The following is a 288,358-nucleotide window of genomic DNA, read 5'->3' on the forward strand; positions in this document are numbered from 1 at the left end:
AATATTTCAAATTGTCAGGTATGACAGGCCTATGTCTCACTTCTGCAATGTACTGGTGGTTGGGCTGAAAAGGCAGTTTGCAGGTACTAGAAAAAGTGGCTAGACTGTGGGCTTGCATATTCTGTTTCCTAGGAATGGCAGCAAAGTCTGTTTCTAGAAGGTCTTTGATCAAATCTAGGACAGTCTCTCTATATTGGCTCAGTCTGGGATTATTTACAGAGTATTCACCTTTGATTTGTTTAATAATCAATTCTGAGTCTCCCAGTATAGAAACTCTCTTGGCTCCAAGTTTTCTAACCATTTGTAATCCTAAGATCAGAGCTTCATATTCTGCCATGTTATTTGTGCATTTAAAATTTAACCTAAATGCATGACCTTCAGAATGATTATTCTCCATGTTGTGAATCCACACTCCTGCACCTGCTCCAAGTCTATTCACAGATCCATCAAAATCCAAATGCCATAGTGATTCATGAAAAATGTTTTCACTGTCAGTTGTTTTGTATTTCTGTTCTACAGCTGTGATTTCCTTTTTGTCATGGTCTGAATTGTACAAGATGAAAGAGTCCATATCAGAATGCATGGAGTATATAGGGAAATTCTGTGGTTTTTCTGCACTGCTCACCATGTATTTCATCAAGGTCTCTCTATAAAGTTTTCTTTGTTGACCAAAAACAGAGATGGTGGCATATGACATATCTAATTGTAAAGATCCCTGCAATTTTGCTCCCCATGAGCGAGATAACAACATTCCATATTTGGGTGGGATGTCAACAACTACTATGTCCATCACAATACTCTTTGCTGGGCATTGGACTAGAGTTACACACAAATCCTTGATCAGGCTGAGGCATTTAACTTGGCTAGAGTCAAAGGAAAATAGGTCCTTATATGGTCTGGTGATATCTAAGTTTAGTCTCTCCATGATTGCCTTTGGCATTAAGTTATGGGATGCCCCTGAGTCTAGCATAGTATTATGTAATATCTTGTTATGAATGTTCAAACCAATGTAGAAAGGAGGTATACCCCCTTGCTGATGGGTGCCATCTCTCCAGCAAATGTGGAAGGACCCTAATTCACTAAGGGTACCTTCCACACGTAAGAAAACTAGGGTAGCAGAACAACAGTACAGTCATACACCCATACACCAAGAAGGATCTCACTCAAGAAGTCTAATTGAGCAAGGGAGAGAAGAGGAACACCTCATCTAGAAGGCTCACTCAAGGAAGGTCTATCTCTAGACAAGAATCAAAGAAGGAAGACGAAGTGCCGGGGAACAAAGTGTAGAAAGAAGGAGAGGACTTGAGTTGTACTTGGAGGATATTCTAAGTCAGGAGTCTAGGGTTTGGCATTCATCAATAGAAGCTTCAATAAGAGAAATTCACTAAAGGGTTTTCCTCTCAAGAGGAGAGGTTTTGGCCCTGTCAGAGAGCTAATATCTTGTGTTCTTGTTCTTATGTTTTGGTAGTAGTTTGATGAAGTACACACACATGCATTAACAACAAGAAGAAGAAGATTAAGCTACTAAGGAAAAGTAAAAATACTCCACAAATTGTTATCAAGTAACGAAGAATCACACTTCACTACTTTACCCTAGATTCTTCAATAGAAGTCACAGTCTCAGATCTGCCCATTTTAATACTGTTTAACTTCTTCGTAGCAACATTTTTCTGTTCTCGTTTGTACTCTGATAAAGACTAGTCAGAGCTACCCACATCTGTCCACTGGTATCCTTCCCTGATATGTGAGGAATTATAAGATTCGTCACACCATCCAGAATTATGCAGCTCACTTTCATATCCCTGGTTCTATGTTATGCTGCTTGTACTGTTCTATTGCTTGTACCAGATCTGAAGGAACATGCGCATCTCTACTTACTAATTCCTAGAGATCATTCATCTCCAGAATCCAGGTAATTCACTCCTTCCACGACCTGAAGTTTGATAACCCATCCATCCTGTCTTCATATCTCAAACTGTTAAATGATGTGATCTTCGCAGATCAACCACGACCACAAAACCCAATTGCAAAATTTTTGGAAATAATTCTACTATTGGAAAAAGGAAAACTTTTTGCTGCAACCCTCGTGATCTCAGATCTCTCTTTTAGAGTCTTTTAGAAAGCTTTGATACCATGCTAAATTTCTAATAGTAGCCAAATTTATTTTCTCACGACAATTTAATTTATTCGTAGTTTATTATTTATTTGCCCAAATAATAATTGGATCACCGAAAAATAAAATCTTCAGTGTCGTTATCCTATAGAATTAAAAATATGCAGCGGAATTAAACCATAGAGATTAATCACTCATTGCAAAAATTAATTAACCATTCTTTGTCATTTCATTATCTGGAAAATCTGGGTTTTTTGACCCACAACGATACAAGGAAAATACAATTGGGACCCTGCAACTCGACTCCCTCAGAATGAATTCAGCCTGGTTAAATCAACCCCACGGATATCCGCCTCTAGATGGAATCACTTTGAAGAAATCAGCCTCCAACAATTCGATCTGTGCCCTGCCACTAATGTGCACTGGAAAAAACCCCAACAGTCCAACAACTTTACCTTCTCCAGACAAATGCGATCTCCTTTTGGCAACTCGGCCTAACAATCTCCTCGAACTCAGCCCTCTTGGATTCGCTCAAGCCCACTCTCACTTCTCCTCCTCTGCGCATTGGTCACTGAGCCACTCGCACTGCTGATAAAATCACTCTCTTATGATGTCTTGCTGGTACACTTATGCTCTTCGTTGTGTCTTCACCTCAATTGCTAGCCTCCATTTATAATCTTAATTGAGTTCAAATCTCTAACCGTAATCTCCCCTCTAGAAACATCTTGAATCTTCCTTCTAGAAACATCTTAAAGATCAACAATTGAGATTATTTCTAAGTCACTTAAATAATTATATTATTTATCCTTAGAAAATAACCCAATAGTCCACAATAATTAATTGACTCTGATTATTGTACTTTTCCTAAGTTAAACTTAGGAAAGAAGACATAAATCACTAGAAGAGGCAAATAACGTCTTCCACATGCTAAAAAACCAAGCAATTGTAGAAGACCTTCCGATACTACTCACATCAATAGAACCATCATGTGTACAAGTTTCAAGCGTGTGAAGTTGGACTTGAGCACGTAAGAAGCAACAAAGTCAAAGAGCACTGAGTTCTCTCTCTGCTTGATCCAAGGCACCCATCAATGAGGAAGATGACCATGAGAGTTGGATTCAAGACTTCCCTTTCTCAGAGCATAAATGCAAGGTTGACTTGTTAACAACTTAAAACATTCTAAAGGGAATGGTCAATTACTAGGCAAAGGTTTTCAAAGACGTCAGTAAACGAAGGGGACAATTGGAGGTCAAATCTTGACAACATGGGATTTGTTGACTCATAGAGGTGCTGACAAACTGTAACAAGACACAAAATGGAACAAAACAGACTCTATGGGACATGAAGGTGACTTATTGCAGATGCTCTGAATTAGGGCAACAAATTGAACAAAGTATGTAGTATACCTAGGGGGGATAATATGGGGTACAAAAGGAGTTACGCAAGGAAATAATGTAATAATGGGATGGGCCATAGTAATAAATAGGTGGTTAACCCGTATCATGTAAGGGACCACAAGTAGTTAGCAATAATGTAATAAGCCCATGGTATTAGATAGATGGGATTGAGGGAACAATGGTAATGACCCATGGTATTGTATGTATGAGGCATATATAGAGGCTAGAGACTCCTCATTGAGAGATGTCAAGGAATATTGTATGAACAGGCATATGACTTGTGGAGTGTTCTCCTTCCTTAAGGAGTGAATGTATGGTGTTGCCCTACCTTAAGGGTTTGATCAATAAAGAAGCATTTCTATTTATTTCTATCTTATTATTTCTGGGTATATTTGTATTTTCATATATTTCTGGGTTAGATTAATAACAAGTGGTATCAGAGCACTTTCTTGGGCAAAGTGGAGAATATTTTTTTTGTTATTTTTGCATGATTTTTTTGGGGCGGCGAGTTTGGAGATCAGATCTGTACGTTTTGGTGCCAAATCTGTAGAATCTAATTGCAGATCTGTATTGTACGTGGAAAAATACCCAATTTCAAAAAAAATTTGGCTGAATCGGAGTCCGGATGAAGGAGATATCGCTGATCTTAAAATCAGTGGTGTTGTAGACATTTTTTCGGGGCAGTGAGTTTGCGGCGCATATCTGTATGTTTTGATGCAAAATCTGTAGAATCTAATTGCAGATCTGGATTGTTTATGAAAAAATACCCAAGTTCAAAAAAAAATCAGTCGAATCGGAGTCCGGATGAGGGATAGTTGCAGCGCGGATTTGAAATTCCATTGCCTAGATCGGAAATTCTATCACATGGGAAGATGTAGAATGGTTGTTCCATTTCCGAAAACAGGTCATAATAGGGATTCTGAGCGTTATTGACTGAATTGTGGCCATTTCAAATTTTCGCCAAGTAAGCGATTTGTTTTCAAAACCCTCTTCATGGCGGATCTATATTTTACATGAAAAGATAATGGTCTTACTATTGAAGAATTCATAAAAAAACAAAAGTCATTATGGGCAAAAAATTGGACAAGTTTCCTATGGCTTGGTATGAAAGATGAGACTGCCAGATGGTGGTTCTCACTTGACCGTAAACAGTTGTCCAAACTTTTAGATGAAGAATTTGAAAGAGTCCTTTTAGACAAATGGTCTCATGCTAGAAAACAGGAGAATGAAACATGTAAGGGGTTATTTTCTACTGGTATTTCCTTATTGCAGGTTCATGGATTCATTCAGAAGGAGAAGATCGTTATGTCCATAAATCCTAGTTGCAAGCAAAATCTCATAAATGTCAATTTGGCCAAAAAATTACAAGTGTCAGCAAAACACATTGAAAACATACAGGTTGATAATGAGGATGTTCAAGTTTATAAAGATTTGAAGCTTTCTATGGATAAGTATGTGTTGCATTGTGACTTTTATACTTCAGATATGAATAACATGGATGTTGTTTTGGGATATCCTTGGATGGAATCTATGGGTACTGTCAATATCAATGTGCAGAAGAAATTCCTGAAGCTCTGGTATAAAAAGAAGAAAATTACATTGCAGGATATTTCCATTAAGACCCAAGCAGAGACTATGGAGGCAGAAGCACAAAGCTCTAATGACACTTACACATCAGATGATGAGCCGTTGATGGTTGACAGTGAAACACAAATAGAAGCTGAAGCAGAAAAGGTTACAGGTACTGATACATTAGATGAGGACTTAGTGGTTGAGGTAATATTGGAAGATAAGAAACCACAACAGGCACCACAACATGTACTAGATAACAATCAGGCTCCATTAGGTGGTAAATTAAAGAAAGACACTGCGTGTAAAACTTCAGCATATCACCACCCACATCACCCAGCAAGAAAACAATCAACAAGATGGTAAAAAATTAGCCACAAGGACAGTAGCCCCGGCATAGCATATAGAGAGGGGCGACGATCCACTTACTATATATCAACACAGAAGAGCTACGAGGATCAACTTTCATCTCAAACGAGCGAGGCACCAGCTAGATCGAGAGTTCACCTTTCTCTTGGATGGCTAGATGCACGTGCATGGTACTAGTGGACTACTCTTTTGAGTAGATCTTACTATTTGTGTTCTTCCCATGTTTCGGGGATGAAACATGTTAAGGGGGGTGGAATGTAGTATACTTAGGGGAGATAATATGGGGTACAAAGGGAGGTACCTAAGGGAATAATGTAATAATGGGATGGGCCATAGTAATAAATAGGTGGTTACCCTGTATCATGTAAGGGACCACAAGTAGTTAGCAATAATGTAATAAGCCCATGGTATTAGATAGATGGTATTGAGGGAACCATGGTAATGACCCATGGTATTGTATGTATGAGACCTATATAGAGGCTAGAGACTTCCCATTGAGAGATGTCAAGGAATATTGTATGAACATGCATATAACTTGTGGAGTGTTCTCCTTCCTTAAGGAATGAATGTATGGTGTTGCCCTATCTTAAGGGTTTGATCAATAAAGAAGCATTTCTATCTATTTCTATCTTATTATTTCTGGGTATATTTGTATTCTCATATATTTTTGGGTTAGATCTATAACAAAGTATTGGGAGCATAATGTTCCGTTGGTATAAACCAAAGAAATGACGATGAGAGTCTGGGGCATAAACATGTTGTCAGCATCTTGAGAAGAAATGGATGTGTTTCCAACTTTGGTGTGAAGACTAACAAGACTCCCAATGCTAAAGGTATTAAACAACATGGGCTTTAAAATCTAATATGCGTCGCTAGTCTAATGTACCGATGGAAGGAATGCTTTGTCAATTGATAAATAGCAAATGCAAAAGATGAATGGGCCAATCTATCTATCAAAGTGAAGAGGTCCCTATAGATGATTTACAAGGAATGGTATGGAAATGAAATAAATTGAAGAAAAGTGCTATATGTTCAATGCCAAGGGAACCAAGCGTAATAGAAACTCATATACATGAGTAAAGATGGCTATCCATGGTGATGATCTACTCATAAGTTGACAGGTACAAGGATGAAGTGGTGTCCAAGTAATAGGTAGAAATGCATTGCAAACAAGAAAACACTTTAATGCTTCTTGGAAAAATGACTTTATGGTGAAGTGTCAAAGTTAAAAAATGCTAAACATGGCCTAGAGAGGACTATTGAGGCCAAAGATAAGTGCATTAATGCTTGTAAAAATGGTTTCTTGGTGAAGGATCATAGCAAGATAGTTTAGGAAAGGTTTTAAAATGGGATTCCAATGACTTAGATGGTACATTGTTTGAAGTTTGGGTGAGGGATAAAATACTAGGTAGGGCCTAGTTTTATCTCTTCCACCTAGCCGAACATGTGGATTTGATGTTATGTGTGACATTGCAAAGAATAGAATATTTCAAAATGTGGTTCCTTAGGCTATTTTCATGGAATAATGGTGTAAAAGCGGGTTTTAACTTGGAAAAGTGTTAAAATTGGCAACTAGGGCCAAACTCCACTTTGGACAACTCATATGATGGAGATAATATTTTTATTGGCTTCCTCTTTTCGAGAGGTGTAGGATTGGTCTAAAGATCATCTCGTTCTGACAAGTAGAAGTGAAATTATGAATTTATTTCTTCTATGGACTAATTGACAAGGTCGGCCAGAAGTCTAATGTAGGCTCATGAAGCCCAACAGACGTGTCTCTTCACCCTCAATGTTGTGTATAAATAAAAGAGGCATTTTCCTCATTTGGACACACCTCAACACACATCTTTCTCTCTCCTCTCCTTATTGGTTCGTGCAACAAAGGAGCAACTCTCTTCCCTATGCGTTGACTTGGGTTGACCGAAAATTTTAGGCTGAAATTACAAGACTATTTTTGGGCCATCTGCAGCATCGTTGACTAGCATTGACCAAGGGTCAAACCTCCACCTTTGATTGCGTTTTTTAGGCAGAAAGTCCGATTTCTTTAGGTCACATCTCTTGGCACAGAAATCGAGGTATTTGCAGTGGTTTGACCTGCGTTGACTGCAGACCCTTTGACTGTAGGGTTCACTATCTGTTGACCAGGTTTGCCCGAGAATTTCAAGACTATTTTGGGCTGATTTGGACTGTCTTTGGAGGCCGAGTTGACTGGGTTTGACTGAGCTCATTTGGAGGAGTTTTTATGCTAGTTTGACCAATGTTGACTTTCTGGTTATGGCATCCTGTTGACTGCAGTTCGACTGGACTATTTTACAGTGATTGGGCAAGTAAATTTTGTATGATGTACTCTCTCTGTGTGCTGAACTTTTGAAGAATAATAAGAAGTTTTGATCAAAGGGTTTTCCCCACATTGGGTTTTTTCCCTGGCATCCAACAAATATTGTGTCCTCTTGCCTTGGCTCATCTTCTACTTATTGTTTATGTTCTATTTGCATTTACTATCAATGTTAATGTGATTGCTAATCTCGAAATTGATATTGGGCTAATAAGAAAAATTGAAGTAAATTGCTCTAAAGCATAGAACATAACATTGTTATCTAAAATTAACATGGTATCGAAGCTTAGGTGAAGACAAAGCCCAAGCAAGAGTGAGAAACGCAATCACTGAGATTTCTTGGACAAGGACAAGATTCAATGGCCTCCTCATCTTACTTCAAATCTGATGACAAGCTCAATGATAAATCTGATTATCATGCATGTCCCTTGACTTGACTTTGGAAGAGCATGATGCTATGGATTGTGTAGGGAAAGATTGCTGAACCTCCTTCAAATGCATCGGCTACCGCTAAGACAAAATACAAGAAAGGTGAGGTCAAAGCTATGAAGATCATCAGGGATTCTATTGATAAGCATTTAGTTGCTTACATCTTCGATTTGGGCACATATAACGAGATGTATGACAAGTTGGTTAGCATGTTTAAAGTTGGTAATGCAAACCAAGTCCTCTTTCTCAAGAACAAGTTGAAGGACATAAAGAAGGGAAGAGGAGAAGTTATCCAATCCTACTTCATGAGCATCACCGAAATAAAGAATGATATTCTTTCAATTGGAGAAGTTATTGTTGATAGGGAGCTCATTCTCATTGCCCTTGGAGGTCTCCCTCGTGAATGGGATGTGTTCAACACTACTATCCTCAACAATGTCCAGATTCCAGGTTTTGATGAATTGTTGACTAGATGTACTCAAAAAAAAACTCGGATGATAGAGAGAAACATGCCTTCAAATAGGAATGATCCTACTGCATTCTCCGCTCTTGCTAAAAAGAAGAACAATGCAGGGTCAAAGAAGCAATGTCAAGGAAGACTGGGATTCAAAGATGAAAGAAAGGGTAGATGCTTCATTTGTAACAAGTTTGGCCACTATGCTAGGGAGTGTCCTAATAGAAGGGATACACCTTGGGATGATGACAACAATAACCGCAACAATTTCAAGGGCAACAACAATCAAAAGAATGGCAGGTTCAACAACAAAGGAAAAAGGAATGCTCTCGCTACTCAACATGGAAATGGTCGACCTCCCAAAAGATCAAGAAACTCCAGGTATGATGAATCTAATGTTGTATATAACAAGAAAAAATAATTTTATCTTATATCTGCCCTCTATACTGCCTCTCCACCGAATACCTTGGGAAATTGGTTGATTGATAGTGGTGCCTCAAGGCACTTCACTAGGTATAAGGAGGCTTTTTCAAATACGATAGAAAATGATACAAATTTGGAAATCATTCTTGGAGACAATGCCACCTATCCCGTGAAAGGAGTTGGGAATGTTACTCATCAATTGAATCAAGGCAATACCATTCATCTACAAGAAGTACTATATGTACCCGATATAAAGAAGAACTTGGTATCTATCTCGGCGATGGAGGACAAAGTATTCAAGGTCACATTCATTGATGGAAAGGTACGTGTTTGGAAAAGAAATTTCAAAGAAGCATTTACTCTTGGATTCAGGGTTGATAGCCTATATCAAGTTGGAGGAAGTCCATTGGGAGCTATGTCTTGCGACACATCTCTTCAATCTGAATTATGGCACCAAAGATTTGCTCATCTTCATTATAAAGCCCTACTTGATGCAAGGAAGATGGTGATAGGTATGCCCGAATTTAAAGTAGAACATGAAGGTGTTTGTCAGGGATGTGCCGAAGGAAAACATACAAGGGGACCATTCCCCTCAAGTGATAGCAAGACTACCGATATTTTGCAATTGGTTCATTCTAATCTATCTGGTATGTTGCCCGTGACATCTTTGGGAGGATATTTATATTATGCTATCTTTGTGGATGACTTCTCTTGCAAAACTTGGATTTATTTCTTGAGGAAGGAAAAAGTGTTCACATGGTTTCGCTCTTTCAAAGCCTTGGTCGAAAATCAAACAGGGAAGAAGATCAAAATATTGAGGATCGATAATGGAACCGAATATGAATCAAATGAGTTCAATGACTATTGTAGAGAAGCTGGCATTAAGAGGGAGACTACTACCGCATATACTCCTGAGCAAAATGGAGTTTCTAAAAGAAAGAATTGTTCTATTATAGAAGTGCCATGCGTCATAATCAAAGCCTTCCGATGTTGCTATGGGGAGAAGCTGCCAACACTGTCATGTATGTTCAAAATAGATGTTCTCATCAAGCATTGGATTCCAAAACTCCCGAAGAAGTTTTCACCGGTAAGAAACTTGATGTTTCTCACTTTAGAATTTTTGGTAGCCCCGTGTATTTTCATGTGCTGAAAGAAAAGAGAAGCAAATTCAGTGCATCTTGGAAGAAAGGAACATTTGTGGGCTACAGTGAAACTTCAAAGGCATATAGAATCTTATGTGCTTGGTCAAAGAGAAGTGAAAATAAGTCATGATGTCACCTTCGATGAAGATGCTGCCCTTGGGAAGATTAGGAACCTTCCTATTCCAAGGAAGGACAAAGAAGAAGATACAAGAAACCAGGGAGAACCGCAGGATGAGCCGATGCCCGATGCCCGATGCTGAAGGACCGATGGATCCCATTGATCCACCTCCCCATGATCCTTCCTCTTCAAAAAGGGGACCCTCATGGCTTAGGGACAACCTCGAAGATGCCGAGAGACATATTGCACCAAGGGGGACATTTCATGAAAGTAAGAAGCCGAATAGGTACCAAGGGTACTTAGCTGCCATGAGCACCATTGTTCAAACTGAGCCTTGCACATTCAAAGAAGCTGTGAAGCACCAAGTTTGGAAGGATGCTATCAACGAAGACTATGAGTCGATTATGAAGAATGATGTCTGGGATGTGGTCTCCAGACCCAAGGAAAAATATGTTGTCACCTCAAAATGGCTCTACAAGATCAAGCATGGAGTTGATGAAAGTGCTGAAAAGTTCAAGGCCACGTTTGTTGCTTGAGGATTCTCTCAAAAGGAAGGTGTGGACTATGATGAAATATTTGCACCAGTTGCCCGATATACCACCATCCGTTTGGTCATTGCCCTTACTGCCTCTCAAGGATGGAATTTACATCGAATGGATGTCAAGATCGCCTTCTTGCATGGTTCACTTAAGGAGGAAGTCTATGTAGAACAACCCGAGGGGTTCAAAGTTCTAGATCGAAAGACACATGTATGCAGGTTGAAAAAAGCCCTCTATGGATTGAAGCAAGCTCCTTGGGCTTGGTATGAGAGGATTGACAACTATCTGATGAAGCTTGGTTTTACAAGAAGTGAAGCTGATCCGAACCTTTATTTCAAGGTTGAAAATGATAGACCTCTCATCTTGGTACTTTATGTGGACTATCTCTTTCTGACAAGTGTAAACCCTCTTATTTATCAATGCAAGAGGGACTTGGCTTTCGAATTCGAGATGAAGGACCTAGGATTGATGCACTACTTCCTAGGCTTGGAGGTCTTGCAAAAGCCAAGTGATATTTTCCTTTCTCAAAGAAAATACATTATGAAGCTACTTGAAAGATTTGGGATGGTGGATTGCAAGTCCGTGACTACTCCGATGGAATTTAAATTCAAGAAGTTATGCGGAAGTGCTACTGGGCCCAATTTGGGAAATCCTTTTGAGTATCGTCAACTCGTGGGGGCCCTGATGTTCTTGGTGAACTGTTGTCTGGACATATGCTTTGCAGTGAATACATTGAGTCAACTTATGCTCGAGCATCATCACATATATTGGATTGCTGCCAAGAATCTCTTGAGATATCTCCGAGGCATAATCACCTATGGACTGAGATATACTGTCGGGAATTTGAGGCTCCATGATTATTCTGATGCTCATTGGGCTGGCAGTATGGTGGATCGTAAGAGCACATTGGGATGTTGCTTCTCACTAGGTTCCGCTTTGATATCCTGGATGAGTAGGAAGCAAAAATCAGTTGCTTTGAGCACCGCGGAGGCCAAATATATTGCTACTAGTATGGCCTCCTGTGAAGCTGTTTGGTTGAGGAAGCTCTTTAGTGCGCTGTTTGGGCATGTGATGGATACCACCGTGATCTATTGCAACAACCAAAGTGGGATTCGTCTTTCTGAGAATCCTGTGTTTCATGACCGCTCCAGGCATAGTGATATCAGGTACCACTTTATCTAGGATATGGTACAACGAGCAGCAATAAGGCTCCATCACATTGGGATTGATGAACAAGTCGCAAATATTCTTACGAAGCCCCTGGGGTAGGTCCAATTCTTAATCTTCCGTGAGCGACTTGGAGTTGTGGAAAGACCCTCTTATGAGGGTCCCGTTTGAGTTGGATATTGAGCTGTAGGAGCTTTGGGGGGGTTGGGGTAATTCTTGGAGCTATGAGCGACCATAGCGTGAGTGGTTCACCTTCCCCTAGTGGTGCGCTGTGTATAAGGTGAGCGGTTCACCTTCCCCTGTGGTACCCCATGATAGTTGATATATGCATAGGTTGAGTGATTCACCTTCGCCTACGACATTTGAGCAAGATGAGTGGTTCACCTTCTCCTATGGCATATGAGCAAGATGATTGGTTCACCTTCTCTTACCAATACATCCTACCCATGCAGTCCGGGACTCATGGGCAGTACCTCTCATTTGGCCAATGAGTTGGGAAATGAGGAGAGGGACCATAGTACTACCGATGGACGCATCATGTACTATCGTACTCCCTATGCTAGGACGTTTAATATTGATTTGGGATCAATGGAGAATGACTTCGGGTCAGTGGATATCCTGCAGAAGTTTCCTGGAGCGATATAGGGCTTTATGCAAAGCAACATAGAACCTCAGTCTTTTCAAGGATATTAGTTGGTAGTGCGTGTTTCTTCATAATGAATGTTGATATTAGACGATAGATGCTTACAAATCGATCTAGGACATGGTTAAGGTTTGGGTATTTCGAGTTCTATTTCTTGTTTTTACTGTAATTCAATTTTTGTAATATAATAGATTGTACCATTTCATTTCTTTTTCTATAGGTAGGAAGGTAAGATTAGATCAAATTTACTCCAAAAGAACTTTTGATTTCCTACAAATTAGTTTCATAGAAGTAATTTTCAAGTCCGTCAACAATGCTTTCTTTAGACAACTATCCTTCACTAAGCATTGAAAGTAAGACCTGAAATGACATCATATAGCATGATTAAATGCATCTAGAGTAAGGAGAGAAAGCATCTTGCATATATAATGCACAGCTCCTTGAAGTTTCTATGACCTTGGGTTGATAATTAAAGTAGAAAAGCCGAAGGAAGTAGCATTCTTGCTGCGTTTTTTAGGCCCATCAGATGGCCATGTCGACGATCTCACTATTTTGAAAGTTTGAAGCCTGCAAATATATCTGTAACAACGATTTTGAAGTTGAAAGGGAGTCACAAAAGATAAAAAGGTTGAGAAATGATAATCGACGACATTTTGTAGTATTGTAGGTCAATTTTTGCCAATGTTACCAAACTTCAAATCAGCAATAAATTGGCAAGGCAAAAGAGCAAATAGTTTTAATCGAATCGGGAAAAAATTGGTGAATTAAAAAGAACAATTTTCATTGATATTCAATAAATGCATGTCCAAACATCACGATGGAGTAAACCTTGAAATGATTTTCCTAAATTGTATACACGTTATAAGTGCATTTGAAAACACTACATTTTTAAGTTATTCCTTGAAATCTATCTTGACTCTCCAGATCTTTTTCTTTGATCAATGGTGATTAGATTTCCTCAATGACCTTTAATTCCTATCTTCTTTTAAGGGAATAAGACATCCAGCTGCCATTTGTGGAGAGAAAGGGCACCGATATTAGAGGAGGGGGAGACTGACTGTTTTGTATATTTTAAAAAGAGAATGCATCCTAAAGGACGATCATGAAAAATGTAACTCCTAATAGATGGAAAATGACACAGTACAAACAATTTGAAATTATGAGCACACAATTTGAGTTCAACAAAGTATGAGCACACAAGAAGCTATCGCTGGACTGTGGAAGTTGAGTGCGCTGCTAACAATGGACTGTGGCTGAAGGATCGCTGGCTTTATAATGTCGAATAAACTGACATCTATCTACCATGGCATATGATAAGATAAGATAATTATATTTCTGTGCAACTATTGACCACAAAGTAGGTCAAAGGGACTCTTGAGTACAATGATGTCCGTACGAAGCGGGAGAACCAAACGGTCTCCTATAAAAAAGATACAATGCATGAAGTAGAATCTCGCGATGGGGTGGAGATGCCCTGGCTGAGAAGATCCAGGAGCTAATATGTCTGAGGATCAGACCCATCTCTCTTAACATCCGAGGCTGAATGAAGAACACTGAAGAAAACTCAACAAAGTCTGTTGGCCTGATGAAGAGCCGGTGGCAAGTGTAGTCTGTCAACTAAATCATTGCTTGGGGGAGTTCGCGCACCGCTAAGGTCTGGAGGACCTAGTCCATCGCCCTGGAATGAATATGAGACGGGGTGAGGTCCCACAGATCCTTATTGATCTAGAGTCTAGATATGTACTAGTATTAATCGGTCTCTTGGTGCCCTTGTTCGTAGTATCTTGAAAAATGTCGTGATCCTTTATCTGGGGTCTGGTTTGATGGGAGGTTGAAGAATATGTGCTCGGAACTTGAGAGCCTCATGCATATATAGGGCCAAACGTCTCTGATTAGGATATCTGAAAAAGTAGGTGAGGGTTTGAGAATCTTTGAACAAGCAATGGAACCTTCCTCTGATCTTATAGTAGATAGGGCACCCAAAAATGAAGTGCACCTCGGTCTCCACTTCCTATAAATGACATACCTTGAAGATTCTGTATGGTCTATCAATCTGGTGGTTCGTTTCTACCCAAAGTCTATGAGAACCTACTCTGAATTGGCTTAGAGGAATGCAAAGAGCATGCATCCAATGGGTAAATGTATACTGGGGTCGAACAATGAGCTCGTCTCTCAACTCCAAGAAGTGCTCAGTGTAGAAGGCCATCTTTGGGCGCAACCCTCCCAGAGGATTGACCTAGGTAACCTGGACGAACTTCCTGTAGATGTCCTCCCTCATGATCTTGTTCAACTCCTGTCTAGTAGGTAAAAGGTCTAGGAGCATCTAAGGAATATCAGAAAGGTGGGAGACAATCCAATTGAATTCCCACTGACTCTAAGAGATCTGAAACTCTTGTAAACCAACATGTGGCTTAGCACGAGGGAGTAGTCTCAAAAGAGAAGTATGCCAGGTAAGGATATTGGTCCCTAGTCTTTATCGAGTCTGCAAAGCCCTGGACACGATGCAAGAATGAAACCAATCTGAAGACTGTCTCACGCTGAAAGGGCTGAGCTCCAAACTCTGCAAGGATGATGTGCTGAGGTATTGTCTGTTTGCATCTAATGATGCGACCAAGAAGAAGAATATGGACTCTCTCCGTTGAAGCCCAATCTGACTCAAGTAAAGACGGTCCCCAAATTTCTGAGCCATATAGAATAGTTGGACGGATCAAGGTGTCCATGAGGCTCATATTGGACGAAATGTCTTGGAAGTGATGTATGAGAAGCCTCTGAATTTCTCATTGTATGTGCATCCTCACTCGTAGAAATCATGCGTGAGCAACCTCACTTCTTAGAAACTTCTCATCTGAACTTCTCGGTGTATGAGTTGTGGGTCATGATGTCTATGAACTTCTCGGTCTCTTCTAAGAAGTGAGAGTTACGACGTATGATTTTTTAACCTAAATAAACCACGTGGTGAACAAGTGACGAAATAAACCATGTGACAACCCTAAAAATCGTGCTCGTCGAGTCGAGGTATGAAAATTGCCAAAGTCACCGGAAATCACAATTAATCTCTAAGTCACAAGTCAAACTTGTGTTGACCATGAGTCAAACTCGGTCAACACGAGTTTGACTCACCCAGATCTGAGTTTAATCATTTGCAGGCTGATCCGAGTCAGAGTTGCGATTAATCGCTAGTGATTGCAAATTCCTATTTCAATGATTTTTGCCTTAGGTTTTCCTTTAGTAACTAGGGTTTTAGAAATTCTCCTTTGAGCAAACAATTGAATTCGACACAAATAATATGAACCTTAATGAACAATATTGAATTTTGATAAACCCAATAGCATAATCCAATGGTTTAGTACAATAAAAGTAGTCCAAACAAATCTTAATGAATTCATCAATACCACAAAGATCCGATTTAAAGCAGATTGATACTACAAAATTCAAATACCCTAGCATACCTCAGGATTGTGCCTCTTTTTCTATCCTAATCACTGCCATAGTTCAGGTTTGTTCAAATCAGGACCCTCACTTTCACATGAGATTCTTTTGTCTCATTATATGCTCGCACTTCTTGTTACAGAACTCGCACTTAGTTACCAGACTTCGGATCTTAGGAGTAGCGAATAGTTGTGTGCTTCTGTATGCTCGGTTAACTATCAATGCGAAGCTCATTTTCACTCTTCTCAAACTTAGAAATTTTGGCCAATTTCAAACGAGTTTTCACAAAGATTATTCCACCATTGTTCTGTCTTGCGATTATCTTTTGAGGAATTCGTTCAACCTTCAATTTCCCTTGAGATACCTTGCCATACTTGGTTGATGAATTTTTCTTGTGCCAAAACAAATAAAAAATAGGAAAATAAAAGAGAAAATATGTTTATCAACTAGTGTGGACTCTTTCACCACCGAATTGATAGGAGAGAAGGGGTCTTAAAACCCTCAGAGCCTTAGGCTCAAAGAAAACAAATATAATTGATCCAATCCAATGATGATCCAAATGAATTTAACCCTCTTGTATTTATAGATTTTTTTGAGGGGATTTTTCTCCTTAATTGATTGACTAAGATTCACTCAAAATCCCAACTTTGGGTTTTTTTGTCCAGCTGCCTCAAAACTTTGGGTATTTTGGGGTTTTCCCCTTTATGAAGGACTATAGCCTACATGGATCAGTAGGCTACTTCGTCTCTTGAGCAATTATTTTCTCGGGAACATTACAACCACCCCTTCCCAACATTGCTTTTCCTCAAGCAACGACTATTAAATTTCCATGAAACTCTGCAACTAGGTAGATGAATAATTGAAAACTGAAATCTAGTTTACTTTCATCAAGATACAACCTCTCTTGACAATTCATAAGCAGCGAAATAAAAACACATCACACAAATTGACACACCTATTTTTCTTCGGAAACCCAATAGGTAAAACTTGCTTGCTTGATGTGGTATTTTATTGATTGTCTTGGAGCGATTGATTCTATTACAAAGCAATCTATCTCTTCTTGAGAAAGTGTTTTGCTTCTCTCACAAATCTCAGCTGATATAGTTGATTTCGGCCTGCCTTGATCACTGCTTGATCTCGTTCCTCTAGCTCGCAACCAATCCTCTACTGCCTCCTTCGCTTGCTTTCCAAACCCTGCTTCCTTGTGCACTTGGCAGCCTTATTCCTTGTGCAGTTTCCCTATTTCCTAACGCATTTCAAGGTCTATTTTCTAGCACACTTGTGCCCTATTTCTTAGCGCACTTTCTGCCACCTATTCTTTAGGACCCAACTCCTATTCACTGCGCACAATCACCTCTTAAACACTTGCGCACAATCACCTCCTAAACACTTGCGCACTTGTTCCTCCTATTTCTTAGGAAACAATTTCTGCACTCTCCACAATCAAGGCTCCTCACAAACTCATGAGCTGTCTTGTCACAGAAACGTTGTGCACAAAACTTATGAATTCTTTGTGCCTTCGTCCTCCTATTTATAGGCCCAATTTGAACATGCAAGGAGGCCTAGTTCAAATTTAGAACTCAAGTTCTGATTGATGAGTTAACTGAGAGTGACACTCTTTCTCTCTCCAGTCAACACTGGCTTTCTTAACTCATGCTTCCTTCAATCAAGACCTAAGTCACGGGACACGGGACATAGAGGACACATAAATATGAGTATTCTACACGAGACACAACAACCTCAAAATATGAGTATTCGACACGAGAGACACGGGGGACACTATCTATATATATATATATATATATATATAATACTGAAATATAATGCCTGATCCATATTTTTTTGAAATTAGAACATCTACAAGTATGAATCATGATGATATCTATTTAGTAATTTAGTAATTTAGTATTTACAATTTTACAATTTTAGAACTAGTTAGTTTATTAATTTAATACATCAATGATGTTCATAGTTCAATGTTCATTGTTCATGTTATTAACAATTGTTCAACCACATAAGCTACTAGAAATTTAAAAATATCATGATTGATAAAATAAAACTAGAAATTTAGAAGTAGAACTTAGATATTAAAACCATAAATTGCAGATTTTTCATTAAGTCATCAAAATCAAAATGTATTACATAGATACCGAGGGAATGCCATTGGAAAATACAAAATAGAGTAGATACAAAATAGGTAGGAATATCATAGATTGCCAGTGGCGCTGGTCATGACTCAGTAGTCACGACTCTATCAATAGTCTGGGCCCTCCTCCATGTCATAATCACCATCACTACCATTGCCATCTAACTCTGCTCCATCCTCCTTCTCTATGCCCAATCCAAGATCTCCTGCTGCATTTGTTGGTGTGGAGGATGACCCCTCAAGAGACTCATCATCAAAAGTGATTGGCTGTAGCACTGGGTCATTAAGATCCATGTTGACTAGTGCCTCACAAACAAACACGAAATTGAAAGGAAAACTGAAAAAAAATCAATATGCAACGCTTTTTACTTTGGGATTTTAGTGGGACACGTGTCTTAAATCAGGACACGTTAGAGCATGTTTCGGACATGGCCCAAACACGTGTCTTGATTTTAGGACACATTGGAAAACATGTCGGACACATTTGATGTGTCCTATGACTATGATCAAGACTGAAGACTAACTCGCTCTAACTGAACTTCGAACGGCCAGGTCGTTCTGTAGTCAAACTGATGAAGACTCATCTTTAACTGAAGCTCTAACTCTATCCATGTTAACTTGATGATTATTCCAGTGAACTAGAAGTAACTCATCCTAACTGAAGTCTAACTCATGAGCACAATTCGAGGCCTTCATTGGCTAAGGCACAAACCATAAGACCTTACTCGCTACATTTTCAACAATAACAAGTTCTGCTGCTACCACTTTGTTCCCCTTCCTTGATATTCGACGTCAGATAAGGTAGATGTTCAACCATTTTCATGAGTTCTTGAAGTTCATGTTCCTCATATCCAGAACAGGATTCATGCACACGAACGACTACTTCTAGATCCTGCTCAAGAGACTGTTGCAATGCTCTCTTGTTACTTAGAATAAATCCATTGCCCCTTGGACTTCCATCATCACGAGATGGGGCTTTTTGAGCTTTATGTAGCTTCTTCAATGTTCGATAGTTAATACCACGGTTTTCTTCTGTCCCCTCCATTGTAAATGTCTTTCCAGTTCCAGTTTGACTATATGCAACTATACAAACATTGTACCCATCCAAAACTGATACCACAACAGGTGCAGTATCTGCAAAAACATTTACCTGGTCAGCTTCTGGAGTAAAAACTGAATCAAATTTGAAGACCTTTTTGGAGGCTCCATGGGTTTGGGTACTGATCTCAGAGTCTTTTGCAGTGTCAACTTCTGCCACAGAAACAACTCCTTCTGCAACCTCTTGAGCACTCAATGGACGATACCTACAGAAGACTTGAATGTTTCCTTTAAGCTCCAATAGTTTGTTATAGAGCTGTTTGTGTTCCTTACTTTCTTCTATAAGCTTCATTTTTAGTTCTCCATGCTGATTAACCAGAGCTTGGACAGAGGGTGTCATTTCATTGATATCAGGTAGCACAGAAGTAAAGCAATTCACCTCCTCCAAAAGTTTTATCATATTCACTCTTCAGTACGTCTGTTTTGTCATTTAGTTGGTTAATTGATGAGGCCCACAATTTCTTTTCCTCTCGTGCTGGTCTTGAAGGTCTCTTAGCTCATTCACTTGGCCCTCCACACATGAGCTAAAGAGCCAACATGCAAAGGCTTGCGCATAAATTCATTCCTAAGCCTTTCAAGTAGGTGGTTGGAGTCTTCCAGGGACATCCATGCCTTATGACCTTCTTTCTTCTTTAATTCGTGATTTTTACGCAACTCTTCTACAACAGATTTACAACTCCTGCCTTTACTCTTCTTATTATGGTGCCCTTCACCTACTGTTAGTGCCTGTTCCAAGTTTTTTTTGCTTAAAATCAGCTTCTTCTGCAATCATGATAGGATGTTTACTCCCTTTATGACCTAAAGATTGTGCTTTTCTAATACAGTTGGCACATACAATAGGGTTACCGGTGACTGCTTCAGATCTAAGAGTTAAAATTCCTCCATCAATAGCATGTGCCGGGGTCAACCCGAACATATATGTCAAGCTCAGAAAGAATCTTGTCCTCCTTTATAAAGACATCAAAAACTCGCATCCCTGCTGGGCCATTTGTGAAGATTATCTCTGCAAAGTGAATATAGTAATCTCCAGCAGGAAGATCACCAATTATATGCGTGAATTTTCCAAATCGAGTCGTTTGATAGACAGATGGGCTTTCCTTCTCAACAATTGTCTCATCTGTCCTCAGTGCATCGACGACCATAAAATGTAAATCTTGCTGAAAGGCACTTCCCAGGGAACTGTCAAAGGATGACAACAAGTTCTTGGGGGGCATGTTGACTGTTTCTTCAGTTTCAAATGCAGAAATGATTCTCTTGAAATGGATCTAGTTGGAGATCATCAGCACAATGTGCCATACTATGTTGATTGTGAGTGTGCATAGCTCTCTGTGAGTTGCTATCCAACTGAGTATCCTTTTGGGACTGCAATTCATTAACAACAGTCTCAAGAAGAGATTTTGTATTTGCACCAGCATCAGCTATCAATTCACAAACCTGTCCTTCAGAGCCAGTGAAAGTAGACACTGGGCATTCCTCCTCTTCCATCTCCAACTTTTCTTCATCTAATCCCATAAATTTTTCAGAGTTCCCAAGCAGCTTCACTTCATATATCATGAACATTGTTTTAGTGCCCGTCCCTTATCATTTGACCTGTGTCTTAAGAGATTGGCTACAAACGAGTGATTTTTCGCCTCTCTATTTTCTCATAATTCTTTTTGTAGTCTTCTGACATTCAAAAGCTGCAAAAATTTCTTCCATATTTTTCATGTAACTGGGATCCCTCTGTTAATTCAAATTTGATCCAGATGAAGTTGAGATAATGATGAAAGGCCACTGAGTCGATATACGCCTGCTACCTTCTCTTCTTATTTGCGGATTTGGACAGTTTTCTTTGGGTGGCAGATTTCCTTTTGATAATGCAGGTGGCTGTGCAATTTCTTCCATGTTTTCAGAATTCTTAATTTGTATTGCCGAAATGTCCTTGTCCATTTTAACACACACGTCATCAAAAGCATCAACAACCACCTTTGTAGACAGTGCTTCTGTCGCTACTCCATACTCTTTGTTTGAAGCATTGCAAATCATCTTCATGCTTCCTTTCTTCTTTTGCGAGATCCTCGCAGGAACTTGTTTGCTTCTTGTATAGCCACGACCAAACAGTGGAACATGCCTTTGTTGTTGAGTTGTTTAAGATGAAATCCTGTGGATGGAGGATTTGTCATCACACTATCAGAGGGGGTACTATTGTCTTTACCTTCTCCAATGTCAAGAATACTTTCGTTCTCTCCTTCTGTATTCTGAAATTTGGATCATGTTTCTATCAGAACAATTGTCCCTTTCCTTGAGAAGTCCATCCTATTCCCTGAGATTTAGTCGACTTCTTTTATCTTCAGTACTGTTACCACTGGCCATGGTGTCTTCTTTAGGATTTTCCCTCTTTTTAGGGGGATACAACCATGTCCATGCTTTTGCCTTTGCTTTAGTTTCTCTTGTGCTTTGTTTTACTGGCTTGGGCTTATCATCAATATCATTTGATCTGAATTTCTTGCAGCTAGCCAAAAAATCATTCCAAATACCTGCTTTTATGATCAAGTTCCAAGGATTGATCCTTTTCTTTCTCCTCAGATGTTGCAACTTTTTTGTTAAATTCTTCTAATCTTGTAAGGGCCATTCTGTTCTCTTGCTTAATAGTTTTCACTCGCTGTTCTTCTAACTTCCGCAATGACTTTGCATATTCCTTGCCAGAAATTTTTTCCAGCAATTCCCTCTTCAACCACCCTCCAAGCCAATGCTTTAAAACTCCGACTCGAACTCCGACTCGGCTGAGGGTCGACTCCGACTCCGACTCGGTATCGACTCGGCCGGCTCGATTTCAGTGACTCGGTCGTTGTAAAAAATACATTAAATATTTATGTTTTATAAAAACACATAATTTTAAAGATTTTCATTCATGTTTCCAAACACACAGCATTAGAATATAGATAGAAGACAACATATGATCAAAGTAGGCTCATGAATATATCCATTATATTAAAATGGCACTCGGTGCACTGTCCCATACATACACGATGATGATATAGAGATCAAAACAAAAACACATAACCAAAGAGGCTAGAAATGGCCTCTACAACAAAAGTCTGTGACTAATACTACTGGCTACTGCTAGAGTTGCCAACATCTTCTGGCTCAGTGTTACTTGGGAGCGGGAGCGAAAGCGGGGAGTGGGAGCGAAAACAGGAGTGGGAACGACATTTTCGGAAGCCCCCGGTTTGGGAGCGAATCCTAGAGGAGTTCGACCACCAATGTCACTAACATCAAGGTACATAGAGGGATTGGTGCTCTTGATTAAATACAAGTTCCATACCCTAATACATGACAAAATTCAATGGAAACATTGCAATCCCCCAATCCTGAAATCCTGAAAAACCAATAAGTCTTCTGGATTTTGAATGTAATCTAAAATTCTACTTTCTCCATATGAAATCCAATGAGGTAGGAACCACTCTCAAACATCCTGAGTCATTTCATGGTAATATGATCAAATACTAGGGTTTTGGGAGAGGGGAATGGACCCCAAAGACCAGCAAACTAATTCATAAACCCCTTTGGAGTCCTCCACACTTACAAAAATTAAAAAAAAAAAAGGCGTGTTTTTATGGTTCACTGGCCACTGTCAGCTACCTGGCCGAGTAGTTACGGATCCGGCCAAGTCAGCCGAGTTATGACTGACTCGGCCGGGTTAGTCATAACTCGGCCGACCGAACTGAATTTTCTGCCCGGTTGAAATTTTTTTTCCTGGCTCGGGCCAAGTCGGCCAAGTCGGTTCCGAGCCAGCCGGATCTTAAAACAATGCTCCAGGCTAGCGGGAGAGCCAACTCTGATACCACTGTAGTATTCTAGGTCAATTTTTGCCCTAAGTTTTTCCTTTAGTGAACTAGGGTTTTAGAAATTCTCCTTTGAGCAAACAATTGAATTCAACACAAATAATATGTTTCTCAATGAACAGTACTGACTTTTAATAACCCAATAGTGTAATAAAACAGTTTAGTACAATAAATGTAGTCCAAACAAATCTTAATGAATTCAACAGTACCACAGAGATCCGATTTAAAGCAAATTGATACTACAAAATTCAAATACCCTCGCTTGCCTCAGGACCGTGCCTCTTTTTTCTGTCCTAATCACTGCCACAGTTCGGGTCTGTTCAAATCAGGATCCTCGCACTTCCACGGGAGATTATTCTGTCTCATTACAGGCTTGCACTTCTTGTTGCAGAACTCACATCTGGTTACCAAACTTCGGATCACAGAAGTAGCGAATAATTGTATGCTTTTGTATACTCAGTTAGCTGTCAACGCCAAGCTTCTCGCTCTGTTCAGAATGAATTCGGATCACAGCTTTAATGACTCAGACCTTGCCACAGATATCCACTTTAGATTCCAAGTGTGCTTGACTCTTGCATGAGGATTTCGGCATTCTAAGAAGGGTTTGGTCTTGCACAATTTCATCCTTAAGAAATGTCACAGCCCAGCAACAGGATTGATCCACAGGCAGCTCACTTTGCTTAGGATTCTCGCTCTTCTCAAACTCAGAAATTTTGGCCAGTTTCAGACGCGTTTTCACAGAGATTAGGCCACCAGTGTTCTGTCCAGCAATTATCTTTTGAGGAATTCGTTCAACCTTCAGTTTCCCTTGAGATACCTGCTGTAGTTGGTCGATGATTTTTTCCTGTGCCAGAATAAATAGAAAATAGGAAAATAAAAGAGAAAATGTTATGTAATTAATTAATATGTAATTAGTTAGTATGTAAATTGAGGCACAATCAATGATCATGCCCCTTCCCATACAGGTGCCCAAGGGCTTATTTAAGCGAGGGCCCTGCCTGTAAAACAAATCAACATTCAATATATATATATATATATATATATATATCTATTCATATTTTTTGAGTTTATACACTCCAGAAAATAGGTTTATCAACTAGGGTGGAATCTTTCACCACCACAATTGATAGGAGAGAAGGGGTCTTAAAACCCTCAGAGCCTCAGGCTCAATGAAAACAGAGATAATTGATACAATCCAATGATGATCCAAATGAGTTCAACCCTCTTGTATGTATATATTTCTTTTTGAGGGGATTTTTCTTCTTAATTGATTGAGCGAGGTTCACTCAAAACCCCAACTTTGGGTATTTTGGGGTTTCCTCCTTTATCAAGGACTATAACCTACAGCGATCGATAGGCTACTTCGTCTTTTGAGCAATTAATTTCTCGGGAACATTACACATTTGTATGGGCAAAAGGTTTTACTTTTCTTCAAAGGTTTAGAAAGGAAATTGATCTTCATCAAATTTTGTTCACTTTAAATTTTCATTGTGTTCATTGAGATTTGAGAACCAAAACCTCAACCTGAACTGAAATTTTTTTAGCACCCCAGTTTATAATATCGAAGACCATATTGCGGTAGTTACAGTTAAAGCACATTGTCGACACAGTCTTGACTCTTGAATGACAACAATCTACATTGTTTATGGCAGCATTGATTCGGTACATGAATTTTCAAACTTTCCTTATTTCTGGCAAACCTTTTTATTTTTATCATCTCTATCTAATGGTATTTGTATTTGCAAGGATACTGCGTTTTCTAATGTTCATCTTAGTCTCTATCTTATATCAACTATACTAGTTTGTCTGCATCATGTGATTCACAAGATATATGTTCATGTGTGTAATTGCTCAATCTCTGGATATTTTGTTCCAGATTGGATTTCCTGTAGCTACCATTAACCAACCATCCCCTAACCACAAATTTAAGCCTTGCTCTCTTTTGTATTATCATAAAATATGAGTCAAAACCTAATTTGACTTGTTTCTTAGCTGTTCCTGGTAGATACATTTGATCTGAATTCAATGCTGGATTTTTTATGACTAGGCTAGTCAACTTATAACCTATCATTCTTATAAAGACAGATGATATAGTTTTTAAGTTTTGGAACTTGAAAATTGCAAAACAGAAAGCAAATTTGTTGGTTCTTTAATTACACTTTGCTTGTTTGTTTTAGGAGGAACTGGAGAAGGACCTTTCTGTAGAAGAATTGTTTTCTCAACGAAAGGCCCGCATAGCAGAGATTGGAACTGGCCTACTCTCTGATCCTGAGAAACATATTTCAACTTTGAAGGAATTAGTAGAGATGTGCAGTGACGAGGACAAGCACATTTCACAACTTGCACTGCTTTCTTCTGTGGCTGTTTTGAAGGACATTATCCCAGGGTATGTCTTACCATAGTCATTAAAAGATCATTTTAATGTGTCAATGACATCTAGCATGAAATATTTGGCAATAATTTGGTAAGTCCTAATTTTACTATAATTAACTGTGAGATGTCAAATATTGAGGAAGGTTTTAAAGAATTTAGTTATTGATGTGTCTACCTTTATTTATTTGTGATATGGCAATTGGTGTCATTCATTGAATCAGTGGCAATGACTTGGTGAATTGGATTTATAAGATAAACAATGTGATTTGTAAAATACTTAGGAAGTTAGTTTCCTGGCTTGTAAACCCAATTCTTTGTTCTGGTATAAAATAAGAAGGTGCCTGGTCACTTTTGGTCTAAACGTGTCTTCCTGCTTCTATGCATTATGTGAAACAGTTACCGGGTGAGGCTTCCCACAGAGAAGGAACTGGAGATGAAAGTTTCTAAAGAAATAAAAAAAATGCGTGATTACGAATCCACCCTTCTAAAGTGTTACCAGGTGCGGGAATTATTCTGTTGTCAATTATTTTCTAGAATCTATATTATTGTGATAGTGTTTTTTGGTTGGCACCATTACTTTAACTGAATTAGCTCTTTATGTATAAATTTGGTTTAAATAATAGTTTTTTGAAACATTTTGCCTAGATTGACATAAGAAAGGTACATTTTATTACATGAGATCCTTTTCTGGTATATCTGTTAGCTATAACATATTATTGCTATATAGTTCATACAGAGTTGCAGATGAGACTAGAAAAAAATGCAAATGTGATAGGTAAATCTTTTTGGGTTAAAAGTAATTTTTGAGTTTTAATGTGTGCAAAATATATACATAGAGGACAATTGTAGGGCATTTTCCCAAAAAAGAGGGAAACATGGTTGGCCACCATTAGCTACAATATAATTGGCTTATAATTGGCCATATTGCTAACAAAATCGCCATTGAACATTTGTCATAATGATAGTGCTACTTGGCCAAACAGCATATGAGCTGAATGTCCCAAAAAGATTGCAATCAAGGCTCAACACAGGCATAACACAAAACCTCAAGGAGGATGATTTAAGCAACCACCAGAATTAGACCTGCAGGGGGTGGAGGATTAGACCCTTTTTAGGTTTGGAGTGGCCTGATCCCTTATTTGTTGACTCCAGTCTCCACATCAGGTACATCATCATAGGCATCATTTTCAGGCTGATTGTCCTTTTCAGGGAATGCCAGTTTGAGAGTTGGGAAATTGTCACCTAACAGTTGTCCAGGAGGGCTGCATGTCCAGCAGTGGCAGTGCTCTCTCCTCTCCCTCACAGCTGGGCCACCTCTGTCCCAAGGCCTCCCCTCACTTCACTGAGATAAATTAGATCAAGAAGAAGGGGCCGAGGAGGTAGCAGGAGGTATATTGTGTTTATGATGAGGTAAACAAGAAGTTTATTCTTCATAGAGATGTAATTTTCCTTGAATCTTCTAAGACTAACAACATTGTTGAGTGGCAGATTGATTGTTTGGATAGATTTAATCGCGCAGTATGCTATGGATTGAGGCTGTAATAACCATACGAGAGGAACCACAGCTACTGTCACCGGAGTGGCTGAGTTAAAAGGCTAAATGCAGGCTTATGACCGTCAACAGCCAAATGATCTCAGCCTGAGCAGCATTCGTGTAAGCAACAGAAGGTAGCGCAGGCTGGTCGAGGGGCATTTGGTGTCATGAAGGGTCTGTGACAATCGCCACATTGAAGTTGAGAGGTCTGTCGCCTTATTTGAGGCAAGAGTGGGCTGATCTGTTGGCATGGAGCGGCTGTGTATACCAAGAGGTAACAGACAGCCCTCGTGTGGTGACCGTGGGCACGCGGAGCAGTTGTCATGCTATTGAGGAGGTGCACGAATGAGCAGAAAACCATGGAGATGAGAAAGGAGGTGGCTGGAGGATTAGAGTGCCAGATCTCAGCTCAAGCAGGTAGACAGCGACCACACTCTGTTGGAGGCACCCGCATGAAGCGCCAGGAGAAGTCTACAGGAAGTTGTGAGGCAGTTGTAAAATTAAAAGGGACGTGGCAGCCACTGAAGAAGTCGACAGCCGCTGAGAATTCTTTTCTATAAGCTAGATCAACGAATACAGACCAGCTGGCAACTTCATGATGTAACAACCCATCCTTAATGAATTCAACAGGCATGTGTATTTAACCTGCCCTTTGAAATAATGATACAAATTGGTCTCTGTATTTTTTCTTTGGCGCTGTAGCATTTTTTTGTTTGTATAAGTTGCATGCACCTAGGACTAAAAAGAAATTCCCAAAACACCATAATCTCTAGAACCCCAAACATAACAAAGCAATTAAGAAATTACACAGAATTGAGGCAGCAGCTGGTCTACGACATTACAGTGGAGGCAACAAGCTAAGGGTAGTAATTGAAATAAGCATTCTATAGCAGCAAGACTGAAGAGGAAAACTCTGCAATCAAAACTTGTTGACAGTACCTTACAGACAAGGGATTTTACAACAACATCAGGGACATGGATGATCTGTCAAGGATCTGGAGTGAATTGGCCATAGGCCAACAGAGGTTGGATGAGTCATTGAGAGTCGAGACAACTCACAACCTTAGTGCTCATCCTCTTGTCAGAAGAAATTTAATAAGGAGAATTTTTGTAGGGTGGCAGATCTGGAAAGGATGACTAGCCAAAGCAAAAGCAATCTCCAAGACTCCCAAGAAAGAAGTAGAACAACAAACCCTTCTCAAGAGGATTCCATGCTATTCTACAGCAGGAGCACCCAAGGGATATGAAGAAGGAACAAGAGATAGGAAATTTGCTCTTTGCCACTGGGTTGGATTTGAACATCATGAAGATTACAGACAAAGCTCTTTTCAAATTGGAGGAATTAGACTCACATCTTTCCAAGGTGAATCGATCAAATTGGAGGAGTTTAAATTGGGCTCTAAAACCATCAATGCTTGCCTTGATACATCACAAGTTCTTGGAGCACCCTCGTGGAGAGGTAAGACTTATAGTTGCCTCCTGTCTTAGTGAGATCTGAGGTTAGGTTCATCTGTACCTCCTTACAATGATGACATTATGAGGGAAATTTTCCAACTGATAGTAGAAAGCTTTCAGGACTTGCGGTTACACGGAGGGTTCTACCCTGAGAAAGATGCTCAAGATTTTAGAAATCATGGTCGGAATTATGGGTGACCATGATGGCATTTTCGAGCTGCTGCAATTCAAGTTGTTGGCCATTTGGAGGGGGGAACAGATTGTCTCGCTTGCTGCTTCTAAACTAGCAAAAAGGTTAGTTGAGCAAACATGAGACTGTTCAAAAGGCAGTCGACCAAGGAGGAGCTGACGAGGATGCAACTTATAGAAAATTCCAACCAAAGTAAGGACTGCATGAGGAAGGAGCAAATTTGTGGTGTTGGTGAAGACAAGGATGCTTCCTGTGCAAAGGTTCAAAAAGGTAGCAAGAATGAATTAAAGAGGAAAAATCATTGCTTCAGCTGCAAGGGACTGTGGGAGCCTAATCACTCATGCTCAAGTAAAATGGCATAGATGACAAGGGTAGAACAAGAGTGGATTCCTTCTGATAATTCTGATGAGAATGAGATGGATTCTTCCAATAATTTCCACGAGAACACCCTTGATGGGTCTGAGCAATCATGTGAAGACGTCGACTGAAGTTCACCTATGCATCTGTTTAATGGCTGAAAATAGTCAACATAAGGAAGAGATAAATGAAACTCCTAGTCACCAACAGATTGTTCCCATGTGTGAACAAGGCCAAGGAGAAGAGCAATCAGAAGAACAAGAGGAGTGTGATGTACGTAGTGTGCGCTATGAGTCTTTGGAGAGCCCGTTAAAGGCTCAAGTTGGAGTCATGGTTGAGGGAGTTGAGCATCCATCTTTGGGGACAACCATTGATGAGGTGCAAGTAAATGCAGAGGCATCTAGCAGGGGTACAAGATGTTAGTGTCGGTCTTGAGCCCTCCATCGGTGATCAAAAGCTCTTTGCATATGCATAGGTAGGTGTCTCATCAGTGTCAGTTTTGCATCCCGTTAGGCATGCCATAAAACTGATGGAGGAGCTGGTCCTTGTCCCCTTCTTGGCTTTGCTGGATCAGGTCATGTCAGGTATTAAGCTTGTGTCATACTTGTTTTGTTTTGTCTTGAAGTCCCAAGTCTTAGGTCTAGGGTTTTGGTCAAAAATCACTGCAAGGTCATGAGTCAAAGGTCCATGAGTGCCCAGCAAGCCAGAAGGAGGTATGAACATATGTTCCATTGATATTTTTCATCAGGTACAGCTCATTTATACCTTGGATTTAAAAACTCTGTTTTTAAACCCAAGGTCATGTAATATTTGTAAAAAATAAGGAAAATTTCAAAAGTCTTCAAAATGCCGGCAATAACCCTGGTCTCCTCGCTAGAGTCCATCAGATGGTCAACTTGCAAAAAGAATGAAGTTAAAGCGCCTCAAAAGCTAAATTCAGGACAAAGCAACTCAAAAAGCAGTGTTAAAAGTGAATGTCAAAATAGAACATTAGAGAGTGGGTTTTGTAAATTAATTTTTTCAAATTGAATCTACAAGAGGTAAATTTCCCTCTAAACATCTTCATTATGCCTCTATGAGCTAGCAAAGAAGAGCAAGAGGGCGGAAAGAGAGAAAGAGGGCGAATTGCAGAAAAATTAAGGAGATTTCTGGTGCGCGACCACTCGGGCAGTGTGCGCGACCACCTGGGCGGTACGCGACCACTCGGCGCCTCCTCCACAGTTCAAATTTCTAACGCGCGCGACCACTCGGGGTGTGCGCGACCACTCGGAGCCTGCGCGCGACCACTCGGGCTCCCACTCACAGAACCTTCCTAAATCCACTCAAATCGCGTTTTGGTTTGCTAATTGCTCGAGGTAGGCCTCTCTAATGTATTGAATGTTTGAAACATGGATGATGAGCTTGTGTTCATGCATTTTTACCATCAAAAATATGAAGAGAAATAGGTTTAGTGATTGTTTGTTCATGTAGGCAATTTTGCTAAGGTTGGTGTTTGCTTTCAAGGTTTTTAATTCCTCTTTATTCCCTCCATTACTCCTATTAGATTTACAATTGTCATAATGTGTCTCTATCTCATCACATTTGCAATGAATATCAATTCCCCATTCCCTATACCTAAAACCCTAATCCCTCTCATATGCATCCCTTAAACCCTAATTCCTTCCCCACAACAATATTATAAAAAAAAATATATATAAAAACACAGCAAGAATCAAAATAGTGATGTGTAAAAGGAAAGAGCAATTGCAATGGTAAAAATAATAAAACAAAACAGACAAAAAACAGAGGAAAAGATTACTATGTGTAGTCAAGCCATTGCAAGAACAAAAGAAACTTATTGCTGTGCATAGTCCTCACAAATACAGTGAAAAGAAGCTTGTGTTATTCAAAGCAAAAATAAAGCAAATACAGCTGTACATATTTATTAAAGGACATGCTGCTCTGAAATACTGTTTGCAAAAGAATGTTGCTGTGTCTCCAAAACCAAACCCTACGCATCCTTTTCCCTTCTATCCCCCTAATACCCTTGATGCAATGCATCTCCTTTCTCTTTTGAATTTGTTAAGTAAAGCCCTCCTCCCCTTATGACAAATGTAAATTAATTCCTTATTTCCCCTTAGCATCAAAAGTACATCAATCCCTTGGAAAAACAGAGTATGCCTAATAATGTACAGTCAAAGGACAAAATCTAAGAGCTATCTGTTGATGCTAGTAATCAGTGCTGCCCCATCTCCTGTATTACATGCTAGCCCTTACCCCCTGTTGAAAAATGTATTGTCCTTTCCCTTGGTGACCTTATTACATGTCTTCCCTAATAAAGATATTTCTTTGCAAATGATTTCCCGATGATGAGAGATGAGATAACATGTTTGACATTTTGTGAATTATTCCTTAAAAGTTCCCTGTTTTTATATATTTTCCCATTCCTTATGAAAAAGTCCCTCCCCTACCATTTCCCTCATGATTTTTTCCCCTTGAAAACAACATACTTCTCAGCATTTTGCAGGCAGGGCAGCAGTCAACTTTGTCTATTTTCTCCACCTTGCTCAACACCATGTCAACCACTGAAACTAATGAGCAAGGTGATGACCGGTCTTCTTCTACGGAGGTTGAGGCACAGCAGAGGCCTCGTAGGGGTGGCAAAGGTGGTCATCATAGGAGAGAAGAGCCCACATCTTTAGCAGAATTACAGGCTTGCCCATTGGCAGTGACTTGTTTCCAGTACATGTCATGTTTCCAGTTTTGCGAGAGGCTTGCCCAGATTCAGCACCACAGGGAGTTGGCCCGGCTATTTGTTTTGCGCCTTCATGATGGGCAGGTTACTCTTGCAGGGGTGAATTTTGTGTTTTCTCCTGAGATGATTTCAGAGGCTACCGGGATACCCAATGTGGGTGAGGTGTGGCCAAAGCGCAAATGGCTGGATTTTGTTTATTTTGAGCCATATGTCAGGCCAGCATTCGTACATCACTTGTCAGGGAACTTTCCTTTTAGATTCCTCCGAGAGGAGTATGCTCCGATCATGCGGCTTATCATGCATTACTTCACATGTGAGGGAAGGTTTTCACGAGTCTTTGCTTGTCACATTCGCCTGTTGATGCGCTTTACCCGAGTGAGGATGATGAACATCCCGGTTTACTTCTTCCAGGACATTCAGAGGATGGTGTCCGTGTTTCAGAGGCAGTCCCCAGCTCAGCAGCATAGGAGTTTGTGCCATCATGGTCTCATCCAGCTCATTGTTTCCCATCAGTTGAGTCAGCAGGGCATTCCATGGGCAGACTTCATTTCTCATGAGTTCTTTACAGTGCCACCACAGCCACAACCAGAGCCAGAGGCCATTCATGAGGTGGGAGGTCCATCACACCAGCCCGAGATTATTGTTCCGAGACATGTTGCTTCCCCACCGCAGCTTACATATCAGAGGGGTCATAGGACCTTATTTGCAGCAGCTCGACGAGTATTATCTCCACACCAGGTGGAAGGGGCCTCGCATTCTTCATCAGCAGAGGCAGTACGGGAAGGCAAGCAGCCCATGGTTGAGGATGAGAGAGCTGGCGATACACATCATGATTTCATTGACCTTGACGCTCACTCTCCTTCTTCAGATTTTTATGAGCTTATCAGACAGAGAGAGGAGGAGAACCTCGTGTTGCAGCAGAAGCTCGAAATGGCTCAATGGACCATCACTTATCTGGAGCAGCGCAACAGACAATTAGAGGCGGAGAAAGAACTTGATGAGCTATGGAGGATCCGCGGTAATTGAGGTTTGAACCGTAGGAGGCCCGGGGACCCATTGCCTGCTGACCGGGAGTCTTTGCTCATTCAGGCAAATGCTCGCTTGGAGAAACTGTTGGAGAAAGCCAACCAAGACAAAAGGCTGCTACGGAACATGAAAACTCATTATTGGGCGAGAATGCATGTTTGCAAGGCAAAAATGAAGATACTCCAAAGGAAGTTGTCCGAGGCCCGCAAGAGGAGGAAGAAGACCAACCCGCTCCGTATCTTGGCTGAGGCCTCTCTTACTCACCATGATACTCATTAGCCTCCTCCTGGCAGCAAACTCAAGAAATTTTGAGAGTTTTGAGGCATTTTTGGCATTTTTGAGAATTTTACAGGTTTTGGCCATTGGAGTGGTCTCACCCCGCGCGCGACCACTCGTGGGGACAGCTCAGAACGGGGAAAACTCTACATTTTTGGAATTTTCAGGCAAAAATACACTTGCCTATGGATGGACTTCAAATTTTATGGAGATTTGGACTTCCAAAAGCTCAAAATACATGCAAATTTTGACTTTCTGCCCCTTTTTTGAGTTGCAGAAAGCTGCCTTGGGAGAAATGACTTTTGAGGGGTCAAATCAACTCCAAATTCAGAAATTCTAGTGGGGTTGGAAAGTAGACTCATAGACCTTTCCAACAAGCTATCTTGCACCTGATTTGGACACCAGGAAGGCCCTCAAACACAGCTGCCAATGTGCGCGACCACTCCAAGGGAGGGGCGCGACCACTCAAGGAAATTTCACCATTTTGACTATTTCGGCCTGCAAAACACTGTTTTTACTTTGGTTGACTTTTGATGTATGTAAATGATGGATTGTTGGGTAATTTTCATGGCACATGGATACATTTACTCTCCTTTAACACTTCTAGAAGTTTCCTTGATGTAAATAGTGAATATTAAATGCATGGATGGGTTACCTAAGTTTTAGAGACAAGTTGTTTTGACTGCCTATTATCTAGTGCTCAGTTTAGAATTAGTTCAAACTGCTCCTAGGAAGCTGAGCTCGACCCCTAGAGGTGGGGAAAGGAGTTAGATGATCTATATTATGCCTTCTCTTGCTCATTTTCATGGTTGGACTCTTGAGGGAGAAGCTCTATTGTATATTTTACTTGTATCTCTGCAATTTGAGGAAAAGGAAGGCCAGGGTTTTGCAGACATCATTGTGGATTCTTGTGGATTATTGTGTTGATGGTGTGTTTCCTACTTGTCATTGTAAGTGTGTTTATGTGTTCCATCTCTTATTCTATTGCTGCTAATTAAACAAAAGAAGTGATAAAGTTTGAATTCATGCATGCCATGCTCAGCTTTCAATTTTGTTTAATATTTATTATTTATGTTTTCCACTGTCTAAAGAGGATTCAAAGTCATTGTTTGCCCTCTTTAGCTCCCTCTCTTTCTTCCTTGATCATCCATCTCAGCTTAAGGCATCAGCACAAACTCCTTCCTTGCCCCAAAGACCCACCTGCAAAAACTGAGCTCAATCCCCACACCCTGAATTGCATTCCCTCCAATTGCCACCAAAAACCCCAAAAAACTTTAAATCAACCCTCCTCATCAGTTTACTAGCCTAATATCTTTGATCCTAATTGGTCTGCTCACCCCATTGAGAAAATACCTTGAGTCTAACCGGAGAGAGCCTTCTCCTTCCTCGTAGGGCTAGCTACGAGGTGTAATGGTTTGATGTAGCCTTGAGATTTGTCTATCTCAGCCTAGGTGAAATTTCAAGCGCTAACATAGTGGCAACCATACTGGGGAGAACAAACTTGTTTGTGTGTTGATGTGTGTGTTTCGCAAGTCTTAGACGGAGCCTGAAGTTACGCCAGGTAGCCTTTGAACACGCTCTTGTTTTACATCAGCGTTAGTAGATAAACGCTGCTTCAGTCAATCTCCGTGAGCTTCTGAAACCCTCACTTCAGTGACATCTTTATCCCAGTATCATTATGGACTCTAAGCTTCGGATGATAGGCTAAGAGTTTCCATACGGCTGAGCGGTTTTTCCTTTCTTAGTCTATTCGCGAAAACAAGCTGGCTACTGATCCAAGACCAATTGTCAGATCTAATTCATGCCCAGCTATTTTTGAGTATCTTGAAGATCTTGATTTCGATGAAAGTTTTGAGTTGTCGTTGTTCAAAGCTAAATCTGAAAGTGCACTTGCTACTCTAGTTCCTAATCCTGATTTTGCAGCTGCTATTGAATTTGAGAGGCATAATAAATTAGTTGAAAATTTCATTTTGAGGAATCTCCAGACACGTGTACAAGCTACAACTCTTGCTGATTTCCTTGAAAATATCTCTGGTCATATTGGATCTTCTATCACGGCGCATGAACAGGCAAATCCCCCTTATATTGCCATCACTCCCATAGTTACTCATCCCCCATCTACAGTTGTTTCGCCTTCGGTTTCACATACTACTTCTCCTCCTCTTACTCCTCATACTGCCACACCTACCCCGCCTGCTACTCCAAGATCTACCTTACCTAGAAAAATGGCAGCCCGGTTTGCCCCACTTGTATTGCCTGCTAATCTTCATGATATGCCTGCTGATTATCAAAGCAAAATTCCCATGTTTGATGGCACTCCACAAAGTATTATAGCACAGCAACATATAGATAAAATGTCCACTTTCTTTGATCTATATGAGTTAGATGAAGAAGATGTTACCATGCAGTTGTTCGTGCAAACATTTGCCGGAGAAGTAAGAAAATGGTTCAGAGGGTTGGCAGCTAACAGCATCACCACCTTAGAAGCACTCAAGAATCAATTCTTGGACCGATGGGAAATAACGAAAGACCCGCTGCAAATCAATGTCGAGTACAACAACCTCAAGCGAAATCCGGGTGAGTCGGTTCAAGATTATATCATCAGATTTAATTCAGTGTATAACGCTATACCCGATGATTTGAAACCATCAAGAAAGTCCGCATTGCTTAAGTTCCCGGATGGTTTCGATCCGGAGATGGCCTACTCACTGCGGGACCGAGATCCTCCTACCTTGGAGGAAATGCAGAAAATTGCAGTCAGTGTGGAGGCTAATTTGAATGACAAAAGGGCAAGAATGAAAGCGGAGAAGAAGGTCACAATCAAAGAAGAGGCAGCATCCACTTCTCAGGTTCTTCGTACAGTTGAGGAGATGAAAAAGGCACTCCAAAATCTTAGTCTTGGCAAACCGGAACCACAAGTTCGAAACCCAAATTTCAGAGGTCAACAACAGCAGCCCCAATATAGAATCAAACAGCGGGAAACACGAGCACAAGAGGCTGCCGTGCAGCAGCCAATCCAACCCCCATTTCAGCAAAACTATGTCACTCAAGAATCAGAAGATGAAGGTGAAGGTCTTGGTGAAGAGAATCATTTTTTCACTCCCGATGATCTGCCCACATACATCACGGAAGAAGAAGAGCTGGTAAGTAATGCTTATACACCTCAAGATGAGCATTACATTCTATCTAATGATGTTGTACTTCAAGAAGAGTCGGAAGAGTATCAACGAGGTTACTTACACGCTTTATCAGCTCAGCAAGGCCAGCAGAGACAATTGAGAAACCAGACAATTCCCATACATCCGATTCAAAAGAGGGCAGAAAACTTGGCAAAAAATGGTGCTGCTGTTCCACAGAGAAAAGGTAAAGAATTCATGGATCCTTCATCAACTCAAACAGTTCGAGCAAACAAGATGGATCAGCCATCAAATGTACCCAAAGATAGAGCAGAAAAACGAGACAATCCGACAAAGGAAGGTGAAAAGAGTCAAGCATTCAGCATTGAGAATGAAGTTGCAAAATTGAAATTGACCATTCCATTGACAGAAGTCATGAAGAACAGTACATATCGTGCACAAATTTCTAAAGTATTCAACATTGACCCAATGTTAGATGCGGTGAACGTAGAGGATGACCAGCCGGAATTGATCTTTGGACCAACTCTAAATGGTGAGTCCCCCGAGAGTGAGGTTCCTCCATTCTATATCAGCTTGAGAATTCATGATTATGTGCTTCATAATGCTATGTTCGATTCGGGAGCGTCACATAATTCAATGCCCAAGGCAATTATGGAGAAGTTGGGGCTTGATATTACTCGAAAGTACCATGACCTATATTCATTTGATTCCAGCCGGGTTAGATGTATTGGCTTAATTAAAGATTTGGTTGTTAGTCTGGATCAAATTCCCGCAAAGAATCTATTGATGGATGTGGTAGTGGCGGACATTCCTCCACGATTTGGCATGCTCCTCTCAAGGTCATGGGGATCCAAGCTTAAAGGTACTCTTCAGCTGGATTTTTCATATGCTACTATTCCGGTGTTTGGACAAATGAGGAAAGTGTATCGAGAGCAAAAGATGAAGTATATGATTACTAGCAAGGAAAAGCCAGTAAATCATCCTGTAAATTATGTACAAACAGATTTAGAATCTTTTGTTTTGTTTGCGGAAAATTTAAATGATATAGATAGTCAGCTAGTTCAGGTAGAAGATATCCCAGGCATTGCAGAAAATTTCAGAGAAGTATTGAGAACGGAAAGTGAAGAAAGGACTGCTGTCATAAGGTCAATCGCTGAAACAAATGGGCAGCAAATCGCCACTGCAACAACATCAGATTTTTAGCACCTAGAAGATGATGAAGAGGGTCTTTGGACTATGGATTTTGATGGTGCAGTGGGCAGCGATAGTGCTGGTATCGGTGTGTGGATTCGAAGTCCATTCTCAGCCCAAGATCGAGTTCCAAGCAAGGTACGAGTATGTTCTTATAAATTAGCATTTGATTGCTCGAATAATGAGGCAGAATATGAAGCTCTTATTGCTGGTTTGAAAATCCTCCTGAAGTTAAAGGCAAAGAAAATAGCAGTATATGGCGACTCCGAACTAGTTATCAAACAAGTCAAAGGTGAATTTCAGGCCAAACACCCACGTATGAGAGCTTATAGAAATGTTGTTTTAGATATCCTGAAAAGATTTTCTGAACATACTTTGACATGTGTGCCCCGGATTCAAAATGGTGTTGCGGATGCATTGGCAAAAGCAGCAAGTAATTTGAAAATACCAATGAATTCAAGCAACAAGTTCGAAATCTATGTGAAGCATCGCCCTACAATCCCGGATAATCAAAGGTGTTGGCAAGTCTTCCAAGATGACGAAGAAATCAAAGACTTCTTGCATGGAGAAGGTAAATTCGAAGAAATCTCAATAGACATGGAGCCTGAAGGAGTAAATCAAATGGATGTTTTGCAGCTGAAAGACAATTATATTCCTAAAGGGTTAATTCCTTTAGAGGAACTTTTTGATCAAGATGATGTGGCCCGCAAGCCAACTTTGATGCCAACAGAAGAAGGTGTGGAAGATGTGAATCTTGGGACAGCCGAGAATCCAAAGATGGTGAAATTATCAAAAGCATTGCCGCTCAAGGTAAAGAATCAATACATTAGATTATTGTCATCATTTTCTGATGTGTTTGCTTGGGATTATTCAGATTTAAGGACCTATGATACAAACATTATTCAACATACTATCCCCATAAAGCCAAATCAAAAGCCTTTTCGACAAAAGTTGCGGAGGATCAATCCCAAGTTGTTGCCTTTGATTGAGAAGGAAGTCAATAGGCTCTACAAGTCCGGAATTATAGTTCCTATTCGCTTTTCTGATTGGATCTCCAATCTAGTGCCTGTGAGAAAGAAGACCGGTGAAATACGCTTATGCATAGACTTCAGAAATTTGAACAAAGTATCTCTCAAGGACAACTATCCGCTGCCCAAAATGGACCACATATTGCAGCGGGTAGTGGGTGCCTCAAGGATGTCATTGCTAGATGGATACTCCGGCTACAATCAGATTTTAGTGCACGAAGATGATCGTGACAAGACAGCCTTCACCACACCGTGGGGAACGTTTCACTATGCCAAAATGCCATTTGGGTTGAAGAATGCCGGTGCTACATTTCAGCGAGCTATGGATATGGCCTTTGCCAATGAAAAGGATATATTCTTAGTTGTTTATCTTGATGACTTAACCGTATTTTCCAAATCAGATGAGGAGCATTTATTTCATTTGACGAAAGTTTTCCAAAAATGCAGAAAATATGGCATTTCTTTAAATCCAAAAAAGAGTCTTTTTGCCATGGGTGAAGGCAAGTTGCTGGGACATATCATTTCCAAAGACGGCATACGAATCGACCCCGCACGGGTGGAGGCAATTCAGCAGCTAGAGCAGCCCCGGAACAAGAAGGAAATACAATCTTTTAATGGCAAATTAAATTTTCTGCGCCGCTTCATTCCTAACCTTGCAGAGCACCTTAGAGAGATAACCAATATGCTTCGGAAGGACAGCGAGATCAAATGGACCGAGGAGGCGGTCAAATCTTTCAATTTAATCAAGGTAATCTTGTCTTCAGCCCCAACCTTGATCAGCCCCGATTATACTCAGGATTTCATTTTGTTTTCTTTTGCTTCTGAGCATACATTGGCAGCCGTATTAATGCAAAAGAGAGGAGTTGAGAGGCCAATTGCATTTTTCAGCCGAATCATAAGAGATGGGGCGCTAAATTATAACATCATTGAGAAACAAGCGTTGGCACTGATTAAGGCTTTGAAAGATTTCCGGGTATATATTCTTAACTCTCATGTATTAGCATATGTCCCTAGTGCAGCCGTAAAAGATGTCTTGGTACAAACGGAGCCGGAAGGTAGGAGGGGTAAGTGGATTGCTGCTCTTTTGGAATATGATGTTGAAATCAAGCCTACCAAGCTGATTAAAGGCCAAGGTCTCGCAAAATTGATGGCTGAAACAAACCTCCATGCCCTTGATATCAACTTGATTGCTGCCTTATCCGATGATGGGGAAGAAAATTCAGTGGTTCAGGTATCAGATATTTTTATTACTTCTCCTTGGTATGCTGATATAGTTTATGTGCTTCAGCATGTATCCGCACCTCCTGGAATGTCAAGAAACAAAGCAAGGACATTGAAGCTAAAGGCTGCTAAGTTTTGCATTATGAAATCAGCACTGTATTGGAAAGATCCCGGGGGCATCTTGCTGAATTGTTTGGTTGAAGAGGAAGCAAAGGCAACAGTAGAGGATTTCCATAAAGGCGACTGTGGAGGTCATTTGTTTTGGAAAACTACAGCCAATAAAATCTTGCGAGCTGGTTTCTATTGGCCTTCCCTATTTTCTGATGTATACAAAGCAGTGAAAAGCTGCCATGAATGCCAAATATTCCAAGGGAAGCAAAGGTTGCAACCATTGCCTCTCAAACCGGTGGAAATCAGTGCACCATTTCAGCAGTGGGGCCTAGACTTCATTGGCGAAATCCACCCAGCATCATCCGGGCAGCATCGATGGATCTTAACTGCCACTGATTACTTCACAAAGTGGATAGAGGCAATTCCCACTCGACAGGCCACAGATTCGGTAATCATCTCTTTTCTTGAAAATAATATCTTGTCACGTTTTGGCTGTCCATTCAAATTAATCACAGATAATGCAACAGCTTTTAAGTCCAATAAGATGGTTGATTTTTGCTATAAGTATAACATCAGCTTGGGGCACTCCACCGCTTATCATCCGCAAGGCAATGGGCTGGCCGAATCATCAAACAAGTCACTAGTTAACATTATCAAGAAGATGCTGGAAATTAACAAGAAAAGTTGGCACAAGAAGTTGGTAAATGCATTATGGGCTGATCGGGTAAGTCAAAAGAAGTCTATTGGCATGTCGCCATTTGAGATTGTTTATGGAATTGATGCAGTTTTTCCAACATCACTTAGTGTACCGGTCGCGAGATTGCTTCAAGAAGCGGGAGAGGATCCGGATCCAATGCAAAGGCGAATCAATCAAATGGTTCACTTACAGCAAACGAGGGAAGAGGTTCTCCAAAATTCTTTAAGGTTGCAAGAGCGTATCAAGAAAATCTATGACAAGAAGGCAAAGTCAGAAAACTTTCAGCTGGAGGATGTTGTTTTAAGGTGGGATGCCCGAAATGAGGACAAAGGTAAGCACGGTAAATTTGATAATTTGTGGAAAGGTCCTTATAAGATTGCTGCATATCGTGGTCCCAATGCTTTCATTCTCAAAGAGTTGAATGGGGATGAATGTCCCGGTGGGTCGGTGAATGGCCGGCTTCTGAAAAGATATCATGCTTGAGCAATGCTGCTCTAATCATCCTCATTGTAATTACCGTTTTCCTTTCATTACAACAAGTGTGAACTGATCTCTCATCCTTAGTTTGGGGCCCGCGGTGAAGGCTATAATTCTGAGGATGGGGATTGGTTGGTGTGAAGTTTTCAGGTTGTTTATTTTCTGCAAAAATTAGTTTGTTTGAGTCAAAATCCTTTGAAAATTTCAGTTTATAGTCCAAGTCAAATAAAGTCATTTCGAGTATGGTCACGTTTGTACAAGTTGACTCCATTGCCCAATGAATAAAGCACTGGTCTGCTCTCCCAGAGGTCTAAGGTTCTTGGCACCTCCAAGGAGCTACCATCCCCATTGGAGCCAATGTTAGTGTCGGTCTTGAGCCCTCCATCGGTGATCAAAAGCTCTTTGCATATGCATAGGTAGGTGTCTCATCAGTGTCAGTTTTGCATCCCGTTAGGCATGCCATAAAACTGATGGAGGAGCTGGTCCTTGTCCCCTTCTTGGCTTTGCTGGATCAGGTCATTTCAGGTATTAAGCTTGTGTCATACTTGTTTTGTTTTGTCTTGAAGTCCCAAGTCTTAGGTCTAGGGTTTTGGTCAAAAATCACTGCAAGGTCATGAGTCAAAGGTCCATGAGTGCCCAACAAGCCAGAAGGAGGTATGTACATATGTTCCATTGATATTTTTCATCAGGTACAGCTCATTTATACCTTGGATTTAAAAACTCTGTTTTTAAACCCAAGGTCATGTAATATTTGTAAAAAATAAGGAAAATTTCAAAAGTCTTCAAAATGCCGGCAATAACCCTGGTCTCCTCGCCAGAGTCCATCAGATGGTCAACCTGCAAAAAGAATGAAGTTAAAGCGCCTCAAAAGCTAAATTCAGGACAAAGCAACTCAAAAAGCAGTGTTAAAAGTGAATGTCAAAATAGAACATTAGAGAGTGGGTTTTGTAAATTAATTTTTTCAAATTGAACCTACAAGAGGTAAATTTCCCTCTAAACATCTTCATTATGCCTCTATGAGCTAGCAAAGAAGAGCAAGAGGGCGGAAAGAGAGAAAGAGGGCGAATTGCAGAAAAATTAAGGAGATTTCTGGTGCGCGACCACTCGGGCAGTGTGCGCGACCACCTGGGCGGTGCGCGACCACTCGGCGCCTCCTCCACAGTTCAAATTTCTAACGCGCGCGACCACTCGGGGTGTGCGCGACCACTCGGAGCCTGCGCGCGACCACTCGGGCTCCCACTCACAGAACCTTCCTAAATCCACTCAAATCGCGTTTTGGTTTGCTAATTGCTCGAGGTAGGCCTCTCTAATGTATTGAATGTTTGAAACATGGATGATGAGCTTGTGTTCATGCATTTTTACCATCAAAAATATGAAGAGAAATAGGTTTAGTGATTGTTTGTTCATGTAGGCAATTTTGCTAAGGTTGGTGTTTGCTTTCAAGGTTTTTAATTCCTCTTTATTCCCTCCATTACTCCTATTAGATTTACAATTGTCATAATGTGTCTCTATCTCATCACATTTGCAATGAATATCAATTCCCCATTCCCTATACCTAAAACCCTAATCCCTCTCATATGCATCCCTTAAACCCTAATTCCTTCCCCACAGCAATATTATAAAAAAAATATATATAAAAACACAGCAAGAATCAAAATAGTGATGTGTAAAAGGAAAGAGCAATTGCAATGGTAAAAATAATAAAACAAAAAAGACAAAAAACAGAGGAAAAGATTACTATGTGTAGCCAAGCCATTGCAAGAACAAAAGAAACTTATTGCTGTGCATAGTCCTCACAAATACAGTGAAAAGAAGGCTGTGTTATTCAAAGCAAAAATAAAGCAAATACAGCTGTACATATTTATTAAAGGACATGCTGCTCTGAAATACTGTTTGCAAAAGAATGTTGCTGTGTCTCCAAAACCAAACCCTACGCATCCTTTTCCCTTCTATCCCCCTAATACCCTTGATGCAATGCATCTCCTTTCTCTTTTGAATTTGTTAAGTAAAGCCCTCCTCCCCTTATGACAAATGTAAATTAATTCCTTATTTCCCCTTAGCATCAAAAGTACATCAATCCCTTGGAAAAACAGAGTATGCCTAATAATGTACAGTCAAAGGACAAAATCTAAGAGCTATCTGTTGATGCTAGTAATCAGTGCTGCCCCAACTCCTGTATTACATGCTAGCCCTTACCCCCTGTTGAAAAATGTATTGTCCTTTCCCTTGGTGACCTTATTACATGTCTTCCCTAATAAAGATATTTCTTTGCAAATGATTTCCCGATGATGAGAGATGAGATAACATGTTTGACATTTTGTGAATTATTCCTTAAAAGTTCCCTGTTTTTATATATTTTCCCATTCCTTATGAAAAAGTCCCTCCCCTAACATTTCCCTCATGATTTTTTCCCCTTGAAAACATCATACTTCTCAGCATTTTGCAGGCAGGGCAGCAGTCAACTTTGTCTATTTTCTCCACCTTGCTCAACACCATGTCAACCACTGAAACTAATGAGCAAGGTGATGACCGGTCTTCTTCTACGGAGGTTGAGGCACAGCAGAGGCCTCGTAGGGGTGGCAAAGGTGGTCATCATAGGAGAGAAGAGCCCACATCTTTAGCAGAATTACAGGCTTGCCCATTGGCAGTGACTTGTTTCCAGTACATGTCATGTTTCCAGTTTTGTGAGAGGCTTGCCCAGATTCAGCACCACAGGGAGTTGGCCCGGCTATTTGTTTTGCGCCTTCATGATGGGCAGGTTACTCTTGCAGGGGTGAATTTTGTGTTTTCTCCTGAGATGATTTCAGAGGCTACCGGGATACCCAATGTGGGTGAGGTGTGGCCAAAGCGCAAATGGCTGGATTTTGTTTATTTTGAGCCATATGTCAGGCCAACGTTCGTACATCACTTGTCAGGGAACTTTCCTTTCAGATATCTCCGAGAGGAGTATGCTCCGATCATGCGGCTTTTCATGCATTACTTCACATGTGAGGGAAGGTTTTCACGAGTCTTTGCTTGTCACATTCGCCTGTTGATGCACTTTACCCGAGTGAGGATGATGAACATCCCGGTTTACTTCTTCCAGGACATTCAGAGGATGGTGTCCGTGTTTCAGAGGCAGTCCACAGCTCAGCAGCATAGGAGTTGTGCCATCATGGTCTCATCCAGCTCATTGTTTCCCATCAGTTGAGTCAGCAGGGCATTCCATGGGCAGACTTCATTTCTCATGAGTTCTTTACAGTGCCACCACAGCCACAACCAGAGCCAGAGGCCATTCATGAGGCGGGAGGTCCATCACACCAGCCCGAGATTATTGTTCCGAGACATGTTGCTTCCCCACCGTAGCTTACATATCAGAGGGGTCATAGGACCTTATTTGCAGCAGCTCGACGAGTATTATCTCCACACCAGGTGGAAGGGGCCTCGCATTCTTCATCAGCAGAGGCAGTACGGGAAGGCAAGCAGCCCATGGTTGAGGATGAGAGAGCTGGCGATACACATCATGATTTCATTGACCTTGACGCTCACTCTCCTTCTTCAGATTTTTATGAGCTTATCAGACAGAGAGAGGAGAACCTCGTGTTGCAGCAGAAGCTCGAAATGGCTCAATGGACCATCACTTATCTGGAGCAGCGCAACAGACAATTAGAGGCGGAGAAAGAACTTGATGAGCTATGGAGGATCCGCGGTAATCTAGGTTTGAACCGTAGGAGGCCCGTGGACCCATTGCCTGCTGACCGGGAGTCTTTGCTCATTCAGGCAAATGCTCGCTTGGAGAAACTGTTGGAGAAAGCCAACCAAGACAAAAGGCTGCTACGGAACATGAAAACTCATTATTGGGCGAGAATGCATGTTTGCAAGGCAAAAATGAAGATACTCCAAAGGAAGTTGTCCGAGGCCCGCAAGAGGAGGAAGAAGACCAACCCGCTCCGTATCTTGGCTGAGGCCTCTCTTACTCACCATGATACTCATTAGCCTCCTCCTGGCAGCAAACTCAAGAAATTTTGAGAGTTTTGAGGCATTTTTGGCATTTTTGAGAATTTTACAGGTTTTGGCCATTGGAGTGGTCTCACCCCGCGCGCGACCACTCGTGGGGACAGCTCAGAACGGGGAAAACTCTACATTTTTGGAATTTTCAGGCAAAAATACACTTGCCTATGGATGGACTTCAAATTTTATGGAGATTTGGACTTCCAAAAGCTCAAAATACATGCAAATTTTGACTTTCTGCCCCTTTTTTGAGTTGCAGAAAGCTGCCTTGGGAGAAATGACTTTTGAGGGGTCAAATCAACTCTAAATTCAGAAATTCTAGTGGGGTTGGAAAGTAGACTCATAGACCTTTCCAACAAGCTATCTTGCACCTGATTTGGACACCAGGAAGGCCCTCAAACACAGCTGCCAATGTGCGCGACCACTCCAAGGGAGGGGCCCGACCACTCAGGGAAATTTCACCATTTTGACTATTTCGGCCTGCAAAACACTGTTTTTACTTTGGTTGACTTTTGATGTATGTAAATGATGGATTGTTGGGTAATTTTCATGGCACATGGATACATTTACTCTCCTTTAACACTTCTAGAAGTTTCCTTGATGTAAATAGTGAATATTAAATGCATGGATGGGTTACCTAAGTTTTAAAGGCAAGTTGTTTTGACTGCCTATTATCTAGTGCTCAGTTTAGAATTAGTTCAAACTGCTCCTAGGAAGCTGAGCTCGACCCCTAGAGGTGGGGAAAGGAGTTAGATGATCTATATTATGCCTTCTCTTGCTCATTTTCATGGTTGGACTCTTGAGGGAGAAGCTCTATTGTATATTTTACTTGTATCTCTGCAATTTGAGGAAAAGGAAGGCCAGGGTTTTGCAGACATCATTGTGGATTCTTGTGGATTATTGTGTTGATGGTGTGTTTCCTACTTGTCATTGTAAGTGTGTTTATGTGTTCCATCTCTTATTCTATTGCTGCTAATTAAACAAAAGAAGTGATAAAGTTTGAATTCATGCATGCCATGCTCAGCTTTCAATTTTGTTTAATATTTATTATTTATGTTTTCCACTGTCTAAAGAGGATTCAAAGTCATTGTTTGCCCTCTTTAGCTCCCTCTCTTTCTTCCTTGATCATCCATCTCAGCTTAAGGCATCAGCACAAACTCCTTCCTTGCCCAAAGACCCACCTGCAAAAACTGAGCTCAATCCCCACACCCTGAATTGCACTCCCTCCAATTGCCACCAAAAACCCCAAAAAACTTTAAATCAACCCTCCTCATCAGTTTACTAGCCTAATATCTTTGATCCTAATTGGTCTGCTCACCCCATTGAGAAAATACCTTGAGTCTGACCGGAGAGAGCCTTCTCCTTCCTCGTAGGGCTAGCTACGAGGTGTAATGGTTTGATGTAGCCTTGAGATTTGTCTATCTCAGCCTAGGTGAAATTTCAAGCGCTAACACAAAACTCTCAGATGATAGCCACCAAGAGAAGATTGAGCATTTCAAGACAAATTTTATGGCAATGAAGAAGAAGACCTAGACACTCCGAGGCACCATCTTGCAGCAGATCAATAAACTTGAGGAGCTTGGAGTTGTGTGTGACAAGTCAATGACCAAGTTGTTTGGCGTTGGGGAGAAACTAACATCCTTAACTAGGTGACCAGGGGAGCATATTTTGGAGTTTCAATACAACCCTCTTCAAGAGTACATTGACAGGGCTTGTGGCACTATCAACCCACCTCTGTACCTGGGAGAGAGGGGGGCAAAGTTTTCTAGATGGATCCTATGGGCTCACTTGGCGGGGCTTTCTAGATGTGTTTTACAGGTTTGCTAAGACTGAGCGATGGGCTGACAAATTAGGAGCATACCAATTAAAATTAGAATGTAGCAATGAAAGTATGGTGGGATTGTTTTTTGTGTGGGTACTTATGCTCAAGATCTGTGCCAGGGGATGAAGAAAGTTTATTTTAATTTTCTAACATTTAATAACGGCTTTTAATACCTAATGGTATTTTTATTATAATTTTCTAACACTTAATGACAAATGCAGCATGGTATTTATACTCCTTTGTGTAAAGCTTAATGAAGACCATTTTAAAAAACAAACCTATTTTTAAAATTCCCAAAGTTCTCAAAAATTTACTCCGAAAAAATTCTTTATTAAAATTAATAAAAATAATAAATTTTATTTAAATTTGTGAATTGTTATGAAATTTAGGGCCATTTAAAACAAATATCATTAAAAAATATTGTGTACTATCTCTATGCTTCTGCATTGTTGTATGGTGTTGTTTACTAGTTTTGCTATCTGACATTGAATTATAATAATATTGTTGAAGATTAACTAATGCTCTGAAAAAGATTAATAAAGTGTTGTTTGCTAAGAAATATTGATCCACCCCCCTTCTTAGTGTTTCCACTAGGTTCAGTCTTCATAATAACTTGTAATTATGACTGATGTAAATGATGTAATAAAGAGAACAAAATTATTATTGTAAACTTGCTTCATGGGTTTCATGAGCAAGTGATTTTAGAATAATAGGATTTGTCATTTAGAGTCTAGAATTAATGTCATGTATGAAGAGCTCTTCTTGAGCCTATGTTTAATGTATACAAGTCTATAGAAATGTCTAGAAGCCCTCCAAAGACAAGCATAATCCCTCTTGAAGAAGTCGGCCTACAAATTGAATTAAAGGAAGATCATGTCGGCTCACTATATAGAGACACATCCCTTCATACACTCAAGTTGGCTTATTTATGATGGGAAACCACTATATATAGGCACCAAGGCACTTTGCATTTCCTCAGTTTAGGAATTCAGATCATCCTTTGAATTCAGATGGGTAATAACAAGAGGATAGTTCGGATCCCTAGAACATAAGCTAATTCAGATGGAAGGAGCAACAAGAAAAGATGATAATGGAACAGCGAAAAGGTCTAAGGGCTAGCTGCAAGTACAATGATTTAGATACCTCTCTCTGATGTTCGAATGAGGCTACAGTCATCTCTGAATTCGGATGGGCAGAGGCAGAATGAGGTTCAGATACATCTCAGTGTTATTCGGATGGGCAGTGGCAAGATCTCTGTGGAAACTTCAGAATGGACCTGTCTCTTTGATAAGGAGGATCTCAGTGATCCCACAGTGACACACTCTATCTCAGCATACATTCTATATGCAGTCATAATCTCAGCATATATGTAATCATGGTCTTGGTATAGTTACAAGATCATGATCTTATGAAGATCTCAGTGTAGCTCTCATATATATATAGATATACATATCTCAATATAGAGATCTCATAGCTATGATGAAGATATCGTTAAAGATGCAACAATGGTGCAGTAGTGATGGCCTAGGTGTTGTAGCAGTGATGACTTCAGTAGCAGTGACGATGATCTCAACAATAACAAAGAAGAGGATTGGTGTCTTGGTCTTGGAGTGGCTTATAGGTCAAGGGTCTTGGTCTTGGTATTCGTCATTTAGAATCTCTATAAGAAGAATTTGTGCAGGTTTTCCTCTCAAAAAGTGAGAGGTTTTGGCCATGGTAGAGAGCCAACATTCTGTGTTCTTGTCTCTTTTGTTTTGGTAACTATTTGATGAAGTAAAAGAACATACACTAATAATAAGAGAAGATTGTGCTAATAAGAAAAAGTAAAAAGTACCTCACAAGTAGTTATCATCATCTGAAGAATCTCACCCTAACCTAAATGCCCTAGATTCCTCAACATGGTATCAGAGCTAAGGTGCTAAAGTCAAAGAAAGGGCAGCAAAGAGACATTCAAGGATCATGTTTCAAGAAGGGCATCAAAGCAAGTTGAAGGATATTAAAGAAAAGGATCAAGATATACATTGAAGAATCCAACCTTGATTTTGATCAAACCCTAGATCGAAGAAGTAGTCTACAACAACAAGAACTTTTGTTTCTGTAGTCATGATCAAAAGGCCACCAAAACCCTCATTAAGTTGTCTACAAAGCAGGGTAGCTCGAAGGACCTTAAAACAAAGATCACATCATCTTAGAGAAAGTCAAAACCCTAGTAGTAGTTCTAATCTACACTACAAAAGAAGGCAAAGCATATTGAAGGCATTGTCATCATCTTCAAGGTTATAAAAACAAGCAAGGACCATCTCCTTGCCCCAAAAGAAGATATTCCAAGGAAGCAACAAATCATCCTCATCAAAAGGAGTAACCTTTTCTATTGGAGAAAGGATTTTTCATTTGAAAGAAGATCATCCAAGTGGAAGCTCTAATACATCTTCTTCAACCAATGATCAAGTAGAAGAGTTCATCTTCACTTGTCAAGTAAGTATCTTTCATTCATTAATTTGTTTGGTAAAATGACTTCGTGGCTGCAAGGAGATCTATAAGTTGGATAGGTCATCGAAATTCCTTGCAGAAGAAAGGAGGAAAGATATAGTCCTCGAAAGTGAAGTCTTTGATATTTATGGAGAAGTCTCTGAAGGTCAAGCATTGTTTGAATGCATGGAAAAGGATCAAGGGACTCATAGGATCCTTATGAAATCAGTCAAAGGTCCTCTCATCCCTATGTAGCAGAGGAGACATCAAAGAGATATATGAAATGCTAGAAGATATATTCTCTAAAAATGCAGTAAAGGTGGTCATATTACTTAGACTTGATCTGCACAAAATTGAAGGTATCAAAGAATGAAGGGATGCCTTTATAGGATCTCAATTGGGAGATCTGGGAGAGATGATAAGAAGATAATCATCATTGTTCTTAAATGCACTAAAGTTAACTCATTCGACAACTTGTGGTGTTTATGCTAGATAGAAAAAGACAAGTTGAGGGCAAAAGTGCTGAAGGTTAAAGGACTCATTTGCAGAAAGGAAAGGGAAGTTTGGTCCTCAAACAAGACAAAACAGTGTAGCTAAGATTCAATGTTATGGAAAAAAAGCTCATATCACTGGAAAGATGGAGGAAGCTGAAGAAAAGGACCAAGGAAAGAGGGAGTAACAGATCTCTACTATGATTGAGATGGCATCCCTCACAAAAGGGTCTTATAATAAGATGCATTGTTGCATCATGGACGCATTAGAAACAAGAGCTCGTGACATCACCATGGGAATCATGAAGGACAAAATGAACAAAATCCATGGTAGTCAAACATGAAGGATATAGATCTTGGGAACCTCATTGGACATTGAAGGAAAGGATGAAGTTATCCATGACAAGGCTCATCATACATCAAGTCAAAAAGGAAACATCAGCAAGATGCGGATATGCAAGATCCTCAAGATTCTTTGATGGAATCCTCATCAGAGAGTTCACTAATCTAGAGAAGAAGCAAGTGTTTCATCAAGAACTCCAACTTGTGGAATTCATGGATGATGGTATGATGACATAAGAGATGAACTAGATCAAGGGATTGAAGACACCTCAATCAAGGAAGTTGCTGAAAGAGGCCTAGATGACCAAAAAATAAATGAGGTATGTATGCTTGTGTTTAATATTATAATGTCATGTCGTATGGTTGCAGGTAACATGGATCAATACTTCTATCTTGAGAAGCATGATCGAAGAAAGGATCTCCTCCTCTAAAAGGATGCAGAAAGGCATGAGTCACACCAGATGAAAGCAACATAATATGTCCTCATATGAAGTATGAGGTGGTTGACTACAATTAAGGAACTTTGATTGAAAGGTCTTGGGAATGGAATGTGGAAGGAAGGAAGAGATCGTGAGATATGTAACCATGATGAAGGCGATCAACATTCAAAAGACCTTGAAGATTTGATTAGGAAATCTCTCGGAAAGATATGAAGACTCTGATAGAAGTCTGAATAGGATGGAGCCCCTTGACAATGGATATCTTTGGGAGATGTGTCAACATGTATGTAGGATGCTGATACCTACATGAAGATGTCATGATGAAGAGCCATCTCGTAAGGTACTATTTGATTTAATGCTATGATTTGATTTCTTGAATAATATTTGGATGAGTTCATACAGGGCTACTAGAACAAGAGTTGTAAGTGCAAGTACAACTAGTGTTCATGTGGTGGATGAAAATTCCTGAAAGAAACATGATGGAGAAGGAGTAGCCATATGACGAAAGTTCCAGATATGTATCAAGAAGGCCGATTTCCATGAATAAAGGAATGACATGATGAACTAAGAAGGAAAGTGATTGATGGCTAATGCCCTGCAAGGAAGAAGCTCGATTGGATTTCATGACATCAAGGAAAGAAATTGATCAAGCAGCTGAAGGACCCACAAGAAGAAGTTGCTGATGAAAAGGAGAGTCCCTAGTTGAGAGGGAGCTCTGACAAGTCCCTAATTAAGTGGGACCTTGGGCAAGTTCCTGGTCAAAAGGAGCTTGGGTACATTCCTTTATAGGAATGGGCATATCTTCGTAGTTGAGAGGGAGAGATAGACACAACATTCTTGTCTTCACTTGGGAAGAAAGAATGGAGGATTAGGTAATCATCTGGCATTCGATACTCTTTCAAGATGTGTAGGGCATCTAGGAGAAGAGTAGGCAAGAGGACCAATATTCTTTGAGGGATGGGAACCCAAGATAAGAATAGTCTTAGAAGGTCATACTCAGAGAACACCTGGGTGGGTATGTACCTTGAGAGACAATGATGAAGGTGTCTATAGTCATTGGTCTCGCCAACATTGTGCTTTGATCTGATGAGAGATAGAACTGTCAGTCAAGGCCTTGTTGTGGAAACAATGTTGGTTACTATGATGCTATACAGATGGATTACCAATCCGATTCTTCTTATGAGAAATTCTTTAGATTGAGAATGACCAAGTACCATTATGAATACCTCCCTAGTTAAGAGGGAGTGTTGAAGAAAGTGTAACTAGGTTCGGTCTTCATAATGACATGTAATTATGACTGATGTAAATGATGTAATAAAGAGAACAAAATTATTATTGTAAACTTGCTTCATGGGTTTCATGAGCAAGTGATTTTAGAATAATAGGATTTGTCATTTAGAGTCTAGAATTAATGTCATGTATGAAGAGCTCTTCTTGAGCCTATGTTTAATGTATACAAGTCTATAGAAATGTCTAGAAGCCCTCCAAAGACAAGCACAATCCCTCTTGAAGAAGTCAGCCTACAAATTGAATTAAAGGAAGATCATGTCAACTCACTATATAGAGACACATCCCTTCATACACTCAAGTCGGCTTATTTATGATGGGCAACCACTATATATAGGCACCAAGGCACTTCACATTTCCTCAGTTCAGGAATTCAGATCATCCTCTGAATTTAGATGGGTAATAACAAGAGGACAATTCAGATCCCTGGAATAGAAGCTAGTCGGATGGAAGGAGCAGCAAGAAAAAATGATAATGGAACAATGAAAAGGTCTAAGGGCTAGCTGCAAGTACAATGATTCAAATACCTCTCTTTGATGTTTGAATTCGGCTACAATCATCTCTGAATTCAGATGGATAGAGGCAGAATGAGGTTCGACATCTCACTGTTATTCAGATGGGCAGTGGCAAGATCTCTGTGGAAATTTCAGAACGAACCTGTCTCTTTGATAAGGGGTATCTCGGTGATCCCAAAGTGACACACTCTGTCTCAACATACATTCTATATGCATTAATAATCTCGACATATATGTAGTCATGGTCTTGGTAAAGTTACAAGATCATGATCTTGATGAAGATCTCGGTGCAACTGTCATATATATATATATATATATATATATATACATATCTCAGTATAGAGATCTCATAGTTATGACGAAGATATCGGTGAATATGCAACAATGGTGCAGTGGTGATGGCCTAGGTGTTGCAACAGTGATGACTTGAGTAGCAGTGATGATGATCTCAACAACAACAAAGAAGAGGATTGGTGTCTTGGTCTTGGAGTGGCTTATAGGTCAAGTGTCTTGGTCTTGGTATTCATCAATTAGAATCTCTATAAGAAAAATTTGTGCTGGTTTTCCTCTCAAAGAGTGAGAGGTTTTGGCCTTGGCAGAGAGCCAACATTCTGTGTTCTTGACTCTTTTGTTTTGGTAACTATTTGATGAAGTAAAAGAACATACACTAATAATAAGAGAAGATTGTGCTAATAAGAGAAAGTAAAAAGTACCTTATAAATAGTTATCATCATCTGAAGAATCTCACCCTAACCTAAATGCCCTAGATTCTTCAACAGATGTATGATGAGCTTTGTACTATATGAATTTTTCTTCTTCACATAAGTACCACTTATGCTTCTAATGAGGTTACCAAGAGCTATATCCTTCTATAGGTGACTACCATGAGCTTTTGCTTTCAATGCTTCTATGATGCCATGATGCATCCTATCATGCTCCTTAGTGACTCATGCTAGCCATATCTTACAACAAAAAACTTGAAAAGAACTAGGTGAGGAGGACTATCTCAATCACTGAAGAGATCTTTTACTTCCTCTTTCTTGGATTTATTCTTTTCAGCTTCCTCCACTTCTTCGGTGATATGGGCTTCTTCTCTTCCCCTTTTGTTATTGTCCTTCTTGAGCTTAGGACAATCTCTCTTGTAATGCCCATATTCTTGACATCCATAGCATTGAACTTTAGCCATATTCTTCTTCTTTTTCTAAGGACCAAATTTTCCAAAATTTCCTTTTTTGTTTTTGTCATTGTAGCATATGCTTGATTTTGCTCATTTGATCTTACATCATTTTTTTCCTTCAGCTTGGTTTCTTCAATCTTGCATAGTGACCATAGATCCTTGAATGGAGTAGCTTCTTTTTTCCCATAAATGCTTGATGTAAAGTTACCCCATTCCTTTGGTAGTGCATTTAGTACTACGGTAGTCATCTCCTTGTCAGACATTATTTCTCCCAAATCTTGAAGTTGGTCCCTTATTTCAGATATCCTCATAAAGTATGAGGCTATTCCTTCTTCTTTTGATATCCTTAGCTTGTAGAGTTCTTGTCTTAACGAGATTACTTCACTTGCAGTGCTTACGGAAAACAACTCTACTAGTTTGTCATATATTTCTTTTGAATACATAGGAAATGAGGGGATCCTTGATGGATTCTACGAAAATCCTTTGAGCCCTTACTTCCCCTTTCATATATCTTGCAAGTGCTTGAGCATCTTCTTTTGGAGGTATAATGATTAAGCCCTTAACATGTTCTATGATCTCATTTTCTATGAGATTCAGATCTGTCCTTTTCTTCCATGCAAGAAAATTTGAAGCTCGAACCAACTTGTTGCTTTCCTTGCAAAAAGACATTTTGACAGGTTCAGATGTAGACATAAATATACTTGTGAAGATGCTTCTTCAACTTGCTACCTCGTTGAATTTGATGATGATATAGATAATAGAAAACTTCTCCTTGATGAAGATAGTTTTCTTCAAGAGTGATCCTTGGCTCCATGGAGAGGGAGATCACCTTAGAACTTTTGATGATGATGACAATGTCCTTGATCTTGCTTCTCTTGGATGAGTAGATTTCAAGCACTTAGATTTCTTCAACTTGAGTAGAGGTAGGGTCTTTGAGGTTCTTTTTCTTTGATGATGACATGAGTGAGGATCCCAAGACTTCTTTCGGTGTAGACTTCTTCTTCAAGCTAGGGTTTTGACACTTCCTTGTAGATCTTAACTTTAGAATGCTTTTAGGATGATATTATCTTCTAGATCTGCTTTTATGTTCTTCTAGAGTTTCGGTCCTTGAATGCTTGAGTGCCCCTTGATGAGCTGCCCTTCCTTGATTTGTCACCTTAGCTCTGATACCATGATGAGAAATCTAGGGCAGAAACAAAAGGGTGATTTCTCTAGCATTGCTAACTGCTTGTGAATAGTTTTTTACTTCTTTAGATTAGGTTCTTCTTTGACTTAGATTATTATAGTGTTCTTGTTCATCAAACAACTACCAAACCATAAACAATAATGAGACAAGAGACACAGGATGTAGGCAATCAGCCAGGGCCAAAACCTCTCCAACTTGAGAGGAAAACCCAAACAAATTATTCTTCTTATAGAATCTTCAAGTGATGAATTCCAAGACCAAGACCCTTGACCTATTAACCTCTCCAAGACCAAGTCACAAGACCCTTCTTCACTGCTTCTTCTTCTTGACCAAGTCAACACTAGTCAAACTGACTTCTAGCATTGCAAATTTCGGCTATTCTGAAATTTCGGCCTTCCTCCACAGTCCTGCAATTCTTGACTTCCTGAAACTTCTGCAAGTTCACATGTGTGGGATGAATTATGGATCTTGATGGTGATTTCCTTCTTCGCTTGACTTGAGGGCTTCTCCTTGTGACCTCGGCTAGCAAGAATGCTGGATTCATGACCTTCTTGATGACTTCTTCAGGGACTGATATGATACTACTGCAGAAACCCTAGTTTCTGTCACACGTACGAGGAGAATAGCCCAAAACAATGCCAAAATACCTCGGTTTCTGTTCCTCCTTCACTTGATGATGAGTCCTTTCTCTAGTGTTTCTCGCACTTCCTTCTCTATTTCAGATGTTTGACCGAATTGTTCTTCAAGTGATGCTGAGTGCTCCTATATATAGTGGTCTGTCCATGCAAGATAGGCCGACTTGATCTTGTGCCTAGGATGACATGCTATTCTAGAATCATCTTCATTTCTTTTGAAGGCCGACTTGAGGGAGTGCTTGTGACAAGGTCTTGGAGGGTTTGTGACTCAAATAAATTCTCTTTTTACAATGTATCACATGCTCAAATGGGTCTTCAATACTTGACATTGACTCAATAGACTTTATGACTTGATGACCAATACTAATAGCTCTCAATGGGAGCTTCATCTATAAAAATAAAATTCTTTGAGCATGAATGATGAAACCCATGACTCAAGCATTACAAAATAATTTTATTTTTACATCAATTACATAAAATCATGATTACACATGTCATTATGAAGACCGAACCTAGTTACATATTTCAACATTATGTTGTTACTAATTTCCCTGCAATCTGTTTAAAATAGATATTTGTTTAAGTAGTTTCCGATAGAGCCAAATTAGATCATCTGATCCTGTTTCCTTGGATTTGGAATGACCTTGCATAAGTGTATTATGTTTTCAAATTAATAAAAGCAAAGAGGACAAGAAGGATTTTAAGTGTGTAAAATTTGCAGGGTTCATTGTATCGATTCCCTGTGAACAATGTGGATTAATTCGACTGGTTTGCTTTGTTTATTTTTATGATTGATGCGATTAGAGTGGTGTCACAGGGGGTTCTGTGAATGTTTCTTAACCTCTGTATAATCCTTGTAAGAAGCCTGCAACGGGAATTTTCTCAGAACGAAGCGAAAGAAGGCTTTGACTTAGTTTTTCTTTGAAATGCTCAGGTTTTCATTAATTGGCGGAAACAGAATCAAGTCCCATTATAACAAATTTCCATCCCGTGACAGGCTTTAATCACCGGGACAGGAAAAGAAGAAGCGACACTTAACGAGAAATTTCCTATCCTGGAGTCTATCTCCCTGGAGATTTCAAACGCTGGCCTTTTGTGCTGAGTTAAAAAAATGCCGGGGTTCCAAGGTCAACACTTGACAGGAATTGGAAAAGTGGCAACAGACGGAGTAGAACATCCATCTCGGAGGTTTAGTTCCCTTGAAGCACAAGTGGGGGTTCCCCAGAAATATCAGTGAGGGACTCGAAACAATACTGCCAGGATGACTCGGTATTGATTGATTGGGGGCTGAAATCCTGGTCACGAGGTTGCAGTTATTGATTTTTACAAGTGTCTTCCACACTGATAATTATCTTTTATGATTATGATCTTTTCACATTCTTATTCCTTAATTCCATCATTCAGTAATTACATAGCAGACATCAACCATATAGCAAATAAGAGAGTACGATCATAAAGAGACAGCCACACAAATTTGAAATAACACATAGTTTTAGCCAAGGAAAGCCCACCATGGGGAAAAACCTAGCCAACCTTTTCCTCAGAGAATCAATGCAACAAGAGATACATCAATGTCAACTAACCAACAAGATGACCAACCATCAAAGACCAAGTCAACGCTCCACAATTCTGTTGACAGAAGTTCAGCAACAAGGTCTCCAAACGAGAAACAACTCTGCCTCAGAATTCACATTGTGCCCTTGAGATGGTGTGCCTCAGATCCACACTGTTCCACATAGAGGATGGCTCAGAACTGCGGATGGTTCCACAGAAAATTTGCCTCAGACTTGCACATGTTTCCACGGAGAGTATGCCTCAAAATTGTGCATGGTTCCACAAAAAGTATGCCTCACACCTGCACATGGTTCCACAGAAGTATGCCTCAGAACTGTGCATGGTTCCACAGAAAGTATGTCTCAGACCTGCACATGTTTCCGCAGAGAGTATGCCTCAGAATTGTGCATGGTTCCACAAAAAGTATGCCTCACACCTTCACATGGTTCCACAGAAGTATGCCTCAGAACTGTGCATGGTTCCACAGAAAGTATGCCTCACACTTGCAGATGGTTCCACAGAGAGTATGCTGTAGAGCTGCACATCGTTCCACAAAAAGTATCCCTCGGAAAGTGTGAGCTATCTGCCTTAGATTAGCGAGCTTTCATGCCTCAGATCAGTGAGCTACTTGCCTTAGATAAGAGATCCGAATTGTGTCTTTGGAGGAGAGCGAATACGCTCTATTTATAGTGTTTCATTCATGTGAAAAGGTGTGTCCTATGGGCCAGCCGACGTGACACTTGGAATGCTGACTTGGTCTTTGTGGAGGAAAAATACAAATTTAAATTTTCATTTCCCTCCTCTTAATCAGCCTTGTAATATTTTTCTTTTTCTTGCAAGCATGAAGAACATGCCTCAAAAATTTCTTTTACAAATATAATTCATTTTTCAATATTACAAGTACAAATGAAAATATTATGAAGACCAAGCATAGCTACAAAATTTAATAGCAATCGTATGGCCCTCCTAGTAAGGATAGGTGCTAAAGCATAATGGGCCCACGCGTGCATATTGTATTGGTCTTGGCTTCGGTGGCTATAAGTTTTGGATCCTATGTTTTGTAAGTTGTTCCTCCCTTTCCCTGGTTCATGTATTACAATATACATACTCCTTCATCACATAGGTTGGGAGTTTGGCGTGGTTTAACTCCATATTTGGTCTGAGACACATACAATCAAAGTTTTGAACTTGGTGGGTTTATAGAGAATTCCTCCCATCCTTGGCTTGCACCATTGTGGTATCCAAGTAGATATCACATCTGCCCCAAGAAAAAATAACTGCTTATGGCTCTTAGAGTTGATAGAGTTGGAAGAGGAGGCTGGAAAGGACAACGGCCTGTAACAAATGCTGAGGTGATGCTAGTTATGCAATGATTGGAAGAAAGAATGGAGGCCATGGAAATAGGTTGACAAAGAGATCCTGAAGCTGGAGATGTAAGTGAGGAAGAAGAAGAATCTCAAGAAGAAGAAGTAGCTGAGGAACCAACAAAAGTTAGGGCATTGAAGGCAGTTTTGGGATTTGTTTCGAAGCCCAAACCTGAAGTATCTACTTATACTGGTAGTATGAATGCAGAGGAGCTTGTGGATTGGATCACATAGATGGATGAATTCTCAGAGTATGAGGAGATGGACGCGGAAATGGAAGTCAAATTTTCTATCACCAAATTGAAGGGACACATAGCCCTATGGTGTGATGGTGTGCAGGCTGAGAGGAAAAGGAAGAAGAAACAAAATATCAAGGGTTGGGACAGGATGATTGCAAAGCTCAGAGGCAAGTTCTTGCCCAAAGGTTGTCAACTCTCTTTATTTAGATAAATGCAAAATCTTAGACAAAGGCTAATGTTTTGAGGGAGTATACAAAGGAGTTTTATAAGGTGAATATCAGGGCTGGATATGTAGAAGATTCTGTAGAGAAGACAACTAGATACATAAATGGCCTTAGATTAGATATCCAGGATGAAATTAGTGTGTTATCACCCAGAACTGTGGAAGAAGCATATCAGATAGCTTTGAAGGCTAAGGAGAAACTTGTAGAGAAGCAGTCTTGTAGAGGAAAAGGTATTGCTAGAGGAAGAGGACAACAGTCAAATAGAGGAAAATCTACAACACAAAAGGAAGGAGGTAGTAGGTCAAGCTCACAACGTCAGGCAAAAGGAGATTCCAGAGTTTGAAGATCCTTCTCCAAAGGACGAGGAAGCGACAAAGGAAGAGAGATTCAATGCTATAGGTGTGGTAAACTTGGACATATGGCATATGAATGTCCAAAAAATAGAGACAGACCTGAGGAGTGCTGTTGTTGCCCCAACAGAAGAAGGGGAACCAAAGGTTCAAGAGGCGAAAAATGTACTAGAGACAAGAGTGTCTCTATTGCTTAAGAAAATGTTGTTAAAGCCAGAGAAAGATGTTGTTGAACTAGCTCAGAGGAAGGCCTTGTTCAGGACTGTTTATAAGGTCCAAGGGAAATGCTGCAAAGTGGTGATCGATAACGACAACATAGACAAATTGGTGTCTGCAAAAGTTGAGGAGAAGCTGAGTTTGAAGAAGATGAAGCATCCAACACCCTATAAGGTGTATTGGCTTCAAAAAGGTCAACAATTGTTGGTGAATGAATAGTGTGAAGTACAGTTGCAAATAGGTAGCTACAAGGACAAAATCATTTGTGATATCATGCCCATGGATGTGTTGTTGAAGTTTCTAAGTCTACTTAGTTAAAAGCCCTCCATGCACTTTATCTGATTTATTCCTACCTACTTGTTATGTTACTTAACAAGTTATTTGCAATGTAAATACTGAAAAGAAACACTAGTGCATGCTCAACATATTACAAATCAACAACTAAAGGAAACATAAACAATCACACCATATGAAACCATTATTTTGGACCAATGTCCCCGGAAAAACCCAATGTGGGAAAATCGGTGCAACAATCTGAGGGTTTTCTTATTAAGCAATATTAGAGTACAATCTAGGTGCTGAAACTGGCCTACCCAACAAAGAATTTCCATAGCAGTAATACCTCTCAGTTTCTGTCAAATCTCCTGGTTGAAACCCCAGATAATCCTTCCGGCAACTCCTCAGCACCAATCTACCCCCGAAACCCCAGTGTCAACCTTTCTGTGCACTGTGTCAGCCCCTCTCTGCCCAGCGCTCGCCCTGCGTCACCCCAAATGGGTCTGCGTCAGCCCTCTGGCCCTCTACGTCAGCAACGCTGGCCTCTTTGAGGCTCTGCGCAGCTCCCGGCTGCCTCTGCATGAGCCTGGCTAGCTCTGCGTCACTCTTCCCGGCGATTGCACTGCTATCCTGGCACTATCTCTGCCTCTCTGTTTCTCTGTACTCAACGCCTCTTAGTTGTAACTCCCGATCACTAATTCTATCTCTCTTAGCAAACCCCGCTCTAGAGAATAGAATGACTGATCACTCGGGTGTGTTCTCCAAGTGACCCTCAAGTCTCCTCTTATACTTTTCCTGTTGACATATCAATGGTCGAGATTAAGTCCCTAATCAACGGCTAAGATTAGATCTGACTTGATCCATGTATTTTGGACCATTCTAACACAGTTTCATATTAATACACATTAATATTTTATTTTCCCTAAGTTTAGACTTAGGGACTCCATTAAAAATATTAATTATTTTAATATCTCCTGAATTGTTTAGAATCCACCCAAACCCTTTCTGGGTATTGGAGATCTCATGTGCCCCAACCTCTCCACCAAATTTCGTGGCTAGAGAACATCCGATGCTATCCCAAATCAACACTCCCTCTTAGCGAGCATTGTGCTCTAGCAATACTCGTCACTGAGTATTACTCTGATCATCCGGGATCGGTCCCTGTGCTGATGCTAGGCCTGCTGCCCACCATCCTCTACACTGCTGTATCCTATACTACTGCCCATGGTTCTGCCACTGCCACTGCTGCATCTGTACGACAACTGTCTCTGCATCTGTGCTGCTGCTGGTCTTTCTTCCCAGCATTGCATCCGCACTGCACCTCCTCTCATCATGTTGCATTGTGCTGCCCACTGCTGCACTGCAACTTAGTTATTGAGAAGTAAGTAATTGATCTCCCAATCTGACCTCCCTGTTGGGCTAGAGACACCCACTGATGCTGAAGCTCCCTCTGTTGTTGACAAGTGTTCCCTCTCTAACTTTTGCGCTATTGCAACAACTCCGTGCATCTCGCACCATTGCACACCTCTCTGTGCCATCCTGCATTGGTGCAACACTCCTGTGCCTCTCGCATTGCTGCAGTGTGCTAGCCTCGCGCTGTCTCGGGAATCCTACACTGTAGCTCTCTCTGCCGCTCCATCCGCATCCATCACTACCCACATCAGCCAGTCCTGCTACTCCCCATCGGGGCTCCCTTAGCAAGGTCTAATCCAAGAGGCTGGGTACCTCGAGGATCTTGCCCCTCATCGCCTGTAGTCTGCTTGACTATAGTTCGATGTCTCCCCACTTCTTCTCAAGGGTGCATGTGCACTCATGGCACAGTCATCGTTTGTCAAAACTTCCTTTTCTGCCCGTGCTCGCACTGCCTTAGTCTCGGAAGACTCTCCCTTACGCTTTTTCCTCGGACACTGGGTCACATAATGATCCAGCTCCCCACAGTGGAAGCACTTGATCTTGGAGAGATCTTTCTTCTTCTGTTTTTCCTACTTTCCCTTAGATGCTAAGGCAACATCTTCGTCCTCGTGCTTGACTTTGATCCCCTTGTTGCTGCTACCTGTCTTCGACCGCCGTCTGATCTCTTCCTGGCGAAGAGCTGGCCACATCTCGTCCCAAGGTGGGAGAGTCCCTCTGCCCATTATACTCTGGACAAATACCTCCCAGTCTTCTGAAACAACATTCAGGGTTGTCCTCACCATCAACTCCTGATCCGTGTCGCTTCTATAGCAGCCAATTGATTTCGGATCTCATTCAGTCCTCTGAGGAAGGTGTCAATAGACTCTCCCTTCTTCATCTGATACGACCTCAACTGATTCTCAATTAGCATTCTTCTCTGCATAGAAGTATGTTGGTACAATTTCTTGAGAGCCTCCCACATCTCAAATGCCGTTTCCTTCTCGGCTATATGTGGTACTACATGATCCTTGATCCTGTCAAGGAGGATGCTCTTGGTCCTCACCATTGCGTCCTCGTACTTGTCATTATCATTGGGGTCGACTGGGATAGCTATTACCTTCAAGGCGAAGTTCTTGACACGATTTTTGTCAAGTAAAGATAAGATTCTGGCCTTCCAGATTGCGAAGTTTGACTCTTTGTCAAGTCTATCCTGATCTCTTACTGTGTGTAGTGCCATGATGCTCCTCTACTTCCCTCTTGGAAGTTCTCTGTTCGAATCCTTTGAGTCTCCACTTCCCGTCTGGAAGTTCTTTGTTCGACTCCTCTGAGTCTCTACTTCCTGTCTGGAAATTCTCTTCTAGACTCCCTCTGAGTCCTGATTTCCCTCCTGGAAATCCTTCTACCACTGTTGAGATGCCCACTACTCTGATTGTCTTGTGCAACCACACCACTGATCCGGGTTCCTCGGCTAGAAACCCTCGGTAGCAACTCCTCTTGGCCTTGCTCTGTCAGGTACTGTTCTGACTACAGTGCCTCCCTAGCTCCACTCTGCAATATTCCCACAACCTTCTAAACCCCAGCAACCTGAAGGTGAGAGCTCCTTGGTTCTGCACAATCCCGACACCAGCAACCCGACCTCCTCAGCCAACTGCGTTAGCCCTCCTAGCTTCTGCGTGGCTTTGCGTGAGGCTCTCTTTGCCTTCCTTAGCTTCTGCGTTGCCTCTTCCTGGCGCACCCTTGATGACGCAAGCACTGCGTCAACCTTCCCTTGTTGCTGCTCTGCTAGAAACAACTTCTGTCACCTTGGGACAACTGTTTTCTGCTGCTATTGCTCTGCTCGACTGATATCCTCAGTTCTCTTGGGATCTGCAATCATGCTCTGATACCATGTTGAAGTTTCTAAGTCTACTTAGTTAGAAACCCTCCATGCACTTTATCTGATTTATTCGTACCTACTTGTTATGTTACTTAACAAGTAATTTATAATGTAAATATTGAAAATAAACACTAGTGCATGCTCAACATATTACAGATCAACAACTAAAGGAAATAGAAACAATCACACCATATGACACCATTATTTTTGGACTAATGTCCCTGGAAAAACCCAATGTGGGAAAATCTGTGCAACTATCTGAGGGTTTTCTTATTAAGTAATATCATTATACAATCTGGGTGCCGAAACTGGCCTACCCAACAGAGAATTTCCTTGGCAGTAATACCTCTTAGTTTTTGACAAATCTCCTTGTTGAAACCCCGGATAATCCTTCCAGCAGCTCCTCAACACCAATCTGACCTAGAAACCCCAGCGTCAACCTCTATGTGGATTGCGTCAGCCCCTCTCTGCCTAGCGCTGGCCCTGCGTCACCCCAGATGGGTCTGCGTCAACCTTAGGAGGCCTTGCGTCAACCCTCTGGCCCTCTGCGTCAACAACGCTGGCCTCTCTGAGGCTCTGCGCAGCTCCCGGCTGCCTCTGCGTGGCCCTGCGTGAGCCCTGGATGGCTTTGCGTCACTCTTCCTGGCTACTGCGCTGCTCTCTCGACACTATCTCTGCCTCTCTGTCTCTCTGTACTCAATGCCCCTCAGCTGCAACTCCCGATCACTAATTCTATCTCTCTTAGCAAACCCCGCTCTAGAGAATAGAATGATTGATCACTCTGGTGTGTTCTCCAAGTGACCCTCAAGCCTCCTCTTATACTTTTCCTGTTGACATGTCAACGGTCGAGATTAAGTCCCTAATCAACGGCTAAGATTAGATCTGGCTTGATCCATGTGTTTTGGACCATTATAACACAGTTTCATATTAATACACATTAATATTTTATTTTCCCTAAGTTTAGACTTAGGGACTCCATTAAAAATATTAATTATTTTAATATGTTCTGATCTGTTTAGAATCTGCCCAAACCCTTTCTGGGTATTGGAGATCTCATGTGCCCCAACCTCTCCACCAAATTTTGTGGCTAGAGCACATCCGATGCTACCCGAAATCAACATGTGTGCCACATTCTATTGGGTAGACCTTGGTAGTTTGACAAGAGTGTTACACATGATGGGAAAAAGAATACTTGCAAGTTCTAGAAGGATAGCATAAACCATACCTTCTTGCCATTACAGGAAGAAGGGACATCAAAGAACAATGATTCAAAGGGATGTTGCTGAGTGGGAAAGAATTTTTGCAGCAAATGGAGGATAATGAGGTAAACTTTGCTTTAGTTTGCAAGCCTAGAGTAATTATTACTTCAACTACTATTACAAACTTTCCTTTTGAAATTCAAGACATGTTGAATGAATATAGTGACATTGTAGTAGATGACTTGCCTAATAAGTTGCCATTTGTGAGAAGTATAAGTCATCATATTGACTTGATACCGGAAGCAAGTGTACCAAACAAGGTTGCGTCCATAATGACCTCTTAGGAGAACGAAGAAAATAGAAAGTAAGTGTAGGAGTTGTTAGATAAAGGACCGATCAGAAAGAGTCTTGGTATGTGTGCAGTGCCAACAACGTTGAGCCCTAAGAAAGATGGTGGTTGGTGAATGTGCACAAACTCCAGGGCATTGAATAAGATTATGATAAGGTACAAATTTGCTTTACCCCCACATAGATGATTTTTTGGACTATTTAAGTGCTGCAAGTTATTTCCTTAAGATTGATTTGAAAAGTGGGTACCATTAGATCAGGACTAGAGAAGGAGATTAGTGGAAAACTGCATTTGAAATTAATGATGGTTTGTATGAGTGGTGGGCATGCCATTTGGAGTATCTAACGCACCCAATACCTTCATGAGATTGGCGAATGAGGTGTTAATGGAATTGAAAGGAAAATTTGTGATTGCATACCTATATGACATCCTAGTGTACAATTAGTCTATAAAGGAGAACACTTGAGACACTTGAGGTATGTTTTAGAAAAAATGCAATAAGAGAAAATGTTAATCGGTTTGAAGAAATGTCCATTCTTGAAGACAAAGTTGGTTTATCTGGGCTTTGTTATATCTAAAGATGGCTTGAAGAAAGAGCTTGAGAAGGTAAGAGCTATTGTTGATTGGCTCTCTCCTAAAAGAATTTTTGAAGTTAGAAGTTTTCATGGTTTGGCTAGTTTTTATATTAAGTTTATCAGGAATTTTAAAGAGTGCTCCATTTGTGGAGACCATAAAGAAGGATAAACAACCATTCCAGTGGACTGCTGAAGCTGAAAAAGGATTCCAATTGTTGAAGAAGAAGATCACAAAAGGGTAATGATTCAATCTTTGAAGTTTGTAATAGTGGACAAATTTTCAAAGATGGCCCATTTCATTCCTTGTTTTAAAATTAGTGATGCTATACCCATATTGCTAATCTGTTCTTCAAAAAAGTGGTAAGACAACATGGAGTGCCCAAGAATATTGTCTTAGACAAAGACTCTCGATTCTTGGGCCATTTTGGAGGACTTTGTGGAAAAAGCTTGGAACATAGTTGAGCTTCAGTTCAACCTATCACTCTTAGACTAATGGGTAGGCTGAGGTAGTTAATAGGAGTTTGGGGAATATCTTAAGAAGCTTGGTTGGAGATCATCCCAAACAGTGGGATCAAGTTCTTGCTCAGGCTGAATTTTCCTACAATGATTCACCAAATAGAAATACTAGTGAGAGTCCATGCAAAATTATGTATGGAATGCACCCGAGAGGAGTTCATGAGCTTAGAAATTTGGGAAGGGTTGAACAAAGGAGTGCAATAGGTGAAGATTTTGTTACAACCATGCAGGAGATCCATGAACGTGTAAAACAACAGTTATAAGACAATGGTCTCAAATACAGAACCAGAGCAAACCTTAAGAGAAGAGAAAAAAGTTTTGATGTGGGAGATTTAGTTTTAGCACATCTGAGGAAAGAAAGATTTCCTAGAGGAGAATATAATAAATTAAAATTAAAGAAGATTGGCCCTTGTAAGATCCTCAAGAAATTCTCAGCTAATGCTTATGATATAGAATTGCCATTAGGGATTGGCATCTCTCCCATTTTCAATCTTGTAGACCTGTATAAGTATCAACCACATGGACAAGCACAAACATCAGACAACAATGGAGAACAAGAAGTTCGGTGGCAGAAGTAGTTACCAACAACATAGCCTTTGCAGCTAGAGAGAATTTTGGACAAGAGACTGATCAAGAAGACAAGGGGCACGGAGTACTACGATTACCTGGTTAAGTGGAAAGACCATCCACTAATGCTACATGGATGACTAATATATTACTACAGAAAAGTGGCAAGTCTATTGAAGACCTCATGGGCAGGAGCCCATGAATTCTTTGTTCCTTGGGAGTATGATGCAGGGGCATCTGTAAAAACTCAATTGATTGAGAAGGTCAAAACCTTTTTACCAGAGGAGTTGGTTCCTCAATGTGTGGGATTGTTACGATAGATTAGAATTATTGTTGTTATTGATTGCCATGTAATATGTTTAAGAAAGATTTTTGTTTAATTTAGTTTTTGATAGAGCCAAATCTGATCATCTGATCCTGTTTCCTTGGATTTGGAATGATCTTGCACATGTATATTAATGTTTTCAAATTAATAAAAACAAAGAGATGACGAGAAGGATTTAAAGTGTGTAAAATTTGCAGAGTTCATTGTATTGATTCCCTGTGAACTGTGTGGATTGATTCAAGTGATTTGCTTTGTTTATTTTTGTGATCGATGCGATTAGAGTGGTGTCACAAGGGGTTCTATGAACGTGTCTTAACCACTGTATAATCCTTGTAACAAGCTTGCAACAAAAAATTTCTTAGAAAGTAGCGAAGAAAGGCTGAGACTTCGTTTTTCTTTGAAACACGCAAGAGCTCGTTAATTGGCAGAAATAGAATGGAGTCCTGTCATAACAAATTTTCGTCTCATGACGAGCTTTAATTGCCAAGATAGGAAAGGAAGAAGCGACACTTAACGGGAAATTTCCCATCTCAGACTCTGTCTCCCTGGAGATTTCAAAGGCAAGCCTTTTGCATTGAGTTAAAAAACGTCAGAGTTCTGGGGTCAACACTTGACGAGAATTGGAAAAGTGGCAACAGACGAAGAAGAATCTTCGTCCTGAAGGTTTAGTTCCTCGGAAGCACAAGTGGTGGTTCCCTGGAAATATCAGTGGAGGACTCAAAACAATACCGTTAGGGTGGTTCGAGATTAAGTCACCAGGGGATGAAATCCTGGTCACGGTGTTGCGGTCATATGGCACTCCTTGTGAGAATAGGTGCTAAAGCTTAATTGGCTCGCACACACATATTGTATTGGTCTTGGCTTCTATGGCTATAAGTTTTGGATCCAATTGTTTGTAAGGTATTCCTCCCTTTCCCTTGGTTTATATGTATTATAATATACATGCTCCTCCGTCACATAGGTTGGGACTTTGGTAGAGTTTAACTCCATGTTTGGTCTGTGACACATATATATTAAAGTTTTGAACGTGGTGGTTTTTTAAATAATTCCTCCCATCCTTAGTTTGCTCGAAGATTGACAGGATGAGATGATGAAAAGTGACTTTGAGTGGCCGGATAGATTGTAGAGGCTGATTAATCTTTGGGATTAAAAGTGACTTAAATAAAATAAAATAAAAATAGTCACTTAGATAAAATAAAAGGGAGGAGCTTCTAGAATGAAAATAAAATAATAAAATAAAAGTGCTTCTAGAAGGTTGGAGAGAGATCCATCAAGTCTTTAAAAGAGGGGAAAGCAAGTCATTGGGAGCATCTTGGATTTTGAATATTTTCCCTTGGAGAGTTTTAGCGAACTTGGTTTTCAGGTTCAGAGAACCCTAGGACAAAAACCCTTGGGTTTCCTCGTGTGTTGGACGAAACCCCAACTCACTATCATGGAGATTTCTTTCAGAAATCTCATAGTGCTTTATAAACATCAGTTGGTGAGCAGATCTGGAGCAGATTTGTGGGTTGGAAGTGGGGATCACTCAGATCTCCAATTTGTGCTTCATTTCCAGTTACGTCTATTGGTTCCAGTCTTAGTTTTGGGAGGCCAGCTTCAGTGTTGTTGTAGTTATTTTGGAGGCCATCATGTCAACTACTTTCATGTAATCCTATATTCAGTAAATAAAAATAAAGTTAAGTTTGCTGCCATTTCTGGTATGTATTTTTGAGTTGCAGTATTTCCGGGTTTATATTGCAAATTTAATTGAACTGCGATATTTCATGAAAAATTTGTTAGTTTTAGGGCTAGATAGTTCTCTGTTGTAGATAATTGCATTTTAAAACTTTTTCAACATTTTCACATTACATTCACCCCATATCATAAGCAATTATATACGGTGAACATTAACATAAACACTGCAGTAGAATAGTAAGGAACATTAGAAGAAAAACAAACACAATAGAGACACTAGGATTTAGGTCAGAGACCAAGGAAAAACCCCCACAATGGGGAAAACCCATAATCAATTCTTCTTCTATTAGTCATTCAATCTTCAATTGAGATACAATGTACAAATATAATGAGACATAAGTCTTTCATTGTCAATCACATTAGCCTCCTAGGGCCAACCCAGGATCATGCAAGATCTTCATGAGATGGCTGCAAATAATTTTATCAAGGAGGCATTCACACGCCCTTCGCAAGACCTCTGTTAGGTCCCATATATCACTGTCATAAGTAGCATACATGTTATTGCCATAGGAGCACGTGTCATTGTCATGCATCACAGTCATATCACTATCAAGTAACACTGTCATCACAATCATAAGTATCATTGTCATACAACACTGTCATTAGGACACTGCCATACATCATTGTTATAGGAACACTTCGATTCATCATTGTCATCACTGTTATGAACGCAATGCCATAAATTACTGTCATCATTGCTATAAACACATTGCCATACATCATTGCCATCACTGTAGATTAGGGGACATAAACCCTCATCATAGCGTTGCTCAAGTTGGCGGAAGTGGTCTCCCAACAAACCTTAGAAAGGCCTCATAAGCGTCATGCCTTATTGTCCTTCACAAGGGATTTAACTAAGGGATATTCTAACCAACCCTCTAAACTGTACACTACTTGCCATACAAGTCTGTCCAAACTGGACTTACAACTCCTAACATCCATGAACATAAAAGTAGCAAATACATACCTTTTAGGACAACCAACCTGTTGCCCTAAATCACCACGACTTTGAGCACACCTCTGAGGAATTTGACCCTAGATCACAGTCCTCTGCGGCTAGGGTTTTCAAAGTTAAATACCAGATTTCTAAGCTTTGCGTTAACCTTCTTCTAAGGTTTGAATTTGCTGCGCTAGTCCCTCAAAGTATGCGGCCTAGTCTCAACAATTCACTTGACCTCACGACATGCCAAAACATCCCTATTCAAATTGCCTCGACCCTCCAATAAGTTACAGAGCTCCGCGACCTAATCACAAAAGATTAGCCCCATAAAACTTGCAGGAGGATACTCGACCTCACTTCATCTATATTCCCGGCTATTTTGCTCTCCGCAACAAGCCTTACGACCCTCTAAACAAGGTATTGCAGGGGATCAACCCTACCTTCAAGACACAGAAAGTATGCGGCTTGTTCACAGAGATTTTGTCACCAAATATGCTTAGAAATACTTCTTGCAAAATCCACATGTAGCTCCCTTCACATCCTGGCCCAGAACATAAGAAAATACATCAAATTAATCATCTCTCCAACTCGGCTAGGGCTCTTAAGCTTGCAGCTACCTCATAAGACTTTCTACCTTTATGTGATGCACTTGATGTGTTTTTGGATGAGCCATACGGTCTCTTATTTATACAAATCATTGGAGGAACTAAGAGGTGGCTTAGAGCCAACATGACCCTTCAATTTGTGATGTCGACTTGAGGAAAATGCTCTTTTAATTTGCTCTTGATAATATTAAATACATTTATTAAATGCCTTGATGATTGGTTGCCCAAATAAATTTGTCACATCACATATTAATGAGAGAAGTGCCAAAATAATACAAAAATATTAATTGCCTTTTATCAATGTGAGTTCTCTTTTGGGGCAAGATGGTTTCTGCTCGGGTTAATAGGGCTTTTCCTTGGGGTAATTCATCTCAAAGCTGTCTAAATTTCAACACTCCCTCTCATCTATGGAGGAATTTTCGACTGTACCATTTGTCTCATTCTCAGGTGTACATGTCTCGAAAGAAGAGAAACTCACCTTATCTAATAGAAGAAGAATAATCCACAACCAATGGTAGGGGAGATTGATTTAGCACAACCAAGTCCATGGAAGTCACAAATGACCTTGGTAAAGATCACACACACACTACCTGTCTCGAGGTCAAGCTCCGTGACCTCATCTCAACTGAACAATGATGACTTGATCCATAGAAGAAGAAGAATGATCCACACTGACAATAAGGGAGATCACACACACTTCTTGACTTGCTTCACCAAATTCATTGTCTCCAAATAAGAGTGAGTATGGGTATATATACAAGCTTGTTCATGATCTCTAGGCCGACATGATCTCTTTGAGGGAAGCCGACTTCATCTTCTAGATCCATCACTTTGATGTAGGCTGACATTATGAGGACTAGTGACAAGGTCTTGGAGGATGACTTTTATATAGATAGGAATAACTCTTTACAATGTGTAACATGACTTCATTACATGACAATTACTCTTTTATTCTTTTATGACTAAATGAAAAAATTCCTAAAGGCTCTCTATGGGAGCCTTGATTGAAAAATAAAATCTCTTGCTCATGAAACCCATGATGCAAGCATTACAATAATTTTATTTTTTTTCTTTACATCTCTTTACATAAAATCACAATTACATGTCATTATGAAAACCAAACCTAGTTACACTTTTCAAAACTCCCTCTTAACTAGGGAGGTATTCATAGTTTGTACTTGGTCATTCTCAATCAGAAGAATTTCTCATAAGAAGAATCAGATTGGTAACCCATTTGTTTAGCATCATATCAACCGCATTGTTACATAGCAGGGCCTTGACTAACAACTCTATCTATCCACAAGATCTGAGCTCAAGGCTGGCAAGACTAATGATTTATAGACACTCTCATCATTGTCTCTCTCGGAACATACCCTACTCGAATACTTAGGGTGTGTTCCATGAGGAATATTCTTATCTTGGAGGAATATTCTTATCTTGGACTCCCCATCCCTCAAAGAATATTGGTCCTCCACGACTACTCTTCTCTCGGAAGCCCTATCTCATCCTCAAAGAGTATCGAATGCCAAATGATTATCCAATCCTCTCATTCTGTCTTCCCAGGTGAAGACTAGAATGATGTGTCTATCTCTCCTTCTTAATTAGGGAGGAAATATCTATTCCATTGAAGGAATTTACTCATTCCTACATAAGAAATGTACCTAAGCTCCCTCTTGGCTTAGGAATTTTCAAGTTTCTTCCAAGTAAGAAACTTTCCAGTCTCCCTCTCAAAATAGGGACCTTCAGGTGGAGATGATGGGACAACCAGCTGCTTGAAGAGATCCTTTCTTCAATGTCATGAATTTCTTCTTTGTTGTGGAGTCTTCATCTTTGGGGACTTCTTCATAGGGCACATACCATCCATTGCTTTCATCCATCAGTCATGTCATTATTCCTTTCATCAGAAAGTGATCCATCAGTGTTCATCTGGCATTGCTTCATGTTATGCTACCTTCATCAGGCTTTCTTTCTCAGAAGGTTCTTGCATTCTTTTACATGGTTCTTCATGGAAGACATTCATAGTTCTTCCCTTCGGCAACCTTGTATAAGCCTATCAAGATACTAGTTAATAAATAAGAAACAATGTGGAAAAAGTCGAAATCGAGATTAATTCGACAAGGGTCCAAAAGTTCGAAAACTCGTTAAAGTCGGGAGTTTTTTGAAAAAGTCGGCAAGAAGTCGGCAACATTAAAAAAACACAAAAATATTCATTTTATTTATTTATTTATTTTTAACATCTAGAGTATCCACAACATCAAATAAATGCATTTCCACATAAACATGTAAAGAAAGCTAATATATAATATGTATATGAAGTCTAGTGCTACATCACATATCAAAATAGTGAATCAACTCTTGAATCTTGAGTCTTGTCTGAGTCTCAACTCTCAAGACAACCGACTTTTTGCGTTGACCCCCAATAAAATCGGGCATATAACGAATAAATCATGATTTTTTTTGTTTTTGAAAAAGTCTGCAAAAAATTGGAGGATTAAATCGTTTTGTTGAAAAAATCGCAATTTTAGGATTTAATCCCGATTTTTTGCAGACTTTTTCCACACTGTTTTTAGAGAAATGAACACTTAAATCATAGTTACCTTAGTGATGGTCTTTCATCATGACATCTTCCTGTAGGCATCAACATCCAACGTACATGTTGACACATCTCCTAAAGATATGTTTTGTCAAGGGTCTCCATCTTTTTCCAGACTTCCATGAGAGTCTTCATATCTTTCCGGGAGACTTCCTAGTCACATCTTCTTGGTCCTTTGGGTGTTCACTTCCTTTACCATGGTTGCATAACTTCATGAACTCCTCCTTCCTTTCTTCACACATTTCTTTCCCAAGAGCTTCAAAGTTCCTCAGTTGTAATCAAACACTTAATACTTCCATATGAGGACATATTATGTTGATTTCATCTAATAAATATGTGATTCATGCATTCTAGCATCCTTTTGAGGGAGGAGATTTCTTCTTTGATCATGCCTCTTAAGAGAAATTATCCATGTTGTCTGTAACCGTATGAAATGACTTCTATAAAATCAAATGTGAGCATTCATACCTCATTTTTCTTTTGGATCATCCAGACTTCCTGCAGCAGCTACCTTTGAATGAAAGAACTTCATTCCCTTGATCTGCTTCACTGTCATGTTGTCATACCATCATTCTATGAATTCCACAAGATTGGAATTCTTGAAGAAACACTTGCTTTTCTTTTTGGTCGGTGAATCTTACAATAAAGATTCCATTAGAGAATTTTGAGGATCTTGCATATCCTACCCTGTAGATGTTTCCCTTTTGACAGATGTATGATAACCTACTTTTCCAGATGACTTCTATAAAAATCACTTGAGCTTTCAATGAGGTTTCCAAGAGCTATATCCTACATAGTTGACTTCCATAGGTTTTGATCCAGACATTCATCATATAATACATGTCACAAGCTCTTACTTCTAATGCTTCTACCATGATGCCATTCTCTAATATGATGCATCCTATCTTATTTCAAAGATTCCTATCTACAACAATACCTATTAATGAAGGGGATTCTTTCAGTCATATTGGAGATCTTTCACTTCCTCCTTCTTAGGCTTCTTTGTCTCAGGCTCTTCTACTTCTTTAGTAATATGGGCTTCTTCCTTATTCCTCTTGTTATTGTTCCTTTTAGGACAATCTCTTCTATAGTGCCCATATTCTTGACATCTATAGCACTGAACCTTAGCCATGTCCTTTTTCTTTTGAGGGCCAAATTTACCAAACTTCCCTTTTCTTTTTGTCACTAATTGATCCCTTTCATATGATCTTTTGTCACTTTCTTTCTTCAACCTGTCTTCTTCTGCCTTGCATAGAGACCATAATTTGATGAATGGGATAGCTTCCTCTTCCTTAGTAGATATGAGGTTACCTTGTTCATCAGTCAATGCATTTAGAATAATGGAGATCATTTCTTTATCAGATACCATCTCTCCTAGATCTTGCAATTGAGTTTTTATTTGAGATGCTTTTGAAAGGCATGAAGATATCCCTTCATCCTTTGATACCTTCAATTTATATAGATCAGATCTAAGTGATATGATCTTTTCTATCGTACTTTCAGAGAAATGTTCTACCAGCTCATCATATATTTCTTTTGATGTCTCCAACTCGGCTACATAGGGAATGAGAGGATCTTTGATAGATTCCTTAAGAATCTTTTGAGCCTTTAGATCCCTTTCCATGTATTCAAATAATGCTTGTTCTTTGGATGGCTTGGGGACCTTTCCATGAACATTATCAATGACTTCATTTACTTCGAGGACTATGTCTATCATTCTTTTCCATACAAGGAAGTTTGATATCCCAACCAGTTTATGGTTCTCTTTGAAACATGAAGTCATTTTTACTAGATTAGATTATAAGAAAAAGGAACGAACTTGTGAAGATAAAATCTTCAACTTGATGATGATGACGAACTTGATACTTCTCAGATGATTCTTTTAAGAAGGTTCTTACTTCGACGAAGGAAGACTGCCTTCTTTAGGATGATCTTCTTCCAAAAGAAATCCTTGCTTCATTAAAGAGAAGATTTCCCTTTATGACAACACCTTTCGATCTAGCCTTCCTTAGTCTTTGAAGAGCTTTCACTCCTTTGGTGATATATGAGTGATGATCCCAGAAGTGCTTCGAGGATTTTGCTATGATGAAGATCTTGATCTCTTGCTTGGTGTTTTCTTGACTTGCTTTGATCCTTCTTTGAAGCTCGATTCTCGTGGGTCTTCTTGCTTGAATGCCCCTTTTTGACTTCAACACCTAAGTTCTGATGCCATGTTGAAAAATCTAGGGCATCATAAGTTAGGAGATTTCTCTTCTTGATAATTTCTTGTGATATACTTTTACTTCTTGGATTATGATCTTCTCTTTGTTATGTTATTATTATGTTCTTATCATCAAGACAATTACCAAATGAATAATAGAAGACAAGAGACACAGTATGTAGGCTTGTCAGCCAGGGCCAAAACCTCTCACTCTTTGAGAGGAAAACCCAATTAGAAATTCTTCTTATAGATCTTCAATTGACAAATACCAAGACTATGACAAAGACCCTTGACTCTAGTGTCCTCCCAAGATCCTTGTCACTAACCTCTTCTTCAACGATGCTCTTCTTCTCGGCTTCCTTTCTCTTCTTGTGCTCGACTTCTTCCCTTCTTGATCTCGGCTTCCTTAGAATCTCGGTCTCTTCTTGTAGGCTTGCCAACCCAACACAAAAACCCTCGCTTGTCTTTACTTCCTTTATAGTCTCTAAGAGAGAATTCTTGATTTGGCTTCTTTTATCGAGATCCTAGCCCCAACAGTTCCTTTGACTTCTTCTGGATACCTTCGTTTTGCTATCTTCACATGTAGGAGAACAAACCAACCCGAAAACACTACTTGATGACCTTCGCTATCTTTCCTCGTTGCTGCTTAGATATGGAAGCTTCTTCTGGAGTGTATCTCACACATCCTTCTTGACTTGCTTCGCTGAATTCATTGTCTCCAAATGAGACTGAGTATGGGTATATATACAAGCTTGTTCTTGATCTCCAGGCTGACATGATCTCTTTGAGGGAAGCCGACTTCATCTTCGAGATCCATCGCTTTGATGTAGGCCGACATTATGAGGACTAGTGACAAGGTCTTGGAGGATGACTTTTACATAGACAAGAATAACTCTTTACAATGTGTAACATGACTTCATTACATGACAATGACTCTTTTATTCATTTATGACTAGTTGAAAAAATTCCTAAAGGCTCTCAATGGGAGCCTTGACTCAAAAATAAAATCTCTTGCTCATGAAACCGATGATGCAAGCATTACAATATTTTTATTTTTCTTCTTTACATCTCTTTACATAAAATCACAATTACATGTCATTATGAAGACCGAAGCTAGTTACACTTTTCAACACAAAACACCTTGGAACCATCCTAAACCACACTGCATGGTTCTGCTGCGACCTTGGCAATGAATCGGTTGGTTTAGGACGAAACTAACCGGTTTGACCATAAACTGGTCGGTTTCGTCATAAACTGGTCGGTTCCGTTCTAAACCGGTCGATTAGGGCTGATGTTTTTGAAATTTTGTTGAAATGGACCCATGAACTGGGTTTTTTTGGCCGATTTGACCCAGTCACCCAATGAACCGACTGGTTTGATTGGTTTCCGGTTCAAGTCGACCAATTTTTAAAACTATGGCTAGAAGATGACACATGCTCTCCCATGTCTCCCTAGGAAAGACATAACCTCCTCTCAGTCCTGGAACAATTGCTAAGTGTTAGGTGCAATGTGTAGCTGGCTGGGCAATGTGGTCTAAGTGCATCATCATCTTTGAATAACTGGGGCACGAACAAGCAAATGGTGGTGCTGAAGAAGCCCATGGTGTGGCAGTCAATGTTCTACATGGATGGAGGCACATGTCTCTCAACGCCCACCCTACAAATGCCATTGTGATCCTCTGGGGGGCTTGGATCTCGTATAGGAAAGCCAAGTCCAAGATGAAGATGAACCTGCAATCCTGTATAAGATCCAATGCGTCTCCTCACCTTCCAATACAATGATTCATTAGTGCAATTGAGTAAACAAGCTTGCTAATTAAGGCAAAAGTGGACACTTCATAGTGGGGTTCCCTCCCTAATTTGGGGCTTTAGACATGCACTACTGTTACCTCCCTTGGCAAGAGAAGTTAATGAAGGACCCTATTAGGTGGTTTCAACCTTTAAGGGAATGACAGGTCCAAGGTACACCCTTCAAATGGTAGGTGGCATGTGAAATAATGATGGAACAGAGTGGGGACATAGGGAAGGCTCCAAGCCACATGCCATGGTACAAGGGTAGCTATGATGAAGGAGGCCCACACCTTGGGTGTATGAATGTAAGGAGGGAGCAATCGTGGTACATGAGTTACCCCGACCTTTGTTTTTCCACCCTTCTTCATTTTCCTTTTGCCTTTTATTAATTTTTCTTCATTTTACTGCTCAAGGCTCAAGGGGATGAGAAGCATGAAGTGTAAGATATAACAATGATTACCCCCTTAAAGTGGGGTAGTTCATCGCCCACCAGCGTTTGGGACATTCATGGGTTCCTTGATGATGCAAGGGGCACTCATAGGGGCCTTAGGATCCAAGGTGATGGCCATAATGATAGGGGGAAGAGATCTTGTTTGGACTTCTCCCACACGGTAAATTCTATTGCCGCAACCATCTTTTGCATTTTGTGACGTCTATTGTTATGTGGCCATATTATGCTTTTATCTTTCTTTTCACCTGCATCAACCTTCGGGGCATCGTTCCAAGCCCGACCCAAGGTGTGGACAAGGGGAAGGGGAGGCTAACACCTTGTGGACAAATGTGGACCCAGGGCTTGTAATGAGCGGAGGGGAGCGAGATATATGGTAGTGGGAAGCGGGACCACGCAACCAAAATTAGGGTTTCCCATGTAGTGCCACTCCTAAGGCTAATAGCCAACAAAGGAGATCCCACATGTCTAGGATTCAGGATTAACCCCCCTAGTTGAGATAAGGGAACAAGAGTGCAGCCAAAGTCCTTCTTTCTTCCAAGTTACTTGATAATCTATGTCCAAGTGTGCCCAAGAAAAACAATCATAAACACCTAATTACATAATGAAAAATCATACCTTCAGGGTTGGATGGCCCACCTTCAAACATACGATCATGATAGATGAGCGAGGGTGCACAATGGCTGGTTGAAGTGGCAGAGAGAAGTAGCACATCAAAGTTATCAAGTGCCTACAAGGCGCTTCTCGTAGCCAACTAAAGACAAATCTAGGAGAAAATTTCTCCTATAGGGGTCATGTTACCGGGAATAGTGTCTATGCAGAGCTGCTAATCCCACTAAGGCTGGTAGCTACCTTAGAAACAAACAAACTAAAACTACTTTCGTTTTCCTTTATGAGAGATAGATGAGAGAAGAATAAAGGAGACCAACCTCTCTCTTGCGCTTGGTTCCTTGCTCGATTCCTCTCTCTTCTGATAGTCCTTTGCTACTTGCTTTCTTGTGTACCTAGCTTCACAGAGTACCTGTAGAATCAAAGCAGCATAACACTATACGAGAACATAGATCTATTATCATAAGCAATATAGGATCAGATGTATATTAGCCACACAGATGCATAAAACATCAATCACACAAGTGTATGGAGGAAAACTTGAATAGCTTTATTGATAATCAAGAAAGAGCCAAGAGAATTACAACCAATTGTTCTGACCCAGCATCATGCTCTCAGCAAAAAGTCCTTCTTCACCTCATGACAAGCTTAGATATCCCAACACTATGATATTGCACCAAGAAACTAGCAGCACTTCCCTACAAGATACAAAATTCCAGCCTCTGGATCTCTGGGATGAGGGATCCATATATAGATGTCTGCAAGGGAGGTGAGTCAGCTTTTGAGATTTGATTAGTGTCTTCTCTCTGATAGTTCTTGATTCCACTTGGAGATTGATGATCTCTTACTCATCCCTGGTCGAATTCAGAGAGGCAAGTGTCACAGAAGAGGTTTCTGGAAGATTCAATGCTCCTGCACCTTGCGGATTGACCTTGGCATTTGTCCCTTCTCGCCCATCACACCCCATAAAAGGGCTTTTTGACATGCATCACACCTACTGTGTGTATTCAAGTGGGATGCAACGCACTTTGCCTATGGAGCAGGTGAAATGGTCCAGTTTTGACCAGTTCTGAGTAGTTTTTCATGGAGAACTTCTGGGAGAAGATGTAATCAGTTGACCTTGTTCTTTTAGGGGTCAGAACAACACTATTAGGGACTTAAGAGCCCTTGGTTTATTGACATTTATGATTGGGGTTGCAGTGCCCAAAAATGTCTATAACAGGTCACCCACTGGTGGTGGGTAATAGTACCTTCACCCAGGGGTTTCGCTGTACAACCCCCTTCACTAAGTCTGTGGCTAGTCATAAAGATGGGGAAGGCATATGCTTAGTGTTCTTGGTCAGTAGATTTCCCTCTTGGGGAAGGATACATTCTCCTACTCTCCAGGACGCTCTATGAAGAATATGAACTTCAACGGCTTGGTGAGAATGTCAACAATCTGCTCATCTGTTGAAGCCTCACTACTTCAATTTTGCAATGAGTCACTATCGGAGCCTCATTGCTCCCTTTGTGTTGGAGCCTCAATGGTCCATCAGTGGCACCATGTCTGACAATCTTGTGGATAGATTTTGAAGTCACACTTGTCGCAATATGATTAACCACTGTTGGATTGAGTGCAATGGAAGTCTGCTACCTGCTCATCTAGGAAATGAAATCAAGACCCATATTGAAGTAACACCTCAACGTGTTCTTCCTGTTTACAACACCCTTGGTTCACTTGGCACGCCATATCTCTCTAATCACAACACTATCTCAATCCATGACTGATTGTATCATATATGTATCTCAATACTAGCCTTGCAACATCCTAATATGCATGTCTAGGCTCCATCTAGCTCAACGTACATGCTGCAAAGCAAGGGCGATCTAGCTGCTTGCTCATTGTGGGGTCCACCAAATCTGAATATGAAGAGAAGTCTCTCAATTGCTCCAATGTAATTCATCATGACAAGTGTTGAGAACATATTTCCCTTGACAAGGAAGTCCTCATCATCTCTCTGTTACATTTCTATTCTCAAGAAGAGGATCACCTGAGCCTAGAGTTAAACTCCCTTTGGTACTGAACGATGAGATTACCTAATCCTGTCATAAATAAATTATTAGCATATATAAAAATCAAAGACATACCTTCAACCTTAAAAAGAGGTTGGAGTCTGCATCAGATGTCCATCAATCCAATCATGCCAAACCCAAGGGACATGTTTGAGTCCATATGGGGCTTTCTTTTGTCTGCAATAATGAGTCTCCTTCTCATGTGCCACAAAGCTATGAGGTAGCTCCAAGTATGCTTGTTCCTTAAGTACATCACGGGGGAAGCCAACTTGACATATATATGATAACAGTGCATCTAGCAACATGAGCTAGGATCTCATCATAGTCCTCTCTCGGAGAGAATTTACCTTGTCACTGTTGCACTTTCTATTGCGGAAGCATCTAACAATGTTGCATTTTTGTCATCTAGTATAGTCCTTTCATGAAGGACATATTGCTCTCAGAGAGTTCTTGTCTCAGAGCATCTCATCTGACTGTTACATCCAATCTAATAGCCTACTCCCTCTGAATAGGAAGCCTCTTTAGTAATAGTCATCAACCTAAGAGATTGGAATCCCTCCTTCGAGGTTTGAGCACTTGTCCATTTTCAAGTGCCATTCTAATCATAAGGTTGTTCTTCATCCTCCTCAATATCAATATTGAGGACTTGGTCTGTACATCCATCTAATGTTCTTGTTGACCCCAGAACAAGAGCAAGAGCAATAATGGCTAAACATAATGAAAGTGTGCCTAATGATGAAGCAAGACTCTGCACAGCCCAATCTTCTTATCAGGAGAATCCTCTACATTTGAGCTTCTTTATTTTGTCATCATTTGTTGCAAGCTTCATCTAGAAGACAATATTGTCTTTTCTTCTATAAATATGAGAGTGGCTTCTTCATTATCGTGCAGGAGAATCCTCTACATTTGAGCTTCTTTATTTTGTCATCATTTGTTGCAAGCTTCATCTAGAAGACACTATTGTCTTTTCTTTTATAAATATGAGAGTGGCTTCTTCATTCTCGTGCACCAGCTCCCTCTTGGAGCTAACCCTTGATGCATTACTCTACATATTGATAGCCCTCAAGATGGATCTACTTTCCTTGATCACACTTTCATTTAATAAGTTAGGGGAAGAAGCGTTTGATTAGCCAATTATTCATTCAGGAGGAATAAATAATAATCTATGAAGATAAATCTAAACAAGAATAGTGGCACAAAGAAATGACATAAGTCTTGAAAGTACTTACCTTTAATGAGGATTGTAGGAAGCTGTTAGCTCCCTCTTCATGCTACCTCCATGAGTCACCACTGTCCATCAACCATATGTCAATGTTGATTGCAAAAGAAGAAATGCTTCCTCTTGAGCACCACCTGAATCCAGATCCTTAATCTCCTTCCAAGACCAACTATGAAGATGACCACTGGATCTTCATCATACACTCTTATTGGATAAGAGACAAGCGCAACTAGGGACACTCTGAATTTGTATCAACCACTTTAACTCAATAACTTCTCATTGATCATATCATATCATTCTAAATCATATTGGGGTTCCAATGCTATAAAACCCAAACATTTTTCATATCCAAGGCCACTCCTAGGGTTTCTCCCAAACCCTAACCTTTATTTGTAAGAACAAGGGCTCTCTAGGGTTTCCTCCAAATCCTAACATTCTTTTAGGTCTCCAACATCTTCATCTCTTTCACTCTAGACTTCCTTTCTATTTGGGAAATTATTATCACAAGCCTTACAACTTGCCTTCATAAGAGTATCAACTACTAGTTCTACATAGTTGCTCGACTCCCTCTTTCCTCTGTACCATTGAGCTTTCCTTCCCAAACTTCAAGCCAATCATAACTTCTTCTTGAAAGTGATCTTCCTTGGACTTTCAAGTTATCTTCTTTCAACACTACCTTTCAATCTCAAGATGTCCATATCTTGACTTCACAATTGCCAGGTACCAAATATTGAGCTCCGCTCAAGAGTCAATATCCTTCATCCATACAGTCGAGCTTGCCTCAACAGCCATCATATATCCCTGCAACACTCTACCAGGTAGCAAAATAACATGTTAACCAGATAACCAATAACAATGAAAATCAGGCTTACGTCATCATGATGATCTTCTCGTTCCATCTACATCCTTGTGGTCCATCTCCACTCGAATATTCCTTCATGCATCAGAGTGCCCAAGGATCGAACTTGATTACCAAGTTACAATTTTTCTTCCAGAGACTATACTAGATGTTAATCATTATTGTATATATATATATATTCTAGAGACAGTCTTAAATTCTTTATACATCCTTAAGTTAGTCAAATCTTATTCATCTCAAGCATCATATATCCATATACCTAAGCATATTTTATGATCACCTTTTTCTCCACAAGATTCTATATATGAATCCTATCCAAAGTTTGATGTCCAACTTGCATTCCTATGCTTTCATTCAATCATCTAGCTATTCATATATCTCACAAAAAGCATGTGTCTTGACCCATTGCATTCCTTCATCCATTTACTAGTATTACTTTCCACATTACATGGAATGTATACTAACTTTGTCATAGTGCTTTTCCCAAGAACCTTCCATAATGATGGTTCTTCCAGGATCACGATGATCCACCTAAGCAAGATGACTACCTCTAACATAATGTTAGATAATGCCTGGATGATCAATATGCAAAATGGTTTATCTATCCATCTATCTAGATGATCTCTACATAACAACTTAATCATGTAAATTCTAGACATGCTACTATCATATGCTCCTTTCTATGATGCTATGCAAAACATGCTATTCTAAAAGAAAGATTAATCTTCTCAGAGAACCTGACAGTCAATGAACCTTCTTTAGTAGTAAAGATCCTTCACTTCTTCCTTCTTTGCCTTCTTCTCAAGTTCTCCTACGGCTTCGGCTACATGAGCTTCACTCCTTTCCTTTCTCTTATTGTTTTGCTTGTTTGGACAATCCCTCTTAAAGTGTCCAAATTCATTGTATCCAAAACATTGCACTTTGGACATGTCTTTCTTCTTGGACTTACCGAACTTTCCTTTCTTCAGCTTCCTGACTCGAGCTAGAAAGGATTGAGATTGCTCATCAGATCCATTATCATCCTTGACCTTGATCCTTGATTCTTCCAATATGCATTGCGCCCACAACTCATCAAAGGTAGTTGAATCTTTCTTGGAGTAGATGCTTGTTGCAAAGCTGCTCTATTCTAGTATCAATGCATTTAATACACAAATGGTTACTTCAGAATCAATGATTAGTTCCCCAAGTCCTTGTAGATGGTCTCTTAGTTGAGAGACTCTCACAAGGAAGGATGCCACATCCTCATCCTTTAATTTCTTCATTCTATACAACTTGTTCCTTAATGACATATTTTGACCTGTTGTACTTACCGAATACAAATTCACTAGCTTGTCATACATGGCCTTGGAAGTCTTCAAATTTGCAACAAATGGAACAAGAGAATCCTTAATTGATTCAACTATGATCCTTTGAGCTCTTACTTCCCCTTTCTTTTACTTGGCTATTTCTTGTATCTTGTCTTTCTTAGGTTCAGTAATTTCCCTAGTAACATATTCCATTACTTCTTGTTCTGTGAGTATCAAGTCAATTCTTTTCTTCCATGCTAGATAGTTTGATGCCCCAATGAGCTTGTTGCTCTCTTTGCAGAAAGAACCCATATGACTTGAAGATTCAGGCATGATGTAATAATATGTTACTTACTTGATGACCAAGATTCTCCTTGATGATGTCTCCAACCTTCTTGATTCTTTCAAGACCTTTGGAGAGTTCTTGATGATGTCCTTGAAAGATGTTCCCTAGGATTCCTACGATGACATCTTTCAAGATTGATGCCTTACAAATAGACTTCCTTTTTGCGAGATCAACACACTCCTTGCGAGATTGATGTAGTCTTGATCTTCTTCAATGTAGAACCCTAGATGAAATGTTAAATTTTCTAAGGGCTATATTGTTCTTTTCTTTGATAATTGCATTTCTTCATTAACACATTAAGTTCACCCCTTAACATCATGACATTATTCAAATTTACATCATTATTCATTAGCATATGCAACTATGTAGAAAGAACAATATCATCATCATCAATGCAACAAAACATAAAGGAACAATAGAAGAAAAGCATGCACACATAGAGACACTAGGATTGGTCGGAGACTAGGGCAAAACCCACTATGGGGAAAACCCTTGCAAATTCTTCTTCTTATAGATTGTCATCAAATGATTTAGCAAAAGAGAGTACAATGATCCATATATTCACAACAACTAGAATATCCATGAAATGAATCTAAACATGCTTGTATTCAAAACCCTGATATTGAGGACTGCAATGTACTGTCACTGTCTGTAGCCTACTGTTGAACATTGTTGAAGAATCTAGGGCAGTTAGCATTAATAAGATTCTTCTTGACTTGATAACTATTTGTGAGGCATTTTTAATTTTTCTTATTAGCACAATCTTCTCTTTGACATTATTAAAGTGTGTGTTTTGTATTTCATCAAATAGCTACCAAAAACAAAGAGACAAGAACACAAGATATTGGCATTTTGCCAGGGCCAAAACCTCTCCCTCTTGGAGAGTAAAACCCGCACATAATTCTTCTTATAGAGATTTCAATTGACGAACACCAAGACCATGACACTTGACCTTCTATGCCACTCCAAGACCAAGACACCAATCCTCTTCTTTGTCACTGTTGAGATCATCATTATTGTTGCTTCATTGAGACCATCACTACTGCACCACCGAAGTCTTCATTACTACTGCAACACCATTGCTGCACCTTCATCGAGGTCTGCACCATTGCTGCTTCCTTCACTGGGATCTTCTCCTTGTGACTATGTCTCCTTCAAGATCGAGATCATAGCTATGCATGTGACTGTATCTTGAAGTATGTTAAGACAGTATGTGCTATACTGAGACCATAGTTGAATTCTGGAGATATGCCGAGACAGAGTGTTCCTTGATAGATATATATACTGAAACCATTACTGTGTTTCCTTACTACACTGAGATCTTCATGTGACTGTTTGCTATGCCAAGACTGTGATCATTGAGAGGCTTTACCCATAGGACTATTGTACTCATCGAAGTACTGAACCACTGCTCTTGACCGAGGTCCTGAACCACTGTAATTTCCTTCGAGAATCATTAGATGAATCCGAGTTCTGTGTGACTGCAATTACCCGAGGTTTCAGAGATATCCGAGGTCACTGCTCCTCATCCGAAGTTGTAGAGCTTGTCCAAAATTCTGTACTTAATGTGCCTATCCGAGATCCTGTAGTAGACTTCCGAAAATCTCAGACAAGTCCGAGTTTCTTCCTTTTCTTTTGCTGATACCCCAGTTGGGTATATAATGGTTTGCCCTGCATATTAAGCTGACGTGTATGGATGAAGAGTTGTGTTTATTTCTTTTAGGCCGACATGAGTGAATCTAATTCTTTTAGGCCGACATGACTGTCTTTTACCTCGCTTTGCTTGCATACTTCTTTATTGGAGGATGGTGCTTGTCTTGGAGGGTTACTTGAATCTAGGTTGACCCATATTCATGCTCAAGAAGAACTCTTTAACAAGACTTTGATTCGTTGACTTACCTAGACCTATGGATTGAGCAAGAAACTCATTAAAATAATTTTACAAAAATAATACTTCTTTTTCTTGACAAGTAAAAAGATCAAAATTACGTATACAAATACCGAACCTAGTTACACTTTTCTTCAACAAACACAACTATCGCTGAGTGAAATATTCGGAGTATTGAAGTTTCATCTTTTAGTCCTAGACACATGGAGGAGCTGTGCGAGCGACTATGGCAGTCCTGGACGCTCCCTGGTGAACTGTATGCGTGCCACTAGGGAAAAATACACTCAGATCTGCCTCAAACCCCCAAATGCACCCTTCAGGCTACTCTGCGAGCATTTGAGGCTTCCCATATGCATCCTTGACCACTTGGTGCGTGCATCTGGGGACCAGACTGCACGATCTGCTTGATAAACCCTAAACACTCCCTTTAGGTTACTGTGCGAGCGTTTGAGGCTTCCCAGAGGCACCCTTTGACCACTCTGTGCGAGTGTTTGGGGCCGAGAATGTGTAGTTGTGAGCCAGCGATCGAGAAACAAAAACGCTAGATCCGTGCGACTTCAACCTTATAGTTTCAGACCCTTGTGCGAACTTCCTCCGGTAGACCTGTGCGAACCAAGATAATAGAAGAGAAGAGATGGCTTGATCAATGTGTCAAATGAGCTTGAGGTCTCTTCTATTTAAAGGCTTCCATGAGGGTCCACTTGATGTTGAGGCCGACATGTCCATTGTACATATGCACAGGGCTGACCTGATCCGATATACATGAGTGGATTCATAAATTCAAAAACCAACTTCTGCTTATCCAAATGATCAGTGATACATGGCTTGATCAATGTGTCCAAATGAGCTTGAGGTCTCTTCTATTTAAAGGCTTCCATGAGGGTCCACTTGATGTTGAGGCCAACCTGTCCAATTGTACATATGCATAGGGCCGACCTGATCCAATATACATGAGTGGATTCATAAATTCAAAAACCAACTTCTGCTTATCCAAATGAGGTGATCTTTAGGTCGATTTTGGTCCTCTCGAAAATAGGAATTCAATGCAATCATTATCTCCATCATGTGAGCTGTCCAAAGTGGAATTTGATCGCAGTTGCATAATTTTAACACTTCCTCTCAACTAGGGAGAATTCCACTTGCCAATTTTTGACCATTGATCAACATGACTTCCTGTCATCATACGTCCCATATCGAATCATCAATGTACATCTCTTGCTTATTCCTGCTTTCCTACTCATATGTTGAATACTCTTAAATCTAAAAGAAGAAGAATTTGTTACCGGTAAGCTACCACCCTCTATTCATCGGGCTACAATGTGGAATCTCTATCAGCCGTCTACTGCTTGGAATATCTGTCAGCGGGCTACTACCCGAAATATCTGTCAACGGACTACTACTCGGAATATCTATCAACATGATACTACCCGAAATATCTGTCAACGGGCTACTACCCGGAATATCAGTCAGTGGGCTACTACCTGGAATATCAATCAACAGGCTACTACCCAGAATATTTGTCAACGAGCTACTATCCGGAATATCTATTAATGGGCTACTACTTGGAATATCAGTTAGCGGGCTACTACTTGGAATATCTGTCAGCGGCCTACCACTTGGAATATCTGTCGGCGGGCTACTACCCGTATCATCATTGAAGAGCATATCATCAAGGAGCATATCTAGACCTGGAACCACATCGGGGAGCTACTACTCAGCCCAAAATTTCATGGTGGAGCTATTACTACGACCCCATATTGAGCACTAGGTGATATAGGGGAGCTCCTACTCAGCCCAACTTATTGTCTATTGATCTTCCCAACAATGACCCTCAATGGTCATGTGGTAGAACACTGCATTCCTAATACTAGCTTGGGCGAGATACCCGACTTACCAAATGTAAGGATCTCATGCCCCCAAGCTTCCTCGACCATTGGCCAGACGAAGAGGGATAATCCCAACAAGCCCAGCTTGTGGGTATGATGCGAACTGGGGTATACTCTGCAAAGACCAAGATAGGGTGAGCTATTACAAACCACAAGCTTAAGCTTGTCTCGTACAACTGCACTGTCTCAATATATGAAAGTATCTCAGTCCCAACTATATATAGGGGATTCTTTGCCTCTCTATGTTATCACATTTGTATCCATGTAATATTCAGGACTTTCTCAAACATCTCTTCAAATGCTTCTTCATCTTGCTTCATAGCTAGCCATGTAACAACATCGTAGTCAACCTTGGTCATGCTATGAACCTCTCATCATGGCAGATCATATACTAAGGCAACGCTCATATGTGTTCATTTCATCAATAACGATCCCAATCAACATCAACATATCCATACAGTCATATATCATAGGAAGAATATCTCAGATCAAGAATAGATCATCTCATGGAAATATCTCGAAGGATGCTTGGCGACAACTCAATGTATATGAAGCACTCAATCATGAATGGACTCAGGTTCTATGCATATCATGTATATACACAAACGGATGTTCAAAATGCTTCAATCAACTGTCAGTTGCCAATTTAATTGGAGTGTCCAAGGATTTGCATTTCCTCTTTCCAATACTTCTTCAATAGCTTCGCAATATAGATTATCTTTTCCCACTTTCAGAAATCGATTCAACATGCCATGATTTCTTATTTCGAGATTCAGAAGCCATCTCCCTCTTTCTTAGAGCATCAGAGGCTCATTACCTGTCAAGAGTAGACCATTAATATATAAAACCAAAACTAAAGTCATACCTTGGAACATTTCTGAAGTTTGGATCATCACATCATCCTGACTTCACCAGATAACAATTAATGCGGACATATTTGGATCGGGGAGCTTGCTTCATGAATTGTTTTTTGCAAACATAACACTTTACCAAACCAACTTGCTCAACTTTTCATAAATCAATGTAGATCATAATTAATATCACAACATCAAGCTCTTTAGACCAGGTGACAGGTAGAGCTCATATCAAGTCTTGACTTCATCTATTATCATGCAATATCAAACTTCATTAAGCCATTCTCATGATCATAATACAAGTCATTTCTGTTACTAGACGCAAATTCATATACCAAGGATAGATCATGCAGGTTCCAAGCATACATGTTAATTTTTGATAACAATGGTATGTTCTATGCTTAAGCACAATTTACTTCAATGTCCCTTTAGCAGCCCAATGACAATTTCCAATTATATCCAGTAGCAATCACATTAAATTATAAACATTGACAGTAAATGCATATAGAACATACAATCATATGTAGAAAACAAGCCAAGACAAGTGGACACAAGATGTGGCAGATGCCAGGCACAAACCCCAACATGGGGAAACCCTTTGGTTAAATCTTCATATTATTCTTCAATAGTTCAATAGAGAGAGAGAGTACAAATATCATAAATACAAGACCAAAACAAATATGCCAAATCAACAGTTAGTGCAGCCCTAACCAGAAAGTCCATGGTGGTCAAAGCCGCCCCAAAATGTCATTCAAGCATCTCGGTCAATAACAGTCCAATTCAGTCTTCCAGGAGAGTCACAATCAACCCAAAACAATTCGGTCAAACCCGGTCAAAGGAGAGAGAAACTCTAATGTTCCTAAGTAGGAATATAAATGATATTCTAAACAAATAAACAATGTAGCAACATAAAATTAAAAACATGCATTATACAGCCATAAAACATTGTAAATCTGGAACTACTGAGCCATATATTATAAAATTTGAGAGTATAGGTACAATATAAATGAGATGGTGCACCTGGGCTTGTCTCAAGGACAAGCTGGACCAAACCCAAGTGATGGAATCGCTGAGCTGAATGTTGAGTAGTTGCTGCACCACTCTGCACTGCGCTATCCCAGTAAAACTACTGTCCTACTAAACTTCGACCTACTGGAATGTGCCCAAAAGTTGCCTAGAAAATTATATGCTTTCAACCTTAGACTCCTTGGACAAAACCCAGAAAAACCCAAAAGGGAATTTCTCTGGTTTTGACTTTTTGGATTTTCGGCCTCGTTGGAGCCTCTCCCCAGCGGCGGCTGCCAAATTCGACTTGCAGGAAATAACCTGCAAATCCCTCTGAAAACACCCTAAGAATGTTGGGTTCACCTGTGATGACCGTCTCCTTGCTCCCCGGGTGATCCTTGGCTCGGATGACTGCTCTGCTAAGCACCACGAGTCTGCGGCTAGAGGCTTCTGCGCAATCCCTCTGCCCTGAAATTCTTACTGCTGTAACCCTTGACTGGCTGGCTGCAAAACTCACTGAAATTGTCCTCAACCAACAACCTTTCCAGCTCTCGGAACTCCCAGCAAGCTATGGACCTCCCGGTTGGCTTAATCCCCTTCTGTGTGTTTCTGGCTGCCCATAAAATGCACAGTCTCCTCCTTTGCATGGCTGAATGAAGTGTATGTTAATGCTGGAACCCCTGAAATCTCTGTGGAACAACCTCCATAGGGCGGGTTCGAATAGTCCCCCGAAGTAGAGGTTGAATCTCCCCTGCGGAAGATCCGTGGCTAAACAACCGATGGACTCGCTAAGCAATAGAGCGTACAAAGATAAGTTTGTTTGTAAAATGATCAAGATGCTACACAATGAGAGCTGCTTCCTCTTTTATCACCTTGGGTTCCCTTAGCCTCTTGTGGGCCCCTCCTTCCATTAATTCGATTCCCTCCAACTCATGCAATGGCCAAGTTTGAATTATTCATGTGGGTGGCCCCCACATTCCACTAGCTGCCACAAAAAAAGTCGATTTGCCTATAGTTCTTAAGTTCTGCGTGTGGGGTCCTCCTCCTAAGCTAAAAATGATGCCAAAATTGAGTAGCTGCAGCCTGTGACTAATACATTTGAGAAGGGACATGACAAAAACACTACTATAATTTTTTGCAGTCAAATTTAAAGTCAACCTGAAGTCAACACTGGTCAAATTGTCCCAAACTTCTCGATTTCTGTGCCAATAAATGTGGCCTAGAGAAATTGAAATTTTGGCCCAAAAACCGAGGTCAACGCTGGTCAAACCCCCATCGGCAAAAGCTCTGAATTCAGCTTGTTTTGAACCATAAAAACTTAGCCTCCTGCCACACGTGTGAAGAAGAGAAGCTACCTCCAAGTGGTACGAACCAAACAAGAGAAGAAAGAGATGATGTGATGTGCGATGATGATGATGTCCAAATGAGAGAAGGGTCACTCTTATTTATACAATTCGTTGAGGGTCAGGAGACCCATCCATTGGGCTTCATGAGCCTACATTTGACTAAGGCCGACCTTGACAATTTGTCCATAAGAAGTTGTCAATTTGTCCATAAGAAGAATAAATTCATAATTCCATTTTTGCTTGTCAGAATGAGATGATCTTTATATCAAAATTGTACCTTTCCAAAAGAGGAATCCAATGCAATAACCATCTTCATCTAACGAGCTGTCCTAAGGTGGAAGTTGGCTCTAGTTGCCAATTTTAACAATACAACTATTAATACTTCAACCAATGTGCTAAGAACGAGAAGGCCAATACAAAACCATTATCAAATACCAATATAAGTCATGTTAGAACTCTCAACACTTCTCATCTATATCAATCAGCCAAATCATGTCAAACTCTTGTAATACAAACTTCAAACATAATGATGTATCTGTATCCCGGTCACCTGCAAACACAAGTTCATTCTACATATCCATATTATAGTAAATATGCAAACTTCCCTGCTCTCAGATCTTTCTGTTATCTGCTACACATCTGTAGAACTGACATCCTCCAAGTGAACATCTAATTTCATGCACAACATTTCATTTTTCTGTGATCTGCAAGCATAGTTGTAACTATAGGCCTAACTATGTGCTACTGGGACCCACATTCGCACTCTTCAAGATGATATGCGAGCCACTGTGGTCGAACCAGCCCAGAACTTATCTTAAGTGTCTTGGTCGCACCCTTAAGCTTGCATTCGTCCGATTGGGAGGCTAAAGTCACACTTGTAGCCTTTCTTCCATGCCACTGAGGCTTTGAGTGGGATAAAACCATCTTACCTTAGTTCAGCGCTGTGGATCAACAATATCAGATAGCCATAAATCATACTTCAATAGTACAAAATATACATATAATGCAAATGGTAATATGAGTAAGAATCTTGAGGAGAGATTCTCCCTTTGAATGGGAATCCACTTCATTCATCATCTTTCATGTCATCAACTTGTCTATACTAGAGTCATGCAATAGTAGATCTATTAGATCATAAAATCAAACATATATCCATCATGGTCATCAACATCATGACATCAATCCTTCATCAGGTGATTAGAGTCGAGTGATTAGGGTATCAAACAGATTTAATAATATCAAGTCAATCCATCAAGTTTTGACAATTAGTTTTACCATATGCCATAGTTACTCATCACATCAAGACATGAACGTAGTTAGTAAAAGGATCTAGAATATCAACCTCATAGTTATACCTCTATCATCAAGGTTACCATGCTTATCATTATCAATATGATCAAGTAAGGTCATTGTTGGAAATACTTAGAGGGGGGTGAATCAATATTTCTTTTCAATTGTTACTTTTACTAGTTAGATCAGTTATATTTAGAACACAAATGAACAATAAGAATAAATGGTTTTATTAATTTCTTCAATAAATCAAGTACAATATATGTAGGGCTCCAACCCTAGGTGAAGACACCGATCTTCAATCTCCCAAGCTCCAACCTATACTTGCCAAGCACCGACTTGGACTTCCAAGGCTCCAACCTTGTCGATTTTGAGGCACTAACCTCAAGGGCTCCAACCCTATATCTGGTTCAGGCTCTGACCTGGTTTCTTGAGGACTCCGATTCTCTAGGGCTCCAACCCTATCTTATCCAAGGCACCAACCTTGAGTTTAGGAGTACCAACTCCAAGGACACCAATCCTATATTTGCCAAGCACCAACTTGGACTTTCCAAGGCACCAACCTTGTCAATTTTGAGGCACCAACACCAAGGGCCCCAACCCTATAGCTTCACTTTGTCAAGGTATGTTTGGTTATACTTCACGGCTCCCAATGTTTTCTTCAACAAGCCTTATCAATCTTCAGCTACGCCTTCACTTAGTCTCCATGTCACATCATCAATGACAACCTTGTTCTTCACATGAAGGTGTCACCACTGATCTTCATGTTACCCAAACAAAATTTCTTCAAGGTCACCTCATAATGGCTTCAATGCATCATGGTCTTCAATGATCTCCACAAATCTTCAATACGCTGCTTCACAAAGTTTTCCAACTCTGCCCTATTTTGTTCTCAAGAGAAGACTTCAACAAGCTCTATTTTCCCAATCCCAATAAATCAACACTTCAACCACGAAAACTATGACAAATTTGACCACGACAGCTTCAACCACGGAAACTATGTCAGCTTCAACCACGGCAACTACGACAGCTTCGACCACGACAACTACGGCAACTTCAACCACGGAAAATACGGCAGCTTCGACCAAGATTTTATGCCCAAACAGAATTATCCTTTTTTTTTCGTCCTAAACAATAGTCTCCTTGTTCTCCTCGGCCTTCTGTCTTCTCTTGTACTTCGTATCTCTAAATTCTTGCTTGAATTGCTGATCAAAATGAAGTGTTTAGACGTCTATTTATAGAGATTTCGTTTATAACTGAAGGGACACGTCTATTTGAAGTGAGGCCAACTTGTATGACTGAATGTAGGTCGGCTCACTGCTAGGAATAATTTCCCTAACTTAAAAATTCAACATCTCACAAACTATTGGGATTTTCGGGGCAAATAAAGGCTTGTTAGAAAGAGGAAAAAATCCTCTTTAAGATGGTCTAGGATCCATTTTCAAAGGATGCCTCCAAGGTGTCCAAAATAATTTTTCTTTGTGACTGTCCTTAAATTTTATGCATAAAAAGTTTGGGACAGCATGAGGAATGTTTGGGACAGCATGGCTTCTTCATTCTTTGGCTTCTTCATTGTTATCAATGTCATCATAGGATCATAGAGTCATTGTGTAGGAGTGCAACATCCATGTAGCATTACGCATGAACAATGTCATGATATACTAGTGCAGTCATAGTGGAACATAATTAGGATAACTCCAAAATAATCTTCCAACCATCAAATGATCTCCAACCATGTTATCAAGACCTCATCAAGTGCTATCATCAATTGTGGTCATTTATCAAGAATATGACACCATCAAATGTAGTTCTCCATATGTCATCAAGGGCTTCTAAATACTTGGCCCTTCGCACTTCTTAAGACTTCTTCATTGGTGACTTGACATATTAATTGATGACATTCTTATGAAACAAGAGTTATGACATCATCATTTGGAACCAGGCATCTCAACAATATTTTCCATCTTGACTAGTGCCATATTGACATCAATGACAACCTAGATTAACATATACCTCTATCATCAAGGTTATCATGCTTATCATTATCAATATCATCAAGTAAGGTCATTCAATAGAACTTTATCAAAACAACAAGAGTTTCAACTCTTTTTCCCATACTTTCATCATGTTCATCACAAGCATTATAAAGAGTCAATGAGCTATCCTTCTATGTGAAATCCATCATGACTTATGCATGATAAGTATCAAGAGTATCATCTTCAGGGTGCTAGCCTTCTTTATGAGATCAAGATATCCAATAGATAGATGTTAGCCAAACATCAAGTATACCATAAAGATCAAAGATCAACATTTCAAGAAGATCAAAAGTTCAATACCAGGTGCACCATTTCATCATAGGAAACATAAATCCAAATCATTTTCATGAGTCATAGACATTCTCATCATACCTTAGGGCTTACCTAGCCATTCAATGTAACATGCCATGCATACCTTGTGGTATTCAAATACCTGTGCACCTTCTCATTAGACATAGGCAACTTGTAGCACTTTGTCACCTTTTCATATAGTGCCTCTTTACCTTTTCCAGCTCTAGCCATCTTTCTTGCATTTCAAATGATCCTCAAGAAGGATCCACTTATCACATCTCATCATGGAGGTTAGAAACATCTATATACTCAAATACATATGCCAGAAGTATAAACAATAAACATAATAATTAGATCCATAACTCTAAAGCAAAAGTAAGAGGCATCATAAGTCAAGAAATACTTATCTTCAATGAGAGGTGATCCTCTCCCTCTTGAACCAACCATCAATGTCCATTGTTCACATACCAATTTTGCCTTCAATTAACCAATCAGGCCTCCTAGGGACTATCCCATCTGGGGCTTCATCAAATCTTTTACAAGTGCTTGAGCATCTTCACATTGACCATACTAGGTTTCATATCTCATATTTTTCCATAATCTAGGGTTTATCTCAAACTTTAATACACATTGTCTAAGGTTTTCTTCAGACCCTAGAATTCTTTTAGGTCTCCACCATCCTCTTCTTACTTTCGTCAATGGTGTCATCATTGGGGTGATCTCCATGGCTTTTCTCAGAACAACTCTGATTCTATGTTAAATTTTCTAAGGGCTATATTGTTCTTTGCTTTGATAATTGCATTTCTTCATTAACACATTAAGTTCACCCCTTAAAATCATGACATTATTCAAATTTACAAAATTATTCATCATCATATGCAACTATGTAGAAAGAACAATATCATCATCATCAATGCAGCAAAACATAAAGGAATAATAGAAGACAAGCATGCACACATAGAGACACTAGGATTGGTTGGAGACCGGGGCAAAACCCACTATGGGGAAAACCCTTGCAAATTCTTCTTCTTATAGATTGTCATCAAATGATTCAGCAAAAGAGAGTACAATGATCCATATCTTCACAACAACTAAAATATCGATGAAATGAATCTAAACATGCTTGTATTCAAAACCTTGATTCTGAGGACTGTAATGTACTGTCATTGTCTGTAGCCTACTACTGAAAACAACTGTCACTGAGCAAAATCTTCGGAGTACTGAAGTTTCATTTTTTCGTCCCAAACGCATGGAGGAGGAGTTGTGGGAGTGACTATGGCGGTCCTGGACGCGCCCTGGTAAACTGTATGCATGCGACTGGGGACAAATACACTCAGATCTGCCTCAAACCCCTAGACACATCCTTCAGGCTACTGTGCGAGCGTACGAGGCTTCCCAGACACATCCTTGACCACTCTGTTCGTGCATCTGGGGACCAGACTGTTCGATCTGCTACAGAAACCCTAGATGCTCCCTTCAGGCTACTGTGCGAGCGTCTGAGGCTTCCCAAACACACCCTTGACCACTCTATGCGTGTGTCTGGGGTCGAGAATTCTTAGTTACTAGTCAACGACCGAGAAACAAAAACCCTAGATCTGTGCGAGCTTTAACCCTATAGTTTTAGACCCTTGTGCAAACTTCCTCCGTTAGACCTGTGCGAACCAAGACAATAGAAGAGAAGAGAAGATGGCTTGATGAATGTGTCCAAATGAGCTTGAGGTCTCTTCTATTTATAGGCTTCCATGAGGGTCCACTTGATGTTGAGGCCGACTTGTCCAATTGTACATATGCACAGGGCCGACCTGATCCGATATACATGAGTGGATTCATAAATTCAAAAACCAACTTCTGCTTAGCCAAACGAGGCGACCTTTAGGTCGATTTTGGTCCTCTTGAAAAGAGAAATTCAATGCAATCATTATCTCCATCATGTGAGCTATCCAAAGTGGAATTTGACCACAATTGCATAATTTTAACATTAGAAGGGTCTTCTACCAACAAGCTTTTAACTAGATCCCTTCAAGAGACAATTTTCCTTGTAGTCTTCTTTTGTCAGGCTTAGAGAGCTTCCTATCTTTTGATCGACAATTCCTTTAGTGTCCTTCCAACTGCCTTCATTGTTCACCTTAGCTCTGAAACCATCTTAGAAAATGTAGAGCGACAACTATTATATCTTATTTTCCTTAACCTTGATAGTGCTTGTGATCTTTAGTTATTTTTTTTATCTTCTTTATTTAGATCTTTCATCAAACAATATCAGGAACGATAACAATAACAAAAAGAGGACACAGATATAGGCTCTCAGCCAGGGCAAAACCCCTCCATGGGGAAAACCCATAAGCTCTTCTCTTCTTAGAATCTGCTTAAGATGAGATACAAAGACCCAATCCCTAGACCAAGTCCTCTCCAGTGCCACGTCGACCCTTTCTCAAGTCCTTCTTTTATTTTGCATCAAACTTCTACACCTTGCAACTTCGACCTGCCAACTACAACAATGCTACTCGACCTGCAACTTTGTTCTTGTAGCTTCTTGGAAACCCTAATGTAGGCTCCTCCCCATACCTACTTAGAGCAAGACAACTCTCACAATGTCAATGTGGTCAAGATAAGGTTTTTCCCTCTTCCAGTGTTATGAATATAATTCATAAGAAATAAATAAATAAACATAAATGTAAATAATAAATAATCAAATGATGATTATCTTAAATAATCATTAGTTAAGTGAAAAGGCATATGTCTAAAAGACCTGCCCAATCATAAAAGGACTCTTGCCTAGGTATATAAGCAGGGCCTCATTGTAACATTTCTCATCCTTGTACATTTTATATATATAATAAATTATTATTACAAATACCTTGTGTATTTTTACATTAAATTCAACAAGCTACAAGTTTTGTTGCTTCAGTGGTATCAAGCCATGCGAGTCTTTGAACGTTATCCGCCGCACAATATAACCATGTGAGTCCTTGAACTTTATTTGCCGCACAATATGCCATTACTTTTATGTTCTGAATTCATTGAGCAATTTAGTAAAATTCAAGAAAAGCTTCAGCAATTGGAAAAATCATGTGCAAAAGTTACTACACGTCTGAAGGAAATCGATAATAAGGAAGATGATAGCGATAGTGAAGAAACGAAACAAGTTGAAGCAAGAAAAGAAGATTTTGATCAGAATGATGATAATGAAAATGAAGATGTAATAGATAATTATGAATATGAGAATGATATAGATCAAGATGATGACCAAAATGAAGGTGATGTGGATGATGATTATGTAGATCAAGATGATGATTCAGATGAAGATAATGTGGAAGAAGACTATCTTGAGAAACAAGAAGATGAACAATATCATAACAATGAGGAAGATGCTGAAGTAGACATTGATGATGATGGAGAGAAAATATTTGAAGGGGATGCAGAGAGGATGACGATAAAGGTAAGCGGGAAGATATGCCTAGTCAATGGAAGGCAGATCAACTACCGAGAATTCAGAGATAAATATATGAAGGCCAACGAACCAATCCTCGTCACCGACCTGATGGATGATAGGAGGGCTTGCCGCGATTGGGTTTCACCTGATGGCCAGCCCAATCTCTCATTCTTCTCCCTACATTTCGCCAAATCCCGAGTTCAAGTTGTAGATTGTGACAAAAAAGAATTCATAGACCAGAAGAGACTGGGGATCACTGTTGCTGAATACATCGAATACTGGCACAATCTCAATTGCAGATTTTATGACACGAACTATGATGGGAACATAAATTACTCATCATTGCTTTATTTGAAGGATTGGCATTTTGTAAAGGAATGTCCTGATTACAATGCTTACACTACTCCAACATTTTTTCTTAGATGATTGGCTCAACTTATACCTTGATTCTTACCGCATCCATGGCATTCAAGGTGTTGATGAAGGTTGCGAATGTGACGTGTCGTGCTCAGATTATTGCTTTGTATATATGGGCCCAAAAGGTACTTGGACTCCATTACATGCAAATGTCTTCAGGTCATATAGCTGGTCTGCAAATGTTTGTGGCAAAAAAGTCTGGCATTTTCTTTCACCCTCCCAGTCACATCTTTTGTATGACAGATACATGAAGCAAACTATCTATGATATTTATGGAGATGTCTCAGCAACACAATTCCCTGGATTTTTCGAGACATATTGGTTGGAGTGTATCCAAGAAAGGAATGAAATTATCTTCGTACCGAGTGGTTGGTTTCATCAAGTAAAAAATGTGGAGGACACTATTTCAATAAACCACAACTGGTTCAACGCTTGCAATATTTCATGGGTGTGGAACCTCCTTGTAAAGGACTACAACGAAACACAAGAATATATTGAAGACGTAAGAAGCATAGCTGATGACTTTGAAAGCCTCTGTCAATGCAATTTGGCAGCTAATACAGGGATGAACTTTGATGACTTTTTTGTCTTTATCAGTGGAATGACTCTTGCAAATTTTACCCAGCTCATTGGTATCATGCATTCATGGGAAAGAAGATACAACAAAAATGGCATGGAAGCTTCACAAATAGAGAAATTTCAATAGATTCTCTTTAATTTGGTATCCATTCGTAATGTTGCACAAAATATGGCATCCAGTCATTACTTTGATGGCTATAGTAAAGAGTATTCAGGCTCTTTGTTGAAATGGGAAGGTCAAAGGATATTAATAATCATGACCTTGATGATGCCCTTGAGAAAAAATGTCATGTATCACAGATTACAAATCTAAAAATCCCCAATTTCGACATTGTTGATGAAGTAGATATTAAAACATCTGTCTCTGTACTTGAAGGATCAGAGAAGCTAATATGTGATAGAAATTCTAGCAAGGTACAGATGAGATTCTTTAATAATATCTCATCTTCCATGCCAGAACATGAAAGAATAGAGGCAGTGTGTGACAACTTGTTAGTTGATCGCTGCTCAACCTTCTGATCTGTCCTTCTCTTCGCTCCATCTCTCCGCTATACACAGTTGTTGTACACCTCATCGCTCCATCTCCTGTCCGCTCCGTATGTTCCTGCTCATGTGTCGGTCAAATCCATCGTGCATCAACCCCGATTCATCGTGTCCGCTTGTCAGTTCCCGTCCCTATCTGTTCCCATCCACCCATTCGCCACTGTCCCTGTCTGTCTGAATTGCTGACTCAGCATAACAGTGTGGGCACCGAACCAGGATTCGTCACTACCGATAGGAATTCCTGTCCACCCTACCCGATACGAAGTTGCTGTCAAACAGATGTGACTCACCAGTAGAGCCATCGTCCAACTTGTTGACCAAACTATTATGGAAATAAAAAATAAACTCTATCGGTTGATAAGACACACCTTTTTAAAAATACAAGGCACGAATTAAAACATTGGTACAAATATACATTACACCTTTTGAAAAATACAAGGCACGGATTAAAACATTGGTACAAATATACATTACGTTATAAACATATAACTTAATTAAATTGTATTAATTAACTTATATAAATTGATTAATTTAATTAATTTATATAATTAAAATTATTTAAAAAAATAAAAAATAAATTATATATTAATCATATTATTATTATTATTATTTAATTTTAAAAATTTCCCAATTCCAAGGGAATATTACTGACGAGCCTTACATGCCGAGATGATTGACGAATTATACATATCAAGATGACAAACACAAAGTGAAGAAATTTCCAGCAATTAAGCTTTGAGGACAAAGCTTTTCGAAGAAAGGGGCAATGTTATGAATATAATTCATAACAAATAAATAAATAAAAATAAATGTAAATAATAAATAATCAAATGATGATTATCTTAAATAGTCATTAGTTAAGTGAAAAGGCATGTCTAAAAGACATACCCAGTCATGAAAGGACTCCTGCCTAGGTATATAAGCATGGCCTTATTGTAACATTTCTCATCCTTGTACATTTTATATATATAATAAATTATATTACAAATACCTTTTGTGTATTTTTACATTAAAGTCAACAAGCTACAAGTTTTGTTGCTTCATCCAGCTACCAGATTCTGCACTTTGTCCTACTTCAATTCGGACCTACAACTTTGGCCTATTTCTACAACCTAGAAACCCTAGAATTTTGCACGTGTGAGAGAGATAGAGCCTCAAAACAAGAAATTCCGTCCTCCAGCTTCTTCTAGACCTTTGTTCTCCTTTTTCTACCCTTCCCGACTATAGATCGAACTCTCTCTTGTAGATCGAACTTGTGAGTGAGTGTGTCTCAAATGAAGTCGAACTGCTCCTTTATATAACCTTCTTAAGGGGTTGAATTCTGTCCTTTAGGCTGACTTGATAATCCCAGGGCCGACTTGTACTCTTGAAGATTTTAGTACTTTCAAGACTAAAAATAATTCTTTTTACAATTACAAATTGCCTGGAAGGGTCTTATAAACATGATGTTGACTCCATTAACTCATGAAAATAAATCCTAAGAACTAACAAACTCTAGAAGCACGAAGAACATGCTTTTAAAGTTTTACCTAGAAGACCATCAATAATGATCATGAAACCCATGCTTTAATAATAATAATTTTACTTTCTTCGTTTTTTTGATTGTTACATAGGATACATATTGAAATGAGTACAACAATTATGAAGACTGAAACTAGTTACATTTGTCAACATGAAATAAGGGCTCTTCTAACCAACCCTCTAAACTATACACTAGTTGCCATACAAGTTTGTCCAAACTAGACTTACAACTCCTAATATCCATCAATATAAAAGAAGCAAATACATACCTTTTAGGACAATCAACATGCTGCCTTAAATCACCACAGTTCTGAGCACACCTTTGAGGAATTCGGCCCTAGACCACAGTCCTCTGCGGCTAGGGTTTCCAGAGTTGAATACCCGACTTCTAAGCTCTGTGTTAACCTTCTTCTAGGCTCTGAATTTGCTGTGCTGGTCCCTCAAGCAATGCGACCTAGTCTCAACAATTCACCTGACCTCACGACATACCAAAACATCCCTATTCAAGGTGCCTCAACCCTCCAATAAGTTACAGATCCCTACGGCCTAATCACAAAAGATTAGAACCATAAAACTTGCATGAGGATACTTGGCCTCATTTCATCTATATGCTTGGTTGTTCTACCCTCCACCACAGGTCTCACGACCCTCCAAACAAGGTATCATAGGGGCTCGACCCTACCTCCAAGACACAAAAAGTATGCAGCCTGTTCACAAGATTTTGTCACGAAATATGCCTAGAAATACTTCTTGCAAACTCGTCTTGTAGCTTCCTTCACATCCTAGACTAGAATATAAGAAAAGACAACAAATTTAACCATCTCTCGAACTCAGCTAGGGCTCTCAAGCCTGCATCTACTTCAAAAGACTTTCTACCTTTTATGTGATGCACTAGATGTGTTTTTGGATGAGCCACAAGGTCTCTTATTTATACAGGTCATTGGAGGAGCCAAGGGGTGCCCTAGGTGCAATATGACCCTTCAATTTGGTAGGCCGACTTGAGGAAAAGCCCCTTTTAATTTTCTCTTGATAATATTTAATACTTTTGTTAAATGCCTTGATGATTGTCTGCCAAAAGAAATTTGTCACATCACATATTAATCAAAGTAGTACCAAAACAATACCAAAATAATAATTTCTTTTATCAATTTGAATTTTCTTTTGGGGCAAGATGGTTTCTCCTCAGGGTAATTGGGATTTTCCTTGGGGAATTCTTCTCGAAGCTGCGCAAATTTCGGTGGAATTGTACAACATTTTATTAATATTTCCAACAAAAAATATGTTTAAATATTTTCTGGGCATTTTATAGCTAAATATTCTGAAAGGAATATTACATTATGTGATTGTATTCGAGCTTTCTTAGTTGTATTCAATCTTTCTCAGGTGTCTTTGAGTTGGGTATTCATTAACTACTCTTAGATTATTTTCAAGGTTTCTTAGTTGAATTCATGCTTTGTAAGTAGAATTCATGGTGTCTTAGATGTAATCAAGTTAGGTATAGGTAAATCCACTCTCTTTTTGTTTTGTCCTAGGTTGAATCTATATTGAATTGGCTCTTTATAAATACACTCTCAAATCATATTTCATGATTCTCCATGTTGTCCTTCTCAACTTAAGTGGGGATGTTGAAATGATGGTGTAATCTTCACACACACCATGGGCAATCTCACTTTGTAATCATTATTATTGTGAATTAGTGTGTTTCTAGAGCTTAGCTTAAAGCTGACATAGTCAATGCTTATTTATTTTATTCCTGGGTGGTTAAGAATAGCCATGTCATAATGTGGGATCGAAACAACTCTTAGGGAAGGCATCCTACCTCTTGAGTTGTGTGTAACATTCAAGGCTCATTTTGAATAAGTGACTCTTTTTTTTGCTTATAACCAACATTTCTAACATTGCACTCTTTTTCATGGTATGATTTATTTTTAAGGGTTTTCTCTCAAGTATTGCACTCTAGTGTTATTGGGTGATATCTGTACAAGGGTGCATGCATTAGTTCTTTCTATTGTGCAGTAGTGTAGATTTTATTTTTTTCTTTTTAAAGTTAACTAACCCATGGGGCATGTGAATTGGTGATTTATCGCAAGGAGTGCCTTCACAATGCACCCATTGATCGTCAATCCAAAGTGCTGTGGCCGTGCACTACTATAGACTTATATTTTGCCCCAATGTTGGTTTATCTTTTCTTTGTGCAAATATAGGTTTGTTTGTTGGTTCCATTCATTACTTTTTATCTTATGGATCTCAACAAAGTCAAACTGAAGCCAACTTGGAGTGTAAGCAAGTTAACCTTAAAATATAATGTACTATGCAAGAATAGGTGCCACATGTCACTTACTTCGGCTATAAGTAACTTGTTCTTCAAGTATTTCTCCCCTCGGGTGCATTTCATGCCCTAAAACTAATCATCAAGAAAGGTGCAATTCTCTAGGTCAAAGTATCAACATGATAATAACACATGCCCAATCCCTAGGTAACTATTGCTTCTACAACATACAAAAACCCTAAATTTGACCTATTTTTCAAGTTTCTCAAAATGACTTGAATTTGACCCCCATGTTGTTCTTCATAAATGGTACGTATTATCACACAAATTCTCACTTATTGAGATAAAGTCCTAAAGCTTAAGGAAAGATTTGGAGAAACTGAGAGGGAGGCGATTATCACCTTACCAACTTTCTACTGTTTAACTTGGCTCTTCTCCATCTCAAATGGGACTTCCCTCAATAGGATTGCTAGAACTTGTGCAACAAAGTCCAAAGTGAAACAAAGAGATGGTTCTAGCAAAACATTCTTTACAAGTTAAAGAAGATAAAGTGGATGGATGGACCAAATACTAGTGTCTTTCCATTGAGAAATGTGGTCAAATCAAGGTTTAATGGAATGTTGTCTTATTAAGGAAAAGAGAAATAATGTGGCTTCAAAGTACAATCTATAGGTGAATATATTTCAAAGAATATGAATATTATACGTATTGGGAATGAATTACGAGTGCATACAACCTATTATGGTGAAACATGCATCAATGTAGAACTTCCCAATGATAAATACAATAGAAGAGGATCAATCTTTTACCCTATTCAATGTCTCCTAACCATGACACATGAAGATTTCATCCAACATAAAGATCTAGAAGTCTTTCATATCCATTATGTAGTTTGCTTATCCTCCAAATACAACCAACATATATTCAACTAAGTTCCAAGGGATTTCTCCACAAATCCAACCATGAGAAATAATGAAGAGAGCAAATCCTTACATAGGTTTAAGCTCATCTTCATCTACAATAAAATATGAATTGCTTTCCTAGATCCACTAATATCTCCGAGGAATACAATAAAATAATTTCTTCAACAACTTTATTACTAAAATTAGTAATGAGTTGTTGAGATCCACTTTCTAAACCGAGAAGGATCAATAAAACAATGCTAGGAAAATAATACGATAATGCTCTTATTTAACCAACTCCATGAGACAAGTCGACAATAATAAAAAATAAGGTAGTTGGTTATTGAACAACCTATAAAATAACAAGTGCAAATTTTCCAAGAGGAATGTCCCATCAATAGACTGAGGAGGAGTGCACCAAGTAAACTCCTCAAGTTGATTACCTCTGCCCCATCATGAATGTGTGTAAAGATGCCCCAATATATGTAACACTCAACACTAAAGCATAGAGATGTGTGCATAAAGCCCTCCACTAGTGGGATGCTTCCTTCATGAAGGATATGGAAACAAGTAACATTATCTCCAAGTAGTACATGTAGATCGACCATGTAACACCTCCCATCAAATGGTAATAGAAGGTGTGAAAGAAGTTTGTAAATGAGGAGCACTCCAACTCATGGATGAGTAATGTAATCAACAAGCTTAATGACCAAGTCAAAATACTCCAAAAGTGGACATGTGGCTGTCCAAGGTGCAAAATGTCCTCCATAATCATGAATATGTGGACAAGAAAGGCTCTAACGAACATGTCGTCCTCAAATTCAATATCTATGCCAATCATCATGCTAGCAAAAACATGTATGCAAGGTGTTCAAAATAGGCACAAGATCTACATGCCATAGTGGGACATCACCAACAAAACAAAGAAAATTCCAAGTCATGTTCTCCAAAAGCTAACACAATCATGGGGCTTGTGCCATAAAGTGCTTTGTAGCTGTTATAACAACTCCTTGTATATAGTAGACATCAAAATTATGTGCAAAGTACACCAAACATCCAAACAACTTTAAGAGAGGGAGGCCGACCTCATTATTTAACCACAAAATAATGTACCAAAGTGATAAATGCCTCATTGTCTATGCAAAGTAGGTAAGTGCTCCGTCAATAAACTTCTTAAAGGTGGACATCCACATGCTGGCAACCTCCTCTAATGACCAAGGTACATGCTCCAACTCCTAATGCAATGTCATAGGACCATTGTAATGCTACAATGCCCAAGGTATAGGCTACAACTCCCAAGGTAGAGGGCCCCTCATAATGATGAATCATGCTGAGTCGTTCTCCAAACAATAGGATTCTCCATCACAAGCTCAAACTATATGCATGCAATCCATGTAGCAAAAAGGTGAGCAATCCACGTGAAAACCCTAGTCTACGTCATCATAAACCACAAGTGACCTAATTCACTCATTTTGACTTAGTTGTAGTGTTATAATAAGTCAAAATGTGTTAATTAGGTCACTTGGAGTGGTTTATGATGAGGTAGCCTAGGGTTTTCATGTGTATTGCTCACCTTCTTGCTACATGGTTTTGATGCATAATATTTAAGCTTGTGATGGAGCATCCTAGTGTTTTGAGGATGACTTGGCATGATTCATCTCGATGAGGAGCCTTTTGCTATGGGTGTTGTAGCCTATACCTTGGGCATTGTAGCATTGCATTGGGTGTTGTGACATTGCATGGGGAGTTGTAGTATGTGGCCTGAGCATTAAAGGAGGTTGCTAGCATGTGAATTTCCACTGTTGAGGAGTTTGTTGATGGAGTGCTTGCCTACTCATATTGAGGCATTCATCACTATGTTACATTATTTTGTTGCTAGATAATGAGGCCACACTCTCTTGCTTGGAGTTGGTCTGCTTTGCACATGATTTTGGGTCTCCTTGATATAAGGAGGTTGTTATAATCACTATAAACTACTTTATGGTGTGCGATTCACATGATCTTGTTGGCTTTTGGATAGATCGACTTGGAATTTTCTATGTTTTGTTGTGGCCACTCCCTTGTAGCATGGATCTTGAGCCTATTTGATCACCTTGCGTACATATTCTCTAGCATGTCTTCCTCGTGCATATATCTGATGATTGGCATAGATTTTGAGGAGGATGAGCTGGTTAGAGCCTTTATTGTCCACATGTTAATGATTATGGAGGATGTTTTGCATCTTGGACAACCACTTGTGCATTTTGGGAGGGTTTTGGCCTAGTCATTGCACTTGTTCATTACATTACTCATGCATGAGTTGAAGTGCTCTACATTTTGATCCCTTTTTCACACCTTCTATTGCTATTTGATGGGACATGTTACATGGTCAATTTACATGTGCCACTGGGAGATATTGTTACTAATTTTCATACCCTTTATTAACGAGGCATCCCACTCTTGGAGACCTTATTGCACACATCTCTATGTCTTTGTTTTGAGTGGTCCATCTTTTGAGGCCTCTTTGAATGCTTATTCATGATGGGGAGAAGGACATCCACTCGAGGAGGTTACTTTGCACCTATGTTGCAAGGGGACCTGTCCCCACCAAAATTCATGGCGTTTTGCTTTGTCGAGATGGTCCAAGTACTTCGGAACCTGTTGGAAACGTCCTCAATTGGCCGGGGACTCCATTGGGGACTTCCGGGTCATCCCTGAGCTGTCCCTCAAAAAATCGGGGAATTTTAGGGTACATCCCAAATGTCCCTCAATAAATCTGGGACTTTAGGACGTCCCTTGATATCTTGCTCCTTAAAGGTTAAAAAAATTAAACCTAAGTCTAAAGTCTAAATAGTAAAAATTAAAAATCAATTTTGAAATTTAAAAACCTGAACACTGGGCATGCTATCTAAACCTTAACCTACCTATCGCACGACTCATACGGAACTTATTGCACACTAAACCTACCGCATGATGGTGGCGAATTGAACAGAGCACATTGGAGAGTTGAACAGAGCACATTCACAACAGCGAGAACAAAGAATTCGAGCTTGCCTCCATGGTTTTCTAGACTCTTAATTTGGGATTTAGAATTAAATTTTAATGACTTGTTCATGTTTACAGTTTTATTAAATTTTGATTTTAGGCTTTAGAGTTTAGCTGCTATTTAAATTTTGAAATGATTCATCATGCATCACAACATCATAGAATGATTATGTAGACAGTGGTAGATTGTGCTGTAGCAGACTAATAGTACTTCTTAAGTTCTTGACAATGGGAAATGATAATAAGATTGGTTTTTGTGATGCGCAATGATGATTAGATAGTATTAGTATTAGACTATTAGTATTTTACTTTGTAATTTGAATTTAAAAATTAGTAATAGTTCTAATTTTTATATTTTAATTTATCATCCATGTTCATTGTTTATGCTGAATTACTAAATTTTATTTTAATTTTAATAAATATAAAAATTAGTTGCTGCACTTTCCATCCCCAACCTGTTGTCCCCTGAAAATTTGGGGGTGCGTTTTATCCGTCCCGGTAACTTGTCCACCCATATCCCCCGTTCCCCTGTCCCGAAAGCCAGTGCAACATAGCTTTGCACACTCTTTCTTGGTCTATTTATGGGACATTCCACTGGGGGCCTCACACTTGCAATTTTTGGAGGTTGTTGCATAACCAATTGCCTTATTTTTATTATTGTTGACCTGTCTCACAGAGTTGGTTACATAAGAGTTTTATTGTATTGTTTTCCTACCATATTTTATTGGTTCTTCTTGGAGAAGAAAGTGCATCTCAACAACTCATAGCTACTTTAGTAATGAAGTTGTTGCAGAAATTATTTTATTGTATTCCTTGGATAGATTAGTGGATCTAGGAAAACAATTCATATTTTATTGTAGATGATGATAGCTAAAATCTATACAAGGGTTTTCTCTCTTCGTTATTTCTTTTGGTATGATTTACAGAGAAATCCCTTGGAGCTTAGTTTAATATCTGTTGGATGTATTTGGAGATAAGCAAATTGCTTAATGGATGCAAAGGTCTTCTAAATTTTTTTATGCTATCACATGTGGATGCATTCTCTTCTTGTGTCATGGTTATGAAACATTGAATGAGGTAAGATCATTCCTCTTCTGTTGTGTTTATCATTGAGATGTTATATATTGTGCGTGCTTCACTGTATTAGGTTGTATGCACTTATTCATTCTTGATAGGTATACTTTTCATTGGTTCTGGAGTCTGTATGCCTTAGTAGTAAGTGGTCTCCCTTGTTGAATTTGTGAAGTTTGGGACAGCAAGGAAAGAGCTAATATAGCTTGTGCTTTGCGGCCATATTATTTCTCTTTTCCCTAAGAGTACAACCTTCCACTGAACCTTGATTTGACTCCATTGCCCAATGGAAGCACACTGGTCTTCAGATCACCTCACGCTAGTCTTTAGATCACCCATTCACCTTATCTTCTTTAATTTATAAAAAAACATATTGCTAGAACCATCTTTTCATTTCTTGCACAAGTTCTAGCAATCCCATTATAGCGAAGCCCTCCTTGAGCTAGAGAAGAGCTGGCCTAATGTGCAGAAGAGGGTTGGTGAGGTGATAGTGGCCTCTCTCTTAGTTTCTAGCCCCCCCTTTAGTTTCCCCAAATCCTTGCTTGAACTTAAGGACTTTATCTCAATAAGTTGAGGGCTTGTGTGATAACAATACCCAAAATATCAATGTTGCAGTTATCATTATCGACATATTATCGACGAGGGGAAAAATCATAAAAATCGGGAAATACAAAAATATTCATTTTTTTTTTTCAATTTTTTTAATATCTAAAGCATCTACAACTTAAAATAAATACATTGACACATGGATATGATAAAAAAACTAATATATAAGATGTGTAATATCATTTCTAGTGCTACATCACACATAATAGTGAATCATGTCTTGAATAGTAAGTCCTGACTCCTAAGTCCCAACTCAGCCTCAAAATATCAACAAAAATTATAATAATGTATCTCATATCATGAATCATAATGTCATATACAATGAAATGAACCAAGTAACTAAAGTCTAATACCACTGATTTCCTCTGCCCCTCTTGAGAAAATGCAATAGCTTTCCCTTTCCCTCTAGATGTAAACGCTGGTGGAGTTGGCAGTGGACTCTGCTGTGCTCTAGAAGTTGAAGAACTCGGAGCTACAGGAGGTAGACCACGTTCTCTACTGGTGGCAGGGGTAGCCTGGGTAGATTGTGTCACCTCCTCCTCCTGTTCCTCCTTCTCATCAAAAAATTGGAGATTTTTTTTTTTTTTTTTTTAATCCAAAGATTTTTTCCGAAAAACTCGCGACTTTTACGAAAAACTCGTGATTTTTTCAAGTTATCGCGATTTTTTGTGAAAAAAAAATTGAAGTAAAAATCAGGCGATAATATCGCCAAACTCAAAAAATCGCGATTTGCTGATATTATTGCGATAATATCGCGATTTTCGCAACACTGCAAAATATGACTATATCCAGAAATTTAGAAACCCTAATTTTTCATGGTTTCAAATCTGCCCCCAAATTTGGCCCACATGCTGTATTCAATAGAAAGTCTCTAAAATTGTAGTAATATTTAAAGTTTGAAGAACCTAGTTTTGACCTACCACCCAAACTGAATCATATGCACATCGTCATAAAAAGGGTACCAAATATGTGATCAGATCTCAATAAAGATGAATCTTTTGAAAATAGAAATATCCAAGCTATCAAATCTTGAAAATCTGATCTTTACTCTTTTGGAGTCTTCATCTGCCCAAATGCATCAAGTAATGCATATACTATGCATGCTTCGGTTATCTGCTGAATTTTGAATGTGTTTGAACTGAAGTACTCTGCATGTTAGGGATATGTGATGAACTCTGAATATGTTTGAACTGAAGTACTGAATATGGTTCTCCTTGTTATGAATTGATTTCTGAAGAAAACCTCTCTGAAAACTTATGTATGACAACTCTGGAATTAAAATTATGTGATCATGTGCTAAGTCTGGCCAAAGTACTCCCAAATAGTTGAGGTCAAATCCACCGCTAATGTATCCTTGACCCAGCAATACCATATCAATCAGGCTGAACTTTAGATAAGTTTCTCCTGATCACAAAATGTGCTCACAAGCATGCTGGAACTTAACACTGAATGTATGCAGGAAAATTCACTTTCAACACGAACCAGAAATAGGTATTGACAGCATTAAATTTAATTGATTTTGCCATGAATGTGACGAAATAGTTTGCAAACCTGTCATAGCTAAATATAGTTTTTATGGAACACTTCAAGCTTTTGCTATCTTTCCAGGGTTTTGAAGACCTTGTGGTAAGGTGTATATGAAAATTGAACTTGAGTTTGTTGAAATAACTATTCATAAACTATCAAGTTGATGTTATATGATGGTTTGTTAGAGAACTTGGTTCTCCTATCTATGAGTCGGTTAATGAACTGTGTTTCTTGGATTCTAGAGTATTTTCCAGGCCTGAAGATTGTTTGTGTAACCCAGATTGGGAGGCGGGAGCAATACAATGTAATCTATCTGTCTTCTGAGTGTTCATATTAAGGAGCTATTGTCTGTGTGAGAATAACTTTGTAGCACAGGGAATGGCAGAAGTGTAGCGATTGTACATGGAAAATGGTAGTCAGTCAACCACTCATCTTTTGGAAGAGATCTGTCATTTTCCTTAATGAGTGCTGCTTATTTAGTCAAGGATGTTTAATGAGGGTAACTGCTCTTTTTAGATATGTTTCTTTTTACTGCAAAATGGAAGTATGGGTCTCGAAGTAACTAGAATTTTTAGAAGCTTGCTCGTAACTTTTTTTGAATTGTTCCCCTTGAGCATAGATTATGATGCAAATTTCTGAACGCCTGTTGTTCCTTGATATTTTTTTTTGCCAATTTATAAATTGATAAAGCCAAGGGCTATCTAGTTGAGCCCAATGTTGCAGTAATCATTATTGGGATATTATCGGCGAGGGGAAAAAATCGGAGAAAATCATAAAAATCGGGAAAAAATTGTAAAATACAAAAACATTCATTCTTTTTCAATTTTTTTAATATCTAAAGCATCTACAACATAAAATAAATACATTGACACATAAATATGATAAAAGAACTAATATATAAGATGTGTAAGATCATTTCTAGTGCTACATCACACATAACAGTGAATCATATCCTGAGTAATAAGTCTTGACTCCTGAGTCCCAACTCAGCCTCAAAATATCAACAAAAAATATAATAATGTATCTCATATGATGAGTCATAATGTCATATACAATCAAATGAACCAAATAACTAAAGTCTAATACTACTATTTCCTCTGCCCTCTAGATGTAGATGCTGGTGGAGTTGGCAGTGGACTTTGCTGTGCTCTAGACGCTGAAGAACTAGGAGCTACAGGAGGTAGACCACGTCCTCTACTGGTGACAGGGGTAGCCTGGGAAGATTGTGTCACCTCCTCCTCCTCCTCATCAAAAAATCAGAGAATTTATTTATTTATTTTTATTTTTTTTTTTCTTTCAGAAGATTTTTCCCCAAAAAATCGCGATTTTTCGAGTTATCGCGATTTTTGGTGAAAAAAAAATTAGCATAAAAATCGGGCGATAATATCGCCAAACTCAAAAAATTGCGATTTTTGCAACACTGGTTGAGCCTTTTCATTAACCACCACTTGTGAAAGTGATTTTGTTTCAGTGGGTCACTGTTTCTAGTATTTACTGTAGACTCTCTTGTTAATGTAAGTGTTAAATGCTTAAAAACTATGAAACTGGATTACGCCTACTAATATTTTCAGTACAATCTAGTGGACTCTGTGATGATGTGTGCAAGATTTATTGATCATTATGGGACCAAGATGCATAAATTTCTTTGACTTTTCCTAAGTCACTGCCTTAGAGGATTTCAAACAGACCAACAAGAGGAATGTCCATGTAGGAGATCTTTTATGTTTCTGCATATCTGTAATTCTTTGTCGATTGATTTTGGCTTGATCCCATATCCCAAATATTGATAATATTACAAATATTGAATCACTTTACTTTAGTTTAAGCAAGATAGACTAACTTAGGAGGCTATGAGGGCTCTCTAGCAGAACCTCCTTGGAATCTATGCATTCTATTTTTTTTTTTTTAATCCTAAATCACTTCCTAACATAGTAATCAAATTTTAGGATCCTGTTTGCCTGCAAAAGAATTTCTATGCTTTACCAAAATTTCAGGTTGAACATGTATACCGTATTTCTTCTTTTCATACAGTTGCATATGGTGTCAATGGTCTTTTGTCACTTGAATGATAAATCTGTTGAAGTACTTCATATATCCAAGTCATTAAATTGCATGCAACATTGATTGATTCATGTGCCATTGTTGGTAATGAACAGACATTTCTACAGAAGCTGATAACTTTAGGAAAGGGTTCTTCCTTGCACCAAATTGCTGTTCGATGTATGTGTATTTTACTGGAAGCAATTCCACACTTTAATTATCGGGACAGCTTGTTAGGTGCAGTTATCCCGCACATGAGCTCCATTGAGGATTTAAACAGGTTTATCTCTTTACTCTATATTTCTATATTACAAGATATATTGCTTCTGTCTATGTTGAATACATTTTTTCTGTACATACAGTAGTGTAGGGTACAATTTTCTTTTGGTTTATTTTTCAGACTTTTTAAATAACTTGTCACACAACTAACTGTGCAGGAGACTGAGTTGTGCTGCCATAAGATCAGTGTTTTTGAATGAGGGGAAGCATCGTGGTGAAGCCACAGTAGAGGCTGTTCAATTGATAGCAGATTTTGTAAAGCACAATCATTGTCGTCTTCATCCTGACACCATTGATGTATGTGGAAATGCGTTTATATCCTTGACAGATCTAGACATTGCTGTTTTGTATATATCCCTCTAACATTAAGTTTTTCTTTCATATGAGGTGATAAGTTGTCAATGAGACAAGTTGAGAAATTATGCGGACACTGTAAGGTATTCAAACAAAGTAATCATGTATCAGGCTAGAGTTAAATTGTCACAAATCTTTCAAGATTTTGTACCTTTTTGATTGAGATATACTAGGTCACTATGAGACAATACCAAAATCTATGGAACATTGAAAGAGAGAGCAACCAGATATAGATGAATTGTGCAACAGAGAGTGTCAGCCATGCCTCAGATAGTTTTATGATGCTTTCAGAATGGCAATCTACCACACCAAATATTCTGCAGTTCCATTTACCCTATACAAAGTTTGAATCATCTTTTGGAATAGTGGTGTCTTTTGCAGAGTTTTTAAAAGCCTGTACTCTCATCTCAGGTATCCGATAAGGGAAATGGTAGACAAGAGAGGCTCATATGGGTATATAAATATCGACTTTCTACCGAAGATAATATGGCTATCACTCACCAATCATGGTAGATAACATGTCCTTCTACAGCCATGACATCATTAATAGATGCCCAAATGTCAGGGTCCAGTAATTTGCCTCATTTTTGCATGTAGCAGTTTATGGCTAAATATAGAAAGAATTTCTTGTAGTTGAAGTTGATGATCATCATGGGTATTGGTGGAGTGTTACAAATAGGCGTTTGCTTAGCCTTGAACTTGATACTGGATTGCTGGGTTTTTCATTGTCGATTCTGCAGTATATGTTCTTCATACTTAATTATCTTTTGTTTTCTTTCCTTTAGCAGTTGCCATTATCATCCATGCCTTACGCTTTCTAAATATTGCTATGATTGGGGATTGATTTTGTTACAATCCTAGCATGATGGAAACCTATTTAGCCCAGCAATTGATGCTGCTATCTTTTCCTTAAAGTCCATTTCACAATTAAATTTTTTATTGTGGGTTTGTTGTGGAACTTCCATCATCATTGTTTCACACTTGGGTTAGGTGCCTTTTTTGAGGTATCCCCTCTTTTAACCATCTTGTTAATTTGATCCTAACATATTTACAAATTGGCTCTGTTTTGCATCATATGTCTTCACTTGGTTGCTTTTGGTGACTAACGAGTTTGATTTGATATTTTCTCATTAGATCTCAAAGATTTAACTTTGCTTAATTTTTTATTATCTAATCTCAAATTGCAAGTGGCTTGGGCTGGTTGTATTTGTAGTATCGGACATTATCTTCAGGGTGTTGAAGAAATTGTAACTAGGTTCGTCTTCATAATGACTTGTAATTATAATTTTATATAAAGAATAAAAGAATGTATTCCTAGCATCATGGGTTTCATGAGCAAGAATTGTTTTTCATAGGTCAAAGACTTCTTCTTGATGCCTTTAGGAATTTGTTGTCTTGTCATAAATATAATTAAGAAGTCATGAAGTCATGTTACACATGTAGAAGACATGTCATTTATGTAAAAGTTGCACTCCAAGACATTGCCACTATCCCTCTTGCAGTCGGCTAAAAGAAAGACAATATTCACCTTAAGGAAAAGTCGGCTTATCTCCAGGATCTCATGTCACCCTGGATAGCAAGCATAAGTCATTATATAAAGAGTGACTTGACCTCACAACAACAAGCATCTCGTACACATCTGCTCTGAAACAATATGGATGTCAGAGAAAAGAGATAAGGGTAATACAGTGAGGAAGGAAGGCTACTACAAGTGCGTAAATGTCTCAAATGATTTCAGACTAAGTCTGTCTCATCTCTGTCATATTAGTGAAGGACCGAAGACTGTTCTAGGACAGTGACAATTCAGTTAAGGGCTACATCAAGTGTGTAACTATGATAGAAAGAGACCGAAGTTAGAGAGGCTCTTGTGAACCAAAGGAAGAGATCAATGGAAGACGAAGACTGTGTCCAGGGTTGCAAAGAAAAGAGATCGAGACTCTCTAAGTGACAGTGCCATAATAGTGCAAAGGAGAAGGAATGAAGTGATACAGTGCGAAGAAGGAAGGCTGTGATATGAAGGTCATAGAGTGTAAGAGATAGTGACAAGTGTCTTGAAGGTAAACTTGTGTCAAGTGTCCTTGTCAAGGGTCATGGTCTTGGTATTCGTCAATTGGAATCTCTATAAAAAGAATTTTGTGCAAGTTTTCCTATCAAAGAGCTAGAGGTTTTGGCCTTGGCAGAAAGCCAACTTTTGTGTTCTTGTCTCTTTTGTTTTTGGTAACTGTTTGATGAACTAAGAAGACACACTCTAATAATATCAAGAGAAGATTGTGCTATTAAGGAAAAGTTAAAAATGCCTCACATATAGTTATCATGGCAAGAAGAATCTTGTTAACTTAATTTGCCCTAGATTCTTCAACATTGTATCAGAGCTAAGGTACTGAAGTCAAAGGAAGGGCATAAAAGAGACATTCAAGGATCAAGTTTCAAGAAGGACATCAAAGCAAGTTGAAAGGCTTTGTGTTTCAAAAACCTACATGAAAGATCGAAGAATCAATCCATAACAAAAATCTACAATGGCAAGTGTTTTTGTCTATATATATAATCAAGGAGATAGTCTACAACAACAAGACAATTCAGGATAAGTACTACAGTGAGACTGATTTGATCCTTATCTAAAGTTCATAATTGGTGATATGACTACAATCTCGGGTTCCAATCAAGTAACATACTACCCACAGTCCTGGTACCTTCCACAAATCATTCACGGCTCAGATAGTTTACCTAGTGCTCATAACTCACATCACAGTCAAAAGAAGAGAAGGCAATTTTCGTGATCTCAATAACTTATAGTCTGGAGCAGTTTCGGTGCTTGGTGCTAAATTTCTCAAAAGAGATCTTTAAAAGGGGATTTCAGTTGTTCATGCTAGGAAACTCAAGCAAGGATCTACAATACAATCACATCAACTCGAAGATCACCTGAAGGAAGCATCAATGCATCTTCAACGTGATCAAGGTGAAGATTCTATCTTGTCTTGCCAAGTAAGTATCTTTCATTCTATAATCAAGTTTGGTTAAATGACTTTGCGTTTGCAAGGAGATCTATAAACTGGTTGGGTCATCAAAAATTCCTTGCATGAGAGAGGAGGATAGATATAGTCCCCAGAAGAGAAGTCATTGATGTCTATGGAAAAGTCTCTAAAGATCAAGCATTGCTTGAGTGCATGTAAAAGGATCAAGGGATTCTTATGAAATCAGTCAAATGTCCTTCCATCCCTATATAGCAGGAGAGGAGACATAAAAAGAGATATATGAAATGCTAGAAGATATATTCTCGGAAAATGCAGTAAAGAAGGTCATATTAGTTGGACCTGATTGAAGGTATCAAAGAATGAAGGAATATATTCATGAGATCTCAATTGGGAGATCTAGGCGAGGTGATAAGAAGATAATCATCATTGTTATAACTGATAAGCAAGGTAACAAATGTCCATAGGCAAGAAGGTTGCCTCATTTGACAACTTGTGGTCTCTATGCTAGATAAAAAAAAACAAGTTGAGGGCAAAAGTGTTGAAGGTTAAAAGGCTCAAACATTTGCAGAAGGGAAAGGGAAGTTTGGTCCTCAAACAAGACAAAACAATATAGCTAAGATTCAATGCTATGTAAAGATTGTGGAAAGAAAGCTCATATCACTGGAAGGATGGAGGAAGCTGAAGAAAAGGGCTAAGGAAAGAGGGAGTAACAAATCTCTACTATGATTGAGATGGTACCCCTCAAAAGGGTCTTATCATAAGCTCCTCAATATTTTGATATGACCATGATAATAAGATGCATTGTGGCATCATGGAAGCATTAGTAACAAGAGCTCGTGACATCACCATGGGAATCATGAAGGACAAAATCCATGGCAGTCAAACATGAAGGATATAGCTCTTGGGAACCTCATTGGACATTGAAGAAAAGGATGAAGTCATCTAGGACAAGGGTCATCACATCAAGTCAAAAGGAAACATTTGTCGATGGGGATATGCAAGATCCTCAAGAGAGGAAGCAAGTGTTTCATCAGGAATTCCAAGTTATGGAATTCATGGGATGATGGTATGATGAAGCAGATCAAGGGATTGAAGATCTTTTCAATCAAGGAAGCTGCTGAAAGAAGCCTAGATGACCTAAAGGTAAAATGAGGTATGTATGCTTGTATTTAATATTATAAAGTCATGTTGTATGGTTGCAGGTAACATGGATCACTACTTCTATCTTGAGAAGCATGATCAAGAGAAAAAGGATCTCCTGCTCTGAAAGGATGCAGTAAGGCATAAGTCACACTATATGAAATCAACATAATATGTCCTCATATGAAGTATGAGGTGGTTGACTATGATTAAGGAACTCTGATTGAAAGCTCCTGGGAATGGAATGAGTGAGGAAGGAAGAGATCGTGAGATATGAAACCCTGATAAAGGCAATCAACATCCAAAAGACCAAGAAGATTTGACTAGGAAATCTCTCGGAAAGATATGAAGACTCTGATGAAAGTCTGAAAAATATGGAGACCCTTGACAATGGATATCTTTGGGAGATGTGTCAACATGTATGCAGGATGCTGATACCTACAGGAAGATGTCATGATGAAGAGCCATCTCATAAGGTACTATTTGATTTAATGTTATGTTTTGATTTCTTGAATAATATCTGGATGAGTTCATGCAGGGCTACTAGAACAAGAGTTGTAAGTACAAGTACAACTAGCATTCATGTGGTGGATGGAAATTCCTGAAAGAAACATGATGAGGAAGAAGTAGCCATATGACGAAGGTTCCAGATATGTATCAAGAAGGCCACTTTCCATGAAGAAAGGAATGACATGATGAACCAAGAAGGAAAGTGATCGATGGCTAATGCCCTACAAGGAAGAAGCTCGACTGAATTTCATGACATCAAGGATGGAAATTGATCAAGCAGCTGAAGGACCCACGAAGAAGAAGCTGTTGATGAAAAGGAGAGTCCCTGGTTAAGAGGGAGCTCTGACAAGTCCCTAATTAAGAGGGAGCTTGGGCAAGGTCCTGGTCAGAAGGTAATTGGGTACATTGCTTTACAGGAATGGGCGTATCTTCCCTAGTTGAGAGGGAGATATAGACACAACATTCTTGTCTTCACTTGGGAAGAAAGAATGGGGGATTGGGTAATCATCTGGCATTCGATGCTCTTTGAGGATGTGTAGGGCATCCAAGATAAGAGTAGGCAAGAGGACCGATATTCTTTGAGGGCTGGGAACGCAAGATAAGAATAGTCCTAGAAGGTCATACTCAGTGAACACCCGGGTCAGTATGAACCTTGAGAGACAATGATGAAGGTGTATATAGTTATTGGTCTCGCCAACATTGTGCTTTGATTTGATGAGAGAGAGAGAGCTGCCAGTCAAGGCCTTGCTGTGGAAACAATATTGGTTACTATGATGCTATACAGATGGGTTACCAATCTGATTCTTCTTATGAGAAATTCTTCAGATTGAGAATGACCAAGTACCATCATGAATATCTCCCTAGTTAAGAGGGGGTGTTGAAGAAAGTGTAACTAGGTTTGGTCTTCATAATGACTTGTAATTATGATTTTATATAAAGAAGAAACGAATGTATTCCTTGCATCATGGGTTTCATGAGCAAGAATTGTTTTTCATAGGTTAAAGACTTCTTCTTGATGTCTTTAGGAATTTGTTGTCTTGTCATAAATATAATTAAGAAGTCATGTTACACATGTAGAAGACATGTCATTTATGTAAAAGTTGCACTCCAAGACATTGCCACTATCCCTCTTGCAGTCGGCTAAAAGAAAGACAATATTCTCCTTAAGGAAAAGTCGGCTTATCTCCAGGATCTCATGGCGGCCTAGATAGAAAGCATAAGTCATTATATAAAGAGTGACTTGACCTCACAACAACAAGCATCTTGGACACATCTGATCTGAAACAATACAGATCTCAGAGAAAAGAGATAAGGGTAATACAGTGAGGAAGGAAGGCTACTACAAGTGCGTAAATGTGTCAAATGATTTCAGACTAAGTCTGTCTCATCTCTGTCATATTAGCGAAGGACCGAAGACTGTTCTAGGACAGTGAAAATTCAGTTAAGGGCTACATCAAGTGTGTAACTGTGATAGAAAGAGACCGAAGTTAGAGAGACTCTTGTGGACCGAAGGAAGAGATCAGTGGAAGACAAAGACTGTGTTCAGGGTTGCAAAGAAAAGAGACCGAGAGTCTTTAAGTGACAGTGCCATAATAGTGCGAAGGAGAAGGAATGAAGTGATACAGTGCGAAGAAGGAAGGCTGTGATATGAAGGTTGAAGAGTGCAAGAGATAGTGACAAGTGTCTTGAAGGTAAACTTGTGTCAAGTGTCCTTGTCAAGGGTCATGGTCTTGGTATTCGTCAATTGGAATCTCTATAAAAAGAATTTTGTGCAGGTTTTCCTATCAAAGAGCTAGAGGTTTTGGTCCTGGCAGAAAGCCAACTTTTGTGTTCTTGTCTCTTTTGTTTTTGGTAACTGTTTGATGAACTAAGAAGACACACTCTAATAATATCAAGAGAAGATTGTACTATTAAGGAAAAGATAAAAATACCTCACATATAGTTATCATGTCGAGAATAATCTTGTTACCTTAATTTGCCCTAGATTCTTCAACACAGGGAAGGAGACAATTTCAACCAAGTTATAGGAGAACTTCTTGCGCAGTTTTTAACATAGTGTCTTGCATCTATTGCCTTACAAACAATATTTCTTTTGAACATGCAGAGATTTATTATCGGATAATCCAGATTGATGATTGCTTGCTGTTATATGAAATGTTCATGGTTGGTGAATATTATGACAGTTGGCTCATGTATAATACAACGTTGTGGTAGCTGGTTAACTGTTCTTGGTTTCCGAATTTAATCTATTTTGATGTCTTGTATTTGATAGTTTTCTGTGTAAACTTCTCTTCAGGTTTTTTTATCACTTTCCTTTTATGAAGATCTCAGCAGACATAATGAGTCAAAATCAGATGGTAAGAATCGCTATAGACAGAAAAACAAAAATAATGACCTCAAGCCAAGTGGACCAGAAAAGAGTGAGAACAAAGTGAAGAAGCACCAGTTGGCTGCAAGGTTGAGAGAAGAGGTTTGGTTATGGACTCAGTTCTGTGTTGGATTTTATAGGCCTACTTTTCAATTGTAACTTTATAACTCTGTAGAAGTGTGAATTGTCATCAGTTTCCCATGTTCATCTTTTGGTATATGTTTTATCTCATATGTCTATCTGATGAAGGTTGAGGAAGATTTTAAAGCAGCCTCTTCGGCTCCGGATCCTTCAGAATGCAGAAGAATGCAGACACAGACCCTTGCTGCTGTGTTTGAGACTTATTTTCGTATTCTGAAATGCAGTTTGGACCCACAGCTAGATAGGTCAGTGTACTACAAGCAAGATTACATGATTTATTATATGCATGAGAATTCTGGGATAGAATTCTTAATAATATACAATGAAATAGCGTTTTAAGTAATTTAACTGTTTATTTCCATATTCTCAGGCGTATCAACCCAACAAATGGTGTCCGCATGCATCATGGGTTTGGACTAAGACCACTTCTTGTGCCTTGCTTGGATGGGTTAGGAAAATTTTCGCATTTGATCAATGTTGATTTTATGGGAGATCTGTTGGCACATCTCCAAAAACTTGCAGCTGCAGATAGCACATTGAATACTAGAAGCGGAACTTGTCTTCAATTAATGCTGACAGTTCCTGAACGCCTAAGATGCTGCATTGTGGCATTCAAAATTGTTCGAAGCAACCTTGATGCATTAAATATAGATCTTCGAGAGTTCTTTGTACAATTATATAATTTACTTCTTGACTGGGAACCTGAAAGGTTCTACTTTGAAGCCATTTTAAGAGAAATAATTTTCCTCAAATAGCTGCCTAGAATTCTTAGCAGTGCAAGGAAAAATATTTTGACTTCGTGGTGTCTGCTTCCAGGGACAATCACTGCGAAACACTTGCAGAAGCACTGCAAATAATGTTATGCCAGGGAAGACAACATGACATGCAGAGGGCAGCCGCTTTTACAAAACGACTGGCCTCGTTGTCGCTGCATTTTGAATCTGCTGAGGCTATGACTGGTAAAGTCTCGTTTCTGTGGATTTTGGCTGGTTTGCAGCGTGCACTCTGTTCTTCATGAGAATAACATTAGTCACTCTGTTTGTTGATTTTCTTTTTCGAAAAAATTGAATTGTATCAAATCTCATGCACAAGTAAAATTGAATTGTGCATGTGTTTTTTCCTATAAAAATCAGAAATACAAATGAGATCGCATTTATTAAACTTAAACATAAAAATATACACATGATAAGTGTAAAATTAACATGAAAACTTAAAAAGATAATAATTAAGGTTTTTTTAATATATATATATATATATATATATATATATATATATATATCAATGTTACCAGACTCGGAATCAGCAATAAATCGGCGAGGCAAAAGAGCGAAGAGTTTTAATCGCATCGGGGAAAAATTTGCAAAAAATTGGTGAATTCAATAAATAAAAATATACACATATATTGAATTAAAAAAAACATTTTTGCATTAATATTCGGTAAAGCCATGTCCAAACAATGCATAATATCAATAGATGTCCAAAATATCATGAATGAATAAGTATCTCATATATGTTATGAGTCCAAACATGATCCAAAGTACTGAGTCTTGACTCCTAACCAGTGACTACATAGAACCAGAAGCATATGCTTCTAAAAGTTTACAAAAAACTGCATACTAATTGGAAAAAAATCAGTAACTAAGAGTCTAAGACTCTTAAGAGTGAGAACTAGAAGCGATTCCTCCCACTCCTTCGCTTGCTTGACTCTCAAAGTTCTCCAAGTCATGTAGGCTTAAAAGAGGAGCCTCCTCTAATTGGACCCATTCTGCTGCATTTGTAGTTTGCAAATCTATCTCTTCAAGGTTGATTGATGAATGATCCAAACTTGTCATTATTGTGAGACATTGAAATGTGAATTGAAGTTTGACTTTGAACTTTAAAGTACAAATTAGATTATGAAACCTTCAAATTCAAGCTCTCACCTAGTATTTGCTTGTTGCGAAGTCGTAGATTGTAATGGACAAATACAAGGTCATTTAAGCGTTTTTGTGTCAATCGGTTGCGCTTCTTAGAATGTATTTTCTCAAACATGCTCCAGTTGTGCTCACAACCTGAAGCACTGCATGCTTGGTTTAAGATTTGAATGGCAAATCTCTTCAAATCTGTCGTATCACTACCAAAGTTTTGCCACCAAAGACCTAGCAAGTGGCAAGGGTTTGTGAGTAGAAGTACTAAATACTAAATAGTAAAAACTTAAAAAGACAACAAAATTTAATAAAACATTTAACATACAAAATAAAGTTTAAACAAATTTAATGAATTGATGAAGCCTTCAAGCCTCAAAGGGTACCTGGCAACATCTTAGACCTTTCTCGTATAGCATTGGTATAGGCAAACAACGTAGATGGCGCCCTATAATCTTGTAGTTGGGAAAAGACACAGCTTTGAAATTCTGGATCAGGGAAGCACCTTTCCATGCATGTCATAAGTCCTTTGCCAACCTCCCCATCCTCATTAAATTTGCTCTTTTCATAAAAATATTATGGGTTTAAGAAGTACCCAGCAGCATGTAAGGGGGAATGCAATTGCCTATCCCAACGTGAATCAATAATGTCCCAAAGAGGCATATATTTTGCCTCCTGATCCCCATACCTTCTTTTGATGGCCTCCTTTACGAGATCCATTGCCTCATAAATGTAACCCATGGCGGGCTTGTCACCATCAACCATCCTGAAAGTTCAAGCTTTCAAATTTAAAGAAATATGAAACATTGAAAATAAAAAAGCTGGAAATGAAATTTTAAAAATGAAAAAGTTAAGACTTGAAGTACCTGAGAACTCTAACAAGGGACTCCGTCACAACAATAATCTCTTTGACATCTTTTCAGAAATCGTCATTAAACACAAGTGCAACAATTTCAATGCCTTCAAGGACCTTGGAATGTTTAGATGGCATCCACTCAAGTCCTAAGAACATACTCTTCAGATTTATCTTTTGCTCAACCACCGATTGCAAAGATATGAAATTTGTTGCAAATCTAGTCACTGCAGGTCAAACAATTTCTTTACCTTCAGTGTATTTTTCTCATGGTGTTTAGGCCAATAGTGTGGTTGTATAGGTATTTGGTTATGGATTTTTCCTTCTCTACAACCTCATGTATCCAATGAAGCTTACCAATGTCCTTAAGCATTAAATCTATGCAATGGGCAACACAAGAGATCCATAAAATAGTGGGGTGCCTAATCTCAAAAAGTCTACCAGCAGCCATATAATTAGCTGCATTGTTAGTGACAATTTGTACAAGTTCTTCTCCCACTTCTTGAATGACTTCCTCCATTATTTCACAAAAAAGTTGGGTAGTCTTAATCTTGTCTGAAGCATCCACTGATTTGAGAAACATTATGTCTGCTGGACAAGATACAAGGAAATTTATTAAAGTTCTATTCCTTTGACCTGTCCATCCATCACTCATGATGGTGCACCCTATTTATACCCATGACATCTTCAACACTCTCTAACAACAAATCTGTCCTAAGGCTCTTTGATGAAAGGGCTTTGAACCCTGGACTTGCAACAACAAATGCATCAATCATATCTTGCCAATAAGGACTTTTGACACGGTGGAAAGGTATTCCAGAATAGTACCAAAAGTTAGCAATGGCCTTCCTTGCCTAACTATGGATATTTTTTTTTCCAACCAGTGGCATCTAAGGTAGGTTGGGAACTGGGTTTTGTGCGGGGAGCAAAAGAGGTGTTTATGTTTCCACCTCCAGTGTTGAAGGAAGGAGGATTCATTTGGCCTTGAGTTTGACTTGGACTGGGAGGCATGTGTGGGAAACTTGGGAACGACATTGAGGATTCAACAGAGGGAGATGACTAGTGGGTAGTGGAAGAAAAACCGTCAACTCCAAGAGTTCCTATTTCCCTATTTTGCTTTGCTTTCTTGGCATTATGCTGACGCAACATATTGATGGCCATGGTTGCTTGGTGTTTGACATTTTCATCAACCTTGCTGCAGAAACCTATATCATGGCCAAATATTTGTGCAAGGTGGAACTTGAATCTATAAATTCCTCCACTACATTTCGTTTTGCAAAATTTACAAAGGAGCTTGGCGTCTTCAGGGATCTTGTCACAATAAGCCCAAGCAAAGTCCTTCTCCGTCGGCATTGTTGTTGTTTTGGACTTGTGTTTAAATTGTGGCTTCTGTTAAGATTTGGAGTTGTGCCTTCTGTTTAATTTGGCTCCTGTAAAAGACAAAAAAATTAAAATAAAAAATGCCATATATAACTTTGTAGAAAAGAGGGTTGGTTTTAAAGGATATGAGATTTTGTTAAGGATCAAAGAGGACTCTGTCCAACAACACAAGCACATTTCGACCTAATATATCATATGACCTTGAAACACAATTAGGTATATACGAGGAAATGCTACCTAAAGGAGATACTATCAACATATATTCATATTGCATTGTAATATTGAATTTGCAAGTTCATTTAGCATATGAAAACTGAACCAATACATCAATAATAGATTTTGGAAGAACAAAAATACCCAAAGTTGTGAATGCATGGTTAAAGCCTTTGGAGTTGGCAAGACATTGACCAAGGAAGGAATGCTCGGTGGTTGGTATGAAACCATTTCTTTGTGCATTTTAAAAATCTATTTAAGCCCCATTTATAGGGTTGAAAAGTCATAACTAAAGGATGCTCTAGTGAAACTTGAAACTTCAATGGCACGGTGAAATCCACAATATTTTTTGAACATTCGATTGCTGAACAGTGAAACTTGAAACTTGCCATTGAAAACGACATTGACACTTCAATATAGTAATATACCTATTATTTAAGCTAAGTGCCAATGTACCTCGATTGTTGAACAGTGAAGCGGCTAAGCTTGAAGGTAACGCTGTTGAAGCGGCTAAGTTTGAAGGTAACACTGTAACACACACTGAAGGTGATGCGCGACTGCCCTAGGGCTGATATGGAGTCTGGACAGAGCACAATGCACATGTTGGCCACTGCCTGATATGGAGTCTGGACTTAGGCTCACGTTGGTGGTTGCCTGATATGGAGTCTGGACTGTGTAATAGTGAGTAGTGAATTAGTGACTGATTACTGAAAGTCTCGGCGTATGAGTTGTGGGCTTGAAGGTCTCGACGTACAAGTTGCGGAGTTGATTAATAAATTTTGGAACGATTGACGTTTAGTTTTTAGCAATGCGACATACCTAAATTTTAAAAACGCGTGCTCGTCGAGTCAAGGCGGAAATTGAATAAATCAGGAATCAATCGCAAGAATCGGCATTAATCGGCAAACTCGCGTTGACCACGAGTCAAACTTGGTCAACGCGAGTTTGACTCGTAAAGATTTGGATCAGATCATTTGGAGGGCGAGTAGATTCCGACTCGCGATTACTCGTGATTAATTGACGAGTCATGTTTCACTGATATATCTATATATATATATTATTTAATAAAAGAAATTATATTATTACCTCTCTCCCACACACACACATATATTCTATGAGAAATATCTCTATATTCCATATGAAGAATATACATGTTTTGGCCCTCGAGGGACTATCAAACAAGAAGGCTCGAAGCCATTACAAGGATAATACTCATTATGAGCTCAACATGTCACATGTAGGATTTGAACTTGGGTGGGTAGGATAACTCTCCCAACCACCCGAGCTATATATACAGGAGACTATTTAAATGGAGACATTGTGTGTGTGCATAAATGTTTTAAAACTTGGACCTAGCCTCAAAATCATTGAGGGCCTGCTTGGACTCAGCTCAAAATCGTTGAGGCCCTGCTTGGACTCAACTCAAAATCTAATTGTTTTTAATGTTATACTTGCTTTACTCAACAATACATAAAATATTAAAATTTTAATGAAAAAATATTTGAAAGATTTTGATTCATGATTCCTAACATTAGAGACAAAATATGCAAAAATATGCTAATGTATATACCATACAAGGGTGATTATATTAAAATGGCATTGGGTGCAATACCTATTTGAAACAAAATACATTGTCAATGAAGCTCTAAATGGCCTCCAATGTCTAAAACTCAACATGCTACAAGGATATGAGTGGATATGAGTATATCCTTGTAATGACTTACTAAATATCACTAGTTAACATGATCAATGATCAAGCTCATCACCATTTAGAGCAGGTGTCCTTTCATGACTGGGCATGTCTTTTAGACATGCCTTTTCACTTAACTTAATGACTACTTAACATAATCAATATTTGACTATTTAATATTTACATTTATTTTCTTGTTATGAATTATATTCATAACAGAGTAGCATCCAAGTCTGAAATTTCCTTGATTTACCCTCTAAATATTAATCATTAATCATCATCAGAATCGTCACTCTCATCCTCATTTGATCATTGATTTTCTATAGCTGTAGCTTGTCACATTGTAGGATGCAGTATAATACTATGATCTAGCATGTTATTTTGGAATATAAAGGCTCTTTTAGAGCATGCTCCTTGATGTTTGTAACATTTTTTGTTCAACGATGTTTTGCAATAAGTGCTATTTTGGTTATATGCACTATTACTTGCTATATAAATGAGAACTTTTGCATATTTGTGTATAAATGGTTTGGATTCATATGGATGTACATGAATATATATGATTTTTCTTTAAAATATGAATATTTTATGTGTTTTGGGTAAATCGTTTTTTTTTTTTTGGTTGAGTTTGTTATTTCCAGTTCTGATCGGTTCTCGGTCCACCAGGTTTTTCGGTTCAATGACCGGTTCGGTTTTGATAACATTGGTTTCGACCGAAAACTGTGGTATTTTGATGAGTTAAGTGGCTGTTTTGAGCCCGCTCAAGTGGCCAAGAAGGGGGTGGGTCCCTTCTATCGCCCAAAATTGCTTAATTAAACATTTTTCGTAGTGTTTATTTCTCTCCTAAGCTAGCTTCATTAAAAGAAAAATAAAAGCTCTGTAAAGTGCAATAGGTTGGGATTGCAGAAGGCTGAGGATCTTGTATATGTTCATTCAACCTATGCCTTGCGTCTCATAGGGGTGAAATTTATACAAGTGGACCTCATAAAGATTGGGCCGTGGAAACAAAATGTCGAGACTTAGAGCTCCCTTTTTCTCTACTTCCTCATTGCCAAAACTTGTTCCTTAGAATGTTTGAATTCAAGATATTAGGATTTGGTGAGGTCAACATCAAGAAAGAGCTTGTGTGGGAGGGAGGTGAATAGTCTCTTGTCTTGGAGGGTCTTGAGACCATCCTATTGTGTCCTAAAGCAAAGGAGTGGTGTCCAAATGGTGCCCTTTCAAGCTTGCTAAATGTAGATATCCTTTAGATTAAGGGTATCATGGCAATTGTACAAGGTGTTTGAAGAGGAGGTAGGGGTGGGGGCGGAGAGTCCACACACCTTAAGATTGAGCTCCTTGGCTTGTTGAATGCATTCCTCTATAGTCTAGGCCTAGACCATTTATTCCAATTCATTGAGCCAAGGTGAGGCATGGGATGGAGGGTGGTTTCCTTCTTTTGAACCATTTGCATCAAAGAATTAAGTGTTATCGCCTTCTATTTGAAGATGCTTGCTGAGACCTCTTCTCATCTTGCATGTTTTTAATTTTTGAGATATTAGATTCTATAGTGGAGGAGGGATCAAGTGGGATTAGGAAATGTGAGTTTTTTGGGCTATCCATTATCACCAATAGGTTTGGATTTATTCTACAAAGTAGGAGAAACTTGGGGGAGAAGCCAAAATAGTGTGTAACAACTTAGTGATTGTGGTGCGTTAATAACATGGTTGATCACTATTGCCATTCCCTTGCTATTCATGGTGTTTTCTATTGCTGATGACCAATTATTGGTTAGTGTTTCACTCATTATATGACTTTCTCTTATAGATTACTTTTTGTACTATGTTGCCACTCTTCCTTCTATTGCTATGTGTTTTTACATAAGCCCTCATTGACCCATAGTTTGTTGCATGCTTTTTTGTTAACACTTAATATTGTTGTTGCTACTATGTCCACTTGGAGAGACTATGGTGTTTGTTGGCAATGTTGTAAAAGGTTTATAATGAGATTGGGAAGGGAAAGGGGGGTAGTATGGGGCTGAAAGGGAGAGGGCGTGAAAGCTAGGGATGAGGGGAGTTGAGTAGGGTGCCATTGAGAAGAGTAGTAAGTCGCCTAAGTTAGGGCAACGAGCCTGATGCCACAAAATCTACTAGGCCTTGGAGAGGGAAACCTTACAAGGTATAAACTAGACAATGAGATAACAATGGGGTAGAGGCCCAATGTCACCTCAGCCATAACCCCCTACTCTTTATGGATTTTCACCGATGGGAGGAGTCCTAGTGGGAGAGAGATCACCTAAAATGGTAATGGTATGGATAACATACATGGTGATCTAACTAGAGCTCATTCAAGAGAGAGAGACATAGTAATGGTTCAAGGCTTCAAAGAAGCAAAACAATCTCAAAGAAAATCCCTAAAAAAACAAGGCTTAAGACCTAGGGTTTGAGGTTTTCGATGATAATAGGTGTTGTCAAGGTCAAGGCCAAAAGGAAAGGGTTTCTTATAATGAAAATAAGTTAATCCAAAGTTCATAAAACCCTCAAGGAAGTCCTTAAGTTGAGAGAATGAAGACTAGGGTTTCCCTTTTAGGGAAAATACCTAGGGCAAGAGATTTTATGTATGAAATTTGAGTGGATGCCACCAAATTGAGCGATTGTGGCAAACCAAGTCAACTTGATGTTTAAGCTCTCAAACCTTGAAAAACCCTCTTTTCTAGAAATTTGCAGCAAGCCCTAGTTTCTCCTCTATCCTTGAAGGGACTCGAATTTTAAAGAGAGGAAATGGATAAAATTTAGATTGATCACCAAAGACTTGGATTAGTGCCTTGCCCCTTGGGTAGATGGAGTCATGGATACCAAAGATATGCCAATAATGCTCTTTAGGAGGTTGGAATTTGATGCCCTAGCACAAATTTCAAACATTTACCCACTAAAGGAATAATGGAGTTTATGGGAAGAGCTTCAAAGAGTTTCATCACTAGGATAAATCTTACATTGTCATGTATGCGAAAATTCCTTGATTGCAATTACTGGATATTATTCTCCTAATTGTTGGCAATTTAATTGTTTATGACAACTAACAAATAATTCACAATTGCAATCTTCACCATAAAAATACGCATCAGAAAATGAAGTCAGGAACTGAGAAATAGATGCACACACATAAAAATCGACACTAATATTTTTGGACTAAAAAGTCCATGGAGAAACCTCGAAGCGAAAACCAGTGCAACAAATGAGGGTTTATTTTATTATTATGCAACATATTGTGGTAGGACAATATTCTGGATGCCAAACTGGCAATCCTTCGGCAAATACACTGGAAAAATATATGGGGATATTTTTCTCCCTCTACAAATTAACTGGGTCTCCCATTGGCTTGCTTGCATCCCTCACCATAAATGCGCACTACTGGCCTGGAACATTTCGCATTGCTTCCTAGTTGGCTCCAGATGAGCCACCCTACCTCTCTCTACCTCTGGAAAAATTTGCTCTACCTCTCGGATGATTTTTCCGGCATCTAGTAACTGAAATGACCTCTCTCTTGGCACTTGCATTGGGGTTTTTGGTTGCTCGCACTGATTGCATGCCCTCTTTGCAAAATAATTTCAGTCTTCCTTTTCAGTTTTCTCTGGTACTGGAAAACCATTGGGAAATTCTCTGGAATCCTCCACCTAAATTATTTGTTGCTCCCTCTCTTCGATGCTCTCTCTCTGGCTCGATCTTTTTCCCTTGCTGAATCACTGCAACTGGGTAGCTTGATCTGCCAAGATAACTCGCTCTTCCTCTTGTGTCTTTCTCCATCTCATCAACTTGCTCTTATAATCTCTCGCTAGAGCTTCAACAACCACAATTAGATCCTTATCAATGACTTAGATCATCTTAGACTTGATCCAAGTCATTTTCTGGAAGTCTCTAGAGTATAAGTTGAACTCCTTAATTAATTCACTTTAATAAGCCACTTTTCCTAAGTTAGACTTAGGAAATATTTAAATGATGACTAATTAATTTAATTAAGGTGTTTTACAAGCTTATCTCACGAAACCTCTTATGGGTTATGGAGATCTCGTGTTCCTTAGCCTCTTATACACAAATCGAGACTAGAACACCTCTCTGATGCTACCAAATCAATAAAAAAATAACAATGTATGAATAATGCATGCAATTTTCTTCTAACGAGCATTGAATAGATACTGATCAAAATTTAGGGCACAATTTAGCATAGATTAGAGTTACTCATTCCATACATTAGGCATGAAAAGAAAGATTGGCACAATTAACTCATCTTATTCAGCGAATTCATATTTATTATTATTAAAAGATAGAAGATGATTACAATTTGTGGGGGCCTCTGGCTTTATACTGCCTTGGGTGCCTCTTGGTGAATGGGCATGATCAAAGATCATGCCCTTTGCCTAATAACTACTAATTAATTAATTTTTTTTGTATAACATTGCCTTCCTCTCAAAAAATGCTTTGTCCTCAAAGCATACGTAACGACGGATGTTGTTGACGAAATGGTTCAGTCTCCGAAGAAGCTTCTTCTTCTGGTAAGTCCTTCCACTTGATCAAGTATTCCTTGATTACACGAGATCAAAACTTCTTTTCCCTGATGGATATGATACCTTCTAGTTCTAAAATGACCCTTCCTTCATCATCTAAGGATGGAAGTGTTATTTGTGCTGATTGATGGTTGCCTAGTGCCCTTTTAAGGTAGGATACATGGAAGACGTTGTGAACTCTACTTTTATCCGGAAGGCTTAAACTATATGCAACTTGTCTTATCTTTTTGTTGATCTGGTATGGTCCATAGAACTTTGGTGCTAATTTATTTTTTCCTTTTTGTTTCAAGGACAACTGTTTGTATGGCTAGAGCTTGACAAATACCCATTCTCCAACTTCAAATTCTCTTTCGGTTCTGTTTTGGTCAGCTTGTTGCTTCACACGGTTTCTTGCATTATTTAATTTTTTTTTTTAGGGTTTGGACGATTTGTTGGGTTTCTTCTAGTTGGTTTTTAACAACTAGTAGATTTGTCTAGATGATAGCTAGATCCTTCCATTTTGGAGGTTCGTACCCATACAAAGCTTGAAATGGAGTCTATTTTTGCTGACGTATGATAAGTAGAATTATACCACCATTTAGCTAGATGTAACCATTGAGCCCACTTATTTTGTTTTTCTGTAGTGTAACAACGTAGGTAGGCTTCCAAACATTTATTGACAACCTCCGTTTGTCCATCTGTTTGAGGGTGGTAAGTAGAACTCATATTTAGGTAGGTTCCTATATGGTTGAACAATTCTTTCCAAAAATTACCCTTAAATTTGGCATCTCTATCACTCACAATAACTTTCGAAAAACCGTGTAATTTATAAATGTTTTTGTAAAATATCTCTGCGATTTGTTTCGCTAAGTCTGATTTCTTCATTGCAATAAAGTGAGCATATTTGGTGAGTCTGTCGACTACTACGAAAATCTTATCCTTGCCTTCAGATACAGGTAATCCCTTAGTAAAGTCCATTGATATTTCTTCCCATTTCTGATTCGGAATGTTTAAGGGGTGAAGTAATTTAGGTGTCATAATATTTTCACTTTTATTTCTTTGATATGTGTCACATTCCGCTACATATTTCTAAATATCGTGACTCATCCCCTTCCAAAAGGATGATTGACGTGCACTGTAGTAAGTTTTAAAGAATCCTACATGTCCGGCTGACAGTGAATTATGTGACTCCTTGAGTATCTTGGATTTAAACTTGGAGTTTGAATTCAGATAGATTCTTCCTCTGTACCATAGAATATCATTCTTCCATTCAAATTTTGAGTTGTCTGGAAGGTTATTGATTATCGCAGTTATTTCTTGATCCTTGGCATACTCACTTCGAATCTCATTAAGTCATTATGGAACAACAATCAAGACTACAAGTAATGCTAGTTTTTCGTCCTTCCTAGATAGGGAATTTGCTACTACATTGTCTTTTCCCCTTTTATGTAGTATCTCCATGTCAAAGGCGACAATTTTTTCAATCCATTTTTTTCTTCTTTGGAAAGTGTTTTTTGTTGAAGGAGGTGCTGGACACTGTTATGGTCTGTTCGAATGGAGAACTTACTTCCCAAAAGATATTGTCTCCACTTAGCTAGTGCGTGCATAATAGCGAGCATTTCCTTGTTGTATGTGGGCTTAAGACGTTCTCTTTTATTGAGCTTCCTGCTTTCAAAAGCTATTGGATGCCCCTCTTGCATTAACACTGCACCTATACCGAACCCGAAAGCATCACACTCAATGATAAATGGTTTAGAGAAATCTGGCGTTGCCAATACCGGGGCGTTAGACGTAACTTCAATTCTTCAAAACACCTTCCTGCTTCCTCATTCCATTGAAATGGATTCTTCTTTAAAAGGTTTGTTAGAGGTGGAATTATATGTGCATAGTTTTTAATAAATCTTCAGTAATATCCAGTCAATCCTAAGAACCCTCTTAGCTTGGATATAGTAACTGGTTTGGTCCATTCCTTTATAGCTTTGATTTTATTAGGGTCCACTTTTACTCGTTCATGGGATATTATGTGTTTGAGATATTCTACTTCTTGCTTCCCAAAGGTGCATTTGAATTTCTTGGCGTAGAACTAATGCTCTTTCACTAGTGTAATAACTTTATGCAGATGTTGTAGGTGCTCCTTCCAAGTTTACTGTAAATTAAAATATCATCCAAGAATACTAATACAAACTTCCTAAGATATGGACATAATAACTCGTTCATAGTGGCTTGGAATGTTGCTGGTGCATTGGTTAACCCAAAGGGCATTACTTTAAATTCGTAGTGACCTTCGTGTGTTCGGAACACCGTTTTTGATATGTCTTCCAACTTGATTATGATTTGGTAATAGCCCGATCTTAAGTCCAATTTTGAGAAGTATTTTGCGCGATGTAGTTCATCCAACATTTTGTCGATAAAGGGAATTGGGAATTTGTTTTTAATTGTTATTTTGTTTAATCCTCTATAATCAATGCATAGCCTGAATGATCCATCTGTCTTCCTTACCAATACCACTGGAGCAACATACAAACTCTTACTTTTCGAGATAATCCCACATTTTAAAAGGCCTAGGATTAATCTCTCAATTTCAGTCTTTTGGTGGTGTGGATATCGATACGGCTTGATGTTGACGGGGTCTGATCTTACTTTGACTTCTATTGCATGCTTGATTTCCCTGTTAGGAGGTATTTCCATTGGCAGGTCTTGGAATACCTTTTCATGCTTCTAAATTAGCTCTTGTACTTTTGGTGACTCTTCACTGATCATGTTTGCGGATAACATTTCTAATTGGTGACATTGTACTACATAAGCTGGTGCTGCTTTTCGAATTATCTTCATCACCTGGGTTGATGACACGATTTGATTCTTTGGTGCTTGGAATCCGTATAACTTATACCTCAGCCCTTCCTAGTTAAAGCTTATGAACTGCTCTTGATGGTTGGCAGAGTAAGTCCCTAGGGGTCGTAGCCATTGGATGCCTAAGACCACATCTACTCCTAATGGTACTGTGAAGAACGGGGATTCTAAATTAAAGTCTTAAATTTGCAATTTGACCTTATGGCATTTCCCTGCCTTTTCAATCTTCTTACCGTCGGCTACCATCACCTTCATCTTGGGCAAGGGGAATGAGAAAATGTTGAGTCTCTTTGCCACGGTTGCATCTAAAAAATTGTGGGTGCTATTGGAGTCGATGAGAACCACTACGTTGTTCTTCTTTATATGTCCTTTTAATTTTAAACTCTGGTGTTGTGATATACCTATCATAGCTGATAGTGACACTTGTGGAATATTTCTGTCATCTAATTCTGGAGAGAATTTTGGGACATCTTCTATTCCTTCTATGTCTGATTCATCATTGTTTGAATCATTAGTTGCTTCACAGTTATATAGGTTCTTCGATTCTTTTCCTTTAGCACACCTATGTTTAGGGTCCCACTTCTCGCCACAACATTTGCATTTGCCTTCTTTTATCCTTTGCATTTCCATGTTAGATTTTTCGCCTTCACGAAGATGTGGTGGAACATATCTTGTATTATTGTATTCACAGACTGGGGCATTCTTCGTCTCGAATATACTTTTTCCGGTTTTGACCACAGTATCTGTTCAAATTTCTTTTCAACAACTTTTGCTTTTTGTCTTGCTACTTCTATTGATGTAATGTCATGAAGCTCAAGTTCTACTCATAGATGAGTTTTAAGTCCAAAGATGTATGATTGAATTAGACGAGATTCTGATAACCCAGGTACTCATGTTGCTAAGGTCTCCCATCCTCGAGTGTACTCATCCACATTTCCTTTTTGTCGCAATTTGATGAGTGTTGAAAATAACTCTTCTTTCTTTACACCTTGGAATCTTTTAAAGAATTTATCATTAAATTTTCTCCAACTGATGGCAATGATCGTCTTCTTCCACCACATTTGCCAATTAGATGCTTGGCCTTCCATTTTCATGGAAGCGTGTCTAATCTTTTCGTCATCATTGTCAATATCGTAAATCTCGAAATATTCTTTTGCTTTATTCAGCCACGCAACACTACATTTTTCGTTACCATCAAATTTGGGTAGCTCGATTTTTGCTCTTCGTTGATACGTTGCTAACAGTGGAGCGAAGAGAGGGTATTGATTGGTGAATGTATTCCAGAGTTGCTTATTTGAAAAAGTCGAGTTACTATTTCCTTGATGGTGCATGGATGATTTTTTTGGAGACTCCGCTTTTTCATGAGAATTTGCTGAATTTGTTGAATTTGATGAATTGTGCTGTTGATTACCTCCATCATCTTGGAGTAGTTGTTCGGGAGTAACCTTCATCCTGTCACACAAAATGTTTAACAATTAACATTGTCATTGTTTGATTATGATTTATTTAGGATTTGATATGGTTTTGCCCGAGCTGTTGTTCCATCCGATTTGTCGTTGCTGAAGCTTCTTGATATCGTCAGAATGTCCGGTAACCTTACTTTCGAGATCGACTAATTTTTGGTTGAAATCATCGGAGTGGCTAGTAATCCTATTCTCAAGATCAATCAGTTTTTTCCTGAAATCGGTCATTGTTATTGACGACATTGAACAGGTTTGTGGGGGTGTATATTTGTCTACCAACTTTTAATTTGAATTTTTTCTTTATAATTAAAAATATTTAAATTAAATTAACTAATTTAATTATATAACATATAGTTTTTTTAAGTAATAATTAAATTAAATTAATTAAGTTAATTATATAACATATATATATCTATATATATATATTTTTTAATTAATAATTAAATTAAATTAATTAATTAAATTATATATATTTTCTTTATAAAGTATTCTAACTATGTGCTGGATGTTATAAAAACGGTGTGCTGGACGGACACTATGTGTTGGACGGACAATAGGGAACAAGGCCGAATGAATGACAGATAAGGGGACGTGGTGGAAGAGCGGGGGCACAGGTAGACGACGGTGAAGACGGGGCACAAATCAGTTTGACAAGAGGTGGAGTCAAAGGCGGTGTCGAGGTGGCTACGGAATGGAGGTGGTTGGATGGTGGAACAAACGAGCGGATGGCTGGACAGGAAAAGATGAGTGGTAAGTGTTGGACGTTGGACAGGAACAATGAAAGAAGTGGGGCTATCAAACAGTGTGGGGATGGTAGATGATAGGGAAGTTGACAACAACAATGGAACTGTGACCAAAATGAAATCGGATTGTGTAGCTCCAGACCAAGAATGAACTGCTCCGATACCAGATGGCACAAATAACTCATCTTATTCAACAAATTCATTTTTTTATTATTAAAAGATAGAAGATGATTGGAATTTGTGGGAGGCCCCTGGCTTTATACTGCCTTGGGTGCCTCTTGGTGAATGGGCATGATCTTTGATCATGCCCTTTGCCTAATAACTAATCATTAATTAATTTTTTTATATAACAAAGATCTTCAACAATAAAGCACTTACAAGATAATTTAGCAAGAAATTCCATCCATTATGCCAAGAATAGCTCAAAAGATGTCCAAAAATGAGCTCCAAATATCAAAATGCATCCAATGATCAAAGAAAAGAACAAGTGCAAGTCTCTCCAAGGAGGTTGAAATGCTAAGTGAGTGATGTTGAGAGATTCAAATGACATCTTTCTAATATATATGAGTCCTAATATGAGTTATTATGCCTACAAACCCATAAAATCATAAAGTGGTAGGAAAGAAAAACACCCCTAGGTCACAGGCCAACTGTTAATTTTAGGTAACAATGGTATGTTCTATGCTTTAGAGCAATTTTAATTCAATTTCTTTATTAGCCCAATATCAATATCCAGTTTAGCAATCACATCAACATGATAGTAAAATGCAGATAGAACATCAACATAAACAATAGAAGACAAGCCAAGACAAGAGGACACAAGATTTGGCACCAGCGATGGACAAACCCCAATGTGGTGAAACCCTTGATCAATTCTTCTTATATTTTTCAATAGTTCAACAAAGAGAGAGATAGTACAATAAACAAATCTGATAATTTATGATAGTAGCAAAAGAGCCCTAACTAGAAAAGTCAATGCTGGTCAACATGGAAAAATTCTTCCTCAAATCAGCTTTGTGAAACCTAGTCAAATTTGGCCTCCAACAGCAAGTCTAATCAGACCAAAGCAGTCCGAAAAAGTCCAGTCAAAACTGGGCAACGAAAGTCAACCCTGCGGCCAGCCCTAGTACAGTCAATGCTGGTCAAACAGGAGGTCAAATTGCCTCGATTCTTATGCCCCGATCTGCAGCCTGCTAGAACAGAATTCCTCCACCCAAAATCGCAGCAAAACAAGTCAATGCTTGGTCAACGCAACCGAAAAACAACCTCTGATATTTCCAGTCAAACCTGGTCAACGCTGAAATAGAAAATGACTCTCCTTTCCTTAGCACGTGTGGAGAGAGAAGCTGCCCAAAAATGCGTACCCAATCACAAGAGGAGAGAGAGATGTGACATGAGTTAATGGTGAAAATGACTTGAGGTCTCCTCCTTTTATATGCAACATTGAGGATGAGTTGGGGGTTTGAATGCATGTTTTGCGTGCTGGCCGACCTTGACAATTTGTCCATAATATAAATAAATTCACATCTTCATTTGTACATGTCGGAATCAGATGATATTTAAATCAATCCTACACCTCTGGAAGAGAGGAATCCAAGAAAAATATCAACTGTCATAAATAAGATGACCCATGTGGAGTTTGGCCCTAGTTGCCAATTTTAACACTCTCTCTCAACTAGAGAGATCTCCATTCGCTAATCCATCTACTCGTCAGTACTATCTCTGCCATCAATGCATTGCTCTACTCTGCTGAAATATGAAGAAGAAGAAATGATCGAGAATGTATCATACCATTCTCTGCTGACCCGAAGTCAGTTCCAATTGATCCCAGATCAATATCGGTCATCCTAGCATAGGGAGTACGATAGTACATGATGTGTCAATTAGTAGTACTATGGTCCCTATCCTCATTTCCCTACTCATTGGCCAGATCAAAGGTACTTCCCAAGTTCCCATGAGTCCCAGACAATGTTTTTAAAACCAGAACCGGGGTCCACCTAATGAACCGGTTTATCGATCAGAACCGGTCGAACCAGGACTAGTTAGGTCTAAATGATCCAGTTTTAGAAAATGAAGTGAAGACTTCTAGATGCACAGAGAAATATATATATATATATATATATATATATTTATTAATAATTAATTGACAGATGATGATTGTTTACAATGGGGGTTCCTGGCTTATATACCGCCATGGGCACCCTTTGGGGAAAGGGCATGATCTTATGATCGTGCCCTTTCGTCTAATTAACCTAAAATTAAATAATAACCCTAAAATTAAATACTAAATAATTTTTTACATAACATTGCCTTCCTCTCGAAAGAATGCTTTGTCCTCAAAGCATACGTAACGATAAATGTTGTTGACAAAATGATTCATTCTCCCAAGAAGCGTCTTCTTCGAGTAAGTCCTTCCACTTGATCAGATATTCCTTGATTGTATGATGTCAAAGCTTTCTTTCTCTAGTAGATAAAATACCTTCTGGTTCTAGAATGACCCTTCCCTCATCATCCAGGGATGGAAGCATTGTTTGCGCTGATTGATTGTTTCCTAGTGCCCTTTTAAGGCAGGATACATGGAAGACGTTGTGAACACGACTTGTCTCTGGAAGGCTTAAACCATACGCAACTTGGCTAATCTTTTTGTTGATCTGATAAGGTCCATAGAACTTTGGTGCCAACTTGTTTTTTCCTTTCTGTTTTAAGGATAATTGTTTGTATGGTTGGAGCTTGACAAACACCCATTCTCCAACTTCAAACTCTCTTTCAGTTTTGTTTCGGTCTGCTTGTTGCTTCATACGATTCCTCGAATTATTCAAGTTTTCTTTTAATATTTGGACGATTTTTTGGTTTCTTCTAGTTGATCTTTAACATCAGGTAGATTTGTCTGAAGAAGAGCTAGATCCTTCCATTTTGGGGGTTCATACCCATATAAAGCTTGAAATGGCGTCATTTTTGCTGACGTATGATAAGTGGAATTATACCACCACTCAACAAGATGTAACCATTGAGCCCACTTATTTTGTTTTTCTGTAGTGTAGCAACGTAGGTAGGCCTCCAAACATTTATTGGCAACCTCTGCTTGGCCATCTGTTTGAGGGTGATAAGCGGAACTCATATTTAGGTAGGTTCCTTTATGGTTGAACAATTCCTTCCAGAAATTGCCCTTGAACTTGGCATGTCTATCACTCACAATGACTTTCAGAAAACCGTGTAACTTATATATATTTTTGCAAAATATTTCAGCGATTACTTTTGCTAAGTATGATTTCTTTATTGCCATAAAGTGAGCATATTTGGTGAGTCTGTCGACTACTACGAAAATCTTGTCCTTGCCTTCATATACTGGTAATCCTTCGGTTAAGTCCATCGAGATTTCTTCCCATTTCTGATTTGGAATGTTTAAAGGGTGAAGTAATCCCGGTGTCATAATATTTTTACTTTTATTCCTTTGACATGTGTCACATTCTGCTACATACTTCTGAATATCGCGATTCATTCCCTTCCAAAAAAAGGATTGACGTGCATTGTAGTAAGTCTTAAAGAATCCTACATGTCCAATTGACGGTGAGTCATGTGATTCCTTGAGTATCTTAAATTTAAACTTGGAATTTGTATTTAGATAGATTCTTCCCTTGTACCATAGGATATCATTCTTCCACTCAAATTTTGAGTTGTTGGGAAGGTTATTGATTATTGCCGTTTTTTCTGCATCCTTGGCATACTCACTTCGAATTTCGTTAAGCCACTCAGGAACAACAACCAAAATTGCAAGTAGTGTTGGTTCTTCATCTTTCCTGGATAGGGCATTTGCTACTACATTGTATTTACCTCTTTTATGTGGTATTTCCAAGTCAAAAGCGACAATTTTTTCAATCCATTTTTGTTGTTCTTCGAAAAGTGTTTTTTGTTGAAGGAGATGATGGAGACTGTTGTGGTTTGTTCGAATGGAAAACTTACTTCCCAAAAGATATTGCCTCCACTTAGCTAGTGCGTGCATGATAGCGAGCATTTCTTTGTTGTATGTGGATTTGAGGCGTTCTCTTTTGTTGAGCTTCCTACTTTCAAAAGCTATTGGATGTCCTTGTTGCATAAATACTGCACCTTTACTGAATCCGGAAGCATCACACTCAATGATAAATGGTTTAGAAAAATCTGGTGTTGCTAATACAAGAGCATTAGACATAATTTCCTTTAATTTTTCAAAACACCTTCCTGCTTCCTCATCCCATAGAAATGTATTCTTCTTTAAAAGATTTGTTAGAGGTGCAGTTATATGTGCTTAGTTTTTAATAAACCTTCGGTAATATCCAGTCAAACCTAAGAACCCTCTTAGCTTGGATATATTTACAAGTTTTGTCCATTCTTTTATATCTTTGATTTTATTAGGGTCCACCTTTACGCCTTCATGGGATATAATGTGTCCAAGCTATTCTACTTCTTCCTTTCCGAAGGTGCATTTGGATTTTTTTGCATAAAATTGATGTTCTTTAAGTAGTGTAAGAACTTTGTCCAGATGTCGCAAGTGCTCTTTCCAAGTTTTACTGTAAACTAGAATATCGTCAAAGAATACTAATACAAACTTCCTAAGATGTGGACGAAATAATTCATTCATAGTTGCTTGAAACATTGCTGGTGCATTGGTTAATCCAAACGACATTACTTTAAATTCATAGTGACCTTCATGTGTTCGAAATGCAGTTTTTGGTATGTCTTCCAATCTGATTCTAATTTTATAGTAGCCTGATCTTAAGTCCAATTTTGAGAAGTACCTTGCGCCATGTAGCTCATCCAACATTTCGTTGATAAAGGGAATTGGGAACTTGTTTTTGATTGTTATTCTGTTTAATCCTCTATAATCAATGCATAGCCTGAATGAACCATCCTTCTTTCTTACCAATACCACTGGAGCAGCGTACTTTTCGAGATGATCCCACACTTTAAAAGGTCTTGGATTAATCTCTCAATTTCCGTTTTTTGGTGATGTGGATATCGGTAAGGCTTGATGTTAACGAGGTCTGACCCTGCCTTGACTTCTATTGTATGCTCAATTTCCCTATTATGCGACATCTTCATAGGTAGGTCTTGAAATACTTTTTCATGCTTCCGAATTAGATCTTGTATCTCTGGTGACTCCTCATTGGTCATATTTTCAGATAACATTTCTAATTGGTGACATTGTACTACATAAGCGGGTGCTCCTTTTCGAATCATCTTCATCATTTGACATGATGATACAATTTGATTCTCTGGTGCTTGGAATCTGTGTAATTTGTACTTCTGACCTCCTCATTTGAATTTTATAAATTGTACTTGATGGTTGGCGGCATAAGTACCTAAGTTCGTAGCCATTGGATACCTAAGACTACATCTACTCCTCCCAATGATATCGTGAAGAACGAAGACTCTAAATTAAGGTCTTGAATCTGCAAATTGACCTTATGGCATTTCCCCACCTTTTCAATCTTCTTACTGTAAGCTACCATCACTTTCATGTTTGGTAAGGGAAATGAAAAAATATTGAGTCTCTTTGCCATGGTTGCATCTAAAAAATTGTGTGTGCTACCAGAGTCGATGAGAACTACTATGTTGTTCTTCTTTATGTGTCCTTTTAACTTTAAGGTCTGAGGTTGTGATATACCTGTCATAGCTGATAATGACACTTGCAGAATACTTCTGTCATCTAATTTTGGGGCATCTTCTATTTCTTCTATGTCAGAATCTTCACTGTTTGAATCATTGGTTGCTTCACAATTATATAGGTTCTTTGGTTCTTTTCCTTTAGCACATCTATGTTTGGGGTCCCACTTCTCACCACAACGTTTGCATTTACCCTCTTTTATCCTTTGCGTTTCCACATTAGATTTTTCATCTTCACAACGATGTGGTGGAACATATCTTGTATTGTTTGAGTCTGCATACTGGGGTATTCTTCGTCTTGAATATGTTTTTTCCAATTTTGACCAAAATATTTGTTCGAATTTCTTTTCAGCTGTTTTTGCTTTTTGTCTTGCTACTTCTATTGATGTAATGTCATGCATCTCAAGTTCTACTTGTAAATGGGTTTTGAGTCTCGAGATGTATGATTGAATTAGACGAGATTCTGATAACCCAGGTACTCGTGTTACTAAGGTCTCCCATTCTTGAGTGTATTCGTCCACACTTCCTTTTTGTCGTAATTTGATGAGTTTTGAAAAGAACTCTTCTTCCTTTACACCTTGGAATCTTTTAAAGAATGCATCCTTAAATTTTCTCCAACTAATGACGTGTGTTGTCTTTTTCCACCACATATACCAATTATATGCTTCCCCTTCCATTTTCATGGATGCGTGCTTGAGCTTTTCGTCATCATCATTGATGTCATATATCTCAAAGTATTCTTCTGATTTATTTATCCATGCAACATTGTTTTTTTTGTTTCCATCGAATTTATGCATCTCGACTTTTGCCCTTCGCTGGTATGTCGCTAATGGTTGAGCGAAAAAAAGGTGTTGATTGGTAAAGGTATCCCAAAGTTGCTTGTTTGTAAGAGTCGCATTACTCATTTGTTGGTGGGGTGTCGCTGATTTTTTTGGGGATTCAGCCTTTTCATGAGAGTCTGTTGATTTCATTGAATCTGATGAGTTGTGCTCTTGATTTTCTTCATCTTCTTGCAGTAGTTGTGCGGTTGTATAATTCATCTTTTTACACAGAAGTTTCAACAATGTTAAGGTCTCTTTGAGATCTATTTCTGTTTGGACACGGTGATTTTCCATCTTTATTTCTATTCGATTTGTTGTATCCTGAAGATTTTTGATATTGTCAGCCTGCCCCTTAAGCTTGATTTGGAAATCATCTAATCTTTTATTGACCTCATTGTTGTTGTTATTTATCTTATGCTCCGCGTCAACCAATTTTTTTTGGAAATCCCCCATTGTCATTGTCGACATTGAGCGTGTTTGTAGGGGTGTGTATTTATCTGCCAGCTTAAAATATATATATTTTAATTAATTAATTAATTAAATTAATGTTATATATAACTTTATAACTTATAATTAAATTAAAGTTATGTATTATATATAACTTGTATATATCTTATATATATTTTATATATATATATTATGTGGACAGTCACGCCCACCCTACTTGGAAGGTCACGTTCGTTGATCCTAGTGTGACTCGTATCTTTGCACAGAAATACCGTGGTCACGGGTGGATTATACCAACGAATTAACAACAAGAAGTCGCCAATTAACAGAATGAGTGTTTGCGGTGCGACTGTTCTGTCTGCTGATTACCCACACCCACGCAGACGCTGGCTTACACCTACACAGATGAAACCTATCCACGTAGATAGAACCTGCCAACAATCTTGGGCCGGCTATGCTCGAATTGAGCCACGCTCACAGCGACCTTCCTTGGTGGCCTGCTGCCCCACGCACAGGCTGCCTCGTCCAGAAAATTGTGTGAAGACTGCTACGAATCCGACTTTGGCAATAAATATATATTTTTTTCCACTGCCGCTGGGGGAAACACACGTCTATTTCGTCAATACAGTTGTGCACAACGAGATGCAACTAGACTGAGCGGACAATGGAGTCAGTGGATGGACAACCTAAGAACTGAACCCCTCTGATACCAGATGAAGTGAAAACTTCTAGATGCGCAAAGAAATATATATATATATATATATATATATATAATTAATTGACAGATGATGATTGTTTACAATGGGGGTTCCTGGCTTATATACCGCCATGGGCACCCTTTGGGGAAAGGGCATGATCTTATGATCGTGCCCTTTCGTCTAATTAACCTAAAATTAAATAATAAACCTAAAATTAAATACTAAATAATTTTTTACATAACAAAAAAATACATTAAATAATTAATTTTTAATGAAACAAAACTATTTTTAAGATTTAAAACCATGATTCCAAGCCAACATAGACAAAATATGCATTTTTTCCTCATTTATATGCCATGTAAAGGTGAATATATCAAAATGGCACCGAGTGCAATACATATCATTGACAAAATAGTAAAATACATAAGCAATGACTCAAATAAAAAATTTGTTTGGTTTGCAATTTTATTGCCATAAAAAACCCTTTATCTTGCATTGAATCACCACGATGAAAAGATATGGTTGTTCATTAATAATGAAAAATGGTTCACCTACCTCCACCATGTTTGGATCTCTGAGATCATCAAAGATAGACCCTACAATGCTTTCTCTGTGCTTCATGAGATGGTCTTTGACGCTAATTGGAATTGGAGTAATTGAGTATGCCAATTAGACATTTCTCTATTAAACTCTCAATATCCATGTCAGAGATAGGATCTCCACAAACAAACCAGTAATACAAATGCCATCTATGCCTTACAATAAAAAAAGTGTCAAAATCCTCATCCTCTTGGTCGTCATGCTCTTCATTACATGAGTCGTCATGCTCTTCATTACATGAGGGAATGATAACACCTAAAAGGTTTTCATCTTCAGGGTTCTTCTACAAAATATACCCTCTCCAAATCATCAAAAGAATCATTACTAAATTCAGAAACTTGGAAGGGAATATGACTTACCAAACCCTTGCCTTCATGCAAGTGTATCTCATCATCACAATGTGGTTCATTTGAGACATGATGACATGCATACTTTTTAATAGAAACATCGAGTGCTACAACAAGGCCTTGATCACACTTTTCTTCTTTGGATCTGAAATCTCATGCATATATGGTTCAAGTGATGAGAGAGAATGCTGGTCATCCTCATACAATTCATTTCCAAGCTTCCAGTCATGTTAGAGATAGGATCCCCACAAACAAACCAACAATGCAAATGGTGGAGGCTGGCATGGCAGGTATTAGACCAGTTTAGGACCAGTTAGGGCCAAAACTTCACCACATTGCCTTCCTGACCGTGTTTTTCAGCTGGTTCCAACCGGTGGCCTTGCTAACCGGTCGTTAGACCGGTAACCGGTTAGTTAGGCCGGTTTTAAAAACACTGGTCACATATTGCATGGGTAGGATATCTCAGCAGGAGAAGGATGAACCACTCATCTTGCCTACATGTCGCTAGGAGAATCACAGGGGAAGGCTGAACCACTCACCCTATACGCAGCAAACCACTAGGGGAAGGCTGAACCACTCACCCTATGGTTGCTCATCGCTCCAAGAAGTACCCCAAGCCCCCCCGGAGCTCCCAGAGCTCTATGTGCATATCATACAGGACCCTCATAAGAGGGTCTCTCCATGACTTCAAGTCGTTCTCGGCAGGCCAAGAACTTGACCTTCCCCAGGGGCTTTGTCAGAATATCAGCGACTTGCTCATCAGTCCCATTGTGATGGAGCCTTATTGCTCCTCGTTGTACCATATCCCGGATAAAGTTGTACCTGATATATATATGCTTGGGGTGGTCATGAAACACGGGATTCTCTGATAATCGGATCCCACTATGGTTGTCACAGAGAATCAAAGTGGTATCTAGCACATGTCCAAACAGCGCATTGAAGAGCTTCCTCAACCAGACAGCTTCACAGGAGGCCATACTAGCAGCTATGTATTCGGCTTCAGCGGTGCTCAAGGCAACTGATTTTTTCTTCCTACTCATCCAGGATATCGAAGCAGAACCCAAAGAAAAACAACATCCATAAGTGCCCTTGCGATCCACCACACTGCCAGCGCAATCAGCATCAGAATAACCATGCAGCCTCACATCTCCGACAATGTATGTCAGTCCATGAGTGATTATGCCCCGAAGATATTTTAGAAGATTCTTGGCACCAATCCAATGTATATGAGGAGGCTAAACCATATATTGGCTCAACGTGTTAACTGCAAAACATGTGTCTGGATGGGAGTTCACCAAGAACATCAATGCTCCTATGAGTTGACGATACTCAGAAGCATTTCCCAATTCAGGTTCGGTAGCACTACCACTCAACTTCTTAAAGTTAAGTTCCATCGGGGAAATCGCAGGCTTGCAGTCCACCATCCCGAATCTTTCCAATATCTTCACAACAAATTTTCCTTGAGATAGGAAAATTTCTCTTGGATTTTGCCAGACCTCCAACCCTAGGAAGTAGTGCATCAGTCGTAGGTCCTTCATCTCAAATTCGGAAGCCAACTCCCTCTTACATTTGTGAATGAGAGGGTCTGCACCTGTCTGAAAGAGGTCGTCCACATAAAGTACCAGTATGAGAGGTTTATCATTTTCAACCTTAAGGTAAAGGTTTGGATCGGTTTCACTTCTAGTGAATCTCAACTTCATCAGATAGCTATCAATCATATCATACCAAGCCCAGGGTGCTTGCTTCAAGCCATAGAGAGCTTTCTTCGACCTGCATACATGAGATTCCCGGTAATGAACCTCAAACTACTCGGGTTGTTCCACATAGACTTCCTCTTTGATCGAACCATGCAAGAAAGTGATCTTGACATCCATCTGATGTAGGTTCCATCCTTGTAAGGCAACAAGGGCTATGATCGAGTGGACGGTGGTGTATCAGGCAATAGGTGCAAATATCTCATCGTAATCTACACCTTCCTTTTGAGAGAAGCCTCGAGCAACAAAGCGAGCCTTGAACTTTTTTGCACTTCCATCAGCTCCATGCTTGATTTTATAGAGCCACTTATAGGTGACAACCGATTTGTCCTGGGGTCTAGGAACCACATCTTAGACATCATTCTTCATAATTGACTCGTATTCTTCATTCATAACATCCTTCCATACTTGTTGCTTCATGACCTTTTCGAATGATGAAGGCTCATTTTGAATGATAGTGCTCATGACGGTCAAGTATCCTTGATACTTGTTCGGCTTCTTGCTTTCACGGAATTTCCCCTTGGTGCAATATGTCTCTCAACATCTTCGAGAGTCTGCCTAAGCCATGAGGGTCTCCTCTTGGAGGAGGAAGGATCTTGAGGAGGAGGATTAATAGGATCCATAGGTTCATCAACATTCGACATTGTTTCATCTTCTTTTGCACCTTGTTTTCCGGTGTCAGCTTCTTTGTCCTTCCTTGGGATAGGAAGGTTGTTGATCTTCTTGAGGGCCATATCTTCGTTGAAGGTGACATCATGATTTATCTCAACTTCCCTTTGACCAACCACATAAATTCTATAACGCTTAGAATTTTCATTGTAGCCCACAAAGATTCCTTTCTTCCATGATCTAACCAATTTGCTTCTTTTCTCTTTCGGGACATGAAAATATACGGGACTTCCAAAAATTGTAAAATGAGAGACATCGGGTTTCTTACCAGTGAACACTTCTTCGGGAGTCTTGGAGTCCAATGCTTGATGAGGGCATCAGTTTTGAACATACACAACGTTATTTGCAGTTTCAGCCCATAGGAACTTCGGAAGCCCTTGATCATGAAGCATGGCACAAACAACTTCTATAATAGTAAGATTCTTCCTTTCATCTACACCATTCTGCTCGGGAGTGTATGGCGTTGTACTCTCCCTCTTAATGCCAACTTCTTTGCAATAATCTTGGAATTCATTAGATTCATACTCGGGCATACTTTTCACCATCTGTCTCACATCGGGTAGGGCCTTATAATGAATATGGGCGAACCTCTGATGCCATATTTCAAATTGTAGAGATGTGTTGCAAGACATAGCTCCCAATGGACTTCCTCCAACTTGATACAAAGTGTCAACCCTGAACCCAAGAGTAAAAGAATCTTTAAAATTCATTTTCCAAACATGTACCTTTCCGTTGATGAATGCCACCTTGTATCTTTTGTCTTCCATTGCCAAAATGGACACCAGGTTCTTCTTGAGATCAGGTAGATATAATTCTTCTTGTAAATGAATAGTGTTACCCTGATTCAATTGAAGGGTAACGTTCCCTACTCCCTTCACAGGATAGGTGGCATCGTCTCCAAGGATAATCTCCAAGTGTGTCTCCTTTATCAGATTAGAGAGAGCTTCCTTGTATCCGGTGAAGTGCCTTGAGGCACCACTATCAAATAGCCAATTCCCCGAAGTGTCCGTTGGAGAGGTAGTGGAGAGGGCCGATATAAGGTAGTACTCTTTTTGCTTATTGTTAACAACATTTGATTCTTCATACTTGGAATTCTTTGATTTCTTGGAGGGTTGACCATTTCCTTGTTGTCTCGCATTCCTTTTTCGTTTGCCATTGTACCTGCCATTCCTTTGATCGTTGTGATTGAAGTTGCCCCTAGAATGATTGTGATCATCATCATTTGTTGTGCCCCTTCTATTTGGAGACTCCCTTGCATAGTGGCCAAACTTATTGCAAACAAAGCACCTGCCCTTCCTTCCTTCCTTAGATCTAGGCTTTCCATTGAAATGACCTGTAGACCCTACATTATTCTTCCTCTTGGCATGAGCGGAGAATGCAATGGGGTTGCTTTTATCAAAAGACATTTCTTGCTCCACCATTCTTGTTTCTTCTTGAATGCATCTCGACATCAATTCTTCAAACTCTGGAATTTGATCATTATTGAGAATAATGGTTCTAAATATATACCACTCAGGTGGGAGCCCTCCAAGGGTAGTGATAGTAAGTTCCCTATCAGGAATGACCTCACCAATCGAAAGTTGATCATTCTTGATGTCAATGATCCTTAAGAAGTAGGATTGAATATCCTCATCCTTGCCCTTCTTAATATCCTTCAACTTATTTTTGAGAAATAAAATTTGATAAGTATCACTAACCTTGATTATGCTGATCAACCTGTCATAGATCTCCTTGGAGGTCTTCAATTGGGAGATGTAGGCCACCAGACGCTTGTTAATGGAATCTCTGATAATCTTCTTTGCTTTGACTTCAGCCCTATTGTACTTGGTCTTTGCAGCAGCCGGTGCATTTGAAGGACGCTTATGAATTTTACCCTTCACATAATCCAACACTTCTTGTTCTTCCAAGGTCAAATCAAGAACATCTTCTATTCATGATAGTTAGATTTTTCACAGAGCTTGTCTTCAGTCGGGAAGTGGGATGAGGAACCCATTAAGCCTTCTGTCCTTGTCCAATTGTCTTTGGTGATTGCTCTTTCACTCTTGCTTGGGCTCTGTCTTCACCTCAGCGTTGATACCATGTTAATTTTAGGTAACAATGGTATGTTCTATGCTTTAGAGCAATTTTACTTCAATTTCTTTATTAGCCCAATAGCAATATCCAGTTTAGAAATCACATCAACATGATAGTAAAATGTAGATAGAACATAAACATAAACAGTAGAAGACAAGCCAAGACAAGAGGACACAAGATGTTGCACCAGTGAGGGACAAACCCCAATGTGGGGAAACCCATGATCACTTCTTATTATATGCTTCAATAGTTCAATAGAGAGAGAGAGATAGTACAATTTACAAATCTGATAATTTAGGACAACAAAAAATGAGCCCTAACCGGAAAAGTCAACGCTAGTCAACAAGGCAGAATTCTTGCTCAAATCAGCCCGGTCAAACCCAAGCAACTTCGGCCTCCAACAACAAGTCTAATCAGCCCAAAGTAGTCCGAAAAAGTCCAGTCAAAAATGGTCAACGAAAGTCAACCCTGCGGCCAACCCTAGTATAGTCAACGCTGGTCAATTAGGAGGTCAGATTGCCTCGATTCTTGTGCCCACATCTACGACCTGCTAGGATAGAATTCCTCCACCCAAAATCGCAGCAAAACAGGTCAACGCTTGGTCAACGCAACCCGAAAACAACCTCTGATATTTTCAGTCAAACTTGTTTAATGCTGAAACAAAAAATGATTATCCTTTCCTTCGCACGTTTGGAGCGAAGCTGCCCAGAAATGCGTATCCAATCACAAGAGGAGAGAGAGAGATGTGAGATGAGATGCTGGTGAAAATGACTTGCGGTCTCCTCCTTTTGTATGCAACGTTGAGGATGAGTTGGGGGTTTGAATGCCTGTTTTGCTTGCTAGCCGACCTTGACAATCAGTCCATAATATAAATAAATTCACATCTTCATTTGTACATGTCGGAATTAGATGATCTTTAGATCAATCCTACACCTCTCGGAGAGAGGAATCCAAGAAAAATATCAGCTATCATAAAGAAGATGACCCATGTGGAGTTTGGCCCTAGTTGCCAATTTTACACCAACCTAGTAACCAATGTGATCAAATGATAAACCCTTAAAGGAGGGCTGAAATGATGACCTCATTCATGCATAGGCCTCCAAAGTGAAGGTGTTGAGGCCAAGTTGTGCCATATATGATGAAGAGGGCCTCTAAAATCATGATGGAGGGTTTGGCCCCTTTGTCTCTGTGCAAATCATTACGTGGACCCCCAAATATGGTTTGGGGCACAAACTAGGTCTCATGGCTCTCCATTTGACTAAATCTCTGTCTTTGCTCCAACGATGAGGGCACTAAAGATGGTGCAAACCCTCTCATGTCTCCAAAGTTGAGACAAACCTTATCTGGGCACTAGATCAATTGCCAAACCATGTGACCACTGCTCAGCCGACTAGGGCATGTTGATCCAAGTGCATCATCCCATAAATAATATAGGGCAAAGTGCATAAGCTCTAGTGTGTTGAAGATGCTTATGAATGCAAATAATGCTCTATGAATATCCGAGGACCCATGGCTCTCAATGCAGAACCTGTGGGTGTGAATATGATCCTCTAGTGGACTTGGGCCCTAGTTAATTCTCCCAACCCATAATGAAACCACTTGCTCTAGTGCTACAACCTATATCATCAGGTACATTTGAACATTTTTGCGTCTAAGTGAACCAAGCTTGCAAGTAATGGGCAATATGACACTTCATACGAGGTTCCTCTTCAAAATTGGGGCCTTAGTCATGTATTGGTGTTACCTCCCTAGGTAAGAATGGCTAAGAGATGACCCAATTAGGCATTTCCAACCCCTAAAGGAAAGTGACATGTCCTTAGTCCTCCCTTTAATCGATAGGTGTCATGTGAATGATGATGGAACATAGGGGGAAGAAGGGGTCTCAAGGCCAAATGCCATGCTCAAAGGGGTAGCAATGATGAGGAATTCCACATTCTTGGTGTAGAAATGTGAAGAGGGAGAAATTGTGGATTGCATGAGTTACCCTGACCTTTGTTTTTCTACCCCTCTTATTGCCTTTTGCTTTTTCTTGTTTTTTCTTTGTATTATTGCTTGGAGCTCTAAGAAATGAGAACATGCTTTGAATGATGTATAACAGTGGTTACCCCTTGAATGGTGGGGCACTTCATTGGCCACTAGGGGTTGGGATATGCAAAGGTTCCTTTCCAGTGATGTGAGAGGGAAACATTGGCCCCAAAAACTGAGTGATGGCCATAACGATAAGGGTTAGAGCTCATGCTTGGCTTTTGCCCACGTGCTAATGTTAATTTCCCGACAATTCTTTTGCATTTTACAATTTTCTTTCTTTTGTTTCTTGCTCATGGCTCTAATATGTTTTTTCTTTTTCTTTTAGCTACATCAACCTCCCAAGGCAACGTTTCAAGGCTCGAGCCAGATATGTGGAAAAGGGGACAAGGTGTGCTGAATCCTAGTGGACCCATCGTCAAGTGAACCTAGAGAAGGGAGGTGGAATAAGGGCTTGTAATGTATGGAGGAGAGTGATAAGTATGGAAAATGGATAGATGGGACACGCTGTCTCAATCATGGATTACCAAGTAGTGCCCCTTCCTAAAGCAATAAGCCATTAGACGTGGTCTCGTTGGACTAGGATAGAAAATTAACCCCCCATTTAAGGTGAGGGAACAAGACTACAATGAAGACCCTTCTTTCTTCCAAGTCACCCTACAATTTATTCCAAGTGCCCAAAAATACAAACAAGCATAAGCACTTGAATGCAAGATGAACAGTGTACCTTTTGACTAGAAGCCCACCTTCCAACATGTGAAACTGACAAATGGGCGAGGGGACATATAACTGATTCAGGTGGCAGAGATATGTCATTCAACGTCACATTGGCTACATGGTGGCTCTTAGAGGCTGCTGACTGCCAGTTGGAAGAGATGAAGAGGAGAAAAAATTCTCTTGGGCGTCACCCACTTTTGGTGGGTAACAGAGCCTACAAAAATGTTGGAGTGTGAGGGGACTATTGGAATGAGTGCTATGAGGTAAAGGGAGGCAGGGTGGCGGGCAAGGTCGATAGGTAAGGAAAGGAGCCATGGTGCGAGGATGGAGAGATAGAATTTGATAGGGAGATTGAGGGGTGTGAGGGACGAAGTGGGAGAGAATGGAGGCATACAGGTTTTTAGGAGGGGTCAACAATGTTGTTGAAGATGTAGAGCTAGTTGTGGAGGGGAGGACTGAGGGAGTCTCATAGAGGAGTTTCCATGGATGTAGGCCCACATAGGAGACATGACAGAGGTCTCGAGTCTCGTATATAAGATTTGGGAACTATCAATGTTAAAAGAGAGAATGTCATAATGATGAATGGGAGTTGGCATTACTTTAACACTCTTTGTTAACTATAACTCTATGCAATCTCAACAACTCATAATAGAAAAATAGTGCCAATCTTGGTTGGATTTGTAAGGAATAAGATTATAAAAGCAATTGACGATGGAAAATTAGTACCATTCTTTTCCAAATGTGGTAGGCACAAAAATATAAGATATATAGAGCACATCATGCTAATCATTCAAATATATTAGACAAAAGGATATAATATATGAGCTTGCAATGGAGCAAACAATGCTAATTATTTGTAAATTTCTTAGTGACAAGAATATGATAACAAGTTACAACAACGATTAGTGGCCTGAGATTTATATAGGCAAGCAACCGATGCCATATTGAGGCTTTTAGTTATGCTGATTTACAATTAGTACATCATCATGTCACCATATCATGATTATAGATTGTTAGTTTTTTATGGATATGGTAGCATCAGAGCAGTGTTCTAGTCTGTAAGGTGTCAGAGACGCTAAGAAACACAAGATCTCCAAAACCCAAAAAAGGTTTCGAGAGAAAACACTTAGAAACCTCTCAATTAAATTAATTGATCAATGATTAAAAAATTCCTAAGTCTAACTTGGGAAAATGATTAATTAATGGGTATTAATTGAGGAAATTGATTTTTCTCTAGAGACTTTTGGAAAAAGTGATTTGACGGTGTCTAAGACGATCTGAGCCATTAATCATGATTAGATCTTGATTATTGATGCTTTAGTGAGAGATTTTAAGAGCAAGTCAAAGGGGCTTGGAGAAGACACATCAAATAGCAAGTGCGCAAGGAAGATCAAATTCCCCAATTCAGAGTATTAAGAGAGGGTGCAGTTCGAGCCAAGGAAAAGGCAATAGCAAGGATTATAACTGTGAGAATTTCTCCAGAAATTCTTAGGAGGTTTTCTAGTTTTCCAGAGATAGGGAAGGAAGGCCGAATTATCCTGCAGGGAGATTGTGTTCTCTAGTGTGCGTCGCCCAATTTTCCAGTGCGAGTTGTTGGAAGGACGATCCATTTATCAACTAGGGCTCAAATCTATTCTTGGGAGGCCGAATGAATTGTTTCCAGAGGGAAAGGAAGGCAAGACGACTCATCTCGAGGTGCTCCGGAGGCAGAACAAATTTTTGCCAACAAGTAGTGTGCATTTCCAGTCCAACATTGCGAATTAGTTGGGAAGTGTGAGTTTGCCAGAGAGGCCAAATCGAGTAGTTGTGAGGGTAAAGGATTTTCCCTATGTTACCGGATCCGTCCACCCTGAGAAATAGATTTGCGGTTCCCCGGATCAGAAACGGATTCGGATCCGGATTCACCTGGATTCGTTAGAAAACAGTTTTTTAACGAGAAAAATGTTTTGGTAATGCATTGCACTCTAACCCGATAGCTGCTAGCTGGAAGCTCAGACAATAGGCGCACGGGCAGCGAATAAGACGGCTAGAATGATGCGATTGGTATTAATATCATTGTTTTTGGTATTTACGGGCTTGGTAGTATGACGCAGCCACTGGGTTTTTTATTTATTAGCGGGGCGTATGCAGTTTGGCACATTTTAACTCATATTATATTTTGAATATGTTTTAATATTAATTTAATTATAAATTTATAAATCTGTTATATGTTATTGACATTAGTTTAGAAATGTTATAACAGAACCCATATGGTTATAAATCTGTTATATGTTATTCACATTAGTTTAGAAATGTCATAAAAGGAAACGTATAGGTACACGGTGTTTATATGTTATAATATTATAATTTAATTATAAATATGTTATATTTTATTTATATTAATTTAATTATACTTTTATAGCTATGCTATATTTTATTTACATTAATTTAATTAAAACTTTTTTAAATATGCTATACTTTATTTATATTAGTTCAGAAATGTATATACATGGTGTTTATATTTTAGATATGTTATAATATTATAATTTAATTATAAATATGCTATATTAATATAATTTAATTATTCTTTTATAGCTATGTTATATTTTATTCACATTAATTTAATTAAAACTTTTTAAATATGTTATACTTTATTTATATTAGTTTAGAAATGTTATAAAATGTTATAATTTTATAAAGTAATTTTCTTTTGTATATATATTATAAATTAATTATTCAAAATATTAACAAATTGTTATTTTATTGTCCATATATATTATAAATTAAAATTATTTAAAATATATCAAATTTGTTATGTACAAGTTTTAAAATTTGTAGATTATGTTTTATATTAAACTTTAATATATTATAAGCTTATTATTTAATTCATATAAAGTAATATGTGTAGTAAATTATTATTATTTATCATTTAAATAGTTTTGTAATATATTATAGTTTATAATTTAATTTTTATAAAATAATTAATGCTATTTTAATTATGAAGTATTGTATGTGTTTTCATGAAATTCATCTACACAATTCAGCTTGTGTGGCCTTGATGGTTAAGAGTATGTGTTTCCTCCTATGAGGTCATAGATTCAAAACTAGAGGGGTAGAGTATGTATGCCTTCGTAGAGTTACGCAGTCAAATCACTACACAGAGGTGGGTCCCTTGTCGCACAAACAAGGGGGTTTCATACACCAATTTGGTGTCTGGCTTGGTCCGTGACTTTAAAATTGGATAATAATAATAATATAAACTCTATTATTGTTGTTGGGTAGTGATCACAATAAATTTGGACATTAATATCAAAATTTTTATTATAAAAATATATTTATATTAATCGTACTTGTCGTTTCCTTGCCGTATCCGAATCCTAGCTTTTCAAAAATCAAGCGGATCCGGATCCGGATCCGGATCCGAATCCGAATCCGTATCCGAATCCTGGTAACTTAGGATTTTCCCAGTATATTTCCAATGAGGTTAAATCGCCGGACAATTGCCAGTCAGGCATCCAATTGTAATTCACTATATTTGTTGCATAATAATAAAGCCCTCATTTGTTGCACCGGTTTTCCCTTTGGGGTTTTTCCGGGGACAATTGTCCAAAAACAATGATGTTAATTTTATTTTGTGTGTGTGCATCTATTTCTCAGTTGTTGGTTATATTTCCGAAACATATTTTTATTGGTGAAGAATTGCAATGTGAATTATTCACTATTTGCCTATAATAATAATGTAAGACAAATAAACCATTAAATTTAGGAGAATAATATCTAGTTTCTGTAGTTCAAGGATTTTTCACACAGATTACCATCCCAAGGAACACCATCAAATCTTGTCATGAAAAGATAAGTGCTATTTTATTTCGTAGGGGTGACTCTAATTTGTAGGATAACTCATATAAACATCATAAAAACAAAATATAGCATCATAAGTCATCTTGCATGCACTAGAAGGGCTGACATCATCCTTATTTATTGCTGTTACATACATCTAACAACTTTAAAACCCTATTGTTTGCATTAACCGTAGTCTCTATCTGAAATCCTTGGTTCCTTTCTTGTTGATGATCATTTTTAGGATTTTTCTAAGACTGCTATATGCCACTGCATGCCCTAATAAAGAACATCAATCAAACCCTAAATTATAGCAGCCTTGTCATAGGCCTTAAGGAGCTTGAACGCTAGTCTTGAATATTTTGGTCATTTTAGGCCTTGCCAAATCTTTAATCTATTTGTAGACCTCTAAAATAAGCCATCTTGAACTATAGTATTAGAATACCCTGTAGGTGACATAGGGAAGCATCCCTTGTGGTGAAATTTCACTAAAGAACAGGGGATTGGTTGTTGATTTGACATTGGGCAACCAATCCCTTGTTGCCCCTGTAGTCTTTGACCCATGTTTCAGTGAGGCATGCAGTAGGCCCATGCCATATTTTGCAGAGAGGAAATAGGGGCCTTAGGGATAAATAATGGAGATAAAATTGCCGTGTCATAGCCCAATCAATTCCTAGTCACAACCACATCATTCTAGGTGCCACCCCCTTCTAAAAATACATAGAGTTAAAATAGAAAATACTAAATGTATGAGGTGATCCCAAATGGTAGGGAATATCTAGTAGTGAAAGAATAATGGTCATATGTGCCGCTAATAATGTATGGAAGAGGGTCAAATGATGGATTGAGTTGTAAGTCCTGATGAACTATTGAGTGCAATGTGCCCCAACATCTGCCTTGAAGCACAGCAAAGGAGTATCCTAGTTAATGAGTCTTCTCAATTTTCAGCCATGTTAGGTACTCATGTACAACATAAATGAAAGATAAAGTGAGATAAAGAAGGAAAACATCTTGGGAAGAAAAGTCCCCCTCTTATGTCAATAATTTCAGCTGCTAAGCAACTCTGTTCTTCATTCCTAAGAGCTCTTGCAAAGCTAAGAATCTCCGTTGAGTGAGAGTCTTAGTGAAGATGTCCATAGTCTGCTCAAAAGGACAATATAGCATATCAATAACTCCGATGTGGATTTGTTCTCTGATGTAGTGCATTTGAACCTCAATGTGCTTGATGTTTTCTCTGAATCAGGTCTCTACAAAACTTGAGTGTACTTTGGTTATCATAGCATATTACCGTAGGAAGATGAATTTTTACACCAAGCTCTATCAGAAAGTGTTGCAACAAAATGGCCCTAGTAACAATGTTTGTTGTACCCACATACTTTTCTCTTGTTGATGAAAGGGAAATAGCTGCTTGTTTCTTTCTCGACCAACATATAGGACCAAAACCAAGGTAGAGAACAAATCTTGATGTCAAGTTGCGATACGTGTTATTTCTAGCCCAATCTGGGTTTATATGACCACAAGTCATAGCTAATAGTGCCCTCGACATATCTAAGAATTCTATTACTTTCTTTCTAGTGTAGCTCATGTGGCTCTTGCATGTACCTAGAAACTGCTCTAACGACATAGGAGATGTTTGGTCTAGAATATGTACAATATATTCAATGAGTAAATTAGTTTTTTTCTGAAAAAGTTGTTGAATAAAAATACACTAGTATTCTAACTTAAATAATTTGCAACGAAAATTTAATTAGAAAATCAATCACAAACACAACAAATTTTTTCTCCCTCCAAATTCTCCTTCACTTTTATTACTGAAGAAAATTAAGGGCTTGCTTAGTAGGGAAAATGACCCCCAAAGAATACATAGAAAATACAACAAAATAGAACCTAAATTTTCTCCCCCGTGGAAATTTTGGCCTCCTGAAAAATTCAGCCCCTGGAAACATGGCTTCTCCAATGTGTAATCGACCTCAGTTTTCCTAGCTTTGTATGACCCCCTATGCACTGGAGGAAACTCGCCCTTCACCTAGGTCATACAACTCCCTTGTGCAAGCCTCTAGCTGGAAGTCTCAGTCTCCTCTCTCCAAGATCTTGGCCTCTTCTGAATTCTTCTCATTGGAATTCCTTGCTAGACACTTTTTTTCTCTTCAGTCTTGAGCAACTTTATTAGAACCGAACCATTGATTGAACTGGTAGACCCCCGAACTTGAAATTGGTTAGAACTAGACCAAAACTAGTAAAAAAATCAGACCAAAAAACTGGTCAACCAAAAAATGCAGAAAATATTCAAATTTAAAAGAAAACACATATATTCATGTGCATCCATATTAATGCATACCATTAATATGCAAATGTTCTCATTTATATAGCAAAAAAGAGTGCATATAACCAAATTAGTACTTAGTGCAATACATCTCTGAACCAAAAATACATCAACAAATAGGCTCTAGAGTCTAGATGGCCTCTAGTGTTAAAAAGAAATCACGCTACAACAAATACCTACATATCATCAAAATCATTGCATAAATTGGGATCCTTATCATCAATATCACCCTCTTAGCATTAAAAAAGCTTCACATGTCAAATCAAGATTTTATGTGAGTGAGGATACATTTTACTAGGGCCATGATAGAGGAGTTCAACAACCAATGCCACTAACATGAAGGTACATAGAGGGCTTGGTGCTCTTAATTAAATGCTAGCTCCATACCATTTCACACAACAAAATCCCATGGAAACATTGTAATCCCCCCAATTCTGAAATCCTAAAAACTCTTAAGTACGTTGGATTTTAAGTGGGATCTAAAATTCTACTTTCTCCATATGAAATCTAGTGAGGTCAAAACCACTCTCAAATATCCCGAGTCAATTAATGGTAATGTTAAAAATTTAAGTGAAAAGATGAAATGAATATTAGGCTGCCCCACTTATAAATTATTGTTTTCATTAAAACAAAATCACAATTGGAGGATCCTTGGTTACATTGTACAAAACCGGTTGGTTTCATACAAAACCAACTAGTTTAGTGAGAAAAGACTTGTTTGGTACCAAACTGGCCGGTTCCATACAAGAACCAACTGTCTTGTTATTGAGTCGACCTTTTTGAGTTCTGTGGCACCGGTTGGACCAATTTAGGCACCAAAATGGTTGTGCTGGTCGGTTCCACTTAGTCCAGTATGGTTTCAATAAAATTGGTCTTGAGTCTCTCACTCCTCTTGAGAAATTCGTTCTCTTGATGAAATCATTGTGTATTCCACCTCTCCCTTAGGGTTCTTTTATACTTTCTCATTGAGCTAGATCCCTAACCGTAGATCACCTAAGTGATTTATGGCTAGGATTAGATCCTAAGCTTCACTTGGGATCAACGGTAGATATTAGATCTAACACATTAAGTTGGGATCAACAGTAGACATTAGATCTAACACAATAACTTGGGATCAACAGTAGACATTAGATCTAACACATTAAAGTGAATTAATTCACCTTTTGTTAGAAAACCTTAGCCCAATAGCCGACATTAATTAATTAGTTAATCAATGTGCTTTTCCTAAGTTAGACTTAGGAAAGAATCATAAAAGTCACTTAGTAAATTAAGCAAGTACCTAAAGAGGCTTTTGGACATCTTTTGTATTGAATTTTCACGATCTTGGGTCTAGGTTAGAATCTTAAAATCTCTGATGCTACCAAACCAAGATTCTCAACAAGAACTACTTTACATGGTGGAAAATATAAAGCAGTAAATCACATGTACACAAGTATACACAATTTGTAACAAAATTGTACAATAATGTACAACCCCAATCTTTGTTATATTAAACCAAATCTGAATAATACAACAGTCTAAGGTATATAAGATACAATGTCAAATATGCTGCACGGACTCGATGTTGTATCTTGTCCTGCCGGTCCTTCGCTTTCGTACTGCTTGTTGAAGAATCTAGGGCAATTAGGTGTAGTGTGATTCTTCTTTGACTTGATAACAATTTGTCGAGTCTTTTTACTTTTTTCTTGTTAGCTTAATCTTCTTCTTCTTCTTATTAATGCATGTGTGTGTACTTCATCATATTGCTACCAAAAACATAAGAACAAGAACACAAGATATTGGATCTCTGCCTGGGCCAAAACCTCTCTTCTCTTGAGAGGAAAACCCTTTAGTAAGTTTCTCTTATTGAAGCTTCTTATTGATCAATGCCAAACCCTAGACCCTCGACTAGGATATCCTGGAAGCACAAGTCAAGTCTTTCATCTTTTCTGCACTATGTTTCCCGACACATGGACTTCCTCCTTTCGGTAGTTTGCTCCCTAGCACTTCGTTCTTTTCTTCACTGCTTTGTCTAGAGATAGACCTTAACTATGTTAGCTTCTTTATGAGATATTCTTCTTCCTTCCTTCAAGATGTTCTTCACTTAAGGAGACACCCTTCTTGAGACTCTTCTTGAAGTATAGGTGTATGATTGTACAACTGCCCTAGTTTTCCCACGTGTGGTACGTACCCTAGAGAATTAGGGTCCCTTTCCTTCGCTAGAGAGATAGGCTTCTTCGCTTTACTTGGGAGGCCTTGGAGGCCTAGTTTCAAGCCCAAACAATACTAGTTTATGGACTATTTGTCCTTGCTGTCATATCCATAGACTTGACCTTCCTTTCTTCGCACGTGTGACTGTTTCTAGCCCTAGAAACAGTCCTCTTCACTTTGGTTCTCCTTCTCCTTCCTTCGCTGCACTAGGAGACCTCTTCTTCGTCCTTCGTTACCCTTTCTCTTGCCTCCTTTCTTCGCAGATTTTAGAGATGCTTCATTGACGTTGAGAGGGAGTGGACAACCTCTATATATAGAGGACTGTCCCTCCTTTAGGCCGACTTGAGGCCGACTTGTTGTCCTTAGGCCGATTTGACTATTTCTTCATTATTTTGCTGCTTGAAGGCTTTCATTGCAAGGAGATGACTTTGACCTTGCTTGGAGGTATTCCTTTGACCTTTATATCATTTTATATAGTGTAACATGCCCTCAAAGGGTCCTACATAAATACATTGACTCTGACTTCCTAGAAGCACTTAAACATGTGCTTGACCTACTTTAATGAGCAAGAAACTCATTGACAGATATCATGAAAATAATTTCTCTTTTCTTGAATAAATAAAAATATCAAAGATACATTTATGAAGACCGAATCTAGTTACACTTTCTTCAACACTCCCTCTTAACTAGGGAGGTATTCATAAATCATTACAAGGTGTTTGGCTATTTTTCAATCTTGAAGAGTTCGCATAAGAGAAATCGTATCTGCAATCCATCTGTTATAACATCATATCAATCAACCTAAGTAACCTGACACGGGGATTCAGGATTTGTAGGATACAGGGATTCGAGTGTCGGATTCAGACATGTTGACCCCCTGGAACAGGACACGTAGGATTCATTATATATATATATATATATATATATATATTTATTAAAAATTAGCTATTTCTTACACAAATTCTCATTGATGATACAAATTCATTGATTTCAAATATAGATCTTCATCTAGATGTTAGTTTTACTGTTTACAAAGTAAGTAACATTATAGCATCCTTGAATTTATCGGTTCCTTTTCGCTGGATTCGAATCTGGTTTTAGAATTTAGGATTTATGATTCATTGATTTATGCTAGTTGGGTGTGACATCAGTGATTATCAAAGGAGGATTTATTACGAGCATATTAATCAAAATACCTTGGAAAGCACTGGCAGCTGAAAAGTGTGAGATTAATGTGGAGGACTTTGAGTTGTTTCTTGTTCCACGAACTGAGTTCAAAACATCCAGTAGTTCTGAAGAGTGTTCTACTTCAGAAGTGTACCCCAGTGCGTTTCCTTCTCAGTGGAATTCAGAGCAGGTAGAGGACTGTGGTATCCATGTAAATGGGGGTTCCACCTATCTTGGTGTTCAAGATGGGGTTAAGATGATTGCCAAGATGGTGGAAAGGCTGCTGCTTGCTCTCCATGTTAATATAAAAAATCTTATTGTTGCATTTGAGTAGGCAACAAAGACTTGTAGTACAAACTTGGGTGTTGAAAGCAGCTGTCAGTCTCAAAGCATTCTTGTCCTTCGAGTGATCCAAACAGAATATGGAATAGATGTGTCTGGAGAATCGGAGATGCTTGTGAAACTGCTCGCCTTCATTAAGATGATATAATAGGACTTGTTATGTTGACAAAAGTTATATACTTTAATGGTGTAAGTGTTGATCTCTATGATGTGATAGGCAAGGATGCAAAACCAAGTTGTTTCATAATCACCAGTATCACACCCAACTTGAATTTACAGTTTCCTTTTCGCCAGATTCGAATCTGGTTTTCGGGACATGTTGTGTCCTAATGAGACACGACCCGGATTCGAGCGTGTCTTGTTAGGACACGACATGTCTCGAATTTAGGATTCCAATTAGGTCGAATTGTGTTTGATTCGTAGGATTCAGACACTTGAGGAAAATCCAATGAAAACCCCTTCAAACAGTCCCTGAACTCCCATGCTAGTCTGCCTCCTTGCTGCGGCCTAGGAAAAAAGTGTCCTCCCTCTCGAACGAGCTTCTCTCTTGTATTTTGTTGCACAAATGGATGAGAAATAACCTCTAGTTCACCTTGTATATATACACATAAACAAGGGCTCCACGAATTGATGAAGAGACATGTCTCTTGGACCAAGCCTACATGACTTGACTGTCCATATTTAATTGTCACTTTCAAAAATTCATATCTTCGTTTCTAGAGCTCCGATTTGAGTGATCTTTGGAGTGTTAGAATCGGCACGACAAGCTCTATCACTTCAAATTTTGTCATTCTCAAATTCTTCATGGTTTTGGCCCAAATCCCGATGGGTGCAAAACCCCTACCTTGGGTTCCAAGCCCACAAGCGACCCTTGTGGCACTTTTCCTTCCCAACCCCGAACCCTAGGGCTTGGAGTACCTCCCAAGCTACACAAATCAACATTTTGCATGCTTGACACCTGGCCTATGCAAAAGCACCTGTTTCAGTTATCATCATCAACAAAGAATGTCACTGGCATATCTGGATTGAGTCAACTTGATCCCATTATCATACTAGCTGATCTCAAGTCTAAGAAAGTATGACAACAATTCCATACCGGTCATGGAGAACTTGTCAGGAGGAAGAGGTACCAATTCCAAGTGTTGTTCTCCCTTAGGCAATTGTACTCTTCCTCCCAACAAGCTGTCCATGACTACTTGCTACATTGTACCGGTGCTGATAGCTACTTAGGCTACATGGTATCAAGGCTACATAGTATCAAGGCTACATGGTAACACAGTACGGGTCCGTCCTTTCAGACAGTGGTCACATCTTGCTTTCCCTAGAGATTCAAAAACTAAAATAAACGTGAATATGATGATACTTTCGACCTCCCTCAACCTATTAAGCATGATGAATGAGAAGGCAAACTGAGTATCTGCAATCTTCAACAACTATAGATGTGCACAGGTTTTATAGATATGTGAGGGCATGGGTACAATTCTGTTCAAAATTGTGGATATGGGTGCATCATCAATTAACCTTCCCATCAATATCACATCTGAAGTAATAGATATTAGTGCTAAATTTAATGAATGAATAATGCAACTTGCCAAAATACCTATGAATATTTAGTTTCCACAATCACGTTGACAACCTTGCCAAGGCATAATCTATGGTAATTTTCACATGGGAATCAACAACTACTCCAATAAATTTGATTCACTGCTTTCATAAGTTTTTCAGTTCTCTGATAACACCATGAAATTGATGAGGGGTTGGCATGCTAGACCCATCCATCTGTTAGAAACAATATTAACACGTAATGATGGCCATGCTAATTTAATAGGTGTTAGGAGTTTCTCGATGTCCTCCTTTGCCTTAACCAACAATGTTGTTCAAAGCGTCTCTAAATTAGGTTGAACATAGCCAACACATTTCAGTGAATAAAGGAGACCATATAATATAGAAATAGAACCCGATGGGAAGATCCATCTCCTCTTACAACTCTATATGAATGGTTTTTTTTATTCGACCCTTGAGAGCATGCCTTTTCCTTGCTGCTGCTATTATTGGTTCATTGGAAAATTCAGCTCCATTGCCACTTTTGCTGGATGATTTCTTCAAAAATGAAGGAGGATCCTCAGTTTTATGTACATTACGCATTGTGACCATGTTCCCCATGCTAACAGTGCTCTTTTTTTTGAAATTTGTAACTAGGTTCGGTCTTCATAATATCTTATGTATTCTTGATTTTATGTATTTGATGTAAAATAGAAAGAAAATTTATTATTATTATTTTATAGCATGGGTTTCATGCTCAAGGTCAATTTATTTGTAGGTGAAGCACCCATTGTGTGCTTCTAGGGTTTTGTAATAAAGTCAAAAAGTCAAAAGAGTCATTGTCATATGTAATAGATCCCATTTGGCATATTGTAACATGTCAAAAGAATTTATTCGAGTCAAAATTGTGTCAAAAGTCCCTCCAAGGCCAAGTCAGCTTGCAAGAGAACAAGTCGGCCTCTTGAAGGTAATTTGACCTCCTTAGAAGCCTATATATAAGAAGCAATCGACCTCATTTGAAGGAGATCATCAATCAAGTTCGATTACAAGAAGAAGAGTAAGAAAGAGGAGCAATGGACTGGAAGCCAACAAAATCTGAAATTTTGGGTCAAACTCTCTCACACGTGAGGAGAAATTATGGCACACTTTGTTGCTAGAAGACCGAATTTCAGTCATCTAAAGGAGCTGACGTTTGGTGTCAACATGATCAATTTTGGAAGCCAAATTTCTAAGGAGGAAGAAGCACCCTAAGCGAAGGAGAGAGAAGGCATAATTCAACCTCTATCACCGATATGTGCGAAGTTGCATTTGCTGCAGGATAGCCGAAAAGTTGTAGACCTGAAATAGAAGCTGAAATTATGAAATAGAGGCCGAAATCTGAAGTTTGAAGCAATTTGAATTAGGTTGAATTTGTGAAGGAGAAGCTCATCTAAAAGGAAGGTTGACTTGGTCTTCGAGTGGCCTTGGTCTAGGGTCTAAAGGTCTTGGAATTCATCATTTGAAGATTCTATAAGAAGAGAAAAATTATTGTGGGTTTTCCTCTCTTGGAGAGGTTTTGGCCCTGGCTAGTAGCCTATATCTTGTGTTCACTTGTTCTATTGATCTTCATGTTTTTGGTAGTTTTTTGATGATAAGAACACAATATTAATCCAGAGAAGAAGAAGCTAATTATAAATTCTACAAGTTGAGGTAATAGAACATCTGAAGCAATTATGAATGGAAGAGAAATCACCCTAATCTAGTTGCCCTAGATTTCTCAACATGGTATCAGAGCTAAGGTGACAAGGAAAGGAAACCTGACGATCACTCAATTGGAAAAAGGATACATAAGGACTAAATATTGCAAAGACCCTATCACCTTGAAGGAAGAACTTTTGCAAGAAGAAAAGAAGACCTCAAGGACCCTACACATTTGAAGTATTTTGGGAAGCCTACACATTTTACAACATCATCCAAAGGAAGCAAGAAGAACACTTCATCATCATCAAAGGAATCAAGTTTCTCTTCCTCATATTGGAAAGCACAATTCAAAGCATTCTTGAAATAAGAAGACCATTCCTCATCTTGAAGAAGAAGCATTGTCATTTTGAAGAAGGAAGATCATCCCTCCTTATAAAGCTCACAAAAAGACATCATCATCAAGGAAGCATCTAGTGGAAGACATCATCTTCAAGGAGGCATCTTCATTTATCAAGTAAGTACTTTATATTTATGTCTCAATCTACAAATCAAATGACTACTTTCTGCAAGGAGAACAATAAACTTGTTGGTACATCAAACTACCTTGCATGGAAGAAGATAATAGATTTGATTCTCATAAAAAATGAAGTTTTTGAGTATGTCAAGGGCTCCATCACAAAACCTCCTCAAGAACAATCTCAAGCATTGTCAAAGTATATGAAAGGAGAAATAAGGGCTCAAATAATCCTCATTGAATCTATCAAGGATTCTCTCATTCCCTTTGTAGAAAAATTGAAGACATCAAAAGAGATCTATGACAAGTTGGTAGAGTTGTACTCTGTAAGTACAACTGGGGAAATAATATCTTTAAGAACTGAATTATACAAGATGAAAGTATCAAAAGAAGAAGGGATAACTTCATATCTCATGAAGGTATCTCAAATTAGAGATCAACTACAAGAGCTAGGAGAAACAATGTCAGATCCAAAAATGACCACTTGTGTACTTAATGCACTACCAGATGAATGGGGCAACTTTGTATCAGGCATCTATGGAAAGGAAGAAGATACACCATTCAATGATCTATGGGAATTATGTAACATTGAAGAAACCAGATTAAAAGTAAACAATGACATTGGATTAAATGTGCAAACACAAGCATTTGCAACTATGACAAGGAACAAAGGAAAGTTTGGAAAATTATAGCCTCGAAAGAAATTTCAAAATAAATTGCCATATCAAAGATTCAATGTTATAAATGTAATGAATATGGGCACTTCAAGAGGAATTGTCCTAAACTCAAGAAGGGCAACAAGAAAATAAATGAAAGAAATGAAGCCCATGTTACTGAAGAAGTAGAAGAACTGCAAGAGAAGAAGTCAAAGAAGGAAGAAGTGAAAGACCTCTACTATTAAAGGTCTCCCATATATTGAGTTTATTCTTCAAGACAACAGTCATGGTAGGAAGCATTACAATTATGATAAGATGCATGATAGGAGTAATTAAGATGGCATCTTATTGGAAGCATAAAAGGATAGCTAAAACAACAATTTGCAAGTCAGCTAGCAAGATAGGAAGATAAGAGATCATCACACCTCATCATCATTAAAAAGAGCATTTGCAGAAAAGGGATCATAAAGGTCCTATTGAAAAGTGTAACTAGGTTTGTTCTTCATAATGACATGTGTAATTGTGATTTTTATGTAATTGATGTAAAGAAGGAAAAATAAAATGATCGTATGCTTGCTTCATGGGTTTCATGAGCAAGAGATTTTATTTTTAGATGGCTCCCATTGAGAGCCTTTAGGATTTGTCATAAAAGTCAAATAGAGTCAATGTCATGTATGAAGAACCCTTCTTGGGCATGTTACAAATGTATTTAAGTCTATAGGATTGTCTAATAGCCCTCCAAGACAAGCACATGTTACTCCTCTGCAAGTCGGCTTCAAGATGAAGTAAGAACTCTCATGTCGGCTCACCTAATGGAGACACACCTCTTCAGATTCACAAGTCGGCTTATTTATATGGGACAACAACTATATATATGCGTGTAGGATCTTCGCATTTGAGATAGTCAACAAGTTCGATCTCTCTGAAATTCGGATTAAAGTTACATTGATAAGAAAGGAGGCAAGTTCGGATGTCTAAGTATAGAAGGAACTCAAATCAGTGATGAAGGAATAGAGAGGATATTTTAGGGCTAATCACAGAAACAAGAGTTCGAATGTCTGAGAAAGAGTCTCGGTGCTAAAGTCGGGAAACACAGTTCGGACAAGGGTACATATAAGCTACAGTTCGGTGCAGTGCAATAATAGACTATAGGTTCTGTGCTATGATTCAGTTTAGATCCCTTACAGTCTCGGTGCCATAAGAGCTTGTTGCCATCACAATTTTGTTGACCATCTTCGTGTGTTCAGATAGATCTTAGTGACCATAGTTTGTCTATTGTTGCCACTATATCTATGTTTCGGTCCAACTAGAGTAAGGAGATCTCAGTGTGATGTCAGTGACAAAGTGTCGGTGATGATGATGTCTCGGTGCTAAGAAGGTCAAAGCAAAAGAGGAGTCAAGAAGAAGAGAAGAGTAGAAGAGAGTCAAGAGAACTAGTGTCTTGGTCTTGGAGTGGCTAATAGGTCAAGGGTCTCGGTCTTGGTATTCGTCAATTGGAATCTCTATAAGAAGAATTTGTGCGGGTTTTCCTCTCAAAGAGTGAGAAGTTTTGGCCCTGGATCATAGCTTACATTCTGTGGCTCTTGTCTATTTATGTTCATGCATTGGTAGCTGTTTGATGAAGAAGAACATTAATAACTTAAGTAAAAAAATCCTAATCTAAAGTTGTAAAATGCACTCACAAGCAATTACTAATTTAAGAGAAATCACCTAATACATGATGTCCTATATTTCTCAACAAATCCTTCATTAGAATCTTTGTTGGAAAGATTCACCTCTACTTAAGAAAAGCAAGTGTTACATAGATAGTGTACATTCCACCTAATGTGGGATCCACAATTTAGAAAGATGAAGGTATGGTGACCAAGAAGTGCAACATGACAATCTAGTTGAGGCATTTTCATCTTCAAGCAAGGAAAAATAAGTTGCTAAAGGAAGTCTAGATGACTACATGAAGGAAGAGGTATGCATATATTTGGTAATTTCTTGATAGATAGATAAAAATTCATGTCATCACTTAATTGCAGATAGAATGTTTAGAATGCTCTATCACATGAGCATGATTGAAGAAGAAAGAACTCTTCCATATGAAGAATACATGAAGGCATAAGTTTGGCATACTACATAAAGGCATGATGGAATCAACATATCATATGATCTCATGAAGAATATGAGGTGGTGGGCTACAACTGTTCCTACACAAGAGGAGCTAAGTATATAAATCCCAAGAAAGAAGTAAGTGAATAAGAAAGGAGAGTTCGTGAAGATGTATCTACAACTACATAGATAGTATGGACGATCAACATCTGATCATTGGATATGAGATCTCCATGAAGAAATTATGAAGACCTTGATAAGTATGATGAAGAAGGATAATCTCAGTAATTGAATCTTTGAAGATGGACTCGTATAGAAAGGATGTTGATGTTGCAAAGGCAAATGTTATGAAGAAGGGCCATCATAAAGAGGTATTTTTTGGTTTGATATTCACTTTTGATTTTTGAAAGCAAGCATTGGTTGGATTGGAACAGGGCTACCGACAGAAGGTTGTTGAAATTTGCCTATTGAATGAATGATTATGAGAGAAACATGACTTGGAAGAGGTAGCAATATGAAGGATAACCAAATGATGACAAAGAAGGTCACTTTCCGATGAAAAGAAGGATGACATGGCTAGCATTGATTAGTTCAATACTATGTTTCGTTGAAGGGAAGTGATGTAGAAGATCGCTGAAGCCCTACGAAGAATTTATGGAAGAAGATGGCTCCATGTTGTAGAAGTTGAAGTTTATGACATGACGATGCAAAAAGAGGAGCCCTACAAGCAACTAATAGTACCATGATCTCCATGAAAGAATAGATAGCTATTGTTGGAAACAAGTCCCTAGTTAAGAGGGAGCTTGGGTATATTCCTTTCATGTAAAGGAATGAGTAGATCCTTCATAGTTGAGAGGGAGAGATAGACAAATCATTCTTTCTTCATATCATGAAGAAAGAGTGGAGGATTGAGTAAGCATTTGAGATCAATATCGATACTCTTTGAGGATAAAGTAGGACATCCAATAGATAAGAGTAGTCGAAGAGGAGATTCCTTGAGGATGTGTAAATCCAAGACAGGAATGGTCCTAAAAGGACATACCTTGTGAACATTCGGATGGGGTATGTGCCTTGAGAGACAATGATGAAGGTGTCTATAAATCATTGTTTCCCCAGCATTGTGCTCTAATCTAGTGGAGAGATAGAGCTATTTGTCAAGGCCTTGCTATATGATAATGCTGGTTGATATGATGAGATGCATTGATATAAGCTGAAAATATAGCTTATGAGATGGCTTACCAATCTGACTCTTCTTATGAGAATTCTTTAGTATAAGAATACCCATGAACCTTATATGTATTATGAATGCCTCCCTAGTTAAGAGGGAGTGTTGAAATTTATAACTAGGTTTGGTCTTCATAATATGTTATGTATTTTTGATTTTATTTATTTGATGTAAAAGAGAAAGAAAATTTATTATTATTATTTTATAGCATGGGTTTCATGCTCAAGGTCAATTTATTTGTAGGTCAAGCACCCATTGTGTGCTTCTAGGTTTTTGTAATAAAGTCAAAAGAGTCATTACCATATGTAATAGACCCCATTGGGCATATTGTAACAAGTCAAAAGAATTTATTTGAGTCAAAATTGTGTCAAAAGTCCCTCCAAGACCATGTCGGCCTGCAAGAGAACAAGTAGGCCTCTTGAAGGTAATTCAGCCTCCTTGGAAACCTATATATAAGAAGCAGTCGACCTCATTTGAAGGAGATCATCAATCAAGTTCGATTACAAGAAGAGCAAGAAAGAGGAACGAAGGGCAAGACAAGGACTAGAAGCCAACAAAATCTGAAATTTTGGGTCAAACTCTCTCACAAGTGCGAAGAAATTAGGGCACACTTTGTTGCTACAAGACCAAATTGCAGTCATCTAAAGGATCCAAAGTTTGGTGTCAAAAGGATCAATTTTGAAGCCAAATTTCTAAGGAGGAAGAAGCACCCTAAGCAAAGGAGAGAGAATGCCTAATTCAGCCTCTATCACCCACACATGCGAAGTTGCAGCTGCTGCAGGAAGACCGAAAAGTTGCAGACCTGAAATAGAAGTCGAAATTCTGAAATAGATGCCGAAATCTGAAGTTTGAAGCAGTTTGACATGGGTTGACGTTGTGAAAGAGAAGGTCATCTAAAAGGAAGCTTGACTTCGTCTAGGGTATAAAGATCTTGGAATTCTTCATTTGAAGATTCTATAAGAAAAGAAGAATTCTTGTGGGTTCTCCTCTGTTGGAGAGGTTTTGGCCCTGGCTAGCAGCCTATATCTTGTGTCCACTTGCTCTATTGATCTTCATGTTTTTGGTAGTTGTTTGATGATAAGAACACAATAATAATCAAGAGAAGGAGCTAATTATATATTCTAAAAGTTGAAGTAAAAGAACATCACAAGTAGTTATCATAGTAAGAGAAATCACCCTAATCTAGCAGCTAGCTGCCGTAGATTTCTCAACACTTTTGACATACTTTATCTTTGGCTGGGAGAAGCCTTTTTGCAGAATCCAATACCTCTATCAAGGAGTGACATGACATGGTCTTTGACTCAGAAGTAGGTGCTCTTCACTTTGATATTGCAGAAGTTACATGTCCAATCACAGTTTCCACCACCACCAATTGACATTGTTTTTTCTGGACTTTAATAGCTAAATTTTAATCTATCTAGTTAGTTGGCTATGATTTACTGTTTTTGTCTGTCAAATAGTATTGTATTTGCATTTCCACTCCACCCAACTGTTTGAGAGCTGCAAAAGGTGCTGCCCTCTGTTTATCCTACATTTTCTTGAACTAGAAACGTGCATGACATGACTGGGTGACACAGTAGGCATACTGTTAGAACTAATGTTGATATATTATGATTATTTTGTATTTGATACGTCTGATTGTATTTATAAATTGTGTAACTGGTGCTGTATTTTGTGAAACCATAATTCACGGAATCTGTAAAATTGGGAATTCAAGTTTGGGTATGATCTAAGAGATCAAATCTAATTTGCAAGATAAAAGGACTTTGACTGTTTAAACTCATTGGTTTCTTCTGAAGGTTTTCATCAGGTGATAAAAGATACATTGTTCCACTTTTATAAAATGTGATTACGATTTTATGAATTGTGATTCTCTAGTTGATAGTAAAATGCCATTCTAAGTATTTTTTGTATCTATTCAGTTGATATGTGCTGACATTTTATAGTATGATATTTTTTAGTGCTGGTGACACTCAAGAATCTACTGCAAAAGTATGTGAAATGCCGTAATTTATTGGAAAACGATGGTGGAGGTGGCTCAATTGGTGGTACTGTAGCGGTAAGCAGCAAAATTCTTATGAAGTTATAACTATTGTTGCTCATTCTTCCTGAGATCTTCTCACAAGGCTATTTTTATTAAAGTTGCACATAACAAATACGTGCAAAATATTTGCGGAGAGAGAAAAGAGAGAACTATTTGATATTGTCCTTTGTGTTTGCAGAATCTGAGATACATCATAATAAGTCTTGTGAGATGCATCATAATAAGTTGAACCATCTGGTTATGGTTTTGGTTCTGTCAGTTGCCTAACTGCATAACTTTATGTCAAAGACATGACTTAAACTGATTGACTTTGTCTTAACCTTGTAATTGACATGAGACTTAACTGACAACTTATGTCCACATTATTTCTAATTTCTGAACAAATATATGATATGATGATTAGACTAAATGAACTCTTATTACTGATGTAATTTAGGAATGGTGAACCTCTTCTTTTTGATAGTCTTGATAAAATCGCTGATTTTTTGGCGATGTGCTGAAAAATTGCGATTTTTCAGCCAGCCAATTTTTTGGCCTGATAAGATTGTGATTTTTTTCTTTAGAGAATTTTTTTGTTGGTCCATTTTTTCGCTGATTTTCTCCAATCTTTCCCGATTTTTGCCGATTTTTTCTGATTAGAAAAATGAATATATTTTGTAATTTTTAATGCTTGCTATGGTTTGTGGATTTTTGCGATTTTTCTGAGAAGATGTTCTCTGGACCCTTGCCGATGCTGATTTTCGCAACACAAATTTTTACCATCTAATACTCACAATTCTGCCTCATATACTTTAAGTTTTGATTTTTCTGTGGATCACTGCGTTTCTTGACTTTGCAAGAGTTGTCCTTTGATGTCTAACTAATCAAGGAATCACTTACAAGCTTTATATTTTTATGTGATATGCTATGCAAGGTTCCCTTACCCTGAATTTGTAGGTGGCCTTCTATGTTCCTTTTGAATAAACCTTGTTATGAGATTAGCAAAACCTTCAATCCATTTGGCTTCTTGTCCTTTCCACTGAGCTGTTTACAACTTTACCCTGTTGGTGAGTGGTCTTTTATCCTGTGATTAGCAAACAAGAAACCTTTTCTCCTATTTTACCAGATAAATTGCTATCAATTTTTGTATAACTCTTCCCATGGTTCTCCATGCTTAGACTGTATTAAAAAATGATTAATCTTTATGTATTCACAGAAACACAGGTCTCCCATTGACCTTTCTTTTCGAAGGAAATACTTATGGAACCCCACCTCTTCCCCAGAATACCTGGATAGAGGTGGTCTCAACTTCCAACAACAATTGCAGTTGATAACCCCAAGGGACTTGACCAGATTTGAAACTGTGACCTATGGCCTTAATGTCAATGACAACATGCCTTGGGCATATGATTCAATCAATAGAGTTAACTGTTGGGGCTAGGTTGTTCATTGACCCATCTTATGTTCCTATTGAGTTTTACAACATTGTTCCCCCCTTTATGTAGTGGGTTATTGTCTGATAACTAGGAGATATTTTGCTGTAGTTTGCCTGGCATAGTCACAGACATGTATTTTCTCATATATTGGTTGTTGCTGCCATTGGGTCAAATTTCTTACAATTTGTTTGAAGAGTTCCCAATTTAGGATTTTCGTTACAAGTTGTATGTTCAATTCTATCCTCTTGATAAATCTTATGTTCTTGTAGTTATGTTCCATGTTCATTTGTTGTAGAATCGATGTGTATGTTCATTTGAAAATTAGATTTTATGATATGATAACCCTCTTCACTCCAAATCTAATGTACACAAATCAAAATTATATAAGTATAAAATATTACATCTTAAACATTTTTTCCTTGGAAAGTACATTCCCTGGAAACCTCTGAGCACTTTCCTTCATTCTGAGGATGTTACTGAAGTTAAAGAGTGCTGCATGGTTATTGTATGCTGATCCTGTGGGGACATTAAGTGAAGCCCATATATGTATAGGTAGCCAACCTGGGGACTTGACCTCGTGACCTCTTGCTTGTTCTTTGTTAGTGTTTCGTTAAACCTAGCACCTGGTAAATTATTAATCTGGCATAGTGTAGATATACTGAATAAATTACACAGCTAGGTTCTTAACATTTAATGGAAGCAAAAATGAACTAACCAATCTCATAGAAATGACACACAAATTTTGGCCAATCAAGGTTTTTCATTAATAATGCAAACTTCCTTGGGATTCCATCTTGGGATAATGGCCCACCTGAAGAATAACTTACGACCCTGGATCAGATCTGGCTGATCAACTTTCCTTGGCTGATCTGGATCTCCTTGCTGCCCTTCCTCAGAGACAACACTCGCTGAGAAGACTCTCTCAATCTTGTGCTAATGTAGTGTATCTTGCCCATCTCCTTAGCTCTGGCTTTATAACTTTACATTGAGCTAAATCTCTAATCCTAATCTGCAAAGTGAGTGACAACCGAGATTAGATCTTGCCTTCTTTGAAGTCAACGGCCGCATTTAAAACTTATCCACTAAAGTAATTTACTTAACTTTACCTAAGTTTATTTTATCTCAATAAGCCAACACAATAATATGTGCTTTTTTCCTAAGTTAGACTTAGGCTAAGCTACATTAGCAACTTGCTCACACTAGAGCAATGCCTAAGGAAACTGTGGGGGGCTTTTGCACACGTAGACACATAGAATTGTGAACAAGTACATGCCCGAGCTACAAATATCAACGCTTCCTCTTAGCAAGGGAGGAACTTCTGTCACCTGGAACCGGCTCTGATCTTGGACATAGATCTACTGCCATGTCTTCTCACTCTGAACTCGAAGACTTCCTTGCCATCATCATTGAAGACTCGTTCCTTGTGAACTTATTCCTAGAAGCCTCTTGCTCCTGAACATTTTGTAAGGTCATTTGTAAGAGACCTTCTTGACAGATTGGGAGGAATCTGATGAGTGCTCCTCTGATCTTTATATGAAAATTCTATGACTGCAGCAACTGATTTACTTTTCCTACTTATTTCATCATAAGTTATTCATGAAATTACTGCAACAAACATTAAAATAAACACTGTTGTAGGTATCACATCGTAATACATAAACACAAATATGCACACATTGACACAGTTATTTTGGACTAATGTCCCTTGAAAAACCCAATGTGGGAAAACCATTGCAGCAAGGGAGGATTTTATTATTCAGCAATTTTCTTGTACAACAGGGTGCCAAACTGGCTTACCCACAGATAGACAAATTTCCAACACTTTCCTAAACCCAGCGTAGGCCCTACTGACCTTTGCTACAGCCCGAAACCCTCTACGTCACCCTGAAACCCTCTGCGTCAGCCTACTGAGGCTCTGCCCAACCTCTCTGGGCTTCTTTGTCACTCTTGCCGCATCTGCGTGGATGACGCAAGCCCTTCTGGCTCTGCGCAGTCTCTGCTGCCTCTGCGTGGCTTCCTCTAACTCTGCGTCTGCCTCTTCTGCACTGACCTCCTGTCTCTCTATTCCGTACTTGCTGCCTCTTGACTGCTCTCTAGACCATTGGTTCAATTTCTTAGCAAACCACGCTCCAGAAATTGAACTGACTGGTCTCCCTCGGTGTGTTCTCCAACTGCCCCTCAAGCCTCCTCTTATACTTTTTCTGTTGACATTTCAACGGCCGAGATTAAGTCCCTAATCAACGGCTAAGATTAGATCTGGCTTGATCCATGTCTTTTGGACCATTCTACCACAGATTCATATTAATACACATTAATATTTTATTTTCCCTAAGTTTAGACTTAGGGATTCCATTAAAAATATTAATTATTTTAATATCTCCTGATCTGTTTAGAATCTGTCCACACCCTTTTGGGTATTGGAGATCTCATGTGCTCCAACCTCCACCAAATTTCGTGGCTAGAGCACATCTGATGCTACCCCAAATCAACACTCCCTCTTAGTGAGGACTGCGCTCTAGCACTACTCCTCACTGAGTATTACTCTGATCATCCGGCATCAGTACCTGTGCTGATGCTAGGCCTCCCTGCCCAACATCCTCTGCACTGTTGCATCCTGTATCGTTGCCCATGGTTTTACCACTGCCACTGCTGCATCTGTATGACAACTCCCTCTGCATCCGTGCTGCTGTTGGTCCTTTCTCCCAACATTGCATCTGCATTGCACCTTCCTCTGCATCTGCGCTGCTGTTGGTCCTTTCTCCCAACACTGCATCTGCACTGCAACTCCCTCTGCATCTGTGCTGCTGTTGGTCCTTTCTCCCAACACTGTATCTGCATTGCAACTCCCTCTTCATTTGTGCTGCTAACACACTACTTCTGAAAGGGGTTCTTTACCATCCTCGTATTTTCTTTGAGGTAGTCAAATTTTGACTTTCCAAGGGCCTTGGTGAGGATATCTGCCACTTGTTCCCCTGTAGGAGTGTAGCTCAATTGTACAGCTCCACGTTGGATACAATCTCTGACAAAGTGACACCAGATATCAATATGCTTTGACCTGTCATGAAATACTGGATTCTCAGAGAGTTTGATGCAACTCTAATACATGATCTTGGTCGCCTCCATATTTCTTTTGAATAGGTTTACCAGTAGTTTTCTAAGCCATATGGCCTCACACGAAGCTGTGCTTGCTGCCATATATTCTGCCTCAGATGAGCTCAGAGCCACGGACTTCTGTTTCCTAATGCACCAGGAGGTTATTCCTGATCCAATGTTGAAACAGTACCCAGAGGTACTTTTCCCATCCACTGAACTTCTTGCCCAATCTGCATCAGTAAATCCACTCAACCTGATATCCTTCCTCTTGTTGTACAAGTGCCCATAATCAACTGTTCCCTGTAAATACCCGAGAACGTGCTTGGCTGCTGCCCAGTGAGCCCTCTTTGGTTCCACCATGCACTGACTGAGGGTGTTGACAGCGTAGCAAACAATTGGCCTAGTATTGACTAGATACATCAGGGACCCTATGAGCTGTCGGTATAGGGTGGGATCGCCATCCTTGTCTTCTGATGCATCAATCTTCTTCCAGTTGGTGATCATTGGCGTAGCCATAGGTCTACAGTCTCCCATCCCGAACCTTTTAAGAATTTCTGTAGCATACCTTCCTTGCCCAAGGAAGATTTCTTTTTTATGCTGCCAAACTTCCAACCCTAGAAGATAGTGCATTTGTCCCAGATCTTTCATATTGAACTCTGTGGCTAGATTCTTCTTGCAGTCTTCAATGAGTCTGGATGATCCTGTCAGGAAGAGATCATCCACATATAATACTAAGATAAGTGGCTCGCTCTCTACGACCAGATAGTAGAGATTCAGATGCGCGTCACTCTTGACAAACCACATCTTCTGCAAGTAGCCATCTATTCGATCATACCACGCTCTTGGTGCTTGCTTCAGCCCATACAAGGCTTTCTTCAGTCTGCATACATGAGGCTTTTTCTCATGAGTTTCAAAGCCCTCTGGTTGTTCAATGTATACTTCTTCTTATATTACCCCGTGTGTAGAAATGCCGTCTTGACATCCATTTGATGGATCTCCCATCCCGTCTGGGCCGCAAGAGATATCACAGTCCTAATAAATGTATACCTGGCTACTGGGGCAAAGGTTTCCTCATAGTCAATCCCTTTCTTTTTAGCATACCCCTTAGTCAAAAACCTGGCCTTGTATTTTTCAATACTGCCGTCCGTAGCATATTTGATCTTGTAGATCCATCTTGAACCTACCACAAATCTGTCTTGAGGCCTTGACACCACCACCCAGACATCGTTGACCATTATGGAGTTATACTCCTCCACCATCGCATCTAGCCAGACTTGATGTTGAGCTGCCTCCTTGAAGCTGGCAAGCTCTCCATCCTGAGCTACTAATACCTAATACCTGTTTGGCTGTTTTCACTCCCTTTTACTATTCCTTGGCTCTTCGATGAAGTTCTATGCATCACGCAGAATCTGACGAAGTTCCCTGCTGGTTATTCCTCTGCCAATAGGTGCTTCTGTTTGCTCCTATTCCTCATCTTGAGAATCTTCCTGATCTGAGGAAGGATTCTTCACTTCCGTTTGTTGAAGAGGCATGACCAATGGATCCTCTTTTGACTGCTCCTTGGAAGGCATTTTGCGAGATCTTCTAAAAGCTCTGCCTTCCATGAACTTTACATCTTGTCGTACTACTGCCTTCCTGCTACCTGGAAGATAGATCCTATATGCCTTAGTGTTCTCACTATATCCTGCAAGATACCCGTTTTCTGTAGTCTGATCCAGCGTTTTCCTCTTTTCTTCGGGTATGCGACAATATGCCGAACTCCCAAATATCCTGAAATGGCTGACTTCAGGTGTCTTCCTAGTGAAGGTTTTCTCTGGAGTAGTCTTGCCCAATGCCCAATGAAGAGTCCTGTTCTGAACATAGACAACTGTGTTGCATGCTTCTGCCCACAGGAATTTTGGCATATCTTGATCATACAGCATGGCCTTAGCTGCTTCTACAATAATCCTGTTTTTCCTTTCTGCCACCCCATTCTGGTCTGGATTGTAGGGAGCTGTCCACTCTCTTTTGATGCCCTCTTTCGCACAAAAATCAGTGAAGTCCTTATCGACATATTCTCCACCATTATCTGAGCGCAAGGCTTTTATTTTCTTACTTGTCAGATTCTCCACTAGAGCCTTCAACTCCTTGAATCGACAGAAAACCTCATCCTTGGTTTTCAAAAAATAGATCCAAGTTTTCCTCGAGTGGTCATCAACGAAAGTAAGGAAATACTCGGCACCACTGAGAGCTTTGACAGACATAGGTCCGTAGATATCTGAGTGTATCAATCCTAGTACACTCTTGGCTCTATGGTTGCTCCTAGGAAATGCCGCCTTGGCATACTTTCTTAGAGTGCATCCCCTGCATACATCATCTCATTCTGTACTCAGATCTGGAACTCCTGTTACAGTGCTCCTGAGAATTCTCAGAGCTCCATGGTGCAAGTGACCTATCCTTCTGTGCCATAGTTCATTCAAGACTTTGTCCCCATGACTGCCTATTAGTGCCATTCGAGATTCTAGTTGTAATCTGTACAACCGATTACTTTTGATCCCATTCTGCACTTTTTTTTTTTCTAGCTCGGGTGTTTGACGTATACCTTTTCCTTGATGAAGTAGACATCATAGCCCTTGCCTTGTAGTTGTGACATGGAAAGTAAGTTCATCCCCTATCCTGGCACATGCAACACATTTGTGGCATGGAACCGCTCTCCCGATTCTGTTTGAAAAACTATGGTACCCTTTCCTACTGGAGTAAACTTTGCCTTGTTCCCCATGGTGATCTAAAAGTTCATCTTCTCTTCTCGATATTTTGAGAAACATTCCCTGATTCCCGTCATATGCCACGAGGCTCCACTGTCTATATACCATACTTCTGATGATGCAACACTAGTCATGCACGCCACTTCTTCTTCCAACTTGGAAGCCAACATAGAGAAATCGAAATCTCTCTCTCTCTCTTGTGCAATCTTCTGAAAATATGCGTGAGTCCCCTGAGGTGGATGCCTCTACATCGTGGTCTCGACCCATAACTGATTTTCCCTTTCTGTCTCTGATTACTTGCTCTGATACCATGTGAAAATTCTATCACTGCAACAACTGATTTACTTTTCCTACTTATTTCATCATAAGTTATTCATGAAATTACTTCAACAAACATTAAAATAAATACTGCTGCAGATATCACATCGTAATACAAAAACAAAAATATGCACACATTGACACAGTTATTTTGGACTAATGTCCCCAGAAAAACCCAATGTGGGAAAACCGGTGCAGCAAGGGAGGATTTTATTATTCAGCAATTTTCTTGTACAACAGGGTGCCAAACTGGCTTACCCACAGATAGACAAACTTCCAACACTTTCCTAAACCCAACATAGGCCCTATTGATCTCTGCTACAGCTTGAAACCCTCTGCGTCACCCTGAAACCGTCCGTGTCAGCCTGCGGAGGCTCTGCGCAACCTCTCTAGGCTTCTGTGGTACTCCAGCAGCCTCTACATGGATGACACAGGCCCTTTGGGCTCTGCGCAGTCTCTGCTGCCTCTACGTGGCTTCCTCTGGCTCTGCGCAGTCTCTGTTGCCTCTGCGTGGCTTCCTCTGGCTCTGCGTCTGCCTATTCTGCGCTGATCTCCCGTCTCTTTGTTCGAGATCTGGAGAAATAGATGATTTCGATGTGGGAACCTCTAGCGAACATAATTGTGCAATTACGCCTCGTTGTTCCCTCTTTAGAAGCTTTGTCATAGCATTAGAGCTGATTATCTTTCCCGGTTTCCCTACAATACCCCTTAATTCAACTTCTTTTCCTTCCGCACAAAATTTCATGAAAAGTTCTTGAAAATTAAAAGCTATTGTACCCAAAGATTGTAGTCATTGGACTCCTAGTACAACATCAACACCACCCATTGGAATGGAAAGCATTGGGCTATTCAATACATATTCTCCTATGGATAGCTTGATATTATGGCACTTTCCAGAGCAATTTTTGGTTCCTCCACTTGCAAGCATCACTTGACACTCTGGTGTTGGATATAGGAAGCAATTCAATTCCTTAGCTATCTTACAATGAATAAAATTATGGGTACTTCCTGAATCAATCAACACTATTACCCTTTTCTTCTTGATATGTCCTTCTATCTTGATAGTTTGAGGAGTGGTAATTCCAGCCAATGCATTACAAGATATGGTCAGATTCATTTCTTCTTTATCTAGGGTTTGTTCTTGGAGTATATCCTTTTCTTTTGACATTTCTTGTTCCTTTTCTTCCTCCTCTTCACAATCCATGTAGAATAATTTCATCTCAACACACTTATGACCTTTAGTATATTTGCTATCACAACTGTAACAAAGCCCTTTTGCTCTTTTTTCTTCCAATTGTTGTGGTGTCAACCTTGTAGGTTGGGGAAGGCTAGGGGCAACAACACTTCCATCTTTATAGTTGTGAGTGGTAGGCTTCTTGGTTGCCATAATTTTGCTTTCCATTTTTCTTGCTAACCTGAATGCCTTCTCCAATGAATCAGGTTCCCAAAGGTGAACCTCATGTTGGATATTATCCTTTAAAGTCCCTCTGAACACATCAATCCTATGCTCCTCTGGAATATATTTTACCCTTATGTTCAATTTTTGGAAGTCCTCAATGTGCTCCATCATTAAACCCTTTTGTTTGAGATTTATCAATTGGCTAAAAAAGGTGTTGCTTTTTGTATTGCTTTTTGTATCCTCATAATGTGCTATCATTTCTTCCGTAAATATTGCCCAAGTGACAATCTGTTTACGAGAGTAAAGCCATCGATACCATACAAACTGATTTGGTTCTAAATATAAAATTGCAATACATACCTTTTGTGCATTTTGCACATTATGGAGATCGAAAAATTGCTCCATCTGTAGTATCCATGTTCCGGGATCCTTGCCATCAAACTTCCTCATATCGATTTTTGGAACATGGTGGGTCTTCAATCCAACATTAGAGTTTATGAAATCATGATTAACATTTCTTTTGTTCTCATCATGAGTTTCCTTTACTACGCTTTCACCATTAGTAACCATCTCTTGTAGCAACTTATTCAAATTTATCTTCAATTCTTCCATCTTAGCCTCCATGCCATCCATCTTAGCTTCCACGCCATCCATCTTAAATTGCACGCCATTCATATTAGCTTCCATGCCATTCATCTTGGCTTCAGTTACCTTTTGTGAGAGTGAAATTTGTTGTACTTGGTCTTGTAATTTTGATATATCATATTGCATTTCTTCCTCTTCTTCACGAGTCATGCTAGAGCTTTCAGGTTGCTTATTAGGTGTTTCCATTTTCTTTCTTCGGGGCACCAATTAATGCTAATAATTCTTCACTATGCCCTTTGAATTTCTTCAAAGTAATTTTTCAAATGCAAAATTTAAAAATAAACTACACACCTTTTTTTTTTTCACTTTGTAAGAGCTCGATATTGAATCTGTTGTATCTTTGTAACTGCAGTTCTCGACTAGCTGGAATCACGTCATGCAGTAGCCCTTTGAGTCCTCTTTCTAACCTCGCAAGTCTGATCAAGATTGGATTCTCCAAGGAAGAGTTATGCCAAATCGCCCACGGTGACCTGATTATAGACTAGTTCAGTAGAGCGAACTTGTACGAAGTGCCACGTGTCACTTTTTCGAGCTTAGTACCTGAAACTGATATACAGAAAACTACAGGCCGTCCTCTTTCTGAAACTTCTTACGAAATTTCAATTTGATGCTCAGAACAAAAGTTATGAAGCTTTTCCCCAGGTCACCTGTTTGGAATGTAATTCGGGACTCTGCAAAAACTCTAAATTCCTCGGATCATATCTTCGAAAATATAGCGAGACAAGCTCTGAAATTTGTACTCGAAGTTCAAAACGATTTCGGCTCAAATGGGTTTTTTTTAGCTTCTGAAACGTTGTAGGAAAAAAGTTATAGCGAAAATGCCACGATGCCTTGTTTGAAGCAGTGAAACCCTAGAATCCAAACCTTTGATACCAAATGTTAGAAACCAACTCACAAAAAAATAGAAAAGATAGATCAACGCCTTAGAATTCAGCCTCTTCGAGGAGGCAACCTCCTTTACATTACACAAATGAACAATTCTTGGATGATACAAACGACTAAACCTCCCTTTTATATATAGGAGTCTAGGGGGTCACAATATAATCAAGCTAACATAACAGTAATAACATAAGGGCACAACAATAACAATAGTGGGTTTCTATGGGGCACACTAATAATAATATGGGGACAATAGGGGCACAATAATAACAATAAGGGCTACAATGACAATAGTAATGGGGGAATCACTAGTATTATAGGGACCTAACACAAAATGTACAGGAAAATCAGAGAGAGGTTTCTTGGGAAGGCCTCAAGGATGATGTGTTGAAGCACGTCAGGGAGTGTATGACTTGTCAACAGAACAAGTTTGAGCAAACTCCTCCTGTAGGATTGCTACAACCAATGCCAATCCCAAAGCAGTAGTGGGAGAGCATATCGATGGATTTTATCACAGGTCTACCCCATGCATAAAGCAAGGATTGCATCTGCGTGATAGCTGATTGGTTGACCAAGTTCGCACATCTATTTGCAATCTTGGTAGATTATAAGGCAGCATAAGTCGCATAATTATTCTTCAAGGAGGTGGTTAAACTCCATGGGTTGCCTAAAAATATAGTTAAAGATCAAGGTGGCAGGTTTATCAGTGCATGCTGGCAAGAGCAGGTCTAGCCTGAGCTAGATCCATCAATGTGTGATAAAGACGATCAACCTTCAAGTGCTACACCTTATACAACCTGTTCTTCAAACAACTCAGATATTGAGAAATGTCATTCACTTGCAACAAGGAAATGTGTTACTGTAATAAGTCAATCAAGGGACAAGTCATCGAAAGGTTTGTTAGGTTTAGATACTAGTCGTCCAAATGAAGCAAAGAATGCTATTGTTCATAGAGGGGAAACTACTGCAAAACGTGTGAAAGAATTAGAATTGCGTGGGAATACTTTAGAGAGGAGATTTAAAGTTGGAAATTTGAAATGTGGACTAGAATTGGCAAGACCAAATCTCTCAAGGCGATGAATTGCGATATGTTGCATTGAATTTGGTTTTTTCCGTGAATGCTCTTGTACTCTCTGTGGGAAGGTTATTGATCTGAGTGTGGCAGACTATTGTTCTATTATATGTGAGGGAAAGCTGAATGATGAATTTGTGTGTGGGCATATTGCTCACCTAGAGTGTGCTCTATTTTGTCATATGGCAGGCGTGGAGCAAAGCATTGGTTTAGATGTGGAATACTATTGTAGGCACTATGATAAAAAGACAAACTTGATGATGCTTGTTACCAGCATACTTCATGCATTTGAATCTTTGGAAGTATGGGTTGATGTTGAGAAGAATTTGTTTCTTGCTGTACGTATCGTATAGGGTACGTTACAAATTGTGGGGAGAAGCCTATGGAATAATATAGAGTTATCTCTAAAGACGCTGTGCAGTGGAATGGTTCTAGCAGATATTGTGGAGTTACGTCAAAATTCAATAACAATTGATGAAGGAAATACTATTGAAAAGGTTAACTATTAGGTAGAGCCCCTAAATACTAGCCCTGTCTCTTTTGCAAACTCTAGAGATCAAGACAACAAAATGAGTGAATTCTCATTTGGAAATTCATTTGCAACTCCAACCCAACCCTATGACCTTTTTCTAGCAGCAAATACATGACCTGATATAAATTCTCAAAAAGGAAGTTCATTTATTCAAGATATATTACAGAGAAGATCGAGGTTGCTTCTAGAAGAAACAAATGGATCGTTGGATCTACTTAATTTTCCTGTTCATATCGCGGCTTTGAAATTTGAGAATAAAATTAACCAGGCTCTTCATGGCATAAGAAAATCTCAAGAAGTAGAATACAAGCATGCCTAAGAAAATCTATATGCCTAGATAGATTTTCTATTTCAGGAGATAGATATATCGAACACTAAATTTACAAATGATTCATATCCATCCTCTTTGGAAGACTTTGATGAATTGCTTGTAAGCGTTTTAGATTGCGTTGGGAGACCGAGGAAAGAGACTGCAAAATTTGAGCAAATACTAAGCATTACAAATGAGTTTGGCAACACTCCAAAGGATATTCTCAGATGTTACTTTGAAGTAGTGATGGAAGAAGGATAATAGATCTAGCAATACCTGAATTTGCAATTTCTTGAGGACAAGCAATGTTGGGCAGGGGGCACTGTAACGTCCTCTTCTAATTAAATTGCCCAAGGGAGGACAAAGTAGCCTAGTCCCCTGTAACGTCCTCTTCTAATTAAATTGCCCAAGGGAGGACAAAGTAGCCTATCTAACCCGGCCATAGTCGTTTGTAAAGTGGGAACGCATTATTTGATGCTATTGGGGTAACATTAAATAATTTGGGGTAAATGGAGGAAAAATTTAATAAAAGCCAAATTTTGGGCAAATGGAGGGCAACTTGTTAGCCCCTCAACTTAAAATTAGAAGGGATGACCCCAAAGTGAATCTATAAAAAAGAGAGAGGGAATTGATTTTAATCATGATGGATTGTTGATCTTTTTGATTTTTGGGTTGAGGCTCTTGGAGGGTTTTAAGATCCCTTCCTTTGGTTGGATCCAGTGGGGAAAGATTCCACGCCAACCAATCGACCTTTCTCTTTACTCTGTTAGCCTAATTTCCGAGGTAACAATTATGTGGAAACAAGGGTTCTAAGGTTTAATTTGTGGCAAGCAAGGGTTTCTAAGGCTAAAACTTGGCAGTGACACCTTTTGAAGCTAGATCTGAGGTAGCGAAGGGTTTATAACACTGAATCTTTGGCAGTGAGGTCTTGTGAGGCTAGATCTGAGCAATGGAAGGGTTTTTGAGGCTAAATCTTTGGCGGCGAGGTCTTCTGAGGGTAGAACTGAGGCAACAAAGGGTCCAAGACATTGTTCTGGGCAGTGAGGGTTTGAATGAACAATATGACAACAATGGTTTGAGTATCGAGGCTTTGAGTAAACCCTACTGTGGTTGTAGGCTACCCCTAAAGTATCCTTTATGGCAACGACTCATCCTCATGATCATATATGAGCTAGCGAAACCATTTCTGAGGTGTCAATTGGACAACAAATGCATTTTGAGGTGTTACTTGTGACAATGAATCTTTCTGAGGTGACAATGGTGGCAACGAAACCTTGTGGAGGTATGGTTTCGGAAACTAGGTATCTCTAAGTGCTGGAATTCCCTATATGAGGCAACAACCTATGAATTTGGAGTAGCAGGTGAGCATGGGAAACTTTCCCTGTAGTAGCAAATTTGGAAAGTTCTATTTTGAGGCAGTAAGGGAGCATTTTAGGGCTTATTACTGCTCAAACTAGTAGGGGACCTAAAAGGGCTCTTAAGGGGAACACTGCTAGGCCAAGGGAAACGATGGAGACTTAGCCCATTGCCACCTTAGCTAAGACTCCTAGTCTTTACGAACTTTCACTAATGGGAGGAGACTCGATATATAGAAAGTCACTTGTGAAGGATGAATCAACAAATGGATGTGAAGTGACTCTAATGACCCTTTTCCTAGAAGGAGGTTAAGGATGGAGCTTGCTTGCTCTTCAAGCAAGGTACAAAGCTTTCTAGGAGAAGGAGGTGAAGATTTAAGGGCTAGGTTTAAGGAATATGCCTTGTAAAGGAGTTTTTCAAATCCCTAAAATCCTTATTGAACTTGGTTTCCCGAGTGGTTCTTGAAGAATTAACTTTTCAAAGGTATGGGACCAAACGAGATCAAGTGGACCCAACCTAGGTAAAGGGGAGGGAGTTTAGCAACCAATGATGATATTAACCTAGAAAAGGAAGGAGAAAGGATCAAAGCAAGAGTTTTCACTAGGAGAATGATTTGAAAGGACTTTGTTTCTTAGTCAAGGAGGCCTCAAGGAGTACCTTGCTTGGCCTTTAGGGCAAGAAGTGACCTTAAAGCTTTATACTTCGCTTTGCAAAAAGAGATGGCTTATCAAGATGAATTCAATGGTAGAATTATCCCTTGGAGATTTCATTCAACATACATGGCCCATACATTGAGAGATTCTATATAGAAACAATAATTCCACAATTCCGCAATTATGCAATGCAATAGTGAGCCCTAGTATAGCGGAAATTGCATTCCAATGCATATGACAAAGTAAATCAAGAAAAACATTAATGTGTCTACTTACATGTAAGAGAACATATCCAACCATCAACGTATTTGCCAATAAAGAAGCTCCAAGATAAGAAAGTCCAATCCAAGCATCAAAATTCATCCATGCTCCAATTCATCGTCCAAAAAGGAAATGTGAAATTCTCAAGAGAGAGAATGATCCAATCCAAGTGATGATACAAAATGAACTCATGTCTCTCCTATTTATACACTCATTATGATTTGAATTACCTAATTTGGGCCTACATTAGCCCATCAACTGAAATAATGTGCAAATAATTATCTTTTGGTGACAACCCCACCATACTAGCCCATAAACAACATAAACAACCTCCCAAGAGGTCAAATAATCAATAATGCATGTCGTTGGGCTCTCTAACAGGTCTGATGAAGTCTGTAAGTGCCAAAATAATGAATTGGACTTCCAAAAGAAATGGACAAGGGGTTGGCCCCTTGTTCTCCACAAAAAGACTTGTGGTGCTCCCAATGGCTATGAGGGCACACAAGTGATCTCATGGGTTTCCAAGTAACTTGAAGATGCCTGTAGACCATCTGTAAGGGCTCAGATGATGGTGTTAGTGATGCCACATCAACATACAAGTCCTGGGTCATCAGCCAAGTGCATGGTACAACTGTGGGGTTGACTGGGCAAAGGTGAACTAGGTGCATCTTCCTCGTCCAATAGGTGAATCTATGAGCATCTCTGGGGATCCATGGAGTGTTGTCTACTACTGTGGGGGCCCATGGCTCTCAACACACACCCTACATGTGCCAATGTAGCCCTTTGGAGGGTTAGGACCCCGTATAGGGAGACCAAACCCAAGATGGAGACCGCTTACAATCTTGCATAATATCTAATGCATCCCCTAGTCTTCCAGTACAACAAGTCATCAAGGAAATCGAGTAAAAGAGCTTACAAACCATGGACAACAAGTGGGGACTTCATAATGGCATGCCCTTCCATAATGGGCTTTGGCAGGTGTTAATGCCTCTAAGTTCCAAATGGGGTTAACCAAGTATCCCATTAGGTGGTTTCTACTTCTAAAGGGGATAATATGTCCAAGGTACATCCTTTAAAAGCTAGTGGCATGCGATAAAGAGATGGATGGAGTAGGGAATGAAAAGGGGCAGCCCTGGGCCACATGTTGGGGTACAAGGGTAGTTAACAAAAGGGAAACCCACACCTGAGTATATAATGTATAGGAGGGAGCAATCATGGTACATGAGGTTCCCCAGCCTTGATTTTTCCACCCTACCTTTATGCCTTTTTCCTTTTATGATTTTTCTTTAATTAACTGTTCGAGGCTCAAGGGGTAAGAGCATGATTTGCAAAGTATAGTAGTGGATACCCCTTTTAAGGTATGGCAGTTCGTTGTCCACCAGGGGTTGGGACAATCATGGGGTTCCTAAATGATAAAGGAGGCTCATCTAGGGCCTGTAGGAACTAGGGTCATGGCCATGACGATGGAGTAGAGCTCATGTATTGGCTTTTGCCCACGTGCTGAATGTGTTTGTCCCAGCCATCTTTTGCATTTTGTGGTACATTTTCTCGTTGAATTTGGCCAATTATGCTTTTGCTTTTCTTTTCTTCTGCATCAACCTCCGGGTCATCATTCTAGGCCTGACCCAAGGTGTGGGCAAGGGGAAGGGAAGAGTTAACCCTATGTGGACCCAGTGGAGGAATGTGGACCCCAGTGGGAGAAATGATGAATCGGGTTACAATGAGCGAAGAGGCGGGAAATACTTGCAGATGAGGGAGTGGGACTAGGCAACCAAAATCAGGGTTTCCCATGAAGTACTATCCCTTAAGCCAAGAGGTCAGTAAAAGAGATCCCACGGGACTAGAATCCAAGGTAAACATCAAAATGGGGTCTAGGGGGCAAGAGCACAAACCTAGCCCATTCTTTCCGCCAAATCCATCAATTAATTCATGCCCAAAAGTGTCCATGATAAGCAAACTATGATACTTAATTACCAAATGACAAGGCATACCTTTAGGTTCGGGAGGCCCACCTTCAATCATACGATCATGGTAGATGGATGAGGGATGACATGGCTGGCTCAAGTGGCGAAGAAATGGCACAATGAACTAGTTGGTGGCTTTTGGCTGTCGACTGAGGACCATCTTGGAGAATTTTTTTCTCCTAGGTATCATCCACAAAATGGTAGGTAACATCTGGGTCCAACTGGGACATGATCTCTCGAAGAAGGGGACGAATATATTGGAACGAGAGGTCACTATAACTCCATCAATCTCTTGGTTACCGTAGACCTGTTTCCTTCACATACAATAGATGAAAAACATAGGGCAGCGTGCTTTCGCGGCGTCTGATGATCGCACACGCTTGGATTAGGCCCACAAAATCGACTCGTAGAAGTAAAATGCAGTTTTAAAATCTAAATGTAGCTAATCTACCATGAGAAAAGTGATATGACATTATTCTAATGCAGAAATCAGCATGCATTGCATCCTACCCTAACATGCACATAGTAAGGTCAATACTAAGAGTAATCATAAAGCCAATGCAACCAACATATCATCATATGACTATACATATGCTTGCCAGTATGATTACTAATGAAACAAAACCCAAGGTGAGCGCAAACATAATCATATGGAGGGTGAAGTGGGTGGGAGGTGGGAAAACATGATCTCCATTCGACGTAAAAGGAAGCCTTATGATAAGGGGGATAGATTAATCTAGAAGTGTGGGGCTCTCCCTCTGAGTACACAATGATGGAATGAAAGATCACTCTCAAGAACTCCCTATTACAATCATTGCTTATAATATTATGCTTTGTAGACACCACAAGGTCTTGATGAGAGGGGAACGAAGGGCGAGGGATAGAAGGGGTGCAACAAATAGGTTGCTCACGATGATGGTCACATTGGAGAGGAGAGGTTTTGGAGTGATCATAATCCTGTTGATGTGTTAAAGGAGATAAAGTATATTCAATGAGGGGTTCTTCCTTGACACCATATTCAAAAGGGGGAAGGGCTCATGGTCACTTGAGACCACATGAAAAGGGGCGATAGACTCACTTGAGGAAGATTCAAGATGATGGACAAGAGGAAAAGGCAAAGGGAGGGGTAAAACATTATACTCGATGGGTTCTCCAAAATCATATTCTAAAGGCTCAAGTGATTTGAACATGGATTCATAAGGAGGATAGGTGGGAGCCTCATCGATCTTCTTAGTATCGAAGATTTGGTCTCTCCTAAAAGGAGAATTGACTACTTCCAATTGCCCGTCTTCATGTAAGGGAAAATAATAACTCTCCTTTGCAAGGGTATCGATGGATACGTCATCAAAAACATAGCCCAAGAGAAAAGGAAAACCAACCTCAGCCTCATCTTCCTTGTCGGTATCATAAATGGAGCACAATCAAATTGAGGACCAATGATTTCCCACTTCTCCTTTTGAATGTGGACGTAATCTCCAATGTCGACTTCCAAGGGGCTAATGGGATCAACTTCCTCAAGGTTCTCAAAAGAAGAGCCATCTGGAGTAATATCCTTGAGAAAAGCAAGTTTGGTCTCAATTTCACTTTCCATAAACTCATCCTTTCCAACACGTGTTTTCATAGTCACCTTGTTCATCATGTGGACCTAATGAGGACTCATCTTCTTGCTCATTACTAAGATCCTCAGGTTCATCTCCAACTTCTTCATCTTGACTAATGAGACCTTCCCTTTGGAGGTCTTCCTCTAGGTTTTCACAAGCAACTTCATTAGATTGGAATTTGGGTCCCTTATAATCTATGAATTTGTTGAGCAACTTGTTAAATGATGAAATTCTTTCAGGCTCATATGAGTCAAGCCAACCTCAGTGCTTGTATTCAATAGAAGCAATAAATAACTCCATGAGGCTGTCTAGATGAACCATATTAACTTTAGAAGCATGCTTCGTAAGTTTTTCTATGTGGTCCATCACTGTGGACGGATCACCCTTGAATTGTGGCATATTTTGCATAAACTTCCACTACAGGCCATTTGGTTATCCTAGAACCCACGTAATATCCAAAGCAGGAAACCACTCATGAAGCTTTTCAGAAGTCATCGATCTTTATATATTGATATGATGGGAGTCACCAGGGTGAACTAAAATTGCCTTAACAAATGCTTGCTTCACCCTACAAGCATTGACTTTGAAGTTCAATGAAGAACCATGGCTTCGTTCTTCCAATGGAGTTGCCAATAATGATATTGTCAATATGTCATATGGGGGACAAAATATGCGTCTCGTGTCCACGACGATGGCGCCAAAATGTTACCCGCTCAAACTAGCAAGGGACCTATAAGGGGCTCTTAAAGGGACAACTGCTAGGCCAAGGGAACCAATGGAGACTTAGCCCACTGTTACCTTAGCTATGACTCCCTATTGTTTATGGACTTTCACTAATGGGAGACCCAATATATAGAAAGTCACTTGTGAAGGATGAATCAACATATGGATGTGAAATGATCCTAATGACCCTTATCCTAGAAGGAGGTTAAGGATGGAGCTTGCTTGCTCTTCAAGCAAGGTACACAACTTTCTAGGAGAAGGATGTGAAGATTTAAGGGCCAGGTTTAAGGAATATGCCTTGCAAAGGAGTTTCCCAATCCCTAAAATCCTTATTGAACTTGGGTTTCCCAAGTGGTTTTTGAAGAATTAACTTTTCAAAGGTATGAGACCACATGGGAGGGAGTTTAGCAACCAATGCTGATCTTAACCTAGACATGGAAGGCGAAAGGATGAAAAGAAGAATTTTCACTTAGAGGTGTCAAATTGATCCTGTGAGGTACTAACCTAGGGAACATGCGGGCAAAGTTTGACCTCAGAGCTAGGGCTTGGGATATCTCACAATCCCATTGTCGGAATTTCTTCAAATTTGGAGGAGACCTTGAGGACACACCAACGCAATAGAGGCTAGGAGATCGAACTTTTTCTATGGCTACTTTGTTCGGAAAGTGATGCCCTAGGTGGCTTGTCACCACTCAAACTAGCAGGAGACCTAAAGGGTTTCCTAAAGGTCAAATGCTAGACCAAGGGCAACTAATGGAGACTTAGCCCAATGTCACCTCAGCTAATGCTCCCTGCTATTTATGGACTTTCACCAATGGGAGGAGACCAGATATATATGGAGTCACAAATGAAAGATAAATCAACAAATGGATATAAAGTGACCCAAACAATCCCTTTCTAGAAGAGGGTCAAGAATGGAGTTTGCTTGCTTTCTAAGCAAGGTACAATGTCTTCTAGGAGAAGGATGTCAGGATTTGAGGGTTAGGTTTAGGGAATATAACTTGTGAAAGAGTTTCCCAATTCCTAAAATCCATATTGAAATTGGTATTGCAGATGGTTCTTGAAGAATTGTGTTTTCAAAGGAGTGGGACCACCTGGGACCAAGTGGACCCAACCTAGGTTAAGAGGCAAGAATTTAGCAACCAATGATGTTCTTAACTCCAACAAGGAGGGGGAAGGGATCAAAGCAAGAATTTTCACTTAAAGGTGTCGAATTGATCCCATGAGGCACTAGCCTTGGGGATACCAGGGCAAAGTTTGATATCAGAGCTAGGGCTTTGGTTATCTCACAACTCCACCGTTGGAATGGCTTCAAAATTGGAGGAGGCCTTGAGGACACACCAACGCAGGAGAGGCTAGGAAATCCCACACTTGGGTTTATAATGTATAGGAGGGAGCAATCATGGTACATGAGTTGCCCCAACCTTGATTTTTCCACCCTTCTTTATATGTATTTGCCTTTTCATGATTTTTATTTGATTAACTGCTCAGAGTTCAAGGGTTAAGAGTATGATGTATGGGATGTCACAGTGGTTACCCTCGTTTAAGGTAGGGTGGTTCATTGCCCACCAGGGGTTGGGACAATAATGGGTTCCTATTTCATGAAGGAGGCTCATAGAACCTGTAGGAACCAGGGTGATGGCCGTGGTGTTGGGGTAGAGCTCATGTATTGGCTTTTTCCCAGGTTCTAAATGTGTTTGTCCTGGCCATCTTTTGCATTTTGTGGTATATTTGCCTGTTGAATGTGGCCAAATATGCTTTTACTTTTCATTTTAGTTGGATCAACCTCCGGGCCATCATTCCTGGCCTGACCCAAGGTGTGGGCAAGGGGAAGAGGAGAGCTAGCCCTATGTGGACCCAGTGGAGGAATGTGGATCTAAGTGGGAGAGATGATGAATGGGGCATTACTGACTGAAAGGGGGTAATATATGTGGATAAGGGAGCGGGACAACTCAACCAAAATTAGGGTTTCCAGCGAAATACTATCCTTAAAGCTAAATGGTCAGTAAAAGAGATCCCACGGGACTAGAATCCAAGGTTAATATCCCAAAGGCGTCTAGGGGACAAGAGCACAGACCTAGCCCATTCTTTCTGCCGAATCCTCCCATTAGTCCATGCCCAAAAGTGTCCATGATGAGCAAACTACAATACTCAATTACCAAATGACAAGGCATACCTTTAGGTTCGAGGGCCCACCAACAAACATATGATCATGGCAGATTGGTGAGGGACCACATGGTGGGCTCAAATGGCGAAGAAATGGCACAACGAGCTAGTTGATGGCTGCAAGGGGCTGCCGGTTGAGGACCATCTTGGAGAAAACAATTTCTCCTAGGGATATCACCCACAAAATGGTGGGTAACATGTAGCTCCAACTGGACGTGATCTCTCGGAGACGTGGACGAAGCTACTTGAATGGGACGTCAAGAGAACTCCAACAATCTCTTGGTCATCGTAGAGTTGTTACCTGCGCATATAATAGATGAAGAACATGGGGTAGCATGCTTTCGCAGCGTCTCATGATCGCACATGCTTAATGTTCGGCCATAAAATCAGCAAGAAATAAAATATGTAAAGATGCATCTATCTACCATGAGAAATATCATATGACGTTAGTTCTAATGTGTCCTACCCTAACATGCATATAGTAAGAACAATACTAAGTGTAATCATAAATCCCATGCAACCAACATATCATGTTGCTATCCATATGCCCGCCGGTATGATTACTCGTGAAACAAAACCCAAAGTAGATGCAGACACAATCACATGGAGCGTGAAGTGCGCGGGATGTGGGAAAACATGATCTCCAATTGATGTAAAAGGAAACCTTAAGAGAAGGATAATAGGTCGATATAGAAGTGCAAGAGTTTCCCTCTAAGTACACAATGATGGAACAAAGGATTACTCTCAAGAACTCCCTATCATAATCATTGCTTATAGTATTATGCTTTGTAGACGGCACAAGGTCGTGATGAGAGGGGACCGAAAGGTGAGGGACATGAGGACTGCAATAAATAGGTCGCCCATGGGGATGGCCACACTGGAGAGGGGAGGCTATGGAGTGGTCATAATTGTGAGGGTGTGTCTAGGGAGGCAAAGAATAGTCAATGACAGGGTCTTCCTTGGCATTATACACAGAAGGGGGAAGAGCTTGTTACCCATCACTTTGTGGGCGATATCCAAAGGAGAATTTTTTTCTCCATGATGAGCCTCAACCGACAACAAACAACCCCTTGATGCCTCCTACTAGCTCGTTGTACCATTTCTCTGCAACCTGAGCCAACGATGTGGTCCCTCACGCACCTATATTGGTTATATGTTTGAAGGTGGGCTTCCCAAATCTAAAGGTATGCCTTGTCATTTGGTAATTGAGTATTGGGTTTACTTATCATGGATACTTTTGGGTATGGGTTGATGGGGGGATTTGGCGGAAAGAGTGGGCTTAGTTTGTGCTCTTGTCCTCTTGATCTCTTTTGCTTGTTACCATAGTTGCAGGAATCGTCCCCGCCGCCCCCCATCCCCCCTAAGGATTAGGAGGCGAAACCGCGGATCTAAAAATCAGATTCGCGGTTCCACCATTTTTTGGTGTTTCCTGGAAAAACGGATTCGCGAGGGCTCAATCTGCGCTTCCGGCTACCCGATCCGCGGATCGAGAGAGGATCAGCTGCGGATCTGTGGAGGTTCAGGCGTGTATCTGCTGCGGATCACTAGCGAATCCGAGAGAAGGTTGATGGTTCACATGGTTTTGCAGGGTTTTTTTTGTTTTTTTTTTTAAATTTGGAGCTGTTATGTGAGGAACTATTTTTTTTGAATACTCCCAAGGTGCCCCTTGATGCTCCCTAATGGTAATGTTAAATTCTTAAAGTAAAAGTGACATTCTCCTTTATCTTTCATTTTCATCCTTATACTCAAATTTTTAACATTACCATGAAATGAATCGGGATGTTTGAGAGTGGTTCCGACATCACCAAACTTCAAATGGAGAAAATAGAATTTCATATCCCATTCAAAATTCAACAGACTTAACAGTTTTCAAGGTCAATGGGATTGTGGTATTTCATTAGATTATATCATGTACGAGGGCATGTGATTGGCATTTAATCAAGAGAACTGTTAGGATATTCCGACACATAGGATATAGTTAAGTTCAACTTGGTCTAGTGTAGAGTTAGGGAAAGTGTGTTTCTTTACCGTTGTACATTTTGTAACTTACAATCCGACGGTCACGATATGTAGTGATCCGACGGTTCATTCTCTCCGTGGTATTACCGACACTTGATCCGTGGCTTGACACCCGATTGGTCCATGAATTCTATTTAAAGCGCATGGAGGGTCATTTGTAGGGTAATCCGTGCATGAGAGAAGCTTATGTAAATTTTCATTCTTTGATTAATAAATTGCCTGAAGTGGCCGCGTTGGCTCAGGCCGTGGACTGTTTCCCTCTTTGAGGGTTTTAACCACGTCAAAAATACTGGTGTATTGATCTGTGATCTGGTTGTGAGCGATGTCCTTTTGGTGTTCTTTCTGAGGAACTTACCCTGTAAATTCCTACATGGTATCGGAGCTATTTGAGGGCCGCGTCCGTTGGTGATCCAAATCTGAAGCCGGTAGAACTGCATCCGACTGCCGTTTCCTAGATCTGCTGTTTCTGACTGCTTTCGGGCCGAGAGGACTGCTCTGTTGTGTTCGGAGCATCTGTTCCAGTGAGGAACCCCTTTCGTTTCATGCGAAAAGGTTTCTGGTAGCCCTAGCTGCGTCATTTTTAAGATCTGGAGGTATACAGTGTTTATTTGCAGTTTACTGTTATTTTCTCTCTGCTTATTTCGGTTTCGGTTTATTTAGCTTTTTTTAACCGGATCTATACCGTTTATTTCTGCGTATGCTCTTTGCCCTGCGACTCTGTGCGATCTGGGCAAATCAGAAACAGAAAGGAAGGATTTTTCTCATGCGTATGCTCTTTTCCCTGCACCTTAGTGTGATCTCGGAAAATCATAAACATTGAGAAAAATATTTAGTTTTTCGGCTAAAGCTAACTTTGAGCCGCAAGGTTCAATTTTTGAAAATATTTAGTTTTTTGGGTAAAGCTAACTTCGAGCCGCAAGGTTCGTTTTCTTTGCATGTCTGTGTTGGGTTTTGTGTTTTTTGTTTTGTAGGGAAAAAAAGAGCTTTCTCAAAGCAAGCACGCAACCCAAAGCCCCCCCCCCCCCTCTCTCTCTCTCAAATTTTTTGTATAGATCAATTGGTTCAAAGCTATTTTAAGAGAGTAGAGGTCTTGGGTTCAAGTCTCCATTTTGTGGGGGCGGATTTTTCATTTCCGCACATTCCCGCACTTCGTCGGCAACTTCAACAACTTTTTTTCAAAAAGCCATAACTTCTTCATCCGGAAGCCTTTTTCAGAGCCGTTTTTTTTAAACCAGCCTAATTTTTCGAGATCTATCCATTGGAACACTTACTTTCAGCATCTTCAGCTTCAGTTTCTGTTGAAATGGAAAGTCAATACCAAGTTACTCTTGACAGCACCAACTACTTCCAATGGTTGTCCTACATGGAGGATTTACTTAGAAGTAAAGGTCTCTACCGAATAGCCACAGGCCAAGAAAAGAAACCGAAAGATGAAGACAAGGCTGCTAAATGGGAAAATAGACAAGATCAAGCACGTGGTTTGATAGGGATGTCTATTTCTCCAGATCTTAGATTCCATATTGCAGAACTTGAAACTCCTCATGAAGCAATGGAACAAATCAATAAAGTTTTTGGGATTAAAAATGAAATTAGAGCCCATCAACTTGAAAATGAGTTGCTTACATTGGACCCTAATAATTTTTCTTGCATTGAATATTTCTTGTCTAAGTTCAAGCCCCTTAGATATCTTTTGGAAGGTGTTAAGGTTAAGAAAGAAGATAGTAACCTTATTTATTCCATCTTTACTAAGTTGGGACCAGCCTACTCTGTATTTGTTTCCACCTTCCATTCTACAAGAGAAGCCTTCATTTCTCAAGGAAAAGACTACAAGCCCCCTTCCTTTGACTCTTTTTGTGATTCTTTAATAAGAGAACAAGAAAAACTCTTACACCTTGGTCTTCTTAATCTTGGAAACTCTTCCAAGAAAGCGTTAGCCGCCCAACAGCAACCAAATTCAAAGAATCCTAAAAAGTCATATCCTAAAAAGAATGGTCCTAAACCAAACAATGGGTTCTAAGCAATTTCAGCACCAAAATGAAAAATCATTTCAACAAAATGATAAGACAAATAAAAACAAAGGGAAGAAGACTGATAGACATTGCAATTTTTGTAATCGAGATGGGCACTTAGAATCAAAATTCTTTAAGAAGATGGAAGCCTTGGAAGCAACAATGAAGAAGCATAACATCCATTTGGGGCAATCTTCAACTTCAACTTCATCTTCAGGAATGGCACTTTCTGCATGTGGTTGTCAAGCATCTCGGTCTAGCTATGCATTAAATGTATCTTCTTCTTCTCATTCTCATGAGTGGCTCATTGATTCTGGAGCTTCTTATTACATGGCCAAAAACAAAGCCATGTTTTCTTCTTTAATTGATTGCAACACCAAAAATATATATGTTGGTGATGATAGATCTCTTAATGTTGTAGGGACTGGAACTGTTCATCTAGACAATGGTCAGTTTAATGATGTATTATGTGTTCCAACCTTATCCTGCAACCTTCTATCTGTATATCAGATAACTCATTCAGGTGAAGGTAAAATCGTTGAATTTTCACCTCATGATGTTGTAATCAAGGACTTAAAAGATCCTAAACAGATTTTGGCTACTGGCATTGCTGATGATTCTACAAGGTTGTATAAGTTTCACATTTTTGGGTCATCAAATCTTCCCTCAGTATTTGTTGCTCATAACGATGAAGTGAGCAAACTTTGGCATGAGCGATTTGGTCACTTAAACTATCGCTCCCTTCAGCATCTATGTAAAGAAAATATGGTGAGAGGTCTTCCTATGGTATCTTGCAGAGATGGTGTTTGTTCCGGATGTGTACTCGGAAAACATCATCGGGACAATTTTGAAAAACGTGCCTCTTGGCACGCCTCAGCCCCTTTACAGCTTGTGCATAGTGATTTATGTGGTCCACTTCCAGTTGTGTCATTCTCTGGTTGCAAGTATTTCTTAACTTTCATTGATGATTTCTCCAGACGCACTTGGGTATACTTCTTAAAACTCAAGAGTGAAGTATTTAACACTTTTTTGGCCTTCAAGGCCTTTGTTGAAAAACAATCTGGACATCAAATTCTTAAGTTAAGATCTGATAATGGCGGAGAATATGTTAAAAACACATTCATCAACTATTGCACTGAGAATGGAATTCAAATGCAACATGCTGTTCCATATACTCCACAACAAAATGGTGTAGCTGAAAGGAAGAATCGCACCTTAAAGGAAATGGCTAATTGTATGCTACAATCTGAAGGACTTGGTCTTAGTTTTTGGGTAGAAGCAATTAATTGTGCAAATTACATAATAAATCGCACTCCTACTAAGGCTTTAAAGAATATCACTCCAGAAGAAGCATGGAGCTCAATCAAACCAGATGTAAGTCACTTTCGTGTTTTTGGAAGTGAAGCGTGGGCCCATATTCCAGATGAAAAGCATAAAGCTTTAGAACCTAAGAGTGAAAAATGTACTTTTGTTGGATATTCTGAAGATGTCAAAGGCTATAGACTTATTCCATTTAAGTCCAAAAATGTTATCATTAGAAGAGATGTAAAATTTGATGAAAATATATCGGCCTGCGAGCCTAGTCCGGCGGATGTGCCACCTCTCCCTATCTCTTCTACCTTTGAAAACATTTCTTCTTCAGATGATGAAAGTGAGGATGACAATCCTCCCCCACCATCTCAGGATCCTCCTTCAGCTCCTGAGCTTCCAAAATGGGTTCGTGCTACTCGAGATGCAGCAGGTGATCTTGCCGGTGATCCTACAGATCAGCGACGCAAACGTTCTCAGTTCGAGAGAGCCTCTTCTTTACTGGCTCAAGCTCCAGTAAATTATGATCCTGACACCTTTGCAGAAGCTTTAGGCCATCCAGATTGGGAAGCAGCTATGAATGAAGAATATCATTCATTATTGGCAAATGATACATGGGATCTTGTTCCTTTACCAAAGGGACGAAAACTTGTTAGATGCAAATGGGTTTACAGAACCAAGTATGGACCAGATGGGAAAGTTGATAAACATAAAGCTCGTCTTGTTGCTAAGGGCTTTTCACAGGTTGAAGGCATTGACTACACTGAAACCTTCTCCCCTGTTGCCAAAATGAACTCTATCTGCCTTTATCTTTCCCTTGCTGCCTCTTTCAAATGGGAAGTCCATCAGATGGATGTTAAATCTGCCTTCTTGCATGGGGACTTGCATGAAGAAATCTATATGGAACAACCCATTGGCTTCATACAAACAGACTCCAGCCTTGTTTGTCGACTTAAGAAATCCCTTTATGGTCTCAAGCAAGCTCCTCGGGCTTGGTATGCCAAAATGGATAGCTTTCTTTTAGAATCTGGCTTTTCTAGGTGTCATTCTGACAATACTGTCTACACCAAGAAAGTGGGCAACTCTCTTATCATCCTTGTTCTTTATGTTGATGATCTTATCCTTACTGGTAGTGATCCCAACCTTATAAACCATGTGAAGTCTAGCCTCAAAAGGAAATTTGAAATGACAGACTTAGGACACTTACACTATTTTCTCGGTCTTCAAGTCTTGCAATCCAAGGAGGGTATTTCCCTTTCCCAGTCCAAGTATGCTTGTGATATTCTACGTCATTTTCACATGGAAGACTGTAAGCCAACCCCTTCTCCCTTTCAGTCTGGAGTCAAACTCTCAGTTACTTGTACTTCTCCTGAAGTTGATGCTACCTTATACCGTCAACTTGTAGGAAAACTTTTGTATCTAACCCATACTCGTCCTGACCTTTCCTTTGCTGTTGGCCTTGTTGCTCGGTTCATGCAAAACCCCCGTGAAAGTCATTGGAAAGCAGCTAAAAGAATACTTCGTTATGTTCGAGGTACAGTTCAGTTTGGCATTCATTACAGTGCCAAAGCATCTCCTCTATTGGTTGGTTTCACTGATTCCGATTGGACTGGTGACCCTGATGATCGGAAGTCTACTGCCGGTTATGTGTTCACTCTTGGTTCAGGACCTATTACATGGGCTTGCAAGAAACAGGGTGCCATTTCTCTTTCATCAGCAGAAGCAGAGTATCGTGGTGCCGTAGAAGCTAGTAAGGAAGCCTTGTGGCTTCGTCAGATCCTGTCAGAGTTTGGCTTTGAGCAGCAGCATTCGACTACACTTTGGTGTGATAATCAAAGTGCCATTCAGCTATGCAAAGATCCAGTCCAACATCAGCGCAGCAAACACATTGAACTGCACATGCACTTCATCAGAAAGCTCATTCACGACCATGTTCTTGAAGTGCAATATTGTTCAACAGATGATCAAGTTGCAGACATCTTCACAAAGGCTCTCACAGAGGCAAAGTTCACTAAACTTCGATTTATGGTTGGAGTTCAGGAAGTTGTCACTAAGGGGGGATAGGCTCTAGTGCCTCCTTCCTTCTCCTATTGTGTCATATTTGTAAATCCTTCAATCCTATCCCAAGTTGTTCTTAAGGGGGGATGTTAGGATATTCCGACACGTAGGATATAGTTAAGTTCAACTTGTTCTAGTGTAGAGTTAGGTAAAGTGTGTTTCTTTACCGTTGTACATTTTGTAACTTACAATCCGACGATCACGATATGTAGTGATCCGACGGTTCATTCTCTCCTCGGTATTACCGACACTTGATCCGTGGCTTGACATCCGATTGGTCCATAAATTCTATTTAAAGCGCATGGAGGGTCATTTGTAGGGTAATCCGTGCATGAGAGAAGCTTATGTAAATTTTCATTCTTTGATTAATAAATTGCCTGAAGTGGCCGCGTTGGCTCAGGCCGTGGACTGTTTCCCTCTTTGAGGGTTTTAACCACGTCAAAAATACTGGTGTATTGATCTGTGATCTGGTTGTGAGCGGTGTCCTTTTGGTGTTCTTTCTGAGGAACTTACCCTGCAAATTCCTACAAGAACCAAGCAGTATATATACCCTAGCGTTAGTGTTGTTGATTGTTGAACTTCTTTGTCACGGAGTTAGCAAAAATGTACCCTTCAGTCAAGTTAAAATCATTGATCAAGCATGTTAAGCTTTCTCTACCATAATATAAGGCTTGGATTAGGTCGTTTGATAAAAATTGGGCAATGTTGACTAATATCCCTAGAGAATTGAAGTAGAGGCAAAGGCTAGACAAGAGAAAAGGAATCTAGATTCTAGATGGTTGATGCATCTAGATGGTTGAAGTTGGAATAATTAATCGTTGATGTACAATGGATGCCATATCTATCTTGATTTATGTAAAAATATGCATGTTTTCATGTCTTTTACAACTAATTTGGTATTTTGGATGTTTTTTAAAATATAAATGCAAATATATATATCTTTTTTTTTTTTTACATATATAGTAGATGCTTCCAAGATGCTTCGCTTCCTAGATTTTTGGGAAATGACACTTCCAAAAAATATCCCCGCTTCCAAAAAATGTCCCCGCTTCGTGCAACATTGGTTGTTACCCTTGGATCTTAGTCCTGTGGGATCTCCTTTATTGACCATTTGGTTCTAGGGTGGGTCCACATAGGCTAGCCTCCCTATTCCCTTGCCCCCACCTTCGGTCAGGGCTAGAATGATGCCTCAAAGGTTGAAGCAATTAAAAGAAAAGGTGAAAAGCACAATTGGCCACATTTAACAAGAAATGTAAGTTGTACTATATGCCAAAACGTCTATAAGTTTCCGAAACGTGGACGACTCGACACGCGACCCCCGGAAAATGGAAACGCGGGTGAAACGTCATATTTATATATTATAAATAATCAATATTAAATAAATTATAACACATTATTTTGCAAGAAAAGAAATAATGAGATGTAAATGACATTCTAGAAGGAAATCCAAATTTATATTAATTGTGACAGATGATTACATGATGCAAATATTCAAAATTTAGCCTTTATAGATGAGGCTTTACATTCAAGACTCCAAAATCAACCTTTATATGTGAGGCTATATGTGTTAAAGCTGAAATAAAGCCTGAACTAAAGACAATAATGGCTACATTAACATATCATTACTACTAAAACTCCTCATCCTCATTAGCAAAGATAGAACAAGATGCTTGTTCAGCAGAAGAGGCAACTCTACTAGTACTTCTAATTGCACTTGCATCACCACTCGCACCAATATCAAGAGCATAAAGAGAGAGCTCTAAATTTGGATATTCTGCATCCACATCCCATTCTTTATGAGGTCCACAATGTGTGAGAAATGAGTGAATGAAGTGCCTTTTTAAAGAAAAGAAGAGGCTCATAGGGTTTCTAAAGAATTCAATTCTTCTCATCTTTTAGAGAATTCCATTTATAATTTTTTTAACTAAATTTAGCTAACAACCTCTTAAAAAATAGTTTATTAGTGTGTTTTAGTGTTAGATGGGGCCCACACCCTCTTTCCACTACTTGAGATGGTTGAAAAAGGCCCAAAAAAAATTTCTATTTTTCTTTTTGGCCGCCAAAACTCAGCTTGTTGCGATTGAAACTCCGCCGGTTGTACCATCCGATGTTTCGAAATCCCGAAGCACCGTATGGTACAAACGACGACGTTTCAATCAACTTTTGACATTTTGGCCTGCCTCAGGTACTGGTATGCCACTAAATCCGGTGTTTCTTGCAACATAGCAGGAAATTGTACCACAAAATGCAAAAGATGGTCGGGACAAAATAATTAGCACATGGACAAAATCCATTGCATGAGCTCTACCCCAATCCATGGTCATCACCCCGGTTCCATGGGCCCTAGATGAGCCTCCTCTATCATTCAGGAACCCATGATTGTCCCAACCCCTGGAGGGAAATAAACTGCCCTACCTAAAAGGGGGTAATCACTGCTATATCTTACACATCATGCTCTTGTCCTTTGAGCCCCGAGCAATTAATTGAAGAAAATTCATAAAAGGCAGAAGGTATATAAAGAAGGGTGGAAAAATCAAGGTCGAGGCACCTCATGTACCATGATTGCTCCCTCCTATACATTACATGCCCGGGTGTGGGCTACCCCTATGCCCCACTATGTGGCCCAAGACTGCCCCTCTCATTCCCTATTCCATCTCACTTATTTGGGATGATGATATGCTTGGGACATTATACCCAGCATGCCCCACACTCTTGATAGGTGTCCCAAGACTTGCACGATGTCATGGTAGCATTCATTCCACCACTTGGACCTTTGCAGAGGATCTCCGATTCATATTGAGACCCATGGGGACATTTATGTGCCCTTAGACCCACTAGGAGTACCACAAGTCTACTGCTTGGAGAACAAGGGGCCACTCCCTTGTCCATCATATTCCGAGGAATTTATTCCTCAATATGGCACTTGTGGATATTATTATGCCTTTGAGGGCCCTGCGACATGCACATATTATTATTTGGCCCCTTGTGAGGCTTATTTTTACACCTATGAGCTAGTTTGGTGGGCTTGTCAACCAATAGGGGTTTATTTGCACATTATTTTATCATTAGGGGCTAATGTAGGCCCATAGGATAATTCGAACTGCTTAAGAGGCTATATATTGATGTCAGATACATTTATTTGGATCATTGCTTGACTTGGGATCTCTCTAATAATAGGGAATTTCACACTTTTTCCTTGGTGGATATTTTTTGGAGATGGATGAATTTTGATGGATGGATTTGGGCTATTTCTCTTGTCTTGGAGCTTTATTGGGCAAAGGAAATGCTGGTTGGATATACTCTATAACGTTGTAAGTAAATTTAATGCTATTATTCTTGTTGCTGCATAGTGCTAAAATTAGGGCTAGTTGATGTATTATTGAAATGTGGAATTGAGCATGTTTTAGCTAATTTAATGCATGGGCCAATGTTATATGAATGAAATGTCCTAGAGATTTATTTATCTCGAGCGTCCATCATTTGCTCTGAAGTATAAATGCTTGGAGGTCACTTTTCTTTTCTCTCTCAACATTGGATGAAGTTGACTTGCCGGGCCTCCTTGATCAAGAAACCTATTTCTTACTCATCATTATCCTTGACTCCATATCCCCAAGTGAACTAGGCACTGATCCCTTTAAAATGGTGTGTTATGAATATAATTCATAACAAAAGAAAATAAATATAAATAATGTAAATGATAAAAATCAAATAATGATTATGTATATATGCAGGTCCTCATTATAACATTCATCATCAACTGTACATTTTATATATATTAATAAATTATTATTACAAATACCTCGTGTATTTTTACGTTTAAAGTCAACAAGCTATAAGTTTTGTTGCTTCAGTGGTATCAGGGCCATGCTGCACAATCTAACTATGCAGGTCCTTGAACATTGTTCGCCGCACAATATGTCGTTAAGTTTTCTTCCTAAATACGTTGAGCAGTCTAGTAAAATTCAAGAAGGATTTCAACGATTAGAAAAATCATGTGCAGAAGTTACAACATGTTTAAAGAAAGTTATGCAGAAATCAATAATAAGGAAGATAATAGCGATGGTGAAACGAAACAAGGTGAAGCAACAGATGATAATAATGTTGAAAATGAGAATGTTGTAGAAGATTCTCGAGGCGTAATTTTGGGAGGTAAGGTCGAAGATGCTGTAGTTGTGGCTAAGGTCAAGACGGAAGAGCAAGGCATTGGAGATTTAGATAAAATAGTAGAAAAAGAAGCAAAACTTAAAGCTATGGAAGATGCCCTTGAACGAAGGAAAGCATAAATGGCATGGCATAGTTCAAAGTCATCTGAAAGGCTTGACATCGGGCCAAAACACTGCAATCTTCAAAGAGCAGGTTGCCCAAGTATAGGAAAGAACTGCATGTAGTTGTAAACCATGACGATGAAGCATAGGACAATACCAATGGTTTGCATGGGAGCACATTGCACAAACATGATCAGAAAAGTACAGTCAACAGATCTGTTTCTAGTTAGACCCCTTCTTCAACTCCACGTATATCAAAGGACTTGTCAAAAACAAATAGTGGCAGGAAGATTTCATCCAAAAGTCCATCTCCATCAGTTGCACGTAATCTTGATCCTGTTCCTTCATCATCACCATCTCGAAGGTCTATTATGCCTAAAGTTTCAAACACCAGTTACACATCTACAGGCAAGCACTGAACAACTGAAAATCCTTTAACTCGGTCAGTTCCTAACTTAACTAATTTGAAGAAAGACAACATAAAGGCCTTACCTGACCGGTCAGGTTCAAGCTCAAACCTTGATAAATATGGACCTATGTTTTGTGTGTAAATGAAGGGTAGTGGTCACAATAAAAGTAGCAACAATCCTTCTCCTTTAGATGTGAATGGTTCTCACTCTATTTCTCGGTCATCTGATGTTAAGGAAGACAAGAAGAATTGTCGTCAAGCATCGAAGGAATTCACTTCTGATCTAAGTGAGATCAAATCTTTGCCAGCCACAGTTAGCTCTGAGGAAACCACAAATGCTTTGACAACACTCAGCCCTAGACAAGAAGCTAGTCGTCATATGAAAATCTTGGCAGGTGAAGAAAAAGTGGTTTGTCCCACTGATAACATTTTCAACATGCACGGGTTTTCAGGGACAGATTCCTCATTAATTGTTCAATTTTCTTTGAAGGAACTTGGATGGAGATGGTTTGGACCAATATGTTCTGCTTCTTTGGGGCACTTTCTTCTGAAAATGAGAAGTTGCTCAAATAGTCATGACAATTCTCCCCAACAAACCAGAGCATGCGTTGCTATTAGGAATCAACTGCTGTCGTTCTCCATTTTATACACGTTGTCGTCGATTGTTCAATTGTTTGTTCGGTTGACTACCCTGCCGCCATCATCCAGTTCAAATATGCCGTCGTCCAATATGAATACTTGGTCATGTAGTGGTCCTGGAATTGTCTAATACGCCGTCGAGACGTCCAGTACGCTGCCCAAAACACCTCTCTGTCGTCAAAGTGGTGTGCCGGTCCAAGGGCCAATAGGTGTGGGGTGGATCAAGGTGACGATTCATACGTGGCTCGAGCTACATCGGTTCGTCCAATATACTGCGCTCGAAAAATATATATATACCGTCCAATATACTGCGCTCGAAAAAAACACGGGTCGATACATTAAGGGTTTCGATACATCGGGTTATTCCGTCCAATATACCGTGCTCGAAAAAATGCGGATCGATACATTAAGGGTTTTGATACACCGGGTCGATTTTAGCTCAGTGTATAATATATTATGTTCTAAATTCACATAATTTAATTAACGCAGAATTATATCGGGTGATTGTGGCTGACAATGCGGAATATATGTAAGCATCATAAAAACGACTGCGATGAGTAGATCAGGAAAGTCTCTGCCGTCTATTTTTTGGAGTCATACGCTTTTTTAAGGAGGATGCGTTGTGGCTACTCGCGTGGATTCCTCTTCGCTGTTTTGTTGGCAAGATTATATATGAAGTTTGGTGATTTACAGAAGTTTATGTTAGAGTGGATAATAAGATGATTTACCCCTGTGTATAACAGTCTTGCTTTCATGGCTCTATCGGATGAGCTTGTTCCTCTTTATCTGTACTGCATTCCGAATTATGACTCCATACTACTTCGCTTCTATTGTAGACTTGAAGAAGTGAAAATCAAATAAAACTCATTGAAATAATCTAAAAAAATAAATTTAATTAATATTATTATTATTATTATTATTATTATTTAATTAAAAAAATATTAATAAAAAACCAAGAGAATATCACTAACGAACTATACATACCAATGGTGAATTATATATGCCAAGATAACAACCGCAACATGAAGAAAAAGGTTAGTAATAGGCTTTGAGGACAAAGCTTTTTGAAGAGGAAGGCAATGTTATGAATATAATTCATAACAAAATAAAACAAATATAAATAATATAAATTATAAATAATCAAATAATGATTATGTTAAATAGTCATCAAGTTAAGTGAAAAGGCATGTCTTATGCCCAATCGTGAACGAACACTTGCCTAGTATATATGCAGGTCCTCATTGTAACGTTCATCATCACTTGTACATTTTATATATATTAATAAATTATTATTACAAATACCTCGTGTATTTTTATGTTTAAAGTCAACAAGCTATAAATTTTGTTGCTTCAGGGTAATCATTTTAACCCTCTTTTTACCATTTTACCCTTTTTTCCAAGTCTAGCCCCATTAGGTCACGTAGGGCATCAATTTCTTGGGAATTGACCCAAGGTAAAACTTCGATCTCCTATAGGCTACTGCGCAGGTGGGTCCCGTCCCTCTCCTCCAAATTTGAGGCAATTCTAACGGTGGAATCTTCAGGAATCCCAAGCCCTAGCTCTAGGATCGAATTGTGCCTAGGCATCCCCAAGACTAGGCCTCAATAGGATCAATTCAACCTTTTGAAGCAAATATTCTTGTTTGGTCCTTTCTCCTGACCTTGTCTAGGACAGGAACATTAGTGGTTGCTACATTCCATCCCTGAACTTAGGTTGGGTCCACTTGGCCCTGTGTGGTCCCACTTCTCAATAAAGATATTTTGTCAAGGACCGTTTTGGAATCCATGTTCCCCAAGGATTATATGGATTGAGAAACTTGTTTATAAGCCTATCCTTTCTCCCTCAAACCCCCCAATCCTCACCCCTTATCCCTGGTGGACGAAGTCCCTTGCTTAAAGAGCAAGCAAGCTCCATTCTTCGCTCCATCCTTGGGAAAGGGTTTTCAGGATCACTTATCACCTATCCATTGACAAATACTTTACAAGTGATCCCCATAGTACCGAGACTCCTCCCATCGGTGAAAGTCCGTAAAGAGCAGGGAGACTTAGCTGTGGTGACAGTGGGCTAAGCCTCCACCATTGCCTTTAACCTAGCGGCTGCCCTCATAGGAACCCCTTTAGGTCGCTTGCTGTTTTGAGTGGTAACATTTCTGGCGCCATTGCCGGGGAGGAAGCAGGTCTGCCTCCTTAGTGATAATTGAGGAATTGATTCATTAACGACATTTCCTAACATTCCCCTGGCGGCTCCACGATCTCCATCTCAAGATGGAAAGCCCTGAGACACCAACTTATCATCGTAGAGAAAAACTTGAATCTCATGTCTCTTTCCTTGATAGGAAGCTGAAGAAACTAAAACATAAGCATAAAATCTTCGCGTCTCTCAACCTTTAGAAAGTAATTCGAGCACTATTCAGCCCCCGTCCCGAGGATGATGACGTACCTACGTTTAGTGGGGAGGAGGATCCTCAAGAACATCTTCTGAGAGTTGAAGGTCTCACATGTGGGGAATCCTTTAATGAGTTCAATTGCATAACTGCCTTTGCCAGAAGCTTGATAGGAGAGGCCTGTGAATGGTATTTTTCCCTTCCCACATCATGTATATCTTCATGGGAGGAGTTGATTGAAATATTTGAAAAGAGATGGTACCGTGAGAAGGATGTGGTTCAATTATACAAGAGGTTCTTGTCTATTGAAAGAAGGAATGATGAATCTGTCGCCGAATTCAATCACAAGTTTAATTCTGTCATTCATGCCTTCCCATATAACTTAACCCCTCCAAAAGAAATAGCCTTGGCAGTGTACCTGAATTCCTTCATAGGAAAGCTAGCTTTTGATACACGAAATAAGCAACCTGATAGCCTCTCCCAAGCCCTAAATGTCATATTTGACCTTGATTAATCTATGAGGCAAACATCTATCAACATGGTCCAGGTTGAAGAAGATAGTTCGTCCGATGATGATGATCTCTCCCATAATGAAGAAGATGCTTTGCCCCGACCTTCCTCCGAAGTAAAGGAGAAGCCCCCTGACCCTATTTTGAAGGTCCCATTAAGGATAGCCTTGGATATAAGCAACCCATTCTACATCACCTTTGGATTAAATGGATTTACCTTAAGAAATTGCATCCTAAATTCTGGTAGCCATCAATATCATGCCTTCTAGCGTTATGTAAAAGCTAGGACTGAAGCTTTCAAGGAAATGTTTCTCTAAAATGATTTTGAACTCCAACAAGCTTAAGGTATTTGGGATCATGGAAGGGGTAAAGACCTTTCTTCATACATATCCGGAAAAAAGGATTCTCCATCAATATAGTTATGGTAGAACCCCCCTCAACATGGGGAATGATTGTGTCCAGAAAGTTGATTGAGAATCTCAATCTATCCATGAATGGAGATGACTCTGTCATAAATCTCCCATGGAAAGAAAACCCTTATGCGCCGATTCCTAGACATGAATTCTCCACCCTTGTGATTTCCTCGTCTCATGAAGATGAAAGTAAAATAAAAGAAGAGAGTGACAACATTGGGGAATGGAGGCTTTTCAAAAATGAAGATGTTGCTACCCCTCCTCATCTAGGGTTATGGGTAATGTACTTTGATGGTGCGCATTCCAAATCTGGGTCGGGGGCTAGCATTGTGATCATCTCCCCATATGAAGAATATCTTTTGTTTTCAATAAGACTCCAATTCACTTGCACTAATAACATTGCCGAGTATGAGGCCCTTTTGTTGGGCCTTGAAGCAGTCAAATCTAGAGGGATTAAAAAATTAATCATAATAGTGGATTTTGGTCTAGTTTTCTCGCAAATTAGGGGAACCTTTGACACAAAAGATGAGGAATTGAAACCCTACAAAGAAAGAACCACTCACATGCTTAAAGGGTTCGATGATATATCTATCTGAGCATTTGACAGATCTTTCAACGACATGGCTAACACCTTGGTCGTGGCTGCTTCCACTTCCACAATTATCCCTCATGATGTTGCAAGAAAAGGGAGATGCATCATCGATACAATTCATAGACCTTCCATCCTTGACTATGAGGAACATTGGCCTGTTTTTGAGGATGACCGAGACATAAATAACTTCCTACAAGACCATGAAAGCTCCTCCTCAAGAGAGAAGGATGTCATCAATGAGCAACACTTTGACAGGAACGATTCTAGCCTTACTAATAGTAGCTAAGGAAACCCTGACACGATAGATCTAATCCTAGGATTTGTGACCTCTCCCCAAATCATTAAGATGGGAAAAAACCTCTAGGAGAGAAAGGGAGGAGCTCGAAGATTTGTTGAGGGAGTTTAAGGATGTCTTTGCCTGGTCATATGCTGACTTAAAGGCATATAGCCCTGAGATTATCCAACACACCATTCCTCTCAAGGAGGGGGTGAAACTTGTTAAGCAAAAACTAAGATGGATGAATCGAAAACTTGCCCCTCTTGTCAAGGAAGAACTCCAAAAGATGGTTGACGTAGGGATCATTGCTCCCGTTAGATATTCGTTTGGATTTCCAACCCTGTGATCACTCGCAAAAACACTGGTAATATCAGGATGTGCATTGACTTTAGGGACCTTAACCGTGAGTGCTTAAAGGACAATTACCCTTTGCCCAACATGGAAAACCTGCTGCAAAGGATAACTAGGTCTCAAATCATGTTGTACTTGGATGACTTCTCTGGATACAACCAAGTCATTGTCAAGGAGGAAGACCGCTTGAAAACTGCCTTTACTACACCATGTGGAACAAACATGTACCTTAGGATGCCCTTTGGCCTCCTTAACGCTGGATCTACCTTTTAAAGGGCCGTGGACTTTGCCTTCAGAGACCTCATTGGGAAGATCATGGAGATCTACAAAGATGATTTGACTGTGGCCTCCAAGGAAATTAAAGACCGTTGCAAGCATTTGAGGATGGTGTTTGAGAATGCAGAGAATACATCATCTCCCTCAATCCTAAAAAGTCAACCTTTGGTGTGGACAAAGGAAGATTGCTAGGACATGTGGTCTCCAAAGATGGGATTAGCATCGACCCTGAAAGAATCCAAGCTATTAGCAATATTCCTTATCCCAAAAATCAAGACGCTTTAAGATCATTCTTTGGCAAAATCAAATTATGAGAAGATTCATACTAAACTTTGCTGAAATTGTCAAAACAATGAGCAACCTCTTGAAGAAAAACACCCCTTACACATGGGATTCCACAACGAATGAAGCCTTTGAGGAAATAAAGAAAAGGATTTCTTCATTCCTGTCCTTGTTAGCCCTGATTACACTAAGGATTTTATCATCTACTCCTTTTCCTTTAAAGACACTATTGTTGGGATCAATGTTGCACGAAGCGCCCCCCCCCCCCAACCCCACGGTTCCAAGCCTCGAAGCGCGTCCCGTACGGAAGCGCCTAGGAAGCTTGGCCGGAAGCATCGCTTCCGAATTTTTTTGCCGCTTCCTGGAAATTCGGAAGCGTGGTACGGAAGCGCCGAAGCGCGCTTCGTACGACGCTTCGGGCGTCGGAAGCGTGGCGCTTCAGAGGAGGAAGCATACGCTTCCGGAAAAGCGTTTAGAAAATCGTTCTTTTTTTTTTTTCAATTTTTTTTTTTTTTTAATTTTAGGTGAGTTTGCTTGTTGGGGGTGGGTCCACCTTGGGTTAGGGTGACGAATGAAGGCAAAAAAATATAAATATAGCAGATGCTCCCTCATGGTAATGTTAAATTCTTAAAGTAAAAGTGACATTCTCCTTTATTTTTCATTTTCATCCTTTTACTTAAATTTTTATCATTACCATGAAATGACTCAGGATGTTTGAGAGTGGTTCCAGCCTCATTGGACTTCATATGGAGAAAATAGAATTTCATATCCTATTCAAAATTTAGCAGACTTAACAGTTTTCAGGAATTCAGGATCAATGGGATTGTGGCATTTCATTAGATTATATCAAGTATGAAGGTATGCGATTAACATTTAATCAAGAGCACCAAGCCCTATATGTACCCTAGTGTTGGTGGTTTTAATTGTTGAACTCCTTTGTCACGCGACACGCCCTTAGCAAAAAATTACCTTTCAATCAAGTCAAAATCATCGATCAAGCATGTTAAGTTTTTTCTACCATATTTTAAGTCTTGAGTTAGGTAGTTTGATCAAAATTGTGCAATGTTGACTAATATCCCTAGACAATCGAGGTAGAGGCAAATGCTAGACAAGAGGAGAGGAATCTAGATTCTAGATGGTTGATGCATCTAAATGGTTGATGCTCGAATAATTAATCATTAATGTATAATGGATGTTATATCTATCTTGATTTATGCAAAAATATGCATGTTTTCATGTCTTCTACAATTAATTTGGTATTTGGGATGTTTGTTTTGGGTATAAATGCAAATATATATATATATATATATATATATATATATATATATATATATATATAGCAGACGCTTCCACGGATGCTTTGCTTCCTAGATTTTTGGAAAATGACGCTTCCACGTCCCCGCTTCCAAAAAACGCTTCCGCTTCGCCGTCGCTTCATGCAACATCGGTTGGGATACTCATGCAAAAGGATGATAATGGGGACGAGAGACCGATAAGTTTTTTGAGAAAGCCATTCTGTGACGCTGAAACAAGATACACCATCACTGAAAAGCAAGCATACGCTTTTGTAAAGTCGGTCAAGCATTTTAGGGCCTATGTCAAGTACAACAAGATATATGCATATGTCCCATACCCCACTGTCAAAGATGTGTTGTCCCAATCTGATTGTTTTGGATCCAGGGAAAAATGGGTGTCCAAAGTCCAGGAATATGATCTTGACATTTGCTGAAAGAAAATTATCAGGGGGCAAGGCTTGGCCAAAATGATGACTGAAAGCAATAACGAGGCCATTAGAGAAGGAGAGAAAGAGCAACTATGCGCTACTACTATTGAACTTGAGGAGGATGAATGGTACAAAGGCATAGCCTATTATCTGCGCAATGTACCTGCCCCTACTCACCTAATAGACCAGAAAAGGAGATCCCTAAGGTTAAAGGCCTCTAAGTTCTTCTTAACCCAAGATGGACTTGGGTGGATGAGCCTTGATGGGGTGATCCTTAGGTGTGTCAATAAAGAAGAATCCGAGAAATTACTAAAAGAGTTTCATGTTGGGTTTTGCGGGGGACATTACGTTGCCCGAACCACCACTCACAATATTTTGAGGGTAGGTCACTATTGGCCCACCATCTTTGCTGATACCTTGAATTTCGTAAAAATGTGCCAACCATGCCAATTCTTTTTCGGAAAGAAGGATTTGGCTTCCATGCCCTTGGAAAATGTGGTCGTGGACGCCCCCTTTCGGCAGTGGGGTTAGACTTAATCGGGGAGTTAAAGGAAAATTTGAGTCATGGCCATAAGTGGATCTTCATAGCAACCGACTACTTCACCAAATGGGTGGAGGCCATACCAACCAAAGCAACAATTGACCAAGTAGTCATGGATTTCCTTGAGGACAAAATCATTACCAGGTTTGGGGTTCCTGCCAAGATTGTGACTGATAATGCCAAAGCTTTCGATTCTATGGCTCTCACATCCCTCTGTAACAAATATGGTATAATATTGTCTCACTCCTCTAATTATTACCCCTAGGGTAATGGCCAGGCTGAATCAAGCAACAAGAACCTCATTAGGATCATCAAGAGAACTGTTGTCTTTTGAGATAATTCTGGGTTAGGTAATTATGTCAGAGAATCTAAAATGTTTTATTGTTTTTAATTTATGGATGAACAATGTTTTAAGCTTATGTAAATAGGTACTGCATCCTAAATTACCTTAATATAATGAAAGCGTTGATTCTTTACCTCTAAACAATGATTTAGATTTAAAAAGATTCGGAAAGAAGAATTCTAAGAGGTTATGAGTTTTAAGCAGTGTTGCGAACATCTCGATAACATCCCGATTCTATCTTGAAATCATGATTTTTTGGCCTAGCTGATATTCGCTGATTTTTACTGATATTTTGATGGTATTTTGATTTTGCCGATGTTTGCCCATTTTTACCAATATTTTCCCGATTTTTACGATTTTTTGGTTTTTGGACCCTTGCTGATTTTATCCCAATGCCAATGTTCGCAAGATTGGTTTTAAGTATTCAAATAGAATATTTAAAATTATCATAAGAAAGATGCTAGTAAACTATGTTCACTGCCCAACAAAATGCATTTAAATTAATGATGAAGTGACAATTATTGAATGTACAGGAGTTAATTTAGACAGATAGTCTAAATTAAGTAATCTCTGCAATATGTTATAACTTCACAGGTGATTTAGGATAGACTGATACTCTATGATACCGGATTCGTCCAAACCCCTTGACGAATCGCGAATCGTGCGAATCCGACACGATTCTCGTCGGATTCGTGTCCAAAATTAAGGGCACGTCGTGTCCTTTTGTGACACGTCGTGTCGGTAACGTGCCGCTGAATTCCCAAATCGTGTCTCGATTTTTTTTGCGTGTCCTGTATTTCAGACTCGTTTGCTAGGTTAAAGGGGCGTGTGCTTGGTTGACGGCTCATTATGCAAGACAGTTGGTGCCAAATTGTGTTGTTGCGGCGAGGAGCGGACTCTCAGCGCTGAGCGAGGAGAATCGACCACCCATCGTCCACTAACTTCTAAGTTCTGAGGTAAGTCCACGGTCCACCAGATAACATCATAACGCAGTTCTGAGGGAAGGTCAAGATAACGCAGTTTCATATAAAAATAAATATAATCGATTTTAATTTTTGTGTAACCGGGCGGCGGGAACCCTGTAGCATGGAACACCAGTGAAGCAGAGATTGAAAAACGGATGGAGAAATGTGAGACAAACAGCTCCAAACTTCCCCGCAATCAAACAAATAAATAAGTTTAGGGCCACCAGTTTTGAAATCAACCAGCGGCAGCAAGGGGTTATGACATCAAGAACATTATAATAGGAATCTTGATTTATATTTCAATGTTCGATAGCAGCTGCAAGAATGGAACAAAGTTACAAACCCAAAGAATCTAGCTTATTTTCCTTTGCACTCGCAATTTCTTCAAGTTGACACTTTTTCAAAGCCTACAACGCAAACAAAATCCAATCATCATAATTAAATTATCTCAACGACTGCCTAAAATATGTTTATATTGTTTAAAAAAGGGATAGCTTATATTTATGATGGCATAATCATTACATTTTGAACAATAGGTGAGACAGTTAGACAATACCCACCTCCCAAATCTGTGTGTCTGAGTTCTCTCCAAGAGGATCAAGGTTAGTACGTAAAGTGCCTCCTGGGTAAATCACCGATCCTTTGTAAAGCCCTATGACTGGCAGTGGCAATTTATTTGCGAGCTTTATGAAAAGACAGATTATTAATTCAGGTCTAGCATAATTGCCTTAGCAGTTCTCAACCAGAATTATCTAGTGATGCAACAGTGGAAAGCATAAACAAGTTTGTTTGCTTATTTTTATGCAGGAAAAAGCATACAATATGTAATTTTAATTTAAATAACTTATAAACACACTGCTGTAGGTGCTCTTTCAAATTAGTGTTGATTCTTGTTCATTTCTTTTGCATTTTTAAATTTTTACAGCAGTCAGTTCATTTTTTTTACAGGTTGAGGTAACAGTGTTCATGGCTCAATCAAAGGCAGCAAGGAAGGGCAAGAATGTCATGGGCCATGTTGCGGAGGAGCGCCCCCCCCCCCCTTCGAACCTGCTCTCGAAGCGCGCTCCGGGCAGGAGCGGCTCGGGACCGCGCTCCCAAAATCGCTCTCGGACGGGAGCGATTTTCGGGAGCGCGCTCTCGGCTCGAATCGCTTCCTGATCGCTCCCGGGCATTAAAAATCGCTCCGGGAGCGATTCGAGCCGGGCGGGGAGCGGTTCGGCGGAAAAAAAATCCGCCGGACCCGAAAAAATTAAAAAATTTAGAATTTTTTTTTTTGTTTTATAAGGCCAATGGGCCAAAAAACATTCATTATAACTTCATTGAGCAAGTTTGGAGCTGGAGCAAGAGCATTGGAGCGAAGAGCAAGTGCTGAGGAGCGAGGAGCAAGTGCCAAGGAGCGAGGAGCAAGCCTGCAGAGGTAAGTAACTTAGTAATCTAGTTAGTTTAGCTGGTTAGGTAGTTAATTTAGTTGATTTAATTTAGTTGTTTGAGTTTAACTGTTTAAAAATCATGTATTTAAATTAAATTAATTAATCCCAATAAATTAAATTAATTTGCAGATTCAAGACTCAAAACCCTACAAACATCAAACACCATGGACTTGGCGATATTTATTGGCATTTTCCTCTTCCTGGTCCCTTTTATGGTTATTATGGTGGTGGAGAGTAGGAAACGGAGGGGGCCCCAAACTGAAGAGGGGGATGAAGAAGCCGGAGAAAGTCAAATGGGTGAAAACCCCAGTGAGGAGGAGGTGGAGGAGGGTGAACATGACCCTCAAAAAACTAAACAAGACCAAACTCCATTGTGGAAATATGTTCACAGGGCTGAAACAGGGAGAGGGGGTGGAACCACTAAATTTCATTGCCCCCATTGCAGCACTGATTACACAGGTTCATACACCCGTGCTAGAAGACACCTCTGCGGGAAAAGGCCATGGGATGGAGAGAAACAAATAGGAATCAAAACTTGTGTAGCGGTGTCAACAGCAGATAGAGCCAAATACATAAAGGAAGAGGAGGACGCCCAATACAGAACAAAAAGATCAAGGGGTTTCTTTGAACCAAGCTCACAATCACAAAGAACTCCTTCAGCATCCTCCCAAGGCAGTGGATATGGACATGGAGGCACAAGGTCATCATCTTTAAGGCATAGAACCATATCAGATTTCCTTGATGAGGGGTGTAGGAATGATGTGGATTCAAAAGTTTACAGGTTCCTCTATGCATGTGGGATACCATTCAATGTTCTATGCTCACCTTATTGGCACGAAATGGTTTCTGCCATAAATGATGCCCCTAAAGGATACAAGAGCCCTGGGTATGACAAGGCAAGAACTGTTGGCCTTGATCATGAAAAAGCAAAAATATCACATTCTTTGAATAAAATGACAAGTTCTTGGACTGACAATGGGGTGTCCATTGTATCTGATGGATGGACAAATGTAAAAGGCAAGCCATTGATAAGTGTTCTTGCTGTGTCTGTTAGTGGTCCCATCTTTCTAGCTGCACATGATTACTCAGACAAGTTCAAGACCGCTATCAACATTGCAGAAGCATTACTTGAAACAATTGAGCGTATTGGCCCATACAATGTCATCCATGTCATCACTGATAATGCTCCTAATTGTAAGGCAGCGGGAGCAATTATTGAAGATAAATACCCGAACATATTTTGGTCTGGATGTTTGGTTCACACATTGAATCTTCTGTTGCATGATATTGTCAAAAACAAAAATGAACAATACCAATGGATTGGTAATTTGTACAAGAAAGGAAAACAAATGATAAAATTTATTACAAATCATAGCAATACCCATGGCCTTTTCCGCAGTCACTCGAGATTGGAGTTGCTGAAGATTGCGAGGACTAGATTTGGTAGCTATTGCCTCACCTTCAGGCGCCTTTTGAAGGTAAGAGAGGCACTAGCTAGCATGGTATCAAGTCCACATTGGCAGGTGTTAAAGGAAAGGGCTACAAATGTCGCTGACATGGCAGGTTTTGAAATGGTGGAGGAGGCCGCTCTTGATAGGCAGTTTTGGACAACTGTGAGGCAGGTATTGGATTTCATCAAGCCAATTTATCACATGATTCGGTTTGCAGATACAGACAAACCAGTGATTGGCGAGGTGTATGAGCAAATGGATACCATGTTGGGGGAAATAAAAGACATTGTTCATAATAGAGATCCCAACTTGTACAAACTGATTCATGATTGTGTGTGTGAACGGTGGAATAGGCTTAACCTTCCACTACATTGCTTGGCGTATATCCTTACGCCAAAATACTACTCTACATCTTGGTTGGGCCAACCTGCAGCAGGGGGTGGGGTTAGGACCAAACCCCATTTAGATCAAGAGGTAACTAAAGGATATCTGGAAGCATTAGAAAAGTTGGTGCCTGACAGGGAGGAATGTGCAGCTGTGCGCCTTGAAATAGGCAGATACTTCAGTGGCACTGGTTTGTATGGTAACTTCCATGCAATGGACGACAAAGATAAATTTGATTCTCTCACATGGTGGGAAACATATGGCGGCCACAGACTTTTGCCAAAATTGGAAAAAAAAGTTCTTTCACAGGTTGTAAATTCTTCTTCTGCAGAGAGGTGTTGGAGCACCTACAGTTATATACATAATGTGAAAAGAAACAGACTCAACGAAAACCGAGCAGAAAGCTTGGTTTATGTGCACTACAACTTGAGGTTGTTGAGTCATTACTGTGATCGGGCTAATGAGGATCCCACATATAAAATTTGGGACAATCACCCAGAGGACGACAATTTGGAGGATGGCATTGTACATATTGAAGAACTAGAAGAGGAACTTGTAAGGGATGAAAATGAAGCAGCTGCAGCAGCCATGCCACCTCCACCTCCACCATCCAATAGCAGTGCTCGAGGTCCGAGTCTTGTTCCTTTGCTGTCGCCACCTCCATCTACACCCTCGTGTGGAGGTTCTAGTTCTGGTCGTCGGTCTGTGCGAGAGACTCCTAGAAGACCACCACGACCTGCTTATACTCTTGGAGACTCTCGTGGCAAGGGCCACATGTAGATTTACAGTTTACTTGTCTTTTTTAGTTTCTATTAGACTTTAGTTTTCATAACTGTTGAGTTTTGAGTCCTTGCCTCTTGACTCTTGACTCTTTCATATCATTATGATATTTTTTGTAAACATTATATCACTGTGACAATGAAAATTTGAAGTTTGAAGTTGGGCCTTGGCAATTATAACTCATTGGTAATGATTGTGAATTATGAATATGATGCTTTGTGAAAGACTAAAGTTGTTTCATTTCATCTCATTATTCATGTTTCATTTTATAAATTTTTAACATTTCATATCATGTTAACAGTTAGAAGTTAGGACTTAGAAATATCTTCGATATTACTTCTTGTAATGGTTAAACTTAGCTTACAAGTACAACTTTGGTGATCAATGATGATAAATGTTATTGAATTTTCAATTCTGAAAGCTTGAAGTTGAAACTTTAATATTGAATTTGATGAATCATGATTTATAAGACTCAATATGTTGCAGTTGTAATATGTATTTTACTAACTTGTGGACATGGTTGATGACGATTATAATTTCTAGATGATTGATGTGATATGGTTCAATGATCAATTTATGTTTTTTTATGTTTTTTATGTCTATTTCATCATTCTACATGTTTTTGTTGACATATATGTATCAAAAATTAAAATATATATATATTTTTAAAAAATCGCTCCCGGATTCGCTCCCAAACCGGGAGCTTCTGAAAATGGTCGCTCCCGCTCCCGTTTTCGCTCCCGCTCCCAAGTAACATTGGTCATGGGTAGAGATGCCCTTCCTCCCCCAATATCATCAGAGTCTGCTGCAAGTAATGTTGAGGGAAGAGGACTTAAAGACAATGATAAATATCCATTGTGGAAATATGTCACAAGAGAGGATGGGCCAAACAACAAGGGAAAAGGAGGAGGCAATGTGCAATGGAAATGCAACTTTTGTAACATTTCTTTCAAAAGCACATATTACCGTGTGAAATCACATTTGTTGGCTATACCTGGTTGTCGGATTGGATCTTGTAAAACTATTACTTCAAAAAAGAGAAAAGAATTGGAAAAGGAGGCCAATGTTGATATGGAACATGTGGCACTGGCTTCAAAATCAAAAGCACCCAAGGGCAAGAATGAAGACCCCTTCCATTTTTGAGGAAAGCCACCACCAAATTTCCATTTGAGAGTTCTACTTCTACTGGGGGACAAGCATTAAAAAGAAGATCACTTGGTCCAATGGACAAGATTTTCCAAAAAGAGAGACGGGAAGAGCTTGATCTCACCATTGCCTTCTTCTTCTATCAAAACTTCATATCATTTAATGTTGCACGTTCACCTTTATTTGTTGAGATGTGCCGAGCTCTAACTCAAGGGGCTCCAGCAGGGTATGTGCCTCCTGGGTCAGAGAAGCTGAGAACCACATTGTTGACGAAGGCAAAAAAAGAGGTGAAAAAAATGCTTGAGCCTATTATGGCATCATGGCCAACATCTGGGGTTAGCATTGTTTCTGATGGATGGACAGATCCAGCACAACACCCAATCATCAACTTCATGGTGTCTTCCTTGAATGGTCCAGTTTTCCTGAAAGCAGTGGATACACTTGGCGAATACAAGGATGCACAATTTATGGGTGAGTTATTTATTAGAGTTGTTGAAGAGGTAGGTGTTGAATCTTGTGTGCAAATCATTAAAGATAATGCACTTGTTTGCAAGGCGGCTGGCATGATTGTGGAAGCTAAATATCCACAAGTGTTTTGGACACCTTGCATTGTCCATTCATTGAACTTAGCACTGAAATCCATTGCTTCTGATGTGCTTTGGATTGGAAGCATTATTGAGGATGCAAGACATATCCGTAACTTTGTGCAAAATCATACAAATGCCCTCACTATCTACAAGGAGTACAACAATCTATCATTGTTGAAGATTGCTGATACACGGTTTGCATCTTCATTCATGATGTTGAAGAGGTTGAGGGAGGTCAAGACTGCTCTTGGGTCCATGGTTATTTTTGAGTTTTGGTCTTTTTGGAGAAAGACAGATTAGGCAGCCTCTAAAAGAGTGAAGGACACGGTACTAGATGATGCTTGGTGGGAGAGGGTAGATCTAATTATTCAGATCATGGACCCTATCATCTCTTTGCTTCGAGTTGCAGATACAGACAATCCCATCCTAGGAGAGGTTTATGAGGGATGGGATTCCATGATTGAGTTTGTGAGGAGCATTATTCTACAGAGTGAGTGCCCCCAGTATGAGACATCACCAGAGGCCTTCTGCGATACCATACATGATATTCTTGTCCGCAGATGGGACAATAATTGTACACCTTTACATTGTTTGGCTCACTCATTGAACCCCAAATACTACAGCCATGAGTGGCTGAATGGTGGACCTTCCCGCAAATTCCCTCCTCACATGGATGGTGAAATCTCACAGGGGAGGAAAGAGGCATTGAGGCGGATTTATCAGGATAGTGCATTGCTTGCTGAGGTGGAGGATGCCTTTGCAGAGTTTTCCACTGGCACTGGTCGATTTGGAGGTTATGATGTGATTAGAGACAGGGGGCTTAAGAAGCCCTATTCTTGGTGGGCAAATCATGGGGCAACAAGCCCTCCTCTTCAGCAGTTAGCCATGAGGCTCCTCTCTTAGGTGACTTCATCCTCTTGTTGCGAGAGGAATTGGAGCACATATGGGAATTTGCATACTGTGAAGAAGAGCAGGCTTGAGCAGTCCAGGGCAGAGACAATGGTGTATGTGCACACCAACCTTTGTCTTATTTACAGGCAGAGGGAAGAGTGGTTGAGGGGAAAGACAAAGATGTGGGATGTCTTTCCTAATGATATGGGTCTGGACACCACTGTTGAGTTGGCATTGGCCAACATGGATCTCAGTGATCCAGTGCTTGAGCCTGTTAGATTTGATGACTTAGAGGGGTCAACCTCCATACCAGTAGATGCAGAGGCGACTATGGATACAGGGGAGGAGGAGGATGCAGAGGAGAGCAGTGGGGACCATGATGATGGGGACAGTGATGCTGATTGATGCCTTGAGGCTTGTATACCTATAGTTGTTTTATATTTTCTATTTCTATTTGCCATTGGCATTGCACCAACACTACCTATGTAACAGATTTTGATTTGATGACTTAATGAGAAAACTACAGTTGTCAGTGTGTTTATCATTTATGTTTATGTGACCAGTACCACTGACATTTATTTATATTTTGTATGTACTATGCATGCTAATAGTAATAGCTATAGATGAAGAATCAAATTCAAGATCTATGTTTGAAATCAATAAATTTGTATCATTAATTAAAATTTGTGTAAGAAATATGCTAATATCTAATTTTTAATATATATATATATATATATATATTTTTTTTTTTTTTTTTAATAAAATAATATATAACGTGTCCTAACGTGTCCTGTTCCGGGGGTCAGCGTGTCCCGAATCCAACACCACGAATCCCGAATCCTACGTGTCCCGAATCCCCGTGTCAGGTGACTTAGCTGATACTTAGTTGTATCTCACCCAAATTTCTTCAATAAAATAAATACATGTAGAAATAACAAAATGAAATGAATAACTTAAGAAGAACTCACAAAGATGACATGCTGTTTGAAGCAAATCCAGAATCCTTTTATTGATATCAGACAACTTCAGATACATGTAATTTTGCTCATGAAAACTTATCCCAAGGGTTCAACCCTTTACAATTTTATTTTGGGAATATTTATAGAATTTTTTTCCAAAATATCTAAACTTGAATATCTAAAACTGTTTGAAAATATCTAAAACTGTTTTTACAAAAATAGCGCAAAAACATAGAGAAATAAAACTGCTGAAGCTACGGTCACTGTTTTCGAGGATTTCTGGTGCTGATGTGTGCTGATTAATTTGCTACTCTGCTGCTGATAATCGCTGATCATTGCTGACTCATTTACCCCAATAACTTACACAGTTCTTCCCATCTTTCTTCATATGGAATTATGCATTTGATCAATTTTCTGAACGTTTCATCTACATCAGTGTATTTTTGGAAAGTTGGTTTAACCAAAAATAAATGATTTATCTTATGTTTGATGAATAAATCATAACTGAACCCTTCCATAAAAGCTTTACCTATGATTGTACCTTTAATCCTAGAAAATCTAGATTTATCTGTGATAATGGAATATATTTTTTTTTGATATTGTTCTAGGTCAATCAATGTGTCCCCCATTCCCTGTAATCCAGGCAGTCCTTTTTGATGTAGCCCAAAGAATTTTTTGTGAAACCTCTGGATACTGGATTTGCGGTTATGGCACTTGTTTTCAAGTTGTAGCATTAAGTTTTTTTAGTGAGAATCCTTCTCACTTCCAAAATAGTCTCTGTTCTATCTTCTATGTTCAATTCTTCCAGCTCATCTCTGGTTGTGGAATTGAAAACCCTTATCGGTGTATTTGCTTTTCCTGGTTTTAAACCCAATTCGTTCTTCAGATCTGCGATTACTCCTTTGGCTCTCTGTACTAGTTCATCTTGCTCAAAGATGATCTCAATTGAAGGCCATATATCAGTGATGGCCTCATTTATCTCTATCCAGATACTTTGCTTAGCCTGTATAATGGTGTCAGCTATGATAGATTGGTTTTCTAGGAATTCAATTCTTTGTGTAAGCTTGTGTGTCTTTTGTAACTCAGCTAAATATACATTTTCAATCTTCAGTTTTTGCTCTTGTAAATTATTAAATGATAAATCTTCCATAGCCTTTGCAAGATTTGTTGCTAAGTCAGTTGATTGAGTTTCCACCGCTGAAATGGTTGTTGATGTAGATGCTACTGTTGTTGTAGCTGTAAATGGTATGGCTGTCACTGGAACTGTTGAAAGAGCAACATTTTGCTCTTGGGTTCCCTATTGTTCTTTTTCCTTTAAAAACTTTTCAATCTCAGTTTCCATTTTTTCTATCTGTACATTCTGTTCCATTATGATTTTAAACATGTTCTCCTTCTCTTGTTCTAGTTGGCCTATCTCTTTGGTCTGTGGATCTTCTATAGAAGGAAGCTTAAGTTGTTTTCTCAAAGCAGCTATGTTTGCATTTTTTCTCTTGATTACCTCTTCTGCTGCATTGATATTGGTGGGATCATATCCCAGCTTTACTACTAAATCCTCTAAAGATTTGATCCTTGTATCTTTAGCTAGGGAAGATATTTTTTCTATCTTCAACTGAGACTGAATGTTTTCTAAAGATGCTTGAAGCTTTGATACTGTCATAGCTGAACTGGTAAGAGAAGAATATATCATTTTACCAGATTGTTCATGTAAATCAATTTGGTCAATAGGATGAATTAAATTTGCATCAAAAGAAAATACTGATTTGGTGTAATCATCTGCACTTTTAGGATGAGTAATTTTGGGTTCTAGGAAGGCTATTTGCATCTTTCCCTTCTCAGTGTCGAAGGCAGAAAGTAGCCTGTGTTGTGAAGTCGATGTTTGCTTCCAAAACTGTAAATAAGTGGAAGCTTTCAAAGCCTCATTTTTCTGCTTGATTTCCTTGTAGATTGTAAAAATACTCTGTTCTTTTTGAGTTTGCTGCATTTCTCTTGTCTGAGATGATGATACATCTGCACTGGCTGAAGACATAGGAGATCCTACAGTCATCCCTTCTATCCTAGGAGATGATGGCACAAATGGGTCTGTCATGACAATTGGGTGCTGCTGTGTAGTATCTTCTTGATGTGTTTTACTTGTATCATTTGTCTTCTACCTCTTAGTGTATATTTTAAATTCCTTGGCTGATATCTTTGTCACCATAGGGGAAGTACTATCCCTAGGATTTTTGTCATGCTTTTCTGCTGGTACAGTAGTCTGTGATGCTATAGTTGATATAACTTGTTCTTTTGCCTCCTGAAGTGTATTCTCCTGCCATTCATCCTGGGTCATGTATTGTTCTATCTCAGGCCTAAGATTGTGAGCATATGGGGTAGTTTTTTGCTCTACCCTACCTCACACATGTGACAAGAGGTTGAAGTTTCTGAGGTAGTTTTGTTGGCAACTGGCCAAAATTCCGAGGCGGAACAGGAGGCCGAATTTCATCCTAGTGTATTAGAGTTGACCAAATTCTTTTGGGCAACAATTTGGCTTGGCTTGAAGATTGACCAAGGATTTTTTGTCGGTCAGTTTGATTTTTATTTTGATTGGAAACAACAAATGTATCTCTTGTTGAATTGAATAATCTCATCTAAGAAAAGGGTTGTTGGGTTTTTCCCTAGAAGAGGGTTTTGTCTTTGTGCATCATTGTCTTATTGTGATCTCTACTGTCCTACTACATTTTATGGTTGAATTTCTAACGTATGATTGCTTAATGATAAACTGGAAGTGTTGAAGATAATATCTATATCATTAGAAGTAATTGTCAGTTTCAGGAATTTGTGCTTGTTTCTATTGCACTTGAAAAATCAACATGGTTTTAGAGCTTTTGTGAAGATGAGACTTTGAGATGACTCCTTGAAAATTCTCTCCCCATATTAGAAGACTCTCTTTTCTGTAGTATTATCTATGACCAAGAACTCTGAACATATGGCTCTCTCTTGTAAGGAAGGAAATAAGCTAGAAGGTGCAACAAACTTCAAGGCATGGAAGACAAGAATTGATCTCATTCTTGAAGAGAATGGTGTCTTACAATATGTAAAAGACAAAGCTACTAAACATCAAGATGATGAAGGAAAAGTTAAGCACAGAAAGGCTTAAGTCAAGGCAAAGAGGATTCTTATTGAATCCATCAAAGATCACTTAATTCCATTTGTTTCAAAGTTAGAAACTTCAAAGCAAGTGTATGATGCCCTAGTAGGGTTATATACTATCGACAACATTGGTAAAAAAATGTCCCTAAGGAATCAACGTGGTGACATTCAAATGACTAGAACAAACACTGTGGCCTCCTATTTCATGTGGAAAGCTCATTTAAGAGATCAACTTCAAACCATTGGGGAAACTATCTCTGGAACAAAATTAGTGACTACAACTATTAATTGGCTACTTGAGTCATGGGACTTATTTGTGGTAGAAGGATATTCCAAGTTTTGAGGAACTATGGACCTCTTGTACTCAAGAAGAATCTAGATTTGTTAAATTTGGACAACTAGGTCCAAACTCCATGTTCTGATGCTCAGATTAAGAGGCTAATATTTTTGTTGGATTCCTCTTTCTGAGAGGTGTAAAATCCATATAAAAATAGTCTTAATCCGATGAGCAGAACTTATATTGTGAATTTATTATTCTTAATAAATTATATGTGCAAGGTCAGCCAGTTTTGTAATGTAGGCTCACATGCCCAACAGATGTGTCACACACCCTCATTGATGGATATATATACAGGAAAAGTTGGAGAGAATTTCATCACAACTCAAATCACATCTTCCTCTCTCATCTTAGAGAGTACGCTACCTGGAGGACGAATTTCAGCCACACGTGGGAAGGACGAAGAGGACAGACCGTACGGATTTTCTGCTGCTAGGGTTTCGCAGAAAGTTTGACCAGCGTTGACTTTGGTCAACGCTTGGTCCAATCAAGCTGAAAATTGGTGGAAAGTTCGATTTTTGAAGGCCGTACTATCTGGCACAAAAATCGAGGTCAAAGGGTTGACCGTTTTGCTGCTGCGTTGACTTTTGTAGAATTGACTTGGGTTGACTCATCTACTAGTTGGAGGGATCTTGTGACACATCTGGGCTGGCTAACCAATGGAGACTTTGCTGGTTAAAGCATCCTGTTGACTGCCGAAACGAACACACACATTTTTCCTGTTTCTGATTTGTCTTCTAGATCTGCTTATATGTTCTATCTGCATTTTGCTTAACTACTTGTATGATTGCTGTGAGAAAAGTGAAATTGCTCTTAGCATAGAACATCTACAAAACTTAACATGGTATCGGAGCTGAGGTGAAGACAAACTCTATCTATAGCAATCATCATCGATGTCAATGGATGCCTTTGTGTCGCTGTACATAAAGGATTATATACGCTATCAATGATATACACGTTGTAACGGAAAGATATACAACGCAGCTGTAGAGGATATGTTTAGGCAGTAAAGGAAGCCGCAGTCATAAGGACATGAGGCTGCAGTCATGAAGAGTCAAGTCGTAGTGATGGAGAGGTATCCGCAGGCTCAAGAGCTCTGGCCAAAGTGCGAAGAGGAGTATTTCTGTGTCTTTTGTTTATGATCTGATTGGCCGAGTAAGGAAGGAGGCTAGCCGAGCTTGTAAAGAGGAGTTCTGGGCATAAAGACAAGGGTTATTCTCTATGCACAGGCCGCTGAGTGTTTTTGAGTTTTACAATGGGACAAAAGTCTGTTTTGAGAGGGCCGAGAGGCCCAACAAGGAGCAGGAAGAAGGCCGCAGTACCCTTGACCATCAACGCAGTAATTAAAGAAGTTTGAAGGCTGTATAGTAGGGCTGTCGTAGCAGCCACATAAAGCCCTAACCAGGGCCGAAATTTCAGGGTCTGTGCATTGGTCGAAATGTATTTGTGGACAGAAATATGACGTCTATCACAGGTATGTGCTTGTCTTTTATAATGATGAATTTGCCAGATATTATGGTCCAGATTAGACAGTTTGCAATTCTGGTATAATGGGCTGTAAGAAGATGCTTGGTAAAGCTCCAAGTATAGTCCCTTGAGAGGGACAACAAGGGCTGTTACAAGGCAGATGCTTTGGAGTCTTAAAAATGGATATATGGAAGAGCTTAAGGGAAGTCAAGTGGGCTTATTATCAGACCCCATCTTCTGTAGTGAAACATGACAATATGACATAGTTTTCTGACAGTGATCTTCTGCACTTATTGTAGTGTCACTTACTCTCATGACAGTTATGCCTAGCAGTGATATTTCAATTTTCACAAGTCCTCCATCTACAAGATGTACTCTATGTACCCAAATTGAAGAAGAACCTTGTGTCTGTATCTGCCATGGAAGACAAAGGATTCAATGTAACTTTCTCTGATGGAAAGGTACTCATGTGGAAGAAGAGCTTCAAGGAAGCTATCTCAATTGGTTTTAGAGTTGGTACACTCTACCAGGTTGGAGGGAGTCCGTTGGGAGCTATGACTTGTGATACTATCCGTCAAACCAAACTATGGCACCGAAGATTTGGACACCCTCATTACAAGGCTCTTCCCGAAGCAAGGAAGGTGGTGACAGGGATGCCTGATTTTGGAAATAATCATGAAGGTGTATGTAAGGGCTGTGCTGAAGGAAAACATTCAAGGGGACCTTTCCCCTCAAGTGTCACAAAGACATCTGAGATATTCCAACTGGTCCATTCTGATCTTTCCGGTATGTTGCCTGTAACATCCCTATGGGGATGTTCTTACTATATGACATTTACTGATGACTTCTCTCGCAAAACCTGGATATACTTCTTGAAGAAGAAGGATGAGGCTTTCATGTGGTTCCGTACCTTCAAAGCCTTGGTGGAAAATATGACCGGAAAGAAGATCAAGATTTTGAGGACTGACAATGGCACTGAATATGAGTCAAATGAGTTCAAAGACTTTTGCAGAGAAGCTGGCATTAAGAGGGAGACTACCACTGCATATACTCCTGAGCAGAATGGTGTTGCTGAACGCAAGAATAGGACTATTGTGGAAGCTGCCCGTGCCATGCTATGTGACCAGGGTCTACCAAAGTTTCTGTGGGGAGAAGCTGCAAATACTGTTGTGTACATTCAAAACCGATGCCCTCATTCCGCTTTGGACTCCAAAACTCCCGAAGAGGTTTTCTCTGGTAAGAAACCTGATGTCTCACATTTTAGAATTTTTGGATGTCCTGTCTATTTTCATGTGCCGAAAGAAAAGAGAAGTAAGCTGGATGCTACTGGAAAGAAAGGAATGTTTGTGGGCTACAGTGAGACTTCTAAGGCATATAGAGTCTATGTACCTGGTCAAAGGGAAGTAGAGATAAGCCATGATGTCACTTTTGACAAAGATGCTTCCCTGAAGAAAGTAGTAGATCTTCCTAGATCTGAAGAAAATCATGAAGAAAGACCTGGAAATCTGGAAGAACCCCAGGATGAGACTATGCCTGATGATGAAGGGTCTATGGACCCTATTGATCCTTCCCCTTCTCTAGGAAAGAGGCCATCATGGCTCAGGGACACCCTCGAAGATGCTAAGGGTCATGCTGCCCCAAGGGGGACATTCCGAGAAAGCAAGAAGCCGTGTAGATACCAAGGGTATCTAGCTGCCATGAGTTCTATTATACAATCTGAACCTGGATCTTTTGAGGAAGCCATCAAGCATCAAGTCTGGAAGGATGCTATGCATGAAGAATATGAGGCTATTATGAAGAATGATGTCTGGGATGTGGTCCCGAGACCGAAGGACAAATCTGTTGTCACCTCTAAATGGCTCTACAAGATTAAACATGGACCTGATAGGAGTGCTGAAAAGTTTAAGGCAAGATTTGTTGCCCGTGGCTTCTCTCAAAAGGAAGGAATTGACTATGACGATATATTTGCACCTGTGGCACGATATACCACCATCCGATCCATCATAGCCCTTGCTGCTACGCAAGGATGGAGTCTTCATCAGATGGATGTCAAGACCGCTTTTCTGCATGGTGCAATAAAGGAAGAGGTGTATGTAGAACAACCTCTGGGATTTGAAGTTCAAGATCGAGACACTTATGTCTGCAGGTTGAAGAAAGCCCTCTATGGGTTAAAGCAAGCACCCAGAGCTTGGTATGAGAGGATGGATAGTTACTTGATGAAGCTGGGCTTCACTCGAAGCAATGCTGATCCAAACCTTTACTTTAAGGTTGTGGAAGGAAAGCCTCTCATTCTAGTGCTGTATGTGGACGACCTCTTCCTGACAGGTGATGACCCTCTCATTCATCAATGTAAGAGGGAGCTTGCTGCTGAGTTCGAGATGAAAAACCTAGGACTGATGCACTATTTCCTAGGCCTGGAGGTCTGGCAGAGACCTGGAGAGATTTTCCTTTCTCAAGGAAAATATATTGTGAAGCTTCTGAAAGGTTTGGGATGGTGGACTGTAAGTCCGTGTCGACACCAATGGAACTCAACTTTAAGAAGTTGAGTGGCAGCGCTGCAGGGCCTATCTTGGCCAATCCTACTGAGTATCGTCAACTCATAGGAGCTTTGATGTTCTTAGTGAACACCCGTCCGGACATATGTTTTGCAGTGAATACTTTGAGTCAACAGATGGTTGAGCCTCATCATTTTCACTGGGTTGGTGCCAAGAATCTTTTGAGATATCTTCGGGGCACGATAAACCATGGGCTGAGATACACTGCCGAGAGTGTGATACTCCGTGGATATACTGATGCCGATTGGGCTGGCAGTGTGGTGGATCGTAAGAGCACATCTGGATGCTGTTTCAATCTTGTTTCTGCTTCGATCTCATGGATGAGCAGGAAGCAGAAGTCGGTGGTTTTGAGCACCGCGGAGGCCGAATACATTGCTGCTAGTATGGCCTGTTGTGAAGCAGTTTGGTTGAGGAAGCTCTTTAGTGAGCTGTTCCAACATGTGCTAGATACCACTGTGATACTCTGTGATAATCAGAGTAGGATTCGTATGACTGAGAATCCTGTGTTCCACGACCGATCCAAGCATATTGATATCAGGTACCACTTTATCCGGGATATGGTACAGCGAGGCGCCGTAAGGCTCGATCATATAGGAACTGATGAGCAGGTCGCGGATATTCTCACTAAGCCCCTGGGGAAGGTCAAGTTCCTAACCTTCCGTGAGAATCTTGGTGTCGTGGAAAGACCCTATGATGTGGGTCCTGTTGGACGATGAGCTCTGGGAGCTCTGGGGGGCTTTGGGGATAGCTTCTCGGAGCTATAAGCACTCATAATGCTTTTGCCCCACCCTTGTGATTATTGAGCTGGTTCGCCACTCATTTATCTGTGCCCCGTATGCATCCTACCCATTGAGTTCAGGGCTCATGGGAAGTACCTCTCATTTGGCCAATGAGGTGTGGAAAAGTTAGAGACTATTAGCAAAGACTGATGGACGCATCAGAGATTGCCGTACTCTCTATCTAGGATGGCATGGTCCAACCACTTGATCTGGGATCAAGATTTGTGAGGTCTGGGACCTCTGGACTGACTATGTCAGTCGGGGAATGATGTCTTTGTGACTGACCCACTTCTGTTCTGAAATAAAGAAGCCAGCAAAGCAAGTTTCGGCGGGATGACTCACGATGTTGATTGCACTAATAGATGGAGTTCTCCCTAGTTGAGAGGGAGTGTTAAATTTGGACAACTAGGTCCAAACTCCATGTTCTGATGCTCAGATTAAGAGGCTAATATTTTTGTTGGATTCCTCTTTCTGAGAGGTGTAAAATCCATATAAAAATAGTCTTAATCCGATGAGCAGAACTTATATTGTGAATTTATTATTCTTAATAAATTATATGTGCAAGGTCAGCCAGTTTTGTAATGTAGGCTCACATGCCCAACAGATGTGTCACACACCCTCATTGATGGATATATATACAGGAAAAGTTGGAGAGAATTTCATCACAACTCAAATCACATCTTCCTCTCTCATCTTAGAGAGTACGCTACCTGGAGGACGAATTTCAGCCACACGTGGGAAGGACGAAGAGGACAGACCGTACGGATTTTCTGCTGCTAGGGTTTCGCAGAAAGTTTGACCAGCGTTGACTTTGGTCAACGCTTGGTCCAATCAAGCTGAAAATTGGTGGAAAGTTCGATTTTTGAAGGTCGTACTATCTGGCACAAAAATCGAGGTCAAAGGGTTGACCGTTTTGCTGCTGCGTTGACTTTTGTAGAATTGACTTGGGTTGACTCATCTACTAGTTGGAGGGATCTTGTGACACATCTGGGCTGGCTGACCAATGGAGACTTTGTTGGTTAAAGCATCCTGTTGACCGCCAAAACGAACACACACATTTTTCCTGTTTCTGATTTGTCTTCTAGATCTGCTTATATGTTCTATCTGCATTTTGCTTAACTACTTGTATGATTGCTGTGAGAAAAGTGAAATTGCTCTTAGCATAGAACATCTACAAAACTTAACAAGATTTATATCAAAGGGAAAGATTCAAAGATCTCAAGATAATGACTCCCAAGCATTTGCAACTTAGTCCAAGAGTGGTGGAGGAAGAAAGAAGTTTGATTTCCAAAGAGGAAATACAAATAGAAGACTTGCTCCTCAAGAAAAGAAAGATATGTCTATAATTCAATGTTATCGTTGTCACAAGTTTGGTCACTGTAGAAACTAATGTCATGATAGAATAAATAATAAAAAGAGATTCAAATCAAAATGAGAGGGTGGGCAAGAAAATAAGGAAGGCCTGGCTGCCAGCGTAACTAAACAATGCCCCTGCAGTGTTTTCTAGGGTGAGAGTTGCGGCATTCCAAGAATATGTTCACAAGTTCGTCACTTGGAGAGCATCTCGATTGGACATTTTGGGACTGCCTGCGTGTATTAACTATTATCTAGATTCAATAGCTCTATTGGCTTTGCAAATGCATAACCTTACCTTTACGCTCTAATATTACTGTCATAGAAAAGTGGGATTCTTGGAATAGCCAACGATCAATCTATTTTTTCTACTCCTGCTCCCGAGCTGTGAGTCGAGATTGAAAGGGCTTTCTCAAAGGTGAGGTTGCGCTCGACCAACTTTGAGTTAGGAAGTGGTAATTTGAAAAGGTATATTCGAGCTAAGTACTGAGCACTTACTAACTCAATTGAACCCTTTCAATGTCTCTTCTTCGGAGCCCTTCCTTTTCGAATTCTCTCCACCAAATTATGCCATTCTAGTCCTACCATCGTAAAGAAACAACTGTTCTTGATAACACGTGCCCAGTGAGTAAGTAAGTCAGTGAGTGAAGTGGCAGTCCCGATAGCCAATGATCAAGAAAAAGGAAAGCAACATGCTTCAACAACAGACACTGGAGATGATGAGCATCCAAAGAAACCCAAGAATGAAGGTCTAGGAAACAACAATTATTTCTTTTTCTCTGCCCTTGCGGCTCTATTGCAGATAACAGTGACATGTGGTTGGTAGATAGTGGTGCCTCCAAACATATGACTGGAGATTGTGGCAGTCTCACAAAGCTGGTGGAGAAGAAATCAACACAAAGAGTGGAACTTGGAGATAACAACAAATATGTAGTCAAAGGTGTTGGGTCAACTTCCTTCCAATTGGAATTAGGTGAAAAAATATTCATTTAAATGATGTATTGTATGTGCCTGGATTGAAAAAGAATTTGATTTCTACTTCATCTTTAGAAGATAAAGGATATAGAGTTTCTTTCATTGATGGATAAGTCCTTGTATGGCACAAGGGCTCAAGTATAGATTTTGCCAAAGTGATTGGGATTAGAGGAGGAGGCTAGTATAGACTCCTAGGATGACCATCTCAAGAATTAGTGCTTAATCACATTGATTTGTGTGAATTATGGCACATGAATTAAAACATGAAGGGATACGCAAAGGTTGTGCACTTGGCAAGAATGTCAAGGGATCCTTTCTGTGTAGTGATAGTAGGCCTAAGGGAATCTTAGATCCAATACATTCTGATGTATGTGAACCTATGACAACACCATCCCTGGGTGGCTTCCTATACTACGCAGCTTTTATTGATGACTTCTCCCCAAAGACATGGATTTATTTCATGGAGACCTAGGATGAGGTCTTCAACAAGTTTCAAGAATTCAAGGCTCGGGTAGAAAGCATGTCAGGAAATAAGATCAAGATTAAGAGGTTAGATAATGGAGGAGAGTACACTTCCAAGGAACTCATTGCCTTCTGCAAGGAAGCTGGAATTAAGGAGTTGATAGTCCCTTATAATCCCCAACAAAATGGGGTTGCTGAAAGAAAGAACAGATCCATGATAGAAGCTTCTAAGGCAGTGTTGCACGAAGCGCCCCCCCCGGTTCCAAGCCCCGAAGCGCGTCTCGTACGGAAGCGCCTAGGAAGCTTGGCCGGAAGCGCGCTTCCGAAATTTTTAGACGCTTCCTGGAAATTTGGAAGCGCCGAAGCGCGCTTCGTACGACGCTTCCCAGACGCTTCCCAGACGCTTCCCAGGCGCTTCCCAGACGCTTCCCAGACGCTTCCGTACGCTTCCAGAAAAGCTTCCGGAAAAGCATTTAGAAAATCGTTTTTTTTTCAATTTTTTTTTAAATTTTAGGTGAGTTTGCTTGTTGGGGGTGGGTCCACCTTGGGTTAGGGTGACAAATGAAAGCAAAAAAAAATATAAATATAGCAGATGCTCCCTCATGGTAATGTTAAATTCTTAAAGTAAAAGTGACATTCTCCTTTATTTTTCATTTTCATCCTTTTACTTAAATTTTTAACATTACCATGAAATGACTCAGAATGTTTGAGAGTGGTTCCAGCCTCATTGGACTTCATATGGAGAAAATAGAATTTCATATCCTATTCAAAATTCAGCAGACTTAACAGTTTTCAGGTATTCAGGATCAATGGGATTGTGGCATTTCATTAGATTATATCAAGTATGAAGGTATGCGATTAGCATTTAATCAAGAGCACCAAGCCCTATATGTACCCTGGTGTTGGTGGTGTTAATTGTTGAACTCCTTTGTCACGCGGCACGCCCTTAGCAAAAAATTACCTTTCAATCAAGTCAAAATCATCGATCAAACATGTTAAGCTTTTTCTACCATATTTTAAGTCTTGAATTAGGTAGTTTGATCAAAATTGGGCAATGTTGACTAATATCCCTAGACAATCGAGGTAGACGCAAAGGCTAGACAAGAGGAGAAGAATCTAGATTCTAGATCATTAATGTACAATGGATGTTATATCTATCTTGATTTATGCAAAAATATGCATGTTTTCATGTCTTCTACAATTAATTTGGTATTTGGGATGTTTGTTTTGAGTATAAATGCAAAAAAATATAAAATATATATATATATATATAGCAGACGCTTCCGCGGACGCTTCGCTTCCTAGATTTTTGGAAAATGACGCTTCGGCGTCCCCGCTTCCAAAAAAACGCTTCCGCTTCGCTCCCGCTTCGTGCAACATTGTTCTAAGGCGATGATTCATGACCAAGATTTACCTATGTTCTTATGGGGAGAAGCATCTGCAACAATAGTTTATGTTCAAAATAGAAGTCCTCACCAGATATTGGTGGATAAGACTCCTAAAGAAGCATTCACAGGTGAGAAACTAGAGGCTGGGCATGTGAGGATCTATGGTTTTCTTGTCTATATCCATGCATCCAAGGAGAAAATGACGACTCTGGATTCTTCTAGGAAGAAGGGAATATTTGTTGGATATAGTGGTCATCAAAGGCCTATAAAATCTATGTTCGAGGACAACGATAGGTGGAAGTCAACCAAGGCAAATTCTAATGATGATGAGGAACATGAAGCTGCCAAAGATGTGGGTCCAAGTTCATTCGTACCTATGGATCATCTCGTAGACCAACAAGAAGAGCTAGAAGGGCCAAATGATTCAGTGGACCAGTTATTGTTCCAGAAACTAAGAAGAGGCCAGCTTGGCCTTGAAATACATTACAGGATGTTGAGAGACATGCAACTCCTTGTGGGACTTTCAGAGAAAGCAAGATACCTAAGAAGTATTCTAGATATGCAACACTAATGAGCCACCTCATTGACTCCAAGCCATCGAACTCTGAAGAGGCAACAAACCAACAAGTTTGGAAAGATGCATTAATGAAAGAATATCAATCCATCATGAAAAATGATGTATGGGAAAGTGTGTCTAGACCTGAAGGGAAGTTTGTGGTGACCTCGAAGTGGATATACAAGATCAAGTATGTAGTGGATGGAAGCATAGACAAGTACAAAGCTAGATTCGTGGCTAGGGGAGTCTCCCAGAAAGAGGGACAAGATTAGAAAGATACATTTGCTTTGGTTGGTAGGTACACTTCCATTAGATCTATTATTTCCATTGCTTCTATTATGGGTTGGAAACTACATCAGATGGATGTGAAGACAACTTTCCTCATTGGTGTGATTGAGGAAGAAGTGTACATAGAACAACCTCAAGGCTTTGAGGTGCATGGGAAGGAGTCTCATGTTTGCAAATTTAAGAAAGCTTTGTACAGATTCAAGTAGGCACCTAGAGCCTGGTACTCTTGGATTGATGGTTACTTGATGAGGCTTGGTTTCTCTAAAAGTGATGTTGATCCAAATCTTTACTTCAAAGTTGAGAAAGGTGAGGCTGTGATTTTATTACTATATGTTGATGACTTGTTTCTAGAAGGAGCAGAGAATCCCATTAATCAAGTTAAGAAGGATTTGACCTCTAAGTTTGACATGAAGGATTTGGGTTTGATGCACTACTATTGGGGATTAGAATTATAGCAAAAGCCGAGTGAGATCTTCCTTAGTTAAGGGAAGTATATTGTTACAATCCTTCAAAGATTTGGGATGATGGACTACAAGTCTGTGGCCACTCCCATGGTGACTAACCTAAAAAAGTTAAGAGATTCTGAGTCAGATATGGTGGATCCATCCATGTAGCGACAATTGGTTGGTTCCTTGATGTATTTGCTTAATACCAGGCCAAACATTTGCTTCACAATGAACACTTTGATTCGGTTTCAGGTGGAACTGAGACATGAGCATTGGATTGCAGCAAAGCATGTGCTGAGATATTTGTGGCACAATCAATTATGGTTTGAGATATGCATAAAACGGTAAAGTTCAGCTGCAAGGATATACAAATTTTGATTGGGTTGGGAGTGCAGAAGACAAGAGAAGTACATCATGATGTTGCGTCAATTTAGGCTCCACTATGATCTCTTGGATGAGTAGGAAGCAAACATCTGTCGCACTCAGTATTGCAGAGGCAGAGTACATTGCAGCTTGTTTGGGGAATTATGAAGTAGTATGGCTTCGACAACTACTTGCTAGATTATTTGATTAGGTGTGGGAACCGACCACGATACATTGTGATGATCAAAGTTGTATGAAGCTCTCTGAAAATCCAGTTTTTGATGACAGGTCAAAGCACATTGAGATCAAGTACTATTACATTCATGACATGGTACAGAAGGGAGCAATGAGACTCCAGTACATCTCTACAGATGAGAAAATTGCTAACATTCTCATGAAGTCTGTGTCTAGAGCGAAGTTTGTATACTTTAGGGACAATCTTGGAGTAGTTGAGAATGCCTCCCTTTGTGAGAGGGAGTGTTGGTATTGTGGCATCAGGGACAAGCATTCTCCCTAGGTCACAAGTGTGATTAGGTTGCCATGTAATGTGGTTAGGGAGAATGGTTTGGAAAGGATTGAGGCCCAGAATTACTCCCCAGTAGGGTTGAGTGGGTGCCTCTAGAATTAGGCCTAGAATTACTCCCTAGTAGGGTTGAGTGCATGCCTTTAGCATCAGGCCCAGAATTACTCCCCAGTAGGGTTGACTGGGAGCATTTAACATCTGGCCCAGATTACTCCCTAGATGGGTTGTGTTCCTAAGGTTTCATCATGGGTTAGAGGTGCTAACCAGGATTATGGTGAACCACTTGTCTGTATACCATGGGTCATAGGTGTTGATTAAAATTATGGTGACAAGTTGATGTTGGACACTGAGTTGATTCAACCTTTTTTTTGGAGAGATTTTTCAACAAGAGAACATCTAAAGAAGTTATTATGAATACTACCCTAGCTAAGAGGGAGTGTTGAATTTTGTGGCTATGGTCGGTCTTCATAATTAAATTTTTAACCCTTATGAAAGGATGAATATAAATGTGGATTTCAAGTCAGCTTCAAAAAGAGAGAATATCAATTTTTGAAATTTAAATTTTTATGCCTCCAAAAGTTAAGTCGGCCCTCCAAGAAAATCAAGTCGGCTTGCCCCCTTGTCACACCCATTCAGGCTACATAGTTCACTATATATAGGCTGTGTCACCGCATTCGGTGGTTTTCAAGCAAAAGAATCGAAATTCACCGAATTTGAAGGAGTGCCAAATTAAATCGAAACAAATTTGTCAAACTCAAAATCAAATTTCGTTTTGAATTCGAAATCGTTCTCTCCGCGAATACAATTGGCAAATTTGGAGTCAACACCTAATAAAATTTGTATGTGGTGTAGAAATTCAACAGAGGCGACAAAGGCGATAGTATTAGGCATGTCATTTTTATTTTTTTTAGTTTCTTGTGGTTTATGCAATCTGTGTGGTTTTGTTGGGGACCCCCAGTTTTCGTTACACCTAAGGATGCAGCCGGGACTGGCGGGAGCAGAATTCTTTCCTTTCCCTCCTCTAAACTCAAGGTAAACCGTCAAAGTTAAACCTTGAGTTCCAACTTCCGACTAACTTTTGAAGTATACTCTGTGTGGCTGTCTCGACTCTTGACTCAAACTATGGAGGCTTGTTGTAACTTATAGCAGTTACAGGCGTACAAACTTACATTGAACGCCTGCCAAGCTTATTCAGCAGTCGCAACAAATTCATTATATATATATATATATATATATATTTATAATTTCTTGGTATGTTGAATTTAATGTCGAGTTTTATTCAAAAAATTTCACTGTCTAATTTTTGTTGAACTTCAAGGTCGTCGAACTCGAATTCAAATTCGAACCAGGTGACATAGTATATAGGCCACTCATCCTCCTCCTCAAGACACAATTCAGATCATGCAAGAAGATCATTTGCTCATCTATGCGACGAAGACACAAGAGAAGAAGGGTGAAGTTGACCAGAACCTTCCAGCTTTTGATTGAGCTCTTTATCTCTTTCTTTTTGACCTCGCACATGTGACAGGAGGCCGAAGTTTCTGAGGTAGTTTCGTTGGCAGAAGACTGAATTTTTCTGGGGTAGTTTAGTTGGCAGCAGGATGAAATTCTGAGGCAGAACAGAAGGCCAAATTTCATCCTAGTGGATCAGAGTTGACTGAATTCTTTTGGGCATCAGTTTGGCTTGGCTTGAAGACAGTTTGACCAGGGCTTTGTTGCTGGTCAGTTTGATTTTTATTTTGACTGGAAACATCAGATGTATCTCTTGTTGAATTGAATAATCTCATCTATGAAAACAGTTGCTGAGAATTTTCCTAGAAGAGGGTTTTCCCAGGATAAAATTTGTGGTGTCTTTGTGCATCATTGTTTTATTGTGATCTCTACTGTCCTACTGCATTTTATGGTTGAATTTCTGAAGTATAATTGCTTAATGATAAACTGGAAGTGCTGAATATCTATATCATCAGAAATAATTATCAGTTTCAGGAATTTGTGCTTGTTTCTATTGCACTTAAAAAATTAACAGTCAGGTGGCCTATTTTATAAACATTATTATTTGATCCTGACTCATGTTGACAGTTGCTCACTTGCTAGATAAGTTATTCAAATGTTTTATGATTTTATCTTCTAAATGTCTACTTTCTATTATATGCTTAAATTTTTGATACTTTCTACCTTCTATTATCTGTGATATGTTTAAAAATTTGATGTATACTTGTAATTGCTAGAATCTAGATGGTTGATGCTTGAATAATTAATCATTAATATACAATGGATGCCATGCCTATCTTGATTTATGTACAAATATTTATGTTTTCACATCTTCTACGACTAATTTGGTATTTTGGATTTTGCTTTTAATATAAATGCAACTAATATATAGACATTTCTGAGATGCTTTGCATTCGAAGATGTTTGGAAAATCACGCTCGCTTCCAAAAATTGTCCCCTTGTCCCCTGTTCGTCCCCCCTTCATGCAACATTGCTTGATATTAACACAGAAATGTGTTCTAATTATGAACTGTGTTAGAGATTGTTTTGTGGTCAGTTTGTCAGAATTTACTCTTGTACATTTGGGAGAGAAAGAGATGTCAGTAGGAAAAAATCTAATGGAATGGCAATCCCCCTTTCCCCATAAGAGTAGGGGGACGCTGTTACATTATTGAACTGATCTGGCTTATTTGGAATTGTAAGCCTTCGCTGACTGATCTGGCTTATTTGGAATTGTAAGCCTTCGCTGTAAGGGTGCAGCTGCAAAATTTTGGACTCAATATACATTTGTTTCTTTTAATAATAATAGATCAAATAAACCTAAGTGTCATAAGTTGTAATCCTTCACCCTTCTGATCAGCCAATGACGAGAGCTCTTGTAAATCCACCACTTGTATTATTCAATTACAAAATAGATTGTATTTATTGTTTACTGATTTCCTTCCCCTCTTCTATTCGGATTGTGTGTTTTATCGTTAAATAACATTCCGTTCATAACAGCAGGCTTCAGCATATATCTCATTGTATCTGATTCTAAGGTTGTGCATTTTGGAGTAAGATTATAAATCCATCACCACTTAGGAGTCTTATGCTTCAGGGTATTCATTTTGTTTTGATTTTACCAGCACCGAACTTTCTCTTCCTTTTTCTAGAATCATGTCTCTTTTGATTTAATCCTTTTGATCGACTTCGTTGGTGTTCGCATACTCATGGACATGTCAACCTACCGTAGTCATTTTCAGATCCTTACTTTCCATGATGTTAATCCATTTATCTCGTCCCTTTTAAGGACAAGTAAAGCTTTTTATCTTCTAAAGACCAAATGCTATAGCCTTTTTGGTGGATAATAAAGCTGTGTTGACTGAAAAATCTGACATTGTTTGTCCTTTTATTTGCAGAGATATCAACCTGAGGCCTCAGACCCTGAGTTAAGTGGAGCTCTTTCTTCTATCTTATGGGAGTTGGCCTTGCTATCAAAGCATTATCATCCAGCTGTTTCTGAATTGGCTGACAATATTGCTAGCATGAGCATGTCTCATAATTCTGCTGTTCTTTCAACTCTTTCTCCACCAGATGCCTTCAGGACCTATTCAACAAAGGAGGGTGCCTTTAGGCCTCCAATCCATCAGGCCAAGCCAACCCGGAAAAGAAAGTCCAATCATGCGAGTACAGTTTCATTTCTTTCTTCAGAGGAGCAGATTAAGGCTGTTGAAGATACCAATTCAGTTAGAAAAAAGTTTACTACGCATTTTAAGGTGCTTAGAGATATTAAAGAGAATGAAATTCTGAGAAGGGAGCTAAATACTACTTTATCATCCCTAAGGTTGTATGAGCAATATAAAGCTAGAAAGTCAAGGAAATTGAAGAAAGTTACTAGTGGATAGCATTCTTGAAAATCAGATGCTTGGATTTCAATGTTTATCTGGGTTGAATATATTGTCCCTCTTTAGCTATATTTTTTAAATATAAAAGGGTTCTTGCATTTTTTGGTTTAAATTATTGGCCAGTATATGTTAAGCAATATAAATATTGCTTCAGATTGGTATCTAATCAACAAATTCTAGTTCTGGAAGATGCTATTGATGAGAAGGCTACTAAAAAAGTGCGGGGTGTATATTGTCTAGTTTTAAACTTCCCATCATCGAAGTGGTGACTATTTCTGATTCTATATTAAGAGAATCCATTCTGAACCACTGTTATTGCTATTTAAATAGCGATAGATTCTAAATTCATGGGTAATACACGATCTCTTACATTTATGTTCGAACTGTATTGGAGATGATACCAACTCAAGTTATGTGAACGAGTTGATTGTAGAATCTAATCACATTAACATGTCGATTTCCATTAGGTTTCTATTTCAAAACTTAATGGAACGACTGAGGTATCGCTATTGGATTTAAACTATATTACAAAAGAGAAATTTGAGAAACGCTACAAATTTTCATACCTCAGTCGTTCCATTATTTTATTTTATTTTGAGAAACGCTACAAAGAGAAACTTGTTTGGAGTGTTTTTATTTTATTTTTATATTTTTTATATTTTTCTTTGGCAACTTTATAACAGGCAAAATATTGCTTTGGTATAAGGTTATTTAACAAAATATGCATCAATCAGTCACTGTGATTAAGTGACTTCAATAAAAGTACCATTAGTTAAGACAGTGGTTAGGCAATTAGGTAATAATAGATGAGATTCCCCTCAGATGACTTCCTTGATAATAAAAATACCATTAGTTAAGAAAGTGGTTAGGTAATTAGGTAATAATAAATGAGACTCCCCTCAGATGACTTCATTGATAAACATTCTATATATTTATTGACACATTTTTTAACATGGTATCATGTTTTATGAATGAGAAATGTGAGCTTAAAATGTTTGTAAGCCACCGCGATAAAGGTAGGCTATATAAAATTGGTATATAAAAATTGTATTTGTAGAAAATAATTGATATGTTTAATAATTGATATGTTTTTTCAATCTGATATTTCAAGTTAGTTAGCTAAAACATAAGCAACTCAGTAAAACAAAAAAGAAAAGAAAGAGGAGAAAATATTGATTTGTGGCAATACACTGTTAGGGTAAAGAGAGGAAGAGAAGATACATAAAGCAATCCTAACCAATGATTCCTAAGAAGACCAAAGCCACCATACAAGACAACAATCCCTTGAAGATGTGGTAACAACCACGAGTGTTGACATACCAGCTTCCATAATTGTACAACTAGTGGATCAACAAAGAATCCATATGAATCTATAGCCGACACCCTGTAGATAATGAAGATGAATCTTTTCGAGGCTTATTGAAGATAAAGAAGCCCCAACATATTTACATTGGTCTCAACCTCCCATACAGTAGATAAAATATATATCACTCTGATTCCTTGATTCGTCCTTCCCTCTGAGAATGAAAACATGTGAATCACAAAAACACGATGGAAATAAATCACCACAACAGTCTTGAATAGTTATGGATGGCGATATATAAGTTATTAGAGGAAAATGCATGTTAATATGTGATTTAGATAACCCCATATTATATAAACTAAAATAAAAGGCAACTTGGAAAAACATCATCTTGATACAGGAACAAAATGGTGAAAATCAGTTTTTCTTGCATTTCTATTAACCCAAGCACTCCATTTTGCATTGATACTAGTCCTAACAGTATAATAAAGAACAATGTGTAGAGACATTGCCATCACAAAGTGATAACAAGGGGTGATGTCTATGCAATGCCCTAACTCAGAAAACTAAAGATGTTATAATTATTCTAAAGATGATTTCATGGAGGTTTTGTTATGCAAATTTCACAAATAATTTCAGTTCATTTTTTTTAGCAAAACATCATAGTTTGTGTGTTTCTAGGAAGGCATTAAAATTTATTTGAAACATTTATAACACTTATAGATGTTAAGCCTAATTGAGAAGAAATGTTTAGAACCCTTGAATGCTGCATATATAAAAATCAGCGTACCCTTTTGGAACAAGACCAGAAGAGACTTGTCTAGACTTTGATCCAAATAATTTTAGAAGACAATTTTAAGAAAATTGTGAGGTGGAAGTTTATCCCCAGTGTGTGAAACTATGATGAAAAATGGTAATAATGACAAACATTATTATTTTTTAAAGAATGGAGAGAGATTTCCTTATAGTAATGAACTTGGTTTTTGTAGGAATTTACAGGGTAAGTTCCTCAGACAGAACACCAAAGGACACTGCTCACAAACAGATCACAGATCAATACACCAGTATTTTGATGTGGTTAAAACCTTCAAAGAGGGAAACAGTCCACGGCCTGAGCCAACGCGGCCACTTTAGACAATTTATTAATAAAAGAATGAAAATTTACATATGCTTCTCTCATAGACGGATTACACTACAATTGACCCTCCATGCTCTTTAAATAGAGATCATGGACCAATCGGGTGCTAAGCCACGGATCAAGTGTCGGTAATACCGATGATAGAATGAACCGTCGGATCACTACATATCGTGACCGTCGGATTGTAAGTTACAAAATGTACATAGTAAAGAAACACACTTTACCTAACTCTATACTAGACCAAGTTGTACTTAACTATTGCCTATGTGTCGGAATATCCTAACACCCCCCCTTAAGAACAACTTGGGATAAGATTGAAGGATTTACAAATATGACACAATAGGAGAAGGAAGGAGGCACTAGAGCCTATCCCCCCTTAGTGACAACTTCGTGAACTCCAACCATAAATCAAAGTTTAGTGAACTTCGCCTTTGTGAGAGCCTTTGTAAAGATGTCTGCAACTTGATCCTCTGTTGAACAATATTGCACTTCAAGAACATGGTCGTGAATGAGCTTTCTGATGAAGTGCATGTGCAGTTCAATGTGTTTGATGCGCTGATGTTGGACTGGATCTTTGCATAGCTGAATGGCACTTTGATTATCACACCAAAGTGTGGTCGGATGCTGCTGTTGAAAGCCAAACTCTGACAGGATCTGACGAAGCCACAAGGCTTCCTTACTAGCTTCTACGACACCACAATACTCTGCTTCTGCTGAAGAAAGGGAAATGGCACCTTGTTTCTTGCAAGCCCATGTAATAGGTCCTGAACCAAGAGTGAACACATAACCTGCAGTAGACTTCCGATCATCAGGGTCACCAGCCCAATCGGAATCAGTGAAACCAACCAATAGAGGAGTTGCTTCGACACTGTAATGAATCCCAAACTGAACTGTACCTCGAACATAACGAAGTATTCTTTTAGCTGCTTTCCAATGACTTTCATGTGGGTTTTGCATAAACCGAGCAACAAGGCCAATGTTGGGTCCCTATAATACTAGTGATTACCCCATTACTATTGTAGTTATACCCCTTATTTATATTGTTGTGCCCCTATTACCCCCATATTGTTATTTCTGTGCCCCATAGAATCCCTCTATTGTTATTTTTGTGGCTTTATATTATTATTGTTAGGTCGGCTGGATTATATTGTGACTCCTTAGACTCCTATATATAGAAAGGAGGTTTTGTCATTTGTATCATCCAAGAATTGTTCATTTATGTAATGTAAAGGAGGTTGCCCCCTCGAAGAGGCTGAATTCTAAGGCGTTGATCTATCTTTTCTATCTTTTCTTGAGCTGGTTTCATAACATTTGGTATCAGAGCTTTGGATTCTAGGGTTTCGCTGCTCCAAACAGGTCATCGTGGCATTTTCGCTATAACTTTTTTTCTGTGACGTTTCAGAAGTCGCAAAAAAAAACCCATTTGAGAAGAAATCGCGCTGAACCTTGGGTCCGAATTTCAGAGCTTTTTGCGCGATATTTGCGGAGATATGATCTGAGGAAGTTGGTCTTTTTGCAGACTCCTGAATTACATTCAAAACAGGTGACCTAGGGAAAATCGTCATAACTTTCTCTCTGGGGATCAGATTGAAATTTCGTAAGAAGGTACAGAAAGAGGACGGACTGTAGTTTCTTGTATGTGTGTTTCAGATTCAAAGGTTGAAACAGTGACTCGTGGCACGTCGTACAAGTTCGCTCTACTGAACCAGTCTAAAAGCAAGTCACTGTGGGAGATTTCACATAACTCTTCCTTGGAGAATCCAATTTGGCTCAGACTTGTGGCATTGGAAAGAGGACACAGAAGGCTACTACAGGTAGCAATTTCAGAACTGGATGATTCGAAAAGGTGTGTAGTTATTTTTAAAATTTTTATGTAAGCTTGGTTTAATGGAATTCAAAGGGCATAGTAAAGCATTATTATCGGTAACTGATGCCCCGAGGAAAGAAAATGCAAACACCTAGTAAGAAACCTGAAAGCTCTAGCATGACTCATGAAGAAGAGGAAGAAATGCTACATGATATATCAAAATTACAAGAACAAGTGCAACAAATGTCACGCTCACAAAAGCTAACAGAAGTTAAGATAAGTGGCGTGGAATTTAAGATAAATGGCGTGGAATCTAAAATAAAGAGCATGGAAGCTAAGATGGAGGATTCGATGGTAAATTTGAAGATAGATTTGAAGACAGACATGGAAGAATTGAAGAACTTGCTACAAGAAAGGGTTACTAATGGTGAAAAGGTAGTAAAGGAAACTCATGATGAGAACAAAAGAAATGTTAATCATGATTCCATAGACTCTAATGTTGGATCGAAGACTCACCATGTTCCAAAAATCGATATGAGGAAGTTTGATGGCAAGGATCCCGCCACATGGATATTACAGATGGAGCAATTCTTCGATCTCAATAATGTGCAAAACACACAAAAGGTACGTATGGCAACTTTATATTTGGAACCAAATCAGTTTGTATGGTATCAATGGCTTTGTTCTCGTAAACAATTTATCACTTGGGCAATTTTTACGGAAGAATTGATAGCACATTATGAGGATACAAAAAGCAACACTTTTTTTAGCCAATTGATAAGTCTCAAACAAAAGGGTTCAATAATGGAGCACATTGAGGAGTTCCAAAAATTGAACATAAGGGTAAAAGATATTCCAGAGGAGCATAGGATTGATGTGTTCATAGGGTCTTTAAAGGATAATATCCAACATGATGTGCGCCTTTGGGAACCTGATTCATTAGAGAAGGCATTCAGGTTAGCAAGAAAAATGGAAAGCAAAATTATGGCAACTAGGAAGCATACCATTCACAACTATAAAGACGGAAGTGTTGTTGCCCATAGTCTTCCACAACCTACAAGGTTGACACCACAACAATTGGAAGAAAAAAGAGCAAAAGGGCTTTGTTACAATTGTGATAGCAAATACACAAAAGGTCATAAGTGTGCTGAGAAGAAATTATTCTACATAGATTGTGAAGAGGAAGAAGAAAAGGAGCAAGAAAGGTCAAAAGAAGAGGATATATTCCAGGAACAAAGCCTAGATGAAGAACAAATAAATCCGACCATATCTTGTAATGCATTGGCGGGAATTACCACTCCTCAAACCATCAAGATAGAAGGACAAATCAAGAAGAAAAAGGTAATAGTGTTGATTGATTCAGGAAGCACCCACAATTTTATTCATTGTAGGGTAGCAAAAGAATTGAATTGCTTCCTATATCCAGCACCAGAGTGTCAAGTGATGATTGCAAATGGAGGAACAATAAATTGTTCTGGAAAGTGCCATAATATCAAGCTATCCATGGGAGAATATGTATTGACTAGCCCAATGCTTTCCATTCCAATGGGAGGTGCTGATGTTGTACTAGGAGTCCAATGGCTACAATCCTTGGGTACAATAGCTTTTAATTTTCAAGAACTTTTCATGAAATTTTCTGTGGAAGGAAAGGAAGTTGAATTAAGGGGTATTGCAGGGAAACCAGGAAAGATAATCAGCTCTAATGGCATGACAAAGCTTCTAAAAAAGGAGCAAAGAGGTGTAATTGCACAATTATGTTCGCTAGATGTTTCCACATTGGAATCATCTATTTCTCCAGATCTCCAAAAAGTCCTGGACAATCATTCCAAGGTATTTGAGACTCCCAAAGGTCTCCCACCTATGCGTGATCATGATCATGCTATTCATCTGATTCCAGGAAGTGTTCCTCCAAACATCAGGCCGTACAGATATCCATATGTCCAAAAAAGTGAAATTGAACGTATGGTTGCAGAAATGCTAGAGGCTGGTATAATTCAACCGAGTCAAAGTTCTTTCTCAGCTCCAGTAGTATTGGTGCACAAGAAGGATGGATCATGGCGCATGTGTCCAGATTATAGGGAGCTCAACAAGCTCACTATTAAAGATAAGTTCCCCATTCCTGTCATTGATGAATTACTGGATGAATTGCATGGATCAATTTACTTCACCAAGTTGGATCTTCGTTCGGGATATCATCAAATCAGAATGAAGATTGAAGACATTCCGAAAACGACATTTAGAACTCATGAGGGTCATTATGAATTTTTGGTCATGCCTTTTGGCCTTACCAATGCACCTTCAACATTTCAAGGTTTGATGAATTCAATTTTCAAACCATTCCTTAGAAAATTTGTGTTAGTATTTTTTGATGATATACTAATCTACAACAAGTCTTGGAAGGATCATGTTGAACATGTTGACAAGGTGCTACAACTATTGGAGGAGAAACAATTATATGCAAAAAGATCCAAATGTTTCTTTGGAGTCCAGGAGGTGGAATATTTGGGTCATATTGTATCTCATGAAGGAGTTAAGGTAGACCCTAGCAAAATTAAAGCCATTAAGGAATGGAAAATCCCCACATCCATAAAGCATCTGCGAGGATTTCTTGGGTTGACAGGGTATTATCGCAAGTTTGTTAAGAATTATGGGAGAATAGCAGCACCTCTAACAACATTATTGAAGAAAGATTCATTTTCATGGACTCCGGAAGCAACAAAGGCCTTTGAACATCTTAAAGAGGCAATGTGCCAAGCACCGGTCTTAGCTACACCGGACTTCACAAAAACCTTTATTGTGGAATGTGATGCTTCAGGAAATGGAATTGGTGCTGTTCTAATGCAAGATGAAAGACCCATTGCTTTTGAAAGTCGTCCAATCAAGGGAAAGTTTTTAAGCAAAGCTATTTATGAGAAGGAAATGTTGGCAATACTCCATGCACTTAAGAAATGGCGACCCTACCTAATGGGAAGACACTTCAAGGTAAAAACGGATCATGATAGCCTTAAATACTTTTTAGAACAAAGATTATCCTCTGAAGAGCAACAAAAGTGGGTCACAAAGATGTTGGGTTATGACTTTGAAATCATCTACAAAAAAGGGAAGCAAAATGTGGTGGCAGATGCACTCTCAAGAAAGGATGAGGATGTGGAAGCATTGTTGTGTGCCATTTCTATTATCCAACCAGATTGGATAAACGAAGCAAAGGAGGAATGGAAGAATGACGAAGAAGTGTGGGCACTTATTCGAAAGCTACAACAAGATTCCAGTACTTCTGATACATTTAGCTGGCAAAATGATTCGTTATGGTACAAAGATCGCTTATACCTCTGTAAGAATTCCCAGCTAAAACAAAAGATTCTTATGGAATTGCACACTTCTCCCTTAGGAGGGCACTCAGGATTTTTAAAAACTTACCACAGGGTTAAGAAGGAATTTTTTTGGGATGGCCTTAAATCAGATATTCAAAAGTTTGTGGCGGAATGTTTGGTTTGCCAACAAAATAAAGTTGAAACAATTAAGACACCGGGTCTATTACAACCTTTATCCATTCCAAGCCAACGTTGGGAGGAGGTTTCAATGGATTTTATCACAGGTTTACCCAAGTCTGAGGGAAAGAGTGTCATCATGGTGGTAGTTGACAGACTTACCAAGTATGCACACTTTTGTGCATTATCACATCCATTTAAAGCCAGTACAGTTTCTACTGCATTTATGGAAACAGTTCAAAAGCTACATGGAAACCCAAAGATTATTGTAAGTGACAGAGATCCCATTTTCACTGGAAATTTTTGGACAAAATTATTTTCTTGTCTTGGTACTCAGTTAGCTCATAGCTCATCTTATCATCCTCAATCTGATGGGCAAACTGAGATAGTAAACAAATGTTTGGAAGGATATCTTCGTTGCTTTGTATCTGATAAACAGACACAATGGGTCAAATGGTTGCCTCTGGCTGAATGGTGGTATAACACTTCCTTCCATACAGCAACAAAAATGACCCCATTTATGGCACTTTATGGGTATCAACCACCATCCATCACATCATATTTAAGAGAAAATTCTAAGGTTCAGGCAGTGGAACATCACATCGAACATCAACAACAAGTCCTCCAACTCTTAAAGGATAACCTCGTGTTGGCACAAAATAGAATGAAACAACAGGCAGATCAACATCGCAGTGAAAGAAGTTTTGATGTAGGTGATTGGGTATTCCTACGGCTACAACCATATAAGCAAATGTCCCTCAAGCAAGCTAAGAAGGATAATAAATTATCACCAAAGTATTATGGTCCGTACAAGGTGTTGCAAAAGATTGGTACTATGGCATACAAATTGGAGCTTCCTGCAGCTTCTCGATTGCACCCAGTTTTCCATGTTTCATGTTTAAAGAAGGTTATAGGCGACAAGCTCCCAGTTCAAACAATATTGCCAGAACTTGACGAGGAAGGAAAAATTATATTGGAACCGGAAGCAGTCACAGAAACAAGAACTCGACAGCTACGAAATCGATCAATTTCAGAGTATCTTATCAAGTGGAAGAACTTATCCGCTGAAGATTCCACATGGGAGGATGAGAATTTTATGCAGAAGTATCCAGAACTACTCAAGCGTTGAGGACAACACTTTTTTGAAGGAGAGGGGCATGTTGGGTCCCTATAATACTAGTGATTACCCCATTACTATTGTAGTTATACCCCTTATTTATATTGTTGTGCCCCTATTACCCCCATATTGTTATTTCTGTGCCCCATAGAATCCCTCTATTGTTATTTTTGTGGCTTTATATTATTATTGTTAGGTCGGCTGGATTATATTGTGACTCCTTAGACTCCTATATATAGAAAGGAGGTTTTGTCATTTGAATCATCCAAGAATTGTTCATTTATGTAATGTAAAGGAGGTTGCCCCCTCGAAGAGGCTGAATTCTAAGGCGTTGATCTATCTTTTCTATCTTTTCTTGAGCTGGTTTCATAACAGCCAACGACAAAGGAAAGGTCAGGACGAATATGGGTTAGATACAAAAGTTTTCCTACAAGTTGACGGTATAAGGTAGCATCAACTTCAGGAGAAGTACAAGTGACTGAAAGTTTTACTCCAGACTGAAAGGGAGAAGGGGCTGGCTTACAGTGTTCCATGTGAAAATGGCGTAGAATATCATAGGCATACTTGGACTGAGAAAGGGAAATACCTTCCTTGGATTGCAAGACTTGAAGACCGAGAAAATAATGTAAGTGTCCCAAGTCTGTCATTTCAAACTTCCTTTTAAGGCTAGACTTCACATGGTTTATAAGGTTGGGATCACTACCAGTCAGGATAAGATCATCAACATAAAGAACAAGAGCGATAAGAGACTTGCCCACTTTCTTGGTGTAGACAGTATTGTCAGAATGACACCTAGAGAAGCCAGATTCTAAAACAAAGTTATCCATTTTGGCATACCAAGCTCGAGGAGCTTGCTTGAGACCATAAAGGGATTTCTTAAGCCGACATACAAGGCTGGAGTTTGTTTGTATAAAGCCAATAGGTTGTTCCATATAGATTTCTTCATGCAAGTCCCCATGCAAGAAGACATATTTAACATCCATCTGATGGACTTCCCATTTGAAAGAAGCAGCAAGGGAAAGAACAAGGCGGATAGAGTTCATTTTGGCAACAGGGGAGAAGGTTTCAGTGTAGTCAATGCCTTCAACTTGTGAAAAACCCTTAACAACAAGACGAGCTTTATGTTTATCAATTTTCCCATCTGGTCCATACTTGGTTCTGTAAACCCATTTGCATTTAACAAGTTTTCGTCCCTTTGGTAGAGGAACAAGATCCCATGTATCATTTGCCAATAATGAATGATATTCTTCATTCATAGCTGCTTCCCAATCTGGATGGCCTGAAGCTTCTGCAAAGGTGTCAGGATCATAATTCACTGAAGCTTGAGCTAGTAAAGAAGAGGCTCTCTCGAACTTAGAATGTGTACGTCGCTGATCTGTAGGATCACCGACAAGATCACCTGCTACATCCCGAGTAGCACGGACCCATTTTGGACGCTGAGGAGCTGAAGGAGGATCCTGAGAAGGTGGGGGAGGATTTTCATCCTCGCTTTCATCATCTGAAGAAGAAATATTTTCAAAAGTAGAAGAGATAGGGAGAGGTGGCACATCCGCCGAACTAGGCTCGTAGGCCGATATATTTTCAACAAACTTTACATCTCTTCTAATGATAACATTTTTGGACTTAAGTGGAATAAGTCTATATCCTTTAACATCTTCAGAATATCCAACAAAAATACATTTTTCACTCTTAGGTTCTAAAGCTTTATGTTTCTCATCTGGAATATGGGCCCATGCTTCACTCCAAAAACACGAAAGTGACTTACATCTGGTTTGATTGAGCTCCATGCTTCTTCTGGAGTGATATTCTTTAAAACCTTAGTAGGAGTGCGATTTATTATGTAATTTGCACAGTTAATTGCTTCTGCCCAATAATTAAGACTAAGTCCTTTAGATTGAAGCATACAATTAGCCATTTCCTTTAAGGTGCGATTCTTCCTTTCAGCTACACCATTTTGTTGTGGAGTATATGGAACAGTATGTTGCATTTGAATTCCATTCTCAGTGCAAAAGTTGATGAATGTGTTTTTAACATATTCTCTGCCATTATCAGATCTTAGCTTAAGAATTTGATGTCCATATTGTTTTTCAACAAAGGCCTTAAAGGCCAAGAACATGTTAAATACTTCACTTTTGAGTTTTAAGAAGTATACCCAAGTGCGTCTGGAGAAATCATCAATGAAAGTTAAGAAATACTTGTAGCCAGAGAATGAAGCAACTGGAAGTGGACCAGATAAATCACTATGCACGAGTTGTAAAGGGGTTGAGGCGTGCCAAGAGGCACGTTTTTCAAAACTGTCCCGATGATGTTTTCCGAGTACACATCCAGAACAAACACCATCTCTGCAAGATACCATTGGAAGACTTGTCACCATATTTTCTTTACATAGATTCTGAAGAGAGCGATAGTTTAAGTGACCAAATCGCTCATGCCAAAGTTTGCTCACTTCATCATTATGAGCAACAAATACTGAGGGAATATTTGATGACCCAAAGTTGTGAAACTTATACAACCTTGTAGAATCATCAGCAATGCCAGTAGCTAAAATCTGTCTAGGATCTCTTAGGTCCTTAATTACAACATCGTGAGGTGAAAATTCAACGATTTTACCTTCACCTGAATGGGTTATCTGATATACAGATAGAAGGTTGCAGGATAAGGTTGGAACATATAATACATCATTAAACTGACCATTATCTAGATGAACAGTTCCAGTCCCTACAACACTAAGAGATCTATCATCACCAACATATATATTTTTGGTGTTACAATCATTTAAAGAAGAAAACATGGCTTTGTTTTTGGCCATGTGATAAGAAGCTCCAGAATCAATGAGCCACTCATGAGAATGAGAAGAAGAAGATACATTTAGTGCATAGCAGACCGAGATGCTTGACAACCACATGCAGAAAGTGCCATTCCTGAAGATGAAGTTGAAGATTGCTCCAAATGGATGTTATGCTTCTTCATTGCTGCTTTCAAGGCTTCCATCTTCTTAAAGCATTTGGATTCTAAGTGGCCATCTCGATTACAAAAGTTGCAATGTCTATCAGTCTTCTTCCCTTTGTTTTTATTTGTCTTATCATTTTGTTGAAATGATTTTTCATTTTGAGGCTGAAATTGCTTAGGACCCTTGTTTGGTTTAGGACCATTCTTTCTAGGATACAACTTCTTAGGATTCTTTGGATTTGGTTGCTGCTGGGCGGCTAACGCTTTCTTAGAAGAGTTTCCAAGATGAAGAAGACCAAGGTGTAAGAATTTTTCTTGTTCTCTTATTAAAGAATCACAAAAGGAATCAAAGGAAGGGGACTTGTAGGTTTGTCTTTGAGAAATGAAGGCTTCTCTTGTAGAATGGAAGGTGGAAACAAACACAGAATAAGCTGGTCCCAACTTAGTAAGAATGGAGTAGATAAGGCTACTATCTTCTTTCTTAACCTTAACACCTTCCAAGAGAAGTCTAAGGGTCTTGAACTTGGACAAAAAATCTTCAATGCAAGAAAAATTATTGGGGTCCAATGTAAGCAATTCATTTTCAAGTTGATGGGCTTTAAGTTAATTTTTAATTCCAAAGACTTTAGTAATCTGTTTCATTACTTCATCAGGAGTATCAATTTCTGCAATATGGAATCTAAGATCTGGAGAAATAGGCATCCCTATCAACCCATGTGCTTGGTCTTGCCTATTTTCCCATTTAGCTGCCTTGTCTTCATCTTTCGGTTTGGTCTCTTGGCCTGTGGCTATTCTGTAAAGACCTTTACTTCTAAGTAAATCCACAATGTAGGATCACCATTGGAAGTAGTTGGTGCTGTCAAGAATAACTTGGCATGGACTTTCCATTAAAAAAAAACTGAAGCTATAGATGCTGAAACTAAGTGTTTCAATGGAAAGATCTCGAAAAATTAGGCTGTTTAAAAAAAACGGTTCTGAAAACGGCTTCTGGATGAAGAAGTTATGGCCTTTTGAAGAAAATTTGATGAAGTCGCCGACGAAGTTCGGGAATGTGCGGAAATGAAAAATCCGCCCCCACAAAATGGAGACTTGAACCCAAGACCCCTACCCTCATAAATTAGCTTTGCACCAAGTGAGCTATACAAAAAGTTTGAGAGAGAGAGAGAGAGAGTAAATTAGCTTTGCACCAAGTGAGCTATACAAAAAAGTTTGAGAGAGAGAGAGAGGGGGGGGTTGATGCTTTGGGTTGTGTGCTTGCTTTGAGAAAGCTCTTTTTCCCTACAAAACAAAAAACACAAAACCCAACACAGACATACAAAAAAAAACGAACCTTGCGGCTCGAAGTTAGCTTTAGCCGGAAACTAGATATTTTCAAAAACGCACCTTGTGGCTCGAAGTTAGCTTTAGCCGGAAACTACATATTTTCAAAAACGATTCTTGTGGCTCGAAGTTAGCTTTAGCTAGAAACTAAATATTTTCCTCAATGTTTCTGATTTTCCAAGATCACGCTAAGGCGCAGCGGAAAAGAGCATACACATGAGAAAAATCCTTCCTTTCTGTTTCTGATTTGCCCAGATCGCACAGAGTCACAGGGCAAAGAGCATACGCAGAAACGAAAGGTATAGATCCGGTAATAAAAAAAGCTGAATAAACTGAAAATCGAAATAAACAGAGAGAAAATAACTGTAAACTGTAAATAAACATTGTATACCTCCAGATCTTAAAAATGACGCAGCTAGGGCTACCGGAAACCTTTTCGCGTGAAACGAAAGGGGTTCCTCACTGGAACAGATGCTCCCAACACAACAAAGCAGTCCTCTCGGCCTGAAAGCAGTCAAAAACAGTAGATCTAGGAAACGGTAGTCGGTTGTAGTTCTACCGGCTTCAGATTTGGATCACCAACGGACGCGGCCCTCAAATAACTCTGATACCATGTAGGAATTTACAGGGTAAGTTCCTTAGACAGAACACCAAAGGACACCGCTCACAAACAAATCACAGATCAATACACCAGTATTTTGACGTGGTTAAAACCCTCAAAGAGGGAAATAGTCCACGACCTGAGCCAACGCGGCCACTTCAGACAATTTATTAATAAAAGAATGAAAATTTACATATGCTTCTCTCATAGACGGATTACACTAGAAATGACCCTCCGTGCTCTTTAAATAGAGATCATGGACCAATCGGGTGTTAAGCCACGGATCAAGTGTCGGTAATACCGAGGAGAGAATGAACCGTCGGATCACTACATATCGTGACCGTTGGATTGTAAGTTACAAAATATACATAGTAAAGAAACACACTTTACCTAACTCTATACTAGACCAAGTTGTACTTAACTATTTCCTATGTGTCAGAATATCCTAACAATTTTCCAACAAGTTAAATGATTTGTATGCTTTACTTGAGAAGGTGAATCTGTGTTTGTTTCATAGGGAAGAGATGTTAGAATACTTGGTTGGGTGGTCTCTTGCGAGATGACTAGATGATCGCCTAGGCAATTTCTTGTTTCAATATGAAGAGATGGAAAAAAGATTAGGGGACTGTAGACATTTTTTTTTTCAAATTAGAGGATATGACAATTTGATGGACACCAACACAACCCCTAGAGTCTAGAAGTGGTCTAAAACAATTGTGAGTAAGTGGCCCAACGTAATTTTTAAATACAACATTGGTCAAAATCCATTTTAATAGTTTTGTTTTGTATTCATCGCTCCCATCTAGGATCAACCACAAATCTGCTAGAGGAACACATCATCCAAGAGATTAAAATTTCAAGCATTAGTGAGCCTCTACTTAAGATTATGTCACCAGTTGTTATTACCTTAAGAACATTATAGACCTAGATTTTTGCTACCAAAGAAGGCCGAGGATGCATTGAGTTATTGGCAGAAAATTAGTAGGTCAAAATTCTTGTCTCAACATTGCAATATATTATTACTGTACCTACCCATATCAAAATTCACCATACATGATATAGTATATAGTTGAGCCACCTAGGTTAATATGTCAAAAAGTAAGGTCATGACTATTTTGTTATGAACTTCATGAGTCAATTGTTAATAATGCACCCTTTCAAGGAACACAATAAAAATGTGATCATGCCATGCCAAGAATAAAAATGTGATCATGCCATGCCAAGAATACTTTCAAGTGTTCACAAATTGAGTACATCTTAATTAAAATAAGTGAAAACATATGTTTAAATTATAAAGCTATTTGCATAAAGAAAATACCATACAATATAAATACAATATAAGATATATAAGGAGAAATACCAATATTAAAAAATTAAATAGACACCATCATAAATTGAAAAGGCTACACACATAGAAGATGATATACTACACTTTCTTACACATTTTGTGTAATAGCTCAATTAAAGTATATTTTTATATTATCAAAACATAAGAATTTAAAGTGAAATATTATGAAATTTTGATGAAAGAAGTATAAGTTTAAGTGAAAAATTATGGAATTTTAAAGAAAGCAAAATGGATTCTAGTGATGAGCAAGAAAAAAGATTTCCTAAAACCTCAAAAAAATATTTGTCCATATTATTTAGACTTAAAGGGAAATTTACAAGAAGAGATGTTTCTATGTCTATTGATCCTATTGTAGATATTAATAGCATTATTTCTTAATGTGCTAACCAATTAGTAATTCCCTAGTCAAATATAACTGAAAAAGATAGACTTGTGGGAAGAAAAACAATATGATATAAGAAATAACAATTGAATATTGAAGATTACACTTTTAGTATCGAAATTTGTTGCTAGATCATTCTTTTGTGATGACAATGACATAATTATGGGTTCATCTTAGGTGGAATTGCTAGTTACCTTTAACTTAATTATGAAGAAGTTTTTGACATTTTCCTACAAGAAGGAAAACAAAATTATAGGACATGAGATTGGAGTCATATTCAATAACATCAAAATACCTTAACAATATCTCAAAGATGATCGTTAAATAAAATCGAAAGCCAATGCAAATGATGCAAAAATAATTTGACAAAGTTATTGTAAATAAAACCAAAGAAATTCTTACCTCGAGTCATAATCAAAACTTGATTACACAATTTAAGAAAAAGGTGAAAATAAGTTGGAAGACAAGTTAGAACAACTATCAAGAGAGAAGCATTAAAGTCTTTAGGTATAAAATCCAAGTTGAGGAGAAGGGACCATATATAGCTCCATTTAAAATCACGACTCAAGAAGATATCGAACTAGTTTTAGTAAAAACATATTTAGATGTTGAAGTACAACTAATGGAAACCCCATATGAAATTCTAGTGATCAATAGAGAAACATTAGCGTGTGAAGAAGATCGTATACCAAAAATAAGTCAAGAAAGCGATAGAAGTATAATAAGAGAAAGCCATGATACAAAGACACATTATCAACATTCCAATCACAAGAGAAAGTATCTTAACTAGACAATGTATTAACATCACTCATGACAAAAACAACTTGATCCATTTGTCGAAGAATATTGATACCAATATCATTAAGTCGCATAATAACAATTCATCTTGGAAATCTTATAAACACAATGTTCCACAAAATATTGAATTAGAATACAATTCAAAAAAAAATCTTAGCACTTAGAGGTTCATATTATTTCATATCATCAACTATGAGAGCTCCAACAACAAAGAATGATGTGGAGATATTACAATTCAGGGAAAATGATATCAAACTATTATATAAGTATGCTTTGAGAACAAAACATTTCTAAAGAGAAAGACAATGTAATAATAATAATAATAATAATAATCAATGAAGAGAGACATTCTAATGAAAAGACATGTCTCAACTAAAAGGTGTCACTCTTAATGAAAAGGCACTCCCGCCTAAAATTTTATATAAGGCCCTCATTTTTAGTCTGATATATCATTTTTCTCACAGTTTATTCAACATATTATTATTTTATTTTAAATGGATTTATTTAAATTACAATTATTTGGATATTTAATTGGTGAGCCATGTTGATTGTCACATTTGTCTCTAATCCTAATTAGCCATGGTTTCTCAGTGAGAGTGTCAGTGCATGAATATCAATTTTGAAATCAAGGTGTAGAGGTCGTGAATTACATAAATATATGTAAATGAAGAATTAATTCGTAAGAACACAACTAAAATTTATTTAAAACAATAATAACTTAAAACATATAACCCAATGATTTGAACTTGTAAAACTAAGCTATATATCATCGAATAGCCACATTGTAAATTATATGGCTTTGCCAAATCATGGGGAAAATGTATGATCCAGGTGGATATTGGTGGCCGCCTGCCTATTCCACCTAGACCTCCAATCAGTTCCATATGTTTCCTTGTTTATTTCAACATTTACTATTTTTAGCAATTTTTCGGGTCCTGAACTTCTGGAGCAGTTTTGATCCCCTAAACAATATTTTTTTGAGGTCCGCAGCAGACTTGTAGCCATAGGCAGGGGCTTGCCACAAATCCTGTAGTACTTGGAGAGACCTTTCCAAAAAGGTATTGTACATGCCAAACAAAGATAATATGACCAAGTTACAACCCCGGGAAGTTGGCTGCCCAACTAACCCCAATAAGGCCCACAAACTCTTGGTGTTCCATATCCTATGGTTAGGATTTTCCCTTGTTGTTCAATAATAAATAGGCCTTTTAGCCTCATTGTAACAAAGTTCAAAGGCATGTTGCCGCCACATCTCTTCTTAGAGATAAGCTACCATCGCCCAAGCTAGTTTATTTCCATTCTATTTGTAAGCATATTTCGGCATTTTGATATTAATGAAATGAAGTGTTATTTTTGTTGCATCTTTGTATTTATCGTTATATCCGTAATTTTTTATGTTCCTGTTTAAGTTCGGATAAGTGGTAGAGCGGTTTGCTCTTTCTCTTTTTTTCTTTGCATGTCCCAAACGAGGTCAGGGTATAAGGAGTTAGGGGTCGATTTGGTTGAACCTTTGCAAGACCAGCCTCGCAAACCCCAACAACCTCCTATGGCGGAAGAAAAGAAAGACGAGGGGGTAGGAGATCCTATCAAAATATTGCTCGAGGAAGCCCTCGAGTGACAAATGAATGCAATGATGGATAACTTTGCCCAAATCCTTCAGTGACTACCCACATGCGACACATCCTCATCCAATAGTGACTCTAGAGGCGCCACTCCTTTTAAGATACAAGTTAACTTTGACATTCCCATATTTGAGGGCCAGATAAATGCAAACATCGTAGATAAATGGTTGAATCTGTTGGAAGGATAATTTTCAGTTCATGACTTTTCCAATTAGGAAAAAATTACTTTTGCACTCCTCAAAGCCACCCCACACGTCAAGAACCGATGGGAAACCTACTGTGAACAAAAGGACGAGAGGGAATCCTTAGTATTTTTAGTTGCACCCACTTGGATTCTTTCCGAGATGCCATCAAGGAACAATATTATCATGTCAAGAGTCATGAAGATAAATACATAAAGTGGACCATGCTACGACAGGGAAGGGACCAAGTTGTATCAGAATTCACATATGTTTTCCATACCCTCCGCACACAATTGGGTATTAAGGATTTTGAGCGGAATTTGGTACTCAAGTACCACAGCTGCCTGCACAAGTACATCTAGGACGAAATCCTGGACATCTCCTCGCTCAGCACGACATACTGATACACTATCAAGATTGAGCATAAGTTTAAACATAAGAAGTTAGACTTTGGATCTGCGAATCCAAAATAAGGAAAAGGCACCGTCAAACCACAGAGCAAAGGCCAAAGCCAAGGTAGGGCAACCCAGGACAACCTACTGAAGTCGGAAGCAAAGAAAAACACCCCGAAGACAAAGGACACGAGAAAATGGTGTGTGGTACATAAGAGCTCCACTCACAACACAAGTAAGTGTTGGGCCAAGGGGTTACTGGTGGCTGAGCTAAAGGCTTTCGAATCAGATGTGTGTTTTGACTCTGAGTTAGAACCCGACAAGGGGAATGAAAAACGGAAGCATATCATTAACATGGAGCCCAGTGCCACCATGGCCACCACTAAGATCCATAAGAATGAGCCTAAAGATCCATAGGAGGGGGAACACCTCTTCCATTCGCATATGTGGGTGAAGGGTTCTCCGCTACAATTCATTATCGACAACGAGAGCCAAAAGAATCTCATTTCAGCAGAGGTTGTGAAGCGGCTAGGCCTACTAACGACAACACATCAACAACAATACACCATCGGGTGGCTTCATCAAGGATGGGATCTCCATGCCAGCCAGTATTGTCGCCTACCCTACAACAAGAAGCCCTTCACGGATGAGGTATTGTGTGATGTTGCTCCTCTTGAATTTTGTGATGTATTATTAGGACAACCATACTTGTGGAAGAGACATGTTGTATATGAGTCTAGACCTTGCTATGTGATTATTATTTTTGGCAATAAATTGTACATGATACCGAAGGTAGGCTTGCCTAATACCATCTCTTTGATCACTGCAAAGCAATGTAGTAAGATCATTTCCCAGACCAGGAAATTCGTTTTCCTTATGATTCACCCTAAGGTAAAAAAGGAGGTTGTGGCCACGACTTCCAGGTAGGGCTCCTCCGCACAAGAGCATCAGATGGACAAGGTCGTGGAGGAGTACAGGGACATTTTCACCTCACCTACAGGGATACCTCTGCATTGTCAGGTCAAGCACTCAATCGATATGACCCCGGGCATGCTGCTACCCAATGGACCAATCTATCAACACTCTATTATGGAGAATGATGAGATCAAGAGGAAGATTCAAGAGTTGTTGCAAAAAGGTCACATTAGGTCAATCTCATCACCCAGTGGGAGCCCGATTGTATTGGTATAGAAGAAGGAAGGGACCTGGAGACTCTATATTGATTATCGGGGGATGAAAAAGATCATTGTCTGGAATAGGTACCTAATCCCACGGATTGGTGACCTTCTGGACTAGCTTAAGGGGGTTGAACAAGATCACTGTTCGGAATAAGTACCCAATCCCATGGATTGGTGACCTTCTGGACTAGCTCAAGGGGGCCAAATATTTCAAGAAGATTGACTTGAAGTTCGATTATCACCAGGGGCCTATAGAATCCTTTGATGTGTGGAAGACTGCCTTCAAATCCAAGGAGGGCCTTTGTGAATGGTTGATCACGCCTTTTGGGTTGACGAATGCCCCCACAACCTTCATGAGATTGATGGACGACATATTGCAACCCTTCACCAATGAATTCGTGGTGGTGTATTTAGATGACATCTTGATCTTTAGCCAGATTTGAGAAGAGAACCTCCACCATATTCGACGGGTTCTTCAAACCCTGTGATAACACAAGCTATGTGCCAATTTAGAGAAATGCACTTTTGGCATGACCCAGGTTCAATATCTAGGGTACATCATTGATGAAAAGGGTTTGCATGTGGATCCAACCAAGATACAAATCATTCAGGAATGGCTAGCCCCAACCACTCTAACAGAGCTTCACAACTTTCTGGGTCTTGCCAATTTCTACCGCAGGTTCATGTTGGGGTTCTCTCATATCACTTGGCCTTTAAGTCAAGTCACCAAGAGTGGAGTGAAATATATATTTTTTGGTTTGAAACCCAACAAAAGGTGTTTTCCAAGTTGAAGCATCGCCTCTACTCTGCACCAATGCTCACATTACCAGACGTGCAAAAACCATTTGAGATTGAAACATATGCCTCCGACTATGCTATTGGTGCAGTTCCTACTCAGTAGGAGCATCCAATGGCTTACTAGAGTGAGACACTTTCAGACACAGTCTGAAAATATCCCACTTACAACAAAGAAATGTATTCCATTATGCAGGCTTTCTGTCAATGGAAGCATTACATTATGGGGAAGGAAACAGTCATCCACAGAGACCACCGACCCATGCAATTCGTACAGACACAAGGGAAGTTACAAAACAATCACCATAAGAAATGGTCCACATACCTGCAATAGTTCCATTTGAACATTAAGTACAGGGAGGGAAACACCAATAATGTTGCAGACTGCCTCAGCCACCCACCAGTTATGGCGTTGATCACTATGCTCGACTCCTGTGGGCACGAGACTTCGGGGTGGCTGCATGTTTACAAGAGTGATCCAGAATTCGGAAGCACATACCAGAAACTCCTGGAAGGTAAGCAAGTTCCAAATTTTCACCTCCAAGATGCATTGTTATGCCGCCTAGGACACATATGATTTCCTTCAAGTGAGCATGCCAAGATGATTTGGGAGGTGCACTATAGATGGGCCGCTGGACATTTCGGGGTAGAGAAAACAATGGCAAGACTGCAAAAGTATTTTTATTGGTCGAACCTTCGTCAGGATGTTGGTAGGTACATTAAATCTTGCACTACATACGCTATTGCCAAACCAACCATTAAGAATAAAGGCCTATATACTCTTCTTCCTACTCCTAGTTGACCTTGGGAATCCATCTTTGTGAATTACATGTCGGGCCTTCCTTCTTCTAAGCACGACAATGACTGCATTTTCATGGTCGACAGATTCTCTAAGATGGCCATTATGGTGCCCTGCAAGAAGAGTATCACAAAGAAGGCCACTACTAAACTCCTCTTTGAGCGAGTGTAGGTACACTTCGAGATCCCATAGTCCATTGTCTCAGATCGGGACAACAAATTCCTAAGTCCATTTTGGTCAAGTCTTTGGTCGATAGTGGATACCAAACTTACTAAGTCCATGGCTTTCCATCCCAAAAATGATCGGCAAGCAAATGTTGTCAACAAGATGATCGTACACATTCTACGCATGTACAACTCGAAACATCCACACACATGGGATGAAAGCCTCCCCTATATCCAACACAACTACAAAAAAGACCTCCACAACTCAACGAGCCACAACCCCTTTCAAGTAGGGTTGGGATTTCAGCCATTATGTCCCATTGATGTAGTCATACAATTTGCAGCTACTCAGGAGATTCGGCTCATGTCTAGTCCAAAGCTGACAGGGATAAAAACTTCATTGAGTGCATTCAACACATTCGACAACAGGTCCATGATATATTGGACAGAGCCAATGCTAAGTACAAGTAGCACCATGATCAACATCAGGTTCTGCACAAGTTCCAGGTGGGTGACAAAGTTTGGCTACATTTGCAGAAGGAGCGACTCGTTGGACCCCACCACAAGCTTCACCCACCCCGATATGGGCCATACACCATCACCAAGTTTGTGGGAGACATTGCCTTTGAGCTCAACATTCTGATGTTCCTTGGTCTACACCTAGTGTTCAATGTAGACTGCCTTCAGCCATACTTTCCACCATTGCTGGACACATCCGACATTGCTAAACAACTCACACCAACAAAACTAAACTCATACTGCATGGAACAAGCCACAATTGATCAGATCATGGATACACATATCAAGAAAACTTGCCAACAGAGGATCCAACTATATCGAGTTGTCAAAGTAGGCTAACTCCTTTGCCAGGGAAAGTGGTTCACTAGGGACCAGGTTCAACATAAAGTTCCTCAGCTAATGGAGGCTTTGCACACAGGGACCATTGCTTCCTAAGGAGGGAGGACTGATCTAGGTGTATATTTTTGGCCACTCACCTATCCCACCTAGAGCTCTAGCCAGTTTCATCTGTTTCCTTGTTTATTTCAACGTTTTCTATTTTTAGCGGTTTTTCAGGTTCTGAACTTCTAGAGCAATTTTGAGCCCCTAAACGATGTTTTTTTAAAGTCTATGATAAACCCATTTCCCTATCCATAGGCATAGGCTTGTTTTAAGTCCTGTAGTACTCAGAGAGACCTTTCCAACAAGGTATCATACGCGCCAAAAGGAGATATTATGACCAAGTTACGACCCCGGGAAGTTGGCTGCCTAACTAACCCCAACAAGGCCCACAAACTCTTGGCATTCCATCTTCTGGGGTTAGGTTTTTGGTTGTTTAGGGTTTTCCCTTGTTTTTCAATAATAAATAGGCCCTTGAGCCTCATTGTAACACAGTTCAGAGGCATGTAGCTACCACATATCTTCTCAGAGATAAGCTACGATCGCCTGAGCTAGTTTATTTCCATCTGTTTGAAAGCATATTTAACTATTTTGATATTAATGAAATGAAGTGTTATTTCTACTATGTCTCTATATTTATGGTTATATTTGTAATTTGTTGCATTCCTGTTTAAGTTCAGATCAATGTACTCTCACTATGGGAAGTATGAATCTTGAGCAAGTTAATAATTATACATTCTATATATATTTGGTACTATACATACATGCCTAAATGTATGTAACATGTTGTTATGGAAGAAAAAACATACATCTAACTTCTTTATGTCCACTCAATAAAAACTAAATATTACATTTCTTTATAAATTTGTCGGGAATCACATATGCAATTTATACTATGAGGATAACTTAAGAGAAATTCATGTAGTAGGTCATTGTGCATGAAATTTATCTAATTAAATAGGCAACCCTTCCAATGTTGATCATCTTAAAATCCCTCTATCGTCCCATGTTCTTATGCATCCTTTTCCATGAAACCTTCTTCAACTTTTCAAATTTAGTGGAAGGCCTGATTAGGATCCTAGCACACATTGATGCCTTAAATTATGCTTTTCATAAGTATCATGATGTACAATGACATGGTCCTTAATATTTTTCTTAGGACTTAAATAAAAGAATCCTTTGAATAGTTAAAACAATTGCCAAAAAGTTTGACGTATCAACCTCAACATCTTTTGGATGCCTTTGTTTAACACTTTGACATCCTAATCCGTTCTAATGGAACTAGTATGAAAGCCTGAATAATCATTAAAAAAAGGCAAGATGAAATGTTAATAGACTACAACCATATATACTACTAAGATCTTTAGTTAATCACAATTCATGTAAATTGTCAACAACTCTTTGCATTGTTCACAATTCTTTAAGCTAACAAGTTCATTTTGGCCTTCTTACTTGAAACCTCAAATTATATGAAGACACCATAGAGAAGTTACCTTCTAGAGATGCTTGTAGTCATAAGGATACCAAAATATTAGAAGAAACAATCCCACATATAATTACTTATTAAAACATTAGTGGTTCTAAGAGGAGTTGTGGAAATGACCACCAAACATCCACATGAAACCCTAAAAGTAGAGAAAGCTAAGGACAATAGATAAGAAAAGATGTCATCCAACAAATTCCACAAAAATTCCTTTCTCCATGCGATTGAAACAAATAGAGTAAGCTATATGAAACTATAGGCTATTAAATGAATATCATGTCACCTAATAATGAATTTATAGACATGATAAACGTAAAATGTGGATTCTCATGTTATTGAACATAACTAGAAGTTGGGGATCTTCAAAATTCCCAAGCATAATCACTTTCACTAAACAACCAAATTGTCATCAATCAAATTAGTCCCTTAGGGAATTCAAACCTTAGAATAGTTGGTATAATACATTTGCATACAATACCCTATAATCTTGGGACCCCCTCTTGTTGATATACATACAACCTTTGCCTTCAAAGCTATTAACATGAGACACGCTATATACTTCCATTGGACTACACATATCCCCTTGCACCTTTGTTGTAATGCTTTCTCCCTTTATAATATAATTAGAAAACCTCTTTTTTCCATATTAGCCTTTACAAACTAGTTCCCTAGTACAACACCCACCTTGAATTTTTCATTTTTGTGCATTTTATTTTGCTTCTTGTTCTTTTTCCTTTAATTGTGCTTTTCTTTTGCAGCATATAACAATGGGATTGCTATGCATAATGGAGGCATGTTTTCAAAGTTGTCCTATGTTATTCCATGAAAAGAACTAATCCCATTCAAATCAATAATAATAATTAGAAAAAACCATTAAAATTGCATGTATCTCATCCCTTTCTTATTTCATTCCTTTGCTCAATGGGATTGAATTATTTTGTAGAAATGTGTTTGATTTACTTCACCTTTGATTTCATTATTTGGCACTTGAGATAGGAGCACATGGTTGTGTTACATTTTCATTACACTCTTAAAACTAAATGATGAATGAAAGGTTTGTATTTAGAACAAAAATGACAAGTAACACACACATAAATCACATTATTTTAACTTGTATCCTATACACTTGAGCATTGGGGTTAAAAGAAAAAATATAAATAAACTACATATAATTAATAAAACATAACATGTACAAAGTATACACCGTCTCAAAGCTAAGTCCATGAGTTTGTATAGGACTCATAAACTTTAGTATCCTATTTTAGTACTACCTCTCTTTGATCCATCATCTCCATGGAATTAGTGAAGGAAACTTTTCTTGACAAAGAGTTCCTCAATCTTCTCTTTAGTTTACCTATGGTCCTCCAATTGTGTATTCATAAGTCAAATGTCTAAGTCATCCTACCTACATGAGTAGGTCATATAGGATTGATACAAGTGGCTCCAAACACATGTAGAAGCCCAAGAGGGCTAAAAAATGGTCAAAATATAAAGTGGTCATATTTCTCTCGAACAAGGACCATAGCACAGTTCTTGTCACCCTGATTCCAACGGTGCAAACGAAACTCAAATCCAATTCCCTATGGAGGAGACAAGGTCAGTCAAAGTTCAAGGTTGACTTGGCCAAGTGGTAGGGTTAATGGACCTACAAATTGCACTGGAAGTGGTCACCAGGATCCAGCAACTGGAACAGACAAAATTGTTGCCTCTTTAAAAATCACCATGTTGTTTAAACAAGAAACAAAAATTATAAAAAAATAGGTGGTGGGCCATGGCCGCTGCCACATCCATCGGTCAACATTATATTAAAACGGGTGGCAGGTGGCCAAACCCCACCACCCCCGGACCATACCCCATACATACGGGTGGTAGGTGGTCAAACCCCGCCACCCATCTCAACGAACAACACCAAACATTGCAAACCACCACAACCAACCGAAATTGCACTTTAAAAAAAAAGTGCCAACTTTGGAAGGGGATGGATTTGATCCCTCGAGCTCTTGGCAACAAACCGCCTGAATTAACCATTGAGCCAACGACTCATCATTGGTAAGTCCACCAATGATTTGTATTAAACTTGTATTTTAATTCGACGAGGGGAGAGCATCAAGGCAGATTGGAGGAATTCAAAGACCAATGGAGCCATGAGCGGGTGCAGAACCCGGACTGCAGAACTTTGAGCAGTGCAGAACCATGACACAGTTCTAGGAGGCAGATTGATGGCATGCGTTTCAAGACAAATCTTAGAGAGAATATTCTTTGATTCCTGAAAGATTCTAAGGTAATTTTTTATTTTGGTCAGAATGATATGAAGTTTACAGTCATTTTAACCAAAATTTCATAGGGAACGTGATGGTGAAATCATAATCACCATATGAGTAGAATATTTGCAGATTCTCGACATAGAAAAATCTTTAAAGAATCTTGAGGGAATTGTCCAGATTCCTTGGAGGCTGAAAATCGACAGAGCCAGAACGCAACTGAGTTTACACTCAATAGTCTCAGAATATTGCAACGACCATGATGGTGAGATCAGATTTGTGATATGAGTTGCAGATCTCTAGTCAACCCAGAGAACAAAATCTTTGGAGAATCACGGGGAATATAAAAGATTCCCAAAGGCCTAGATTTTGATGGTGTCAGAATTCCACAAATGGATAGTCAATTTTAAACCTCTCGATGACATAAATTCAGTGGTGTAATAAGTTTTTATAGTTGAGCCTTCAAATTTTTTTCCAAATTCAAAGGTGAAGGTACATGAATCAGTCATGTCATGTTTTCCTTTATTAATGTTGAGATGATGTATCATGTTTGAGATCCTTGTTTGATGTTATGTTGCGGGATCATTATTTCCACCTTATGTGAGATGTTGAAGGGATACTCATTGCCACATTATGTGGGATACTTGGTAGTTTGTCATGCTGAAGGAAGCCCATTTTGAGTGAGAGCTCCTGTAGGGAGAATGTGTCGTCGAGAGACAAGCCACTCTTGTTGAGGGTATATGACCTTGTTATGACAAATAATGTGCCATGTACATCATCATCATTTCCAACATTATATGAAGCAACCTCCACCATCTTGACACCGGGCCCGAAGACGTAACTCACACTGGGTGAACTCCGTTATCAAATGTCTCATGTTTTGACTTGCTAACCATTGTCATGTTTCCTCTTTCTTAAGCATGCATATGTGTTCTTTTATGCTCTTTTAAATGCAATTCTATTAACATCACAAAAGTAAAATATCTTAGGTAATTCAAGTAGAAGAAGAAATCCGGATCAAGGATATTCCAAGTTAGGAGGAACTCATCCTCATATGATTTCCCTTAACATGGTAGATATTTTCTCAATCATAATAACCTCCCTTGTTGTGTTTTTTTGTAGGCACATAACCATTAGTCCTTCTCTCATGAATGGAAAGCCTAAGTTATTTGTATTGCAAGAGCCTTAGTAGGTCCCAAACCTACATGAGTCTTTAATAGAGCCAATATAGTCGCATCACTATGTTTTTTTCTCATATATTCATTCCCATAATTTTATTTCACCTTGTAGGAGGGTCCTTTCCATCACTTTATCATTCTATAGTAGAGAATTTATGCTTTACTTTCTTCCTAAGGGAACAAGCCTATGTTCACTCATGTTGGCCCTCTGCCTATATGCCTACAATAATATTAACATTCACTCTACTTGACCTACCTCATAACACTAGGTTGATCCTCATCCAAATCCACATGTCCCTCTACAAGGGTCAGTATAAGTAAATACTCAAAACACCTAGGTACATACCAATGTCACATGAGTGAAGTCACCTCCCACTATGAATGTTTTCATTCCAATATTTTTGTAAATAAAATGACTAGCATAGGCGGCCATTTCATGCCTCACTCCCTTTGTGAATTTCCTTATGATTGGCCAAAACTTAGAAGGAATAGAAATATTGTTTTATATAACTGTAAAAACTCAAGTTGATGGTAGAAATTGTTATTATTGAATTTATTGAGTCATTTACTATGATAATTGAAATTAGTACCAACCCTTTCATTACCCAATCCTCATAACAAACATGGCCTCCTAGTAAACCATTTGTTATTTATCTCAATCCAATAGTGTCATATGAGAATCCCACCCACTCTAAAATATACATCTATCACTTGGACCATAGTTATCTCATTTACTTTATTGTGAGAGGGAGCTCTCCCCCCTGAAACCTAAATACATACTTGTTTAGGTCCCACCACATCATGAGGTCTCATAGGACTAAGTTTGTATGCAAATAATCTTGACTTGAGAAACCTTTGCTAGGCCAGACCTCCTCAATGCCCAATTCTTTATGTCTATCATGAGATCACACTAATATATTTACCAACCCTTATTTTATTGACAATTGATTACCTCAATATAGAGTTTTGACCCACCCTACTATACTGTCATCGTCTTATAGACATCCAAATATCATTTTGTCATTATCATATTGGGTTAGAAATGAACAAAATTAAAAAAAAATCAGTTTTCCTCGAGATGACATGTCCTTATCATTGTTAGCGGGGAATATGTGATCCCATCATTGAAGCACATTTTAACTCCATGGCATGTTTTCACCATTTTCAACACTCATGGACACACCAAAATTTTTTGATACATTAAAATCACAAAAAATATAAGTAGATAAAAATATAAATTTTGGAATTAATTTCACCCAATTTGATAGTAGATTCAACCCAAATTTTGCATTCTCAACTTAAATCTAGGGTTTTGACTCATGGGGCCTATTTATGTGATGGAGTATTTATACCAATTTAATTGTTGATGCATGTCCAACACAATTATGCTCAAGTTTATTTCTCCTATTGCTTACGTTTGGGAGTAAAATTGGTTTTCACACTTCCATTTTACTTTTTAACCTATTAAATCAAAGATTAAGTTTTTCATTTAAGTCTTATAGTTAATTCAAATTTTGAATTCTTCGCTAGTTTATGGTTTGATGTATGACCTACATGTGCATGACCTATGTGTATTATGTAGTAGCCTAGGGGGCATACAAATGACAATATCCACTTCCATTTTAGTTGAATTTCCCCACCAATATCTCTAATTTTGTGTTATTGATTGCATGCCATATTTACATTCAACTTTTAGTATATGGTCCAACACTTGTTGTAGGTCATATCCTCTATTCATGATTGCAACAAAAAATATTTTCCAACCTTACTAATTTTCCATCTTATCTTTCATTACCTCATGTTGATCATATTTCTCCATCTTGTAATCCCTTCTTATGTCACTTTTCTAGTTCCTTGTTAGGGGTTGTGATCATATACTCTAAGTGTTTGTTGGTAAGCATTATTTATGGTTTGTCCAAGCCTAAAATTTTGTTTACATTTGATTGATATTCTATGGTAATGATTTAGGTCGAAATTTTAGCCTACTTTGACCTATTTCTTGTTCATAACAATGTCCACCCAATTTGCAGCCTATATTTTGACTTAAATAATACAAGTGGGTGCTAAATTTGAAATACAAATTGTTAATATATAAGTTAGTATTAGGGTGAAATAGTGGTTAGAAATGTGTTTTTTTTTTTTTGATAGTGGAATCGACAACTACATTGGGATCATACTTATATTGGTGAGCTTCCTAATTACCTTTTAATTGTCTCAATATATATATAAAAAATGATTGTTCATTTACTTTGTCAAACCAGGGATTCATACGATACTTGCTAATTATCATGAATTGTATGTTCCAAAGAAATATGTTCATCTATTTTTCTAGTTGTGAAGTTGTAGCATAGATAAATGACGGCAAGACATGGGTTTTAAGGTGGATCTGACAAAGTCGCTGATGCTAAGTACAAAAAGTTAGCCAAAACATAAATATAATTGTGAGCAAGGTAAACTAATCCAGTTGGTGTTAGAAAATAAAAAAGGCATAAATATTTTCTTATGTTGATAATTACTTGTGATATCTTAGTGTTCTTATCAACCTTTCTTATGTTCTTGTTTTATCTTTGTTTCATCAAGAAATTATAAGCAAAAATATCAAGACACTAGGTGTAGGCACTTTTCCAGCGCTAAAAGCCCTCTATAGGTGAAAACCCATTCAAGCTATTCCACTAGAAAATTCACGTTAAGATAGACCAAGACCCTAGATCAAAAGACCTTCTTCCTCCACCAAGTCAATCTTCTATTACGATTCAACAAATTTTAGTAGTATCTTCTTGTCTAACAACTTCAACCCAACAACAACCTAGAATTTAGACCCCCCAACAACTCCATAATTTTGGTCGAACTATAGTATTGCAACTTCATCCCTTTCATTAGATCATCAACTTCACACGTGTGAGAGATAAAGAGAGATAGTTTTGACTTCTTGTGCTTGATAGAGACTTTCTTCTCCTTCGTTAGCCCTTTCCACCTTCTTCCTTGAATTTCACACTTTTTTATTGCCCTCAACATCTGCCTTTCAAACTTGGTGAGTGAGTGCTCCAAATGAGGTCGAGTTGTTGCCTTTATATAGGATATTTTACCTCTCAGTTTGCTGACTTGTCCACTTTGAGGCTCACTTGGTGGAGGAGGCATAATTGACCTATTTCACAATTAAATATATTTCTTTCTTGACAACTAAAGCCCAAGAAGGGTATTTTATATTATTACATGGACAAGGACACTTGACATAAAACCTAGAATCCTTCAATGGAGGTTTTGACCTAAAAACAATTAACCCTAACATGAAACCCATGCTTTAATAAGTCAATTTCTTTAATAATATTTTTTCTTTTCTTTATTTTGACAAATACATTACATCAAGACTCAAATACAATTATGAAGACCGACACTAGTTTCATTTTTCAACACTCCCTCTTAACTAGGGAGGTATTAATAATTACACATATACAGAGATACGTGGAAGATATAAAAATGATATGCTCTATTAAGAGTCACAAAACACATAGTGTTATAGATTAGATATCTTACCAGGGTACTCTAATCGGGTGGGACTAATATGGACTCAAGCTTTAGCCACTCTAGGTACCATCCGAATTTTAAGCTCTACCACCAACCCAGGGATCTAGGTGCATATCCAAGGTCGGAGCTCAATGAAAAATGCCACCCTCCCTACTTCGGGATCTAGACATCAAAACATAGGCTGAACGAATGTCCTCCCAAGGATCTTTCCATAAGATGCTTCATCTCTCTTAATCAACTAAATCATATATATCCACTAATCCAAGCATGCTTCAAATGTTCAATCTTTTATGGGGAGATACTACATAATCATAACCCCGATCAATAATAAACATTCAAATATATATACAAGTAAACATAAACCTTTAGGGTCCTTAATCATTCATATGCTACTTATAATCTATCCAAATACAACTTGTTGGAAGATTTCTTCTTTTCACTACTTCAGCAACAACAAATACATCCTCAGTGCTTCTCAAGTATTTTGTTTATGAACATTCATTTGTAATACTTTCATTCATTCAGTTTCATTATTACTTCAAGTTATTCATTATGATTGTCATAATATACCCTCCCTCTCAACTGGAGAGATATACCCTTTATTCTATCCAGGCTCCCTCTTAACTTGGGGATATTAACACTTCATAACATTGGAGAAACTTCATTATTTCAAGGCTTCATTTATTTCTCATGGTATCAATATCATCTTGATTATCATCATTCTTATAGATTCCTTCATCATGTTCATACAAACATTTTCAACATATAAAATATTATGTACCTGCAAATCTTCAAGAACAATTACAACAAAATACAAATATATAGAAGCATGAAGATAACTATAATATGTTTATCATGTCATTACAATGAAAGCATAAAAAAAATTCAAACTTTAGACATCAAATACTCAAACCTAGTTAGGTTCATAATTAGCAAGGGTTAAATCCTTTATATACTAGACTTTGACTTCTTGCTAGGATTTTGTCGTAAACCCTAGAATCCATCTTTGAGACACAAAGCTTTAGATGTCAGCAATAACAATTTGATCATAGTATTATATATCTAAGGTTTCAACAATGCGCTTTTACATGTCATATTATACTAGGATTTGTTGCAAACCCTAGATTTTATTATCAAAACTAAATCATATTGAAAACAATATCATCATATCCTAAAATATCAATTTCTACTAGGGTTTTTTTACAAACCATAGATATTACAAACTAAAACGTGAGCATAAAAAATTATGTTAGCATACTTGCATATAAATATCTAGCATGCATTATCATATACTAGATACTTATATCAATACTTACTTGGGTAAACCCTAGATGAAAACATCAACATATCAAAGTTAGATATTCAACAATTTCAATCAAGCTAGGGTTTCGATTATGCGAAAGAATACACACCTAGAGTTTCATTCATAGGACCTTACTTTAGCTAATAAAAGGGTCTTGATCATAAACCCTAATTCATGAAAACCTTAAAATCTAGGATTTCGACTTATTAACAACAAACCCTAACTCATCAAAATCTTAAAGATCTAGGGTTCCAATTTATAACTTGGATAATAACAGCAATCCCTAAAAGACTAGGGATTTTACTAAAATAGTATCAAAACCTTAAACATCAAAAGAATAGATTTTTCATCATAGGTTCTAGATTTCATTACAACCCTAAGAGGACTAGGGTTTCAATATTATTGTTAACGCACCCTAAGTACCAAAAGGATAGGGTTTTACAGTGAACCCTAAAGGTTCATTAGAGGAATTTTGAGGTCTAAAATGGGCCTCGTGAGGAAATTATAAAATAATAGTGGAAATAATAAAATAAGATTATATTACATCATCAAATTTTAGAGGGAAAAAAGAAAAAACTATTTTTTCAACTCATATTTTCAACTTATCTCCCTATGGGTTTACTCAAATTTCGAGTGACAACACTTGTTGGATGCAGAACTTGATTCCTCATCCAAGGAGTACCCATGTTGCATACTACCCCACTACATGAAAAATGAGAAATACATGAAAAACGTGACTCCAATCACGTTTTTTCATGTATTTATCATTTTTTGTGTAGAAGGGTCCATCAAAAGTATGCAACATGGGCACTCTTTGGATGAGGAATTAAATTTTGCATCCAACGAGTACTCTCGCTCGAAATTTGAGTAAACCCATAGGGAAATAAGTTGAAATTATGAGTTGAAAAAGTATTTTTATTATTTTATTAATTTTTAATCTTCTTTTTTACTCCAAAAATGGTGAATCATCCCCCATGGTTGACATTATCATCTTGAATCTTATTGGTTCTTATAAAGTTTATTTTGGTTGTACATTTTTCTTAGGAGGCCCATTTTAGACCTCAAAATTCCCCTAATGAGGGTTTCACAAGAGTGATCAAATAACAAGAGATAGTATAATGATGGTAGATTCAATCTAATGATTAATAACCCAAACAATAATCATTATGATTCAAAACCTAGACATAACGATGTCAGTAATATAAATTAAATTTCAAAAGAGAATGAATGTACCCTTTTCTATGAAGAGAACCTTGTGAAAAAACTTGTAGTTTAAGACATACCTTGAGTTGTTCTTTAACAAACCTTGTAGGAAATCAATTCTTGAGAGGATTCCTTTACAACAAAACTTCTTCCAAGCCGCAATTATATCATTTCAAGTCTCCTTCATAACCTCTAAGCATTCATTAAGCTTTCCTAACCAAGGAAAATATAAAGAAAAGGTTATAAAATACAAACAAATTTTGATGTGAGGAGGAAACCAAACATGAAAATATGAATCTGAGAACAAAATACTTATCTTTTGGTAAAATGGTGGAGGCTCCCTCTTAATTTAGTATTTCTAAGGGACACCTACAACTTATGAAAATAATTAAAAAATTTCTAACACAACATGTTAGAACTATAAGATCTAGAAATCAAAACATAAAGGAAAACAATACAAAAATTAGAATAGAAGACTAAGGATATGTAAGAGAGGAATTAGTAGTATAAGTCTTTATCTTTTGATTCTTTAGTATTGTTCTTCTTAGGTGGAGCTTCATTGGTGATATTTGATTCTTCCCTATATCTCTTCTTATTTCTAGGATTATCAAAAAATTGATTTTTGTAATGACCCATCTTATGACAGTTGTAATATTCAATCTTGGATAGGTAAACTTCTTTGGTCCTTTGAACTTCTTGAAGGTTCCCTTCTTCTTGTGATGAGAAGAATAAACACTAGAGGTGTTTTCTTCTCCATCCCCCTTCTTGTTGTTTACTAATGATATTCAAACTTCTTCTTAAATGAATGCATTCCACATTTGTTTGAATGTTGGAGTATCCTTGCAATTGCTAATTCCTGATGCAAAAGCACACCAAGATTTTGGTAGTCCTAGAAAAGCAAAATTAAGAGTTCCTTTTCTGGTAAAACTTCATCTATTTCTTGGAGTTCATCTCTTATTCTATATATCCTTACAAATTATGATGATACAATGTCGTCTCTTGTCATCTTTATTGTCCTTAGTTCATTCTTGAGGCTTGCTATTTGACCAATGTTCTTGATGGTGAATAATTTGGAGAGAGCCTCATACATTTCTTGAGCGGAGTCTATGTTGGATATGTATGGAATTAGGTTGTACTTTACTCCATCTACTATTAGATTCATGGCCAATATTTTAGTTTCTCTGAACTTCTCTTTCTCTACTTCATTTGTAGGCTTCTTGACTTTTCCTTGAACAAGGTCCAACACTTTGTGCTTGGCAAGGATAAGATCTATCCTCTTTTTCCATGCCTTATAGTTGGAGGCTCCTTGTAGTTTATTTTCTCCCTTCATTGAATTTTTCATATTGCTATCTTCTACTCCTTGTGACCTTCCTTGAAAACCTTTTCTTATATCTCTCTTTTCAATAGATATTCAGATTTCCTTTTCCCTTCTTTTTCACCTTAGCTCGATACCATGTCAGAAAATATGAAAGGATTTTTTTTTTTCTTATGTTGATAATTACTTGTGATATCTTAGTGTTCTTATTAACCTTTCTCATGTTCTACATTTATCTTTTTCTCATCAAGCAATTATCAAAAGAAAAGAACGAAGATCAGGACACCAAATGTAGGCACTTTGCCAAGGCTAAAACCCCTCTATAGGGGAAAACCCAAACAAACTCTTCCACTAGCAAATTCAAGTTGAGATACACCAAGACCCTAGATCAAAATAAATTCCTCCTCCACAAATTCATCCTTCCAATATGATTACTTCAGTTGTCTCTTCTTTTCCAACAGCTTCAAGCTAACAACAAACCATAATTTTGGGCCCCCAACAACTCTAGAATTTCGGCCAGATATAGTACTGCAACTTCAGCCCTTCCATCAACTCAAAAAACTCACATGTGTGTGTGTGTGAGAGAGAGAGAGAGAGAGAGAGAGAGAGAGAGAGAGATAATTTCAACTTCTTGTGCTTGATAGAGACCTCCTTCTCCTTTGCTAGCACTTTCCAACTTCTTCCTTGAATTTCACACTTTTGACTGCCCCCAACAACTGCAGATCGAACTAGGTGAGTGAGTTCTCCAAATGAGGTCGAGTTTTTTCCTTTATATAGGAGATTCTGCCCCTTAGTTAGGCTGACTTGTCCAGTTTCAGTGCAACTTGGTGGAGGAGGCCTAATTGACCTATTTTACATTAAAATAAATTACTTTCTTGACAGTTGAAGCCTAAGAAGGGTATTTTACATTATTACATGGACAAGGACATTTGAAATAAACCCTAGAAGCCTTTAATGAAAGCTTTGACCTAAAAACAATTGAACCAAGCATGAAACCCATGCTTTAATAAGTCAATTTCTTTAATAATAAAATTAATGTTTCTTTCTTTTGACAAATACATTACATCAAGACTCAAATACAATTATGAAGACCAACACTAATTACATTTTTCCACAGTTGGGCCTAGAATCAAGTTGTTGTGACCCTAATTTGGATTAAAATAAATAACAACATGCTAATCCCATTTTAATCCACCTAGAATCAATAGACTAATCTGGTTTATATTTTCCTTGAATGACACTAGCATAATTCACTAAAATGACACGAGTTATGAGAAATCATACCTTGGCAAAAATAGATTATTATAAATGGGTATAACTAGAAGGATGGATGGTATGATGGTAAAAAGTGATCAAAAGGACAAAATATGGGTGCAAAAAAGATGGTAATTTGGGTGCTCGTTATCTCCCCCCAACTTGAAGAGTTTGCATGTTCTCATGCGACAAACTAGTCACTCAAAGTTAGAATCAGAGTCTCAAAGAAATTCATGCTAATGGAGGTTGCTAATGCTGAAATATCAATGCCCCTAAGCGTTAGCTAGATAGTATCCTCCATTTCCTTGATCTCCATCCAATAGTTAGCCTCTTCTTCCTCTTCCAGATTATAGTTAACTCGATATTTGAGTGAAGGGAGCCATATCATTGGATAATGGAATCTTAGGCCAAACCATGTATGTTTCCACATTTCTTGATACATTGGACATACTTCTTGACCCACCATAGTGCCACTTGGAGATTCATGTAGTTGAAGGAATTATTCATTTTCATGGTTTTTGTAGCATGTTCCCACCTCTCACTACAACCTTCTATAACATCTTCATTTAGAAACTCTATCCATTCCATGTAATAAGAAATGGCCTCTCATCGACCGTTAGCCAAGCAATTAAAGTAATTAGCAATATTGAGCCATGCATAGTGGGAAATGATTTTGGTCAATGAAAGTCTCCTTGCACCTAAAGGTCTAAAATGTGATTTTGTTGAGGAACGAATTGGACGATCTTCCATTTTACTTGATTGTATAAGAAAAAATATGAAATATATTAGTTGTATGTCTCCAAAGAAAGGAGATATTTTCCATTTGGGTTCTAAATCGAGGAAGATATTATGTTGATATAACTCTTATGATAAGTTTTTCTCTTTGCCACTATTTTCATAATATACTTTCAAAAATTCACATTTTGACATTTTATTATGAGGTTTTCTTGTCGCTATTTACTTGTACTTAAACAATAAGTGTCTTTCATTCAAGAATACCTAATAAATATGGTAGGGTGCATCACAAGAAAGAATAGAATCTGGTAGAGAGTTCATTTGTTCCTTTTTCATTGTGAGGGTCCTTACCTGGTCTTGCAATATGACAACTCTTTTTATATTTCTACCACCGAAATTATAGACGTTCCTTTGAAATTATGTTAAGGAAACTATTCCTTCCCCATATGACTCAACTAGACTCTCCATTTAGCATGTTGGGCCCTCAACCAAAAATCACCATTTGGGATTGGTTGGTTACAAATTACTAGAAAGTAGGCTTAACCTCCCATGTTTGCATTTCTTCATCAGTGCATGTATTGAGGTTTTTTCTATGTCTCTACATCATTATAGTTGGCCCTTTGGTGTGTTGTGAACCCCACATTTACTGCCTCTTGGCATGAATCCTACACTCTTTGATATTTTCAGCCACTTTGACTAGTGTTTCAGGTGTTCCCTAGTGAGTGTGATGACATATTTCACAACTATCTCTTCAGCTAATTCTTATGGAATAACATTTTTTGTGTGTCCTTAGTCTTTATCTTCCACTTCCATGGAAACAACTTTGTATTCTTTTGTTGCAATCAATGCATTTCCTTCTATTTCACCCTCTGTTAGTTCTAGTGTTGTACCGGGGGCTTTTGATGTTGTGTCAAACTTTACTGCTCCTTACCTCAGGTGGAATGGTTTATGTGTGTAGTGGGTGAGTGTGAGTGGATAGGTTGGGAAATAGATTAATGGGAGAGGTTTTTTTGGTGCCTCAGGAACGTTGTAATGTATTGGTGTTACAACAAGGTGTGGACACAATGCGATGTTGTATTAATAAGTTAAAGTTGCAACAAAGCACAAAGAGAGTGCAATGTTGTAGCCACAAAGAAGTGTTGTAGCAACATAAAGTCACACATGGATTTGACACCTGTTTGTGGCAATGAGGCCATGGGATGACTATCAAAATTGCATTTTGGTTACCTTAATCAACGACACATTATTGTTTTGATGCCTTGGTGTTGAATCCGTCAGATAAGTGTTGTAGAATTGAGAGGTGTTGTAGGAAAGATCACCTACTAGTGTTGCAACAACGATCGCCCACTAGTGTTTCAGTGTCACGGCATGTTGCAATAACATTTTTTTATTGTAGCAATGTGAGGTGTCACAAAAATAGCATTGTGTTGTAATAGTTGTGTTGTTCCAACCTTAGTTGGGTGTTGCAACAACTTATTAATGGGATATGGATACCTACAACTTAAAAAATATTAGAGAGATTCTCATGGGTGGATAATCTCTAAATCATTATTGTCTGGTCCATTACTGATATTCCTTGAAAATGTCTCCTTGGATTGTGGTTTCTTATACAATCGAAGTCAGTGAACAGTGAGAATTAATCGATTTCTAGATTCATTGATGTATGAATTTTTATGGTCCCATTTTAGTAAAAAATATAAATATCATAGCGGCCTAGCTATTTGGTACCAAATTTCCATTTGAAATCCTTGAATTTTGAGTAAAACAACAAAGTCCAATCCCCCAGAGAACTCCTTGTTCTTTATGAACTTGTCTTGCCACATGTTAATGAGCAAAGTTTTTTATACTTCGTTGCTGACACCCTCAAATATCACTGGGATGGTAAGATAATGGAACTAGGCTCGAGGTTTAATGCCCGAACCATGTTACAATTAATACAACAACTTGTTTCAATGAAACATAGAAAGCTACTTATAGTATATTTCTACAATAAAATTAAAGAAAATTGTTTACAATGAAAAAATAAACAAAAATGGAACTGTGTAAGAGACCACATACACTTTTGAAAGAAAATAACTGAAATTAAAATGAACCAACAAACTAATGGGTCAATTTATATGTATATTTCTAAAAAAATCATACGTTTTCATCCATAACACTACAAAAGTTTGTTTATAAAGTGTGATATCAATGTACTAATAATTTCATCTATTAATATCAGAGAAATGTGCTCTCAAAAATTTAAAATATAAAGCAAAATTATTGGAGAAAAAATGCCAAAGTATATCAATTGCAAAAAAGGTTGATTTTATTGATAAAATGAGAGTACAACTTACTGTTTCAGTGTATTTCTACAAAAATTAGGACCAAAAATCACTTTAAAGTGCCTAAGATGTAACAAAATTCATACATAGACATCCAGAATGACAAATAATAAAGCAAGAAGAAATGCTAGACCACATTAACTCTTTCGATAAGATTGGACAATGATGTTTTCTTTAAAAATATATTAGTTAGCACTGCTATGAAAGAAATATCAGACCTTCTAACGACACTAATTAATGCAAGAAAATAACATCAACATTCAAGAAAGAACAAAAAATTAGATGAGCTCACTTCCTCCTTGTCACTCCTAAAAGGATTTCTACTATCACTAAAATAGGTAAGCTCTAGTACTCTAGAATAAAGAATCAAAGGAAAAATGGAAACTTTTAGACTTTATGCATTCATCTTCTCACTAGCATTTTCCATCCTCCCTTCCCTTCCTTCTGTTTAGTTTTATACCTCCCTTAGGTAGTTGGAGGGAAAAAAATTCTCTTAACTAATTTATGTATTATGAAAAATGTATTTCTTTTAAATCAGGAAAGGAATTTAGGAGGGATCATTCTTTTAATTAATTTAATTTTATAAAGTAGGTGGGTTCCCTGAAAATATCCATAAAGCATTTCTATTAACCTTGTAACTCCATAATAAAACATATGACATTATCGAAAATACTGTCATCATATAATTACATGTGTGAAGTGAGCCAATATCCAAACATATATAAAGAATCATAGGCTATCATCTTTTTTCCCTCATCATCATAAAAAAATATGTATCATGATCAAAATAAAGTGTTGTCTGACAAATATTCTAATGTCAAAGTCTTAAATAACGACAAGTAAAATGAAGTAAAAACCACAATAACGCAAAAAACTCAAAACAACTCATGGTCTCTACTTAGACCAACCAAGTAAGAGGGTCTTGTTTCCTCATTTTTACTTCCTCCTTGTGTCTCTAGATGCATGTCAATGAAGGATATTTCCATCCTCCCTCCTCCTTCAACTGTAGGAATGCCAAAGTGATTATGAGACGAGGTGGCCTCATAAGGATAATGTACAGGTGTATTAGACATGTGAAGTTTTCCCAATACCGATTGTGCAACGAAATTAAGGGGATGTTGAGCATGAAATAAGGAATCATGAGATAAGGAATATGGTACCCGAGGAGGGATAGTCATAGGATGAACAAAGTGATTGAAAATGGTAGGCCAATGAGAAAACTTGGATGCAGGCCTAATTGGGTTGGCTTCCCAACTATCATTTTGTGTTGGGTGATTTGGGGTGCTTGAGGTTCTGGAAATTCCATTATACTCAGGTGAGGTAGAGGTAAGTTTTCAGATGCATGTGGAGTAGGAGGATAGGAAGGAAGGCCTTCAAGGTACAAGTTCCTTGTTTGAGTTAACTGGTTAAATTACTTAGAATTTTATCAAAATGAATAGAAAATATAATCCTCTTATTTATGTTCTACCTCAATGACATATTAGCCCTTTGTTTTGTCCTCTTCTATTTCTCCGTGAACCTATGGTAATGAAGCTCAAGTTGTATTGTAATCAAAATATTTAACATGCATACATTAACATCCTGAACATAAACATATGATTAACAAGATAAAGGGCTACTTGAAGTCACATCTCACATGAGTGTGAAAGTGTTTTGCATAGGCACACAAAGGGAAAAACATATTTATATGGTACGAAGAAGTAACTATTTGTGCATGAAACCGAGACAAGTGTGATGAAATTCATATGTGTCGGTACAAGAAATAAACATTGAAACTTATTCCCATTGCAAACCAAATCAAGACTATTGTGAATGCGAGGAAAAATAAGCAACAAATATATATCATAGAGATGGATGATAAACACATTAAATGCTTTTAACTGAGTAGGGTCAAATAGTATTCTATGGCCCCCCATTTTTTATAAGATTTGTTATGAATGTTAGTGGGAGGAAGAATTTATGTATGAGACTAGGTAAATATATTATCAAATATATACTCTGCATAGGCTATGAGCTAAGTTGAGCCTTTTCTTGCTCAAGTTGACCTCAAAATTTTGCATAAAATTTATAATTTACCCTTATGCTTTGGGTGTCATTTTATAAAGAATTCAAAGTAGGGAACACTATCTTAGTATGAGAGACATAAAATAGTAAGAATGGGGTGAAAACATGACTAGTTGGTAAAGGAGGTTCAAAGATGAACTCCTTGACTTTTCATGGGTGGCCAATTAAGAGTGCGTTGAGCACATGAATGAGGTAAATATGTAGAGGCAAAAACTGTGTAATTAAAATTAAATGATGCCATGAAAGGTTTTGTCTTGACTTGGCAGAGCATAAAAAAATTGAGTATATGAAAGGACGTAGTTGGTTATACAACAAACTAGGGTGTGCTTGCCCTTAAGTAGTGACAGTGTGGGCTAGGGGTTGCACAACATAAAGCAGTGGGACTGATGAAACATGGATTAGGTATCTTTCAAACACCGTGCATGGACCTTGATTATACATTCAAACTTTATAAGACAAAATACGACTAATCATTGGTATCCTTAGTTTGAGATGAAGGGCGGGAGAGACTTAAAAAACAAGAAAGCTAAAAGACAGATATTCGTGGTTGACAGGCCAATACTACCGAGGCTACTCATGTAATGCGAGTAACTCTGATATGAGACAAAAACATATTTCTCAAAATTCCACACAGGTGCGTGACTGACTTACAGGAGGTGGGAATCATATAGTATGATTGTATTTTTATGAAGACAGTTTAGTTATTCCCACGTAAACCCTCTGACTTATTAGTCAATATAACATGTCATGTCGAGGTTGAGCATATATATTTGAGAAAATAACACACAGTGACAAACCCACTATAAATATATGGTTGTATGTGGGTACAATGCTTTGCATACAAACAAGATAACACACTAGATAATAGTTCAAGCCACTCTTTTCCTTCACTGTTAGCTACACAATAAGAGTTGTATCAAAGGGTATTAAGGGACAAAGTCATGAAATGACCATGTGGGTGGTATAAAACTCAAAGTGCTGTAAACTAGACTCAAGTTTCATGGTAAGCCTATGATGCAAGGGTGATATCATAATCAAAATGAGGTAGCATGTGAAAGCATGAAGGTAATATGAGACACTTGGTATTTTTCCATGGAAACAATGAGGAAACAAAAGGAATGGTGAAGGGAAGAAATTATGGAGGGGATTAACTTTCTACACACATTTTCAACATGCTAGAGATATCCAATACTTGCAAAGCAAATCTTATTAGCTAACAGAAGTGAAAAAAAACTCTTCTCATACCTCTTGTAATGTTCCGAAAATTAACTTTTAAAAATTTCTCCCAATTTTTCTCAAGGAAAATATTGCCGCAAATTCCATAAACAAATTGCACAAATTAATCTAGAAAATTTATAGTGAAACCAAAAAACACAAACTGCTACTTAAAATGGATAAGAAATATTTGCAGAATGCTCAACCTTATTTTGTTAATATAAAAGAGTACATAGACTATTGGATTCGGGGTGAGAGAATGGTATCCCACAAAATATCTACTACAAGCTAAACGTGACCTCCAAGATAACTATAAATGGATGAGAACAACTTGTGAATCTTGAATGAATTCACCAAGGGAAGAGATGGGTTCTCGCCCACTCTCACTAAATCACCCTAGGGTTTTCATCCTGGGGCTACTATGGTATATAATTGAATTCTCCAATCCAAACCAAAGACAAATAATCAAACCAATATGTCCCAAATGATCTCCTCCTCCTCCAAGTCTCTAGAAGAATCTTATTTTGATTATTTTAATATTATTCTAGAAACTCCTTTTTGAATCCATCTAAGTGAATTTTAATTTTATTTTATTTCACTAAGTCAGTTTTGGCCATTTTTCCTTCAATTACTTATTTTCCCCTCTTTTAATTTAATTAAGTGACTAATTAAAGTCACTGTTAATATGGGAAAATGGTCAACCTCCCACCATACTCTCTCCGGCAACTAGAAGTCACTTCTACACATTCCATCATGTAGATCTTCTCATTTTGGTTCCAACAAGATATTACACTAAGGCATTCCATCAAATATTCCTCCCGGAGTGCCACCTCAAGCATAATTAATTAAGTCAAACCCATTAATAACTCCGTTTTTTGAAAGTTATCAAAATGCAATAGAACGGAAGATAAACTATGTTGATGATGGTATATTCCAAGTGAATTTCATTAGATCCCATTAAAATCCCTAAAAATTCCTCCAAGATCCCTAATGAAATAATCCTACTCCCCTGACCTAGCCATCTTGTGCCCTAGAAACCCACCCTAACTATACTATAGAGGAAAATAAAATGGGGACATGACAAATCCTCCCACCCCAAGATTGCTTTCCCTCAAGCAATTTGTATCTTTCAACTACAGATCCAATTGTAAACTAATACCAGGATCCCAAATGAACCACTGTACCACACCATGCCTCCGAACTAACCAAACATGAATGTGTCCCTCAACACTTGGATCCCAAATAAACCGTTGACTCAATTCACCATCCATGGATCCACCTAGACCTAAAAATAACCAATCATCCTCGACCATCCCCATGGATCGAGCTTTGCTTTGTCTCTGATCGTAGAAGTTGCTCCATCAGTAGAATACCAACTCATCACCTCTCTCCAATCCAACATCTGGCATAAGTCGAGGTCAACCCCACTCTATTGATGCTAGGCTAGTGCTACTGGAATAATGATGCACTATCAATCCACATCCCAATACCGACTGAAACATCTGGTAACCCTCTCATCTAAGGGATCCTGCTATATTGTGCCCCTAAATAAGAATGGTTCTTCATGAATAAGATACCAACTCATGACTTCCCTTCAATCCATCCCATGGCAAGAATTGAATGCATGGGATAATGCTCGTGGAACAAGTCTACTATGATGATGTTGGTTCATGCTCAACTCATGCTGCTCCACCTAATTAATAAAAAATATTTGTCCAAGAAACCATCATCCTCTCTCTATAATGTAAAAGAGCAGATAACCCATGTTGTAGGCCCTGTCTAGGTATTCTGGAGAGGGCTACTTTGAAACTCCCAAGTGTACTCCTCTTGTTGCCTCACTAGGACCCTTAACTATCCCTCAACATTAGAAAAATTTTCTACTGACTCGACAGACACATTTAATATCTCCATAGTGTCCACTAACTACTCACTGTACACACCGGAATATAAATATGACCTGCTATCAACAACTCCGCATGAATTCTCATGCTCATCAAAGGCATCCTCATATTAACCCATGGAATCATCCAAAGAAGAATCCTCATTCTAAAAGTCAGAAATAATCTTCTCCTACTCTACCTCTACCATCTCTTTCACATCACTCAAGCATGAGTGGTCAGGTCACCAAGGTTCCTTGCAGATAAAGCAAAGACCCTCCCTCCTCAGCTCATAATCATGCGCAACTCCTCTTGGGTCAATCATCTCCTAAACAGACCAATGTTCTTCTTAACCAACCATTTAGATAGTTCATAAGCAGCAGGTGAGACCAATTGTTCTCTCCTCCAAATGGCCAACAATCTAGACTGTAACCTCCTGCAAATGGCATCATGGCCTCCCATACAAGCGGACAAAATGTATTGCATGTGTGTTATGAATGTGTCAGTATGATACTTCCTAATGTTGAAGAAGCATTGGAACATATGTAGGATCAAGTCCTCACACTCCAACTCAAAAATGAGGTCATAATATGTAACCAAGGCCATGACTTCTAGAATCTCTAGCCTCTTCCAAAAGGTATGGCCCTCATTGTGTTGGGTGTGGAGCCTGATTATCTTTTGTATTCAAAGGTATCGCCACATTGGGCCCCAGCTCGAAATGGGGCAATAACACCACCCGAAAAATATTTGCTGCAGGGGGTCCAGGGGGGGCTGCAACCTTTGGGGAGCCCCCCCCTGGTGGGGGGTTTCAGGGCAACGCCCCCGAAGCTAAGAATAGATGTAAAATTGCCTTGTAAAAGTATAGTAATTTCTATTCAATCTGAGCCTTTCATTAGGCAGAGATTTGACGATAGAAGTTACGTTTAATTTAGGTATTTTTGCCCTAGAAGGTAATCCCTCACTATATATGAGGGAATTGTATTGCGTCTATGTAGATCTATATTTTGAGTGAGAAAGAGAGAGGAGATTGAGAGCGAAGAGGGTGTTACAGTGGATCTGTTGTAGGTTGTATCTCTTCAGTTTGTTGGATAATATAAAAGGAAGGGCTGGTTGTTTCTCCGTGGACATAGCCCAAACTGGGTGAACCACGTATATCTGTGTCTCTCTTGTTTTATGTGTTTTCTGTGTTTATATTTCTGCAATATTTTATGTGTTCCATTGCTCCGTAATATATAATTTTCTAACATATAGTTATCCAAATCCTGAAAGGTCTCTGAAGACTCTCCTCATAATCTCATCACTGTAAGGGGGTATAGGTGTGATCAACATCATGATACTACTTATACAAGAGGCAACTGGAAGTTTGAATCCTATACATGGGTGCTCCAAATACTCGGGTTGTACTAAGGAAAACATGGTTGTCTTTAGAGCTATTGACGGTTCTAGAAATCCATCAACAAAGGGGATCTCCTTGATATGAAGTCCCAATTAGACCTCACAGTGTTCGGTGTAGGATTCCCATCTGGTATAAAGGCCTAGTTTCCAAATCCTCAAAGATCTGGCTTAGCTCTAACTGTCAGCACAAGATAGTAATGTAATGGTCTCTTCGAACAACAAGGTGAGTGTGCTTGGTGAGTGTGTAATGCAACTGTGTCTAGGTTCTGTGTAATAGTACCACTCAGGAAGAGACACAAATGAACCAGAAAGGCCTTTCCAATATCTAGCGGAATAGTCCACAGTGGATGCGATAGTTGGTACAACCAATGAACAAGGGAAGATCTATCTAACATCCAACGGAATAGTCCACAGTGGATGTGACGGTCGTTATAATTGGTAATCAAGGAAAGGTTTGTCTATTATCCTTCGGAATAGTCCACAAGGATGAGACAACAGTGGCAACCATTACAACACATTCCCAACAAGACGAGCACTAAAATAACGGAATTAGTTCAGCTATATTAGTACATGTGGAAGAAAATATGAAATACAAACGTTCACAGAATATTATTACAAACATTCATAATTCATGCATGAAAACATGCTAGCATGAAAAGGCTTCTGTAACTAAGAAAAAATTCCAGGACACATATTTACATTGTACATCACTAGCACTAGTAGTGGGACATTGGAGCAACTCCTTGCTCCTCAAAGAAATAAATAATATCTCTAATGCTTTTCAGCAGGAGCCAAGGTGAAAATTCCTTTTCTCATACAATGAGGGAGTATATATAACCAAGAGTATTGCTTCCCCTTGTGACTCTTTGACTACCCTCATGACTATTCAACTTCCTTTAAATTTTCAACCTACATGACTCTTCATATTCATGTGAGTCCATCGGATTTCCACTTTACAATACATTTGATTTACAATAAACGTGGCCCACAATAGTGATATGGCATATGAAAATCATGGCACAACTCGACACGAAACTGCTGACATAGACTGGCTTGATGATGTGGCAATGTCAAGCCACTATTGTTGTTGAGTGATGGATGTGTTCTTGGATATGATTTTCCTTTTGCTCCACATAACTTGATGATGTGGGGTCTTCAATGATCTTCAGTCTTGGAAGGTGGTTGCACACTTTTATTCCTTTTTCTTGCTCTTGGTAGATTCATTTGTCCATTCAGCTACACGTGAGTCTTCAGTCATACTTCCACCTTCTTCTCCTTCTTGATCATCTCACCATGATTTGATAGTGTACATGTTCCTATGGTTCACTCATGACAGGATGACATCAATCCAAAAAACTCCCTAGGGTAAGATGATGCATTATTATCCATGAACTGAGCCCGGGACTAGTGACAGGTTGGGAGAGATGGCCGAGTAATTGTGCATTGCACAGTTCCAGGTGACAGGGGGAGATGATAATCATTGAGACTGTGCATAATGTAGCTCATGCTTGACTGAGGAACTTTTGAGCACAATCCTCACTGAGGAGAAAAATTACATAGTGGCCACTGGGAGTTAGGATTGCACAGTTCAAGTAGTCAAAGTTCAAGCTTGATCACTGAGACTATGTACTGCACAGCTTAGGCCAAACTAAGAGACAATTTTACGCAGTGAGCATTGAGGGAGAAATTTGCGCAGTGACCACTGAGTGAAAAATTTGCACAGTGACCATTGAGGGAAAAAATTGTGCAGTTCAAGCAGATAGTTGAGGCTACGGGATGGGACCCTAGGAGCACAAATTGCATTGTATCAGAAGGCAGGGGGGAATGGGTAGCAAAGAGACCTAGAGGATAGACTTGCATAGTTATGGATCCCAAGGGAGGTTGGTTTCTCTGTGCATTGTGGGTTCTAGCAAGCAAGGGGAGAAGCTTGAGGATTGAAAGTGAAAAGTGCGTAGTTAAAGTCAAACTGGGAGGAACTGCAGTGCAATTCTAGGGGTGAAAGGAAGCTGCTAAGCTCTGGAATTGTGCAGTGCAACTACCTTGGGGGATAGTGACTGTGCACTGCATAGTTCGGGGAAGTAAGGTCACATCACTGAGGGTTGAGATTGCGCAGTGTGCAGTTTAGTCAGGGTCCAGTGAAGATGAGTTTCCTGGTCGGGAAGTTATTCAGAAAAATGGCTAAGTGCGGGAGGAAGATGAACTCATGAAGAAATTGAACTTGTGATCACACACTTATCATACTTTGATGACACAACAACATAGGCCACTAGAACAAAAAGACAAATCATAATCCTCTGTGTGACTGTCTCATAGCAAGAAGCGACAAGTGTGACACTTGAGATAGACTTTAGGATGACTATGATGACACTTGTGTGATAGTGCTTAAAACTTTGGGTATGAGTGCGATGGGTCTTTACATAGCTAGGGAAACTCGTATACACAAAGAACAACCTTCAAAACTTCTAGAAAAGGCCCATAAGTGTGGAAAAGTAGTCAAACATGAGAAAAGATGATAGTTTATCCAACAAGTAAAAGGGGTCAAAGGACACTAGGAAAGCTCATGAAATGAGCTTGAGTGTTTGCAACAATCAAAGGAAAGACTAAGGAAGGCTTCAAAATTTGAGTGCAAGCCAAAATTTTGCAGGGTGTTGCAACCACTACAACACTTGGCAACACACTGGTTGAATTACAACTTCTCTGTCTTGGTTAGTTTATTTTGTGCGGGGCCTTGGTCCTTCAAGGAGTATTGATTCATCGTGAATATTACTTTGGCTTCCCCACTTACCCCATGGGTAGAAACAATCCCCTTTGTACCTTATCAGTTGAACACAACATAAGATTCAGCATAATCACAATGTTTCTGATTGGGATGGGTAGTTTACCTCATGAGCTTAATATTTTCAGAGTATATTTTTCATCTTTGGTGTTGCTCTGCTGCCAGCAAGCCTAGACAGTACCCCGATAGAGTCACACGGGAACACAACCATTGCTTCGTTGCTAGCGAGCCTAGATAGTACCCCGACGGAGTTGCTTGCTTCACCTCTCTGTGCAGGAAGCCTTTCTCTTCTTTCACATTTATTTATTTATTTAAAGAGAATTGTGCATTGGAACTTATTTATTTTGGGGCAGAAGAGGGATCCCGAATTATTGAGAGCAGAAGAAGTTGTTCCTTCAGAGAAGCATATAGAGACCTTTGATTTAGGTTTGTTTGTTTATATTTTTTTCCTTCTCCATTTCTACTAGTTGGATAAGCTTGAGAGCATCAAAGTAGAAAAACCGAGTGTAGGCATGAGGTTTCTGGACTAGACATAGGTTCATGGTTGGACCAAAACTCTCCTTATGGATGGATTGTATTTTCCATGGAACTTCATCGGCTAAAAGGCGTAACCAACACAAGGAAGATGAACAAATGGCTAGCCAAATGTTGAAGCATCACAAGACTCTTTATAGTTCGGCCACACACATACTAAGAAATCAAACAGGTCCAGGCACAACACTTATTTGCATAATGAAAACAAAAGGAAAAAAACTCAACAAGGAAGAAAGCAAGACAAAATGAACGAAAACAAAGAACTAGGAAACAAAACTGGAAGGCAAGAGAACAAAATGTCTAAAGCAAACATGGTGTAGAACTAGAATAAGAAAATGATGACAAACTACAAGGAATGAGTGCAAGAGAGGGAAAGATAGGATGAAACTAATCCTACTCCTATCTTAACAGCTAAAGGGTCGGGTCACTTGAAATGAAATTTCCAATGAAGCTAGCATAATTGTTCCTGGCCTGCATTCACAAAGATATAAACAATTAAAACTGATAAAGGTGATGCGCAACAAAAGATATAAAAATTTGAAAAAATTGCACAAGGAGAGGAAGGTCTTGCCTGTGGGTGGAAAGGTGTGTCAAAACACTACTTTCATCCAATTCACATGCTTAACTTTTCGATGAATACCATTTTTCAACAAAACTCGGAAGCTTCTT

The 288,358-nt window shown here is 38.9% G+C and overlaps 1 protein-coding gene and 1 pseudogene across 1 annotated transcript; both read left to right on the forward strand.

Annotated features, from left to right (window-relative positions):
- The first annotated feature begins 24,818 nt into the window (after positions 1-24,818).
- On the forward strand, positions 24,819-239,079 carry LOC149228557 (nucleolar complex-associated protein 3-like). Its single transcript, XM_089380803.1, has 11 exons — positions 24,819-24,857; positions 25,373-25,581; positions 25,965-26,067; positions 111,701-111,864; positions 112,022-112,160; positions 119,136-119,309; positions 119,457-119,593; positions 119,719-120,057; positions 120,165-120,307; positions 170,271-170,368; positions 238,482-239,079. Exons 1-11 carry the CDS (start codon positions 24,819-24,821, stop codon positions 238,965-238,967), a joined length of 2,031 nt encoding a protein of 676 aa, XP_089236929.1. The 3' UTR covers positions 238,968-239,079.
- LOC149228558 (arginine-specific demethylase JMJ20 pseudogene) lies at positions 97,080-98,239 on the forward strand (annotated as a pseudogene).
- Positions 239,080-288,358: the final 49,279 nt, after the last annotated feature.

Source organism: Pinus tabuliformis, chromosome J (genome assembly GCF_031772625.1).
Source record: "Pinus tabuliformis cultivar Carrire ecotype Pingquan chromosome J, CPIR1, whole genome shotgun sequence".
Taxonomy (NCBI): Eukaryota; Viridiplantae; Streptophyta; class Pinopsida; order Pinales; family Pinaceae; genus Pinus; species Pinus tabuliformis.

Coding starts and splice junctions, on each gene's coding strand:
- LOC149228557 (XM_089380803.1), top strand. CDS start 24,819: ATGACAACAATCTACATTGTTTATGGCAGCATTGATTCG. Junction 26,068..111,700: donor CCCTTCTAAAGTGTTACCAG/GTGCGGGAATTA, acceptor GGTAATGAACAG/ACATTTCTACAGAAGCTGAT. Junction 119,310..119,456: donor CTGCAAGGTTGAGAGAAGAG/GTTTGGTTATGG, acceptor TATCTGATGAAG/GTTGAGGAAGATTTTAAAGC.